Genomic DNA, 288,358 nt, shown 5'->3' on the forward strand with positions numbered 1-288,358 from the left:
AGACACGTCACACATTGTGGCAATACTTTCGCCCCATCAATACCGACGTTGCGTTAAGGCGGTAGCACATTATCCTACCAGCGAGACGTACTGTAGACAATAAGAGAAGTTAATAGTAATTAAACGTTATAAACGGAAATAAAGGATATCGTCAGAAACAGGAAAATGTAAAGTGGTTTGACTGACAACGCTAAAAGTGGTCCGAAGGAGGTGTGAGAGTAGCTGTGCACATAGCTCAGCCTTGTCGTCCCTCACTGAACCGGAGATTGGTTCCACCAAACGGTCAATACTTTTTGTTATGTCTCCGTCATACTAGGTACCAATGACCTTTCTGTTGTCTTTCCTCTTATCTTCATAAGAACAATATAGTTGCAGTTATCTTCAAGAGAAGTATTGTAATAGGAGATTGTATCACAAAATTTTAAACAGAATTCATACAAGTTGTTTTAAGGGTATTTGTTTTATAAAGCGAAGAGAATATCATTATTTTGGGTAGTAAGTGATTTAAGATCGATCAGACTTCTTGTCTATATGCTTAAAATTATTCACAAATAAATATAGATGATACTGAGTAACAGAAAGTAAATGTTTAACTATGACGTCATAAATTTTGCGCTCAAAGTACAACTATAAACTGAATTTCAAGTTTTTTTGAGTGCAAGTGTTTGTAAGGTTGTAATACCTGCAGCTGAGTTGTTGTTTCAACAATGTTCATTCGCTGTAGTGAACTGTGCTTCAGGCCGAACAAAGAATATCGTTTATTCCTAATATGTGGTAACATAGGATGCAAAACCATCTCGTATTGCAGAACGCTAGCTTACGTTACGATAACTTCAGATTGCCGCCGTAGCTGCTGGACTCAGACTCATAGATGTGCCTTGTGAAGCCATCTGGTGATGATCCTATTGCGCTAGTACTTGACGGGCATCGTATCGCACATTTGTAGTAGACAAGGGAAGAGAAAACCGTGTCCTAGTCATCTATGTATCACCACGTTTCACGCATAAAATGCAGCATCTTGCGTGGAATTCATGGAGCCGTTTGAAAGAGCGGCATATATGAGAGCAGTGGCAATGGAAAATGCTTTAAACGGTCTGGAAAACAGGCATGCGCTTACAGGTAGTTACTTCGCAATGCAACAGGCGTCTTATAAACGAGATGCAAGTAACGGAGTAAATGGTGTCCGGCCAGCTCCCAACATCTGCAAGCCACATCAAGAGGCATTAGCTCTAGAAAAATCAGCACGTTCTGAATCTGTTAAATTGTTAACATTACTGTCCATGAAGGAACGTTTGAAACAATTCAAAGAGAATGAAATCAAATGTGACAAAATCGAAAGTTTAGTTCTTGAAAAAGAAACCAAGAAAATCACAGTGAACATAATCTTCCAGCGATTTGGAGACCGACTGGACAATGCTTCAGATGCACAGTCTAAATAAGGAGACACTGAATGCATATTATGCATTGGTCATTTCACTAAAGATTGAAGAAGAGAAATGAGCGCAGTGCTTGGAATGCTATCCTTGGTCTCCCAAGCGATGTTAAAGAGAGAAAGAGCTTTTTCATGCCCCGTCTGGCCACGCGGGGTAGCTGAATTCAAAAATGAAATTTACTCTTACATAGGTCAATATAAACATATGCCCGCCCGGCTAGCCGCGAGGTATAATGCGCTGCTTCCCGAGCGGGAAGGCGTGCCGGGTCCCCGGCACGAAACCGCCCGGAGAATTTGTGTCGAGGTTCGGTGTGCCGGCCAGCCTGTGGATGGTTTTTAAGGTGGTTTTCCATCCGCCTCGGCGAATGCGGACTGGTTTCCCTCATTCCGCCTCAGTTACACTATGTCGGCGATTGCTGGGCAAACATTGTCTCCACGTACGCGTACACCATAATTATTCTACCACGCAAACACATTGGGATTAAACTCGTCTGGTATGGGACGTTCCTGGGGTGGGGTGGGTGGGTGGGGGTGGGCGGGAGAGGGGTTCTCAACTGGCCGGGGGCCGAACAGAAAAATAACCCTGGGTTCGGTGTGGAGTGGCGGTGGCGTTGGTGGACTGCTGTGGCCTGTTGTGGGGTTGTGGACTATGGCGGGACGAAGCCTCTCCGTCGTTTATAGGTCCCCAGTTCAATACACAATATAAAGATTTAAGTTCCGAGAAGTTCGCAGTCAGTAACTTTGTTTTGGAGATAGCATATCTTCATGAAGGATTTGAAAAACTCGTTTCATCCAAGTTAATCAGAGGAACATTCTGAAGCCGTCAGACAAAATCTCAGCCTTCAGAAAGAAACTACCGTTATGGAAGAAAAAGTTGGATCGTAGTCATGTATTTTCCGTGCTCTTCACACGATTTTAGAAGACAATGACCTTCATATGAGTGAGGAGTTGAAGCCAAGATTTGTGAACAATCTGACTGATCTCAGTGGTTAGGTTCTGAAGAAATTTCCAGAACGAGTTGACGAACACAACTGGATTCTTTCGCTACAGAACATACATAAACACTTACCACTGAAGAACAAGAGCAATTTTTTAATATTTCTTCAGGAGACCTGTTGTATTCTAAGCTCATTTAAACATCACTACGAGGCGGAATCCAATATTTTCTGCACTGGTGCTTTCATCTGGAAAGTAAGAGTAGAACATCTTTGCACCACTAGGTGGTGAGAGCTCCATATCTGATGAGTCAGTGTGCGTAGTGGCAGTCAACTGGGAGGACGTTTTGCGTGTCCACAGTGATTTCTGTAATACTCTGTGTTTGGTGTGTGGCGATTTTACGATGGATCCACGAACTGAACAGCACATGTGTGTCATATTCCATGTGAATCTCGAGAAAAGTGCTATGGAGACTCTTGCAATGATTCAACAAGTGCTTGGGGAGGACAGAGCACATTGATGATCTGCTGAAACGTTTGAGTTCAGCTACTTATGCAATAAGGGTCATTGCAAATTTTGGTGATAAACATCTTAGTAAATTAGCTTACTACGCATATTTTCACTCATTGCTTTCATATGGCATCATATTTTGGGGTAATTCATCACTGAGGAATAAAGTATTTATTGCACAGAAGCGTGTAATCAGAATAACAGCTGGAGTCCACCCAAGATCATCCTGCAGACATTTATTTAAGGATCTAGGGATATTCACAGCAGCTTCTCAGTATATATACTCTCTTATGAAATTTGTTATTAACAACCAAACCCAATTCAAAAGTAATAGCAGTGTGCATAACTACAATACTAGGAGAAAGGACGATCTTCACTATTCAAGATTAAATCTAACTTTGGCACAGAAAGGGGTGAATTATACTGGCACTAAAGTCTTTGGTCACTTACCAAAAAGTATCAAAAGTCTGACAGATAACCAACAAGTATTTAAGAAGAAATTAAAATAATTTCTGAATGACAACTCCTTCTACTCCATAGAGGAATTTTTAGATATAAATTAAGAAAAAAAAATATTAAAAAAATAAAAAAAATAAAAATAAAAAAACACAAAAAAAGTAGTTATATTAACTTAAGTATGTTGTTAAATTAACCTAATTATGTCATGTATTGGAAAATTCGACTCGTTCCACATCATTACGAAATATCGTATTCATGATCCATGGAACTAGTATTAATCTAATCTAATCTAATCTAATCTAAGCCGTACGAGTGTGTTTGAGGAGCATGCTCTGTTCAGGGAAGGTAGTACAGACGTCGAAGATGATGCTCACACTGGAAGGCCCGTTAGCAGCACAACGCCAGAAATTGTTGCCAAACTTCAACAATTGGTTCGTGCGGATGGACGTCGAACCATTCGAGACCTTGCGGATGAAGTGGGTATTGGCTATGGGACATGTCAATGATTGTTGACTGATGAATTGAGCATGCATCGTGTCGCCGCAAAATTTGTGCCAAGGATCTTGACTGCCGATCAGAAGGCACAGCGTGTTGAGGTGTGAACGGGCCTCGTCAGACCGCATCTGATGATCCAGCCTTCCTGTCACAGGTTATCACCGGCGACGAGAGCTGGATTTGCGGTTATGACCCAGAGAGAAAGCAACAATCGTCCCAGTGGAAGAGCCTGGGCTCTCCAAGACCCAAAAAAGTGAGACAGGTGAAGAGCAAAGTGAAGGGCATGATCATCGTTTTCTTTGATACCAAGGGAATTGTGCACAAAGAATTCGTTCCACCCAACGAAACAGAGAATTCCGCATACTACTGTGACGTTTTGCGACCGCTCCAAGAAAACGTGCGGCGACAACGGCCCGGACTTTGGCGTCGAGGGAACTGGCTGCTGCATCACGACAACGCACTCTGTGACACGTCCTTGTTCATCAGGACCTTTTTGGCAAAAAAACAACATGGCGGTTGCACCCCACCCACCGTACTCGCCAGATTTGGCACCTTCCGACTTCGCGCCATTCCCAAAACTGAAACTCAAGCTGAGAGGCCGACGGTTCGACGCTCTAGAGAGGATTCAAGAAGCATCGCTGGCGGTGATAAACACCCTCAAAGAACAGGACTTTCAACAGATGGCACCACCAGTCCCGAAAATTTTGGATACCACTCGTACTTTAGTTTTGAGCTTGGCGAAGCAGGAGTATGTGGTAGGAAGTAAGGACATAATACTTTTTTTCTTTTGTACCTTTTGTTGCATCCTCATGTGAGGTAAGTTTTTCAGTGGTGGCAGTTGTCGACAAGAAATACAGCTTGCGGATGAATGTGAAGAATGAGATTGAAGTCACAGTTTACAGTCTTCTGCAGAGGTTTAAAGAACAGATGGTGAACAATAAAATGTTATAATCTTAAAAGCAACAAAATGAATTTTCAGTCTCCAACGGAGTGTGTGTATGTGCTGATTTGAAACTTTCTGGCAGATCAAAGTTGTGTACCGGAATGGGACATGAACCACGGTACCAGGTTCAAGTCCCGATAAGGGGTACTGATTTAATCTGCAAGGAAGTTTTACATTAAAAATGTATTAAAATGTATTATGTCAACAATAAATAGAACAGTGACTACTCTCTTTTTCGACACAAGTTTATTCGCCGTACATTTCGGATCGAATGCCAAGTGCAAAATGAGCCACAGATGTGTATGTTCAGGTCAAGGCAGCTGTGGACCCTTAACCACTGCCTTACCTAACCAGTATTTCACACCTTTTGCTCTACACATTGCATGTTGTGTTTCGATAGTGTACTTTTTCCCTTCAGTCCCGTGAATTTAGAAATAATATCCCTCGATATTTCATCTTTCATTCAGCTCACGTTATTTTCATTGATGCATAGGATGTTACATCTGTTGTCTTCATGGTAACCCGAATTGTCAAATCACGTATGCACATCACTTTTAATAATCCATAAATAATTTAGGTACTTAGCACACATACATAGGTTAATGTGTCAAGTAACATATTTTAACATTTCTTTGTCTCTGATTTCTTCAACATACCGCCATAATGAAAACCTACAAGTGCAACACCACACCTAAACTAGGATGCATAGTGTTCACGCCCCAGAAGAAAGAAAAAATAGGATTTAGGTTTTAGGCAACAAAAAGGGGAGTGTGATTCCGATGAGTTGAATTGCGCGACTGGTGCTCAAACAGTAGATTATTTTATGGACCACTCGTACCATTCATCTTTTAGATCACTTTAATTTCTTGGTTGTAGAACGTTGCAGGATGTTGTAAGTACATCGTAAAATACTCTCGATTGTTGATACATCCAAACAATTCCGTTCCTCAATCCATTGACCTCCCGTCAACGAAAAATTTCTCTCAGCTTTAGAATTCTGTACTGCAACTGAATACATATAAAGTCAAACGGGCTCACTTAGAGGAGACGCACCATATGACATTTTAATTCCTACTGTCTATTCTTTCACAAATAAATTCATAAAACTTCGTCAGCTTGGCCAGGAAGGATGCAGGATTCATACTCGTAGCAATGGAAATTCAAAAATATAACAGAATAAATTTTTTTACGTGTAATTTCATCATTTTTTCACTTACTATTGGCTATATTTGTTGCTGTAGGTACACTTTTATTCATAAGTAACAGATTCTTCGATGAATTTTGCACAGCATAAAAACCATACTTATAGGTGTATGAAACTCTATAATTTATGTAATTTATGAAAAAAAATGAATGAGCTGTTACATTTTAAACTACTCTATCTCTCTCTCTCTCTCTTTCTCTCTCTCTGTCTCTTTCTGTGTGTGTGTGTGTGTGTGTGTGTGTGTGTGTGTGTGTGTGTGTGTGTGTGTTTGTGTGTGGGCGCGCGCGCACGCTCGATTAGGGTAAGTGTGGCTGACAATGAGATGTTCTCTCAAACTTCCGGTAAAATGTGGAAGAGTTTCGTAATGCTGGAAGTCTATTGCAGCCTGTGTGGCCATAGGTAGATCCTCAAGGTGTTCAACAAACGAATTTTCGAAAAAAAGATGTAATTCTGTTCCATCATTCGTTATTCTAAAATGACTGGACCTATTATCATGCTACCTATCAAATGGCTCTGACCATTGTGGGACTCAACTGCTGAGGTCATAAGTCCCCTAGAACTTAGAACTACTTAAACCTAACTAACCTAAGGACATCACACACATCCATGCCCGAGGCAGGATTCGAACCTGCGACCGTAGCGGTCGCGCGGTTCCAGACAGTAGCGCCTAGAACCGATCGGCCACACCGGCCGGCCTGAGATACCTATCATACCACACCAAACGTAAATTATCGACTGAAATGACGAGCGTACCTTCCAGAACAGAGCAAAACAAGAATAATCCTCAGGGAGAAGTCCAGAAACAAAGAAGGCAGCCGCGCAGTCTCAGGCGTCTTGTCACAGTCCGCGCGGCTTCCCTCCGTCGGAGGTACGAGTCCTCCCTCGGGCATGGCTGTGTGTTTCGTCCTTAGAGTAAGTTACATTAAGTTAGACTAAATAGTGTGTAAACTTAGGGACCGGTGACCTCAGCAGTCTGGTCTCATAAGACCTTACCACAAACTACTAACTTTTCAAAAAAGGCAGCTTACAAAAGTCTCGCTGGATCAATACCTCAATATTGTTCATCAGTATGGAACTGTACTATACTACTGGCCATTACAATTGCTACACCAAGAAGAAATGCAGATGATAAACGGGTATTCATTGGACAAATATATTATACTAGAACTGACATGTGATTACATTTTCACGTAATTTGGGCGCATAGATCCTGAGGAATCAGTACCCAGAAAAACCACCTCTGGCCGTAATAACGGCCTTGATACGCCTGGGCATTGAGTCAAACAGAGCTTCGATGGCGTGTACAGGTACAGCTGCCCATGCAGCTTCAACACGATACCACAGTTCATCAAGAGTAGTGACTGGCATGTTGTGACGAGCCAGTTGCTCGGCCACCATTGACCAGACGTTTTCAATTGGTGAGAGCCGAACTTTTCTGTATCCAGAAAGGCCCGTACGGGGCCTTCACTATGCCGTCGTGCATTATCCTGCTGAAATGTAGGGTTTCGCAGGGATCGAATGAAACGTAGAACCACAGGTCGTAACACATCTGAAATGTAACGTCCACTGGTCAAAGTGCCGTCAATGCGAACAAGAGGTGACCGAGACGTGTAACCATTGGCACCCCATATCATCACGCCTGGTGATACACGCTTCCAATGTGCGTTCATTGCGATGTCGCCAAACACGGATGCGACTATCACGATGCTGTAATCAGAACCTGATTTCAGGTTTTGCCATTCGTGCACCCAGGTTCGTCGTTAAGTACACCATCGCAGGCGCTCCTGTCTGGGATGCAGCGTCAAGGGTAACCGCAGCCATGGTCTCCGAGCTGATAGTCCATGCTGCTGCAAACCTCGTCGAACTGTTCGTGCAGATGATTGTTGTCTTGCAAACGTCCCCATCTGTTGACTCAGGGATCGAGACGTGGCTGCACGATCCGTTACAGCCATGCGGATAAGATGCCTGTCATCTCGACTGCTAGTGATTCGAAGCCGTTGGGATTCAGCAGGCCGTTCCGTATTACCCTCCTCAACCCATCGATTCCATATTCTGCTAACAGTCATTGGATTTCGACCAACGCGAGCAGAAATCTCGCGATACGATAAACCGCAATCGCGATAGGCTACAATCCGACCTTTATCAATGTCGGAAACGTGATGGTACGCATTTCTCCTCCTTACACGAGGCATCACAACAACGATTCACCAGGCATCGCTGGTCAACTACTGTTTGTGTATGAGAAATGGTTGGAAACTTTCCTCGTGTCACCACGTTGTAGGTGTCGCCACCGGCGTCAACCTTGTGTGAATGCTCTGAAAAGCTAATCAGTTTCGTATCACAGCATCTTCTTCCTGTCGGTTAAATTTCGCGTCTATAGCACGTCATCTTCGTGGTGTAGCAATTTTTATGCCAGTAGTGTAGATAGGATTTGCACAGGAAACAGACAAGATCCAAATAGGAGCAGAGCGTTTAGTTACAAATTCATCCAGAAAGCTCGAAAGAGTCATGGATACATTCAGCCAACTCCAGTGGCAGACGGTGCAAGAGATGCCCTGTGCATCTCGGTACTGTTTACTGTCAAAAGTTTCGAGACGTACGTTTCTAGAAGAGTATCAGTATGTTGTACGCTCCTACGAATATCTCGCGAAACGTCTACGAAGTTAAAATTTCGAGCTTACACGGAAGCTTACCAGCAATGTTTCTCCCAACGAACTTTTCGCGACTGGAATAGGGAAGGGCGAAGTAGTAGTGGTACATAAAATACCCTCCTCCATACGATGTAGGGTGGCTTCCGGAATATAGGCGTGGATGCAGATGTAGAAAACTCAAAGTTGTTGACACTACGCCGAGTTTGCGCTCCTCTGTCCTGACGGGCTCACGCCTGAGTCGAGGCCTTCACTCAACGTTAACGGACCGCAAGCTCGTACCTGCTGACCAGTGGCCGCAGGTGGGCGCCGTCCTGCGGTCCGCCTACGCCGCCAGAGCCCGCCGCTTCCCGTAAGTGGCCGCCAGGAGACAGACTGGTCGTCACTTCTGTGAACACGCGCGTTTCCTTGGGGCAATCACTTCTGGTGATTCAGCGGAAACACAGAAGGCTTCGGACCACTGTTTGTAGCTACCGCAAAAATGCCGCTGCCGGCGTTGGAATTTCCTTTGCGGCCTATTCAGGTGATTTGGTTTTCTTCTGGGAAGGTCTTGATTCCCTATCACGCAAATCAACATCGGAATAACGTTCATTATACGTTGCAACGGCGGAAGATCACGTTTCCTAGAACTCCTTAGATGCTAGGAAATAAAGTGTGGCAGGTACAATTCCAACTGTTGTGATATAACCGCAGTGTTTCTCAACGAACGACAAAGATACTTAAGATATGGTCCTCGTGGCCGTGAATAGTCAGTGATTAACAAGTGTTTTAAGTGTCTAATGACAAGCAATGGAACAGTGACTTATGCTTGCATTAGATAGCACACTGACATGTAGTTGTCATGATTATAGATAAAGGAGCATTAATTCCAGAAAAAATACCGGATTTTTCTAGATTCTTTTGCTCCACATGCTGTCCGAAGAAATACTAAGCGAAGTTTTGTTGACAAAGTAAAAAAATTAATGGAAAGCTAACAGTCTACGCAAACAGCTAAACACATATTAACTAAAGCGCAAATATTAAAATTTTCAGACGGTACAATGACAAAACCTGAGCTTCCTCATAATACTGACGTTAATGTGACTTACATGCCTTAGAAATTTCTAATGAGAGCATTATAAATATTTACACAATAGAGGTGCAAAATGTTCGATGGAACAGTTTCGATTAAAATATCTTGATGTCAAATACCCAAAGCATGATCACAAAACTTTTTCTATTGTGATCCAATGTTTTTTCAGTAACTCACCTGCACCTTAAGACAGATTAGTTAACACATCAAGCGTACGTAAAAAGAGCTTTTTTTTTAAAATAAGAACATGGAAACACTGTCAATAGACTTCATAAGCATTTAACTGACAAGGATCGCAATAAAAAGAAGCAAATACGCCAAACTAAATTCACATCATCATTTTACAAAATAGAATCAGTGTAACGTCAGGCCTGTCAGGAAAGTAACTGTGACATGAATGGAAGTTTAAAAAATTGAATAATACGTTCATGTCTCGTTTCAAACCAGATTCAGTAAGTCGTCGACAGTGTTATAATCGCCACTAGAAGCAATAAAACACGAAGTGGCAACTTCATACATAAAAGAAACTGCAGCGGCTAACAAGATACAGTCCCCACAAATACTCAGCTAAGGAACTCCTCTTACACCTTTGATGTGACCCACCTAAACCCATACCAACTGTATTGGTTTGTCGCTGTAATTATCCACATTATATTTACTGACACCTTAACGGTAGCAAAGAAGGACCTTTACAGAATATGTAGGGCATTATCAAAGCTCAAAACCCGAGTTCACGGGAATACCTGTAACCTATTCACCACCTTTTAATCACAGCACAGCGAAAATTCAAATGAAATGACATCATTATCAATCAGTTTCTTGGCAATCTCAGAATAAATGGCTTTTCCTGAAGTTAATAACGTTCTTTCCATTTAGAGGTATCGCTATTCAAAAAAATTTAAGTATCCTCTGGAGGATTATTTGTGCATAACGAATTAACTACACGCTCGTAAAAGTTAAAGATTCACTTCTTGTGTGATGTTACAATGATTTGATTTTTTACCGTTTTATTAGGTTAGAGAAAGAAACGAAAGAAAATAGTTTTATCACCAAGAGAATACTATTAGCAATCAGTGGCCACTGATCTGTATCAGCATTGTATGGAGCATATTGAGAATTTGTGTGGGACAGATTTGAAGCCAAGTCCTTTACTTAATAGGCAGATGCGCTGACCACTACGCCATCCAGACACAACTTATACCTCACACGCTGCTAATGTAGTACCCCTGCTCATTAGCCTTACAACTCGCCGCATCTCGCAGATTACTGTAAGAGTTGGAACTCTGTGTACATCTACACTGAAGGCATCATTGGCTGTTGTCGCCTTAATTAAATATGTGGTATCTGCAGTTATATGCGGCCCACCACGAATTCCTCTCCTGTGCCAATCTCTTCATCTCAGAGTAGTGCCTGAAACCTACTTTCTCAATTACTCGATGGATGTATTCCAATCTCTGTCTTCCTCTACAGTGTTTACCCTCTGCTCCTCCTCCTAGTACAATGGGAGTTGTTCCCTGATGTGCTAAAAGATGTCCTACCACCATGTCTCTTCTTGTCAGTGTTTTCCATTTATTCCTTTCTCCGCCGATTTTCCACAGATTCTCTTCATTCCTCACCTTATCAGTCTACCTAATTTTCAACATTCATCTGCAGCACCACATCTTAAATGCTTAGATTCTCTTCTGTTCCGGTTTTCCCACAGTCCATGTTTCCCGACCATACAATGCTGTTCTCCAAAAGTACATTCTCAGAAATTTCTTCCTAATATTAAGGCCTAAGCTTGATACTAACAGATTTCTCTTGGCCTGGAATGCCCTTTTTTCCAGCGCTTTTCTGCTCTTTATGTCCTCCTTGCTTCCTAGCTAGCAGAATCCTGAACTCCGTCTACTTCGTGACCAGAAATCCTGATGTTTCCTCGCTGTTTTCGTCTTTCTTCAATGTACTCTCAGTCCATATTCTAATTCGTTAAACTGTTCGTTCCATTCTGAAGATCATGTAATTCTTCACTTTCACTGAGGATAGCAATTTCGTGAGCGAATCTTATCATTGATATATTTTCATCTGAAAATTTAATTCCAGTCTTTAATATTTATTTCGTTTCCATCATTGTTTCTTCGACGTATTGATTAAACAGTAAGACAGAATGAGATTTGGATGGTAGGAGACGAGGTACTGGCAGAAGTGAAGCTGTGATGAGGGGCTTGAGTTGTGCTTGGGTAGCTCAGTTTGTAGAGGAAAGGTCCCGAGTTCGAGTCTCGGTCCGGCACACAGTTTTAATCTGCCAGGAAGTTTCAGACTACATTCTTGTCTTACACCCTTTTTAATCCGAGAGCTTCGTCCTTGGGCTTCGACTCTTGTTGTTCCCTCTTGGCTTTGCTTGATATTGTATATTACCCGCCTTTCGCTGTAGCTTGCTTCTACTTGCCGCAGAATTTCGAAAATCTTGTACCATTGGACATTATAGCGCGCCTTTTCCAGGTCGATAGTTCATATGAACTTGTCTTGATTTCTCTTTAGTCTTTCTTCCATTATCCAACGAAACGTCAGAATAACCTCTTTGGTGCCTCTATCTTTCCTCAATCCAAACTGATCGTCATCTAACACATGCTCAATTTTCTTTTCCATTCTTCTCTACATTATTTTTTCAGCAACTTCGATGCATTAGCTGTTAAGCTGATTGTGCGATACCGATAATTCTCACACCTTTCAGCTCGTGCAGTCTTCGGAATTGTGTGGATTATTTTTTCTGAAAGTCAGATAGTATATCGTCACACTCGTCAATCTGCACGCCAACGTGAACAGTCGTTTTGTTTCCACTTCCCCAATGATTTTATAAATTCTGATGGAGTGTTATCTATCTCTTCTGCCTTATTTGTTCTGAAGTCCTGCAAAGCCCTTTTAAATTTTGCTTATGATACTGGATCCCCTATCTCTTCTAAATCGACTCCTGTTACTTCTACCACGTCAGGCAAATCTACGCCTCATACAGACCTTCACTTTACTCTTTCCACCTATCCGCTCTCTCCTCTGGGGTAACAGTGGAATTCTCGTTGCGCTCTAAGTGTTATCGCCCTTGATTTTAATTTCACCGAACGTTTTTTTTGACTCTTCTGTATACTGAGTCAGTCTTTCCGACAATCATTTCAAAATGGTTCAAATGGCTCTAAGCACTATGGGGCTAAACATCTGAGGTCATCAGCCCCCTAGACTTAGAACAACTTAAACCTAACTAACCTAAGGACATCACACACATCCATGCCCGAGGCAGAATTCAAACCAGCGACCGTAGCAGCAGCGCGGTTCCGGACTGAAGCGGCTAAGAGCGCTCGGCCACAATCATTTATTTTTCGACTTTTTCATATTTTTCATGCAGCCGTTTCGTCTTAGGTTCCCTGCAATTCCTATTTACTTCATTCCTCAGCGAATTTTATTTCTGTAGTTCTAAATTTCCATTAATATTTCTGTACTTCCTTGTTTCATCCATCAACTGAAGCATTTTTTCTGTTATCCATGTTTTTCTTTCCACCTTCTGCGATTGCACGTTTTAGAGATGTCCATTCCTCTCCAAGCTACTCTTCACCACTTCTAAATTGTCACCTGGATCCGTATTTGCTCCTGGGTACGCCTTACAATCCAGTATCTGATTTCGGAATCTGTCTCATCATGATGCCATTTAACAAATATTTCCTTATCTTCTGGTCACTTCCAAGTATATCTCTTCCTCTTTATTCTTGAACTGAGTATTCGCTATTACCAACTCAATTTTATTACAGAACTCAATTATCCTTTCATCTCTCATTCCTAATTCCAAACCCATATTCTCCTTTAACACTTTCTTCTACTGCTTCGTCTACAACCACGTTCCAATACCCTTTTCATCTCTCTTTTAGGGACTGAATTTCCCGTTCAGTATCCTCGTATATTTTCTGTATCTCTGTTTTTCAGCTTTCGTCGTCGGCATATATACCAGAAATATCGTTATTGGTATTGGTTGCTGTCGATTCTGATGAGAACAGCCCTATGACTCAACTGCTTACAGTAACTCACTCTTTTCCTACCTTCCTATTCATAACGAATCCTACTCCCGTTATACCATTTTCTACTACAGTTGATATTACCCTGTAATCATATTACCAGAAATCCTTATCCTCTCTTCATTTCACTTCAACCCCCACTATATCTAGATCATTGCATTCCTCTTTTCAGATTTTCTAGCTTCCACGTTCAAACTTCTGATGATGAGCGTCTTCATATGGATTAACAAAGTTCCAGCCCTTTATCCAGAGAACCGTCCGAGACATCGCGGCAGGAAACTATTCCGCTGCTGGGTAAAGAAAGGTCTCTGGGTTAATTAGGTGCGGCAGCACTCGCAGAAAAAAAAAAACGCGACCAGTTGTCGCCCTAACAACCAGACAACCACGACGGCTAAAGAGTTGAAGCAAAAGTGATCCTCATCGACACTGCCACAGGTGGCGCAGAGGGGAGAGTCCGCTGGTCCTATGGCATCAGAGCGATTACTTTGAAATTTCCCACATGTCGCATAATACCAAGTCGACCTGATATGCTTCGGAAAAAAATCACAGTCGACCGCTACTGTGGGAACTTCTCTTGTACATAACAGGCGACGCTACGTAGGAAAAGGACGTAGAAACAGTCTGCCCGCGGCCGGCGCGCTCGTGGCAGTTCGGCACGAGCGTAACAGTTCCGCAATGAATGCCGCGCTGTGAGCAAACTTGGGCATGTTGTTTCCTACCGGGATCCGCGGGGTGACGGACATTGGCACAAGAACGGCAAGTAAACTGTGCACAATACAGGCCTCGACAGTGCGCCATTGCTTATACACTACTAGCCATTAAAATTGCTACACCAAGAAGAAATGGAGATGATAAACGGGTACTCATTGGACAAATATATTATACTAGAACTGACATGTGGTTACAGTTTCAGGCAATTTGGGTGCATAGACCCTGAGAAATCAGTACTCATAACAACCACCTCTGGCCGTAGTAACGACCTTGATACGACTGGGCATTGAGTCAGGCAGAGCTTGGATGGCGTTTACAGGTACAGCTGCCCATGCAGCTTCAACACGATACCACAGTTCATCAAGAGTAGTGACTGGCGTATTGTGACGAGCCAGTTGCTTGGCCACCACTGACCAGAAGTTTCCAATTGGCGAGAGATCTGGAGAAAGTGCTGGCCAGGGCAGCAGTCAACATTTTCTGTATCCAGAAAGGCCCGTACAGGACCTGCAACATGCGGTCGCGCATTATCCTGCTGAAATGTAGGGTTTCGCAGGGATCGAATGAAGGGTAGAGCCATGGGTCGTAACACATCTGAAATGTAACGTCCACTGTTACAAGCGCTGTCAGTGCAAACAAGAGGTGACCGAGACGTGTAACCAGCGGCATCCCATACCTTCACGCCGGGTGATACGGCAGTATGGCGGAGACGAATACACGCTTCCAGTGTGCGTTTACCGCGATGTCGCCACGGATGCGACCATCACGATGCTGTAAACAGAACCTGGATTCATCCGAAAAAATGACGTTTTGCCATTCGTGCACCCAGGTTTGTCGTTGAGTACACCATCGCAGGCGCTCCTGTCTGTGATGCAGCGTCAAGGGTAACCGCAGCCATGGTCTCCGAGCTGATGGTCCACGCTGCTGCAAACGTCGTCGAACTGTTCGTGCAGATGGTTGTTGTCTTGCAAACGTCCCCATCTGTTGACTCAGGAATCGAGACGTGGCTGCGCGATCCGTTACAGCCATGCGGATAAGATGCCTGTCATCTCGACTGCTTGTGTTACGAGACCGTTGGGATCCAGCAGAGTTTTCCGTATTACCCTCCTGAACCCACCGATTCCATATTCTGCTAACTGTCATTGGATCTAGACCAACGCTACCAACAATGTCGCGATACGATAAACCGAAATCGCGATAGGCAATAATCCGACCTTTATCAAAATCCGAAACCTGATGGCACGCATTTCACCTCCTTACACGAGGCATCACAACAATGTTTCACCAGACGACGCTGGTCAACTGCTGTTTTTGTATGAGCAATCGGTTGGAACCTTTCCTCATGTGAGCACGTTGTAGGTGTCGCCACCGGAGCCAACCTTGTGTGAAGGCTCTGAAAAAGTAATCATTTGCATATCACAGCATCTTGTTTCTGTCGGTTAAATTTCGCGTCTGTAGCACGTCATCTTCGTGGTGTAGCATTTTTAATGGCCAGTAGCGTATGTCGTGGTCACGTAAAGTGCTCAGTACGCTAGCGTAAGTTCGTACAATCAAGCGCTCCTGCACACAGGGGATACAGTGGACTTTGGAGATGGATCTAGCTGTTAGAAAATATCCGAATGCCGCTTGAATACTACGTCTTATCGTAATCGGCATCGGTAGCAGTATGAACTGCTCTGGATGCCACATAGGGATACAGATAGGCAACACGCTGCAGAGGATCGAGGCAGTGTAGGGAGTTGTGACATTTTACTGGTAACACGCGACAGATCTTCCTGGCGGATAGCCCGTGACCAATAGAGAGAGCCGCGAATTTGCGCACATTCACTACTCCTCCGGCCGTCTTCTCATGAGCCGAAATGGTGTGTAGGATCTGTACGACGTCCTCCCGAGAACGAACCAGCAGCAAGTGGTCATCTGCGTATGCTCGACATCGTAAGGTGTAACTGCGCAAGGAGAGTCAAGCCAGTTGCACCGTCAGCAGGCAATTATGAAATAATCTCCATTGGGAAATTATATTACTTCAAAAATTTAAAGGCTGGAGTTACTTTGTTTTATCTGAATCTACCAGGTAATAAAATTTGATAGAAAACTCTTACAGTAAGTAGACAGTTTAGAAAGAAATACTTGAGAAGCCCGACACAATAGGGGACTGACATACTAAGACATACACTGATACTATGAAACAGTGCATTGATAATGGCTAAGCGCTAGCAAAAATCTAGAATTGCTTAATAAAACCTGAAAGGAAAGGACGACTGATCGCTGTGCTCCACCATTTTGAAAGCTTATAGTAATTCTCAAGAGCTTCACAAAAGAACACAGGTTCTAAAAGAAGTGCTGAACTTTCGTTTACAGCAATGTCCAGCAGACGTCTCTATACAGACTATCCACTCCTTTCTGCGCAAATTGTGCTTTTAAATACGCGAATCCTAAACTCTTAACGAATGCTTCATCTAGCGACTTAATTTTAATGACCGAAAAATATTATCGCAGTTGAAACTTCCTGGAAAATTAAAATTGTGGTTCCGACCGACACTCGAAGCTGTGACCTTTGCCTACCTCGGGTAAGTGCTCTGCAAACTGAGCTACCCCTCCTGATCCCTCCTCACAGCGTTACTTCCGCCAGTACATCATCTACCAGACATCACAGAAGCACTCCTGCGAAATCTGCAGGACCAGCACTCCTGGAAGAAAGAGTATTGCGAAGGCGTGGCTTAGTCTTGGGGATGTTTAATTGGCCAGGAAGTTTCACAACAGCGCAAACTTCGCTGCAGAGTGAAAATTTCATTCTGGAAACTATCACAGTTGCTAAACGCACCTGTCAATGTCATTTCATAGACCTTAAACCGTTTCGTTCGTCACAAACAGGACTTGTGTTGTTGTTCCGTCATTTTACGGAGAGACGGCTATTGGCACCACAAAATCTACACGTTAGCTTTGCAAAAACTTAAACGTACTCTTTGAATCTACAGTGATGGATTAATCAGTATTCTTAAGGTGCTATGTTTACTTACTCTGAGAGCACTAGCAATTTTACGTATGCCGAGGCCGTCCATAGAAGATTCTTACCCAGATTAATTGCCTGTGTCTGCTCCGAAGCTCAATCAGTGCGGAGTCGTTACACGCCAACCGCTTGTGAGCTGGTTCAAGTGGACTTCCGTGATCTATCACGTTTTTCCATCTCATGAGAATCTTAGTGTCAAAAGCACGATTGCCGTCGTTTAGTATCGAGCAAAACTGGTGGTGGTGGTGGTGTGTATGTGTGTGTGTGTGTGTGTGTGTGTGTGGTGCTTACGGACGCTCAACTGCGAGGTTATCAGCGCCCTACATAGCCGTGGTGCTCAGAAAAAAAAGTCACAAAATGTCGCATTAAAAACGGAAGCAGGAATGCCATCACTCCTGTACCGTGCCAAATCTAAAATCGTTCTGGGCCTCGCCAGTAACCAGGGAGGCGGACGGTTAAAACCCTGGATTTGATGTCGTACTTCGTCGACACCGACTGACACAAGCACACATTGTGCGTGGATTCCAAACGGCATTGCGGCTCGTGGATGGTTGGAGCTGCGAGGAACAATCATGATGCACCGTGAGGAGCTGCCGCCGGATGGTAAGTGGCCGTTCTCCCGCCTCAGCACAGACGCTGGATATGACACTGGCCCTGTAAGATTCCGTGGCCAGACGAATCGCCTCATGGTGGACAGTGGCAATGAGCTTTAAATAAGAAGGCCTCGCTGATCCATACATCCTGCATCTGTAGTCCATCCACGAACACACAAAGTCCTATAAACTGAAGGAGACTGGCCTTGTCCGCTCCCCAAGACCTGTGACTAAGGTACTTTAGGATATTCAGTGTCTTCAGGGTTCTGACTTATAACCCTCTCGGATTTGGCAATCATGACAATTTCGAGCCATATATATATATATATATATATATATATATATGTGTGTGTGTGTGTGTGTGTGTGTGTGTGTGTGTGGACGTGATACTGTTTATGGCTATGGCAAAGAGGGAAACACTTAAAACACTGTCCTGAGTGACACCTTTCTCCTGCTCAAAACGATCTGACAGCGTATCACCAGCTAGGGTCACAAAAAACCGCTGAGACCGGAAAGACCGTATGGAGATGGGGAGGTGGCCTCGAAAGCCGGATTGAAGCAGTTGTGCGAGAATACAGTTTCTTCAAGAAGTATCGTATGCCTTACTGATAAACAATATACGTATACAGTGCTGTTTCTATCGGAAAGTGCTGAATAGTCGCCTCTATCGGGGTCAGGTTGACAGTGGGCCGAAATCTATGAAATCCACACTGAGTGCGACTAAGGAATAGCCTGGTCTCTAACAAACAGACCAGACGACGGTTAACCATTCGCTCCATGGTGTTTCCTACACAGCTTTGGAGTTACCTACCTGTCACATAAGATTACAACATTCTACGAAAACTTCCTTTGACGCTGCCCGAAAATGGCGAAGAATGCAGTACTGGAATTTTTAGTGACCAGGTTCAGACAGGGCCGATTTCATCTCCCACATTGAGAAAGCATAGTTCTAAGTCTCAGAATTGTTAGATCTGAAATCCAATTTTCCCCTCTCTACAGAAGCATGGTAGCGACGAAACGTCTCATCCGGGTTGTCATTGGGAGTAGTTTGTACAAACTTCTCTGCCAGCGTCTGAGCGGTGTATCTGGGAGCTATTAGGAAACATCCCTATTCAGCACTGGTGCTATTGGTAAACGGCTGCATTTACCAGAAATCCTCTAGATGGCTTCCCATACTTTCGTAGAACAGGTGGAAGGGTTGATGGAGTCCTGAAACGCTTGCCATTATCTTTTCTTGCTCTCTTTAATTACGCGTCGAGCTTTGGCCCTCGCGATGCTATGAGGTTGTCTGCTGTAGAGAGGCATTTAAATCATCGAAGAGCCGCACGCCCGTCCCGGTTGACGGAACGGCCCTCATCTGTCCACCAAGGTACAAGTCGCCTCTTAAGATGCATTAGAACTTCGGGACGACCAAGTCAGCGGCATGACTCATCACTCACGTGATACGGTCCACCTATTCATGGATGATGTTACCATGTTCAAACGTGGCCAGCTGGCTGAACAGTCGCGCTGACCATCTATGTTGGTGAGCTCAGTGCACGTAGTGTCCCATCCAGCAGGTGAATGCGGAGTGGGAAGTGATAAGTGGAACGAAGATCGTCAGTGACCTTCCACTGAAGCAAAACTGGAAAAGTAAATCGCAGATTTGGTGCCAGTCGAACTGCGAAGATATCCTGTGTTCCGGAACTGCAAAAGCGGCAGACGAAGCGGCGAAAGTAGACGAAAACGATCAGGTGTGGCCGGGGGAAACCGCTGTCTGCGCCGGCGCATGAGTCACGGCGCCGCCGCCAAGGCCTCGCCGTTTTTCCCGGCGCCGGCTGCCGGATGGCCGAAGGCCGCTGAACCCGCGCCCAGCCCCGCCGACGAGGGTCTACAGTCACGCTGCTGGCGGCCAGTTCCTGCTGACGCGACGCGCCAGTTTTCTGGCCTTTCGGCGATCTGTAAACACCAATACCAGGCGACCATAAGCAAACTTAGGCTCTAACCACTTTGACGAAATCATTCTTTCCCTATTCTAACATGCAGCCCACATTACTGCATTTCATCCACACAGGCCTTTGAAATGCTCTCTATGCCTTCAGTCATTTGTATTTGGCAGAAAGTTAGAATGATAAATTAATGCCACTTTATGGCCTGAATTTTGTCTGAACTCTTTATAAAATAACGATAATAAGACATAACAGAATGGTAAATGTAATAACCGCAACGAAATGTCACAATGGAGGGATGTAGTGTCATGAGTCCCACAAGGATCAGTATTGGGCCCTGTACTTTTCTAATCGTATGTTAATGATATGTCAACTACTTCCTCCTGCTGTAACTATCACATATGTGCTAAAGACACTATGTACATAGCCATTCAGCATGTAAATGCCGATTTTCTTGCGCTGTAAGAGTGAGTGCAGAGCATAAATTTAAACTCTAATCCGTCTGAAAAGCAAGCCATCCTAATCGCTCACAGATGACTTATTACCCCTTAGTTCATAGAATCTTTTCCACCATGAGTCCTAAACGTCACAGAAAAAAGCTTCCCTTCCTCTGCAAAGATCTTAGGGATAATTCTGAGCCACCATTTAGACTGGACTCAACACACAACTGCAGTCTGTAAGAAAGTGTGAGTGTCACTTCACTCACTACAGAAATAAAGCTCAAAAAAGCTCATAGAGACAAAAATACTCTCCATATTGACTGGTGATGCCGTTCTCCAAGGACTTTCGTACTAAAGTTCACGCAGGCTGGAACTGGTGATGAATGCTTGTGTACGAAAAATTAGTGACGTAAGCGTTTTCGACCATATCGAACTATTATTATAGCTACGTGCCCATAAGAATAGAGAATATAATACTCTGTCTGTTCTGTTATATTCTCAGTCACTGCACTCCATCTTAGTTGCTTTCAACTCTTACTCTACTATCTGAACAACACAGCAGAAATACCCGTTCACAACAAAATAAAATTCGTTTTGTGCCATCAGGTTGCGCTGCCGTGTTCCCTAACCATTTTCTTATCAGGAACCCGACTCTGGAACAATATTCCTCAAAATATCAGAAATAAAACTCCCTTCCAGACATAAAAAGACAGCTAATGGTCCATCCATCACAATAGCCATCTCTCCTACACACTGTGCACGTCATTCTCGTCAGTTGTTGGAGCGGATCAGCAAGCAAGTCTCCATGCGGCGCAGTCGGCCGGGCCCACTGGCAGTCTCTATGCAGTGTCGGAGCAATGGAGGCTGTTTCGAGTGCTACGAGGATATGCTACGAGGATATGAAAGTTGAGTGGTGATTTAATTACAGAAGCCACGTCTGTTCACGTTGTCCCCTCGGCTGGTGGTTCGCTGTTGGTGGTATTCCTGGGAGCAACAGTGAGTGTTCTAGTTGGTAAAGATTTAGCCACCGTGTGGTGGAATTAACTGTTTTTGTCAGTTTGAAATAGAAGTGCACCTGCGGAATTTTCTGCCTTGTAGCCGTTAGTGTTCCGGTTACCTGCTCTGGTCGCTGACGTAAATTCAGCCAGTGTCCTTTCCTCACCTATAGTCAAAAAAATGGTTCAAATGGCTCTGAGCACTATGGGACTTAACATCTGTGGTCATCAATCCCCTAGAACTTAGAACTACTTAAACCTAACTAACCTGTGGACATCACACACATCCATGTCCGAGGCAGGATTCGAACGTGCGACCGTAGCAGTTGCGCGGTACCGGACTGCGCGCCTAGAACCGCTAGACCACCGCGGCCGGCTCACCTATAGTCGCTGTCCAACATGGTGTGTAGTTTTTCACAGCTTAATGTATTTTTGGTTGTGGGCGGCTATGTCTGTAATGTTTTGGCTTTGGAATTCTCGTATACTGGTCAGTGGTTAGCATGTCGTCTTGTCGGTGGGCCCCTGACTGTCTCTTGGTTGTGTGGCCGGCGGATCTAGTATTGTTAAGCAGACCTCTTGTCTCACCTAAGCGAACGTTAAGATTTCAAGGACAGACCGAGCCCCCTGGAAACTTCTGAGCGCTGTTGCCTATACTGCCTTTCTTGTTGGCGTTTAGTTGTGTATTTTTAATGGCTCATACCCGATGGTTGGAATTTGTATGCTTGTAATTGTGTTTTTAAAATCAAAGACCTTCAGCCACTTTAAAAGTAAGTTTTTCCAAATTGGCCAAGTCTTACATCGTCTGAATTTAAAGCCTGGGCCTTCTGCCTGTTGAAAATTTATTGTATTGTTTTAAAGCATCAGCCTTCAGCGACTTTAAATTTTAAGGATCTTACTTGTCAAGTATTGCCTTTTGGAAGCTAAAGCTGTGGGATTTCTGCCTGTTGAAAATTTATTATAGTGCATTGTTTTTAAAAGCATCGGCCTTCAGTCACTTTAGTTTTTAAGGGTCCTACTTATCAAGTATTACCTTTTCTGTCGATAGTCAAGCTTAGAAAATGCGCTGTAATGTTTGGACAACTAAATAAAGTGTTATGTTTGGAGTGTAACTGACATCCGCTCATTCTGGCCCCCTTCCACAATTCCTACTACTTGTCCTGTCCTGCGGGTTTAGCAGGGCGTCTCAACCAGGAAAATATTGGTTGGAATTATGGGCTTTAGATGATAGTGCAACATTTTATGTTCTCAGTCTGCAGCTTTTCACTGATAACAAAATGAATCACATGAAGTTGGCTAAGGCAAGAGAATTGCTTTAGATATGGCGAAAGACTTAGAAAAACCGTGCCAGAAATGTAAATGTTGACAATTTTTCACATGCCTTAGTTTGGCAGACCAGTTTTGAAAAACGATCTCTCATTTTTAGAAACAGTTAGAAGAAATAAATGAAAGCTACCTGAAATTTTCACTCAGATTAAATGTCGAGTCAAATATGTATCCGTCTTTTGGTTCCAAGAGCATGCATCAATTGGTGCGTAATATCCAAAAAAGGACAAAGTTGTAATTTTGCCCATTACTTTGCATTCAAGGAAGGAAGTGGAAGATTTTGAAGAATACAAGCCAACAGTGATTCTAGATTATTGCAAAACAAACTCAGAAGTAGAGACATAGGGCAAGCCAGTGATAACGTACAGTACAAAGAGGAAGAGCAAATGGTGGCCAATCATAATACTTTACAACATAACAGACATTAGTGCACGTAAAGCATTTGCAACATGTCTGCGTCTTACACCAGGCTAAGCAGAAAGGACTAACTGCAAGAGACCGGCACTCCTCACAGAACTAGGAAAACAACTCATTGGTAGCAAATTAGACAAATGGATCTGAGCGCTATGGGACTTAACTTCTGAGGTCATCAGTCCCCTGTAACTTAGAACTACTTAAACCTAACTAACCTGAGGACATCACACACATCCATGCCCGAGGCAGGATTCGAACCTGCGACCGTAGCGGTCTTGCGGTTCCAGACTGCAGCGCCTTTAACCGCACGGCCACTTCGGCCGGCCCTTCATGAATTCTTGCTCATCCTGAATATGTTCTGAGTGTGACTATTGTGAATCACCTTTATTATGAAAAGGTGTTATGCTCTACATAGTGCGATTTTGTAGCATCATTCCAAACATTCTCTCTATAAAGAAGGATCAAAATATAGTTTCAGAACTTACTTGCCGATTTGAGGGTGTTGATAATAAGTTTGCATTCACGTAAGTACATGTTAATGATCTTTTTATATTTTTGTTGCACTATAAAGGTATTTCCTACTTCTGAATGTATTATCAGCTGAAGTTATATCGCGTTATTAATCATTCATGGGTTAAAATTTTGTGTCAAAAGTGGAATATGTTCACAGCATTTACAGTGAAGTCATGCTATCTACATAAGCAATGTATGTCCAGAAAGGTACAGAGGGCTTTCATCAGTCAACCCTTTGCTAGTATTCTTTTTCTTGCGAATCTTCCAAAATTTGTCATAATTTTACGTACCAGTAGTTATTTTTCTGATTAGTTATATGCGGGCATATAATATTGTTTAACTCATTTAGTTTCATTTAGGTTTTAAAGTTATTTTATGTTTTCTTTTGTCAGTATATGGACTACAAAGCTGCTCTTCTGAATCTGCTGAAATATTTGTGTTGCTATTAAGAATATTTACGCTGCAGACAGCAATAGGATTTTGACTTCTTTACATACATTATTATGGTCCTGCTAAAATTTTATTATACAAGAGTTGTAAACTACTATACACGCTGCAGGAAGCTTTAATGCGAAGATAAGTTTTTGAAGTTAAATTTTCATTTTCTCTCTTCAGGCGAATTTCAGTTAATAGACATTTTTTGTGTAACTGTAATTATGAGGAATATTTTCGATGAGTCAAAACTTTTTATTACTCGCAACATTCTATTAAGCAGAACATCATGAGAGGCATATTTTGTCATGAGTATCAGGAGACGAGATACTGGCAGAAGTAAAGCTGTGAGGACGGAGCGTGGGTCGTGCTTGGGTAGCTCAGTTGGTAGAGCACTTGCCCGCGAAAGGCAAAGGTGCCAAGTTCGAATCTCGGTCCGGCACACGGTTTTAATTTGCCAGGAAGTTTCAACGTAATGTAAGTTTCTCTCCCCAGAACAAATCTCTCTTGCTAAATACAATGATTAATGAACATGTGTGGTGCTTCTACTAGTAGCATTACTGTGTTGACGTGCTCGCCTTCTTTTATATCTAAAAATGTGCTTCATTTATGAAACGTTAACACAAATATTATAAAGGTATTAAATACTGTTGCGAGTAGCTCATCTACCTGATGCTTTAGTGTGCTCAGGTGTGCTAATTTTGGAAATCATTCTGTATCTTTTGCTCTTTTTAAATGCTACTGAAAGTTGTGCATTGGGTTTGCAACCATGTTGAAACATATGAAAATTATAACCAATGTTGATAAGTAGCTAACAATAGTCGACAGGTGTTAGTTCAACCAACATCTGTTGACTATTATTAGCGGCCTGCAGCACGCCCTACCGCCCGCTTCTGACGTCAGCTGTTCGGGCACAGCCGGTTCTTAACCAGACATTCTTGCACCAAACGCGCGGTGTCCCCACATCGAAAACACTATGTAGGTCTAGGCTGTCTCAGCTGCCGCTCGCAGCTACCTCCTCCCCACCCTGAGAAGAACGGTAAATACCAACCTCGCACCTACGTTGTTTGTCAGCGAATCTACAGCTTCGATGTTACAAATCAAAGCATCCTACCCTGCAAAAGTAGTAGGTTTCTGTGAAAATGATAACCGAAAACGATCCTCAAGCTCAACGCCCTCTGACATATTCTCAACCACTTCACCTTCACTTACCGGTAATTCTAAGGCGGCAACAGCAGTACGAATCTCCTCAACATTATTCCACAATGTCTCGTTCGAAGCCCGCAAGCGCAAAAATGTCTGCACTCAAGATCTTATCTAATTCGATTTATACGCCTCCGCAGATCACCTAACGATCCTTGTACCTTCAAAACCTCTGGAAACACTCTACTCAGCAACCGACGGGCTAAAGGGTACTAAAGAAGAATAAAGCGATGCGATATGCCCACGTGAGGTTGAAAACGAACGGTCAACCAAAGAAACTCCACCTGCTCTGCGTACTCCACTGAAAGTTTGGTGATTCCTTGCCGTAGATGAACAACAGGATTCGGCTGTCTAGTAGATGCTTCTACAGCAGGTCGTCCGCAACCACATGATTACACTACCGCCCCATCATCCAATCCTAAGACATTTACGTTCCCTTATAATTCTTTAGTTGTGTAAGCAGCAGATTAATGGAGTGGTTCTGTTCCACACTAACCTAAAGCTGCTTTAAATCGAAAAGAAGGTGACACATTGGGAAGTAATGCTTAGACCCTGTACACCCGTTTACGAGTAAGTTGACTAGCCTCAAGAAAATATGTTGCGACGCAACCCTCGCAAGGCGCCTGAGCAGGTGAGTTCTGCACTTACGTCGCTAATGGTCTCTGGACTGAGGTTTAAAGTTTTACCCAGAGTGGAGCGTAAACGTGTTGCCAAGTCCACTACGCTTCCATCCTAAGTTCGTACTTCAGGCGACCGCGGCTAAGAAAAATAACCGGAACAGTTTCTGGCCTCCATGTCTTGAAGCGGTCTCTGCAACACAATCAGTCAATAATTAACACTACTGATTAACATTTAGTAACCGAACATGCAACAATTTAACAACGTACACACTTAATCGTGCTATTAACAAGGGAAGTCAGTTTGCCTGCCCTCGCACCCCCCACCCACCCTCCTTCCAACAGATCGACAACCACACTCTGAACTAACAGCTGAAATGGCTCATGAGTCCCTTAAAAAATTTAAGGGAAACCAATGTAGAAAGAATGGGCCCCAAATTCAGGTTCTTTGCAACACCTTTCACCATTTTGAATTTCTCAAGATATATTATTTGCTCAAACAATCCCTTAAGATTTTACAACATGCAGAACATACAAGAAGGTCAGGGAATATAAAACCGAGGAGTCTGAGAAACGGGCTTTCAGGTTAAATTTTTAGTAAGAGGAAGTTATTCAAACAATTCCAAATTTGTTAAATTCACTTTTACAAACGCCAAAAATGAATAAACCCCAAACAACTATTAAATTGTAGGAGCCATGGAATGGGTCTCCAGGTAACATTTTCATCACGAAGATCCTTACAGCGTTCCAAATTTGTTGAATTCAGTTTTACAGAAATTTGAAGACAATGAATAACCAGATTGATTAATATTAAATAGTAAGAATTCACAGGACGGGCATTTCAATTTTTGGAAACAAACAACCCCCAAAGATGAGTAAAATGCAATGACTTCAAAGGCCTACAACATTTTCAATGCTGAATAATCAGGCGTAGGGCCTTTCAATCTTGAACTTAGATATCCTCTATACAAATTGGAGTGCCACTGGAATAGTTCAAAACAGCTAAAATTAAACCCAGACCTCTGAATCGCATTCGGGAGGACGACGGTTCAATCCCGCGTCCGGCCATCCTTATTTGGTTTTCCGTGATTTCCCTAAATCGCCCCAGGCAAATGCCGGGATGGTTCCTTTGTCACGACACGCCCGACTTCCTTACCTAATCCGATGAGACCGATAACCTTTGTGTCTGGTCTCGTCCCTCAAACAATCCCCCCCCCCCCCCCCCCCCGCAACCACAGCTGCATCTGGGCAACGCTGAAACACAAACAACGCTTACGTACCGGAGTACCAAGCATGATAACATAGAAAGACTGCGTTGGCTGTAAGGGGGAAGGTAATATAATTGAAGTAGGGCAAATTGCTTACTGAAACACAAGTATAAATTCGGCGAGAAGGAAACAGCAGTGTGACAGGCACAAGCTATCCCGCCACGCACCGCGGCCACACATCTGGACTCCCAAGAGGAAACCGTATCACCGAAATACGGCCCAAGGGGCGGTGCCAGCACTCTGTCAACGCCGGGAGTATTTACCACGGCGCAAGCACAGAGAAGCGGCGGCGGCGGTGTGCCTGTGGTACCGACTGCTAGAGCAACCCTTAAATACAGCTTATCATGGGGGTATGCGACGCCCAAAATTCTAGCAATTACTACAGTATTTAAACTCCGTCAAATACACTGGCAAGGCCACAATTAATAATAAGTAAGGTTATTAAGATGGCCTAGAGATTTAAGATGAATTACAACGGAATCAGATAAGGATTTTCTAAGGGCTAGAGCACCGATTGCTAAAAATTTTAATTGCTACCTTCAGTTGGTCATATGCAACCAGATTTCCACATCCGACCGCGGTGTACAGCGCCCATTATAAAGGCCGACTATAACCTGCATACAGGGTCACAACAAACCTTCATGGGGGCCAAGATTTTTTAAATTAAAATCGGAGCTGATTAACACTAAACAAAAGATTTAAAATCTCATTTGTCATTCCAAATTTTTAAATGTTTTGCTTACATTTATCTTGAACACACCACACAGTAACTCAAATATGAATTCTGTTGTTTCTTACATCCACACACCATTCATAAGGACATTGCAGCTTAGCGGACGGCAATCTGTCTTTGTCATTAATGGTTACAAAACGGAAACTCTACCTTTAGGCCTCATCCGCAAGCCAAAAGCAGTAAGAAGATGAACTTTCCGCTGTCAGGGAGGACCCGTGCCACCGGTTCTTTACCTCTACCACGTTTCAGGGAGTAAATAACAGAAACTACCACGCCTCCCGAGCGACCACTCATATGCCGAACGATTCCACGTGCAAGAGCTCGCCGCCGACTCAGCCCAACTACGCACGACGCACGCCACAGCGTGACTCTCTTGCCACAGGCGCCTCCTGTCTACTGGTCGCGAAAAGCAGGCAGAGATCAACTTTTTGCGATCTAAGATCGAAAGGATCGGGCTGCCACGGCTCACTCAACGTAGCCTGGAATAATACCACACTGGAACACACAGATAAAGATCTGCGTGTGATGTTGGTTACATCTCTGACATGTAGATATTACTGCGAAAAGATCTGTCAGAAAGCGACCTTCAGAATAATATTTTGCGAAACATAGGAAATAGTGAATGGGGAGCAGAACTTACTACGCTGACAACCACTCTAAGGCGAATACGCCTGCTCGGTGTGGACCAGATGAGCCCAAGCGAAGAAGATCGACTTTAAGCCAGAACGAAAAGTGTCGAAAAACAACTGGATGTATGAAACCCACGCCCTCGCAAAAGCTTTGCACAGCTGCTGGTCTTGGGATTCACAATGAGGCTCAAACGAAACATGGTTGATCGAAATCGTCTCTTTGGGTTTGATTGCAAACATCGACGACTGAGATTCAGTAACGAGGCCATTGAAGAATCCTCACCTGATTATACACCAGGTAGGGCCTGGCGGTTCCACAACAGACTGGAGAACATGGAGGACCCAGTATTGCCTAAAAAGACGGGTGGTCCCGCAGAAAACGAACATTGTCACGAGAAGTCATGGTAACGTGGATAATGATAAGTGATGTGCAAGACATGGAACACTTCCTGGTGTGTCCAAAATATCCGTACAGTTGCAGCCTCGACGATTTGTGGCTGGACAAGAAAGAAGCTTTCGACGTGGTCGAACAATGGACTGCAAGACTATGATTTGGTTTCCAGACACGAAAATGTAAGTTGGCGGATCATAACATTTTATCGGTGAAAAAGTACTGACTAAAACATAGTTTGGTGATCTTAGTACCCTTGCGATGACCCTGGAGCCCGAGCCTTGTGTTCATTACGTCAGTTAAAACTGCCTCAGAACGGATATTATATGCATATTTCATGCGCGTAAGGACGATAACTTCGAACCTCTGGATCTCGTTATTGAAAAATGACATTGAAATCCGTAAGTTTCAAGGTTCTCCGAGAACATCGTCTTAAGAAAGTAAGGAAAAATGAATGGAAATCATAGAAGTGGTCACCCCACAATTGGTACTTTTCGTACCCAAAAATAATGGTTTTTCAGGGTTTTCTCAGGTACCGCCAATAGCAAGTGGTGTTTTCATAAGCCTCTAAGATTCATATTAAACCACATTTAATGCAAAAGAAACGACCTATTTGCTCAAAATACCTGGGCTGGAGGAGGTGTGTAATGTTGAAATTTTCACTCTGTGTTGTAGGATAGGTACAGTATGCCCGTTGTTCCGATAGGTATGCAAATTTTCACTAGACCGCGGACTATCTAAAACACTAGACCCCTTATCTCTGCGGTTAGTAGAATTCGAGATAACGACCCTCTGAAAAATTGGTGTTACTGGACCTAACAGAGTCCTCCTCTGTCTAGTGAACGAGAAGGATAGTACAGAAATTCATAGTTCAAATTTTCATGTTCTGAAAGCTTCTCAGCGATCAGCAAATTATCCATTTCTCATTTTTCTTCTTGCACTCCAGGAAAATCCTTATTTATTTTTCATCCAAACGATGAACGAGACTTGACTGATAGTTATCAGTTTCTGTTATAGCCTTTGCCAAAGAATTAATAAGAGAAATCTGCTGTGCATTACTGGACTCAGTAATTCCGTAACATAAATTCGATTACACCTTTTCCGGCGCAGGGCCGTCGATTGACGTTCACTTACTTCCTTGTTCATTGATTTAAGGTGTTTTGTTGTGGGATTGTTTCTCATCCACAATAACAAATCGGCACACAGCGCCCATCAAGTTAACTAAAAACGAAACATGGCTGAATAACTCAGTTCAAAATTTGCTATATGTTTTGCATTCTACAAGTGCTGCACCTATGTTGCTTAAAGCTTTCTTACAGTAAATTCGTCATAGGGCCCACTGTATTTCGTTATTATGATATAGACTATGACACACACTTTGAATAAGCAACAGTATAAGATCATGTTGAGAATTTCTCGATGCTTTAATCGGTACTTTCTCGATGTTTTAATCGGTGACTTTAGTTTTGGAATGTTCTTCGAGTAGATCACAATCGAGAGAAGTAGGGTTCACATGTATTCATCCCCCACTTCTTAAAAGTGGGCACTGGAAGAAGCAGACTTGTAAATCATGTCAAATTTCTGTTAAATTTTTGTTGACGAGAACCCGCCCGAAACAAATAATTTTCCCAGAGCTCGATATTTCAGTTTACGTATTCAAGCCAAACGCACCACATAATACCACAAATTTAAAATGTAAAAAATAGCTATTCAGTACGCAAAGCCGACACTCAAATTACGCTATTCAGAAAAATGTAACGGAAGATACCATTGATATTAAAGCAAATTTTGTCATAATCCGGGAGGTAGTTTTAATGGCTGAAATGTCGATGTCAGATACACCAGATTAAATATGATTCTCTCGGCGGATTTGTTGAACGAAAATTGTACTGTCTACAGTACATCCATAGACTTTTAGATCAAGGTTGGATTGGGTTGATTTGGGTTAGGAGACCAAACAGCGAGGTCATCGGTCTCATTGGATTAGGGAAGGATGGGGGGAAGTCGGCCGTCTTCTTTCAAAGGAACCATCCTGGCATTTGTCTGAAGCGATTTTGGAAAACCTAAATTAGGATGGCCGGACGCAAGATTGAACAGTCGTCCCCCCGAATGCGACACCAGTGTCCTAATCACTGCACTACCTCGCTCGGTAGATCAAGGTGAAATGTGAAAGATTCATTCTGGGAACACACCCTGGGCTGTGGCTAACCCATATTTCTGTAGTATCCTTTCTTCCAGTACTAGACCCGCCCGTTTTGCAGGCAAACGTCGGTTAAGTTCGGAAGTTAGGAGATGAGGTACTGGCCGAAGTACAGCAGTCAGGCGTGAGTATCTCTGTGGGTAGAGCACTTGCCCGTGAAAGACACGAGTCATGGGTTTGAGTCCCAGTCTAGCACACAGTTCTAATCTTCCAGGAAGTTTCAAATCAGCGCATACTCCTTTCTAGAATGAGAAATTCATTCGTAATTAAAGATGTCGATATTCCGTAGGCCGGCCGGAGTAGCCGAGCGGTTCTAGGTGCTTCTATCTGGAACCGCGCGACCGTTACGGTCGCATGTTCGAATCCTGCCTCGGGCATAGATGTGTGTGATGTCCTTAGGTTAGTTAGGTTTAAGTAGTTCTAAGTTCTAGGGGACTGATGACCTCAGATGTTAAGTCCCATAATGGTCAGAGCCATTTGAACCATTTTTTGGTGTTACGTAATTGGTAGAAAATTTATACAGCGCCCTCGTGAGAACCGTATTTGTACATAACATTACTGAAAACAGAGGAAGCTCACAGAAGCAAAAAATTAAACCAACAGAGAATAATAGCATAAACAGGTGAATGAACTTTCTGACCAAGCAAAACCACACTAGTCAAATCAAATGGTTCAAATGGCTCTAAGCGCTATGGGACTTAACATCTGAGGTCATCAGTCCGCTAGACTTGGAACTACTTCAACCTAACCTAAGGACACCACACACATCCATGCCCGAGGCAGGATTCGAAAACTGCGACCGTAGCAGCAGCGTGGTTCAGAACTGAAGCGCCTAGAACCGCTCGGCGACAGCGGCCGGCAAAACGACATTAGTCTTCAAATACTACTTCCTGACCCAGACGTTTGTTCCTGTGTGGCATTCTTTCTTCCAGTCTCAATGTTACTTCTATCCGGTCCACTGGAGAGTGATACCGTAAGCTCGAGGACAGAGATGAGCCGCTTGAAGTCAGGGTCGCTTATCATTACACATCCGAACCACAAGCTGAGGGAGGGAAACGGTATCAATGACAAGATTAGTTACATCCGCTCGGATATTGATTTGACAAAGGATGACTCGATTAGTAAGAGTTTCGTGGAGTGATAGGATTTCAGCGGGAATTTCTTCTCAAGTTTCTTAGGCTTCGGAGCCGAAACTGCAGAGCCGGCCGAAGTGGCCGAGCGGTTCCAGGCGCTACAGTCAGGAACCGCGCGATCGCTACGGTCGCAGGTTCGAATCCTACCTCGAGCATGGATGTGTGTGATGTCCTTTAGTTAGTTAGGTTTAAGTAGTTCTGAGTTCTAGGGGACCGTGACCTCAGCAATTAAGTCCCGTAGTGGTCAGAGCCATTTGAACCATTCGAAACTGCAGATGTTAGTAAATGGCGCCGAACACTCACTGTCCAAGAATGACAGGCATAGATTTGTTTGCGTCCATATACTGGTGTCTGGCGGTGGCGTGAGGTGTCTGAGCTTCCGCAAGACGCTGTCAGCAGCCATTGCCGAACGTCCGCTGGTCGCTTGCAAAGGCGGCGCGCGCCGTAGCGAGCAACGGTCGGCCTCGACACAACCCCCACACGTGAAACAGTATGCGGGCTCTGAGATTCGTTTCCGGCAGACTCTGTTGCATTCTGGTTGTCAAATGCCACAGTAGACAAACCTGTAACATCCAACCTACCTCCGGAACACATTACATTTTGTCCCGCAAACCGAGCACACAATTTCTAGAAAATGAATTACACAAAGTCATCAGCAGGTCCTTAACAGCAGGCCGCTGTGGACGTGCAGTTCTAGGCGCTTCAGTCCGGAACCGCGCTGCTGCAACGGTCGCACTTTCGAATCTTGCCTCGGGCATGGATGTGTGCCCTTAGGTTAGTTAGGTTTAAGTACACTAATGGCCATTAAAATTGTTACACCACGAAGATGACGTGCTATAGACCGATAGGAAGAAGATGCTGTGATATGCAAATGATTAGCTTTTCAGGGCATTCACACAAGGTTGGCGCCGGTGGCGACACCTTCAACGTGCTGACATGAGGAAAGTTTCCAACCGATTTCTCATACACAAACAGCAGTTGACCGGCGTTGCCTGGTGAAATGTTGTTGTGATGCCTCGTGTAAGGAGGAGAAATGCGTACCATCACGTTTCCTACTTTGATTAAGTTCGGATTGTAGCCTATCGTGATTGCGGTTTATCGTACCGCGACATTGCTGCTCGCGTTGTTCGAGACCCAATGACTGTTCGCAGAAAATGGAATCGGTGGGTTTAGGAGGGTAATAGGAAACGCCGTGATTTGTCCCAACGGCCTCGTATCACTAGCAGTCGAGATGACAGGCATCTTATCCGCATGGCTGTAACGGATCGTGCAGCCACGTCTCGATCCCTGAGTCAACAGATGGGGACGTTTGCAAGACAACAACCATCTGCACCAACAGTTCGACGACGTTTGCAGCAGCATGGACTATCGGCTCGGAGAGCATGGCTGCGGTTACCGTTGACGCTCCATCAGAGACAGCAGCACCTGCGATAGTGTACTCAATGACGAACCTGGGTGCACGAATGGCAAAACGTCATTTTCTCGGATGAATCCAGTTTTTGTTTACAGCATCATGATGGTCGCATCCGTGTTTGGTGACATCGCGGTGAACGCATATTGGAAGCGTGTTTTCGTCATCGCCATACTGGCGTATCACCCTGCGTGATGGTATGAGGTGCCATTGGTTACACGTCTCGGTCACCTCTTGTTCGCATTGACGGCACTTTGAACAGTGGATGTTACATTTAAGATGTGTTACGACTCGTGGCTCTAACCTTCATTCGATCCTTCCGAAACCCTACATTTCAGCAGGATAATGCACGACCGCATGTTGCAGGTCCTGTACGGGCCTTTCTGGATACAGAAAATGTTCGACTGCTGCCCTGGCCAGCACATTGTCCAGATCTTTCACCAACTGAAAACGTCTAGTCAATGGTGGCCGAGCAACTGGCTCGTCACAATACGCCAGACACTTCTCTTGATGAACTGTGGTATCGTATTGATGCTGCATGGGCAGCTGTACCTGTACATGCCATCCAAGCTCTGTTTGACTCAATGCCCAGGCATATCAAGGCCTTTATTAGGGCCAGAGGTGGTTGTTCTGGGTACTGATTTCTCAGGATCTATGCACCCAAACTGCGTGAAAATATAATCAAATGTCAGTTCTAGTATAATATATTTGTCCAGTGGATACCCGTTTATCATCTGCATTTCTTCTTGGTGTAGCAATTTTAATGGCCAGTAGTGTAGTTCTAAGTCTAGGGGGACTGATGACCTCAGCTGTTAAGTCCCATTGTGCTTAGAACCATTTGAACCATTTGAGCTCCTTATCACAGCATTCCAAAAGTCAGAATCAACAACCCGTGGGCTCACACAGACCAACAGCGTTAAGACAAATTCCAGAATCTACTCGCCCGTATTGAATCCGATGTCCTGTTCCGTCCCTGCATGGATAAACCAGCATTTGAATGAAGCTAACTTCTTATTTTGCATAACAGACTCGTGTGCTGATATATAATGCTCTCCTGGTGTTTTAGTCGGAGTCGCTGCATGTCAGATATTTGTGTACATTTCCATACAATGTGTGATGACCTGCATGATACTGCAGGCTACTGGAAGTCGTGCACATTCTGTCGCAGTCGAGTACTTGCTTCTGTTAATTTCCTCACAGAGTTGCAAAGTTCAAGGCGACAGCAGGCTGAGTTGCGAACGCGAGAGTACCCTGGGGCTGGCAGCGGCCTTGGCGGGGGTCACGGCTGGCGTGGCGTGGCCTGCGTGGACGGTGGCCAGCCGGCGCGCCTGCCTCACTCACGTAACGTGGGCGGGGGCGACGGTCACCCACTGGGCACTAAAGCATGAAAAGGTTTTTTGTCCCAGTCTTTGATCACAATATGAATTCTTTAGACGATGACCGGTTTCAGTCCGTGATGACCATCCTCAGATCTTTTCTACGCCATGTCGTAAAGTGATAAAGCCATAGTGCCCATTGTGTAGAAAAGATCTGAGGATGGTCATCACGGACTGAAACCAGTCTTCGTGAAAACAATTGATATTGTGATCAAAGACTGGAATAAAAAACATTTGGTAAAAAACATTTGACAGTATTGGATCACTGATGGCACACGCGACTATGTTGCAGCTGGTAAAGCATGAAAGCTTCTAATTTTTTCTTCTCGTAAGTCTCACATTCTGGCAGCTGATATAACGACTTGCACGTTGGTTTGTCTGAGTCCAATTATCTGTCTAATGAGAACAACGGATGGCAATAATGTAAAGGCATCTGGTATGAGGAACCTGATGGATGTCCGAAGACACACAACGCAGGTAATACTAATCGGTGTGTACGGTCTGTCGTAATGGCATCTCTAGTTGCTGCGAGTCAATTGTTCAAAAAATGGTTCAAATGGCTCTAAGCACTATGGGACTTAACATCTGAGGTCATCAGTGCCCTAGACTTAGAACTACTTAAACCTAACTAACCTAAGGACATCACACACATCCATGCCCGAGGCAGGATTCGAACCTGCGACCGTAGCAGCCGCGTGGATCCGGACGGAAGCGCCTAGAACTGCTCGGCCACCGCGGGCGGCGTCATTTTTCGGTTCGTGCATAAGTTGGTAGTGTTCTTGTATTGCATGTTGCTGCAGCAGTTTCTATGGGTTTTTTAGTCGATTGTCATTTTTTATTTCCAGTTAATTGTTGCTGTTAGAGTTTACGTATAATCATTTTGTCTTTTGGGGGTAGCGAGTGGAGCTGTGGACGCTACAAAATGTAGTGCCAAATGGAGAAATCTAATCATTTCCGACGTATTCTTCTGTTTAAGTTTAATAGAGGGGTGACAGCAGCGGACGCAGCCACAAACATTTGCGACGTGTATGGGGATAACGCCACTGGACAGAGCACGGCAAGAAAATAGTTTTCTAGTTTTAATTTGGACATTTGTTTTAAGGACTATGGGACCGAACTGCTGAGGTCATCGGTCCTTAGGTTTACGCACTACTTAATCTAAATTACACTAACTTACGCTAAGGACAACGCACGCATCCATGCCCGAAGGAGGACTCGAACCTCCGACGGGGGAACCCGCGCGAACCGTGACAAGACGCCTGAGACCGCACGGACAACTCTTGTGGCTATAGTTTTAGGGAGGATCGTTATGACATTAGTACCTCTTCACGTTCAGGAAGACCTTTGGCGTTAGATGAACGTATCTTAAACGCATTAATCAACAATGATCATGTCAGTGTACTCGAACACTGACAAATTTGTTGAGATCGTTCACCATCGTGCGACGTTTGTATGCGACGGGGAAGCTTAAAAAATTGAGTGTTTGGCTACAGTGTGCTCTAAACCAAAATGACAAATATAAACACCTCTGCTTCCTCGTCATCATTTGGCTCGTAGATAACACCGACCATAAGTATCCTGTACCGTTACTGGTGACGTTAAACGGTATATTTATGTTAACGTAATAAAAAAAAAAGAAATGGTTTAGCCGAGGCAAAGCAGCAGCTCCTCGTACAAAGACCTGCCCGATCCACAAAAGATAACTTTATGCATCCCGTGAAATAGCGACGGTGTGGTGTACCGCAAATTGCTTCCTCGATATGTAACTATTACTACTGACATTTTATTGTCAACGACTGAGAGGTCTTGCAGACACAGTCCAAGAACAGCGAGCAGAAAGACTGCGTGAAGTTATGTTTCTCTTCGGTAATGCCCTCCCGCAATCTGTTGGACTGACAAAAACTCTATATAGGAGTTGGCCTGGGAAGTATTTCAACACCCGCCTTTTTCTCCTGATCTTGCGCTCTCAGATTTTTCAGCTTTTACGCTCGCAATCGAACAACCTTCAAGTAATTTCCTTCCCGCAAGAATACATGCTCCGAACAGTGCTCGACGAGTTCTTCTCCTCAAAACTATGCGATTTCTACAGTCGTGGAATCGCAAAGTACCCCAGCGTTGGCAGAGTGTTGTAAACAGTGAAGGAGAATACATTATCGACGGCTAAAATCTCTGTTATGTCTAACTAATATTTTTATTTAACTTATGGAAAACGCTACAAACTTAGGAATCAACCCAGTACCTTGCATCTAAGCAGGGTGCCACGAATTATTATTTTAAAGAACAGGGAGTCTACAGTAGTGGAATCGCGAAGTACCCCAGCGTTGGCAGATTATTGTAAACAGTGATGGAGAATATATTATCGACGGCAAAAATCTCTGTTATGTCTAACTAATATTTTTATTTAACTTATGGAAAACGCTACAAACTTAGGAATCAACCCAGTACCTTGCATCTAAGCAGGGTGCCACGAATTATTATTTTAAAGAACAGGGAGTCTACAGTAGTGGAATCGCAAAGTACCCCAGCGTTGGCAGATTATTGTAAACAGTGATGGAGAATATATTATCGACGGCAAAAATCTCTGTTATGTCTAACTAATATTTTTATTTAAGTTATGGAAAACGCTACAAACTTAGGAATCAACCCAATATCTTGCATCTAAGCAGGGTGCCACGAATTATTATTTTAAAGAACAGGGAGTCTAATTCGTTATTCGTCCAGATAAGCTATGAAGCTTACGCTGCAATTTACACTGTGCCATAGCGCTTTGTGACAGGTGGTCGAAAGGTCCAAGAAAAGCAAAATGTTAAATATAACTCTTCAGACTCTGTGATATTTCGACAGAAGTGGCTTCGTGACGGATCAGTTCAGCAGTTTTATAACGGTTCCTTTAAAACGTTTGATTACTGATTTTCCCTACCGTCTGTCATCTACTCCGTTCTCCATCGCTAATGACTTGAATCCTTACAGGCTCTTATACACTAACCAAATTATAATAACAGCATTCATAAGAAGATACTTACGTCAAATTTGCAATTATAAAACCAGCATTACAATTATACATTTTTCGAAATCCAGTGTATGCTATTGAAGTCAAACGTAAAAATTATGAACACAACAACTGTGCGAAATGCAGGTGCTATTCACTAGAAAGATACTAAACTGGCTCAGGATACTCACAAACAGAATCAGATATGATGATAATGCCATGGCCAGGCACCATGGAGTACAAAGGTAACTCAAATGTGGAACACACTTGAATACATCGAAGTTTACAAGGTCAAAATGTGAAACACATGTGCATAAAATACTATACCAAACACTGAACGTATCTTATGTAAAATATCTTGATAAGTTGTGCCCTTTCTATTATTATTTGTTGCTGTTGTTGCTTCCTGAATGTGATTGTCGATGTTAACTGAGTTAGCATATTTTGCTATTTTATATTCTTAAGATTGAGACATATGTTTTTTTACTTATATAACTCTTGTGGAGATTAAGACTTGTGGTTTTTATTTGCCTTGTGCTAGTGCTGACACATTTACCTGTTACTGGTGTAATAGTTACAGGTGTGTCACACAGTTTTTGTATTATTGTTAACACGTATGTCGGTGAGTTTAACAGCTCATTTTTCTTACTTACCATTTTATCCTTGTATGCAATTCAATTTCATATACATTTTATGGATATATATTTATGAGGCTAATAATACTGGAAAGTAGGAACCTTTATATTACTAATTTTACTATAGATTTGTTGGTGAGAACTGAAATATTCACAAGGATAACTGTACACTCATAAACGATACTTTATGTACATATTGATGTTAATGAATAAGAAGAAACTCAATAACTTCGCTGTCACTTTGCAAATAGCAGATGCCACATTTAAATGTTATTTTCATGCACTACAAAATATTGTATTTTGCCATTCCTATGGTTATGGTATCTTCTGTCTTTCTAGAGCAAGATTTTTAATATAAAATGTTACCGAGTAAAGTCAAGCGCCGTCACGCCAGTCGGGAACGACAGAGAAGGCTGTAAGAAGCGATCAGCCAATCCCATGCTGACTGATCTCACTTCCAGGACGACAACGCGACAACAGCGTCCCCTACGTGAAGAGGGCATAAGCGCCGCGCCCAACTTGTGGAGTGCAGTTCGATAACGGCTTCAAGATTACCCACTTGGATAGCAGCGTTAATATGAGGCACTTCGATAGCAGTTCAGGAAATTTTGTCAGTTAGAGATCAGGAGTCACTGCAAAGACTGATTATTTCGTATGTCGCCCTTTGCTTGCGACACAGCTGTTTAATTGCCGAAGTTAAGTATTGTAATTTTCTTATTGTAGTAAATCTCATGAATACGAGGTGTTTGTATGTCTGCGTAGACAGGATTCCTAGACACAACACAAATGTCATTAAATGTTTGTTGTTTTTTTGTTGCTTCTGAGGTAGATAGCTGATGCTAGCTATGTCAACATACCATCTTATTTTACATCTAAAAGATTACAATTTTTATTTTTATCTTCCCACATGGTACGATAACATAATGTTCATCATGTTAGCTATCATAATTACAATTATAACAAACATTTAGCATAATGTTTATAACAATTCTGTTAGTTTTATAATTCACTTTACCTAATATACATTTTAGTCTCACTATGTATGAGGATATACTCTTTAGTCTCACTATGTAGGAGGATAAATTAGTGTATAAGCTGTTCCAATTGAATTTAGTTTGTTTCTAACACATTTGTTTTTAATTATTAGTTCTTTCGCCCAAAACATATCCTTACAAGCCCATACTCCTTATATATATCTTTGACTTCTTATTTAATCTTTTACATATGCATTAAAGCATTTTGTGTAGCGTTTTATGTGCATAAGTTTCACATTTTGACCATATAATCATTGATGTCTTCAAGTATGTTTCAGGTCTATGTTATCTTTCTATTCCATGCTGCTTGACCATGATACGTAATCATATGTGATTCTGTTGTTGACTATTCTGAGCCGGTTTAATGTGTTCATTTGTAGTGATTAGCGCCTGCATTTCGGACATCTATTGTCTTCACAATTGTTCTGCTTGATTTTAATTACTACCTTGGATTTTGAATAATGAATGGTATCTAATGTTGCTTTTATAATTGCATATTTGACGCAAGAATCTTCTCACAAATGTAATTTTTGACCTTGCAATTCATGTTGGTCACTTGATTTTATTGCAACTTTTATTTTGTTTTTGTGCATTACCATGAACATGGTCATGGTCTGAAACCACCCGTTAAATAAATTGCATTAAATTAATCATTTTTTTAACATTTCCTGCAGTTCCTCGTGTGATGGCATTGCAGCTTTCGTATCCCGCCTAGAAGACGGCGCGTGGGCCTGCTGCTGTAGGCCGATTGTAGGAAGTGAGCAGGAGCAGGAAAAGGTGAAATGCTTCGGTACTGCGTATAGGTTACAGCTCTTTTACTGGTGTTTGAACATATACAACTGATAATACTTAACTCTGGCTGAGATGAGCACGTAGGTGCGAAGCTGTACATCGGTCAAGTTACACTGGCAAAATCTGTAGTGGCTCCCCCACTATGAAATAGAAACACTGTTGCTTGGTCCTGTACTCGGAATAAAATGGGCTCAATCTGGAGCGGCGCTCGTAGAGCTGCACAGCGCCGGTTAGAGGGCGCTGTCGTCGGTGTCGGTGTCGTAGTGTCAACCTAAGAACTTGTACCTACGCCGTGGCACCGTAGCTATCGATACCATAGTAGCAATTCTAGATTTACTCCTGGAGGAGACCGAGCAGAAACTACAATACACACAAAATATTAGATCACTTTGTTAAATCGCGAGCAAGACAGAGTACTTAACTTGGAAACAATACGGGTCCACAGGAATGTCACTATATATACGTTAATGTCACTGAACAGCTACACGTATCGGTTGGTTATTTGCCAAAACGTTGGATCGCTGCCTGGTGGCGATGCTGGAACATGATGCAGTATGTAAACGGAGCAGACACAGACGGGGGATCACCCTTAGAAACATACAGGCTGCAGATGGGGAAATCCATTGAGATAAACGACTATGAAAAAGGGCAGGTTATTATTACGCTGAGCCTGGGAACGAGTATTTTGAAAACAGTGAAGCTGGTCGAATGTTCGCGTGCTATAGTCCTGAGCATCTACGGAAAGAGTTGAAAGGACAGTGAAACTCCCACTGGACGCTAAGTAGTTGGCCGTCCACGACTCTTCACAGAACGTGCCGGTCGGAGGGTTGGCTACTCTGTATAGTGGAATGGATGGTCATCTGTGGCATCTCTGGCGAAAGAGCACAATGCCGGCTCACGCGCAAGTGTTTCGAAGCACACCGTCCATCGTACATTGTTGAACACAGAGCTCCGCAGCATATCGCCCCAACGTGTCCACATGGTGACCCAACGATATCAATTACGATTGCAGTGGGCACGGGACCATCGGGATTCGACCGTGGATCAATGGAAACGTGTCGGCTGTCCAGGTGAATTGCATGTTTGCTACCCTAGGTCGATGGTCATTTCCACAAATGCCGTCATAGTGGCAAACGGCGGCTCGGAACGTGCAGCACCTAACGGATACAGGCTGGTGGGAGCAGTATTATGTAACGGGAGATATTCTCCTGCGCTTGCATGGGTCCTGCGGTAGTAATCGAAAACAAGCTGACAGTTGCGAATCAGCTGCATCGCTTTCAAGACGGGGATGTCATCTTTCAGCAGTATAATTGTCCGTGTATAGTAGCCAGAACCGAGATATAGTGGTTTGAAGAGCGTTATAGGGATCTCTCACTGATGTCTCGGCCACCAAATCCTATGGAACCCACCTGAATCGCTATGGGGCGCCATCACCGCGGAGCCAAATTAGAGGCCCGTTATTTACGCGAATTACATGACATGTGAATAGACATCTAATGCCACGTACCTCCACAAACCTCCGAACACGAACAAACTTTCAGATATCCAATAAGCAGAATCAGTGATGTGTTTCGTTCAAATGGCTCTGAGCGCTATGGGACTTAACATATGAGGTCATCAGTTCCCTAGAACTTAGAACTACTTAAACCTAACTAACCTAAGGACATCACACACATCCATGCCCGAGGCAGGATTCGAACCTGCGACCGTAGCGGTCGCTCATTTCCAGACTGAAGCGCCAAGAACCGCTCGGACACATCGGCCGGCTATTTCGTTCCAAAGTGGAACAAACAAGTTATTAAGCAGGAGATCATTATGTTTGGGATCTTCAGTGTGTATCTCAATGTGCAATTTACTGCGAACTTTGAGAGACAGTTCACGCTTCTAATATAACTGCCACTGCAGGATCTAAAGTAAGACGATGCTGTCGGCCTGTACCATGATTAACGAAAGGGGTAAGTGGTGCTGCTCTCTCACGTAAGCAAGCGTCCAACAGTGGCCGAGTAGGGACGACTTGAGGGTGTGTCCACAAAGACGTCCCTTATTCGACGTTGCGTCAGGCAGCGGCTGTACTCGCTTGTGGTTCCGTCGTTAGGTACCAACTTCGATATGCGACCTCGCACTCTTCTTTGTATCTTTCCTTGGAAGTAAAACTTCATCATAGGAGGATCGCCCATTAAGTTTCTTAGAAAACAATGAAAAATTGTTTTTTTAGAAATATTTTTATTGCTTCTCATAGAGCTATGATTTAAAATTTCTACACAATTGCTTGCGTTCCAGCCAACTTTGGAAAAATAATTTCCTATTTGCTGCTGGTACCTCAAAAACATGGATTTGGAAGGATCGAACAGTTTCCTGATGTGTCCACGCATATTTTGTTTGCGTTGTGGGAACACAAAGTAGTCGTTAGGCGACAAGTCAGTTGAACAGGGGCAGTGAGACATTATTTCATGTGAAACTTCCTGGCAGATTAAAACTGTGTCCCCGACCGAGACTCGAACTCGGGACCTTTGCCTTTCGCGGGTAAGTGCTCTACCAGGAGAGTTTCTGTAAAGTTTTGAAGGTAGGAGACGAGATACTAGCAGCAGTAAAGCTGTGAGTACAGGGCGTGAGTCGTGCTTCGGTAGCTCAGATGGTAGAGCACTTGCTCGCGAAAGGCAAAGGTCCCGAGTTCGATTCTCGGTCGGGCACACAGTTTTAATCTGCCAGGAAGTTTCATATCAGCGCACACTCCGCTGCAGAGTGAAAATCTCATTCTGGATTAATTCACGTGTTTCTGCGTCAATCAAATGTCTGGAATGCTGTGTGGCAGCTGGCAATGACACAATGAAGATGAACTGTGCGGTTGGTTCCGGCGGAGGTTCGAGTCCTCCCTCTGGCATGGGTGTGGCTGTGTTTGTCCTTAGGGTAATTTAGGTTAAATAGTGTGTAAGCTTAGGGACTGATGACGTTAGCAGTTAAGTCCCATAAGATAGAGTAGTTTTCTCTTTGCCTAAGTATGGCTCTTTCTCACGGCACATCGTGTGGTGTTCTTCTTCATTTATATAGCGCACAGCATCTTTGTAACAATAACTGACTTAGGCAGATATCGACGAAATTCATCTTTGCTGGAAGGACTATCATTTAACCTATTGTGAAGACTCTTTCCTGAAGGTGATTAATTACCAAAAGTTGAAGGAATCGATCAGAGGCATTGTTGCTGGATTAGATATGTCGATAACTGTAAAGAATCATCCAGCAAAAACATATTCCAGAAATGAATGCATGGTTTCGCGGCGATATGAATTAATAAAATTTTCTCGGTCCTGCTACGCTGTCGAGATGAGAACAGGATTCCACGATTTGCCATGGTGAGCCATCACATCAACACCTCGGCAGCCAGAAAAATCTACCGTCGTGCCAGCGCTGCCCTGTTGCGGGAAAGGCTATACTTCACCAGGAGGCAGCTAGATTAAACGGCCGCGAGCTGCTGGCTATCCATCTGCAATTGATAGAGGTACTCTCGCGAGTATATTGGGAGTGGATCGACGCGGCCACCACAGCACAACAGGTGTCATCGCAAAAGAAGACCACAGAGAAACGGAAAGGGAAGTTCACGCGGCTATCTCAACAACAACACGATGCAGAACGGAAATCAACAGAACGAACTGTCATCAACATGACGGAGAAAGAGATCGACGCGGGTGCCTTAAGAAAGGTCTTAACTTCGCACCAACACCTCGGAGCATCCCTATCTGTGATATTATAAGTGGGGTTGAACAAGCAATCCGCAAGATGTCTAGTGAGAGTGCAGACGAAATCCGTCGCGAAACGTGTTGCATCATCTCAAAATCTGAACCACCGAGGTCTAACTTGACTAGGACTGAACGCAATGGTCTTCACGCACTCCGCAGCGACCCCTTCATCGTGGTTCTTCCAGCTGACAAGGGCAATGCATACGTCATTCTGAATAAAGCTGACTACGACGCCAAAATTCAGTTGATTTTCGAAGAAGATACATACCGGAAACTGCCACGGAACCCGACATCAAGAATAATGAGGAAGACATCAGAACTTCTAAAACAGTCAACACTGGAAGAGGGCGTTATTAAGAATCTCCTCCCTCAGGCGCAGAGACCACCTACGCTTTATGGACGACGAAAAATCCACAAACCGGATTTTCCTCTTCGTCCCACTGTGAACACCGGTGGGTCACCCACTAATAGATCGGCAAAACAGCTGGCCAGCCTCCTTGCACCGCATGTGGGTCGTTGTGTGCATCACATCAAGAACACCGACGACTTTATCAAAAGAATTAAACAACTGCCTCTTAGTCAAGGAGGTACAATGGTTAGTTTTGATGTGGTCTTCCTGTTTACACGTGTTCCCGTCTAAGACTGTATAGATCTCCTCTCCCAGTTATTTGATAGCACAATTGTGGGACTGTGTAAGTACACGTTGACATCATCGTACTTCCTACATGGCGGCCAGTATTCCGACCAGTTGGACGGCGTGGCTATGGGAAGCCCATTAGCTCCATCCATAATTTGAAGACATCGTCTTGGACACGGCTCCAGCTAACACAAGTTGCTTTTATCGTTACGTCGATGACGCTTTCATCATCTGGCCCTATGGTCGTGAAAAACTGGGAGAATTTTCAGAACACCTGAGCAGCATTCATGTCCACATCAAGTTTACGATGGAAATCGAGACAGATGGTTCATTGCCCTTCCTTGGCGTCCTCATTCGACGGAAAACCAATGGGCACCTCAGCCACAGTGTCTACAGGAAACCGACACACACAGATGCACGCTCGCAGCCACCACCATCCCGCACAAACACGTAGCGTTCTGAATACCCTCTACCATCGTGCAAAAATCGTCTCAGACGCAGAAACTCTCTCACTGGAACTGAGCCAGCTCCGAAAAGTCTTCCGGGAAAACGGGAACAGCCACGAACAGGTGCCACCGGCTATGTCTGGTGTGACACGCAAGAAACACACCAACAGAGAAGAGAACACCACCGAAGAAGAAAGCTAGGCTATATCTGGTGTGACACGTAAGAAACACACCAACAGAGAACACCACCGAAGAAGAAAGCTAGAAACTTGTGTTTTTTGCATTTCTGTGGTACAGTGTCGGGAAATATTAGCCGGCTCCTGAAGAGATACAACATTTCATCGGTGTTCAGGCCCCCAGCAAAAATTCGGCAGCTCATGAGGCCTGTGAATGACGATCTAGGGTTTAGAACGCCTGGAGTGTACAAGATACCATGTGAGTGTGGCTGTTACTACGTCGGCCAAACAGTACGTACTGTGGAGAAACGCCGGACGGAACACGAGAGATGCTTACGCCTAGCTGTCCAGAAAAATTAGCCGTGGCAGAACACGCTTTAGAAAATGGACACCAAATGCTATTCGACGAAACATCTGTCGTTATGAAGACAAAAGGATTTTAGGATGCGTCATAAAAGAAGATATTGAAATAAAAACCTCTGAAAACACCATCATCAACGACGGCGGTTTGCAGCTCACCGCAGCCTGGGACCCGGCTATCGCGATGTTAAAACGGGCGCGACGGACGCGGGATGAAAACATTATCATATATGGCGAGGAAGAGAGCACCTGTGACGTCACAGCCAGCAATAAGGCTACGACGCGGCCACGGCGACAAAGCAGTCAGTCTTACCACTTGACAATGACCTGGGAGAGCTCGGTCGAGAGCTCGTGGGATCTTAACCACCTGACGCGGCCGGAAGCCCGAAAAAATTTTATTAATATTCCAGAAATTTTCGGTTTTTTCCTCCAAATACTGTTTCTCTGTAAAACCGTGAATCCTGTAAGTAAACTGTTTCTGAGTTTCCATGGTGTAACATCAGTAAATTTTAAAATAATGGTAATACCACATCCCAGTCGGCAGTATTTTGTAAAATCTTACACTGGGAACGTCGTAGCTTATTCTGATAGCACTGTGTCTTCGGGGTGCTGATCCTCAACGTTTCTTCCTCCTCTGGCAATGACACGTTAATGTGAAAAGTCTCACGTTTCAAAAAAAAATGTGTATGAAATCTTATCGGACTTAACTGCTAAGGTCATCAGTCCGTAAGCTTACACACTACTTGTTGTTGTTGTTGTGGTCATCAGTCCTGAGACTGGTTTGATGCAGCTCTCCATGCTACTCTATCCTGTGCAAGCTTTTTCATCTCCCAGTACCTACTGCAACCTACATCCTTCTGAATCTGCTTAGTGTATTCATCTCTTGGTCTCCCTCTACGATTTTTACCTTCCACGCTGCCCTCCAATACTAAATTGGTGATCCCTTGATGCCTCAGAACATGTCCTACCAACCGATCCCTTCTTCTGGTCAAGTTGTGCCACAAACTTCTCTTCTCCCCAATCCTATTCAATACTTCCTCATTAGTTATGTGATCTACCCATCTAATCTTCAGCATTCTTCTGTAGCACCACATTTCGAAAGCTTCTATTCTCTTCTTGTCCAAACTATTTATCGTCCATGTTTCACTTCCATACATGGCTACACTCCATACGAATACTTTCAGAAATGACTTCCTGACACTTAAATCAATACTGGATGTTAACAAATTTCTCTTCTTCAGAAACGCTTTCCTTGCCATTGCCAGCCTACATTTTATATCCTCTCTACTTCTACCATCATCAGTTATTTTGCTCCCCAAATAGCAAAACTCCTTTACTACTTTAAGTGCCTCATTTCCTAATCTAATTCCCTCAGCATCACCCGACATAATTAGACTACATTCCATTATCCTTGTTTTGCTTTTGTTGATGTTCATCTTATATCCTCCTTTCAAGACACTGTCCATTCCATTCAACTGCTCTTCCAAGTCCTTTGCTGTCTCTGACAGAATTACAATGTCATCGGCGAACCTCAAAGTTTTTATTTCTTCTCCATGAATTTTAATACCTACTCCGAATATTTCTTTTGTTTCCTTTACTGCTTGCTCAATATACAGATTGAACAACATCGGGGAGAGGCTACAACCCTGTCTTACTCCCTTCCCAACCACTGCTTCCCTTTCATGTCCCTCGACTCTTATAACTGCCATCTGGTTTCTGTACAAATTGTAAATAGCTTTTCGCTCCCTGTATTTTACCCCTGCCACCTTTAGAATTTGAAAGAGAGTATTCCAGTCAACATTGTCAAAAGCTTTCTCTAAGTATACGAATGCTAGAAACGTAGGTTTGCCTTTCCTTAATCTTTCTTCTAAGATAAGTCGTAAGGTCAGTATTGCCTCACGTGTTCCAGTGTTTCTACGGAATCCAAACTGATCTTCCCCGAGGTTGGCTTCTACTAGTTTTTCCATTCGTCTGTAAAGAATTCGTGTTAGTATTTTGCAGCTGTGACTTATTAAGCTGATAGTTCGGTAATTTTCACATCTGTCAACACCTGCTTTCTTTGGGATTGGAATTATTATATTCTTCTTGAAGTCTGAGGGTATTTCGCCTGTTTCATACATCTTGCTCACCAGATGGTAGAGTTTTGTCAGGACTGGCTCTCCCACGGCCGTCAGTAGTTCCAATGGAATATTGTCTACTCCGGGGGCCTTGTTTCGACTCAGGTCTTTCAGTGCTCTGTCAAACTCTTCACGCAGTATCTTATCTCCCATTTCATCTTCATCTACATCCTCTTCCATTTCCATAATATTGTCCTCAAGTACATCGCCCTTGTATAGACCCTCTATATACTCCTTCCACCTTTCTGCTTTCCCTTCTTTGCTTAGAACTGGGTTTCCATCTGAGCTCTTGATATTCATACAAGTCGTTCTCTTATCTCCAAAGGTCTCTTTAATTTTCCTGTAGGCGGTATCTATCTTACCCCTAGTGAGATAGGCCTCTACATCCTTACATTTGTCCTCTAGCCATCCCTGCTTAGCCATTTTGCACTTCCTGACGATCTCATTTTTGAGACGTTTGTATTCCTTTTTGCCTGTTTCACTTACTGCATTTTTATATTTTCTCCTTTCATCAATTAAATTCAATATTTCTTCTGTTACCCAAGGATATCTACTAGCCCTCGTCTTTTTAGCTGCTTGATCCTCTGCTGCCTTCACTACTTCATCCCTCAAAGCTACCCATTCTTCTTCTACTGTATTTATTTCCCCCATTCCTGTCAATTGCTCCCTTATGCTCTCCCTGAATCTCTGTACAACCTCTGGTTCTTTTAGTTTATCCAGGTCCCATCTCCTTAAATTCCCACCTTTTTGCAGTTTCTTCAGTTTTAATCTACAGGTCATAACCAATAGATTGTGGTCAGAGTCCACATCTGCCCCTGGAAATGTCTTACAATTTAAAACCTGGTTCCTAAATCTCTGTCTTACCATTATATAATCTATCTGATACCTTTTAGTATCTCCTGGGTTCTTCCATGTATACAACCTTCTTTCATGATTCTTAAACCAAGTGTTAGTTATGATTATGTTGTGCTCTGTGCAAAATTCGACCAGGCGGCTTCCTCTTTCATTTCTGTCCCCCAATCCATAGTCACCTACTATGTTTCCTTCTCTCCCTTTTCCTACACTCGAATTCCAGTCACCCATGACTATTAAATTTTCGTCTCCCTTCACAATCTGAACAATTTCTTTTATTTCATCATACATTTCTTCAATTTCTTCGTCATCTGCAGAGCTAGTTGGCATATAAACTTGTACTACTGTAGTAGGCGTGGGCTTCGTATCTATCTTGGCCACAATAATGCGTTCACTATGCTGTTTGTAGTAGCTTACCCGCATTCCTATTTTCCTATTCATTATTAAACCTACTCCTGCATTACCCCTATTTGATTTTGTGTTTATAACCCTGTAGTCACCTGACCAGAAGTCTTGTTCCTCCTGCCACCGAACTTCACTAATTCCCACTATATCTAACTTCAACCTATCCATTTCCCTTTTTAAATTTTCTAACCTACCTGCCCGATTAAGGGATCTGACATTCCACGCTCCGATCCGTAGAACGCCAGTTTTCTTTCTCCTGATAACGACATCCTCTTGAGTAGTCCCCGCCCGGAGATCCGAATGGGGGACTATTTTACCTCCGGAATATTTTACCCAAGAGGACGCCATCATCATGTAATCATACAGTAAAGCTGCATGCCCTCGGGAAAAATTACGGCTGTAGTTTCCCCTTGCTTTCAGCCGTTCGCAGTACCAGCACAGCAAGGCCGTTTTGGTTATTGTCACAAGGCCAGATCAGTCAATCATCCAGACTGTTGCCCTTGCAACTATTGAAAAGGCTGCTGCCCCTCTTCAGGAACCACACGTTTGTCTGGCCTCTCAACAGATACCCCTCCGTTGTGGTTGCACCTACGGTACGGCTATCTGTATCGCTGAGGCACGCAAGCCTCCCCACCAACGGCAAGGTCCATGGTTCATGGGGGGGGGGGGGGACACTACTTAAATTATCTTCGGAGGTTCGAGTCCTCCCTCGGGCATGGGTGTGTGTCTTTCTCTTTAAGATAACACACTACTTAAATTATCCTAAAGAGAAAGACACACACCCATGCCCGAGGGAGGACTCGAACCTCCGCCGTCTCACGTTTCACTTTGGCTCGGACTCGACACTACTCTGCATGTCTCAGATATAGCTTCGAAGTTCGGGGAAGGAAATGACGTATCATCTCTCATGCCTACTAAAGTGTTGTGTTATTCATATCAGCTTTCGAAATGAGAAGAACTTTATTAAATTACTCTGAATACATGTTACATTGCTTAAAATAAAGCAAGAAAAACCACGAAAATAACGATACTTTAAAAACTATTGTACGCCAAACGTAATGAAACGTAGCATATTATCGAACTTAGAACACTGCATACTAGACGGATTTGTCAGTTTCACATTGCGTAATCAACGAAAATACAGAGGCCGTAGTGATACGGCGAAAGCCATTTAATTTTTAGTCCTGGATCTCCGTTTCTCTATGGTGTATTTTACAGCTCTTTCTCCACGTCCCTGTTTTTAGCTGTCTTCCCTTAGGTCGGCTGGTTCTAACGTGTAGTCGTTTTCTAACTCCTCTCTGTCTTCATGTTCTATAGTTTTCACTTGGACGCGTATGACCCCAGTTGTTTCTTGCGCCCTAAATCAAAACAAAGAGACAAACGAACGGAATAAAATGTGACACGCTGGCGCCAGCCCGCCGGTTTAATTTTTGTTGAAACTGACAGCTACCTATTCAAGACTAAGACCTTTAATCGTTTCTTGTTTAGTGCAATGCATGTTTTGATATGCAAATGTATCTTACCTTATGATGCCGAAGTTAAAGTTTCCTTCTAACACAATATTATGCATTAATCATGCAGGGTTATTATAATTAAAGTTGAACTTTCAAAACGCTGTTGAAATAACATCACTGGTCAGAATGACGTCAAATTGCAACGGAATATTATCGGAGAAGGTGGAAAACGTATGGCAGAAGAAAAAATAGTGTGAAAATTCATCAATATATGGCGCTGTATGTATCAGAATACGTAAAAGCCGGCCCGTGTGGCCGTGCGGTTCTAGGCGCTTCAGTCTGGAACCGCGCGACCGCTACGGTCGCAGGTTCGAATCCTGCCTCGGGCATGGATGTGTGTGATGTCCTTAGGTTAGTTAGGTTTAAGTAGTTCTAAGTTCTAGGGGACAGATGACCACAGATGTTAAGTCCCATAGTGCTCAGAGCCATTTTGGAATACGTAAATGAAAATACCTGTCATACGCACGACCCACTGAAGTTGGTACAAACACGCCGGCTACACGGCTTTCCCTTTGTGCCAGTCTGCAACGTTCGGCTTGACTGTCTCAACGCGAGATCGCGCTCTGCTTTTAAAGCTGTACTACAAGAATGATGACTGTGCACACGTCGCTCTGCAGAAGTTCCGTGCACTGAAGGGTTTGAAAAAAAAGAAAATTCGAAAAGACGAGGTCTTTTGGTGTGCAACCTGGTAGAGGGAGGAAACGAATTGATTCGACGTCAGTGGAAGCAGTGGCCACAGCAATGCAGGAAGAGACGAATGGTGGCGTGCAAACGTGTAGTGGACGGAGAATTGCCCAAACATCGGTTCAAATGGCTCTGAGCACTATGGGACGTAACATCTGAGGTCGCCAGTCCCCTAGACTTAAACCTAACTAGCCTAAGGACATCACACATATCCATTCCCGAGGCAGGACTCGAACCTGCGACCGTAGCAGCAGCGCGGTTCTGGACTGAAGCGCCTAAAACCACTCGGCCACAGCGGCCGGCTCAGAACGTTGGGCATAGCTGTGAGCACGCTGCGTAAAATCTTACGAATCATCCTTCTTTGCTATCCATTCACAATTACCCATGTGCACGAGTTGCTTCCTGTTGGCCTGCCAGCAACAGAGACTTTTGCTTTACAATTTCTTGCTCGCATGAAAGTGGACAATCACTGGCCGTGGAAGACTATGGACAGACGAAGCCCACTTCCATCTGACAAGATATGTCAATATAAATAATTGTTGAATATATAACAGAAAATCCACACGCAAATCCTGAAAAGGTCACTGTGTGGTGAGGGTTTACGGCATCATTTGTCATAGGGCCATATTTTTTTCGAAGAGGCAGGTGCTGTACCGTCACTGGTAAACGCTATGAGTGTCTTTTGTGCAACCACGTCGTTCCAGCTCTCCAACAGCTTGGGGATCATTTTTATGCAAGATGGCGCACTTCCGCACATTGTAAATCCAGTTAAGCAGCTGCTGAAGCACCATTTCGGCCGCCATTTCCCTACAGCCTGGCCATCCCGATCACTTGATCTTAATCCATGTGACTTCTGTCTGTGGGCTATCTGAAAGATGATGTGTTCAGTGTTCCGATTGCAAACTTAGCTGCGTTGAAGGCATGCATTGCGCAACAAATTCTTAACGTGAACACGGAAAGACTTCGATCAGTTGTGGAACATGTTGTTTCTCGGTTTGAACTTGTTGCAGGAAACGATGGATAGCATATTGCACATGTTTTGCGCCAGTCACACGGAAATTAATAATCCGATTTGATTTTGATTGATGCTTTTATGCTGTTTTTGGCCTCAGGACAATTAAAAACCGATGTGAGTGATTCTTTTTAGGCGGTTTTTGCCCTCAATACAATTGAAAACCGATGTGATTGATGCTTTTTAGGCGGTTTTTGGCTTCAGGGCAATTAAAAACCGATTTTTCCCATCCGATGTGATACGACCTTGCCATGGTGGATGGGCTTACGTAACTAACAGTATCACACCTGTACATCCATGCACACCGAGTAGTACAGTTTGTTTAACATCAGACGTACACCTTAGGCATTGTTAAATAATTCATTTGTCATTTGTAGTCAACCACTGTTAAATTATGATGCTTACATCGTCATCTATTGCTTAATTTCGTAACTATTTATTTTTCATCTGCCATACATTTTCCCCCTTCTCCGATAATATTCCGTTGCAATTTGACGTCATTCGACCAGTGGTGTTATTTCTACAGCGGTTTGAAAGTTTAACTTTAATTATAATAGCTTTGTACATTGTTTCGCACCGGAGGTCTGGCTGATGCGTTTTCTCGTCTTGACGTAGCTGTCGGCCGGCCGCTGGCGGCAAAACGATCCTTGAGGGCAGAGTGTTGGTGTACGGAGGTCACCTCGGCCCTCAGATAAGCGAGTCGCGGTAAAAGTTGTTAATTTATACCGGTTGTCAAGTATAGCTTCTACCCATACTAACTCACAGGAACTACTTCAGTTTCACTACAAGATAGACTATGTCTAACAGCAACAAACACGCCACCACCAACTGTACTTAATCTATCTTTTCCGGCTGATCTTATCTCCGGCTTTAGCTAGCTTTTTGTACTTAAAACGATTTGTGCTTCAGTGGTTACTGTTATTGGCTGGAGGTCTGGTTCTTTCCCAACAGAGCTAAGGCTGATTACTACTATAGTCCATATAAAATTGAAGCCAAACCTTTTCTTATGTTTGACTTGCATCTTTTTGTTCTTTCCAAAGATCCTCTAACCTAAAATACTACCCAGTCCACTCCACACAACCCCCATTACCCGTAGCTGCCACCTATGTGTAGTGCTCCCTGACCAATTAAGTGGGGCCCGCTATCCCACAGCCTATGGGGCAAGTAGAGGAATCTGCAGCTTACACGATCACAGAAGCGTCTGAGCCTCTGATTCAGAACTTCCAGTCGGCTCTATACCTAAGGTCGACATCCGACTCTGTCAATGATGCTACAGATGCCTTCATCTCGCAAGTAAGACTCGTGGTCTTTACCTATTCAGACAACTGCTGTTAACCAGAGGGGATGTCTTCCGATCCAAAGCAGCACACCTGATTAGTACCGACATAAGCCACCACCTGCAGTTGGCTGCACACTGTTCTCGTTATGGTATCCAGAAGGAACTCTTCCTCATCTGGAATGATTCCCCTTAGTATGCAAGCAGAGTACTCATCGGACTTCTGGCACCCCTTGACGACCTTCTCTCTAGGTGGCCCCGTTACACATCTAAAATTAGAGAGCCCAACTACCAATAACCCCACCCTATGACCACATATTGAAAGCTGAGAGGTTTGCTCTAAAACAGGACTAGTGTCTACATTTGGACCCGGATATTTATCAGCCACAGATAACAACTTAAACCTGTTTGTCAGACGAACCAGGAAGGCCTTTCGATTGGCCCTCCTGAAAGCCACTCATAACCTGCTACACGTCAGGATGACCTCCCACTTGACCGTGGGTGAGGTGCCAAACTCTGTGCAGCCAGTAGCCGGGCAACCACAGAAGGCGACCAATTGAGGGATGTGTGGAATGTGGTGGACGCCCCTCGAATACGCACGGCCCCCGCCCCTCCTCAACAGTGATTCCCATTGTCAACAGCCTGAAGCTGCGTCACAGAAACCATCACCACACAGAGCTGTGAGTGAAAGGTCATGAACTCAATCTGCGTCCAAACACAGCAATCACAGCCCTTGTCCATACCAAGGGGGACGGAACTCTACAGTACATAATTATTAAAACGCTATACTACATCTAGTAAGTACACGAAAAACTATTAAGCACACACGCAAATGAAAATAGGATGTCTCTGTTTGGAGCTCGTAAAAATAACTCACAAACGGACGCTCTACTCACTTGTGCTTCTTTCTGTATGCACTATTGTTTAGCAAGGAAGGTCACCAGAGAAAGAAGCGATTACATTGTGTGTCCCTCGCTGTGGCGGTAATCGTTTACCAAAGAAGTGATTATGTCAGGAGTGTATTGATAATGGTGCAAGTGATCGTTGGTAAGAATTCGGTAGATTGATTAGTGGGTTAAAGCTGTGATGGAGTATTTGTAATGTAATGGTGTTCGGTAGTTATCACCACGAACAGAAATCGATTTCGGGATGAGTCTTCTCTTGTAGTCGATGACTCAAGAGGAAAAAAATGGTTCAAATGGCTCTGAGCACTATGGGACTTAACTTCTGAGGTCATCAGTCCCCTAGAACTTAGAACTGCTTAAACCTAACATAAGGACATCACACACATCCATGCCCGAGGCAGGATTCGAACCTGCGACCGTAGCGGTCGCGAGGTTCCAGACGGTAGCGCCTAGAACCGTTCGGCCCCCCTGCCGGCTGACTCAAGAGGACAGAAACTTGTGACAGACCAATGTATGCTGAAGTTATAGAAACAGCTGCTGTGGATTTAATGCGGTAACTTTTGCTGGCGCGGAAGGCATCACAGTTAGTATAGTGGAGAAATATTTCAGTGGTTTTGTGCAAAAGGTTTTATAGAACTGAAGAGCATTTGTGTAAGATGTATTGTAAGGAGATTTACTGTGGAAGGTGATTTACGTTTCTCTCTTTACTTTTTGAGAACCTCTTTTTCTTCCTTCTCGACAGTTTTAATGAATGTACGAGTTAGCAGGAAGAATAACTGATTAGTAAAAGTGCAACCACTGAAATCACGGACCTCCTGTGAGACACATCAGTGATATTGAATACTTTATTGAATGAAACCATATGGTATGGGAGAACAAGCAAGAACAATATGGTTTTGTAGTATATTTAGTCCATTGGGGAAAAAATGATTGCGAGGTGAGAAAGGTTCCGGTCTTAAATTCATAATTAGGGCCAATTGGTACATTTGGAACGTTGTGTAACATAAAATACATACATTAAAAAAAGTATTGCGTCACCTCAGTTCCTAGAACTCTTGAAGATAGACTTTGACTGTAGATATTGTATCACAGACACAATTCCTTTGACTGTTCAGAGATTACACTAAACCCGCTCAAAGATGTAAACAACCATGCATGAGCAGCGCCTGTTAGATTGAGGGGATCCGACAGCCGATCAGTTCCAGTCACTGACATGACTCGTGTTGTCTGTACTTCAACCATGCGTAGACGGTCAATATCGCAGTTTGATTGCGTCCGCATTGTTACTCTGTGCCAGGAAGGGCTCTCAACGAGGGAAGTGTCCAGGCGTCTCCGAGTGAACCAAACCGATGTTGTTCGGACATGGAGGAGATACAGAGAGACAGGACTGTCGATGACATGGCTCGCTAAGGCCGCCCAAGGGTTACTAGTGCTGTGGATGACCGCTATCTACGGATTATGGGTCGGAGGAACCCTGGCAGCAAAGCCACCATGACGAATAATGCTTTTTGTGCAACCACAGGACGTCGAGCTACTACTCAAACTGTGCTGCATGATGCACAACTTCACGTCCGTGGCGAGGTCCACCTTTGCAACCACAACACCATGCAGGGCGGTACAGATGGGCCCAACAACATGCCGAATCGACCGCTCAGGATTGGCATCACGTTCTCTTCACCGCTGAGTGTCGCATATGCCTTCAACCAGACAATCGTCGGAGACGTGTTTGGAGACAATCCTGTGAGCGTGAACACCTTAGACGCACTGTCCAGCGAGTGCAACAAGGTGAAGATTCCCTGATGTTTTGGGGTGGTATTATGTGGGGCCGACGTACGCCACTGGTGGTCGTGGAAGGCCCCGTAACGGGTGTACGATACGTGAATGCCATCCTCCGACCGATAGTGCAACATATCGGCAGCATATTTGCGAGGCATTCGTCCTCATGAACGACAATTCGCGCACACGTCGTGAACATCTTGTGAATGACTTCCTTCATGATAAGGACATCGCTCGGCTAGGGTGCCCAGCATGTTCTCCAGACATGAATCCTGTCGGCGATACACTGAAAAGGGCTGTTTGTGAACGACGTGACCCACCAACCACTCTGAGGGATCTATGTCGAATCACCTTTGAGGAGTGGGACAACCTGGATCAACAGTGCCTTGATGAACTTGTGGATAGTATACCAAGACGAATACAGCAATCTGGAACACCACCTCTGAAGGTCTCGCTGTAGGGTGGTACACCATGCGATGTCTGGTTTTCATGAGCAACAAAAAGGGCGGAAATGATGTTTATGTTGATCTCTATTCCAATTTTGTGTACAGGTTCCGGAACTCTCGGAACAGAGGTGATCCTAAACTTTTTTTGTTGCGTGTATGTCTGCACTGCGTTGGTCGCGTAGGATGCCGAATTATGGTGGGTCGCCATAAGCTTCTGTTGAATACCGCGGGAGACACAGAAGTGTTGTCCCAGGGTACCATGGTCCATTAAAATAATGCACGAATTGTCTATGTCGCGAGGTGTTAATTCTGGGCTCGAGTTGAGATGTTAGTAAAGTCGCGCGAAACGCGGATAGTTTTATTTGAAGGAGCCGACGAGTGTGTGTGTTCTTAAGACAAATTGAGTAAGACATAAGCGTTAGCTGTTTGCTGTAGACCTGAGTCCAGTCTTCGTTGGCACGGTGGAATTTTGGCTGCTGCGATATTGTCTTGTGGTAGCCATAGTGTAGTAGAAGTTATGTTTTAGGTGAGAGAAAAGTGATAATGCTTCGTACCCGCAAAGGGAGCGTTTAGGAACTTTGTGAAGATTTAATGGCCCACATTGAATGTGAAGACCCTGTGTAATTGATGAGGATGTTTTATTTTCTTTCTGTTTCCGTGTACTCATAGAATCGAGAAGAGTTACGAGTAAAGGGCAACTTCCCTGCGGAATGTAAAATGGAAGTTTGTGGCGCCTAGTAGCCATAGATAAAGCTCAACTTAGCGGAATGTAGCGAACTGACTGACATAATATGCCCTATTCTTTTGTTTTCCAGTTGATTTGAGAGGACCACACTGCTGAGGAAACAGGGTGGATGTAAAATGATTATTATGTGCAAGGGACAGAAGCTTAGTATCACGAAGCCAAAATGAGTGAACCAAACATTCACAGAATTGGTGATGATCTAAGTCAGTAACAATTAAAACTAATGGGACGAGGACAGAAGCTGAGAAGCAACATGAGATATGCTTAAATTATTTCGTCCTTGTTGTCGAATAAATTGAGGGGCTGAGAGTACAGGCGATACAAGAGCTTGCTGTAATAAAATGAATAAGTTACTGCCAAAGTTAAATAGCTGGTTATAAATTATGTGGGTTACTATCGACTCATTAGAATTTTTACGTAATGGTCAATTAGTTCATTTATAGGTATGGTTGGAGATTGTAATGTTTCTGTATTATTTTTTATGATATATTAAAAATAGTTATACTTCTTGCGTGTTAAGACTACTTAGAGTAAAACAGGTACAAGTGTAAAAAGATATTCTTGCTGTGTTGTATTCATAACGTTTTTGTGGTACACCACACATTATATTCATAGTTCAATACTGATTCGTTATAAGACAATAATATGTGGGTAATTAATGCAAAATTTATATAACAAGTTGAAAAGTAAAATCAAATATCGTAAAATATAAAAATACCAAAACTGAATTATAATCCTGTGGTTCCAACACACACCGCAGATACTCATAACGATTTCTGTGGTATCTCTTGAAGAATGCCTTTCCAGGGAAACACTTGTCATTCTGTACCACCGTGTTGTGCATTTTTCAGCCTAGCTGCTCCCTTTCTTTGACGACGTCTTCTTCTTTCTCCACTCCTTCTTCCTACATCCATGCTAAATGCTCTCTGCGAAGGCTATATTGTTGTAGAACTCATGAAAAACTGGAGGGATCTAGTTGCTGTTTCTTGACGATTTTTCCAGTTCTCAAATTTTAATTCATATCTTGATGCAAAGGTTACAGAAAAGATATTTATGGAAAATCAGTATTGTGCCCCCTAAAACCTAAAATCCACTTCAATAAACTCAGGATAAAATTTTGGTGAATACTCTAACTATTTTGTTAGAGGATTTTCTTTGCTGACTCCGATCTAACTAATATTCCTTCATTGTTTTCTGTTTCCTTGAATGTCTTTAACAACTTTGGCCTTTGTTGTGGCATTCATGGCTTTAGCTGACAGAAAGTTCCTGCTTTCATTTCCAATGTGAAAAACTTTAGGCTCACCTTCTTCACTGTTTTTTCTTGCCTTGGGAAACAATTATAGATTCCAAGCGTTTCTTTGCTTCATCACATTCCGTATACATATGGCCAGGTTCAATATTCTTGCGACGGGAAATTAGCGGGTGGTTAGTGTCGAGTTTTTGGGGTAACGTAGGATATTTGGTGTTCCAGGTGGAATACTTGGGTGGAGAATTTTGTATGGTCCACGATTTGGGTAAGAGAGGATAAGCAGAAGATTAGGCAGAGTGTGTGGTGTTCTAGGATCTGTAGGGAATGAAAAAGAAACAGAGGAGTGGAAATGCATACCAGATTTGTATAACAGAGGTTCAGAGGTGGGATTTATATGTGTGGAGGATCGTGGAAGTGTGAAGTCTCCATGTTCGGCCACTTAATAGGTTTAGTCTAATTTATGGTTTCTATTGACTGGTTAACAGATGGGGCTTCCATGTTTGTTGGTGATCATGTGTTGTCTGATGTATTTTAATGTGTTAGATATCTGGATAGGACAGGTGTATACGGTAATATTAAAGCTGTGCGGGAGAAACTGTGGGTGATACGTCCTATAAATAATGCTTGGATTTTTGTTGGGTTGATTCTGAGGAGCCATTGATGGACCTGGAAGTTAAATGAATGAGGGGATCCTTGGGGATTTCTCAAGGATAGAATAGAGTGCTGGGAAGGTGGTTACATTGGCACACTGATGATGTACAGGAGGTGATGGTATTGACATATCGTTAGATATAGGTAATACACGAGTGGACAGAGGACAGATCCTTGGGGCATACCTGTAGTGGTATGGAAGATATGGGACTTAGTGTTGTTGGCAGAGACACACTTGTAAGCCAGATGAATGGAGAAAAAGGATGTGACAAGGCAGACATAATTTATTACGAGTGTATAGGCCCTGCCGGCCGCTGTGGCCGAGCGGTTCTAGGCGCTTCAGTCGGGAACCACGTGGCTGCTACGGTAGAAGATTCGAATCCTGTCTCGGGCATGGATGTGTATGTTGTCCTTAGGTTTGTTAGGTTTACGTAGTTCTAAGTCTAGGGGACTGATGACCCCAGATGTTAAGTCCCGTAGTGCTTAGATCCATTTGAACCATTTTTTGTATAGGTCCGGAACTGAAAGAGGATGCTGAAGTGCCATACACAGTCATATGCGTTTTCAAGATTGATTGAAACAAGAGTGTTGTACGAGAGAAGTCACATGACTTATATAAACAAAGCGTGCATGAACTGCGTTAGAGAATGCAGTTATACAATTAGCATGACAAACTGCAGGCATAAACATCGTCGCCAAATACAAACGATAGAGAAAGGACACTGAGACTTATGGAAGTTTGGGTCTGTCCCTGAAGCGTGCTCAGATAGCCAAAGTGGTAAAGGTGACTACTTATGGAAAGTGGGAAGTCTGGATTTGAGTCCCAGTCCAGCACAAATTTTCATTTGTTTCCAGAAAACTGTACAGCTTTGAGAAAACATTTCATGATGCACGCCATAGATGTGTAGAATCATGTTGAGGGTTCTTGCTTCCTATTATATGCAGATACTGGTCTAGCACACCTGTCACGTTTCATTCACAGCCACTTTTATGACGATCCTCAATTGATCCTGTCACTACAGACTTGTCCAAGTTCATGGGATATCTGACTCACAACAACATTTGGTGCCATGTCCATCTGTCTCATTCCTTGCTCCATTACAGTGACTAGCTGGAGCCACTGATGATACATTATTGTTGTCTGAACCATCCTGAAGTAACACATCTCTGATAATGGCACCCATCACAAGTACAGCGTACCTCCCCCCCCCCCTTTATGGCGTAAACATGCACTGCTTTTACTAGACTTATATAACAAACAACCTGAAGGACTGATATCATAACATATTTCAGGATCACAGCAGTAAGTGCTAAATTTTAGGAAATATGCAACATTTATTTTGACCACTGTACTAACAGAAATGGAACGTTCCTACCTGGAAAAGTATATGCAGTTCTCATCGGTACGTCAGATTCCGGTAGAACGAATTTAGTAACGACGCTTCTAACTCTTCTAGACAATATGCACTTTAAAAATCCCTATTTCAATTTAAATGTCAGTTATGATAGGAATTCTCGAATGAGTTTCACTTACAAAATATAGAAAGAGCCCTGTAGTCCCCCCTTCACACAAAGCAAAACCAAATATAGTGTTCATTTTCGATGACATCGCTAATTAAAATGAACAACTTATAACAAAAATTATTTTGCTTTACAGGGCATAAAACAATTGAAAATTTTAGTATTTCACAGATATATTCTAGGATACCTAAGAGTTGGTTTGGGATGAACAACTTGAAGCTGAAACATATTTAAGATGGTCATGACAATGAGGTTATGATGTTTACTGACTTGAAGAGTATTTACACAGATTTCTGGAATCAATTACTATGGCTCTATAGTAATCGGTAATACTAGCAAATTGAATGGTGGTCAGTACAGACGAAATTTCCAAAAGCATTTAAAACAAAATTGAATGTGAATATTATTCAATATGTGACAGGTGATAGGTAAGTATGGAAGAATGTTCCATCCATCTAAACAAGGCAGAGTTAACTTAATGAATATTCTTAAAGAATGTTAAGTTAATAAGCATAAAATAATTCAGGAAGTCAGTGTAGTCAAAAAGTCACCTAGAAACGGTATTAAATTAAAGTAGTAAAATGAATGAACGGATTTATAAACTTCCAACTATGAGTTGTTCTGTAAGTGCAGTCACATTAAAATAAGAAGCGTAAATTTTCAGTCCACACAATACACAGCTCTGTTCTGGAACTGATGACACACTGCATTTTGTCTGGTAGTTGACTAAAAATAGTCACTGGAGCAGGCTTGAGACATGTTGCTCCATTCAGTGTACAGTGCTCCATGACAGAACTCATGACACACTGCATTTCACACTGTACTCCGCTAAGAACATCTCAACAGCATGAAGATTTCAGACTTTCTATAAGTCATACAACATTAAACATGAAATGGTGGACAAGTTTCCTAGAACAGTGAGTATTAAACTTGAGAAAGTGTACCACCAGAATATTCATACAAATGTAGGTGCAACAATCCAGTCTATTAATAACAGTCAGATAGAGGTAAATATCCACATTAAAGCTTCGATTTATACAATACGTTGGCTGATAAAGTTGATGAAATTGGGGGAACACTGAACTGATGACTGCAGAGATTGAACATATTTAATCCTTAGTTAAAAAAGCTGTCCCCTAATTAGTGTGAAGGTGTGTATATAAGGAACAGAGAAAGTTGTGTTTAATATACAGACCATTTTGACAAAACAAAAAGTTATTGAGATACAACTTGTCAAAAACTGAGACTATTAAAAGTCGGACAATTGACTGGAAAATGAAATCTCAAAGAGCCATTTCAACACTTCACTGAAGTCACTGGACGAGTCTCACAAATAATTAGTAAAGGTTTTATTGATGAAATGACTGACGATTTTTTGTAAGTCACAGAAATGCTGATTTAGTAGGAGATACAGCATCAGTAGTGCACAACCATCTAGACCAAGTACACACGGAATAAAATGAATCAGAAATGGAATACATATCGCAAGAAGAGAGTTTGTATCAGCCCTATGTTACTAGACCTAATATTCTTTCAAAATATCTGACCTAGACCATAATTTAGTGAAAGCTGTGTGTAGAAATACTACAGATGATTAAACTCACAAGCAAAGTGACAGGAACATAAAAAAGAACCCTGGTAGGAAATACACTTGCATTATTAACCATGCAGGTAGTAGAATCAACATACAGCATAAGAAACTAAACAACGACCTAAGGAGTATTTACATAACAAAGATGTTAACCATGTTGTAAATTGTTTAAGAATTTTAGTGGCATCAACATCTGTGGGAAATACTGAGAGTACAAACAAGATCATTTCAATTATTTCTGAGTTTCAAGAAAGACACACTGTGAGTAAACATAGAAACAGTTATTGTAGAACTCTACATACCTACACAGAAAAATTAGACAGATCTTGTTGGCTGAATATGCTTATACAAATAACGTTTCCAAATATATTTTAGTGATCATTGATACATATTAAAAATTTGCTTGAGCTTTACCTACGAAATCAGGGAAGGAAGTTGCACAGATATTTGAACAATTACTTCCAACTGGTATGAATCATGTCCCAGACAATATACAGACTGATCATGGTGGTGAATTCCACAATCAACACTTAATGACCTTAACGCATGAATATGGAATTTACATTCTTCTGCTTTCGTGCAGGTGAAAACATCAGTCATGGAACGGTTGTACAGAACAATACAAAACTGTTTGTGGAAGGAATTCAGTCTTTCTATCGCATAAATGGACTGACGCACTTCCACAAATAAATGCTTAGTATAATTAGTCAATTGAATAACACACATGAAACCAACCGATATTCATGAGATAAGCTTCTCAGTACATTCGATGATGATAGGAGCTGAAGAAATGAATTGAAGTTTGTACCACAGCTGAGATTTGAAACCAGCTTTTCTGTTGACTAGCCAGATGTGCTGACCACTATATTACCATAGCAGTATGGCAGCAGCTGCACAGACTGCCCTAGTCCAATGACCTCCTTAACAAACACTTCAGTTCACATCTGTAGCCCTGTTTCCAGTTCTTAAATCGTCAATATTTCCAAGACTCTCTGGTATTTCAATAGCAGCTTCTATCATTTTCAAATTTAAATCAGGGACTTTTATGTCTCAAGGAAAATTTAATTCCATCAGACCTTCTAAATACACTATACATTCTACTAAAATAATGGGCCAGTGTAAACAGAAATTTAATGTTTGGGATATCATTTGCGTCTCCATACACAAGACTGTATTTCAGAAGTTGTATGCACAAATCTGGTCTTCGCAGATATTTACAATTTGCGAAGTGCAATGTACAGACCTGCACATACATATCTTGAAATACAGCAGGGGAAATGGAATAGTAGGCCGTTTTTATACCAATGAACTACTGAAAACTTGGTAGCTGGATGTGTTTCTCACAGAACATATTATTAGACAACAAGGAGTAAATATGTAGGTTAAGGACTTGCGCAAAAGAATGAATACTGGCATTGAGCTGCATACTGCAGCTTTATCAGTTGACAAAACAATGCACATGGAAGTTCAGTTGGGTTCTGGAGTAAGTGTTTGACAAGTTACGAATGCCAGTTGTTACAAAAAAATAAAAGACGTTTAACAACACTCACTCACTCATCTGTGACAACAGCTAAACACTTTTTCCTACTAACACCAAAAACACTAGGAGAATTTCTCCATTTGTACCACCAACATTAGTGGGCCTGTCAGCAATATGAACCTTTGCAGGCTGAGCCTTAGCAATTGCTCAAACAATTAGAAACACTAAAAGTACACAAGAACAGCTTGGTGTAGCCAAAAGACATAATCGAGTCACTGAAGCGGTAGCGATTGGGATAATTATTTTTAAAACCATACAGATGGGGATTGGGAATGTTCATAAATTAAAAAAAATCTTAGTTACTCTACAAGATAAACTGCTTAAATATATTAAATGTTTCAACATAACAAGATTTGGGGTAATGTTTATGTTGTGTAAAACTATTTGGAAAATGAATTAATGTGGAATTGTCAATTTAGATGTTAATGAAACTCATAGAACTCATTCGGTAATTATTTGATGTGTAGCGCTCTTTGTTTTGTATGTAATCGTTCTTCTTCTTTGTCATCGTCAGCTGTCAGAAGAAACATTACATGAAAGTGTCTACAGTAATTTGTATCTAAGTTTTGATAGCGTTGACAATTATAACGCATGCATGTGTTAGTGAAATAGTGGCAAAATTCTTCAGGTGGCTGTAAATCTCCAGACAAGTCAAAGTAATAGATGTAAATTCGATTTTATTAACATATACAACACAATGAATTCCTTGACGTGTGCATATGGTCCGAAATTATGCGTGAGCTACTCAGTTTTCAGAGAAAAGTTTTTTCCCACCGTTATATTTGAACAAAGAATCATGGAGTGTTACAATGTTACGGCTTGAGACCTACAATTGAATTCTGAATATCATCAAACTGCAAAATTCGTACGAAAGTTTATAAAGCCATCAGATACCATACAGAGCATACAAAATTGATGCTTTAAAAACATATTTAAAACAACAATCTATAGAATGATTTTATTATGTGTAAATGTCAGTCTGTTTAAAACAGGGATATGAATGCCACTGAGCACTGATTTTGTGAAAAAGGTTGAATAGGAAAACTTTTATGTTATTCAAGGAGATAGCAGCCGACTCAAAGCGATAAATTTCATGAATCAGATAAGACAGGAGAAATATTAGCAATTAATACTATTCACATTGAACGGAATATTGCTTCTGATACAGGCCTCAATGATTAACAGATAGATACAAATTTTGGTTTTTTCTTCTCAGCAGTCCTGAGTGTAAACCCATTGAAGATAGAGTTTACCTCCCAGTAATTGTTCAGACTTTGTACAATCCTGAGTTGAGCATTGTCGATCAAGAAGACCATCTCACACATTTTAATGTGGAAGAAATCACACAATTTAAGGCTGGAGCATTAGGGCCCTGTATAACACTAGCACACAGAACCATCTGAGCAACACATTAGAGCAGAAATACTGTGTGTTAACGCAAGGCAAACCATTACTTCCTTAAATTTAAAGGGTTGAAACTATGGGATGGAGAATTTCAATTTAACTACATCCATAAAGTATGATGAATAATCGCCCAGTATAAAATTTATTCACATAGACCCTATGCTTTGTTGACATTAATTAATAATGATGAGATACATACAGTCATTCAACATAAAGATGCTTTGACCGACTCAAGCAGTAGCCATTTATATTTGGAAGGGTAACTTGTGAAAACAAGTAGGAATGTCACAAGGTGTCTTCTTTCACACATAATGTCTTTGCATACCCATTTGAGGAAATATGTATTATTCACTTGAGAAAGTGAGAGGATGAATCTAATTATTTGCAGGTGTGTTTTTGGAATAGTATAAACCATTTATCATGCTCTGTATAGATGTGTGCAGGTTTGTGTGTGTGTGTGTGTGTGTGTGTGTGTGTGTGTGTGTGTGTGTGTAAAGCTGCATTATATACAGAATGCATACTACATATGTGACTGTGTGTTTTTCTAACATTTGTATATAGAGTACATACTATGTATGTGAATGACTCGTTTTTTGTACTTATTATTTTTCAAAAAGTGTGAATGTTATTCACGGTTCCTAACTCTTATTACAGTTTTTCATATAGAATACTTTTTTTCTTATTTTACACAAAAACTATGTGAGCTGATTTTGTCTACAGTTTTCACATTTTTAAAACACACGCTATTTACGTACTGATGTGTGTACCAGGAATTTTTGTGTATAAATTGTAGATTAAGTTTTCTGGTGCTGGTCAGTGAAGTAGTTTCAAAGTATCAGTTATAGAATGAGCACAATGTCATAGGGATTTCTGACAAAACTGTCGGCATTTGATATTGCACATTCAGGTACAATAACATATCAGTAAATGCAACATATACATCAATAACGGTTAATTTGATACAGATTTAGTTTTTGATACTATATATATATATATATTTAGGTGTATTAATATATACTGGTAAATGTATGGTATGTGAATAACTGTTTCTTTACAAAACTGTTCTGTAAAAGTTCACCTTCTCATTTCTTAAACTGAAGTACATGTACAGATATTCTGTTATCGATAATAACTCAGTTATTTTAAAATGCTGAATATTGTTGGTCATTGAAATGGACATTTATTGTAAAGAATGTTTTTTATTGTGCAGTGTACATGGAAAACAAAATATATCTATATTGCTAAAGAAATTCAGTTTCTGTTATTGTATCTTCCTCACATTTATCACGTACGTGCATTAAAAAGTAGCATTAAGTACATTTTCACATCTTTGTGCATTCCAGTTTGCTCATTATACAGTGTGTAATTTTGCTATACAGTTTTGTAAATAGACTCTGTACATACGTATTGCTCTAATATATATGAGCTGTAGTGTAGTCACCTTACTCTCCCTGCTGCTGCTGGTGTTGATGTTGCCCCTCAGGGATATGTTGGTGTCAATTTCATATGAATTATATTCTTTGGTGAGCAAGCTTACAATATGTACTAGATTATCACATGACTGGAGCCTCTCCACTTGCTTTGACTGAATATTTCGTCACTGCTGCATGTTTTCTAATTTGATGACTATTGTAAACTCTGTCTGGTGAAGTTCCAAAATTTTTGGAAGACTTTAAAGACTTGGAAGACTAACTAGGTTGATTAACAGTGAGGTTTTTATGTACATGTGAAAACCCATTTCCAGCTGCTGTCAGCCATTCGTGATCTGATACTGCTCCTTACTGGTGTATCCTGTACACCAGTCAGGAGCTGTAGCTGCCAATGCCTATGGTCGACATCTGTCCAGGAAATGAGCACATCATAGACCAAAAGAAATTTGTCATAGACTAAAGTTACTGAAACTGTGATGTGCCCCAGGAAACAAGTAGGTAATAGGTTAAAATTTTGATCAAAACTCAGCTGTGTCCTAGGAAATAAGTCGGTAATTTAATAAAAAGGAAATAAATAGGTCATGGGCTAAAGTAGCATCTATCATTCCTGGTAGACTACATAGTGATCAACAAATAGAACTGGAAGTAGGTCAGGGAGTGATGTCCACTGGTGGATTCTAAGTACTCCTAATCTCTCTTATTCTCATAAGCCTTACTCATACGATGCTGGCTGCAAAGTGGACGCATGTTCTTCTTTGATTACATGACCTATAAAGAAAAATATTTCGCCTTAGAGTTTCATGAAACATTGTTGACTTTCTTTTAAAGTCTGCCATTTATTTCTCTAAGTATTTATGTTACAGGGGGTGTGATATGGGCTGTATCGCTCCCTTACGACCGTCACAGAGCTACTCTAAATTTGGTATCTGTTGTCATGCCCATTTCTTGATAAGGACTCCAAACTTTGCAGTAGTATGTGATTTCCTATACAGACAAACTGGATTTTCCCAAAAGTGTACTTTACTTATTTTCTCGATCTCACTCCCGTATGTTGAGAATGATGGACAACTAGACCAGTTGGATTAAGTGGTGCTGGTGTGCAACTCGCGGCGGCCCCTAATACTGAGGCGGGTGACAGTGATTGTGACCTGCTTCTAGCAGGACTTGCTGTGCCACATCGCCCGGCAGAGCTTCCAGTTGGATGATAGTTGGGGTGTCGGAACGCCTTTCCAGAATTCGGTAGTTGCAGAGCTCACCAGATCACCCAGTCTCAGCAGAGACCTTCTAGTTTACAGACGTCATAAACAATGGCCAGACCCGAAGATAGTTCACACAACAGCCAGTGTAAAGTTTGCAGTCCTGTTGATAAAAGCACAGCGCACTTATAATTGTGCATGAAACAGATGGTTTTACGCCTTCTCGCCACTCAGTACAATTCACACTTTCTAAAAACACCCAAGGAAAACCGAAAGGCCCAGTTTCCAGAATTACAAACGGTAATTACTATGGCGAGTGGGACTCTACAGCAAAACAATATTTATTGAAATAATCAGCAACCAGTTGTACAAAGGAAAAAACAAAATTCTTTTCTTGTAACTGGTTGCTGATTATTTCAAAGATCACAACTAGAGCTCCTGAAGACGGATAAAATACGAGAATAATATTTATAAATGCCTCATTATAGTCGAATCAGACAGTTTGTCAGTAGCTCAGCCAGTTTTGCAAATGAGAAAAACACGTCTGCCTGTACATGTTATTCGAACTCCCCCTTCGAAATTTTGTCAGTGCCTTGGTGTGTTGTCACTGGAAACAACACGCAATTAATAGAAAGAAGACGATCCAACACGTCACCGCATCCACATATCTGGAGCTCCAAAACGGTAAAGTAAGTTATTTCTCTCCCATTTGATACCATGTGTGCAGACCTTAGATTCCAGTGACTTCTGCTTTCTATAAAGCAAGGAAGAGTGCGAGGCGGGCTGTAAATCTCTCCGCGGCAGTTAGTGTGACGCTCCAAAATTAACTTCGAGTTCTTCGTCTGACGTCGGGCTAATTTCTGCTCGAACGATTAAGACGAGATAGAGATCCGGTGCAGAGGCAGGCGACTCGAGAAGAGCAATGTCATATTCTTTTGCTGTCTCTCCTCCATCGCTGACACATGCGTGGAAGACTCTTCATGCAGGAAAGACATTACACTCTACAGCGCCTATGTACACTGACACGGACACACACCGAGGTAACTGACGGATGGGCACATCTTGGCATATATATGTTCATATTGAACCAACATTTTGGAGGAAAACACCAACTCGCCGCAGAATATAACGTACCGCATCGTTGTTTGACGTTGTTCTCGGAAAGTGCTAGTCTTAGATTCTAAATTAAAACTACAAGTCTACTTAAACACAATTTACATCTATTTTTATTTCCATTTTACATTTACACTGAAGCACCCACAAAGTGTGTGTGATATTATATGTAATGTAAAAACAACAAGGAAAGGGGTCAGAGACCGGCAGAGACAGCGCCACAGGTTGTCCCAAAGTCGTACATACAACACACACTTATTAACGGACGTAAATCCAACTGATGATTGCGGTTTAAACCTCGGAATCGATTAGTTAAAATAAAAACAGAAATAAAGTTTGACTGGTTAAGGTAAACGTAGTTTCCCGTACTTTCTAGAATGCAGTAAACCTGCATCAGAGACCTCTAGATGCTACTTTCTAGGTTATAGTCAGTTTCATTCCAATCACCGTAAGTGCCGCACTCCTGTTTCGTAATGTGAGAACGTACAGTTTCGTAGCGGTAATACTGAATAAAAGTTTCTCGGTTTCCAGCCGCATCGAGTTATTAAAATTTCACCAGCTTTCGGTCATGCACTCCTTGACCATTATCAAGTGCTATGAGTGAAAGTGGACTGCTGGTACGCCCTTACATACACTAGCCGCCGGCTGTGACGTCATTGGTGCTTGCGGAGTCGCAATATTTGAGCATAGGTTGGCTCGGTGTTCGATGTTCTCGCTTGACAATTGCTGGATTCCACGCCACGCTGAGCTGCAGGCCACCGTCTCGATGTACGGTGTAGTCGGTGATCTTAATTTCGATGGCTTCTTCACTTGCGTAGTTCAAGAAGCCGTATGTGCGAGCTACTACATACGTTTCGTAAAATTTTATCCGGTGACTGTTTTCTAAAGCATTCTCAGCGAAAATGGAGGCGATAAGACCTCTCATGCTCCCTCCTGCGAACTGGTTGTCCCACGTAAGACTGGCCACACTTGCAGGGTGTCTTGTAGAATCCAGGTGTTCCGATGCCAGCTGTTTCTTTAACTGATCTTAGTAACTGACAGATTTTTGTCGCAGACCTGAAGAGTGACTTGATCCTGTGTCTTTTCAGCAGGCGGCACATCTTGCCCGATACACGGTCACAGAGAGGCATCAAAGCAAGTTTGCTTTGCTGTACTTCGACTGTGGTCTTCTTATGAATCGTGCTTGAAATCACTTCATTTATTTGATCACCGTTATCTCCATTGTTCATGTAGACCTTGCGTATGTGGCTCAGTTCACGGGACAGATTATCAGCGTCTGATATCATTCTCGCACCACAGACATAGCCAAAAGGGGATCTGGACAACCCCCCCCCCCCCCTCCCCAGTTACCTGAATGAAATTACACACAATCTAGCTGCGGTGTTTTGAAATTGAAAGACCTTTTGATTTTCAATCACACTACGAAAAAGGCATGTGCACTATCCATAATGGGCAAGGCCATCGATAGATTTAAACTATCGATAGTGAGGTGTTAGGTCAGAGGGGTGTTCTGAACACAATTTCGACACAAAGCAGCTCAATAGGCTGTGGAGTGGAAGGGGTAGGCTAGCAATAGATCAGTGCATCACCAATGACTAGACACTCATTTATCGAACACATAAGTCAGGTATTAACCAAAAGGAACAATCAGTACAAATTACAAAATAATATTCTTTTCCTTTAAGTCACTCAAACATTTAAACAGGCAAATAGCAATCATTTAACTGAAAGCGTTTTAAGAAAGCAAGACTGGGAAATTTGAATGAGTGTTAAATCATATTTAAATAGGCTCTGACCGAGCCAATATTTTAAAACGAAATACTTCCTTTAAGGAACCAGCGATCAAAATTAATTACATAATCCTCAACAACCATATTACATCCAAGACATTTAAGATTAAACAGTAAGACATAACATCAGAGAGCTGCAGTCCCAAGTTTTAAGCAGCACGTTTCAGATGGACTGCACTGCAACAGTACAATACAAGTCCCTCAGAGGATCTCCCCACACAGGAAGTTATTGCCGCAATCGACAAAATATCAACATCATTCCATGTACAGACCTAAAACAAACTAAAAGCTCTCTTAAGTTTGGTACAGTTAATTCCCTTTCAACATAACATACATCACAAGTCTAGCCCTAGGACGGCACCGACAACCCGCAATTTAGCAAGCGAAAAACTACAGCGATGCACTCATCACGTATCCTTACAAAATCCAATAACAGAGAGCCGGCTCCCCAATAGCGGAACATTTAACCGCGCGCAGCGTGCGGGTTTGCGGGATGCTGAACTCGCCCTTAACCTCAACACCAGTTCAAATACTAGTCAGCCTACAATCTTGAACCACCATACACATTCCTTCATTTACTGCATAGAAAGCCAATGTGATAGGCAAACAGACCAGCATATGAAAAAAGCTTAAGCAATTTCCTTACTAGACAACCCTTATGAATAGTAGCCGTATTTTTTTTTAACGTGAGCACAGCCACAATCAAAAGACAAACAACGCCAATCATAAGGACAGTAGCACATAAGCAAGTAGCAATGGTAACTTCTGCTTAGATTGGCTACAAATCAGCGCGTGATTTAACACACCAGAGAACAATCTTTACAACACAACCATCAGTAGAATAGCAAATTACTCACACGTGTACTCCCCCACGATTTCGATTCGCAAAGCCATAGACAAAATGTGGAGGACGTATCACTTAGACCAACATAATGGTGCTCCCTCAGCTACCCCAAATAACTGACTCCCTTAGTTGCACAGCAAAGAATCAGACCTAATGAAACCATCACAGTTTTCACCTCTAAATTGTCACAGTACAAGTGAGACTCAATCACAAATTTAATATTACATCAGCAGTTCCCGTATAGTCAATACAAGCGCCTGATTTTCACCCGCTTATAACGGCAGGCAGCAACATCGTACGGAAAAGAGCATAGACACAGGCTGTTACCAATTCTCTTCTCTGAATGCAGCCACCGCAACTCTCGGGAACCACTGGGACATCCAATGCAAAAATTGTTATCCTTCACACAAATTACAGGACGCCCGCTTCCCGATGCTTGCTACGGCGCCTTCCGTTCAGAGCCAACTTGTCTTGTAGATCTCCATGCGATAGGTCCGGTGCCACACTCGCTGCGTCAACCCGACAACCGTCATCCACCACGTCCCGGAGCACACGCCCACAGGACCTCGCCTCGTTACTCCTCGCGTAGGCCCCAGAGGGCGCTGTTTACCGCCCTGACCGTGGCAGGAAAGATGAACCACCAGAGTGGCACTATCGATATGAGCCGCCACGGCTCAGATAGCACTATTGGCTGTCGCCCATCCATACTTTAGCCAAGACCGACTACTATACACTGTAGCCCTTACTTGAGCTTAGTTGTTGTTTTGTGAATCAGCTCAATTCTTAGTTGCAGTTAAATTTAAGGTAAGTGGTATAGTTTATTGCTTTTGTGCTGTATGCTGTTGTGATTGTTTCGACCAACATTAAATATATAATTAAAGGGAAATTTTCTGGAGTGCAGAGCCTAGAACCGCTCGGCCCCAGCGGCCGGCGAACTGATTACATTAGGGGCGAGTTTTCACAGATAATTAATGTCTGATAGTTACTTGCGAGTACTTTCTGTAAGTGTCTGAGAGTGTTGAGCGAAGCGATGTCGGATGCATTTACACACAGGAGGGTCAGAGGGTATGTGAATGCTGAGAGATCAACCTCCGCCATATTGTTCAATCGTAGTTCCGTGGGTGAAAGAGAAGGTTCCGATAGCAGAGCGTCGGTCTGCTGCTGCATTTTTAATACTGTTAAGGGCAAAGATCTAACGTAAACGACACCGTTCGTGTTGCATAAGAGAGTGGATTAGGCGACGGGATGGCTTTGGAGCATGCAAAAATATTGCTGCGGATCTTTTGATGGAAGACCCACAACAATAGAAAAATTTTACGAGAATGACAGCGTTGGAGATGGAGAAAATGCTCCTTGTAATTGGATCCAAAACTGCCAATCAAGACACTATTATTCGTAATAACACTAATATTTGGTAAATTAACAGTGACGATGATATAACATTACAGCAGATATCATCTTGTTACCAATACTAGTTCAAAAGCTGCATAGGGCGGATAACTGATGAACGAAGCATTTCTGGAGACACATTTATCTGAACATTTTTACTTTTTATGGGTTTAACCAACCGCTTGCAAATTCCTGAAGGCTTGTTCTTCAACAACCTATATAAACATAGAATCAATAATTACCACGTCATAAAAAATATAGATACAGCTATATTACTTCAAGCTGGAATTATCTGAGTTCCAAAACGATTACGTCGAAACAAACTTCAGTTGTTCCTCTATGTTAATTAATCCGTGTTATAAAATCGCCCGATTCCTTAAATTGTGGATATTCTAGTAAATTTCGTCTGTGGAGGTATTGTAGCCATTTTAGACAGCAAACTTTACTTCTTGACTCGGTACCTCTGGTCCAATGCGCATAACTTCATCCTGAGTCCACTTCCTGGCAGGTTTTTTTCATCACATCTTTTTCTGACACCTCGCTAACATTCACTTCACCTTGCATACCAACTACAGTAGAAAGTCTCAACTGTCCTGACAATGCTGCTACCCGCTTGCAGAATATTTAGTTGCAATGTCTACGTGACGCAATGGATAAGGCGCTAATCTCTCATTCGTACTAATTTGGAATAGAGTTACCTCAATGACAATCTCTTCTCCGTTTTTAATTCTATAGAAAATGTCTATGACGTCTTTATAAGTCATTTGCATTGTTAAAGTCTAGAACTTACTCAGTAGGCTAAACACTCGTTCTCGCGGATGATGCTGTGGTATATCGAGAGGTTGTAACAATGGAAAACTATACTGAAATGCAGGAGGATCTGCAGCGAATTGACGCATGGTGCAGGGAATGGCAACTGAATCTCAATGTAGACAAGTGTAATGTGCTGCGAATACATAGAAAGAAAGAGCCCTTACCATTTAGCTACAATATAGCAGGTCGGCAACTGGAACCAGTTAATTCCATAAATTATCTGGGAATACGCATTAGGAGTGATTTAAAACGGAATGATCATATAAAGTTTATCGTCGGTAAAGCAGATGCCAGACAGATTCATTGGAAGAATCCTAAGGAAATGCAGTCCGAAAACAAAGGAAGTAGCTTACAGTACACTTGTTCGCCCACTGCTTGAATACTGCTCACCAGTGTGGGATCCGTACCAGATAGGGTTGATAGAAGAGATAGATAAGATACAACGGAGAGCAGCGCGCTTCGTTACAGGATCATTTAGTAACCGCAAAAGCGTTACGGAGATGATAGATAAACTCCAGTGGAAGACTCTGCACGAGAGACGCTCAGTAGCTCGGTACAGGCTTTTGTTGAAGTTTCAAGAACATACTTTCACGGAGGAGTCAAGCAGTATATTGCTCCCTCCTACGTATATCTCGCGAAGAGACCATGAGGATAAAATTAGAGGGATTAGAGCCCACACACAGGCTTACCGACAATACGAGACTGGAATAAAAGGGAGAACCGATAGAGGTAGTCAAGGTACCCTCCGCCACACACCGTCAGGTGGCTTGCGGAGTATGGATGTAGATGTAGACGTTAAACGGCTGATTTCTTTGCTCAAAAACATGCCGTGACCACAAATTATGACTCAAATAACTAACTTTGGTTTTTAAAATATTTTTCGGGTGGGTGTAAAGCACCCCCAACTTGGTAGTCCACATCTACATCTACGTACATTATTCGCAAGCCACCGTACGGTGTGTGGCAGCAGGTACCCTGTACCACCATTAGTCGTTTCCTTTCCTGTCCCACTCGCAGAAAGAGCGAGGAAGAAACGACTATCCGTATGCCTTCGTATGAGCCCTAATTTCTCGTATCTTCGTGGTATTTACGCGAAATACACGTTGGCAGCAGCAGTTCTCTAAATTTTCTCAATAACATTAATGGAAAAGATATTTACCTACCGGGATTCCCATTTGAGTTCCCGAAGCATCTCCGTCGTACTTGCGTGTTGCTCGAACCTGCCGGTAAAAAATCTAGCAGCCCGCCTCTGAATTGCTTTGACCTCTGCCTTTGATCCGATCTCGTGCGGAGCACAAACACTCGACCAATACTCAAGAATAGGTCGCCCTAGCATCATATATGTGGTCTCCTTTACACATGAACCACTATTTCCTAAAATTCTCCTAATAAACCGAAGTTGATCATTCTCCTCCCCTACCACAGTCCTTACATGCTCTTTCCAGTTCCTATCGATTTGTAACGTGACGCCCAGATATTTCAGTGACAAGCAAGACACTTCTAATGCTGTATCCGAACATCATTGATTTGTTTTTCCCACTCATTCGCATCAACTTATATTTTTCTACATTTACAGCCAGCTGCCATTCATCCCACCAACTAAAAATTTTGTACAAGTAATCTTGTATCATCCTATAGTCAGTCATATTCGAAACTTTTCCGTACGCTACAGCATCATCAGCAACAAGCCGTACTCTGTCCGCCAATTTATTTATGTATAAGGAAAATAATATCGGTCCTACCACACTTTCCTAGGGTACTCTTGACAATAACGTTATCTCTGGTAAACAGTCGCAGTCGAGGACAACATACTGCGTTCTGTTACTTAATAAGTATTCGAGCCATTCACGTATCTGGGAACCTATTCTATATGCTCTTATCTTCGTTAACAGTCTGCAGTGGCGTGCTGTGTCAAATATTTTTCTGAAATCTAGAAGTATGGAAGTTGCCTGTTGACCTTCATCAAAATGGTGCAAATGGCTCTAAGCATTATGGGACTTAACATCTGAGATCATCAGTACCCTAGACTTAGAACTACTTCAAACTAACTTACCTAAGAACATCACACACATCCATGCCCGAGGCAGGATTCGAACCTTCAACCGTAGCAGCAGCGCGGTTTCGGACTGAAGCGCCTAGAACCACTCCTCGACAGCGTCCCTCTTGCCCCTCATCCATAGTTCGCAGTATGTCATGGGGCTTGTGTGAGAATAGGGCTTAGACACTGGACTCGCATTCGGGAGGACGACGGTTCAATCCCGCGTCCGGCCATCCTGATTTAGGTTTTCCGTGATTTCCCTAAACCACTCCAGGCAAATGCCGGGATGGTTCCTCTGAAAGGGCACGGCCGACTTCCTTCCCCATCCTTCCCTAATCCGATGAGACCGATGACCACGCTGTCTGGTCTCCTTCCCAAAAAACAACAACAACAAAGAGAATAGGGCAGTCAGAGTTTCACACAAGCGATGCTTTCTAAAACCATGCTGATCCCTGAGTACAAACATTTCGGTCTCTAGGAAACTTATTATATTGGAACTTACAAGATGTTCTAGAATTCTGCAGCAAATTGATGTTACGTCCGATCTTTTACCCTTCTTGTATACTGGAGGCGCCTGATCTTCTTTCCAATCATTGTGATTTTACGCTGGGCGAGAATTCGCGATACATGGAAGCTAAGTAAGGGGCTACTGTCGTAGAGAACTCTCTGTAAAGCCGAACTGAGATTCCATCCGTACCTGGTGACATCGGTTTTCAACGCTTTCATTTGTTTTTGTTTTTTTTTCTTTTGCACCAGGGATGATTATTAGTATTTCGTCCATGCGGGATTCTATCCAATGGACAAACAATGGGATGTCTGTACGATTCTCCGGCGTTAACGATTTCATAGAAAAGGAATTTAAAACTTCGACTTTCGTTTTGCCATTGGCAACTGCCGTACCAGACTGGTCAGCGGGTGATCGGATGGAAGTCTTAGACCAGCTTGATGATTTTACTCAGGACCAAAATTTTCTCATGGTCTCGAACAGATCTTAAATTAAGATATGACGGTGGCAGCTGTTGTATGCTTCGAGAATAGATCTTTTCACAGACACATTAACATTTCCTGTCGTCGTTTCAAGGTTCTCTTTTGAACCGAGAATGCAACAGCCTTTGATTCCTCAGCATTTTCAAAATTTCGTTAGTAAACTTCCGTGGGTCTTTTCCGTCCTAATCCAATTACTAGGCACATTCTTGTCCGCAGCACAATTATGGTCTGTTTAAACTTTTCCGGTAATTCCTCTATTGCATCATACTGAAAATAAATGATTGCAATTCATCGTCTAAGTGAGATACGTATTAACAACTGCTTATATGCTCTTTCTAGCAGAAGTACTCTCTTAGCCATCTTAAAATTCATAACCATAGTTGCTGTAATGACATCATGATCACTAATCCTCGTCGCTATGATGACGTCATCGATAAGTTCCGGCCTGTTTGTGGCTACAAGGCCTAAGGTATTCCCATTGCACGTCGGCTGCCAAACTAGCTGCTCTAGACAGTTTTCGGAAAACGTGGGCAAAAGTACTTCGCAGGACTGTCTGTCCGCACCCCTTACAAGGAATCCACGCCTTGGTATTGCCAGAATTAAATGTGCGCATGACCATTGCAGTATACAGTACCAAGATATGGAAGTGGTAAAAACTGTTAACTACACATCTTGGACGCACGCTGGTCAGCACTTGTCGAGCGCTCTCAGCTCTGCCGACAACGCCAGTATAATTCTTCCTGTCTGAGGGCTACGGCGAGCAGCTCTCGAGAGAGGGAGGTTGCCGTGTACACGAGAGGTCTGAACTCGCAGAGCGCGGCTATAGAGGTCTTACGCCACTCTCGGACACTGAAGACGATCTGACTCTCAGCACTGTTTACGAGGCACATATTACTCTCAAAAGCTGTCTTATACTGTAAAGTAAAACTCTCAAGTGTATGTCTTAACAATTACCAATGGCAACATTGACGTTAAAGCAGATGGTGCTGTAGAGTTGACTCGAAACACACATTCCTGTGGCTGATCGGGAAACCACGCTAATACTTTAAGTGCAAAATACGAGTAGGAGGAGGAGCCCAAGACACTGCTGTAGGTAGCACATTGCCCCAGGCACAAAATGTGAGGTGGTTTGGGGATGACTGAATCTACTGACCAAGTCTCGAAATCTGAGTGCTTAAATTAGCTGCCGATTAAAAAAAAATACTGCGTAATTTTAGTATTTAGTTTCACCTCTAGGGGGGAGGGGGCGGGGGCGATAGACCCTCTGCCCTCTCCCCCTCTTTAATTTGCTGTTGGTAGCTCATGTCAGTTTATTTCAAAAGTCATTGTCTTGAACACGTAAGTGGGCTCATCGTGCAACTTGTCTCATCTCAACTGATTGAACCAACGCCTTTGACTTACTCAATTATTTTTAATACTTCACATTGTTGTTCATCCTCTGCAACGAACGTAGACGAAACGCTGCATTGTGTGAATAGTATTATCACTGAAATCAGTAAACGCACTGATCAGTAACTTTTTTAATTATATCGGCACTGACATCGTCTTTCTTTTACAATTGTATTACAACATCAGTCTGCGGTAATTAACGTTTCAGCATGTTTTCATTAGATTCAAATTACGAATTATGCAATTTCTTGCGTTATTTAATGTTGCAGTGTTTTTTAACAGCGTGAAATTTGCAAAAATATTTACATAGTAGCCACAAAAGTAGCTCTATAACTCGAGAATTATATCACGCATATCCCGGTAACAGTTGTATGTCAACAACTCGGAGTTCATAACATCTGAGTTGCTACGTTACTGCCTTCAGAATTTGTTTCATTCATTAAATACAGTGTGGGATCTACAGAGACTTAAACAAGAATATACCTATAAGTCTACCTATAAAGTAACCTCTATTAGGCTACAAATAAATATGGCAAATTTGTAAAGAAACCTTTGTATTACTTCTTTACATAATCGCCATTCGGACTGGGATGCATATCACTTAACTAGTTCAAAAATTCTATCTATATAAAACACTGACACATGACACTGGGGTCAGCCATCTTGAAGTTCTTTGTCGGGGTCCAAGCGTCTGGAACCAAGTCATTTTTAAATGCGCATGAACAGATCGAAATCACCTGAGCCAAATTTAGGTTGTAGAGGAAATGCTCTAAAATGTTTCATTTCAAGTGAAGAAAAAATGACCTTACTTGCCGGCCAGAATGTGACTGAACAAAGATACGACATCGACAGCAAGACATCGTGTCGCTTCTTTTAAACGGCTCTTTTCAGTTTTCTTAATATCTAACAGTAGACTTCGTAACTCTTTGTAGTGCCACGTTCCATAAACTACATGACTAGTCCATTATATAGAAACGAACGATATGTCCCCGCTGGCCGGATAATAAACTGGCACCGTTCCTTTGAGATATACTTGAAAGATAACCTCTCAAGGGAAAGTAAAGGCGGCTAATCCCCCACACAGGTTTTACTGCGCAGAAATGCTTGTTATCAGCAAATGTAGCGTTTGTTACCAATTGACTGTCTTCTCGTCGTCTCTTCCTTTCATTGACAATATTTTTCTGTTAGTCCGATTATTGATTATCAAAATACATTGTTTCTTCGCGATGAGTAAGGCGAAAAAAATCGCAGCGTTAGAAAAATATTTTTTAGAGGAAATCAAAGACACGTACGTTGTCTGGAACCTACGGAAGCGTGTATTCCAGTAATTTTTAAAATTTGTGGAAGTTCTGCAACCCGTAATATCAGAAGGGTCTTTACAGCAAAAGTCTGCGCTACTAACAACTGGCTGTTTTTCTCTGTTGTATGACGACATTTTAAAGGCGAGAAGGAAACAGAAACGTACATATACAGAATAATATTTTGAATAGAAGCGTATTCCATTACTAAAGTCACTTCCCTTAAATCATAATTCTTAAGAGACGTATGCTTGTCTTCTTCTCTTCAAACCAGTATGTTTCTTCGCTTAAAGAGAGGTAGTGCACTGGACGACACACGTATTCCAATCCTAATGTGTCCTTGTAGATTCTCGTTTCCAGTGACAGTACTTCATGAGGCACTAATGGTAATACAAAAAATTAGAGAAAAGAGTACTTATGAAATAAAGTTTCGATGTCGATGTGGGTATTCACTACGTTTTACAGTTCCTACTAGACGTTTCTGTTGTAAAGAGCTGTTATTAGATAAAGATTTAAATACGAACAAAAGAAGTCCATTTTCATGGATATACACTCCTGGAAATTGAAATAAGAACACCGTGAATTCATTGTCCCAGGAAGTGGAAACTTTATTGACACATTCCTGGGGTCAGATACATCACATGATCACACTGACAGAACCACAGGCGCATAGACACAGGCAACAGAGCATGCACAATGTCGGCACTAGTACAGTGTATATCCACCTTTCGCAGCAATGCAGGCTGCTATTCTCCCATGGAGACGATCGTAGAGATGCTGGATGTAGTCCTGTGGAACGGCTTGCCATGCCATTTCCACCTGGCGCCTCAGTTGGACCAGCGTTCGTGCTAGACGTGCAGACCGCGTGAGACGACGCTTCATCCAGTCCCAAACATGCTCAATGGGGGACAGATCCGGAGATCTTGCTGGCCAGGGTAGTTGACTTACACCTTCTAGAGCACGTTGGGTGGCACGGGATACATGCGGACGTGCATTGTCCTGTTGGAACAGTAAGTTCCCTTGCCGGTCTAGGAATGGTAGAACGATGGGTTCGATGACGGTTTGGATGTACCGTGCGCTATTCAGTGTCCCCTCGACGATCACCAGTGGTGTACGGCCAGTGTAGGAGATCGCTCCCCACACCATGATGCCAGGTGTTGGCCCTGTGTGCCTCGGTCGTATGCAGTCCTGATTGTGGCGCTCACCTGCACGGCGCCAAACACGCATACGACCATCATTGGCACCAAGGCAGAAGCGACTCTCATCGCTGAAGACGACACGTCTCCATTCATCCCTCCATTCACGCCTGTCGCGACACCACTGGAGGCGGGCTGCACGATGTTGGGGCGTGAGCGGAAGACGGCCTAACGGTGTGCGGGACCGTAGCCCAGCTTCATGGAGACGGTTGCGAATGGTCCTCGCCGATACCCCAGGAGCAACAGTGTCCCTAATTTGCTGGGAAGTGGCGGTGCGGTCCCCTACGGCACTGCGTAGGATCCTACGGTCTTGGCGTGCATCCGTGCGTCGCTGCGGTCCGGTCCCAGGTCGACGGGCACGTGCACCTTCCGCCGACCACTGGCGACAACATCGATGTACTGTGGAATCCTCACGCCCCACGTGTTGAGCAATTCGGCGGTACGTCCACCCGGCCTCCCGCATGCCCACTATACGCCCTCGCTCAAAGTCCGTCAACTGCACATACGGTTCACGTCCACGCTGTCGCGGCATGCTACCAGTGTTAAAGACTGCGATGGAGCTCCGTATGCCACGGCAAACTGGCTGACACTGACGGCGGCGGTGCACAAATGCTGCGCAGCTAGCGCCATTCGACGGCCAACACCGCGGTTCCTGGTGTGTCTGCTGTGCCGTGCGTGTGATCATTGCTTGTACAGCCCTCTCGCAGTGTCCGGAGCAAGTATGGTGGGTCTGACACACCGGTGTCAATGTGTTCTTTTTTCTATTTCCAGGAGTGTATGTGATGAGTAAACAGCTTTCTCAAAGAAAGACGCCATCATAGACTTCTGAACTGCTGGTCATTTTATTATGGAAGGAAGGAATGAAGATTAGGTTTATTGCCCCGTTGACATCGAGATCATTTGAGACTTAGCACACGCTGGGATATTGTCAAGGATGGGGAAGGAAATATGCCTTGCATTTTCAAAGGAATTACCCCGGTGTCTGCCTACTGTGATTTACTGAAACGACGGAAGACCTAAATCTGGATGGCCGGACGCGGATTTGAACCGTCATCCTACCGAATGTGAGTCCAGTGTGCTAACCACTGCGTCATCTCGCTCTGTCATTTTATTTTGGACTGAACATTATTTGCCCTCCTTTCCAAGAGGATAGTTTAGATGTAATTTGGGATAAGACTCCGACAGTTTGGGAGGAATATTAATTTAAAAAATAACAATCAAAATATCCACGGGAGCCCGCATCTCGTGGTCGTGCGGTAGCGTTCTCGCTTCCCACGCCCGGGTTCCAGTGTTCGATTCCCGGCGGGGTCAGGGATTTTCTCTGCCTCGTGATGGCTGGGTGTTGTGTGATGTCCTTAGGTTAGTTAGGTTTAAATAGTTCTAAGTTCTAGGGGACTGATGACCATAGATGTTAAGTCCCATAGTGCTCAGAGCCATTTGAACCATTTTTTATCCACGGGTGTACTGCCGGTCTACAGTGTCCAAAGAGCACAATATTTCGGCGATGATACATTTCGCCATCATTAGGTGAACTGACGGACTGAGCTCCTGTGAACGTGCCGGCACGGAGATCCGTACGCTATGGCTGCTCAGAGGAACAGGGTTCGGTCGCGGCGGCGGCGGCCGATTTAAAAACCCTCCGCCCGGTCGCGCGGTGGAACAGATTGCGACGGCGTCTGAGATGACGTCGGGGTGATGGCTCTGTCCGCCGTGGTCGTCACAACTATACGTTTGCTCGATTTACTCTTGATTAACCCAATCGCTGGTTCCCAAGCCTTGCTAAGATTATAGACACAGTCACGGTTTATGAGGTCATCATTGGTGCGAATTTCGATGGCCTCTCTATCAACGCTGTCCCAATATCTCGACGTCTGTACCAGAATCCTCGTGCGTTCATACTCTATAGCGTGATTTTCCGACAAACAATGTTCAGCGACCGCCGACTTGCTCGGATACATCAGTCGAGTGTGCCTCTGGTGCTCATTACATCGATCCTCGACGGTACGCATCGTCTGACCAATATACGACTTGCCACATTGACACGGAATCTGGTACACGCCGGCCTTCCTCAAACCGAGGTCATCTTTGGCGCTCTCCACCAGTGCACGAGTTTTATTCGGAGGACAAAACACAGTTCCGACCCGGTGTTTCTTCAAAATGCGGGCGACTTTCCCCGAGAGTGCGCCTGTATATGTAATAAACGCAGTGTCTACCTCCTCCTTCGTGATTTCATCCATCTCCACAGATTGTGCTGTAGTGGTTGGGCGGAGAGCACGTTGGATCTGCCACTCTGAGTATCCATTTTTTTCGAAATACGGTCCTCAGATGCTCCAATTCCTGGGGTAGACTGCGTCAGAGATAGAGCGCGCCCTATGTACTAGAGTTTTAAGTACCCCATTCCTCTGTGAAGTCAAATATCACCAGTAAAGAGAGGGCGGCCATTCGTAATCTGAGGGAGCGCTCTGAAATTGTTGTCTTATCGGCTGACAAAGGCAATGCTACAGTTGCTGTCTCCTATAAGGACTACAGTGATAAGATGCAGAGCCTGCTAAATGACGATTCCTACCGGAAGATCAGCGATGACCCTACAAAGAAGGTGGACAACAAGACGAGGTCGCTTCTCAAGGACGCAGATTTACCGGAGGGTGACGCTAAGAAATTGTTACCCCAAGGTCCGGTACCCCCTAGACTATATGGACTCCCGAAGGTTCGCAAAGAGGGGGTACCATTACGCCCCATTGTCAGCAACATCAGGGCACCTACATATTTGTTGGCCAAATACCTGACGGAAATATTAAGTCCTTATGTGGGTAAATGCCCTCATCACATCCGTAATTCCGTGGATTTTGTTAGACGCCTTGATAGCTTCAGGTTGGATGAGTCAGATATCATGGTGAGTTTTGACGTCGTTTCCTTGATTACGAGGGTACCCCTGCGAGAGTCATTAGAACTGATTAGTCAGAAGTTTAACGAGAAGACCACTGAACTTTTTAGGCATGTCTTGACTTCCACGTATTTTCTTTTTAATGGAAAATACTTGAACAAACGGAGGGAGTCGCCATGGGTAGCCCACTCTCACCGGTGGCAGCGAATTTGTACATGGAGAACTTCGAGGAGGAAGCCCTGTCGTCATGCGATTGGAAACCTACTTGCTTTTTGCGTTACGTGGACGACACGTTCGTCATCTGGCCACATGGTATGGATACAACTCCTTGACTTCCTTACACATCCAGGCTCCATCCACCCCAACATCAAATTCACTACGGAGCCTGAAACGGAGGTAAATTACCTTTCCTGACGTCTTGGTCAAGAGAAGGGCTGACGTCACCCTAGGTCATGGGGTGTATCGGAAGACAACGCACACTGATCTGTATTTGCACGCAGACAGCTGCCACCACACTTCACAGAGGAATGGGGTACTTAAAACTCTAGTGCATAGGGCGCGCACTATCTCTGAAGCAGAGAGTCTACGCCAGGAATTGGAACATCTGAGGACTGTATTTCGAAAAAAATGGGTACTCAGAGTGGCAGATTCAACGTGCTCTCCGCCAAACCACTACAGCAGGGAGGAGGTAGGAACTGCGTTTATTCCATATACAGGTGCACTCTCGGGGAAAATCGCCCGCATTTTGAAGAAACACCGGGTCGGAACTGTGTTTTGTCCTCCGAATAAAACTCGTGCACTGGTGGGGAGCGCCAAAGATGACCTCGGTTTGAGGAAGGCCGGCGTGTACCAGATTCCGTGTCAATGTGGCAAGTCGTATATTGGTCAGACGATGCGTACCGTCGAGGATTGATGCCATGAACACCAGAGGCACACTCGACAGATGTATCCGAGCAAGTCGGCGGTCGCTGAACATTGTTTGTCGGAAAATCACGCTATGGAATATGAACGCACGAGGATTCTGGTACAGACGTCGAGATATTGGGACAGCGTTGATAGAGAGGCCATCGAAATTCGCACCAGTGATGACCTCATAAACCGTGACTGTGTCTATAATCTTAGCAAGGCTTGGGAACCAGCGATTGGGTTAATCAAGAGTAAATCGAGCATACGTATAGTTGTGACGACCACGGCGGACAGAGCCATCACCCTGACGTCATCTCAGACGCCGTCGCAATCTGTTCCACCGCGCGACCGTGGCGCGGGGCGCGGACAGCGGAGGGAGCGCGTCGCGGGCGGAGGGTATTTAAATAGGCCGCCGCCGCCGCGACCGAACCCTGTTCCTCTGAGCAGCCATAGCGTACGGATCTCCGTGCTGGCATGTTTACAGGAGCTCAGTCCGTCAGTTCATCTGATGATGGCGAAATGTATGATTGCCGAAATATTGTGCCCATTGGACACTGTAGACCAGCAGTACACTCATGGATATTTTGATTATCAAATACGCCGGGAGAAACTCAAGAATCATAAAAAATAACAGTTTGGTTAAGTCCGTATTACTTTGGAATTCAATCACACGAAAAATTGCCAGAAACGAAGAGCCAAACTTTACAGGCAGCATCTAGAGAATCCAGTGGACCAGAATGATTTAGACTCTTCGAGAGACATTCCACAGCAAATGATAAAGCGAAGTAGCGCTTTATCAAGGCTTGTGTTGCAGTTATAGGAAGTCTGGAAGACAGTCATTGGCGGAAGGTTTGTTAACTCACATCCCTTTTCTACCAAAAACCTTGGAGGTTACACTCTACACGACTCCCTACGCAGATGTGAAACTAACCAATTATATTAATTGGGATTACTGTCCAGTAAAATTTTCACCCTTTACTTCAGGTACCAGCCAATGGACATTAATGGGGATGAAATAAAGTTTTGTGTTATCACTGTCTCTAGGGCTACCTTCTAACGATCGACACCCCTGTCTGAGCAATGAGACAACACCGCGTACCAGGACACCAGTATCTTCATGCCAAAAGCAGGGCTAAGTCATGTGATAGAGACCTAGGGTCTTTATGTAAGGATTTACAGAAGACGACCATGTAGTGATAGTGGGTGGGGCGGGAAACAGTTTGGACACGGATGAGGCATATGATATAGGTGGTGACCTGGACGAGATAGCTTCCCTACCTCATGGCACCAACGTACACTTTGTTGAGCTGTTCCGGTATCATGATCGGCCACACTTTGATGGAGCTACGAGCGCAGTCAACTTTGCTCGTGTTTCTCTGGTTCCCGTCCGGACTATCAACAGATGGGATTTCACTAGGCATGGCCTACATCTAAACAGGACGGGGAAGGGAAGATTGGTACAGCTGATTCATGAAAGTATAGGGGGGTGGATCTCTGGCCACACTTGTTCAAATACCTATTGACATGGGTAGGATAAGTAGGTCTTTTTTTTAGGATAAATCCAGACAACAGGTTCCTCTGCCTAAAGAGTATTTCCAGCTGTTATAAAAAATACTGAAACAACCACACACAAGACAGATTTTAACACTTCAAATATCACACATACCAGATGTTACAAAGATAAACAAACCAGTGAAAAGAATAACATGGGGCATCTCAAATACTTAACAATACTCCATCGAAACATGTTATCAATAAAAAAATAAAATACAAGTATTAGAAATTGAGCTCGAATCTTTGAACTGCACAGTAGTGTGTGTTGCTGAACACTGGTGTAGAGACACAGAAATCCAACATGTAGTATTATCATAGTATGAAATGGCAAACTCCTACTGCAGAAATGCTTCAAGGGGTGAAGGATCATGCATTTATATAAAAAAAGGAACAAAGTTCAAATCAAGACATGATCTCAGTACAGTAAGTGAAGACAAACGATTTGAAATATCAGCTATTGAATTAACATGGCTTGATATCACCAAGAAATTAATCATTTTGTGTGTGTATATATATCCCAGTGGTAGTGTGGACACTTTTTCAGTAAATTAGCAGGAGTTCTAGATAAAGTCTCAAGGACAAAGGTCAGCATAATTCTTTGTGGGGACATTAACATCAACACTAATACCATAAATTAATCCAGCAGCACCCTCATAAACATCCTTCAAAGTTTTGGCATGTCCCTATTGGTCAACAGTGCAACAAGGGTTACTACAATGACTTCATCAGTAATTTACCATGTGGCCACAAATATGAACAAGGAAAAATGTGATGTAGCTGTGAAAGATCTTGGATTATCAGACCATCTCTGTCAAATAACGTCAGTAAAATCAGGTATCGAATCATTCCCTAAACTACAAGCCGACAAACGACATATATAAGAAATCAAAATAAAAGATTTTTCGAAAGAATTAACAATACAAAGTTGGGATGAAGTTTATAAGGAAACCAATGTGGATAAGAAATTCTGTAAATTATCCACATTATTTAAATCGAACTTTGAAAAAGCATTTCCAAAAGTATGTATGTCTGTATCAAAATCACACAAAAACAGATGGATAACAGCAGGCATTAAGAAGTCCTCCCAAACATTTAAATACCTCAGTTCCATGAAAAAGAGTCACAATGATTCAGAATTCTTAAGTTTCTCTCACAGATACAAAAAGATCTATAGGAACAAGCTGACTGCTGCAAGAAAGTCATTTAATGACAAAATAATATATAATGCAGACAATAAAAGCAAAGCAGTCTGGGATGTTACTGTCGATCTGTGCGTCAAGGCTGCCCGCTCTCTACACTGTTGTATACATTGGCCATGGAACCATCGCTACGCGGCCTCCGTCAACGCCTCTCTTGGATGCCTCTCGGTGACCATGTATTCGGCTGCACTGCTTACGCAGATCATCTCGTCATCGTTCTTCGTAGCGGTGCTGAGGTCAGGGAGTCACTGGCATGGCTTACCACCTACGAGGAAGCTTCCGGTGATTGTCTTAAAAGCACTCCGTTTTCAGGTCATAGGTGGCCCAACAGGATCATCCGACGACTGTGTCATCTTCGGCTGAGGATGCGGATAGGAGGGGCGTGTGGTCAGCACACTGCTCTCCCTGTCGTTATGATGGTTTTCTTTGACCGGAGCCGCTACTAATCGGTCGAGTAGCTCTTCAATTGGCTTCACAAGGCTGAGTGCACCCCGAAAAATGGCAACAGCTCATGGTGGCCCGGATGGTCACCCACCCAAGTGCTGGTCACGTCCGACACCGCTTAACTTCGGTGATCTGACGGGAACCGGTGTATATCCACTGCGGCAAGGGCGTTGCCTGGTAGTTGTCTTAACGTCAGCGGATTGAGCACCATACGGAGAGTGTTGCTCCTTTGGGTCTAGCAGATACTTTCCAATGATTAGGACTCGATTTCGCAAGTGATCTGCAGCAGTCAGTTGCTCTCAACTGCCGATGTTTTCTTTCCCAACTACGAGCTGGGTTCTTCGATCACTGATTACGAGCACTTGATCTTCTGCAACGCACACAATACGTAAATGTATATTTGGCGTCACGTATCCTCCACGTGGCACAGACACTTTCTATTGCGCCACCAATGGCCAGACGCACGCTTGCTGTTCAATATACGGTACCAAACCCTCAATCTCTTTCCCCTTGCAGGCGCGGCTTAGGTCTGTAGCACGTGCTTCACAGAGTGGTAGCCCTTTCATTGGCTCTCACATGACGTTGTGACGCCGTAGTCCTGCGTGCCTTACCAGCCTATTGCTGGAGGCCCTTGCATCACACTGTCTCTCAGCACCTATCCAACTTTCGGAAGTCCCGTTGCTCTTCTTTTACTTCCGCCACTTTTTCCTTGAGCTGAGCTGCGTCCGCACTGTGATACTGCCGGCGCATAAGACATCCGCGAAAGCGATATGCAGTTTCCTTCAACAGTACAGGTCACCGAATGTGGTTGAGGGAAGCTTTCCCACGTCGACTGGCTTACTGTTTGGCTGTCGGTGTGCGCTCCTTATCTTGACTGCTACAGTCGCAGGTTCGAATCCTGCATCGGGCATGGGTGTGTGTGATGTCCCAGGTTAGTTAGGTTTAAGTAGTTCTAAGTTCTAGGGGACTGATAACCTCCGATGTTAAGTCCCATAATGCTCAGAGCCATTTGAACCTTATCTTGACACTAACGTCCAGTCTGCATGCTACCTTACTGTGAGTGGGAAGCTGGTCACGCCTTCACAGGATTCATCTCGCAGACACTCCATTGTGTGTGGACTGTGATGTTGTGGACACAGACGAGCACCGCCTGTTGTGCAGACCGGCGAGAGGTGTCTGGTTCTTGGTGCGACAGATGTTGTCTCTAATTAGTCGTACGACTCTTCATCAGATACCTACTCAACTGCTCATCTTTCCGGACGCGGGGTACTTCCCGCAAGCGAAGACGAGCTCTGTGAGGTGGGTCTGTGGACACGCAGCACACTAATTGTCTGCTGATGGCGAGAAAGAAGCCGTAACTTTGGCAGTTCGTTAATGAACGCCAATGTGCTGTTGTCCGCAGTCCAAAGAACAGACAATTTTTTTTCCAATTCCCTCTGCAGTGTCTTCCGTAACCCACCCCAGAGCTGGGTGGTTCCTGTCGTTAAGAGTTTATCTCCGACTCTTCTACTCCTAAAATCCATAGATTCAATGGTAATCGGAATGTTCTTCTCGGAAAAATTATACGTTGATAGTCTTAGTTAGTTTGAAGTCTTGCTGCGCCCTCCTCCTCGCATGACGCCGGTTTCCTGATTTTCTCGGTGGTAGTAATGACAAAAATAAATAAATTAAATTAAAAAAGAACGAAATGAAAAATAAATACATAAATGATGTACTACATCTACATCTACATGGATACTCTGCAAATCACATTTAAGTGCCTGGCAGAGGGTTCATCGAACCACCTTCACAATTCTCTATTATTCCAACCACGTATAGCGCGCGGAAAGAATGAACACCTATATCTGATTTCCCTTATTTTATCTTGGTGATTATTCCTCCTTATGTAGGTCGGTGTCAACAAAATATTTTCGCATTCGGAAGAGAAAGGTGGTGATTGGAATTTCGTGAGAAGACTCCGTCGCAACGAAACACGCCTTTCGTTTAATGATGTCCACCCCAAATCCTGTATCATTTCTGTGACACTCTCAACCATATTTCGCGATAATACAAGACGTGCTGCCTTTCTTTGAACATTTTCGATGCAGTGCATCAGTCCTATCTGGTAAGGATCCCACACCGCGCAGCAGCATTGTAAAAGAAAACGGACAAGCGTAGCGTAGGCAGTCTCCTCAGTAGATCTGTTACATTTTCTAAGTGTCCTGCCAATAAAACGCAGTCTTTGATTAGCCTTCCCCACAACATTTTCTATGTGTTCCTTCCAATTTAAGTAGTTCGTAATTGTAATGCCTAGGTATTTAGTTGAATCTACGGCTTTAAGATTAGACTGATTTATCGTGTAACCGAAGTTTAACGAGTTCCTTTTAGCACTCATGTGGATGACCTCACACTTTTCGTTATTTGGGGTCATCTTCCATTTTTCACACCATTCAGGTATCTTTTCTAAATCGTTTTGTAGTTTGTTTTGGTCTTCTGATGACTTTATTAGTCGATAAACGACAGCGTCAACTGCAAACAACCGAAGACGGCTGCTCAGATTGTCTCCAAAATCGTTAATGTAGATAAGGAACAGCAAAGGGCCTGTAACACTACCTTGGGGAACGCCAGAAATCACTTCTGTTTTACTCGATGACTTTCCGTCAATTACTACGAACTGTGACCTCTCTGCCAGGAAATCACAAATCCAGTCACATAACTGAGACGATATTCCACAAGCACGCAATTTCACTACGAGCCGCTTGTGTGGTACAGTGTCAAAAGCATTCAGGAAATCCACAAACACGGAATCGATCTGAAATCCCTTGTCAATAGCACTCAACACTTCATGTGAATAAAGAGAGAGTTGTGTTTCACAGGAATGGTGTTTTCTAAACCCATGTCAATAGACTGTTTTCTTCGAGGTAATTCATAATGTTCGAACACAAATATGTTCTAAAATCCTGCTGCATATCGACGTTATCGATATGGTCCTGTAAGTTAGTGGATTACTCCTACTACCTTTCTTGAATATTGCTGTGACCTGTGCAACTTTCCAGTCTTTGGGTACGGATCTTTCGTCGAGCGAATGGTTGTATATGATAGTCAAATATGGAGCTAATGCATCAGCATACTCCGAAAGGAACCTAATTGGTATACAGTCTGGACCAGAAGACTTGCTTTTATTAATTGCTTTAAGTTACTTCACTACTCCGAGGATATTTACTTCTACGTTACTCATGTTGGCAGCTGTTCTCGATTCGAATTCTGGAATATTTACTTCGTCTTCTTTTGTGAAGGCATTTCGGAAGGCTGTGTTTAGTAACTCTCCTTTGGCAGCACTGTCTTCGATAGATCTTGTAGAGAAGGCATTGATTGTTTCTTGCCGCTAACATACTTCACATGCGACCAGAATCTCTTTGGATTTTCTGCCAGGTTTCGAGACAAAGTTTCGTAGTGGAAACTGTTATAGGCATCTCGCATTGAAGTCCGCGCTAAATTTCGAGCTTCTTTACTCCACGTTCCCTTTGCTTTCCTTGGTACCTGGTTTGTGCGAACGGGACGTGATGGCCAGGCCTTGGGTTGCGACCCCTGCCCAGTTTGCCCCCACCCTTCTCTTTGGGCTCCAGGAAGGTTAAAAAAAAAAAAGGCGGTAGTGTCTTTGATCAGATTTGGCGGCTGAAGACTTGTGCCACAAGAAGCCACCCAGATTCTGCCAACGGCCTTGTCACCCAGTGGGCAGAGGAGCGAACAGAGAGGTTATGGGCCTTGGAGTGGGAAACTGCCCCTGAAGGTGCAAGAATCACCAATAATCAACGGCATGAGGATACGGAAGGCAAGGGAAACCACGTGTATCCATAGGACATGTGGCCTGTAACGGAAGAAATGTAATGATTTCTTCACTGACAAATGATTCAGGAGTAGTCCCCCATTCGGATCCCCAGGATATTGAATGGCCAACGAAAAGACAATGCTCTACGAGGCGGGGCGTGGGATATCAGAAGGTTGAACGTGGTAGGGAAACTAGACAATCTGAAAAGGAAAATGCAAAGGTTTAATCTAGGTACAGTAGGGGACAGTGGACAGTGAAGTGAAATGGAAAAGAGATAGGGATTCCTGGTCAGATGAGGGTAATATCAACAACAGCAGAAAATAGTATAGCAGGAGTGGGATTCTTTATGAACAGGAGGGTAGGGCAGAGAGTGTGTTACTGTGAACAGTTTAGTGATAGGGTTATTCTCATCAGAATTGACAACAAACCAATACCGATCATGGTAGTTCAGGCATACAAGCCGACGTAGCAAGCTGAATACGAAGAGTATATGAGGATATTGAAACGGTAATACAGTATGTAAAGGGACATGAAAATCTAATAATCATGGGGATAGGAATGCAATTGTAGGTGAAGGAGTGGAAGCAAAGGTTATAGGAGAATTTGGGCTTGGGACAAGTCTACAGAGACAGCAATTAGGAATAGCTCAGCAGGCAGTACAGTTGAAAGAGTAATGCACGTCTCTAAAAAGGGCAAACACAGAATTTTGGAAAGAAAATCATAGGTACAAAGAAGGTATCTGTGAAGAAACAGAAGAAATACTTCAGCTGATCGATGAAAGAAGAAAGTACAAAAATGTTCAGGGTTATTCAGGAATTCAGAAAGAACAGTCGGTGAGAAATGAAATAAATAGGAAGTGCAGGGAAGTCCGGACGAAATGGCTGCATGAAAAATGTGAAGCAATCGTAAAATAAATGATTGTTGAGACTTACTCAGCTTATAGGAAAGTCAAAACAACCTTCAGTGAAACTAAAAGCATGGGTGGTAACATTAAGTACGCAACAAGAATTCCACTGTTAAATGCAGAGGAGATAGCGGATAGGAGGAAAGACTACTCTGAAGGCATCTATGAGAGGAAGATTTGTATGATGTAATAGAAGAGGAAACAGTTGATTCGGAAGAGATGGGGATCCAGTATTGGAATTTAAGAGAGCTTTGGAGGACTTAAGACCATATAAGGCAGCAGGGATAAATAACATTCCATCAGAATCCATAAAATGATTGGGGAAGTGGCAACAAAACTATTCACGTCGTTGTGTTGAATGTATGAGTCTGGCGACATAGCATCTGACTTTCGGAAAAATATCATCCACACAATTCAAAGACTGCAAGAGCTGACAAGTGCGAGAATTATCGCATAATCAGCTTGACAGCTTATGCATCAATGTTACTTACAAGAATAATATACAGTAGAATGGGAAAGAAAATTTAGGATGTGTTAGATGACGAATAATTTGTCGTTAGGAAAGGTAAAGGCACTAGAGAGGCAATTCTGACGCTGCGAGTCATTATGGAAGCAAGGCTAAAGAAAAATCAAAAGACGTTCATAGGATTTGTCGACGTCTAAGAAGCGTTCGACATTGTAAAACGGTGCAAGATGTTGGAAATTCTGAGAAAAATATGGGTAAGATATAAGGAGAGACGAGGTATGCGCAAAACTCATAAGAGCCAAAATAGAATAATATTATTCACACTAGTGGAACCACTGAATCAACATCGATATATTGTTCTTCTATGTATAAAATATCCTAATGCACAGTTATCCGGCAGTGGTTCTACATTATAATGTGAATCGGACCTTAGTGATTTTGCCTACAGTTTAATTGGACGCCAAATGAACCTTTTATATATACACACAATATTTAACAACAATCCATTAAAACCACTGTGCGTGTACTTCCCTCCTGATTTTGAAATATAATTTTTGTATGACGAATGTTAAACGTACAATTCCACTGAGTGGAAGTATGCAACCATCAGTATAGCTGTTTCAGTAACGCCTCTTGCCATTACCACTATTCCGTTAAAGCAACGGAATATATACCCCTCTCCTGATTTTGCTTAAGAAGAATAACCGGACACTGAGCATAGCAATAGAATCAGGTGTGTGTGCGTAACATAGATATGTCTGCATAGTCTACATCACCTCCATCAGTCCTATCTTATTGTTGTGTGCTATAGACACAGCCCACTTTTTTTAAATAATATAATGTTTCTTGATATACATGTATGGGCTATTTGAGACTGTTGCAATATTTCATTAGAACACTCATTTTTACGCTGATCAGTTCTACTATGTATCAAGTGTTTTATTTTTTTATTTAGTATAGTAATAATTCATGGCAGTGAACGATATACATTAACCCATAAGACAGGCAGATAGACATTTGCTGAGTGCCAGATAGATAACGATGCCACATGACAACATCAATGATCTACCACAGACCACTGCAATATGACGTTAGTCCACAGCTATACAGGATACGAGAAATAACACTGCAAAATAACACCCATGTCTTGATAGGGACGGAGGATATGATGAAGGTGGTGACCTGGTAAAGATAGGTTCTCAAACTGGTGGCCTAATGTGCATTTCGTGCAACTGTTTCAGCATCATGATCGGCCTCACCTTAATGTGGCTGTTAGGCGCGTTAACATGGGGCTGGGGAGGGCGCTGATGGCACAGGGCATGGGTCGCATCTCAGTGGTGCCAGTTGGGTCTATCAGTAGATTGGTTTCACTAGGCATGGCCTACACCTCAACAAGTATGGGAAGGGAAGGCTGGCTAATCTTATAGGTGATAGTGTAGTGGGTGGTGGTGGTGGTGGCAGTGGTGGTGGTGGTGGGGTGGGGTGACTCATGGAAAAATTCCTGTAGTAGTTGGTGTTAGAGCTGCACCTTTTTTAGATAGAAATCAGGTGATGGTATACCTGCTTAAAGCAAGTCCCTTTAACTAAGGGATCACCTTCTGAGGATGTAATGTTTCCAAGTAGAGAAGGAATTAGCATACTTCATCAAAATATAAGAAGTATTAGAGGTAAAGTTAATGAACTGCTTATAGATGTTGCCGCTGAAACTATTGGTATATCAGAGCAGCACTTAAATAATTTGACAATTCAGAGGCTTCCTTTACCAGGATGCAGATTAGCTGGCTGTTTCTCAAGGAGTTCCTTTCTGGGTGGGAGAGTGGCTATGTACATAATAAACGGTATTCCATTTGAGTCCATAGAGGTATCACGACACTGCAATGAACAGATATTTGAATTTTGTGCAGGGGGAGGTTGAATTTAATGAAACTACCCTAATTGTTGTTGTTTATAGGTCTCCTAATTCCGACTTCAGAGCATTTCTGCTTAAGCTAGAGAGGGTTCTTGATTCACTTTGTAGGAAGTACCAGCAAATAGTTATATGTGGTGACTTCAATATCAATTTTGTATATGATGGTGCAAGAGAAAAGATATTGGTAGATCTCCTAAATTCATATGGTTTGATGCAGACTGTGTTTTTTCCAACTAGGGTGCAGGGGAACAGTAGGACAGCCATTGACAATATTTTTATTCATTCTTCATTACTAGATGGGTATTCCGTTACTAAAAGCGTGAATGGCCTTTCAGACCGTGATGCATAAATTGTAACGCTAAAAGGCTTTTTTACTCAAACCAGTGTCATATTTAATTTCAAACTACGCAGGAAAGTTAATTCAACAGCAATAGAGAGTTTTTTAAACATTGTCAAGGAACAAGAGTGGCAGCATGTTCATAGTGCTGATAACGTAGATGATATATACAATGCTTTCCTTAACTCATTTCTCATGCTCTTTGAGAGTTGCTTTTCATTATAACGTTCTAAACGGGATAGTAGCAGTGATAGACAGCCTGGGTGGCTGACTAGTGGGACACGGATATCTTTTAGAACAAAATGGGAATTATATCAAAATGTTAGAAGTAGTCACAGTCAAGCTACACTAGCCCACTACAAACAGTATTGTAAGGTGCTTAAAATGTTATTAGAAAAGCAAAGAGTATTTGGTACGCAAACAGAATAGCTAATTCACAGGATAAAATGAAAACCATATAGTCAGTTGAGAAGGAAGTGTCTGGTCAGCAGCACAAGGTCCACGGTATTAAGTCAGTTCGTAGTAAAAATATTTCTGTTACTGATAAATCAGATATATGTACAGTATTTAACAATCATTTTCTGAGCATTGTTGGTGAATTAAATAAAAATTTAGTTTCTACTGGAAACCATATAACTTTTCTTGGCAAATGCCTTTCCGAGATTGATGTCTGAAATACTCCTCTGTGATACAGTCAAGAGGGAGATTGAATCAATAATTAAATCACTAAAGACTAAGGACTCTTATGGTTATGATAGAGAGTCTAACAGAATATTAAATTACTGTGTTGTACACGTTAGTCCTGTATTTAACCATATTTGTAATTTTTCTTTTAGGAATGGTCAGTTTCCTGAGTGATTAAAGTACTCAGTAGTAAACCCGCTTTATAAAAAGGGAGAAAGGGATAATGTCTATGATTTTAGACCTATTTCTATGCTATCAGTGTTTGCAAACGTTATTGAGACGGCTGTGTGTGTAAGGACAATTGATCATTTCATATCACACGATTTACTATCAGATGTACAGTTCGGCTTTAGAAGTAGTTGAAAATGCTGTATTTTCTTTTCTCTGTGAGGTACTGGATGGACTAAACAAAAGGTTTCGAACGCTTGGTATATTTTTTTTTTATTTATGTAAGGCTTTTAATTGTGTTGATCACAAAATATTTCTCCAGAAGTTGGACGATTACAGGGAGTAGCTCACAACTGGGTCACCTCTTACTTTAGCAACAGGCAGAAAAGGTCATTATTCATAATGTTGATAACGGTTGTGATGTGGGGTCTGAGCGGGGTACTATCAAATGGGGTGTGCTCCAGGGATCAGTATTCGACCACTCCTGTTCCTTATTTATATAAATGATATGCCCTCTAGTATTACGAGTAACTCTAATATATTTCTGTTTGTTGATGACACAAGCTTGGTAGTAAAGGATGTTGTGTGCAAAGTTGGGTCGTTTTCAAATAGTGCAGTACATGACCTAAGTTCATAGACTGTAGAAAATACACTAATGCTAAATCACAGTAAGACTGAGTTTTTACAGTTTCTAACACACAATTCAAAAAAAGCTGACGTTTTAATTTCACGGAACGGGCATATGTTTAGTGAAACTGAACAGTTCAAATTTCTAGGTGTTCAGATAGACAGTAAGCTGTCGTGGAAGGCCCACGTTCAGGATCTTGTTCAAAGACTTAATACTGCCATTTTTACTATTCGAACGGTATCAGAGGAGAGTGATCGTTCGACACGAGAAATAATCTACTTTGTGTAATTTCATTCTCTTATGTCGTATGGTGTTATATTTTGTGGTAACTCTTCCCATTCTAAAAGGATATTTTTGGCTCAGAAACTGGCGGTTCGGGCAATAAGTGGTGTAAGTTCATGAACCTCTTGTCTACCCTGTTCACGAGTCTGGGTATTTTGACACTGGCCTCTCAATATATATATATATATATTCCTTACTGTCATTTCTTGTTAACAATATATGCCTATTCTCAAGAATAAGCAGCTTTCACTCGGTTAATACTCGGCAGAAATCAAACCTGCATTTGGATCCGACTTCCTTAACTCTTGTGCAGAAAGGTGTGCAGTATACTGCTGCATCCATTTTCAGTAAGCTACCAGTCGAATTCAAAAAACTTAGCACTAATCCACGTGCTTTCAAATCGAAACTGAAGAGTTCCCTCATGGGTCACTTCTATTCTGTCGAGGAGTTCCTTGAAAAATTAAGCTGATTCTTATTGTATTGTTGACTGCTTTTACTTAGACTTATGGACTGACTTCTTTCGGCTTCATATGCATTTATTTTTATCTGTTATTACTTTTATGTTGTAATTTTATGTACTGACACGTTCCACGATCTTGGACATTTGCTCCTCAATTTGGTCCTGCGGAACTTCACGTGTAAATAAAATAAATAAATAACAAACACTGAGCCTGTCCAGATCGTTCTCATTTATCGCGATAGCCAACGTGGGAATCTGGGGTTTCCACTTCGCTTGCTTTAATACGTGGTGAACATATGCAAAACATTACACACCTACGTTGTAGTGCTAAAATCATAACTTCTTGTAGGGGGTGTTACGACAAATATGTATACATGTTAAAAAAATTGTGTAAGATGCCCAGCAGAGCACTTCTCTCTGATGGAACTTCAATAACATGAAGAAAAATAACAATAAGTACAAACCTTTAAGTCGCGAAGACATTCACGACGTTACTGATCATGTTTTAATGTTGAAGATGGTCAAAGTGTCCTCGATTGGCAGTTATATAGCGTCTTCAATGCTGCAGTACAACAACACACCGGTTATGGCTGCTACTGGAATGGATTCACAGGCAGTCATAATCGCCTGTCTCATATCATTTGAGACAAGTAGCTCTGTGTCATAAACGGTGTCCTTCAGAGTTCCCCACAGAATGAAATCTAAAGGCGTTAGATGGGGAGATCTGGTGGAAACTCAACACTTCCTGGTCGAAAAATGTTTCATCTGGCAATTGCCGTAAGTCACGATGGTAATTTGACGGTGTACTGCCCAGTTGAAAAAAATCTTCATCTCAGTACAGCTGGTGAAAAGGTTGTACAAGGTACTTTCACCTCTAACCGTTCCTTCAAGAAAGAATGACCCAACAAGTCCTCTAACAGACATACCACACCTCGCTGATGATCCAAAAATGTTAACGTTTCGTTCTTCTATGACATTGGGCTTATCTCTTGCACAGCACACATAGTTACGACTACTGCTGGTACTATTCAGTTTAAACATCACCTCATCACATCAAATAGTAACATCAGGCAACTGTTCACTATCACAAGCCAATTCAGTAAATTCGAGGCGTCTGTTCGGATCGTAATGATTCATCACTTGAGGAAACTTGGGAATGTAGGCTTTCCACTTCGCTTACTCTAAAATTTTCTGAACACTTGGCTTGCTTACACCTGATCGATGCACTGCTTGCCTCGTGCACTTCTTTGTGGACTATGTGAAAGCTTGTACCATTGCGTCCACCCCTCTTTCGTTTGTTGCAGATTACTTCCTGGTTCAAATGGTTCAAATGGCTCTGAGCACTATGGGACTTAACATCTATGGTCATCAGTCCCCTAGAACTTAGAACTACTTAAACCTAACTAACCTGAGGACATCACACAACACCCAGTCATCACGAGGCAGAGAAAATCCCTGAGCCCGTCGGGAATCGAACCCGGGAACCCGGGCGTGGGAAGCGAGAAGATAACTTCCTGCCACGTCACTTCTTTTCAGATCATAAACACTTCCTTCCCTCTCAAATTTGTCACGCAATTTCGTTATTGTTACACGTGACGGTGGCAAAGTACCAAACTCTGTTCCGAGCGAGGTGGCGCAGTGGCTAGCACACTGGACTAGCATTCGGGAGAACGACGGTTCAATACCGCGTCCGGCCATCCTGGTTTAGGTTTTCCGTGATTTCCCTAAATCGCTCCAGGTAAATGCCGCGATGGTTCCTTTGAAAGGGTACGGCCGACTTCCTTTCCTAATCCGATGAGACCGATGACCTCGCTGTCTGGTCTCGTCCCCCAAACAACCCAACCCAACCAAACTCTGCCCACTATAGTTCCTGTGCTTTCTTCAAGTTTTCACGCTTCCAGTAATACTTTAAAATCAACTTTATTTTCTCGAAGGACACGTCTCCAGCCATCTTGTTATATACTTGTAGTTACTATCAACTGAAAATAAACAAATGAAAACAAATGGATTACTACACAAGCTAGTCATGAGAGCACAATGAGAGCACATTAGGTTGTCGTTAATGAGGATGTGTTAGATGACGATCAGTTTGGATTTAAGAAAGGTCAAGGCAATAGAGAGTAGGTTGTGACGTTCGGTATACAATGGAATCAAGACTAAAGAAAAATCAAGACACGTTCAGAGGATTTGTCGACCTGGAAAAATCGTCCGACAACGTGAAAAGGTGCAAGACGTTCAAAATTCTGAAAAAATAGGGCTAAGGTGTAGAGAAAGTTATGTGCAATGTTCACAAGAACCAAGACGAAACAATGCGAGTGGAAGACCAAGAAGGAAGTGCACGGGTGAAAAAGGAGGGATGTAGTCTGTCGCCCTACTGTTCGATCTATACATCTAAGAAGCAATGACAGAAATAAAAGAAAGTTTCAAGAGGGGAATTACAATTCGAGGTGAAAGGATATAATGACAAGATTCGCTGATGACTTTGCTGTCCTCAGTGAATGTAATGAAGAATTACAAGATCTGCTGAATGGAATGAACATACTATTGAGTACAGAATATGAATTAAGAGTAAATCGAGGACAGACGGAAGTAATGATAAGTAGCAGAAGTGAGAACAGTGAGAAGCTTAACAGTAGGATTAATGATCACAAAGTAAATGAAGTTAAGGAATTCTGATACGCCGGCAACAAAATAACCCATAACGGTCTTTAGCAAGGAAGAGATAAAAAATTACGCTAACACTGGCAAAAAGGGTATTCCATGCCAAGAATGTCTACTAGTATCAGACATAGGCCGTAATATGAGGAAGAAATTCCTGAGAATGCACGTTTAGAGTACAGCGTTGTAAGGCAGTGAAATATGGATTACTGGAAAACCGGAACAACAGAGAATCGAAGCACTTGAGATGTGGTGCTGCAGAAGAATGTTGAAAATTAGGAGGTTCTCCGCAGAATCTGAGAGAAAAAGTATACACGGAAAACACTGACTAGGAATGAGGACAGGTTGGTAGGACATCTGTTAAGATGTCAGGGAATAACTTCCATGGAACTATAGGGAGCTGTAGAGAGTAAAACTGTAGTGGAAGACAGAGATATGCAGCAAAATTAGCAATAATTAAGAGCGTAGGTTGCAAGTGCTACCCTGAGATGAAGAGGTTGATTCATGAGAGGAATTCGCGGCAGGCCCATCAAACCAGTCTCAACACTAATGAATAAAAGAAAAAAAAAATATGTAGACAAGTAAGTATGATTCATGTCTCCTGAGATACAAAGAAACGAAGAAAGGTCATTAATACACTTCAGATACTTCAAAATTCGTGCACAAGATTTGGGACCATATTGACACAAAAATTATAACCAATGCTGATAAGTCGCTAATAACAGCCGCAAGATGTTAGTTGAAATTCTTTACTGCATTGCACGTTTCGGACGTAGTCCGTCTTAACATGATCTGTCAAAAAACTAATAAATATTCATGAGCAGAAATATAACCCACACCAAGTCGTAATAATACAAAAGTAACACGTGACTATATATGATTTACAAATGATTCTTAACAAAATACAAGACTGATGAAAAATTTTAGTCGCAAAGAATATCATTCCTAAAAATCCAAAGTCATGAGAAAGTAATGTCACGTTATCAACATCAACGTCAATATATAAGTGAGGAAAATGATGCATCCAAAATTAAGATTAACATTACACACAACAGATGTTGTGAAAACCATTGGCGCTGCACTAGGCCCACGAAATATGTTTTTGACATTTGTAATAACAAGTGTCCCATAAAACAAATAAACAAGAAAAATATGAGAATAGTAGTTAAAGTGCTACTATATAGATCACAATCATTTGATGTAGGAACCAGCCTTCAAAGCAAGTATTGATATAGTTTATATAGAAGTTAATATAAAGTAATAAAGCGAACAAAACAACATGAATTCCCTACAAGGTAAATGAATACAGCCACATGTTGCTTTCACGTGTGCACAAGGACGGGCTTGAACCTGCCAAACGACATTCAAACTGAATTAAAGTAAAATGACATTATAGCAAAATGATGCAATTACAGACTTAACATAATAATGGGAATAAGTAAAATAAAATGCCAAGCAAGGAAAAGAGTAGGGCGGAGATTTGTTTAAAAAGCCTATAATAGCACAGAAAATACTGATATTTATTTATATATGTGGTTGCTGTTCTATAGAACATGTACAAAATGACAGGCACCTTGTTCAATCCAGCTGCCATATAACAAATCACCAAAGCTTTTAACGACGTTATCAGCATTTGGGCATTGAAAAATGTGGATGATAACAGGTAAGAATTTGTGCTGGGCCAGGACTCGAACCTAGATTTCACAAGAGTGGTGGCCTTATCCGCCTCAGCCACCTGAGCACGTTTCCCTCCCGATCCAGATTCAGAGCCTGTTACTCAGTACTCATGGAGCGACACCTAGTCATGAACCCATTACTTGCAGTGTAAGTAGGCTGTTTATGTTTTCTTATTGGTAACGCCACGTAGCACTCAGTATGGAAATCACTAGCTGTGCTGTGTGTAGTCTGTGGCTGCTTTGCATTGTTGTAATACTCGCCATTGTAGCGTTGGACAGTTGGCTGTTAACAGCGCGTAGCGTTGCGCAGTTGGAGGTGAGCCGCCAGCAGTGGTGGATGTGGGGAGAGAAATGGCGGAGTTTTGATATTTGTAAGAATGGATGTTATGAACTCTTATGTATATTATAATCTTTCAACACTATTAAGGTAAATACATTGTTTGTTCTCTACTAAAATCTTTCATTTCCTAGCTATGCCTATCAGTAGTTAGTGCCGTCCGTAATTTGAATCTTTTATTTAGCTGGCAGTAGTGGCGTTCGCTGTTTTGCAGTAGTTCGAGTAACGAAGATTTTTGGTGAGGTAAGTGATTTGTGAAAGGTATAGGTTAATGTTAGTCAGGGCCATTCTTTTGTAGGGATTTTTGAAAGTCAGATTGCGTTGCGCTAAAAATATTGTGTGTCAGGATAAGCACAGTCTTGTGTAATTGTTGAAAGGGGACGTTTCAGCAGTACCTAATTCCCACAAGTGGTCGGGTGTGGTGTGCATCTACACTGAAAGAAAGGATCGTTGGCGTTGTCACCTTATTGATATATGTGTGTGGTGTCTGTTCTTTCGGACATGTCTGAAAGAACAGACACCACAAATATAGATTTCGGTCAGTATTTTCTGTAGTGTCATAGGATTTCTAATAAAATGTCCACGCTGTTCTTACTCTTATTTAGCATTATTTCTCGTCATTCTTGTCATTATAACTTTTTAGGTGTGTAACTGCATCATTTTGCTGTAATATCCTTCTACTTTAATTTTTTTAAGTCTGAAATAATAGACACCAGCAGTCATCTATCCAGCAACCATACAGGTAATCGTTCAAAGATTTCAATAAGCACTTCCGCATTTCGGTAATGAAATGAATCAGCGACAACAAGTGAAACTTGTGCGGACTGAAACTAACTTTGCAGTTCGTCAAATATAATGCCATAGTTGACGTTAAAAATCAGTATCTGATACAATTCAATCATAGCCTCAACGAATGAATTAAAGATTTTAACTTTTTGTTCGATTCTGATTAAAAAAGTGCGTGTTATTGTAATGAACTCAAAAATGCGTAAGCTGCGCTTACAAGTAAAGTTTCAAAGCGAGACATCGTATGAGCGGAATTATTATTGCATGCGTAAGTCCCAGCTATAAGTTTAACAGTTTTTGCAACGCTAAATTGAAGGAAATATTCGCACTCGTACAATCTTATGCTATACAATGTAGTTTTGAAATGGCTAAGCTTTTGGAAGTGCTTGAGGTCCTGGAGATGGGAGTACTTGCCTCCCTGTTAGCGAATATCCCCATTCAGGACACACTTGAGTTCATTATGAGGAATCTTTTGAGATTTGGTAAAACAGCCAACTGAGGTTATTCGGCTCTCTATGCCGGAATAATTTTATAGTTTCTGCTTTGGCAGAGCAGCTAGCAGTTAATTATATTTTATCTGATGACTGGCTTAAGATCGTAAAGCTGGATTGGTTTATGTTTATAAGGCGATCCGTAATAATGACATAAATTCACAGCAAGGCCCCTAAAGTTTTCAAGCGTCTTTAAACTAGAGATAAAAAAACTCGTTACATGATTGTCAGTGTAGTTCATGGTGTCACTTTTCACCAGTATGTCGGAATCCTTACTGTTCAAAAGATACAAACACGGAACATTAGGAGTAGGAAAGGAAGGCACACGGTAAACAGTGCCGTGTTTTGGAAGACGGAAATAACTGGGAATGCAGAGATGAGCGTGGCTACGTATCAACACAGTCCGCTTGTCGTCTCAAATTACCAGCTTCATATACACAAGAGTATGTGCTTCAAACCCAATGCTGCGCTATGGTATTAGGCCGGTCTACACATATGTTTACATGCGTATATCAACGTAGTCTACAATCATTTATCACGAACGAATACATATCGAGAAATGACTTCTATTTTCAAGTGCTTTGGTTAAAGCCGTGCAAATATAAGATTTTACTAATGAAAAGTGCAATTATCCTCAAGAGGGGCTGTGATAAACATTGTCATTCTTACCATATGGCAGAAAAATCCACACAGAGAGCAAAGGCATGAGGTTTAAAAACAGGATGAAGACTGAGGATGGAAAACACTCACCGAAAATTCCACATCCCATACTTACCGAGAATACTGAAAGCTGCATAGAAGTATCAGAGTATAAATGAAATAGATTACAGACTGATGCCGTAAAGTGTATACGTAGCCATACAAACCAGAATGTGTGTGTGACATGTAGATCACGTAATCATGACTTCATGTCAGGTTATGATTCCTAAAAATTAGAGCACGTATTGACAGTAATGTGAAAAAAATAGCGGTACGTTATTTTTTGTGTGCTTCTACGCCACTGCTACAACACATGACAGTATATGTACATATGTGTTATAGTTCCACCATCAATATGCTGCCGTAAAATACCTACAATAACCCATGATCATCTGTCTAATCTATAATTATTTATCATTTGCATAACACATTTCAGGATATAATTCTGATTTTCAAGCGCGTTTCTTTTGTCGTGTCTTTTGTAACAAACATCAGGTCACGACATTTGCTCGTCAGCTTGAGACTCTTACCAGGTTTGATTAATAGATACACGATGTAGGATATGACTATCGTGCAAACTACGAGTGGAGTTCAATAAGTACCGCAACACAAGTTCAGTCTGCCAATTTACGTTGAAAATTGCTGCATTTATAGTGAGACATTCTGGAATATTTCTGCTTCAGCCCACATAGTTCCATGAAGTTTTTATCGATGGCGACGCTATACACAGCCTTCAGAGTGTTGTGTGTACGAGGTGCATTCAAGTTCTAAGGCCTCAGATTTTTTTTCTAATTAACTACTCACCCGAAATCGATGAAACTGGCGTTACTTCTCGACGTAATCGTCCTGCAGACGTACACATTTTTCACAACGCTGACGCCATGATTCCATGGCAGCGGCGAAGGCTTCTTTAGGAGTCTGTTTTGACCACTAGAAAATCGCTGAGGCAATAGCAGCATGGCTGGTGAATGTGCGGCCACGGAAAGTGTCTTTCATTGTTGGAAAAAGCCAAAAGTCGCTAGGAGCCAGGTCAGGTGAGTAGGGAGCATGAGGAATCACTTCAAAGTTGTTATCATGAAGAAACTGTTGCGTAGCGTCAGCTCGATGTGCGGGTGCGTTGTCTTGGTGAAACAGCACACGCGCAGCCCTTCCCAGACGTTTTTGTTGCAGTGCAGGAAGGAATTTGTGCTTCAAAACATTTTCGTAGGATGCACCTGTTACCGTAGTGCCCTTTGGAACGCAATGGGTTAGGATTACGCCCTCCCTGTCCCAGAACATGGACACCATCATTTTTTCAGCACTGGCGGTTACCCGAAATTTTTTTGGTGGCGGTGAATCTGTGTGCTTCCATTGAGCTGACTGGCGCTTTGTTTCTGGATTGAAAAATGGCATCCATGTCTCATCCATTGTCACAACCGACGAAAAGAAAGTCCCATTCATGCTGTCGTTGTGCGTCAACATTGCTCGGCAACATGCCACACGGGCAGCCATGTGGTTGTCTGTCAGCATTCTTGGCACCCACCTGGATGACACTTTTCGCATTTTCAGGTCGTCATGCAGGATTGTGTGCACAGAACCCACAGAAATGCCAACTCTGGAGGCGATCTGTTCACCAGTCATTCGGCGATCCCCCAAAACAATTCTCTCCACTTTCTCGATCATGTCGTCAGACCAGCTTGTGCGAGCCCGAGGTTGTTTTGGTTTGTTGCCACATGATGTTCTGCCTTCATTAAACTGTCGCACCCATGAACGCACTTTTGACACACCCGTAACTCCATCACCACATGTCTCCTTCAACTGTCGATGAATATCAATTGGTTTCACACCACGCAAATTCAGAAAACGAATGATTGCACGCTGTTCAAGTAAGGAAAACGTCGCCATTTTAAGTATTTAAAACAGTTCTCATTCTCGCCGCTGGCGGTAAAATTCCATCTGCCGTACGGTGCTGCCATCTCTGGGACGTATTGACAATGAACGCAGCCTCATTTTAAAACAATGCGCATGTTTCTATCTCTTTCCAGTCCGGAGAAAAAAAATTGGAGGCCTTAGAACTTGAATGCACCTCGTAACTAAGGTGCGTTCAGGCAGAGAGCTATCACTGAGTTTCTTGGGGCGGAAAACCAGGGCATCGCAAATATTCACAGGCACTTGCAGAAAATTTACGGAAACCTGGTAGTGAACACAAGCTTTGTAAGTCGTTGGGCAAGGCGGTCAGAGGCCAGACAATCCTGTCCGATCTCTTTGCATGCCAGCTGGCCGTATGTAGTTGCGACCTCTGCAACGTTGGAACGTGCAGACAATCTCATTCGAGGTGATCGACGGATCACAACCAAACACCTCGCTTGACAACTGGACGCAAGGCCACACACAAGTTTGTGCACCCTTGAAGGCTGCACTCCCCGGGAAGCAGTATGTGGATGATGGGGAGGTTATTGACGCAGCAAGACGCTGGTTCCGACGTTGACCGGTAGAGTGGGACCACGCGGGCTTAAAGGCCCTCCCAGGATGCTGGCGTAAGGCTGTCGCTTTGACCAGAGATTATGTTGGAAAATAAAGTTTTGTAGCCAAAAGAGTAGGGAAAAATATGGCCTTTTGGAGTTCTGAATTCAGAATTAAAATGTGTTGCATTAGCTGTGGAACGCCCCTCGAATATTAAAATTATGTCCCCAAAAATTACGCAGAGTGCGAACTATAAGAGGGAGTCATCACATGCAAGGATTACGGACACTTCCCAAACGAAGTACTGTATTCACCACGTTACAGAAATATTTAAACAGAGGTACATAGATAATATTCTACCTACAGAGTTCTCTTCTTTTCGGCACGAGGTATAAACATTAAGGCCATTAAATTTCACTCTGGTATTAGCCCATTTGTGATTTATCTACAATGACGCTGTCGTAGACTGGATGTTATCGGGGATTTTACACTCTAACGATACAGAAACGGAACATGAGAAACCGGAGAGGAGGACTGTTAGCGTTCAACAATTTAAAACTGATACCTTCATTGTAGGGGAGGGAAAGTAGAAATATGTCTGTTGTTAAATAATAAATTTGTGAAAATTGTTTTTCACAGAATATCGAGTATTTTCTGTGTAAGACTATATGGGAAAATCCAATTTCTCACAGATGCACTTAGTGCATTAGCCATGTAACGAGTATACATCGAACCTTAGGTCACCTGCACGCTAAACCCTCTTCCTGCTTCTGACAGCACATACGCCTCTGTCAGCTCCATGTCTGAGAGGTACTGCCACACGTGTGTGGTGGTTCGTGGGTAGTGGGGTGTTATATATTGGAGCTAGGCTAGTGAGAGGACTTCTTGACCGTTAACGAGAGCAACACAGGTCGCTGATTACGGGTTTATCAATTTTGTGTCAGACGTTTTCCCAACATCAGTGTAGACGTTTTCTATTAGAAAAACTAGAACCCATTAGTATAAATTAGCCTGACTTCAGATGTGACAAATTTAATAATAATAGTCTTTCAGGATATTACCTATTTTTGCAACCAATGCCTACGTATTGTCCACACGTTGAGGACGGGAACGTTCTTACCGGGCTTCGACGATGCCGTCCACACACTTTGCTCTAGTGATAGTAATGGGATGGTGGGAAGAGGATAGGCTCTTGCGTCCTATTGGTCCAGTGAGGGACGGGTGAAGGGTGCATTCTCAAGGATGGTGGGGCACTGACAGAATGTTTCATATTGTTACAGACTCCCGTCAGGTGCCTATCACACCTGCACACGAGCCATTAAAATTGCGACACCAAGAAATTCAGTTGATAAACGGGTATTCATTGGACAAATATATTATACTAGAACTGACATGTGATTACATTTTCACGCAATTTGGGTTCATAGATCCTGAGAAAGCAGTACCCAGAACAACCACCTGCGGCCCTAATAAAGGCCTTGATATGCCTGGGCATTGAGTCAAACAGAGCTTGGATGGTGTGTACAGGTACAGCTGCCCATGCAGCTTCAACACGATACCACAGTTCATCAAGAGTAGTGACTGGCGTGTTATGAGTAGCCAGTTGTTCGGCCACAATTGACCAGACGTTTTCAATTGGTGAGAGATCTGGAGAATGTGCTGACCACGGCAGCAGTCGATCATTTTCTGTATCCAGAAAGGCCCGTACAGGACGTGCAACATACAATCGTGCATTTTCCTGCTGAAATGTAGGGTTTCTCAGGGATCGAATGAAGGGTAGAGCCACGAGTCGTAACACATCTGAAATGTAACTTCCACAGTTCAAAGTGCCGTCAATGCGAACAAGAGGTGACCGAGACGTGTAACCAATGGCACCTCATACCATCACGCCGGGTGATACGCCAGTATGGCGATGACGAATACACGCTTCCAATTTGCGTTCACCGTGATGTCGCCAAACACGGATGCGACTATCATGATGCTGTTAACAGAACCTGGATTCATCCGAAAAAATGACGTTTTGCCATTCGTGCACCCAGGTTCGTCGTTGAGTACACCATCGCAGGCGCTCCTGTCTTTGATGCAGCGTCAACGGTAACCGCAGCCATGCTCTCCGAGCTGATAGTCCATGCTGCTGCAGACGTCGTCGAACTGTTCGTGCAGATGGTTGTTGTCTTGCAAACGTCCCCATCTGTTGACTCAGGGATCGAGGCGTGGCTGCACGATCCGTTACAGCCGTGAGGATAAGATGCTTGTCATGTCGACTGCTAGTGGTTCGAGGCCATTGGGATCCAGCATGGCGTTCCGTATTACCCTCCTGAACCCACCGATTCCATATTCTGCTAACAGTCATTGGATCTCGACCAACGCGAGCAGAAATGTCACGATACGATAAACCGCAACCGCGATAGGCTACAATCCGACCTTTATCAGAGTCGGAAACATGATGGTACGCATTTCTCCTCCTTACACGAGGCATCACAACAAAGTTTCACCAAGCAACGCCGGTCAACTGCAGTTTGTGTATGAGAAATCGGTTGGAGACTTTCCTCATGTCAGCACGTTGTAGGTGTCGCTACCGGTGCCATGTGAATGCTCTGAAAAGCTAATCATTTGCATATCACAGCATCTTCTTCCTGTCGGTTAAAATTCGCGTCTGTAGCACGTCGTCTTCGTGGTGTAGCAGTTTTAATGGCCAGTAGTGTATAAACAGAAATAAAGGAATGTTATCATAGGAGTATATCAGTGCAGAAGGTACAAGCAGTGAAGTAGTTGCCATTAATTTTTTTCTAGTATTTATACTGCTGGTAAGGTGGGGTCCCTGTACAAGGCAATATGGTAGGTACATCTCTAGAACCCCATTGCGCCACTCCTGCCCACGTGTTCCCTTCCCTTACTAAGTCGATGGACACACACAAGTCATATAGAGGAGTGGACAGACAAACATTTTTCATCATTTTTACAGAAACATCTAACAACTCACAAGAATCAGAATTGAAAACTTTGTCATAGTTTATAATGAGTAAGTTTGCGTTTCGCACCTCACTTGACAAATGTTTCAAAATTTTCTTCCATTCTCCAGAATATATCATGACATCATTACATTATGTAACTCAGACTCGTCACAGTTACACACTATGTTGTCAAAGTGTCTTGCATCATATGTTTGTTAATGTTTATCGAGGTTTGCAGATTATGACATGACGTCATTATTACACGCTCATTGTTGTGTACAATCCACACTATGATGTCACATACACACTAGCAATGCAGGGATGATGTAGATTTTGTGTATTCAAGGGTTTATTTTTTGTATATCTCACTGTGTTATTGTTAAACATTTTTAAAGAGTGTGCAGTAGCATATTTGTTGTCAACAATGCACTGCAGAAATTACTTAACTCTGAATATTGATGTCATTTGTTAAATATTTAACGCCGGCCGGAGTGGCCGAGCGGTTAAAGGCGCTACAGTCTGGAACCGCACGACCGCTACGGTCGCAGGTTCGAATCCTGCCTCGGGCATGGATGTGTGTGATGTCCTTAGGTTAGTTAGGTTTAAGTAGTTCTAAGTTCTAGGGGACTTATGACCACAGCAGTTGAGTCCCATAGTGCTCAGAACCATTTTAAATATTTAACGTCTCGCCAAAAGCATGTTTGTTGTTACATAATTCAATGCAGAAATTGTTTAACACGAGATATCAGCGTAATATGCTAAATGAGGTGCTGCAATAATTGCTTAACTCTATTTTACGAACATCTTAGAATGATATGTGGGTGATCAGTAAAAGTGCAAAAATTACCAAAAATTGTAAAATAGCAATGAAATATGAGAGGAATTGTACTTACATGTCATCTTATTCTCTCTGGGATTGGTGGGTGAAGTCTGCTGGCGGATCGAAAAATCCTTCCACTACACCTTGAGTGATGCATCCTATGGAATTGCTCTAGTGATAAAGGATGTGTTAGAAGGTTGTGTAACGTGATTCTAAGGGTCAAGGCTATCTACAACTGACAGCACCTTAGGTGTGTGAACATCCCTTGGTGGGGGTGGGGGGAAGGGGGAGAAGGTTAGCAGTTGACATTGAGTATACAGTACCATATATAAGTGTGTGGGCAGGCTTTGGAGGAGAGGGATGTGGATGACCTCCAATATGGTTCACACATTTGTCTCAGTTATGACACATTATTCCCTCTCAAGGTCAGTTATCTCAGATCATTGTGGAGTGGTCTACACTATGATGTCACACACAGTAGTAATACTGGGATGATGTAGATTTTGTATATACCATGTTTTTAAACTCTTATCTGTCATGGTCAATATCGTCTCTCTCACACCCTACATAAATACTATCATGTACATGACCATGCCTCTAAATAGTGCCGCATATATCGTTCCTCAAATTCTTAAATTCAGGAGACCAATGGATTGCATGCTAGCAGTACGACAGCTGCACATGAGGCAGCCCTCAGTGTTTCCTGGAGACACTGTTTGTGACCTGACCACAGGGCTAAATGTATTAGACCAAATAACCACATATAACAGATGGGATGACATGATATGTTTGGCAAATGCATACTCGTACTTGGACGACACAGCTCACCACTGGTGCAGCATCGACAAAAAGAAGATCAATAGCTAGGATAAATTTCAAGCCGAACTGAAGAAAATGTTTAGTTATGATCAAAAACAACTATGCATAGCGGAAGAACAACTGAGGAATTGAACCCAACGTTATGGTGATTCATCACAGTGCAACAAAGAAAATGTTTTGGCGCTACACCACATTGTGACTCTGTATATGATAGAAGGCGACAAAATCCCGCGCTTACTGAATCAGTCGCAGAACGTATGTTCCAAGTTCATCATGTCACAAGAACAGAGGAATTTATGAAGTAGTGCAAGTGCATTGAGGAAATGCAACAGAACAGAATCGGATATAGGCAGTATGAAGGAGGAGTCTGGAATGTGGTCCCTATGGCAGTTATGGGAGGACCACTCTCACACGCCTGGTAGCGAGAAAAAGAATACAGCATTTTATGGCAACCAGAACTGTTGGACCTACAAAACAAGAGATAGCAATCTTCTGTCACCAGTCGAACATGCTAGGGAGAATGGACTCAACCAACTCGGATCTATGTCACGTCCGTCCAATGACAACTCAGCACCCTACCAACGCAGGAACAGACAACTCCTTCGCCAGTATAACGCCTCATATAAGAATAGGCATCCAGAGGACAAAGGACTTTTGCTCGGCGGACAATCCAGCCACGTTGAAGGCTATTGCAGAGAAAGAAGCTGAGTTTTCAATGACTACTGCATCGTCAGACATCAAACGTCACAACAGCTCTGTTCATATCACTTAACAGCAGACGATTTTAGTCGACCTGTGGGACGAATGTCATCGTCGTACCCTGGTCGAGGTCACTCCCCAATTGAACGGAGCCACTTCCCGTCGCCATACAGACATACCTCCCTCTTATCTAGTGGCTGACTTCACGAAAAGTGAGGCAGCCTTCTGTGGAGGGGAGGCCGCCATAAATGCAAATTCCCCATGGACGACAGTCACCAAAATACCAGGAAATTTCATTGACATCATCATCGACCTCCTTTCTGTAATTTCGGATGATTACCATCGCCAGTTAAAGAAGGTTATGCTCCGTGATGTGGATGGAAGGAAGGAAGTAAGATTAAATCATAATTTCCCATCGGGAGGAAGCAAATCAACCGCACCCTTTTAAAGCAACTATTTCGAAATTTGTTGGAGCGATTTTGGGAAATCCCGGAAAACCTAAATAGCCCACTCTGCTCCGCGAAATGAGTAACACGTCTACGTGAGGAAACATGTATTTCGTGAATAATTATGAGGGACATAACACAGCCCTTCAAATTTGTCGTCTTATCAAAATGTAATCATAATGTTATTTTCGGATAGGACTTCTGCAGGCAGCGCAAGCAGTCATTGACTGTGGAAGATCAAAGCTCTAGATAGACGAAGCTATGCCAAGAAGCACACATAACAAAGATAGTTCTTGGCTGTCGTTTGCAGTCGAAGATGTTGTTACACACCTTCATCAGCGAGGCGAGTTCCATATAACCGAGATGGATTATCTAGGAAAACGACTTGTTGGCGACGGTCAATACTCATTTTAGGTGGCCAGGGCAACTCATCGTTAAGGGTATGTGTGTAGGGACACCCGAAGTAGTCCAAGGAGGACATCATAGTGTTACTGACGAAGAATCATGCTCACTACCATCGCAGCCAACTCAGGAGAGGTAGACACTATCAAACTGCCGATCGCATTTGGCGTGACCAAAGAACAACTTTGGCTAGTGATAGTTGTTGAAGGGAGAAAAGATAAACCAAGTGGCCCACGGTGAAATATTGTATCAGGGCTGGGTATCATCCACAGGGCTCATTAGAATGCCGCTTGCTACACTACAGATAATTCGGAAGGAAGTGGAGATGTTGCAAAATGACATCACTGATCGTTCAGAGAAACCTCCGTTATGATCCTTGAGAAGGACATGGGCAGCACATGGCGCATCTGTGTCTACTATTGGCAACCAAACAAAATCATGAGAAGACATATCTACCCATTGTTACATAGTGATGACACTCTAGACTGTTTGAAAGGAGCAGAGTATTTCTCTACTATGGATATGCAGAGAGGCTGCAGGCAAATCGATTTTGATGAGAGGATGAGGGAAACGACTGCCGGCATAGCTCTTGATGGCCTCTAAAAGTTTAAAGGTATTCTGTTTGCACTGTACAACGCTCCATCCACATTCAGTGATGGACAACCTGCTTCCAACCTGTTTCGACACCTTGAACTTACGATGTATCATAGCTATCTGTAAAACACTGTCGTTTTTTCTAAGAGATTTGAAGAAAATTTAAGCCACCATGTTGAAGTGTGTTCAGGTTTCAGGTGTCCTCCAGAATGCGAAAAAGTGCCTTATTGGCCTCAAACAAATAAAAATCATGGGTCTTCTACTGTATGGCGATCGTGTCCATCCTAAACAGTCACAAATTTTCCGACTCCTTGGCACGTACTGACAAGGGAACCTCCCATCGCACCCCCCTCAGATTTAGTTATAAGTTGGCACAGTGGATAGGCCTAGAAAAACAGAACACGGGTCAATCGAGAAAACAGGAAGAAGTTGTGAGGAACTATGAAAAAAATAAGCAAAATATACAAACTGAGTAGTCCATCCTCAAGATAGGCAACATCAAGGAAAACCTGGGCTGAGGAGCGCCGCGGTCCCGTGGTTAGCGCGAGCAGCTGCGGACCGAGAGGTCCTCGGTTCAAGTCTTCCCTCGAGTTAATAGTTTTACTTTCTTTATTTTCGCAAAGTCTGTCCGTTCGTTCATTGACGTCTCTGTTCACTGTAATAAGTTTAGGGTCTGTGTTTTGCGACCGCACCGTAAAATCGTGTGATTAGTAGACGAAAGGACGTGCCTCTCCGATGGGAACCGAAAACATTTGATCAGAAGGTCATAGGTCAACCGATTCCTTCACAGGAAAACACGTTTGATATATTCTATACGACACTGGTGACGGCATGTGTGTCACATGACAGGAATATGTTGCCGATCCACCTGACTTGTACACTTGGCTATTGGTTAAAAAGATTCTTCTACCTTGCCCGATTTAGGTTTTCTTGTTGTGGATGTGATAATCAGTCCCAAAAAAGTGTTGAAAACATAAGTGTTTGTCACATAAACTGCAACAAATGAATGCAACAGTTTCACAGTCGCACGGTTTTCCCTGTGCTCTGTCAAAACATATGTTTTTAACGTTTTCAAATTTTTCCGTGTGTAAACCGTCAAATCCTGCACATGTCCAAGCAAATCTGAACATGTCCTGGAATTTTGGAGAGCGAAGTTGATTATGTGTGAGTGCCTGAACTTTGATACTTGTCTGAAAATAAAAAAAACTAACTTTTCACTCGAGGGAAGACTTTAACCAAGGACCTCTCGTTCCGCAGCTGCTCACGCTAACCACGGGACCACGGCGCTACTCAACTCAGATTCTCCTTAATGTTGCCTATCTGCGCATGGCCTACTCAGTTTGTATATTTTGCTTATTTTTTTCATAGTTCCACACAACTTCTTCCTGTTTTCTCCATTAATCTGTGTTCAGTTTTTCAAGGCCTATCCAATGTGGCAACTTATAACTAAATCTGAGGGGGGTGCGATGGGGAGGTTCCCTTGTGAGCAGAGGGTGCAGCAGTAAGCACACTGGACTTGCATTTGGGAGGACAATGGTTGAAATCTACTTTTGCCCATGCTGACTTAGCTTTTCCATGATTTCTCTAAGTCGCTCCTGATGAATGCCTGGATTGTTCTATTGAAAAGGGCATGGCCCATTTTTTCCCCATCCTTTCATAATCCGACTTCTGATCCAACTCTATCGACCGCATTGTCGATGGTACACTAAACTCTAATCTTCGTTCTTTTCTTTCGCCGGGACCTTTGGGATATAAGGCATTTTCTCAGAATGTGCTCAAACTACTGACGATTCATAAGACTTCTGCACCAAAGCATATCCCTTGCAACTGCAGGGAGATGCAGATTTCTCTGGAACAAGATCTGAGAGAGATCTTTCCTTGTCGTTAAGTAAATATCTTTTCCCATCCAAGCATGCATACCGATAATGCTGAGACAGAACTTCACACTGTCTTATTTATGGATAGGTGAAGCTCTAGTGAAAATTAAAGAAGGTGCTCACAAGGCGATAGCATATGGATGCACTGCATTATCCAAGTCTGAGATAACCTACGCTACAACAGAGAAAGAATGCCTTGCAGTTGTTTGGTCCATCAACAAGTTCTGGCCATATTATTTGGTAGACAATTCATAGCTGTGGTATACTACCATTTTCTATGTTGCAGACTAGTCTGAAGGACCTGTCAGATCAACTGGCGAGATGAGCCCTGATGCTTCAGTCATATCAGACTGGCCACAGGTTTTTATGTCAGTAACAGCAAAACATTTTTCCTACAGATGTGATTTAGAAATTTTGAGGATATTGTCATTTATTTACCATTTTCTCCTACACAGTTCTACAGGGAACTTTTAATACTTGGTGAATGTTATAAATATTAACAAGCTAACAGTGTAATTATAATAAACCCTGTTTTTACGTTCCCAGTTTTCACATTATCCGCCGTTTATGCTATTTCTGGTTGGTATCGTATTAAGCCCTGTTCTCTGAATTAATTGTTTTCTTGCCATTAAAAATTTCGTATAGGTAATGGGATCCATTAAGCTATCCTCGATTGCGAGTGTTCATAGGCTAAGGATATCGTTAGAGGTGCCCCACGGAAGTGTGATAGGTTCTCTCTTATTCTCTGTATACACTAATGACCCGATGGACGGTGAATATCAATTTACAGCTGTTAGCTCATGACACTGTGGTGTATGGGAAGGTATTGTCGTTGAGTAACTTTAGATCTATACAGGATGACTTAGATAGAATTTCCTGTTGGTGTGGTGAATGGCGGCTTGCTTTAAATGTAGAAAAATTTAAGTTAATGTGGATGACTAGGAAAACAATTCTGCAACTTTCGAATATAGCATTAGTAGTGCACTGCTTCACAAAGTCACATCTATTAAATATCTAGGCATGACGTCACAACGCGATATGAAATGGAACGAGCACATAAGGACGGGAAAAGGGAAGAATAATGGTCGACCACTTTTTATTGGATTTTGGGAAAGTTTAGCTCATCCATAAAGAAGACGGCGTATAGAGCGACAGTGCGACTCAGTCGTGAGTACTGCTCGAGTGTTTGGGATACCTACCAGGTCGGATTAAACGCAGACAGTGAAACAATTCAAAGGCGTAATGCTTGATTTGCTACCTGTGCATTCGATCAGCATGCATGTTTTACGTAAATACTTCGTTTACTGAAGCTGGAAGCATGAATGGAAGGCGACACTATTTTCGCGAGGCAATATTCCGGAAACACAGAGAACCGGCATTTGTGGCCGATTATAGATTGACCCTACTGCTCGTACAGCTTATTTCAGAATTTATTTCGTTTGGATTCGAAAAGAAATAGTGATGTAATTTTTAGTGTACTTTCAAAATGTTTCGTCACCTGATAATACTCTAAGCTGCGATAAAGAATCAAACCTGCCTTGTAATTGGTTATACGTTTGAAAGGTACGTCAAATAATGAACAAAATAATATACAAAATGCAATTGATTTGAACTTAGCGTTATTAGTTTTTACTGAATTCTCAGGATCCTCAATGACTAGTTCTTCTACAGTTTTATTTTAGCTAGTTACAATATTAAAAAGAAATTACTTAAGTTATCAACTACATCTTTACGCCATTCGGAATTCATACGCATTTTTGCAGACTCCTGAAGCTTTCTGATCTTGGTGAATGGACGTTGCGTGGCGAAAAGCACACACAACTTACAAAGGGTAACTTTAACTGCTATAGAATAAATAAAACATGGATATATTGACGGTCAGCCCAATCAGAATATTATCTTTAGGCCATCTACGTCTTTCTCGAAATCATAATTTCTGTCAGGTTATCACAGGTTCAGTATTTACGGAGTTGTTAATCTCGTGTTCTTCGTCGCAATTTCCACACTACTCTTTTCTTCAAATCACTTCAATCCAGCAGAAGTTCCGACAAGGTCACATTTCCTCCATAATTAAAATTACTTGCATTTTTAATAGACATATTTGAGTTTGACTCAACCTTTTCCTGTAAGATTTCATTACGGGTAGCATCTTTTTCGAATCCCTCACTTTCATTTTAGCTTTCAATACGTTCATGAAGTATAAAAAACTTATGAATGTCGATCATCGTTTCACTCTATTCACAATGCACAAAATTCTAAGTAAACCACATTCATGCACCATTTCTAATTCATAACTTGTAGGTGACTATAGAAAACTTGAGAGACAAATTCATTAAATGTCGACAACACTCTAGCACCGTACCAATCACTTAAGGTTCGTAACAGAGAAGTGTAGAGACATTCATGCTCGAATGTGGTTCTTATTTGGAGTGGTGTTTACGAAAGTAATGAAGACTATTGTATAACAACTATTAAACGCGTGAAGCCAACTGTAGATGGCAAAAATTAGCTGTAGCTGCAATGATGACGACTTCCTACTTCCTCCGGCAAATACCGCTCAGCGACTGAACAGTGAAAATAAATACCACTTCAGCAAATGAAAAGAAATATAACACAATGTTGTTGTTGTTGTGGTCTTCAGTCCTGAGACTGGTTTGATGCAGCCCTCCACGCTACTCTATCCTGTGCAAGCTTCTTCATCTCCCAGTCCGTATTGCAGCCTACATCCTTCTGAATCTGCTTAGTGTATTCATCTCTTGGTCTCCCTCTACGACTTTTACCCTCCACGCTGCCCTCCAATACTAAATTTGTGATCCCTTGATGCCTCAGAACATGTCCTACCAACCGATACCGTCTTCTAGTCAAGTTGTGCCACAAACTCCTCTTCTCCACAATCCTATTCAGTACCTCCTCATTAGTTATGTGATCTACCCATCTAATCTTCAGCATTCTTCTGTAGCACCACATTTAGAAATCTTCTATTCTCTTCTTGTCCAAACTAGTTATCGTCCATGTTTCACTTCCATACATGGCTACACTCCATACATATACTTTCAGAAACGACTTCCGGACACTTAAATCTATACTCGATGTTAACAAATTTCTCTTCTTCAGAAACGCTTTCCTTGCCATTGCCAATTTACATTTTATATCCTCTCTACTTCGACCAACATCAGTTATTTTGCTCTCCAGATAGCAAAAGTCCTTTACTACTTTAAGTGTCTCATTTCCTACTCTAATTCCCTCAGCATCACCCGACTTAATTCGACTACATTCCATTATCCTCGTTTTGCTTTTGTTGATGTTCATCTTATATCCTCCTTTTAAGACACTGTCCATTCCGTTCAACTGCTCTTCAAAGTCCTTTGCTGTCTCTGACAGAATTACAATGTCGTCGGAGAACCTTAAAGTTTTTATTTCTTCTCCATGGATTTTAATACCTACTCCGAATTTTTCTTTTGTTTCCTTTACTGTTTGCTCAATATACAGATTGAACAACATCGGGGAGAGGCTACAACCCTGTCTCACTGCTTTCCCAACCACTGCTTCCCTTTCATGTCCCTCGACTCTTATAACTGCCAACTGGTTTCTGTACAAATTGTAAATAGTCTTTCGCTCCCTGTATTTTACTCCTGTCACCTTCAGAATTTGAAAGACAGTATTCCAGTCAACATTGTCAAAAGCTGTCTCTAAGTCTACAAATGCTAGAAACGTAGGTTTGCCTTTTCTTAATCTAGCTTCTAAAATAAGTCGTAGGGTCAGTATTGCCTCACGTGTTCCGATATTTCTACGGAATCCAAACAGATCTTCCCCGAGGTCGGCTTCTACCATTTTTTCCATTCGTCTGTAAAGAATTCACGTTAGTATTTTGCAGCCGTGACTTATTAAACTGATAGTTCGGTAATTTTCACATCTGTCAACACCTGCTTTCTTTGGGATTGGAATTATCATATTCTTCTTGAAGTCTGAGGGTATTTCGCCTGTCTCATACATTTTGCTCACCAGATGGTAGAGTTTTGTCAGGACTGGCTCTCCCAAGGCTGTCAGTAGTTCTAATGGAATGTTGTCTACTCCCGGGGCCTTGTTTCGACTCAGGTCTTTCAGGGCTCTGTCAAACTCTACACGCAGTATCATATCTCCCATTTCATCTTCATCTACATACTCTTCCATTTCCATAATATTATCCTCAAGTACATCGCCCTTGTATTGACCCTCTATATACTCCATCCACCTTTCTGCTTTCCCTTCTTTGCTTAGAACTGGGTTTCCATCTGAGCTCTTGATATTCGTACATGTCGTTCTCTTTTCTCCAAAGGTCTCTTTAGTTTTCCTCTAGTGAGATAAGCTTCTACATCCTTACATTTGTCCTCTAGCCGCCGGCCGCGGTGGTCTAGCGGTTCAGGCGCTCAGTCCGGAACCGCGCGGCTGCTACGGTCGCAGGTTCGAATCCTGCCTCGGGCATGGATGTGTGTGATGTCCTTAGGTTAGTTAGGTTTAAGTAGTTCTAAGTTCTAGGGGACTGATGACCACAGATGCTAAGTCCCATAGTGCTCAGAGCCATTTGAACCATTTTTTTTGTCCTCTAGCCAACCCTGCTTAGCCATCTTGCACTTCCTGTTGATCTCATTTTTGAGACGTTTGTATTCCTTTTTGCCTGCTTCATTTACTGCATTTTTATATTTTCTCCTTTCATCAATTAAATTCAATATTTCTTCTGTCACCCAAGGATTTTTATCAGCCCTCGTCTTTTTACCTACTTGATCCTCTGCTGCCTTCACTACTTCATCCCTCAAAGCTACCCATTCTTCTTCTACTGTATTTCTTTTCCCGATTCTTGTCAGTTGTTCCCTTATGCTCTCCCTGAAACTCTGTACAATCTCTGGTTCTTTCAGTTTATCCAGGTCCCATCTCCTTAAATTCCCACCTTTTTGCAGTTTCTTCAGTTTTAATCTACATTTCATAACCAATAGATTGTGGTCGGAGTCCACATCTGCCCCTGGAAATGTCTTACAATTTAAAACCACGTTCCTAAATCTCTGTCTTACCATTATATAATCTATCTGATACCTTTTTGTATCTTCCGGATTCTTCCATGAATACAACCTTCTGTTATGTTTCTTGAACCAAGTGTTAGCTATAATTAAGTTAAGCTCTGTGTAAAACTCCACCAGGCGGCTTCATCTCTCATTTCTTAGCCCCAATCCATTTTCACCTACTACGTCTCCTTCTCTCCCTTTTCCTACTACCGAATTCCAGTCACCCATGACTATTAAATTTTCGTCTCCCTTCACTATCTGAATAATTTCTTTTATTTCATCATACATTTCTTTAATTTCTTCGTCATCTGCAGACCTAGTTGGCATATAGATTTGTACTACTGCCGTAGGCGTGGGCTTCGTATCTATCTTGACCACAATAATGCGTTCACTATGCTGTTTGTAGTAGCTTACCCGCATTCCTATTTTCCTATTCATTATTAAACCTACTCCTGCATTACCCCTATTTGATTTTGTGTTTATAACCCTGTAGTCACCTGACCAGAAGTCTTGTTCTTCCTGCCACCGAACTTCACTAATTCCCATTATATCTAACTTTAGCCTATCCATTTCCCTTTTTAAATTTTCTAACCTACCTGCCCGATTAAGGGATCTGACATTCCACACTCCGATCCGTAGAACGCCCGTTTTCTTTCTCCTGATAACGACGTCCTCCTGAGTAGTCCCCGCCCGGAGATCCGAATGGGGGACTATTTTACCTCCGGTATATTTTACCCAAGAGGACGCCATCATCATTTATCCATACAGTAAAGGTGCATGTATTCGGGAAAATGCTGCTTTAAGTTAGTGCCTCATAATTGTTATCCCTTACTTGAATTTTGAAGGAGAAAGCTTACGTCGAGTGTGTTTTGTCGTCTGACTGCTTTGTTACACGAATAGCCATTTGAGGTTGGTAGAGACGTGAACACCTAGTGGCGTGGGAACGGGAAGGATGACTCTTCCATTCGCTGGAAGGAAACATTTCATACACGAAACTATCATAATGGATATCACGGAGAAGGATGTGCTCGGTAAGCGGGTTAATGATGGAAACCGTCAACCATTGACGGATAACAAAATTATGGAAATTCTGGGAAAAGAGTTTGTTGCATTCTCGATTTCAAAAAGAACGGGGAAATGTCTAAAGGCAAAAGTATGCAGAAATTAGAGCATCAATAAAAGTGTCGATACTTGAGAAATACTACTCCTTCAACCGTCATTCGTGTTGTAGTAGTGCTACGTTGAACAGTATTTTAGTCCTCTGAGAAATTTTCGAAGTTGAATGTTAATAAAAGTATTTCAATTTCCCAAGGAGAGCATAGATCGTACATTTTTTATCATCCCTGAGGTGGTTTTTGCACCTCGGCTTCGTTCTAAAAACATATTAATTACTATTCACATTCTATTGTATTTCTGTCGAGAACGATTTAGATAAATAGCTGTTGTAAGAGTTTTATGTTTGTTCTGATATAATAACCAATTGCAGAGGTGCCATTAAATTGAAACTTGTACCCTTGGTCAGCTGCGTCGGTTGTACTAATTATTTTCATTGGATTCGGAGTTTCTCTTAGCCGACGCTGTAATTTAGTTAAGACTCTGATTGGTGTCTGCAGACAGATGCAGATCGTCAGTAATTTAAAACCGTTAATCGAACTCACTGTCTGTTACTCAAGTGTATTCTGAAATATAAAGCTCGATTACTATTCTGTGAACCCGATTTATTACTTGTGATTATTTTATATTCCTTAGATAACGCAATATCACGCTGGCTCATGGCATCTATGCATGATTTTTCGTTGTTAACCTAAATTTATTTTTGTTCACGCAGCAGATAAATTATCAGATAACTTGCTCCCTCATGTGTCTGCTTGTTCTGGTGCGAACTGAATTTTTCCTTGTCTCTACTGAGTTTTTCCGTGTCAAAAAAAAAAAAATCGCATCACAATGCATATCTTACATGCGAAAGATGTTTGTGAGCTCTAGAGAAAATTTTGGTCCTATGTAAAATCACTCTCGGGTCAGGCTTCTATCTAGTCGCTTGTCGACGAGTTTGGTGAGGCAAAGAAGACACCAACAGGAAAATAATCGTCTGACTGTCGCAGACTAACGTATGGAGGACACTGAAATAGGCATTTCTGACTTTGCGTTGCAACTGAATGAGTTTAAAACAGATAAGTCGCCAGCTCCGGATGGACTTGTAGTTCTTACGTCCCAGGCGACTATATAAGAGGATGTGTGACTCCTGTATATAAGTAAGGTAAAAGAATGGATCCACAAAACTACATACTAGTAACCTTAACATTGTTTTGCTACAGAATCCTTGAGCATATTCAGTGTTCGAGTACAATGCTTTTCCGTGAGTCGGAAAAGCTATTGTCCACATATCAGCATAGATATAGTAACCATCACTCTGGAGGAACTCAGCTTGCCCTTGTGTCACACGATATCCTGCGAACCATGGAAGAAGGGCCACAGACAGAGTCCGTAATATTCTTAGACTTCCAGAAAGCGCTTGACATAGTGCCCACTACAGACTGTTAACGAAGGTCCGAGCATACGGAATAGTTTACGCAACAGAACGCAGTGCGTTGTCCTGGACGGCGAGTGTTCATCAGAGGCGGTAGTGTGATACGACCGGTATTGTTCTCTACATACGTCAATGATCTGACAGGGGATCGTTGAACGACTGTTGTAGCATACAGGATGAACTAATATTTCTGTTTCGTGCGATGAAGGCAGTTTAATCTAACTGTAGAAATATGTACGTCAATGTAGATGAGTAGGAAAAACACTCTTGTAATGTTCGAGTATAGTTGTGTGCTACTTGACACAGTCACGTCGGTTAAATATCTTCCGGTAACGTCAAAAAATGATAAGAAATGGAAGGAGCTCGTAAGGACGGTAAAGAGAGAGCGAATGGTCGGCTCCGGTTTATTGGGAAAATTTTACAAAAGTGTAACTAATCTGGAAGCGTGACCGCGTATAGTTGAGTACTGATCGAGGATTTAGGATTCGCATCAGTCGATTTAAAGGAAGACATCGAAGCAGTTCAGAGACTTTTTTTTTTTTAGTACCTTCGAACAATACGCAAGTCTTACGGTTATACTTCGGGAACTCAAATGGGAATCCCTGGAGGGAAGGCGACGTTGTTTTTGAAGAACACTACCGAGAAAATTTAGAGAACCAGCATCTGAAGTTGTCTGCGGAACGGTTCTACTCTCACCAACGTATATATTTTACGTAGGGACCACAAAGATAAACGAAATTAGGGCTCTCAAGGAGACACAGAAATTCGCTTTCCCCTCTTTCTATTAGCGAGTGAGTCAGGAAATTGATTAACAGCTTTTTTTTAACTAAAGAAATATCTAAATGCATGCTCCAGTTGTTTCACCAAATGTTGGAAGATTTTCTAACTGCAAGCACGTGTTGTCCGTCAACAAATGATCCCTCACTTTCAAGAATCAGCATACTCACAATCATACACCACAATAGCTCTAAGATGTTTATACAACAGCTTTCGTAAATCTTCAAAGAGCGATACTTCTAAAAAAAAAAAAAAAAAAAAAAAATCTAATTCAGTTTATAATTCACTTTAGATGTGCGGTATATCATTTTATGTAATTTTATCAGTATTTTCGGGACATATCAGTAATTTTCCCGGTATTTAGGTCATAAAAATTAGAGCAGTACGGCTACAAGTCGTTGTTCATATTTGTAAACTAAAGGAAATCCCACTAGGACTAACTTTCCCCATTATCTCACTTTTGTGAGGCCTTGAGTGGTATGAAAAAGTGGACAGAAACACAGTTGTGCTGACGGCTTTTCAGAAATCCTTTGGTGTAAACAGTAGTGTGAGACAAGTTTCAGTCATCCCTGCGTTAAATGACATTGATGCTGAACACAATGAGGATCTAGCACTGCTGTAAACCATATTAGCGTGAAGAAGGAGGAATCGACCAAAGGACACTTCCAGTTCAGAACATCGTGTAAAAGGCACCAAGATCGAGCGGTACAGAAATGGATACTTGTCGTTCCCATCTCATGAACTGGAAGCTATCCTGAAGTATTTCCACGAGACTCGGACGTATGGTTGTTGGGTATCGTGAATTCCTAGGTAAAATCAAACACAGCTATCGCTGGCAAGGTCTCTACTGATCCGTTGAACGCTATGCGACCCACTGTAAGGAATGCTAACGATGGAAGCACATGCCGCAGTTACTTCTGAGGTATTTGGTACCAATCCGGCCCTTAGCAGCTCCATTCTACTAAACTCTAATCGACCTCTTGCGGAGGTTTCCGAAGTCTACAAATGAGAATCGATGGATAATAGCCTGCACTATGCAATATCTCGTGGCTGTAAATCTCTATTTTTGAAACAGAGCAGTGATTGAGTACAGGGCTTCGACCATAGATACTAGTAGACTGGCCTTGCTGTGCAGAAGCTATGGGGCTAGTGTGGCTCCAACATAAACCACGTGACTGTTGGCAAAACGTGGCGGGAACTCAAATCAGCGGTCTGCCATCCTATGTTTGTATCGGATTTTCCCCACATTTCTCAATTAAGTGCCAAACGCTTCCAACAAAAACTACTTTTTTATTTGTGAAAAATTATGCCAGAACTACATGTGACCTGAATTTGTTCAAAGTACCATTTATAAAATCTAACAAATACATCGAACGCCACTCTGGTGGGCAGCGGGACGAAATTACTATAAACTATCAATTATAGTAAAATGTCGTTAAAATTCCTTTTAAACAGTAAGAGTGGGCTCGTGTCAAAACTTTAAACATTGTATTCGCCACGTTTCGAGCTCTAGTCATTTATAAAAGAAAATGGGCTGTGGGAATTATGTCAACTATAGGTGTCAAAATTGTGTACTTTAGGAGCAGGTCCATTTTAGAGAATCAGTCTTAGGTGCACTTCAAAGGTTCAGTTCCCACTATTTTTACAAAAGTTTAAACTATCAGTTTAAAAAAAATGCTATTTTAGATGAAAGGTGAGACTTTGCAGTTTCAGAAAATAATTTTGGAGCCTAGGTTTAAAAATGACAGACACTGTAAATACAAACTATAGATATACATTGTAAATAATCACTAACCTATCAAAACACTTCTCCGCGAAGTGCTTCGAGAAAAGGCGCGTATGTGCAAACGGCTTAAAGTTTTTACGTTTCAGGGCCTGTATCCAAAGCTGCCTTCAGTTTTCATCCTTACGGAACCTATGAGTAGGAACGAGAAACGATTATACTTACTTCTGTAACCGAATTATCGCAGATACTTTCCAAACTGTAATATGAGTCTGACTTTACAGGCATCAATTTCAACACTTTAATTTACGTGATACTCTATTTCAAGTGCAAAAAACATATGAAAGTCACTTCAGCGGACTTCAATAAACGCATCTGCACTATCATAGAAACACTTACACGTGAAATGTAATGCCATTTCCCCGAAAAAAACGCTGAGTACAGCCATAAGCGCAACACGAAACAACCATGTTTTGCCAGCATTCACGTGACTTCAGCCCAGAGATGTTGGAGCCACAAAAATGACGTCAGAGCCAGTCTATTATATTTATGGTCGAAGGTACAGGGTATCAATCAGAGGCCCTAAGTGAGCGTATTTTAATCACTGCCACCATTCAAATATTGCGCAGTTTCTTCTTTGAAACGATTAATATAATTAACCGTCTGCTCTTGTCGTTATTGAAGAGAGGCTATACAGTATATTAAAAAAGAGCCCGAGACACTGAACTGAGACTGAATTGGAACTTACAAGCACCATTGTACTAGACGTGGTACATGCTTAACTGTCTGTAGAATAACAATGAATTATGCAGCGCTAGCGAAAAATCTGAAAAATATCCTCTTTACTTTAAATAGTAAAGTAAGATATCACATCTTCAACCTTGTGTAATATTTAAAAGTGGTGATGATATTTAAAACAATATCACAAAATTATCTCTCTAATTTCATGAATCAGTTTACATAAAGAAACCCTTTGGAGGAATTGGTAGCTGCAACATCCTTATATTGAGCTTTCATAGTTGGTCCTGTAGACTAGTGATACAGTTCCACGCAAACGTTTCCATTTCAACGTAGGCACTTTAAAACTCTAGAAATGCTGTGCTCAATAATATCTACAACTATTTTTTTAATCACATTGCAACAGCACCTTCCAAATGTACACGTAACAGCCAGGTTAAATGATATCTGTCTGCATTTGTAGACTGCGTAATGTTATGTTACATTGTCGATCAACGTTCATAGATAAGAGTGGATCCTAAAACTCCGTATCAGTTGACTTCCTGTGGCAGGTCAGTTGAAGTCCACTCTGAAGACAGGTGGCCCTGGGACACATATTAATACCACGAAGAAGCGACTAAAGAGGCAGCAGAAGAGGTTTTTAATTCGATTCGTTGCAATTTCAGAATTTATTGATGTTCTAGTCTTAATGAAATACATAAATATACGTTGTGTTATACTTCTTGGGTCTGAATCGCCCTTATTTCAGGAATGCTGCTTCATTGTAGCTCCTGAAGGCCGAGGTTAAAAAATATCACCGGTATCCATCAAAGAACGTAGATGTGTATCGTAACTTCACGAGGAGAGTCATGAAATTCCTCAACCACAATTAGCTGTAACACCTGCTGTTTCATGCATTCAGATGATAAAATTCTTCACATCTGTGCAGAGTATGTACCTCTTTTGTCGGTCGCCTCTTGGGTCTGCCGAACGTACCAAGAGCATGTTTGGAAACTGTATATTTCGTACTGTCAAGGTAAAGCAACAGCCACTTCCGGACTGGCACTTTCACTTCAAAGAACCTTGTTCGGTTCACACTGCAGCAAGTGCTCACTCACTTTAGCAGATATTTTGCACAGAGAGCTCTTGTGACACGACCGCCTGTTCCGACTCCCCGTTGGCCGTTGAAAGGACAACCCGGCGAGCTCTGGTGCCACGCCTCTGTGCAGCTCTCGTCCAAGGTCAAGTTTCTATCGCTAGTTGCGACCAAGAAATGTCAGGGTTAACGGTAACCACTATTCACTGTCGCATAATTGGGTAATCTCTTTTGTTCGTGATCTTGAAAGGTCGGTAATTCCTGTCGCAGGACAGATCTCAAACAACGATTCTAAACAAACGTAATGTGTCAGCAACATGTTTTGGTAGCCAATACAGAATTAAAGGAACGAAGAAGATCAGTTTACTATGCTGCATATCTCTCGCAAATCGGAACGGAAACAGTCTGCTAGATAAGTCGATCATTTACAGGCTGAGACCGAACTCTGACAAAATTTTGGTGGTTGTTCAGGAATATTTTCTGAATGTTTTGATACAAGAGCCTCTCACTCTGGTGGCTTGCTACGGATTATTAAGTTAACCATTATTTATTCGACTTCTTGCCCCAATTATATTTATTCTATGAAAATCCTTTCCCGATAATCAAAACACCCGCAATTTGTACAACACAATGAAACAATATATATCTGAAGATGGTTAAGGCTCACCTGGCATTTGACCATCTTCTTCTGTGCAGTTGCACAAACAGTGCCCGAAATCTTACGGGAATCGACAGTAAAACAGCGAATAATGAGTGTAATGGGCAGGAGCACTATGAATATAGTGCGGGACAATAAGTTGCAAATGTGGGTCGCACGGGAGGCGTGCGAGTCCCTGCAGTCGCACTACCCTCTGTGTCCTCGGTGGCTCAGATGGATAGAGCGTCCGCCATGTAAGCAGGATATCCCGGGTTCGAGTCCCGGTCAGGGTGTACATTTCCAACTGTCCCCATTGACTTATATCAATGCCTGTATGCAGTAAGGGGTAGTCATTTCATTGTAATTTCACAAAGAAACAAGTAATGCGACGACCCTCAGACGCTAAAATACTGTGCTGTGGTAGCCGACGCTGCGGGAACAGTTCACCATCGGGTCGCTGTGCCACTCTCCCATTGCAGTTACTCACCCACTACACGAAGTGCACATATCCTAACTACTCATCAGCAAACCTATCCATTAGTGTGGTCCGCAGTTCGTGGTCTCGCGCTCGAGTTCTCACTTCCCGAGCACGGGCTCGATTTCCGGCGGGGTCAGGTACTTTCACCAGCCTCGAGATGACTGGGTGTTCGTGTTGTCCTCATCATTTCATCATCATTCATGAAAGTGGCGATCTTGGACTGAGCAAAGGTTGGGAACTTGTACGGGCGCTGATAACCGCGCAGTTGAGCGCCCCCACAAGCCAAACGTCATCATCATCATCATCATCATCATCCACTAGCGAGCACATTACTGAGGCACTTCCGACGTTACGTTCGTTAAGGGAAGCAAGACTGAAGAGAAATCAGGACACGTTCATAGGATTCGTCGACCTGGAAAAAGATTACGACAATGTAAAATGATGCAAGATGTTAGACACCCTGAGAAAACTGGACGTAAGCTAAAGGGACAGATATACAATATGCACAAGAACGAAGAGGGGACAGTAAGACTGGACGACCAAGAACGAAGTACTTTGATTAAAAAGGGATGCAAGACGGAGATGTAGTATTTCGACCCTATTGCTCAATCTAGATATCGAAGAAGCTTTGACGGAATTAAAAGAAAGAAGAGTACAATTAAAATTCGAGGAGAAATGATATCAACGATAAGATTCGCTGATGATATTGCTATCCTGTGTAAAATTGTGGAAGAGGTACTGGATGTATTCAGTGGAATATAGAGTAAAAAGTACAGAATATGGACTGAAATTAAACCGAAGAAATACGAAATTAATGAGAAGTAGCAGAAATGAGAATAGCGACAAACTTAACATCAGGACTGGTGATCAAGAAGTAGGTGAAGTTTAGGAATTCTGCTACCTGGGCAGCAAAATAACCCATGATGGAGGGAGCAAGGAGGACATGAAAAGCAAACTAGTACCGGCGATAAGGGCATTCCTGGCCAAGAGAAGGGTCTAGTATCAAAAATAGGTCTTAATTTGAGGAAGAAATTTATGAGAATGTACGTTAGGAGCACGACATTGTATGGCAGTAAAACTCGGCTTGTAGGAAGTGAATAGAAACATTTGAGATATGGTGCTACAGAATAATTTTGAAAATATAGTGGCATGATAAAGTAAGGAATGGGGAAGTTCTTTGCAGAATCGACGAGGAAAGAAATACATAGAAAACGCTGGCAAGAAGAAAGGACAGGATGAGAAAACATGTGTTAAGACGCCAGGGAACAACTTTCTTGGTACTATAGGGAGCTGCAGAGGGTAAAAGCTGTAGAGGAAGACAGAGATTGGAATACACCCAGCAAATAATTGAGGTCGTAGATTGCAAGAGCTTCTCTGAGATGAAAAGGTTGAGATAGGAAGGAAATGCGTGGCGGGTCGCATCCAACCAGTCAGAGACTGATAAAAAAAATCCGTGTTAACAAAAAAATGTTCAAATGGCTCTGAGCACTATGGGACTTAATATCTGAGGTCATCAGTCCCCTAGAACTTAGAACTACTTAAACCTAACTAGCCTAAGGACAACACACACATCCATGCCCGAGGCAGGATTCGAACCTGCGACCGTAGCGGTCGCGAGGTTCCCGACTGAAGCGCCTAGAGCCGCTCGGCCACACCGGCCGGCTGTGTTACCACAGCCCTAAACAAAAACCCGATATAAAACCTATTATTACTGAATTCAAGCTTAAAGATGAAGGATAAAGTGGGCGTTACTGTGATCAACAGCAATTACCGTGAGTCAATAGAACATGTTTTCAGACCAGACACACAGCGCACGCGATCGACATTTGTAATGTTATACAGATATGTTCAGAGCAATATAGATGCAAAAGATAAACAGGGGAAGATATCAAACAAAACGAAATTACTCTATAATAATCCACTGGAATCTAAGGATCCCTTATACCAAAATACTCAGAAAATGTTCGTCAACAACCTTTGAAATTTTGTCAGTTGAGTTTCTCTTCAAACTTAACAACGTTTCATTATTTCTTCTGGTGATGAATCCCAAGTTAGAACTGTGACCTGTTTTGATGAAGCTTATGAGCCCACGTAACTGTAGATTCCCCATCCCCAGAACCTACACAAGGAAAATTTGATTAATTTGAATCGAACATATAGCCGGTGTTTCTGCCTTTGTTGTGGGCAACCCTACAGATTGTTTTTCTTTCTACTCACGGCATGAGATTTGATACATCTTGAAATGTAATAAATATGTTTTCAAACAGTTGGTTCCCTATGAATAGTTTTTGGGATTGCATTAACTGCATAAAAAGCAACACAATGCCTAGGACATTAGATCTAATTGTTAGCTTACATTTTGTCTTATGTGAAGCCAGGAAGATGAAAAAGGTTTGACTATGAATGAAAGCTAGATATGTAACTTTAATCAAAGAATATCGTCAAAAACACTGAACAAATCTAATTTCATGTTTTAATAAATGAATACATTCAGTGTAAAGAAATTATACTGCTACACTAACTTTCTCAGTACAGAAAAGTTCTTAGCGTCCGTAAGCTTCAGCATGGGTCACTTGCAACTATCGAAAGCTGTGCAATTTTTAAATAATTGAAAACAATATTATCTGCCTCTAATATTTAGTGCTATTTATAATATATTCACATGGTAGGCGACTGATATAAGTAAATGTTAGAAACATTAAAACATGAATCAAAGTAATTACCTTTTCATAAACCAGTCAAAGACATGTGTCACACTGACGAAATATTGCTCTGCCAACCACCAACGACACCGTACCTGACCTCTTAGACAACACACATAACTTACATACTGCAAACTCATTAAAAGATCGATTATGTAATATTGCAGTGTTCCGATAAATGGATGACGTTTGGTCAACGAAACAATGTCCAGAAATGATAGTGCAATGGATTTCTTTCTTCGCTACTAGACCCAGTTGTAAGGGTAAACGTTCACTATGGTGCCTTAGTAAGTGCAGAGGTTTCTGTGGTGAAAGATACTTGCTACTGTGAACACAATTTCATTAGGAAAGACAAAAAAGGTTTCGGGTTTCAAAAAGTAACCAAGACAAGATGACTGATCTAGCAGAGCTATTGCATCTGTGCAGAATTTCATGATAGATGGTCATATGGACTTAGTGTGAGTAGCGTTGAGATTATTTTTGTTGACCTTCAGTACACGGACATCTGGTGAAATCTGCTGGCGTTGTGTAGTGCATGGAATGGGATACTAGAATCCGATAAACCTTCCTGGGGAGCGCTGATATTTTCTCGTGATAGGCAACGATGATTGAAAAACAGTGCTTCGGCCTCATTTCAATAACATATTTTCCTCTCTCTCTCCCTCTCTCTCGGCGTCTCCCCATCTGTCACTGTCTTTTCGTGAAGTCCTCTTTGGTCCACATTTACTTCAGTCTACGAGTATGGTAGAGGAATGGTGTACATATTTCCTCTGTCCTCTTCACATGAAGATTTTCTCCATTCTTTGTTACTGAGAGCCTGGACTTCCTCTTGGGAATACCTCCAATCGTCGATTTCCAGCCGTACATTTCACTCTGCTGCCCTGTTCACTTTTAAATCTTCGTACTTTATTCTGGTGTCTCGGGAAAGACATATGCTTTACTTAATCTGAACTAGTATCTCATAAATATAAGTTGGGATTAAAGAGTGGTTTTAAAAAAGAGTTCTTAAGTGCTCAGTACACATAGTCATTTAATGGAATAACACACTACAAATACACGTGCTCTCAATGTGTATCAGATACAGTTCAAAATTACACGTGAATTAGCAGCACTCTGACTGTCGAAGGACTTGAGGTAAATGCTTCCAGAAGTTCTGTTAGAAGTTATGGAAGGAAGTATACCGTACAAGAAATAAGCTGGACCCAATCCTTATCACTCGGCATAACGTTGAGCTACACAGTCAACAAGTATACACGACATATTTTGCAGCAAAGAACATGGAGCCAGTACACATGAACCACCTAGTGGGACGATCATCAATAACGAAAAAGCCAGTACACATGAACCACCTAGTGGGACGATCATCAATAACGAAAACAAATCCTATAAAAGGCATCGTAAAACGAAAGAGCAACGAGGTCTAAGAACCACAGGCATGTATCAGAAGACGCGAATATTCATTGCTACACACAATCGTAGCATATTTTCAAACTTCCACAAGTAAGCAGGTGTAATAGCGCTGGCCAATACTTTAGATGCTAACAAAAATGCAACATACCAGTCTACATAAATGAACCACCTAGAATCTGAATAACCATAATAAAAGTGTATAATCGTCTGAAATAGGCGGCTGGAGAGACTACATTGATGTTTCACCAGATACAAGTCAGCTCTGGACACCACCAAAACTCGCTCAACTGGTTACTATCTACGGATCCAGGAGGCCGCGTAGAGTGCGCCCACCCGGCATGCTTCTCGCTTACTCGTGGGAAGCCGCAAAATTCACACTGTCGCCAAGTGCCTTTCCGTCGGACAGAGCACGATCACAGTGGACAGTCACACAACACTAACAAAAAAATGGTTCAAATGGCTCTGAGCACTATGGGATTCAACTGCTGTGGTCATTAGTCCGCTAGAACTTAGAACTACTTAAACCTAACTAACCTAAGGACATCACACACATCCATGCCCGAGGCAGTATTCGAACCTGCGACCGTAGCAGTCGCACGGTTCCGGACTGCGCGCCTAGAACCGTGAGACCACCGCGGCCGGCACAACACTAACAGCTTATACAGAAGGAGAGTAACCTTACTTAAAACGTACTGATTAAAAATCCTACTAGAAGATAGCAAAAATATCTTTATGGAGAACTAGTTTCAGCTCAATGACGAGCCGCCTTCAGATCAATATGAAATTATTATCTTGCTCAGTGTGCATCAGCCGGCAGGCATTGTATGTCCCTAGTGTCTTTTATGACAGTGTGTAATGCCTGATGGCTGATACACAGTAAATAAAATAATTTCATATCGATCTGGTGGTGGTTCGTCAATCAGCTAAAATTAGTTATCAATAAAGATATTTTTACTATCTTGTCCTAGGATTTTTTATTCATACATTTAACGTAACAGATCCACAATATGAAATATCAACAAAAATATCCATATTTAATTTAAATTCAAATTATGAAAACAGTTTGACAGATGAAGAGGCAATGAATTCCTTTCACAGTACTTCATTGTTAGTCTAATTTCATGAAACGAACATAGTACTATTTTGTCTCTAATATGGTGAGCAGATACACTTCAGTGACTCTAGAGCCAATCATTAACGGCATGCTCTGAGCCACACAAATATCCACAAATATAGACTGGAGGCCTACGAAGTTCTGATTGACACAGTATAGACGCAGCTAGAAAATAAAAATAGATCAAATCCTCTTATTTCTATATGAAATCTCGAAAGAACTTGGTTGTAAGAAAAATGTCAGAAGTTCCTTGTGCGATCTACCCACTTACGGAACCTCTGCCCACCAGTTTGCTGGAATCTAGCGGGAAGGACAGAAGCTCCACAGTAGGGGGGGAAAAAAAGTTCAAAGGCCTCTAGGACTTAACATCTGAGGTCATCAGTCCCCTAGAACTACTTGAACGTAACTAACCTAAGGACATCACACACACACGATCGTAGCGGTCGCACGATTCCAGGGTGAAGCGCCTAGAACCGCTCGGACACTGCAGCCGGCGGCTGAACTCTCAGGCAGCCTGGTTTGCCCCTTAGGAACGAATGAAGATGCAGATACCTTCTTATTCTGAAGATAACCCTCACAAACACCAAGGGCACTTTGAGCTCACCCTTTGAAAATATTGTAATTAAGTTAGTTAGTTTACATTTTAAAATTTCGAAAAAAATTACTGTTTTTAACACTTTATTTTATTAGATACCATATAAGTTTAAAAATTTTCAGTTAAAATTAACTGAAAAATTTAAGTCTCAATAGTAAATATCACTTTCCACAATGCATGTCGTATTCAGCATTTCCAGTTTCAGGACCATATTTACACATCAAAATCTCTTTAAAAAGTAAAGTGAGAGTAAACGTCAACACCAATAAACGAAATTTTCTTCCTTAATGTTTTTTTGTATTGGTCATAAAGCTGATAATACATGTTAAGTATTATGTATTGTAACATCTGAGTTAACATTGCTAACTATGTGCTAAGATGTATTTTTAGGTTCCGCACCTTAATTCACATCAATACCTATTTTAAAAGTATGTTGCTAATATAATTCAATAACAATTAACGTATTTAGTTTTTTGCTAATGCGCGTTATCGCGTTATGGAAAATGGCTTGGTACTGCTAGGGTTAGCACCGACTGACAATTGCTGCAGTTTCTGCTACATCTGAAAGGGCACTGTCAGCCAAAAGAGATTAAAATGGGACGAGTGCTCACATCTGCCTTGTATCCTCCATATGTTCCTCCCTCTCCCCATCAAATTAATAACTGTGTAGCATATGTGTTAAGAGTAAGCAGCGAACTCACAAATAGATGTGTCTGCAGCTCATGAACGGATGATGGGAATGCTGAAGTAGGATCAGAACCTTGATTCCCTATTAATTCTGAAACACAAACGGAGTATGAAGCATGTATGGGGACCTTTGATTGGCCAAACTGTAGAAACAAAAGATTTCCTGCAAAGTCATCTTTGCTCCCCAGACCACCTGATGGTATGAGGCGGATGATATTTATATCTTTTCCCCTTCTCCGTTCCATTCGCGAGAACACCGTGGGAAGAATAACAGTTGGTAAACCTTCAAGTTATTGTTGTGGTACTCACTCCGAAGACGGATCTGATGCAGTTCTCCATGCTACTCTATCTGTGAAAGCGTATTCACCTACGGATAACTACCGCAGCCTACATCTTTCTGAGTCTGCTTACTGTATTCATCTCTTGGTCTCCCTCTACGACTTTTAGCAACCACGCTTATCTCCAATGCTAAATTGGTGACGTATTGGCGTCTCAGAACATGTCCTATCAACCAGTCCTCTCTTTCAGTGCATCTTGTTTCCTCAATTCTGTTCAGTACTTCCTCATCAGTTATGTCATCTATCCATGTAATTTTCAGCAAGTCCACCCGATAGCTGTGTGGTCAGCGCAACGAAAATCCATGCAAAGTGGCTCGGGTTCGATTCGCGGTTGGGTCGGAGATTTTGTAGCTGCTAGCACTGTATGTGTTGAACATTTCCGTAATGCTCTCGCGCCGACGAAACGGCCCCTTGAAGAAACGCTCTTTCTTCGTTGGATCTTCTCTATATTTTCTACAACTCGACAAGTGTACCAAACTGATGAAAAATATTAAAAAATCGGTCCATCTGTTTCGTAAGCCACCTGACTTGTGGGTGATTTAATTCTCACACTGAATCTCAACCAGGCATCTACAGTTCCTACTATTTGTTTAATGTGATCATTCCTCCGAAAGGCTCTCCACCAGGTTACTCCTTCGTATTTTGCTGTAGTTATTGTTTCCAGCTATTTGTTGCCAGAAGTAACTGAACGTTAGTAGATATTTCCACCTATGTCTTCGTAATACATTTTTTATCTTCATAATTGTCGACAGTTTTTAATCTTCTAGACTATTCAGTATTTCGGTCCTTGCTTCGTCATCTCCGTTTCAGCTTCACTGGGGCCACTGGGTGACTAAATAAATGATTTCGATCCGCTTACTGACTGTAGACCAAAACTTCTTACATTTTTTAGTCTGATTGTATGCAGAATTCTACTTTCAAATCAACAAAGGGTCCTCGAATTGCTCCTCTGACGCTATTTCTCTCTTTTACTATTTTTTTTTTTTTTTTACTTTCCTCCGATAAATTTTTGTTTTCATAGCAATTTCTCACATGGATATTCAACCGTGATGTCTTTCCAGTTCCTTAAAGGCGTGCTTGGCACATATTGGTCAAAGGAGTATTGAACAACGCTTTTGTATTTTGTCCATTACTGTTCCACTTCTTCGCCCCAAGGGCTGAATAATTAATATTGAGCGTTCATAAACTCTGCAATCCTGTCGCAATGATAAGCCAAAATACTTTCCAACTCTCCTTAAAACACTTCGTCACATCCACAGTAAGTAATGCTGTTACAGACTTATGGTTGCTGATGCCCTTTTCTTCTTTAACGCAAATGAAAAATTTGGGTCTGTTTGTTGCTAAGAGATCGAAGATATTTCTCGAGTCTATTCTCTAAGTGATTGAAGTAATTTTCGGACAAGGCCTTCAGAACAATATCACACGATCCCTTGTATCTGGAAATAGTTTTGTTATCACGAATACCACATTCTATAGCTGGGATTGTGTGTGCCTCTATTGCAGTGGAATGATCAGGAAATTTACTCGTGATTTTCTGCAAGTTCTTTCTTAAGCTCTCTGTTTTCTGTAGAGAACCAAGATTTAAGTCTGTTTGACAAAACGAATTGTTCAGTACCACTTGTTCAGTACCGTAATAAGAGTATCACCAAAACTTACGAAATAGCGAAAGTTGTTGTTTAGGCTATTTCAGACAACAGTTTATAATTAATTTTTACATAGTTACCTTTTGAGCATGAAAGTGTAGTTGGTTTTGCAAAAACATCTTCTGTTTCATCTGAAATCATGCAACTGCAAAGTGTAAACAAACGTCTCACAGGCGTCCCATCCTCGAACACTTGATCATTAAATCGTAATTGTTTAAATATCTGTTGCCACTATTTTAGTTCTTAGATTTTTCTACTCAAAAAACTGTGTAATTTCGTTAATTTTATAATTATGTGTAAACCAGACGTAAGTAAAGTAATGAAAATGACAGTAGAGGTACCCCGAATGTTCCAGCCGGCATACACCAGTCACTTTCTGTGACTGCGGCTCAGTTTGTTCTTACATATTAAATACGTAACACGTACGTCTTGTCTTGCAAATGTGCGCCAGATGACAGATCTTTGTGTCTTGATTTTTTTGTTTGGGTTGTACTATGAAGTGTTTATTTAGTATTTTTTGTGTAAAATTGGGAAACCACTTATAAAAAGATGTCCCGTTATGTTGGAAAATGTGACTGTGTTTTCAAATGAGCTTCGCTTTTAGCAAATATGCAATTGAAAATCCAGCATTTCATGATGGAAAATAAATTTCAACTAACAGCCAACGAAATGTTTTCATTCCTATGGATTTAATGCTTAGTCCCATCGACAACGAGGCCTTTTCTGCAGAGATCATCTGTGAAATATGGGTATATAACTTATTAAACAGTATTAATGTTTGGTCACTTTCCTTCTCCATCTAAGATTCTATTCAACATTCATGTTCAGTGATGCATTATTTTGTATCCATATTTTCAAAGCTGGAAAATACAATGCTTAATTGGGAAGGGTCTGGCATCGCCCTTTAGACCACCTCAAGCGTCGCTTTGCACCGGCTGTAGGAACGTGTGGCCTATTAGGAGCCGTTCCAACATTGTGCCCGATTTCTTTCAACTCGTTTCTTTCTTCTTTAAGTTATTGTGCTACCTGGACTGTTGGCAGTACTTTAGAGCTCCGAGTGATTGCTTCTGCTGATTTCGTCCGACGTTTTACAAACCACCCTCACCCAACCCAACGTTCGACGGTCGCTGTCCGTCAGTACAAGTGGTCTGTCCCGTCTTGTTTTATTGGTGGTTATTCTTTCGCTTTTCCACTTCAGAATCACAACACCTACAGTCGAATTGGGCAGCCTCAGAAGGATTTAAAGATTCCTGACAGATCTGTTAGGTGACAAGCCGGCCTGGTAGTTCTAAGTTCTAGGGCACTGATGGCAGAAGTTAAGTCCCATAGTGCTCGGAGCCGTTTGAACCATTTTTGTTAGGTGACATCGTATGGACAAGTCCACGTTCGAAGTCACTGAGCTATTCCGACAGCCCCTTTCTGCTGTCGCTGCTTCCCTGCTGACAAAACAATCATCGCCGCCTCCTTTTATACTGGTCTGTCCGCCCCTCGCTACATGCAGTCAGCAGCTGCACACTGCAGTGGGTACCGGATACTTTTGACCAGATGCTGTAGGTTTTCCATGTCAGGGAACAGCGGAGGCAGAAGGGGTCTAAATTGTAGTGAGTTTTTGATTTCCAATAAAATCCAATATATTTTTTATATAATTCGTATACTAGAAGTCTAGTGACAATGATTCTGTCCTTCTCGTGAAAAGCTGCTCGTGGTCCCCCACATTTCGTGTCTCGTCCTGCACACCCAACAGACCATCGTTCACTAAGTTCTTTGACTAGATTTCTGTAGCCGTTGATAGATAAAAACCATTTGTGTTTGTGACTCAGTTCATTGTAAAATGTACGAACGATTCGACTACGACTGCAGATGGCTCACACATAGCAACATTTTAAAACGGGATGTGGTCACACTCCCAGTACACTTGCTGAAACCCAGAACGCTTCTCCTTTGCTGCAAATGCTGCGGAAGGATAGTATCATTTTGCTGGATACTAGTGAAAGTAGCAATACAAAAAAATGGTTCATACAACAGCCATGGTGAATGTCAGGGCACACAATTATGCACTCAGTTTGAAGGCCGTTTTCTCGATGTAGATGAGGAAAGCTACTCTCACATGCATAATACGCGACGAGACGCAGTAAAGCGTATTTCCTGAGGATTAATTTATTTTAACTTCCTTTGCTTTTACGTAAGGTAATTTAGGTATCTTAACGATAGCAGTTTCTTGACATACAGATACTGATTCTGAAGAAGCCACTAAAAGAAGGAGGAGGTTCTCAGATGAACTTCAGACGAGATTTCCGGAAGAATACCTGTACCATTTCACGGGGGCTCGTTCCGGGATGTTATCAGAGCAGACCAGAGAATTATAATATTACAGGACATTGGGATAAAACCTGCGCTAGTAGTGATGAACTGGCAGCTTCCCATGAGATTCCAGCGACTGTTGTCGCAAACACCGAGTTTTGTGATGTGCCGCGTCAGTAGGGCGTCAAACACTGTCGCAGAAAGACGTGCGACGGGGTAGCAGAACTAGTACACTGTCACTGTGTGGAGGAAATGGTGAAATCTTTAATAGCAAAATACTTCGTTGACTGTAGTTGTGACAGCTTGTCAAAAGTTAGGAGTCGAAGTTAAATGGCATTCTGTACGTTTGCAGCTCAATCTTAAACTACAGACAATGGGTTATCTGCGTCGCTGTGCGCCGACGCAACATCCATTAGGTTACAGGCCTCCTCTGCCTGTTACTGTGTATTAGCACAGGTAGTGACATCCTTAATTGCTAAAAGTAACATTTTGTCTGACTGAATGCAGAACCTAAGGACGAGATAGATGAATTAACATGACGTTTTAACTACTCGATGGAAACGAATGAAAGTGTGGCAGGATGTTGCCAGAGGGTTGCTAGTCGCACACACCAACCTGTCGGATGGAGAGGGGTCAACACGCCTATAGCACCGAATAGGACTGGCACCACGACACGAGGCATTTGAAACAACGGAAAAGGACAGTGCCCGTCAGTAAGTGAACACGAATATATACACACATGTAAGTATGTGTATATTTCTATTTCTGTGATGGCGACACCTCTTATAATTATATACATTAAGATAGTAACTGTTCTCGAAAGAACAGATACCATTGAAGACCGTGCAGATTCTCTAGAATAAATGAGAATTGATTAAAACCCTCAGCTTCCGACAGGTGTTGTTGATATACCTCGATGGGGACAGCTGAAAATGTGTGCCCCGACCGGGACTCAGCTGTCCCCATCGAGGTATATCAACAGCATCTGTGGGCAGCTGAGGGTTTCAATTAATTATCATTTGCTCTTATACTTATTTCAGTGAGGTTTCACATTACGTCCGGAATCCTGTGGGAATCTGGGTGTGCTGCCAGCAGAAGGAGAATGGACATGGGCACTAAATGCACACAACAGGATGTGAATTTGGGTCGCAAGCGTGCCAGGATATTCCGGGATAGTCGAAGAGGTTAAGATGACTGCTTGCATTAAGCGGGAAATCCGGGTTCGTGTCCCAGTTCGCCGCAAGTCGTCACCCGTCGTCTTTGGATTTATTTCGAAACCCGAATGTGGCTGATGTCGTTGATTTCTCTTAATTAACACAATGAGGAAGCGGCTGCGGTGCACTGCTATGGTGCAGAGACAACATCTGGATGACTTCAAACGGGGAAGTATCATCGGGAAATTGAAAGGACAAAGTGTAACTAGTGTTACGTAGCCCAGGAGTTTGCTATTGCTCGCAGCATTGTATCGCGCGCATGGGAATCGTTCCGAAGCACAGGCGCTGCTGCTCGAATGAGATTAAATGGTCGACCACGGTCAAATACAGCAGCAGATGGCCGCTAAGTGGTGCAATAGGCAGAAAGGGACCCACGTCAAACATCGGATGCAATTGTAGCCACATTTGACAGGACTGCAAGGCACGGAGTATCACGCTCTACAGTGGGGACGACGACTGCGTAGGGGTGCTTCCTTTGCCCGATGACTTGTACGTTGTGTTCCGTCGACATCGGCATATAGGCTGCACCGTTTGTGATGGTGCCGAGAGCAGAGGGACTGGACCAACGATAGTGGTGTCGCCTGCTCTTCTCGGATTGCAGCAGATTACGTTTCAGTGGCGATACTGGACGTACACTCTTATGGCTAGAGGCAGGAACATGTAATACACCCAGGAACATTGTCGAACATGATGGTTTCTCTTCTCGGATCACAGCAGATCACGTTTCAGTAGCGATTCTGGACTTACACTCATATGGCTAGAGGCGGGAAAATGTAATACACCCAGGTACATTGTAGAACATGATGGTTTTGGTGGTCCTTGTGTTGTGGTGTAGGGGGGCATATTACTCGTATTTCGTAGGCGTAGTGACCTAATTTTTGGACACCTGAATTCATCGGTCAGTGTTAGTGTAACATTTTACTCCTTGCCCAAGTGCCTACTTTCAGGGGTGCTGACGGTCCTCACCTCATTTTTATGAATAGGAATGCGCCATCGCATCGAACACCGCAGCTGACAGAACTGTTGGAACGAAAGGATGTTCGGCGAGTGAAGTGGCCTACCCGCGCCCCAGCTTAAATGCCATCAGATATGTGTGGAATGCGCTAGAGGGAAGTATTACAGCGCGTCCAGATGCACCAACGACACACAAGCAGTTTCCAGCCGCACTGCTGGAGGAATGGAGCGCCCTACCGCAGGAACTGCTGCGGTTAGCATGGCAGCACGTTGCACAGTGTTATTATTGTCTTTTAACATGTCATTTCTGTTACCACCATTGCGTGTTTCTTTCTGTACTAAACTGTAGCAGTTCTTTCGATGTAATTTCCTAGTTTTATCGAGCTGTGTTACTTGGCAATAACGCACTATGCGAAAGTTACTTTCGCCCTTTAGTTTTGCACATCAGTCTATAGTGGCACGAGGCGGTCTCACAGTCGCAACGGCAGTCACGGTGATCAGGGAAAAGTTCTTGCTGTATATTTATTCGGGTTACGAACGCCATTATTTTACACCAGATATTTAATTTCGTTGTATTATAACCATCTCCAAGAAAATTCTTCAGTTACATCGACCCGGGTCTTGAAGGTGGCCATCATAGATCGAAATTAGTTACTGGTGTAAGGTATTGTGTTTCCAACAGCACCAGGTTACGACAAATGCATGCGAAAATCCCAACAGGTCATCAAGAAGTTTTGCTAAACTGCTGTATTTTGTTTTAAGTCATCACTATGTCGAGTACCCTCCATCATCTTCCTTTCCCAAGTAACGGTTACATGCAAGATCCTCAGTGATTTGGAAAAGTTCCGGAAAACTGAGACCTGAACTTCGCTCCATACGAATGCGATTCCTATTTGATGATTTTCGATCGTTGATCATTCGAGTCTCGTCCTTTTTTCTTTTTGGTCTTAATTTAGTTACTTAGCCGGCCGGTGTGGCCGAGCGGTTCTAGGCGCTTCAGCCTGGAGCCGCGCGACCGCTACGATCGCAGGTTCGAATCCTGCCTCGGGCATGGATGTGTGTGATGTCCTTAGGTTAGTTAGGTTTAAGTAGTTCTAAGTTCTAGGGGACTGATGACCTCAGAAGTTAAGTCCCATAGTGCTCAGAGCCATTTGAACAATTTTTTTAGTTACTTATTTTCTCTTAACTCCTTGATATTACTGCTTATGTTGTTTTTGAATCTTCAGTCTTTCATTACGTTTTGGTATTAAAATGTTATGAAACTTCCTGCAAGATTAATACTGTGTGCAGGACCGAGACTCGAACTCGGGACCGTTTCCTTTTGCGGGCAAGTGCTCTACCATGTCAGCTACCCGAGCACGACTCACAGCTTCAATTCTGCCAGTACCTCGTCTCCTACCTTCCAAACTTCACAGAAGCTCTTCTGCGAACCTTGCAGAATTACCACTTCTGGAAGAAAGAATATTGCGGAGACATGGCTTAGTCACACAACCTGGGGGGATGTTTCCAGAATGAAATTTTCACTCTGCAGCGGACTGTGCGCTGTTATGAAACTCCCTGGCACATTGAAACTGTGTGCAGGACCGAGACTCGGGACCTTTGCCTTTCGCGGTTAAGTGCTCTACCAACAGAGCTACCCAAGCACGACTCACGTCCCGTCGTCACAGCTTTACTTCTGCCAGTACCTCGTCTCCTACCTTCCAAACTTTACAGAATCTCTCCTGCGAACCTTGCAGAGCTAGCACTCCTGAAGGAAAGGATATTGCGGAGACATGGCTTAGCCACAGCCTGAGGGTTGTTTCTAGAATGAAATTTTCACTCTACAGCGGAGTGTGCGCTGATATGAAACTTCGTGGCAGATTAAAACTGTGTGTAGGACCGAGACTCGAACTCGGGACCTTTGCCTTTCACGGGCAAGTGCTCTACCAACAGAGCTACCGAAGCACGACTCACGCCCCGTCCTCACATTTTAGCGTTTATGCCTAAGAACTTTTCAGTATAGTTGACGTAACAGAGGGGACGTGACGGAGGCTGCGCTGAGACACCGGAGCTTACCGAACTGGAACACAGCACTCGCCGGCCACTGCTCGCTTTCCTTTTGTGCGGCAAACCTTGTGGCAGCGGCCGCAGCCTTGGCTACTGCTGGCTAGCTAGTAGCCGGCTCTCTGGTGCTGCCCGAGCACTGGCCTCAGGGCAGACCGCTGCTCGCTCTGGCCGTACTAGGACAACATCGGCGGACAGGCGTCTCTCAGGGCCTGTCGTCAGTGTCTTCCAAAGACAACGACCTAAAGTTGACAAGTGTATGCGTCAGACAGGCGTGATGTTTGCGTAACCGATCTTCAGCTGGTGCAGTAATTTAGAGACGCCGGGTTAAACTACGCACTGAAATATGATTCCTGTACTCTGCTGAAGGCGAGAGATGTGCAGGAGTCCAACTCAGCAATAAGATTTCTTAAAAGGCATCATAGTCGCCGTTGACTGAATAAAATATTTATTGTTACTATTGCAATTTCGGCCTTATGGCCATTTTCAAGTAACACTGCAAAAGTTACCTAAACACAAAAATACAAAAGTGAAGCACAGGGTGTATATAGATAATTAAGCAAACATTTCATTAAGAAAGTAGCTCAATTATAAAAATTGGAGATAAATGTACATTACTTACATTCTGTCAGAATATAAAACTATCTGACATGAGTACATGTTGTCTTTTTTTTTTTCCTTTATTGACTTTCGATTCCCCCCGAAGGGGGCGGGCTGGCAGCAGCTTAGTACGCTGCTCTTCAGCCTACAAACTTTGATTTTAAAAACGGAACAAGAAAAGAAACAAGAAAAACAGGCGATAAAACGGTGACTTAAAGTGTAAAATGGCGGAAAAATGCGGAAAGTTAAAACAAAAAGCAAAATGGGTTGGCAATGTTAATAAAAGACACAGGAATCAGACAAGTAACATAGTACGCACACAATTAAAAAAAATCGGCGACAGTCTGGTTTCTGTTCGCAAGAGAAAAAGCACACCCAGCGACAGTATGATGGCCGTTCGCAACATTTCCCAAAAAACACAACACGGAACACTCACTGTAAAACACTCAAACACTGCACGAAAAGGGCGGCACAAAGATGACACTCCCGAGCCAAAGGCAGATAGGGGGGGGGGGGGGGCGGGGGGACCTGGAGGAGGGGGAAGGAGGGAGGAAGTAAAAAAAAACGAAAAAGGGGGGGGGGATGTCGTCGTCAAAATACAGCCTTTTGACTGTGAGAGTCCCACAAGATCCGATGAGTATGACACTTATTACATCGTAATATGTTGTTAAATATATACTGAACTGCCGAAGTTATCACCGTTCTAGTAATCTATCACACATACAAGTTCAGGTGCACTGACAACATGTGGAGCTAAGTCAGTTGGCTCGAAAATACATTTACTAAAGATACTGCCTGTGCACGTAGCAAAGATAGTGCACTCCAACGATACAAATTATTAGCTTTATATCGTAAAGTATTTTCATCTGTCGACATCATACAGCTTACTAAATAGTGCTATGATTCTAATGGGCAGTAGGATAGGATGGGAATATTTATTTATCACATAATAGAGGATAATTGACTTAAGTGCTCGTAAATGAGATGAAGACAGAGCTCTGATATATAATATTTTGTATGCGTATAAATTTTAAGAATTTGAATGGCGTAAAACGCTCGCTATCAATCCAATTCACTGTGGAGCACCACAAATTTTGACAAAACATCACAATGCCTCCGTACAAATACGGGATGCATCCTTCAACCAGGCTCTATTATAGCAAATAGGACTAAGTAAATATGTATACTATTCCATCGAAATTGTTTAAAATGTTTTCGGTAAGTGTCTAATAACTGTACAGTTCTATGAATTACTGTTGAAGTAGATTGATACAATAAATCACATTCTTCGGATACAGCGAAATGTCGAGGCTACATTTCATAATTTAAGAAATATTGTATGACTGTGAATCCCAACCATGAGAAGTTAATCAGCAATAAGAGTTTAATTTTCTCCTCTGTCCTCTTACCAGCTGCGTAAATTTTTGTGCAAGCTCCATTTAGAAAAAGTAAAACCGCTGTCTGTAGATACGACTCGATGCCCAATTCACTCCACCAATGTTTCACAAAACAGTTGTCACCTGTGAGCGAGATATCTCGCTGTGTCCCTCGTAAAGTCCCAGGAGTTCACATAAAAATCCAGAGCGAAACTTTAAAGCCAAGATCGTCAATGTGCAGCAGCCGTCGACTTTGAAGTAACAAGTTCCTAACTAGGTATTAGGGAATTTTGGTCAGCAGTATTTGGCCGTCAAAGGAGGAGAGGTAGTGATATACAGAACCTTATCGCCAGGCCATCTCCTGAGTTAAATCCCAGACATCTACACCGCTTCTCACACTTACAATGCAGCCATGTAGTACGACCCATGCTAACCTTGTTTCTTTGAATTTCCGTCCCCATCACCAATCAGGGGCCAAGTGGGAACTAGCGCTCAGTTGACTTTTCATTCGTAATACATGTTTAACTAACTTTGAGCAACACAGTGTGCCGCTTCTTACACAAGAGACACGTTGTTTATATGTCAATATACGAGGATGAGTCAAATGAAAATCTTAAATATTTTTTTAAATATTATTTATTGTGCTGAAGTGGTACAAAGCTGTATCACTTTTCAAAATAATCTCCCCCAGGCTCAATGCAAGTCCTCCAGCGCTTGCAAAGTGCATAAATTCCCTTAGAAAAAAATTCTTTTTATAGTCCGCGCAACCACTCGTGCACCGTGTGGCGTACCCCTTCATCAGAACGGAACTTCTTTCGTCCCATTGCGTCTTTGAGTGTTCCAAACATATGGAAATCACTTGGGGCAAGGTCTGGTGAGTTGGTGAGTATGGTGGATAAGGAAGACACTCAGGATGCAGGTCTGTGATTGTTGCAACTGTTGTACGGGCAGTGTGGGGCCTTGCATTGTCATGTTGCAAAAGGACACCTGCTGACAGAAATCCACGTCGCTTTCATTTGTTTGCAGGCCGCGGATGATTTTTTTAGGGGATCTGTGTATGATGAACTGGTGACAGTTGTCGCTCTAGGCATGTAATGCTTCAAAATGACGCCTTTTTCGTCCCAAAAGAGAGTCAGCATAACCTTCCCTGCTGATGGTTTTGTTCGAAACTTCTTTGGTTTTGGTGATGATGAATGACGCCATTCCTTGCTCGCACTCGCGTTTGGTGGAAGTGAACCCAGGTTTCGTCCCCAGTAACGATTCTTGCAAGGAAGCCATTACCTTCTCGTTCAAAGCGCCGAAGAAGTTCTTCAGAAGCATCAACACGTCGTTCTCTCATTTCAGGAGTCAGCATGCCGTGGTACCCATCTTGCAGACACTTTGTGAAACGGAAGCACATTATGCACAATGTGGTGTGCTGACCTATGACTAATCTGTAAACATTCTGCAATGTCATTCAGTGTCACTCGGCGGTTTTATATCACTATGGCTTCAACTGCTGCAATGTTCTGTGGAGTCTCAACTCGTTGTGCCCTGACCTGGACGAGGAGCACCTTCCACTGAAGTCACACCATTTGCGAACTTCCTACTCCATTCGTAGACTTGCTGCTGTGACAAACATGCAACACCGTACTGAACCCTCATTCGTCGATGAATTTCAATAGGTTTCACACCTTCACTATGCAAAATCCGAATAACAGAACGCTGTTCTTCCCTGGTGCAAGTCGCAAGTGGGGCAGCCATCTTTATACTGATACTGCGACGGTATGTTTGCATCTGCAGTGTGCTGCAACCTACAGCCCATTCTGTACGCTGTTTGTAGCACGCTTACCAACTTACAGGATAACGGCGCGAGATTTCGATTTGTTATTACAAATTTAAGGTTTTCATTTGACTCACTCTGGTACTTTTAAAAATTCACGCTATCTCACCACCTGAACTATAATACAACTGTAGGAGATACATTCAGACAGGCATAAAGTAGTTAGGTATAAGGCTGCTACAGTACTACAAAGCAAACGAACAACATGTAAGCAAAAATTGCCAAACTAAACTAAAACTAGACCTGAGGATGAAATTTACTTTGCAGCCACTACAGAGGGCAAAGCTGTCAATAATATTACTATTAATTGTAGTAAAAATGTAATTAGAATGGCTGAATCTCTGTCTCTTCGACTGAGCTTGCTGAAAATGCCAAGACAATCCCACTTTATTCCTTGGACAAGTTCCTGGAGGCAGGCGTTAGCTGTCACACTCACCCAATGTGTGGCTACGTTAGATTTGCGGCAATATTATAAAGAGGAGTGTCGAAAGTGTCTGCTTCGAGTATTGTTGTGTTTGCGTTCTTAGACGTTATTACTTTTTAATTCAGCTGTATTACGGTGATTTTCATGCGGCTCACTGAATGCGGTGACACTATGAAACACTGTGGAGAAGTTTGTGCTTTAACTCAGCAAACAGCCTGGTGACACGTTCCAGTACATCGCTGCCTCTCCCCCTCTCCTCTTTTGACGGCCAAATATTGCTGCCAAATAATTTTTACTGCTTACGTTGTAACTTGCTACTTCATATTCAAATGCTAGTGCATATTATCAGTCTAGGCTACGAAAATAATTAACGGGAAACAAACTAAATAAGTGTAAGAAATTGACAATAAAAGTTAACACTGCAAAACATAGCAATGTCGGTCTACAACATAAACTTCTAAAAAAAAGATATGAAATTTAAATTGACGATTGTAGGCCTATTAATTTGAAAGTATTTAAATCTGCAGCCGGCCGGAGTGGCCGTGCGGTTCTAGGCGGTACAGTCTGGAGCCGAGCGACCGCTACGGTCGCAGGTTCGAATCCTGCCTCGGGCATGGGTGTGTGTGAGGTAGGTTTAATTAGTTCTAAGTTCTAGGCGACTGATGACCTCAGAGGTTAAGTCGCATAGTGCTCAGAGCCATCTGAACCCATTTAAATCTACACGGTGCTACACGGTTAAATGGTCACATCTTGGAAACCCTGTGATTGTCTGCCTTTGCGTTATAGACGTTTTACATTTGGCTCGAAGGTATTTACAACCTTCCTCTGCAATAGAGCAAAAGTATGGCGTCCTGGTATGGCGTCCTATTACGTCACACTCGGAGTCGGTGACGCGTCAAACAACAAGGTTTCAACAGTAAGAAGACCGAAGCTCAAAATTTCATATGAGGTGTAACGTGGTTTAATGATGTCACACTGCCACCATGTTTCATCACAATTCTGCCCATAGCTACATGGTGGTGAGGTCGTCATACCCATTTTTCCCACGTTTGACGCTTCTGCAGAGTAGGTCGGAACCGCCCCGCCCAGCTTTGAAATTACGGGATTTTCTTGCTTGTTTCAGAAAGAAACGTTTCAGACACTACATCGCTGGGAATCAACGCTAAAAGGCCCCCGACGGGGGATGGGGTGGTGGGGGGGAGAGGGGATAAAGGTTTCATTGAAATCATCCCAGCCTTCGGAGCGTTGATTCCCACACTTTTCACGGTGTAAACGACGTACTTGACAAAGTACGACACTGCTGACACTGCCTAGACGTTTCAGGTCTTTTCTAAGGACATCGTGGGCGTGCAGCCCCACTTAATGTGATCGCATTCGTTTGGAGTGTAGCGTGACTGGGGGCTGTTCAAAACCATTCGACGAAATTTGAACGTGACCTGCAGCAGCAAAGGTGTTAACGCTTTTTCAGCCCTACTGGACCGTGATCGACGGGGGATAGGAGAAGAGGTACAAACGCAAAATTGAAACATGCATGAATGGAAACGCAAAGGACCTCTGAAAGATCCCTTAGTTCAGCAACACCCTCTGTGTCACCTGCACATCGTGATGACGGAGCGCGCCACGCCTTTTTACCATGCCAAATTGCAAACTTCTGCGTCTCAGTGAGAGGCAATAATGGCGTTTCAAAAAAGCGACCCCTAAATTGTGTTGAACAGTGTAGGTCGGCGGCTTGAAGCAAAGGAAAGAAATGATGACTATAACAGTGTCAAATGAATTTTACAAAGAAATTATGTTACATTTACACCTATTGCTTTAACTCAAGTCAACTCTATGGAAGAATGGCAGCAGCACTACTGAGATAAGAATTGGGGCGCCAGTAGCCAATTCTGAAGAGATAATAGGAGCTGTCCAATGAAAACGCTTCCTTGAACCACTTTTCAAATGACAGTTTTGATTAACTTCCACTTTCGAATACTCGCATTCACAGAAGTGCGGTCAGAGTCTCTTTTGTACGTTGAGTACTTGTGATATTCGCTATTTTTGACTTCATTAAAACAGCAAATACGAGTAGTTAATACTTTCAGCCAGAAGGCAAATACTTGTTTATAAATAATGATTAATGTATAATGAGGCGTCGCATGGCGACGGTGGAATTTTCTAAATAATGTAATTCGTCGTCTTTGGGCGGAAATATAAACAGAAAAATACGGATAGATATGCGATCCTTCACTATTTTGTTCGCTGGAGAACAAATGAAGCTTTGAGCGCTAGAGACTTGTACTGTTTTTCTCAAGTAAGACGGACGCAGATTTGTGGCAGTCTGATCTAATTTTTACTAAATGTATAAAAACGTGTTATGTCTAAGTTTGGGTGAAGTGTAAAGAACTGTTATAACTTACCGTGACGACGCACGAGCGACTCAAAGAAGACAATGGCCATATAAAATAGCGCTCAATGGACATGATATGGACATAAAAATCTACCGTCATTGTAGTACTAAGCTTAAGGTACGATATATGTTTTAGTTTATAATAAATATTTGTTCTGGGAATACTGAATCATTTAGCAGTGCTCATTCCTATTATCTCCTCAGTATTATTTTCATTTTAATTTTGCATTTTGCTAAGATTACAGACACCAAGATCAGCAGTCCAATGTGCGTGTTACATTGATAAAAAGAAAACTGTTTTATCGTCTTCTTGCATCAGCTTTAATATTGAATTTCCCTTTTGTGTGATGTTACAGTTGTTTTTGCGCCCTTAAGAACTTTCTGGTCCCTTAGGAAATTGTTTTGTCATAACAATAACTTCACAACCGGGTATGATCGTATCTACGATCATGAAGTAATTAGAAAGACGATAACGCAATTTCTTAATCAATAGCACGCTAGTTGTGACTGCCTCAAGCCACGTGAAACTGCAAGTAAAAACTATTCACATCTCATAATGCAATATTTCATGACAATGGTCAATTCATGATTCTTACGCCAATTGTGATTGATAAAACAGTAAGCTAAATCTCAATTTCCAACTTTCCATTGAATAACAACATCACTTTTATTTTGTAACATCACAGACTTCTACTCGAACCAAGCGTTGGCATGGCAAGAACATGTTCTTACTCGCGGCGGGGGGAGGGGGTTTAATGAGGACAACTTAGGGGATCCTTGAAGAGTTAAAAGTTACAGTCCGTAAATCCGACATTAACTAGCGAAAGAGAAGTGTACCATGCACATACCACATCCTGTTACCTGTTATCACAAAGTAAGTTTGAAACGCCACCTGAAAGGTAACGTCCATTCTCCATAAATGATTATGGAACACTTGTCTTTTACTTTGAAATGCTGCGCCGCTGTTACAGTCTTCAGGTTTCAGAAAGTTTCTCCACGTCTTCTAACACCTGTACTAAAAGCTAGTTTTCGTTACTTATCAATGAAATGTTTAACGGATTTTTCAAATAAGGAACGTTCTTGACCTAGATATCCAATAAACATTGTTTAGTTTATTCAGAGAAATGACTTATACTTTTGTGAAGTTCAAGAAATTATTTGAGGTTGTGTGAGTAGATACAACAAAAATTTTATGTAAGAAAACCATAGGACACATTATTTGTATGGAGAAGACTGAACAAAAACTAGCGTTCGTCGGATATGCGCAGACTCTGCAATAGCTGGCTACAAATAGAAAACTAAACAAGCATTTTAAGTCTTCTCTAAAATAATTCACACATCTTGTTGCAGCGATCAATACTGAGTGGTCTGAGAATATGAAGAAGACAGCTATTTAGTGTCGAAACTGGTCATGAAACAAACTATTTCACTTCAAGTGATTTTAGTTTCGAATATTACAAATTTCTTCTGCAAACGTTTATATTATGCATTAGATGTGTCAATGAGACAAGTAATAATGAAAATAACGCTATTCCGGAAGTAATACGAAGGACGGAACTCTGTCAGTCGGTAGTAGGTGTAAGGATTACATGAAGGAAATATTTCAACAGATAAATATCTCCCATCTTTCCTTGAAGTATATAAAAACACTCTGACCTGCTAAAGGTTCAGAGAACGCAGTCGGTGACTAGCGTCGTGGACAGTTTTTTAAGATTTTTCAGACCGAGGCATCGATTACTGTGATTGAAGAGACGCCAGGAGGATGTAACACTTAGTAGGAGGCTTTTTAGAGAAGAGGAATGGAAATTCAGTTCATTGGCTTGTTGACGTTCGCCTTTTAAAGAGACAATTACACCTCTTGCAGGCTGTAGTAACCTTTGAGATGACTGGTGGTGGCGTACTGTTAGCGGGAAGATCGCAGCAGCATGCTTTTTGCAAACTTGAAAGGTAATACCTCGTCACGGGGCTTGGACGTGAATAGATCGGCGCTCGGCAGGTTGCGATCTCATTTGGAGGAGCCATTTGGGGTTGAATGTTCGATTCATCAGGCGACGGATCATAATACTAAACTTCATGAGAGTGAGGCTACGTGTATCCACTCTGCTCTTATTACACCCAAGATTATGGTGAGTGTCGCTTACAGCTCTGGCATATAAAACAAACAAGAATTTGTAGTTCAGATTCGTGATAAGTTTCACTGTCGCATTTTTGTAAAAAAATTTCTTGTTTATTTATAGACGCAATCACATCCTTATGACACAGTCATAACCGGTTTCGGCCATACAATGACCGTCTTCAGATTCTATAACAGTACAAAAGGAAATTTCTATTAAAACCTAAAAATAAGTGCAATATTTAACCAGGCTAGTTAGTAATTTAACTGAATGTATGCGAAATACATATAGTTCGTACCTAAAGGTGGCATAAGCTGAACACAGGTTCATGCGTTGTCAAACTAGCTATAAAATGTAAAACACCGGTCTTATACAGATATAATTTTTTTTTTTTAGATTTCCCCCCCCCCCCCCCTCTTTGCGCTAGATGCGAGCGTCGTCTATAAGATAGTCTTTGTTTTTCAAAAGCCTAAAATATGACAAATTTACTATTAATATTTAGGTCAAATGTATATAAAATTTAAAATTGCAGAACAGATCGTTAAATCAGTGAAACAGCATTTCAGAACAAGGAGAAAACATTTCTATAGATGAAAATAGTAGTAGCACTTGTAGAGTGTATTTCTGACGCCCGATGGCGCTGTATTTCCGGCTATTGCCTGTTTATGCCATTGTCCATTGGTACGACAGGGACGACACGGGCAGGACGACGAGTGTAGTTCAAATGGCTCTGAGCACTATGGGACTCAACATCTTAGGTCATAAGTCCCCTAGAACTTATAACTACTTAAACCTAACTAACCTAAGGACATCACACACACCCATGCCCGAGGCAGGATTCGAACCTGCGACCGTAGCAGTCCCGCGGTTCCGGACTGCAGCGCCAGAACCGGACGAGTGTAGTGCTCTGCTGCAGGTGGCTCGCACGCACCTCCGCCGGTGTTTTACATTTTATAGCTAGTTTGGCAACGCATGAACCTGTGTTCAGTGCATGCCGCCTTTAAGTATGAAATATATGTATTTCGCATAAATTCAGTTAGATTACTAATTAGCCTGGTTAAGCCGGCCGATGTGGCCGAGCAGTTCTAGGCGCTACAGTCTGGAACTGCGCGACCACTACGGTCGCAGGTTCGAATCCTGCCTCGGGCATGGCTGTGTGTGATGTCCTTACGTTAGTTAGGTTTAAGTAGTTCTAAGTTCTAGGGGACTAATGACCTCAGATGTTAAGTCCCATAGTGCTCAGAGCCATTTTTAGCCTGGTTAAATATTACACTTATTTTTAGGTTTTAATATAAATTTTCTTTTGTATCATGATAGAATCTGAAGATGGTCATTGTACGGCCGAAACCGATTATGACTGCGTCATAAGAATGTGATTGCGTCTATAAATAAACAAAAGAAAATTTTTACAAAATAATCACTCACTCACTCCATTGACAAAATGTCGTTTTTTTTCCAAAATGTCTCATTTTTGTCAGTGCATCCTCAAGTCTTTGGGATTCTTGGTTTCTTGATTCAGACAAACAGTCACTGTAATCATCATGTCGTCAGGTTTCAATACGTTTCACTGAGTCAGGTGCAAGATTATTAATCAGTTACAGCCCAATGACGGTCTTAGCTTTGCAAGACTCGTCGGGGAGGAAACAGTTTACGTTGATAATTTCATAACTTTTTTGAATGCATTACGACTCCAAATGTTTTCAGTAATAAAGCATAGAATGCATTTAAATCTTGAGTTTATTACCACATTTGATCCTTTCAGTGATAAATATTATATCAGTTGTATCAATTTCCCACCTCCAATAATAATTTTCATTGCTCTAGAGGCTAAATACAGTGTTAGTAAATTGTATTTACCAGTGAAAGTTAAGGGTGTGCCTGCTTCATGATCAATTTTGATTCAATAAATTAGCTTACATGCACGTCCTTTTTCAACAGTAACGTTTCCTCGGTACAGAAGTATTGTCCAAAATTTTTACTAGTCGTAATTGCAGTTAATTCAGAAATTAGTAATTTTTAACAAGATTCGTAAGGAAGCCATTTATGCTAAGTTTGGACGGACCTCGATAAATGAATAAAACAGAGATGCTTCAGAGAAGCGGATCTGCTCGTTGAAAGAAGTCAGTAGTTTAAAAACCTGCGCAGAGCTGTTCAACTAAGTACGGTTAGGTTGGCAATAAAATTAAAACACTGTGTGAAGTCCACCATTTTGTTGAAAATCTTAGGTCTTTAATAAACCTCACAGTAAAATCTCTTCCTCACAGGGACCTGAGTTCTTTTGCTCTCAAGATGCCTTTCCGTGGCTGGTAGACTAAGTCTCCGGACGACATCATCTACCATTTATGCCCTATTTAAACTATTTTAACTGTTAAAGGCCCAGATGGGTCGACAAAATACAACCGGTTAGACAGAGTTAATGACCTTACTGCTCGCTAGGTGTGACAGTCAGATAATCCGGGACTACTATGGCAGCTCGTAATCACGATCACATCTGGACCGACGCATCCAGGCTGCCACTAAGTTAATCAACCACGTTCTGAGGTCATGTGCCATCATTAGACAGTACCTTTCTTGCTCGCCCTCAATCCCCTCTTCATTTTATGTCCTCCGAATACTTCTGTGTGTGGCTTTATTGACCAGTTGTCTCTCAGTCCATCAGTAACTACACTCCTGGAAATTGAAATAAGAACACCGTGAATTCATTGTCCCAGGAAGGGGAAACTTTATTGACACATTCCTGGGGTCAGATACATCACATGATCACACTGACAGAACCACAGGCACATAGACACAGGCAACAGAGCATGCACAATGTCGGCACTAGTACAGTGTATATCCACTTTCGCAGCAATGGAGGCTGCTATTCTCCCATGGAGACGATCGTAGAGATGCTGGATGTAGTCCTGTGGAACGGCTTGCCATGCCATTTCCACCTGGCGCCTCAGTTGGACCAGCGTTCGTGCTGGACGTGCAGACCGCGTGAGACGACGCTTCATCCAGTCCCAAACATGCTCAATGGGGGACAGATCCGGAGATCTTGCTGGCCAGGGTAGTTGACTTACACCTTCTAGAGCACGTTGGGTGGCACGGGATACATGCGGACGTGCATTGTCCTGTTGGAACAGCAAGTTCCCTTGCCGGTCTAGGAATGGTAGAACGATGGGTTCGATGACAGTTTGGATGTACCGTGCACTATTCAGTGTCCCCTCGACGATCACCAGTGGTGTACGGCCAGTGTAGGAGATCGGTCCCCACACCATGATGCCGGGTGTTGGCCCTGTGTGCCTCGGTCGTATGCAGTCCTGATTGTGGCGCTCACCTGCACGGCGCCAAACACGCATACGACCATCATTGGCACCAAGGCAGAAGCGACTCTCATCGCTGAAGACGACACGTCTCCATTCGTCCCTCCATTCACGCCTGTCGCGACACCACTGGAGGCGGGCTGCACGATGTTGGGGCGTGAGCGGAAGACGGCCTAACGGTGTGCGGGACCGTAGCCCAGCTTCATGGAGACGGTTGCGAATGGTCCTCGCCGATACCCCAGGAGCAACAGTGTCCCTAATTTGCTGGGAAGTGGCGGTGCGGTCCCCTACGGCACTGCGTAGGATCCTACGGTCTTGGCGTGCATCCGTGCGTCGCTGCGGTCCGGTCCCAGGTCGACGGGCACGTGCACCTTCCGCCGACCACTGGCGACAACATCGATGTACTGTGGAGACCTCACGCCCCACGTGTTGAGCAATTCGGCGGTACGTCCACCCGGCCTCCCGCATGCCCACTATACGCCCTCGCTCAAAGTCCGTCAACTGCACATACGGTTCACGTCCACGCTGTCGCGGCATGCTACCAGTGTTAAAGACTGCGATGGAGCTCCGTATGCCACGGCAAACTGGCTGACACTGATGGCGGCGTTGCTCAAATACTGCGCAGCTAGCGCCATTCGACGGCCAACACCGCGGTTCCTGGTGTGTCCGCTGTGCCGTGCGTGTGATCATTGCTTGTACAGCCCTCTCGCAGTGTCCGGAGCAAGTATGGTGGGTCTGACACACCGGTGTCAATGTGTTCTTTTTTCCATTTCCAGGAGTGTATGTTGTATCTATGCAGTTTATCCACTTAATTCTGTGCATTTTTACCTTGTTCCGACGACTAAGCTTCATTGTTAGTAAATTAGGGAGTGTTTATCAAAACATATACATTTTACTGAGTCTGTAGTTGGCTCTTATTTCAGTAGAGTTGTATTACCTCGCCGGCCGGTGTGACCGAGCGGTTCTAGGCGCTACAGTCTGGAACCGCGCGACCGCTACGGTCGCAGGTTCGAATCCTGCCTCGGGCATGGATGTGTGTGATGTCCTTAGGTTAGTTAGGTTTAAGTAGTTCTTAGTTCTAGGGAACTGATGACCACAGTAGTTAAGTCCCATAGTGCTCAGAGCCATTTGAACCATTTATCATTACGTCTGGTCCATTCTACTGTGAGTGTGAAGACAAGATCGAATCACTCTTTTAGTACGATATGAATTCGATGTTTTAAGCCAGATCCGGCGGTGGGGGAGGGGGGGGGCGTTAAGAGGGAGGGGTGTGATGGTAGTGGGTGCTCATCCACAAGCCACAGGGCTTGGGAAGCGGTTTCACGACCACCTCGATAACACTGGCAGTAGAGCCTTTTACAATGTGCCTATAGCTCCTTGTGACTATCTTAACGAACCTGTAATGGGTCCTGGCAGAGGCTATCATCTCTACTATCTGGGGTAACCCCGTTTTTCTGAATTACTTCTAATCCCCAAAGCTTTTCCTTGTTTGACTATGAGGTTTTTGCAGTGGCTCCAAAATTCACATACTACGGTGAACGTGTGATCCCAACTACCTGTTGTCGAGGTTCAGCTCCCAGGACCTGTCTGGTCGCTGTAATAATGACGCTGGAACATCTGCCAGTCCTCTTACCTTGGTTATCTATGAGTGCCTGTGGACACACAACAGCAAGAAAAGGAGGAAATAGCCTTGTTACCCAGTTTACATTCTGCCCAAACTGTTCCTTTCAGAGTTCCCGAGGAACCACTTGCTTCGTTCACAGACGGCAAAACTCGGGTATTACATTGCCACACAAACACATGGAACTATGTCTGCAACTTGTGTAACTACATCTTTTTGCGCTGTAGCAGGCATTGTAAACACCTAATAGTGTTGGAAATGTGTTCTGCGGAACGGAGTCTCCACATACGTTTGATATCAATATAACATATCTCGTTATAACATCAGATGCATTTCAGAACCGGTGGATACAATATAGTCTCCGGTACTGTCTTCCTGAATTCATTTCAGTGAGTGGCGTGAATCTGCACTGACTTTAACAAGTTGTCAGTGTGCCAAGTTTTGATTTTTGAAAACGTCGTGCAACTTTAGTACATGTACGAGACTTTCTCCCTGTGTTTCTGAGCCACTGTGAGTAGGCCCCGAGGTCACTTTTGGCTGAAAATTAGCAGTGTCGCGCTAGAGGCCAGCGCATAGGGGGCGCCATCACAATATAGGAGTGAAGGCTAGTCTTCAGAAGAGAGACAGTGGCCAACGTCAACCTTGGCGAGCGCTGGAGGCCGTTTCTGACGAAGTGACCACTCAGCGCTCTGCTTCACTGGCTCAATCTATGACATCATCGCGAAAAAAAGCGTTGCATTACGAGATACACAAGGCCGTGCTCCACATTCCATCAGCTGAATTATAACTGATAAGCGATCATTTTAGCCTTATTACGTTCTTGAGTTTCCTTCGAAACGGAAATGTTTTCACCACGCCCTCGATCACATCTTTTCAGAGAAATGGTAACACTATTTTCAACGCATGTCTTCACTCTCTCTATTATTTATTATGTTCGTCTATGAGCATGATAGATATGGATTTGTAGACACGTATCACTCTTTCGTTTATTCTGCTCGCGACTGCCTTTTTCTTTCAAGGATCGTGGTACGAAAATACATATTTTTTTCATTCGTGAACTTTTAATATGGCTGGAAAAATGTGAGAGGGTAAATATAAGCGTATTTACTGAAATATATGTTATACTCGAAAGAATTAATGATTTACAAAATTACAAATGTGTAGCAGTTATTTACTTTTTTTTCCTTTGAAGCGATTCATTTTAAAGTATTTTAATATCAACGAATTTATTGCTAATAAATTAAAAATCGTCCCGTACACTAGAGTCGTTCTAATAAACTGAAGTTGTATATCCTACTGGAACCAGAGGACACAGGATTCATCTGTAAACAGAATAAATTGTACTGCTCTACAAGGGCTTAGTGGATCATGCTGTCTATTGAGCTGCAAAATTTAAGTACATGCAAATTTCAACAAAGGGTAGTAACATCTGTAACCACATCGGTACGCCAAAATCCAGTTTACAGTGTACTGCGGAGGTGTTCCTTCCCCGTTCCATTCGCAAACGCTTCGTGTGAAGAAGAACTGTTCATAAATCTCCGTACGAGCTCTAATCTCTATGATTTTCTCGCTGTGGTCAATTCCCTAATAATCCAGTCTGGTAGGGAACTCCGACTGATGAGTGACAATAATTGTTCTTACAAGTGACTTGTAGACCACTACTTCTGTTGATGAGTTACAGTCCCTAAGTATTCTTCCACGGAATCGAAGCGTGGCTTCTGATTTTCGCACATTTAATTTTATGTAATAACTAAAATTTATGTTGTACCGGACGGTTACTGCTAGGTATTCTATGATTCTTACTGTTTCCTCAATAGCGTAATCGAACACCGGATGGCGCTGAAAACCAGAGCGCGTGATAGGTCTTCCTGTGGCCTTAGCAGCGAGTAGAGTCAAAAACATGAGCCAAAACCACCCCTCTGCGATTAATAGATGCAAATATATACTCCTGCAACGGAGTGTGCTCTGATATGAAACGTGCCCACGAAAGGCAAAGGTCCGAACTCGAGTCTCGGTCCGTTACACAGTTTTAATGTGCCAGAAAGTTTCATATCAGCGCACACTCCTGTGCAGAGCGAAAATTTTATTCCAGGAACATCCCCCAAAGCTGCGGCTAAGCCACGTCACTGTAATAGGAAAGTGGAAGGAGTATATAGAGGGTCTATACAGGGGCGATGTTCTTGAGGACAATATAATGGAAATGGAAGAGGAGGTAGATGAAGATGAAATGGGAGATACGATACTGCGTGAAGAGCACTAAAAGACCTAAGTCGAAACAAGATTCCATTAGAACTACTGACAGCCTTGGGAGAGCCAGTCCTGAAAAAACTCTACCATCTGGTGAGCAAGATATATGAGACAGGCGAAATACCCTCAGACTAGAGGAAGAATATAATAATTCCAATCACAAAGAAAGCAGGCGTTGACAGATGTGAAAATTACCAAATATCAGTTTAATAAGTCACGGCTGCAAAATACTAACGTGAATTATTTACAGACGAACGGAAAAACTGGTAGAAGCTCGGGGAAGATCAGTTTGGATTCCGTAGAAATATGGGAACACGTGAGGCAATACTGACCATACGACGTATTTTAGAAGCTAGATTAAGAAAAGGCAAATCTACGTTTCTAGCATTTGTAGACTTAGAGAAAGTTTTTGACAATGTTGACTGGAATACTCGCTTTCAAATTCTGAAGGTGGCAGGGGTAAAATACAGGAAGCGAAAGGCTATTTACTATTTGTACAGAAACCAGATGGCAGTTATAAGAGTCGAGGGACATGAAAGGGAAGCAGTGGTCGGGAAGGGAGTGAGACAGGGTTGTAGCCTCTCCCCGATGTTGTTCAATCTGTTTATTGAGCAAGCAGTAAAGGAAACAAAAGAAAAATTCGGAGTAGGTATTAAAATCCATGGAGAAGAAATAAAACTTTGAGGTTCGCCGATGACATTGTAATTCTGTTAGAGACAGCAAAGGACTTGGAAGAGCAGTTGAACGGAATGGACAGTGTCTTGAAAGGAGGGAATAAGATGAACATCAACAGAAGCAAAACGAGGATAATGGAATGTAGTCGAATTAAGTCGGGTGATGCTGAGGGAATTGGATTAGGAAATTTGACACTTAAAGTAGTAAAAGGAGTTTTGCTATTTGGGGAGCAAAATAACTGATGACAGTCGAAGTAGAGAGGATATAAAATGTAGACTGGCAATGGCAAGGAAAGCGTTTCTGAAGAAGAGAAATTTGTTAACATCGAGTATTGATTTAAGTGTCAGGAAGTCGTTTCTGAAAGTATTTGTAAGGAGTGCAGCCATGTATGGAAGTGAAACATGGGCGATAAATAGTTTAGACAAGAAGAGAATAGAAGCTTTCGAAATGTGGTGCTACAGAAAAATGCTGAAGATTAGATTGGTAGATCACATAACTAATGAGGAGGTATTGAATAGAATTGGCGAGAAGAGGAGTTTGTGGCACAACTTGACTAGAAGAAGGGATTGGTTGGTAGGACATTTTCTGAGGCATCAAGGGATCATCAATTTGGTACTGGAGGGCACCGTGGAGGGTAAAAATCATAGAGGGAGACCAAGAGATGAATACACTAAGCAGATTCAGAAGGATGTAGGCTGCAGTAGGTACTGGGAGATGAAGAAGCTTGCACAGGATAGAGTAGCATGGAGAGCTGCATCAAACCAGTCTCAGGACTGAAGACCACAACAACAACAACATGATGAAAGCGTCGAGCCTAATTTCATCGACAGCCGTCGCAGTAGAAGTCATTAATTTCGACTGATTTACACAAATCTTTCTTCTCATAGTTTGAGGGTCAAGCATTTATTTTTAGACACTGATTGTTAGCGGATAACGTAGTGAGTATCATGCGTACTAAAGCGATAGAAGAGAAGACAGTAATTTATAAAAAAATGTTTTTTATTATCCGTTTATGAATAAATACCGCATGGACGGCATTATAAACGCTAATTAATATGATGTGACTGACCAAGCTTCAGTCTAGATTGTGTACTTCGAAGACAATAACATGGCAATGAAGCGATACTCTATCATCACAGGAGTCTGAGCGATAGGACTCATTCTGTCTAAAATACCTAACATGACAAATAAAAATGGAAACAAAAAAAGAGGATAGTAATAATTTTGGATGCTATTAAAATGGCATGCATTTGTGTGATATCAGAGCTCTTTTCCTTATTCCACAAATCATTGACATATGCTTTGCTATAATTCAGTAGTTACTTCTGTTCTGGCCTGATACGAAAGAAACCGTAGTATATATCTTTTACCATCATGGAATTTCCATCTTCATCAGGCCTCTTAGACATATTGAAGGGAGAATAGGTTAGTGACATTGTTGTATGTCTTTCAAATAGATGAACTGGATTACTTTCGACGGTTTCACGCCAACAGAAGCTAACGGAGTATTTGTGAAGGTTACATCGAGTCTGCTGCTTTAGGTTATAATGTTGGTAATCAGATTCTATAGTGCTGTTACCTTCCTTTAAGACAAATCGCGTGAATGGCGGCCAAAATGATTACGAAATCAATGAAGGTCAATACGCAGCATGAGTGATTGATGATGGAAGATGCATGTAATAGCTGAATCCATTTGCTTATAAACAAAAAGTGTGTATAATACACGAAGGATTAACTAGATGAAAGATTTGCCCAAGATGGGGTACATATTTATAAATGAGAAAAGTAAATTTTCAGCAATATCTGCACTAATTTATGTCAAAATCAGCTTCCCTTGTGTGCCAATTTCCCACTGTAGACGAGACGTGGCAGTTACTTCGCACCGAAAATGAAAGAGCTATGGAATCAGGGGAAAGCCCATACTCGTAGACTAAAATAGGTGGAAAGAATTTCATATCCTGAAAAGACTATGTGCAGTGTTATCTGAAGTGCAGATCGTGTTGTAAAATATCTGGGAGTACGCGTACGGAACGATTTGAAGTGGAATGATCATATAAAATTAATTGTTGGTAAGGCGGGTACCAGGTTGAGATTCATTGGGAGAGTGCTTAGAAAATGTAGTCCATCAACAAAGGAGGTGGCTTACAAAACACTCGTTCGACCTATACTTGAGTATTGCTCATCAGTGTGGGATCCGTACCAGGTCGGGTTGACGGAGGAGATAGAAAAGATCCAAAGAAGAGCGGCGCGTTTCGTCACCGGGTTATTTGGTAACCGTGATAGCGTTACGGAGATGTTTAATAAACTCAAGTGGCAGACTCTGCAAGAGAGGCGCTCTGCATCGCGGTGTAGCTTGCTGTCCAGGTTTCGAGAGGGTGCGTTTCTGGATGAGGTATCGAATATATTGCTTCCCCCTACTTATACCTCCCGAGGAGATCACGAATGTAAAATTAGAGAGATTAGAGCGCGCACGGAGGCTTTCAGACAGTCGTTCTTCCCGCGAACCATACGCGACTGGAACAGGAAAGGGAGGTAATGACAGTGGCACGTAAAGTGCCCTCCGCCACACACCGTTGGGTGGCTTGCGGAGTATCAATGTAGATGTAGATGTAGATGTAGATTATTTTGTAAAGGGCAAAACAACAAGCAACACTAGGGAGCTCTGCGTGATCAACTGATTTCAATAGAAATAAAATCTTTTACGTGAGAATAAAGCACCTGTCGGCAAAAGTGAAGAACTGGAAGTACGAACGGGTACAACGTGAATCATGTTCGCCCAATGAAACTTCCTGGCAGATTAAAACTGTGTGCCGGACCGAGACTCGAACTCGGGACTTTTGTCTTTCGCGGGGAAGTGCTCTACCATCTTAGCAACCCAAGCACGACTCAGGCGCCCTCCTCACAGCTTTACATCTTCCAGTACCTCGTCTCCTACCTTCCAAACTTCACAGAAGCTCTCTAGTGAACCATGCTGAACTAGCACTCCTGAAAGAAAGGATGTTTCGGAGACATGGCTTAGCCACAGCCTGGTGGATGTTTCCAGAATGAAAAGTTTCACTCTGCAGCGGAGTTTGGGCTGATATGAAACTTCCTGGCAGATTAAAACTGTGTGCCGGACAGAGACTCGAACTCGGGACCTTTGCCTATCGCGGCCAAGTGCTCTACCATCTGAGCTACCCAAGCACGACTCACGCGCCGTCCTCACAGCTTTGTTCGCCAGATTTTGCACCATTAAACCTCCATTTATTTTGTGAAACTAAGCTTAGGGCTATAAAAATCCGAATGTAATTAAGGGACTGTCAAAAACGTACACATGGTGAAAAGTATTTAAATCGACAAACTCTGGGAGCTTGTAGGGGACATCAAAACAAACATTTTGCCCTAATGTAATTTTATCCTATGAGGAGTACTTAAACCGGTAGAGGAAGATTTCTCTGGCGGCAAATTAATTAAACTAACAAACACTTTTCCATTTTTTATGACCAAGACATAACACATTAACACAACCCAATTTCAAATACAGTAGATTTTCAAAAATGCCTCCATTGACAGGTAAACAAGTTACACCGTCGGATCATGTTCTGTCTGACACGGGCAAAAACCCCTGAATTGTTCCTGCTGCTGCTACTATCCGGGCAACCAGATCCTCTTCTCATGCAACAGGAGTTACGTAAACAAGGTTGCGCATCTCTACCCACACAAGAAAGTCCAGAGGGGACATATCTGGGGATCGAGCAGGCCATGGTACAGGACCACCTCTGCCAATCCACTTTTCTGGGAACCGTCGGTCCAGGAATCGACGCACACAACGACTGAAATGTGCCGGCGCCCCGTCATATTGGAACCATATGAGTTGTCTTGTAGGGAGCGGGACGTCTTCCAGCAATTCTGGCAATGCGCTGGCGAGAAAATTGTGATAGTGCCTACCATTTAATGGCCTAGATAGCAGATACGGCCCAATTAAAGAGTCCCCAACAACACCGATCCACACATTAACGAAGAACAGCACTTGATAAGCGCAAGTAACTGTGGCATGTGGGTTATTCTCACTCCAAACATGCTGAAGACTCCATCACGCCCGAACGTTGCTTCATCGGTAAACAACACAGAGGATGGGAATGTAGGATGCATTTCACACTGTTCCAGGTACCACTGCGAAAACTGTGCTCTGGGTGGATAATCAACTGGTTCCAGGTTGTTGACACGCTGTAAGTGAAATGGACGTAACAGTTGCTCTCGAAGGACTGTTCTTACATTCGTCTGATTCGTCCCCATGTTACGCGCAATTTCACGAGTGCTGATTGAAGGATCCCGCTCCACATGCTGCGAGACAGCTTCCTCAGATTGCAGCGTGCTTACCTTGCGACGACGTCCCTGTCCAGGTAATCTGCTAAATGACCCGGTCTCACGCAGACGTTGGTACACAGCAGCAAAGGTCGTATGATGCGGGATACGGCGATTCGGATATTGTTGTTGATAAACCCGCTGTGCAGCTCGTCCGTTGTGGTGCGCTACGCAGCACACACCAACCATATCAGTGTACTCACTCCAGGCGTATCGCTCCATTAGTAAATAGAGACAATGTACTACTACACGGGTGGACAGCAGTTGCCTACAACTGAAGAGCGTAATACGGCCTCCACCGGTTTAAATAATCCTCGTAGGAAAAAAATGACTTTGGGAAAAATGTTTCGATGTCTCCTACAACCTCCTAGAGTTTGTCGGTTTAAATACTTTTCACCCTGTGTGTATAATTTGTGACGACACATCGAGAACTGAATCAACTCAAAGAAAATGACTGAAAAAAATACAATGAATATCAGCGCCAAACTATGAATGAAAATAGTAATAAAGAAACAATCCTCTATTCCTAGGACGAGAAACGTTTTGATGCTTTTGTAAGTTAAGCAACCTGTTGTTAGAGTTTAGTCACATCCCCACGTACAACTATCTGTTGGAGCAGCACCAACGGCGGTCATCGGCCTTTACGTCCCCATCCGACGGACTAATCGTCATCAACAGTGGCACATGATGTATTGCGGAGCGATTCGGTTCAAATTGTTCAAGGCCGGCCGAAGTGGCCGTGCGGTTAAAGGCGCTGCAGTCTGGAACCGCAAGACCGCTACGGTCGCAGGTTCGAATCCTGCCTCGGGCATGGACGTTTGTGATGGCCTTAGGTTAGTTAGGTTTAACTAGTTCTAAGTTCTAGGGGACTAATGACCTCAGCAGTTGAATCCCATAGTGCTCAGAGCCATTTGAACCAAATTGTTCAAACGGCTTTGAGCACTATGGGAGTTAACTTCTGAGGTCATCAGACCCCTAGAACTTAGAACTACTTAAACCTAACTAACCTAAGCACATCACACACATCCATGCCCGAGGCAGGATCCGAACCTGCGACCGTAGCGGTCGCGAGGGTCCAGACTGCAGCGTCTAGGACCGCTCGGCCACCCCGCCCGGCGGAACGGTTCGGAATTAAGACAGGAGCAGAGTAACGGTTCACAGTGGGAGGAGGGGGCATGAGGAAATAGGAGCACCACTTGCCGGTAAAACTGTGAGGAGTGAAGGTCGCGGTGTGCGGCGCCGCAAGGTGAAGGCCGGCTGCGGCGGCGGCGGTGGCGGCCGTCCCTGGCCCCTTTGCACGCGCCGTCGCCGCCGGCGCCCCGGGCTGCACGCAGCACGCACTGTGCAGGCCGCTCATTGCGTCACGTTACATCTCCTGTGTGGCGAAACGCGCTTACACCGAGCTGGCAAAAGTAGTATAGTATCGCACCTCGTTTTGTCAGACCTAGTCCAGGAACTCGACGTGGCACCGACTCGACAAGTCGTTGGAAAACCCCTGCAGAAATATTCAGGTATGCTGCTTCTACAGTCGTCCAAAGCTGCGAAGGTGTTGCCGGTGCACGATTTTGTGCACGAACTCAAATGTCGATTATTTCCCATAAGCACTCGTTTGGATTCATGATGGGCGATCTGGGTAGCCAACTAGAAGGTCCTTCAAACCAATCGCGGACAATTGTGCCCTGTGAACATGAAAGTTATCAGTACACTACTGGCCATTAAAATTGCTACACCACGAAGATGACGTGCTACAGACCCAAAATTTAATCGACAGAAAGAGGATGCTGTGATATGCAAATGATTAGCTTTTCAGAGTATTCACACAAGGTTGGCGCCGGTGACGGCACCTACAACGTGCTGACATGAGGAAAGTTTCCAACCGATTTCTCATACACAAACGGCAGTTGACCGGCGTTGCCTGGTGAAACGTTGTTGTGATGTCTCGTGTAAGGAGGAGAAATGCGTACTATCACGTTTCCGACTTTGATAAAGGTCGGATTGCAACCTATCGCAACTGCGATTTATCGTATCGCGACATTGCTGCTCGCGTTGGTCGAGATCCAATGTTTGTTAGCAGAATATGGAATCGGTGGGTTCAGGAGGGTAATACGGAACGCCGTGCTGGATCCCAACGGCCTCGTATCACTACCAGTCGAGATGACAGCCATCTTATCCCCATGGCTGTAACGGATCGTGCAGCCACGTCTCGATCCCTGAGTCAACAGATGGGGACGTTTCCAAGACAACAACCATCTGCACGAACAGTTCGACGACGTTTGCAGCAGCATGGGCTATCAACTCGGAGACTGTGGCTGCGGTTACCTTTGACGCGGCATCACAGACAGGAGCCCCTGCGATGGTGTACTCAACGTAATTTTTTCGGATGAATCCAGGTTCTGTTTACAGCATCATGATGGTCGCATCCGTGTTTGGCGACATCGCGGTGAACGCACATTGGAAGCGAGTATTCCTAATCGCCACACTGGCGAATCACCCGGCGTGATGGTATAGGCTGCCATTGGTTACACGTCTCGGTCACCTCTTGTTCGCATTGACGGCACTTTGTACAGTGGACGTTACATTTAAGATCTGTTACGACCCGTGTCTCTACCCTTCATTCGATCCCTGCGAAACCCTAAATTTCAGCAGGATAACGCAAGACCGCATGATACAGAAAATGTTCGACTGCTGCCCTGGCCAGCACATTCTCCAGATCTCTCACCAATTGAAAACGTCAGGTCAATGGTGGCCGAGCAACTGGCTGGTCGCAATACGCCAGTCACTACTCTTGATGAAGTGTGGTATCGTGTTGAAGCTGCATGGGCAGCTTATAACACTCCTGTCTCCTACTGCTATACCATAACCTCGAAACTGGAGGCAGTTTGCAAACAGAATTATTTTGTTAGCTTAATAATGGTATAAAGCAACAGAACAGTGTTACCCTCTGAGAGGAATTTTGCTAGATTGACCGTGTTGTACCTAACGGAAATGGCTTATCGGAAATGAAAGTCAGAATTACGTAAATATTCGAACAGTAACAAACAAAATTTTGCATATCTGCACTGTTCAACGGATAAATAAAACGGTCGCCAGCCTAACTAGGCAAGAGAATGATTAACATTCTCGTTCAAGAAAATAGTTATTAGTAACTTTAATGGATAAACACAACCTATACTTTGTCACACGCGAGTGCAGTGAACTCTGACTCATACATATGTTTACGGTAAGATTGAAACTAACAGTTAGAGCAGCAGAAACTATTTGCAAAATTATAAGAGATACCGAAACACACCATTACTTTCAGGGGTTAAAGAAATTATGGTTTTTATAATTAGTGGTCATTCCGTTACTTGTTACCGAGCATTAACACAATAGACAAACTGTGGATCCTTTTATACTATTAATATGCACTTCTAATACACAAGAGAGACAAACACTTAGCAAAGATGAGTATATAACGTTTCACAACTGCAGCTTTCCACTTTTACTACAGTGAGACACAAAATTAACATATATGTAAGATACTGACTCACCTTCAACAGGCAGTAATGTGATCATTTACTAAGCAAAACTTTATAAGCCTCAGTCTTAAGAACCTTTAAATTGAAGTTGGCAACAACACATCAATAAGCAGTTTTACTAGGAAAATTATTTTCAGCAAGCCACATTAATTTTAACTTTCTTTTTACTATGTTCAAGAGGCATCAATTAGCAAAACACTGGGCTTTAATGTTCTTTCAGTAAGGACACTCGGATATCACTTTAGCTCAAACGGAGAGGAACCTGAGAGGTGTTATGAGGAGGAGAAAAATCAAGGTATGTACATAAATTCAGATATAAATTACCTTATATTTGAGCACACTAACACATCCATTAAGCTGATCCTTCACTGTACATCACTGTAGTATTCCGATGCAATGATTGCGCAATGTGGTGGCAACTGCATGTTGGTAGGTGGAATTGCAGGTAGAATTGCTGGACTCTGTCATTTCTTGGTGGCGATGATAGATACAAATTCCAGAATAGTTCCAGCTATTTATCCATCCATCCGAGGCATTGGAAAGTAGCAGAAAAAGCCTCTCTCGGAACCAGCACAATATGCATCTTTTACATGGCAGTGCACAGTTTGGTAGCTCGTCCCCGACTCGTAGCTCGTCCCCGACTGACTCTTGTTCCACCTTTCCTACCTAGGCCAACCACAATTTGCGCGCGCTACACAGTTCCGTTCCCGGGGGGAACCACTACACCTTTTACATACTGAAGAACTAAGAACCCTAAGTGAGGATCAGCAGTTTACATAGCAGCAACCAAACACATTAAATAAAACAGAACATTTGACATATTGACATTTCTACAAAAAATTATTCACACAAAATTATAATTATATACAGTTGGATTTGTTCCCTCCAATTGAGACAGAGAATTTAAATGACAGATACACTACTTTGCATAGAACCAAACCATGACATCAAAGTTTGTACAAAGAAATGAGTATACAATTTTGTGTTATCTATTCAATCAAACACATTTACAGATAATGTTATAACATTAAATGAACAAAAGCAAAATAAATCAATAGAGTACTAGAGTTACGGTGTTACAATCTGTACCTCTAAACGCCATCCAAGCTCTGTTGGACTCAATGTCCAGGCGTATCAAGGCCGTTATAGCGGCGAGAGGTGCTTGTTCTGATTTCTCAGGATCTGTGCATCCAAATTACGTGAAAATATAATCACATGTCAGTTCTAGTGTAATATATTTGTCCAGTAGCGGAACATAACCATTTCCAGTCAATGTTCCGTTCACTTGGACCAGACGGCTCAGTTCATTCTAGGTAAACACATGCCACTCCAATGTGGAGCCACCGGCAGCTTGCACAGTGCCTTGCTGACAACTTGGGTCCATGGCTTCGTGTGGTCAGCGCCACACTCTTAACCCTACCATCAGTTCATACCAACTGAAATCGGGACTCTTCTGACCAGGCCAAGGTTTTCCAGTAGTCTAGGGTCCAACCGATAGATTACGAGCCAAGGAGAGGCGCTGCAGGAAATATGCCGTTAGCAAGGCACTCGCGTCTGTTATCTACTGCTGAAGCTCATTAACGCCAGATTTCGTCGTACTGTCCTAACGGATACCTTCCTCGTACGTCACGTATCGATATCTGCGGTTATTTCAAAAAGTGTCGCTTGTCTGTTAACACTGACAACTCCACGCAAACGCTGCTACTCTCGCTGGTTAAGTGAAGGTCGTAGAGCACTGCGTGGTCCCTGGTGAGAGGTAACGCCTTAATTTTGCTGTTCTCGGCATACTCTCCTCCCTGTGGACCTTGCAATACTAAGTTCCCTAAAGCTTTACAAAATGGAATGCCCCACGCGTCTAGGTCCCACTACTATGCCGCGTTTAAAGTCCCTTTGAGGGCCATAATCACGTCACATGAACCACCTAAGAACAGATGATAGTTCTGCCAATGCACTGCCATTTTATACCTTCTGTACGCGATACTACCGCCATCTGCGTATGTGCATGTCGCTATCCCATTACTTTCCTCATCTCATTGTATCGTGCATTTGTATATGTGGTGACCGTTCTTTCGGACATGTCTGAAAGAACAGACACCACGTATAAAATTCAGGCGATGACGGCCAATGATCCCTTCAGCGGAGATGCACATCAAGCTCGAACTCTTACAGGAATCGGGGAGGCTAATGAGCCAGAGCATTACCCCTAGACCACGGGTGCGTCGTATAAGTTAAGAATTTGGTCCTGACTGGAAGCGTGCTGGGATAGTCCTTGCAGTTGCGGTGGCTGTTGTGTCTGGATGGCGTAGTGGACAGGAGACACGGTTCGAATCACGACCTGGAACAGATTTTCAACTTGCCCTATTGATACAAATCAATGCCTACAGGTAGTCTTTTAATTCCTTTGTGTCTTTATCCTGCATTTTCTTCTACGGTCCCATAGTACACTCACAACTTGTCAGAACCATACTACGATTTTAAAAGAAGATACCTTAGCACAACTAACGTGGCTTCACCGATGAGCCAAAACATTATCTCCACTGCCCACCACGACACTGAAAGCCACCTGGTGGACTTGCCTGCACGTGACTTGGGAAGGAATGTATATAAGTGAAGCAGAGACGGTCCATTCTAGCCATGATACGAGTCGCTAATGGGAAAATCCACCGGCATACGCGACTTCAACAAGCGGCGCATTGTTTTGGCTTGGCACCTGGGAACGAGCATCTCGGAAATGGTCAATACGTTCGGTGCTTTGCAAGCTGTTGTCGTGCGTATATGTAGAAATTGGTTGAAGGACAGTTGAGCCACGGGTAGGCTGGATGTGAATGCCTCATCACAAAAATGAAGGTAGGAGGCTTGCCCACCGCGTGCATCAAGCTAGGTGGGTATCTGCGGGATATCTAACGACAGAGTACGATGTAGATGATGGCACAAATTTTTTGGTTCACATCGTTTGGTGCACATCATTAAATAAGGGACTTCACAGTAGACGACCCAGACGTCTTCCCATGTTGATCAGACTACACCATCACTTACGAATACAGTGAGTACAATGGAACAACGGAAAGGTGGCCCTGGTCAGATGAATCACATTACGTTACATCAGTTTCTTGGTCAAGTCCAAGTACCCCATCACTGTGCTTGTAGTGGCACTACCCGGTATTTTACGTAAAAGTATTAAATCCGTGGTGTAAGTGACTGGAAGTAGCACAGAGGCAGCCGCGAAGTATTGCGGTAACAGTGATGGCTGTCAGCCACGCTATGCCGACATGACCACGCCACAATAACAAATGCGCAAGTGAGTTGCACAGCGAGCAATTTTGAAAATTTGGAAGTTTGGGGTAAGGTCTTATGAGACCAAACTGCTGAGGTCATTGATCCCTAAGCCTTTTTTTTTTTCATCAGTCTACTGACTGGTTTGATGCGGCCTGCCACGAATTCCGTTCCTGTGCTAACATCTTCATCTCGGAGTAGCACTTGCAACTTACGTCCTCAATTATTTGCTTGACGTATTCCAATCTCTGTCTTCCTCTACAGTTTTTGCCCTCTACAGCTCCCTCTAGTACCATGGAAGTCAATCCCTCATGTCTTAGCACATGTCCTATCATCCTGTCCCTTCTCCTTATCAGTGTTTTCCACATATGCCTTTCCTCTCCGATTCTGCATAGAACCTCCTCATCCCTTACCTTAACAGTCCACCTAATTTTCAACATTCGTCTATAGCAGCACATCTCAAATGCTTTGATTCTCTTCTGTTCCGGTTTTCCCACAGTCCATGTTTCACTACCATACAATTCTGTACTCCAGACGTACGTCCTCTTCCTCAAATTAAGGCCGGTATTTGATATTAGTAGACTTCTCTTGGCCAGAAATGCCTTTTTTGACATAGCAAGTCTGCTTTTGATGTCCTCCTTGCTCCGTCCGTCATTGGTTATTTTACTGCCTAGGAAGCAGAATTCCTTAACTTCATTGACTTCGTGACCATCAATCCTGATGTTAAGTTTCTCGCTGTTCTCATTTCTACTACTTCTCATTACCTTCGTCTTTCTCCGATTTACTCTCAAACCATACTGTGTACTCATTAGACTGTTCATTCCGTTCAGCAGATCATTTAATTCTTCTTCACTTTCACTCAGGATAGCAATGTCATCAGCGAATCGTATCATTGATATCCTTTCACCTTGTATTTTAATTCCACTCCTGAACCTTTCTTTTATTTCCATCATTGCTTCCTCGATGTACAGATTGAAGAGTAGGGGCGAAAGGCTACAGCCTTATCTTACACCCTTCTTAATACGAGCACTTCGTTCTTGATCGCCCACTCTTATTATTCCCTCTTGGTTGTTGTACATATTGTATATGACCCGTCTCTCCCTATAGCTTACCCCTACTTTTTTCACAATCTCGAACAGCTTGCTCCATTTTATATTGTCGAACACTTTTTCCAGGTCGACAAATCCTATGAAAGTGTCTTGATTTTTCTTTAGCCTTGCTTCCGTTATTAGCCGTAACGTCAGAATTGCCTCTCTCGTCGCTTTACGTTTCCTAAAGCCAAACTGATCGTCACCTAGCGCATTCTCAATTTTCTTTTCCATTCTTCTGTATATTATTTTTGTAAGCAGCTTCGATGCATGAGCTGTTAAGCTGATTGTGCGATAATTCTCGCACTTGTCAGCTCTTGCCGTCTTCGGAATTGTGTGACTGATGCTTTTCCGTAAGTCAGATGGTATGTCGCCAGACTCATATATTCTACACACCAACGTGAATAGTCGTTTTGTTGCCACTTCCCCCAATGATTTTAGAAATTTTGATGGAATGTCGTCTATCCCATCTGCCTTATTTGACCGTAAGTCCTCCAAAGCTCTTTTAAATTTCGATTCTAATACTGGATCCCCTATCTCTTCTCAATCGACTCCTGTTTCTTCTTCTATCACATCAGACAAATCTTCACCCTCATAGAGGCTTTCAATGTATTCTTTCCACCTATCTGCTCTCTCCTCTGCATTTAACAGTGGAATTCCCGTTGCACTCTTAATGTTACCACCGTTGCTTTTAATGTCACCAAAGGTTGTTTTGACTTTTCTGTATGCTTAGTCTGTCCTTCCGACAATCACATCTTTTTCGATGTCTTCATATTTTTCCTGCAGCCATTTCATCTTAGCTTCCCTGCACTTCCTATTTATTTCGTTCCTCAGCGACTTGTATTTCTGTATTCCTGATTTTCCCGGAACATGTTTGTCCTTTCTCCTTTCATCAATCAACTGAAGTATTTCTTCTGTTACTCATGGTTTCTTCGCAGCTACCTTCTTTGTACCTATGTTTTCCTTCCCAACTTCTGTGATGGCCCTTTTTAGAGATGTCCATTCCTCTTCAACTGTACTGCCTACTGCGCTATTCCTTATTGCTGTATCTATAGCGTTAGAGAACTTCAAATGTATCTCGTCATTCCTTAGTACTTCCGTATCCCACTTCTTTGCGTATTGATTCTTCCTAATGTCTTGAACTTCAATCTACTCTTCATCACTACTATATTGTGATCTGAGTCTATATCTGCTCCTGGGTACGCCTTACAATCCAGTATCTGTTTTCGGAATCTCTGTCTGACCATGATGTAACCTAATTGAAATCTTCCCGTATCTCCCGGTCTTTTCCAAGTATACCACCTCCTCTTGTGATTCTTGAACAGGGTATTCTCTATTACTAGCTGAAACTTGTTACAGAACTCAATTAGTCTTTCTCCTCTTTCATTCCTCGTCCCAAGCCCATATTCTCCTGTAACCTTTTCTTGTACTCCTTCCCCTACAACTGCATTCCAGTCGCTCATGACTATTAGATTTTCGTCCCCCTTTACATACTGAATTACCCTTTCAATATCCTCATACACTTTCTCTAGCTGTTCATCTGCAGCTTCCGACTTCGGCATGTATACCTGAACTATCGTTGTCGGTGTTGGTCTGCTGTCGATTATGATTAGAACAACCCGGTCACTGAACTGTTCACAGTAACACTGAAACGTCCCCTTAGAACAATTATACAGGACTGTGCTTAAACTGACACACAATATTTTGTTAGCGCAACGCAATCTGACTTTCAAAATTCCCTACAAAAGAATGGCCCTGACTAACATTAAACTATACCTTTCACAAATCACTTACCTCACAAAAATCTTCGCTGCTCAAGCTACTGCAATACAGCAGGCGCCACTACTGCCAGCTAAATAAAAGATTCAAACTATGGAAGGCACTAACTACTGATAGGGATAGTTAGCAAATGAAAGATATTAATAGAGAACAAACAATGTATTTACCTTGATATCATCATATATAAATATAGCAGTTCATGACAAATTACAAAACTCCGCCATCTCTCTCCCCACATCCACCACTGCTGGCGGCTCACCTCCAACTGCGCAACGCTACGCGCTGTTCACAGCCAGCTGCCTAACACTACAATGGCGAGTATTACAACAATGCAAAGTAGCCACAGACTGCACGCAGCACAGCCAGTGATTTCCATATTGAGCGCTACGTAACGTTGCCAATAAGAAAACATAAACAGCCTACTTACATAGAGAAAACATAAACAGCCTACTTACATAGAGAAAACATAAATAGCCTACTTACATAGCCCCCATGCTCCCCACAAAAAAATTTTACAAATTTTTTTTGAGCAGTGGCCAATAATGATTTGATAAAATTTTTCATAATTACAATAACAAAGAAATCAAATGCACACACTTATTGATACAATGTTGGTCAAAAGCTAAAAATTTCTCACAGTCCATAAAGACAGTCCACATTGTTCATCACAGTAAAAATGCAGAGTTTTTCTCAAAGTCTGAGCAGTAAAAGAAAGTGCACATAGAAGTAGTGGATTTCCATGCAGTCTTGAAGATGTAGTGTTGTCCTTCCAACGGAAAGACAGTGCTGACTCTTGACATGCAGACAGGTAATGGGCCACAACATAGCAAACCCACAGCAGAGTCATTCGACGTTTTGAAGAATATTGGTAGGTAGGTCATCACAGAACAGACCCACTGTAGTCCTGGTAGAGATTACGGTATTGGTGGGCCACCAGAGGTGCAGACCCACTGCAGGCCTTGTAGAAATAATGGTACTGGTGAGTCAGCAAAGGTGTAGACCCACTGTAGTCCTTGTAGAAATGGCCAGCAGCCATCTGTTGCGACTGTGCAGGTGCACAATCACCATCGAAGAGTCTTGCAGAGAATATAGCAAGTCCATAAACCACCACTTGTGCACTCAGAAAGTGTTTGGAATTGTCCTTAGAATCAGCAATGCTGTTATCCAGTCCCTTGCTGAATTATTAACACATGTGCAAACACTAACAGTCCCTATTTCTCACATATTGTCCATATACTATGACCAACAGAAACGTGTGCAGTGAAATGTAACTTACAAGCTACTTAATTTGATGAACTGGTGTCAATTACAATTTTATAACATAAGAATACAATAACAAAGGTACAAAATACATCATTAAAGAACATAATAATACAGATAACATTTGTAGTACAGGCTTTACAAAAGAATAGAAATAGACATATACATCAGTGTTACAGGAATTACGACATAAGTAAATACATAAAGATCACAAGAACTTTTGAAACATCACCTTCACATGTGAGCAACAAACCAGAATAAATAATGTCTAAGCATATTTACAAGGTACATAACATATTATTAATGCAAATTATATTTGAGGATAACAGTATTCCTCATCATAGTGAATGTAGCTTAATATTAAAAGAATAAAAAATTCTATGAAACTACACAGAGACAGGAAGAAAACAAATACACAAGGGTACACAAACATATAGTGGGATAACACAAAAGGAAAGGACAGGGTTCGTTTTCAGTGTAACATTTGGTACTGCAGTCCATCCCAAAACTTCATTCCATAGATCTTTCGTCTTATTTCAACCTTTGCTTCCACCAAAAAAATCTTATCCAAGCATGCTTTCTGTATTTATTTCACATATGTCTTACCTCATTATTTATTTCCAAAAAGTCCTATCTAAGCCTGCTTTCTGTATTCTGTTCATATTTCTTTCAAAATAATTATTTCTGATTGTACAATACTCATTTGGGCCCAAATCGTTTTCATATAACTTCGCAATGCATTCTTTACCTATTCTCCATAGTCAGTTTCTTATACAGTCTACCCCCTCTTAAGCTAACTTAAATCTACTGAGCTCAGATGCTAAACTAAGGGATGAGGCAATGCAGCATCACATAACAAATCAACACAAACAGCAATGCAAAAAATGCAAATTGGCAAAGCTAGCAGCATAAATTAGCAAAAGTCAAATTCAATAACACTATGCCTGGCAAACAGCAGCAACTTATGCCTAAACATGACATAGCGCAAGCAGAAAAAATATTACACTAAAATGGCCATGTCTAATACCTATGTCACATCTTAACATTAGAGTGATGCATCACAAAAACTTACGCTAGTAGATAAGTTACCAAATCGTAAAAAAATTATTTATGCAATTCCTGTGAAGGGAAATGTCTTTTTGTGCTCCCTCATTTGTTTTGGATAGATCATAAAATTATTTACTGGATCTGTAGGCATAAAATATTTATATTAGTACATATATTAAATTTTATTTTAACCAATGCTCCAGTGCAGCTAGAAACTTGATATTAAACAAAATGTGTAAATAAATACATAAAGCAAGCCATATGGCATTTTTCTTAACTAGCAAGGCAATAGCTGTGAAATGTTTCTCATCGTTTCATTAGGCATTTCAGTAAATATCATAAATTACGAGCTCCACAGTATGCTTTCAACAAGGAGATGTCAGTAGCGCGGACAATGGCATTCCCTTTCTTTTTTTTCTACCTGTGCTTCTGACGAGGCACTCACACTAATGGCTTGTTCTCCAGGTGTCTGACACACCTGGGTGCCCACGACGCGTTATGTGCAGGTGGTCACTTAACTTTCGTACGGAAATATTTACGACAGCAGTTTCCGCTACAGTGACAGTCTCACATAAAAATATTTCACAGGTCAAGAATTAGCGTTGCAAATCTGTAGAAAGAAAATCCTATAAATATAAGTGTCCAAAAAAATTTTCGCCGGCATTGTGATACAGTCACGCATTTACACACACATTTCATAACTCTTAAAGTACGATTCTCGGTTTCCAACATCCTTTTTCACAAGTCAGCGTCCCTAACCACTATTCATTACTCCTCACCTTATTCGTCGACACTTCTTCAATATTGCATCATAACAGAAAAGTATCATAATCAAATAACTCTTATAGCATCAGCCTATTAATCATAAACATACCTCAGCAGCATAATACACATCGTCGTCGTAAAAATAACATCATAACACCTCAGTCAAAACTCAAAATCGTCGTAGCTTCCTCCAATAATTAAAAAAATTCTCTGCTCATGTCAAAAGTGTCATCTGCCTGAAACGTACTTTAAAAATCATGAACCCATACCAAATACATCATTCAAAGCTCTCATAGTATCACAATGGTTCCGAAAAAATATGAGCATTTCACAAAGTACAGACAAAATACAATTTCATAAGTGTGAAGTTACCCAACTGTGTATTGCGTAAACATGTGTCACTGATGTAGTAAAAAAATGTTTATCTCTCAGTTAAATGATCAGATAGCTGTGTAATTTATGTGTTAGAGAAATATGGTACCGATGTGTAAAGTTGTATAAGCAAATACCATATTAGCTAGGGTTCCTTGTGGTTGCCACACACATGGTACACAAAGTAAGCGTGTACCCCCCTGAGGATAAATGTAATTATACTCCCAGGTGTTACAAATTACCGCAATGGAATGAAATGTATCACGGAAAAGTTTCTTTGTAATTAAAAAAATCTTTAAAAATAAGTGTTTTAAGTATAAGATTAATCACTCAAATGCGTGTACTGTAGCGCTAAACTGTGCATCTTGTCGCAACATAATCTCTGTGGAAGTGTCGTAGTTATCGTCCTCCGAAAGCTAAGTTCTGCAGAAGTCAATGTACTTACCACATGATAAACAAAAGTGAAATGCTTTGCGTATAGATGTCGTAGTTATTATGCTTATTGGCGTGATGAAGAAAGTACTGTACAGTAACGTAATGTTGTGCCACGAAAAAGGCTGTCTCATTGTTGCTATACCACAAAAGTTACTACTAAAACATGTTTTTCTTTCCAGAAGAATTCAGAAAACTGTGCAGATATAAAACAGATACACCGCAAAAGCAACATTGTAAATTGTCACTCATTAGTAGCGTCGTGATAAAAATCGTGTAGCTGTCACATAAACTAACCTCTGTGTCATCTGGTATCTCTCAGAAAGCACTTTAAATTCAGAATGTATTTTCAAATAAACCAAAATGTTGCATTAAAATCTCATTAGCAGTACTGGTAAATGTTCTAAGTATGTGAGCCTTATAGTCGTTACGTAATCGTGCAACAAACAAGCAAGAATGTACACACACAATAACACTGTGACGTCTGTTCACTATAACAATGCATTCGTCATTTCTGTTTAAATAAGTTCTCTTGGTTCTTGATTGGATATTTCACTTCAAACATTGTTACATGTTAACAGATTCTAAATCTGACAAAGCATATTAGTAATGTGAAGCGAAAAATTTTATGACAAAGACTAAGTTAAAAAGCAGATTATCCTTCAATAAACGGTTTTACATGTGAAATGTGGTGTAAACCTTTACTCTTCCTAGTACGCAGGGTTTCAACTTCAACGCAATTATCATGTGGTATACGTCGGATTCTGTAAGGTCCATTGTAAACTAGAAAGAATTTGTGACTCAAGTGTTTCTTCTTATGTGACAATGAATGAGCTTTAATGAGAACCTTCTGACCAATATACAATTTCTTTGCATTTGCTTTACCGTGTAGTTTTCTCCTTTTGTCTGCTGCAGATTTTATATTTTTAAGAGCCAAATCAATTATCTCTTTGTGTCGAAGTTTACGTGTATTTGGGAAAGGTACAAGCTCTCTGATTCTGTTCGGTGGTTCTTCATTCTTTAGTACAAGAGTAGGTGGTAAAGCAGTGGAATCATGAGGCATTTCATTCAGCACATTTTGAAATAAGTGTAAATATCTGTCCCAATGCTGATGCTTTCTGTGACAATAAAGTCTGCAAAGCTTATTGATTTCTTTCATAATCCGTTCAGACGGGTTGCAATGTGGTGAGTACAATGAAATAAAAACAGGTTTGATTTTATGATTCCGAAGCGTGCGTGACCAAACAGCAGATCTAAATTGCGGTCCGTTATCTGAAATGACTTTAGCAACGTGGCCAACTTCACGTAAGAAATTTTTAACAAAGGCGTTGGATACAGATCGTCCAGTGGCTTTACGTAACGGAGTGAAAGAAACAAATTTTGAAGTAAGTTCAACAGCGACTAGAACGTACGAAAATCCATTAGATGTTCTGACAAGCGGTCCCAAGAGATCAACAGCAGCAAATTCTTTTAATTTAGAAGGAATGATAGGAAACAACGGAGCACGATGTGAGACATTAGATGGTTTCGCCTTTTGACAAAGTTTACAAATAGACAAGACTCTTCGAATTCGCTTTTCCATATTGTTAAAATAACAAGTCGTTCGAAGAATATGATAACATTTTCGTGGGCCAAAATGTGCGTAGCTGAAATGAATGTACCAAATGAGCTTATTAACAAAATCGTCTGGAATGCAAAGTACCCATAGCTTGTCATCAACAGTGCAGCGTTTGAAGAGTATGTTGTTTCTAACCAGGTAATAATGCCGAATCTGTGTGTGTGTCTTTTCATGCCATTTGCTCTTGATGTCTTTCCAAATCGGATCTTTATCTTGTTCATGAGCAATGTCCTTTAAAGATGTGGTGATGAAGTTTTCAAAGGCGACTTTCTGAATGTAAAGAATACTGAAATTTTTCTCGAGGTTGCCTTCTGTGGTACTTTTCTCAAGCCCAGCCGGTGCGCGTGACAGTGCGTCCGCAACAATGTTCTCCTTGCCGGGAATGTAGACTATTGTGAAGCGGAATTCTTGCAGAAACAATGCCCAACGTTTTAACCTGTCATGATTTAATTTTGAAGACATAAGAAATTGTAATGCACGATGATCACTGTATACTTTTACGTGCTTACCAGAAAGAAAGAAACGGAATTTGTTAAATGCCCAAACGATAGCTAAAGCTTCTAATTCAGTAACGGAATAATTTTTTTCAGATTTTGTTAGCACTCGGCTAGCAAAAGCAATGGTTTTCTGAATGGTAGTGTCATTTTCTATGGCTTCTTGAAATAAATGGGCACCAAGACCGACTTTAGAAGAATCCGTGCTAAGGCAGAAATCTTGTGACAGATCTGGATGAGCTAAGATTGGCGCGTGAAGTAACGCTTCTTTCAAAGAATTGAATTCCAACTGTGCTTGTTCGTCCCAGTTCCAAATAGTATTTTTTCCAGTGAGAGAACAAAGTTTTGGTGTAACAAGAATTTGCATATTCAGAAAACGACGGTAAAAATTTACGAGACCTAGAAAACTGCGGACTTGTCTTTTTGTGAATGGAACTGGAATGGCTCTGATTGCTTCTAACTTTTCAGGATCCGGCTGAATGCCTTCAGAAGAAATAATATGTCCCAAAAACTTCACCTTTGTTCTACCGAATTCAGACTTTTCCAAGTTAACTGTAATTCCAGATTCTGCAAAAATACGTAACAAACTGTTGAGGATGCGATTATGTAGTTCCCATCAAGCTTCTGCTATTAGAATATCGTCCACATATAAGGTGATGTGACGTTTTAAGAACTCAGGTAATATCGAATTTAGCCCACGAATGAATGCTGCTGAAGAAATGTTCAAACCAAAGGGAAGTTTCCGAAACTGATAACAAACGCCGAAACAAAGGAAAGCTGTGTATTTTCTACATTCTGGATGAAGTTCGATCTGATAAAAGCTGGATCTGAGATCAATGGAAGACAACACTTTTACACCATTAAAATTTTGAAGAAGTTCTTCCATCGTCTGCGGCCTGTCTGTTTCAGGAATAATGATAGTATTGATTTGTCTCGAATCTAAGACAAGCCTGATCGATCCATTTTTCTTCTCAACAACATGTAACGGATTGTTGTATGAGCTTACTGCAGGCTCAATAATGCCCTCGTCAACCATAGATTGTATTTCTGTTCTAACACGGTCCCTATAATGCGCCGGAATTACGTATGGTCTAACACAAAATTTAGTATGCTCACGAACACGAAATTGGTATTGAAATCCCTTGATTGTTCCTGTTTTGTGAGTAAAAACTGTGGAATGTTCTTGTAAAATCTCAAAAAGGTCCTGCCTATCAGTGTCATTACAATTCTCAATTGTTTGAATTTTATTCTGAATTAACTCATTAATTTCAAATATGCCGTCGATATCATCCCTGTCAGTTCTTGCAGAGTGATTGTTAGTGTCTAGTTCCGTAGAAAATTCCGAATTGTTGTCCAACAGAAGGTAAAGCCGATTGATTTCTTCGTCATGGTTTGAGAGCCAATCTTCAAATTTCAAAGCTATTGACTTACCTTCCTTCTCTAAACCTATTTCAGCATCGTGAAAGTTTAAGATTGCTTTGTATTCATTCAAAAAGTCTACTCCCAATATAATTTCCGTCGACAATAATGGAACAATGAGAAAGCTCATAGAGAAGCTGTGGCTTTGACAATAGAATTCTATGTTGGTTTGTTGGCGTACATCTACACTTTTTCCAAAGATTGCACCTTGTAATTTAATCTTACGTAACGGAAGTGTGGGACAATCGTTCGATTTGTTGCATTTGCTAAAGGCTGTTTCACTAATTACTGAAATGGGACTGCCAGAGTCAAGTACTGCCGTAAATTTTACATCATTTACTGTAATGTGAATCACAGGATATGCAATATTGTTATGTTTTATGTCGTGTTCCTGGAGTAAGATGTCCCTAATGTCTTCCATTTTTACGTAATTACTGGCTACGGCAGCTGCGTCGTTAGTGTCATAAGAACGTTTTGTGGCTGCCAGCGGTGTGAGTCATTGCCTATTGTCTCTTTGTTGGCGAGCGTCGTTATTGGGATTTGGAGACCTAACTTCTACAAATTCACCGTGACGAGAGGGCCCTGCCCTGTTTAAATCCCGCCAGTTCTGATGCAATTCAGGTCTGTCGTTACGATCACATCGTCTGTCGTCATGTCGGTAGTTCCTGTAGTTTCTTTCTTGTCGGTTAAGTGGTGGAGAATTTCTCCCTGAATCGTAACTGCGCGCTGGACTGTTGCGTCTAAAGTTATTCTGTCTCCCTTGATAATAATTATTTTGGTTCCCAAATTGTCTGTTTCTCTGATTGTCTCTGTGATACTCACTACCGCGGAGAGGTGATCTTTCCCTGTAATTATTACTACTCTGCCAACAGTTGTAATACGGGTTGTGTCTGTTTCGGTCACGATTTGTGTTGTGAGAATAGCCTTGTCGCGTCCAGTTATTATTTCTTTCATCGCGGACTTGCGACTGATGTGATCTGTAATTGTTGTGCTCCTGCGTTCCGCGATTGTCAGTGTCACTTTCCAGTTCTTGTAACAGTCCCTGAAAAGCTTCAATGTCGTCTTTGCAACGTCCTGCCAAAATAATATGTCGTAAATGTTCAGGTAATTTGATTAAGCAAATGCGGATGAGTTCTGAGGGGCTGTATGGGTTTGACAGGTACTGATTCTTGTGCAGCATGTCTTCAAAATATTTCACAAGACTGGAGAATTCAGATTGTTCGAAATGTTTCATCATTATGATACCATGTTTTACTCGGTCTTGTGTGGCTTGAGACCAATATGCTGAGAGGAAGGCATGGTAAAACTCTCCTTCACTGTGGCAATCGTGAATTACCGATCGCATTCTTACAGCTGGTTCATTCTCCAAGTAGCCACACATAAATTCTAATCTGTGTTCTAACGACCAGTTGGGAGGAAAAAAATGCGAGAATTGATGGAGCCATGCTTGTGGATGAATGTCGTTGCTAGAATTCTAAAATGTTTTGAATTTACGTGTAGTAATGAACAGCTTATAGTCAAAATCATCATGTCGGCGAGTCGCATATCGGTCATTGTTACGTCGTGTCGGCTGTTCAATCTCAAAATTCGGTGCACATTGCCAATTTCTTTCATAACTTCCGAAATGCCCTGTGTTATTATTTTGTGGCTGTTCCGTATTTCTGTGTCCCTCTTCCCGTATTGGGGCGCGAGTATCCTCTGAAATACGTAATTCTTGTATTAACTGTGTCAGCTGATCTTGTGCTTCCCGGATTTCTCTTTGGTGTTGCGTATTAATCTGATTCTGATTTTGTTTGAATTTCCTAATTTGTTCGCACTCTTCAGTGTCAGTGAAGGCTACAGGTCTTGTGTCATTCAGATCATCATCTACCTTTGTAGATAAGTTAGTGACCTGATCCGAAAGTTCGGCTACTTTCTCCGATAGTGAACACATTTCCTCAGTGTGGTTTTCTGAACCAAGTTTCAGAGTGTCCATTTGTGTTGAAATCGAATCTACTGTGTCCTTTAAGTTTTCCTGAGTTATTGCAAGTTGCGTAACCGAATCGGTAGATGCAACTGAGTCAATTTTAGCCCACAAGGTCTCATGATTTTCATGAACAATGGCTTGCAGTTCTTTTATGGCTGCTTCGTGATTCTGTAATGCATTTTCATGCCGCGAAAAACTAGGTTGAAAATGCTCACAGATTTGTGTTTTTACGTCATTACAGACTTTTTGACATTTCGATTCAATGTTATGTAACTCAGTAGTTAAATCTTCACGTGTTTGTTCAAGCGTGGTGTGAAGATTTTGTTCCATTGCGTCTAACTGTTGCTGTGTTTGTCTCTGGTGTTGTTCCATTGTGTCTAACTGTTGCTGTGTTTGTCTCTGGTGTTGTTCCATTGTGTCTAACTTTTTAAGATTTTGTTCCACTGTGTCTAACTTTTTAAGATTTTGTCCCATTTGTCTCTGATTTTGTTCCATTTGTTGCATTAATTGCAATAATAATGTATTAGTGTCTGGAATCTGTTTCTCTACGCTTTTCGGCAGTGCATTTGCAACGGCAACATTCACATTTTGACAAGCAGAAAATGTGTCTTGACTTATTTGAGAAAACGGTGATGACCCAAAACCTGAATCTACAGTATTTGCGATATTGTGTTCTGTCATTCCCGATTCCTGAGACGAGCTGTTGCCGACCAATCGATCGATAACGCTTCCCTGTTCACTACCTGTTTCACTATCTACACCATTGTTTGCCGCCCGCTCCATTTCCCTATGCGCAATTACCAAATTACTACTTTGAACATTAGTTAATTCATTACTCTGCGGCGCTAACACACTGCCTTCGTCTTCACTGTCATTTCTCAGTTTACTTTGGAGCCTAGTATTACGTTTTTCACACGCCATAATTGTCACAATATTTCACACGATAACACAGAAAAGCACAATTTGTAGAGCAAAATAAAATAACATAGCAATGGAAATAATGTCTACTTAATTGCCAGCGCAGCTGCGAAATACTTGGTGCAAATCTACATGCATGCCACAACTGTTTTACTGTACAACAATGAAAGGCTACAACTACAAAGGAGATTCTCTCTACAATTACGCGCTAGCAATAAACAAAATCTACACTAATTACACAAACTACAAGAAAAATCAGAAGATTCCCGTGAGGTATCCTAGGCTAAGGGTCGACATATGAAACGTCCCCTTAGAACAATTATACAGGACTGTGCTTAAACTGACACACAATATTTTGTTAGCGCAACGCAATCTGACTTTCAAAATTCCCTACAAAAGAATGGCCCTGACTAACATTAAACTATACCTTTCACAAATCACTTACCTCACAAAAATCTTCGCTGCTCAAGCTACTGCAATACAGCGAGCGCCACTACTGCCAGCTAAATAAAAGATTCAAACTATGGAAGGCACTAACTACTGATAGGGATAGTTAGCAAATGAAAGATATTAATAGAGAACAAACAATGTATTTACCTTGATATCATCATATATAAATATAGCAGTTCATGACAAATTACAAAACTCCGCCATCTCTCTCCCCACATCCACCACTGCTGGCGGCTCACCTCCAACTGCGCAACGCTACGCGCTGTTCACAGCCAGCTGCCTAACACTACAATGGCGAGTATTACAACAATGCAAAGTAGCCACAGACTGCACGCAGCACAGCCAGTGATTTCCATATTGAGCGCTACGTAACGTTGCCAATAAGAAAACATAAACAGCCTACTTACATAGAGAAAACATAAACAGCCTACTTACATAGAGAAAACATAAACAGCCTACTTACAACACACCCTCTGCCCTACACACTACTTAATCTAACTTAAACTAACTTACGCTATGGACAACACGTACTCCCATGCTCGAGGGAGGACTCGTACCTTGGTCGGAGGAAGCTGCACGGACTGCTACAAGGCACCTTAGACCGGGCGGCTACTCCACGCGGCAACGCGAGCATAACTGAGCGCAGCGGTAAACTGCCACGCAGAGCAAAGAGCGATGTAGTAAGTGGGTCGTTGCCACCACATTCGAGCGAGTCTCTTCGTCATGGGCGACATAACTTGACACCAGGCTTTAGGGAAACAAACGGGCAGTCATGTGGTATAAATGAGGCTGAATTTGAGGACAGAATGTCATTCGATTTGGAGACTCAGTCATCGCTGAGTAGCCACACCATGACGGTGGAGCACCGTCGGACTGCGAGGTGACTGGGCAGTGCCAACAGCTGCCTCAGGTTCTCAACCAGTTTGCGTCTGCCACCACTGGGTCCTTCAAGGGACTTGATGCCAGAGCTCCATTGGCTGAGGTCCAGGGAGGGACTCAGCGTTACAAGGCCAGCCACCATGTGCCTCCGCCACCACAGAGCAAAGAGTAGCGGAGTCACAGCCTACAGCATAAGGCGTGTTGGCCAAACGGGAAGCGCCACTGTCGCAACTGGCTGTGGCCTTGCTTTCGCCACTGGGCCAGAGTCCTGATGTAGCATCACAGGGAGCCATCCTAGAAGCCGACGCCTGCTGTACCATCCAGAGCTCACGAGCAGAGGCGCGCTTGACTCATGCACTATTAAATATATGATAAAATTATATTGATAAATTGTCCACAGTGTTTGCACTGATGACCTGGATTTGATACAACGCATCTGGGGCGACAGCTACGCGCTCACAAACGTTGGCGCATTATGTACGAGAAACGCGCCACATGTGCGTAGACTTCTTGTGCCACATATCTCCGGAAATCAACCAAAGACTTTCAAATCCATTCTGATTTGCTGCTGTTCTGTGTTCCAGAGGCGAACCAACACGCCATTAAATAGGTGGTCTTAATGTTCTGGTTCATCATTTTGTATCTTACTGAATGTATTTCGATGGTCACAGACATTATTCCTTGCGTAAGGAAGCAGCCAAGGTTAAACACAAAATTCATGCCACATGAAATCCCTGGACTAGGAGGACAGAGCGGGTGATGTTACTTTTGTGGAAAGGGGACAAAATAAGTTGCTGTCAGTTACACTGAACATATAAATTTTATTAGTTAAAACACACAATAACACAAGCTTGAATTAAAACCTCTCAAGGTTTTAATGAAAGAGCTCCTTTGATTTGATTTAAATTGGCTGAAAGCCACATACAAAAATTCAGGGTCCAAGGCCTAAGCAGGGAATTGAGGTCCAGGAGTTCTTCTGGAAGTTTCACTTCATTCAAAAAAAATTTTTAACTTCAATAAAAATAGGCTGAAGACCACACATTAAGCAAGAACAGTGGCTCTGAGCACTATGGGACTTAACATCTTAGGTCATCAGTCCCCTAGAACTTAGAACTACTTAAACCTAACTAACCTAAGGACATCACACACATCCATGCCCGAGGCAGGATTCGAACCTGCGACCGTAGGAGTCGCGCGGTTCCGGACTGAGCGCCTAGGACCGCGAGACCACCGCGGCCGGCGCAAGAACAGTGTTAGGGCTTATGGCCAAAACAGAAATTTTCAATGTTAATTCTAAATAGCCTGAAATCCGGTTGAAGGCTACATATCAGCCAAACAATTTAATGGCTTACAACCTAGGAAGAAGGGCTTTCAGTTTAACAGGCTGAGGGCCTTAGCTTAAAACTTTCCATAGAAACTCGGCTGAAGGCCTCATACTAAACAATAACAATGTTATGATTTAAGGGAAGACCTAGATTTTAAATTTTTAGTTTAAGAGAGATTTAAACTTGGCTGAAAGCCACACACCATGGAAAAAAACAATTTTGTGGCTTAAGGCCTAAAGAGAAAAAAAAAAATACTTTACAATTTTAATAAGCTAAAACTCGGCTGAAGGCCACACAGGATAATTAACATTAAAAGAAAATCACCATGTAAAACACAAGGAGTGGCGCTCAGAAGGTTCCAAGGGTCGGCCTGGGAAGGTAACTCTAGCGCACATATAGGTGACATTGTACAATGTGCAATAAATTTAACATATTCACAAGTACCTTTACCTTTAATCCATATAAATACAGTTTCATTAACAGATATCTAAAGTCTACTACGTGTATACAAGGAGAAGGGTGAGGGTGACATATATGTTGATTTGCCCAAATCTTTATTTGCATTTTCAGTAACATGATATGTTCGATTAACCATCCGTTGCCATGGGTAAAGGAATCATTGATGTCGATGCTGAAGTTCAATCTGCAACCACAGAAGACTGCGGTCCCATCCAATAGAGAATGTGCAGCGACAGATTTGATAGTATTCTTCTTCTTGTCGGCAGCAGATGTAGTCATTTCGACGTCTTCAACATTAAACATTAAACAATCGGTTGCAGCACGACCTATGGACGGCTGTCGAACCAAGCAACCGCCTAATCAGTTCTGTTCCACCTGACCAATGGCACGATAACCAAAAGTACCAGTGAAGACGAGGATCGCAGCAGGGTTGTGTCTTAATAATTGGCGTGTAAAACACAATCAAGGCAAAATAAAAACTCAAAGAGAAAAAGAGAACGACACAGGTTCACTGATTACTCAACTCCAGTATGCAGGTGCGGTGGGCGACGAACTTAGCAGTTCTGACAACTAGCGCCACACTACTCCAACTGCTTGTGCACGCCACCAGGGGCTCCGGCCTGACCATGCGCCAGGGAGACTTCCTTACTGCTCTGCCCCAGCCAACTGACTCCCACACCCAGAAACGGTCAAAACATCAAATAAACGTCGGCCGATGAGACGACCAACCAAACGACCAACCAACGGTCGTTCCAGCTCCAGGCTTCTTCAGTTGGACAGTCCATGTGTGTCGCCAGCGGTCTGCAAGTAATGGCTGTCCACACCGCACTGGGGCTCCATGCCCGACGCCCCTTCGTCCCCGACCACTGCTCCATCACCGACTGCTGCTCCGTGCCCGACCAACTCCAGACACACAGCGACCTGGAGACACTGGCTCGGACCCAACCATGCAGAGGGAACACGCCGTCTGGCTAACTGACATCCATGCACCAGGAAGGAACCGACCGGTCTTGCAAGATGACCAATTAAAGGGGCCCAGAATCGGTCAGAAGACCAAATACATGTCGCCCAATGAGGCGACCGACCGGACAACCAACCAGCGGTCGTCCCTGCTCACGTCTCCTTCCGCTGGACAGTGCATGTGTGTCGTGAGCGGTAGGCGAGTACTGTTTGTGCAGACCTTACTGGAGCTCCATTCCCGACTGCTGCTCCGTGCGCGACTGCACTGCTGGTCCTTCTCCAACCGACTTCCCGACACACGACGACCTTGAAATACTATCGGTCGCTCCAGAGATGGTACGACAGTGCACTATCGATACGCGCTGCTGCTGCCGCTCACGGGCAAGTAAGGCAGGAAGTTAGTGACGACAGTAAATGGAATAATAATATGAGATGGCACTAATCGAAGACGACAAATAATAAATGGCATGAACATGAGCTGTGCACGGCTCACCACAGCATAAAATATTCGTGGATCTGGATCGAGAGGAATCAGTATGGTGAATTACGGCTCGCCGGTTCTCAGTACCCCACGGTTTCCATCGGCAGTATCAGCTGCATTTGGAAATACGTCGAAGTTATGTCTACTTCATCTGGAGAGAGTACGTGTGCTGTCAAACCTGTAATTTAACCACAAGTTTCCGTAGAAACTAGCCACATCGAGTGTGCCCATCAGTTTCCGTAGAAACCAGCCACATCGGATGTGCTTTCCGTGCTGTATGACCTCCACGTGACTGATGCCTTAAAGGCTGAATATCAGTGTACTGCAGGGGTCACATTGATACTAAATTCTAATAATCACCACTCATTGTCACACTACCAGGCTTCCCAGATGTGCCTGCATTCGTAAATTTCAAAGATTGATGATTATGAATTGTTTTTAGAATGTTAACTTCTGGAATGAATTTTTGTGCTTCAGAGTCCAAGTGTTTCTGACATCTCTCTTTAATAGCTCACATAAGCATCATGTTATCGTCCTGGGTCCATAAATAAACCTTCTATTATGGTTTAGGCCTCCCACTTACAATACATTTCCTAGGCAAGTGAATTCTTTTGGAGGAATACACACTCATATATCTCTAGTTTGACAGTGTGTTGCTTTAGTCTTTCAAAACTTCAATGAGTCTGATAACGTGTTTCTATAATGATGATCGAAGAATTATTATAGCCTGATATGTAAATAGTTTCTCTGCATGTAGTCCCATAGCATGGAGTTCATCAATTTTAGGAAAGTTGTCGGTGTGGACCTCAATCCCATTGAAATTCTTTAATATTCATATTGAATGTACAGTATATTGGTACAGTGTATTAGGTACAGCTTTTTGCAGTCTTTTTCATCACTCAACACTTAATAATACCCTTTGTCTAAAAGTATTTTGCTTTTCCCGGTCACAATGAGAAGCTCGTCTACTATCGGTAAAGAAAACACCAACATCTTTTTTGGAACCATGATTGGAAGGAAATTTCAGCCGTTCAGGCTGTGTGTGATGATATCATCCTCTGACATTTTCCTGTGTCGTATTGTAAATCTTCTGTGTGTGTGTGAAGAATTCGATATGGCTTATAATTTGTTACTCGACACTCTGCTTTCGGTTGGGTTGGTTTGTGGGATTAAAGGGACCAGACTGCCATGGTCATCGGTCCCTCTGCTTTCGGCATGAGATCAATTTCATGTGTTGTATAGCTGGCGTAAAATACTGGAAATGGTAATATATCATTGTAAGCAGTTCACAGCTCTGCAATCCCATTTCTCTCTTCACAGCTTAAGGGCGCAGTTCATATGTTCTCTTTAAGAACACTGATTATTGCTTTTCTTCCATTATTTGAGATCTCCATCTTCGATACTTTCTTGGCTGCTAACTTGTGGCATACAAATTCTACGTGCTTATCGGTCGTTTAAAACACTACTTACACACATGCTATTTTCTGTGGGTCCTAGTGCTCTTGGTGCACATAATCTTCCCTTGGTTTCTTACTCTGGCATGAGTGCTTCTTTTGTTGCGTTCTCATCAGTTTTTAATCTAAAAATACTTTCATGTCGGTCCAGTGCTCTCAGTAGCGTGCCCTGTTTTGGGACAATGGCGTGTCTAGTGAACTGGTAGTACATGTCTCACTCATTGCCGGTTTCAGATGGAATTTCGCTACCTGGTTCACAGTATTACACGTAACTGACCAACTGACCTCAGAAACTTTTAATATTCGGTTCAACATGCACTTGAGAATGGCTACAAAGCTGAAATCATGATCGTGTAAAATAAATGAACAATTAACACTGAAATTACTGAAATTTCTTTCAAAATTTTATGCTTGACTCTGGTCCTCCTCAAAGGAAAGCTACTTATGTATACTTTGTTAAATAAAACACTTCAGGAGGTAGCAGGAATCCTACATTATTCAACGAATAAGAGTCAACCTTAAACATAGTTAATATTTTCCTGTGTCCGTACGTTGACAAGGTAATACACTTTTTCAGACTAACAATACTTTTTCGACATACACTATCATATGCCATATCAAACCAACAAAATGTGGCCTGTGCTGTAAAATACAGAAAGACAATAGCGAGACGAAAACAATATGAGTTAGCACAGAATAACATCACAGACCTATACTATCGATTCCTTCATACCGCTACTACCGTCGGAGTTAAGTTTCATACAGGGAATAATTTGTCCACTTCTAATACACCAGTAACTTAAGCCACCAAAATAGCGGACATCTTTAAGTACACAGTTATATTGGAGATAGGATTGTACAATTTAACAGATCAATTTTTTGCTGGCTGCAAGTATAGTACCGTAATACTCCCGTAATGAAAACCAATAATTTTCAATAAACTCCGTCTCACTTGAAAAATAAGTCACTTTATCATTCATATTAACCCATCAATCCGAGTAAACACCGACACATCCAAAACTAAACCAGCGCCTTTCGCGTGACAGTCAGTTTTAGCACGCCAGCCCTGCTTTTATAATGCGGACACCACTGTGATGCTTCCCTGGCTTCTACCATTGGACTCCACTCTACTTCCACGCCCCTTTCCTTTACGGCTTGTGGTGGTGCAACCAACGCTCGTCAAGAAGAAGATAATATGTAGATGCTCCACTCACTGGCACTGTACTTACATCTAACCACGATCACAAAACATAAAGCCAGCGCCAAGCCACTGAACGATCGTAACGAGAAAGTGGTTAAGTTTGATGACGACATGTGACAGAACTCAGCCATAATATATGTTTGTTCATCGCCCATCAGAAAGACGGATTATTTTATGTAATAATAAAAGCCCCACAGACGTCATGACAAAGGACAAGGGTAAGGTGAAATTTTATGGCAGATGCTGAGGTTATGGTAGTGGGATATTAATTTCATCAGAACATGTAAGATAGTCTTGTCACAGACGACAGCGTAGGGTCTGCTCTCCTCATGGATTCTGACTGTTAATAATGTTAATTGACTGATTAATAATAATGAAAACTTAATATAACAGACTATAGTGTACGTAATCAGTGGAGTGGGGATTGGGTTGATAGTTGTGAAGGTGTGAGGTGAGTTTCACAAAGAATTTGTTAAGAACTTAACTTACAACCGAATATAGTTCTTGAAGGCAGGGCTGAACACGAGAATAAACACCTAAAATACTATTAGCACAATGAAAACAAAATTCAAAAGAGTTCGAATCAAAAGATACAACCATGCCAACAATAACAATACATGTTCATGTCGCATTAATGGAATCACCTGCCTAAAGTCTGAATAACCATCTTTTGTAGCGCGAACGTGCAGGAAGAGAGACAATGAGGTTTCGGAAGGTTCCGACAGGAAGGTAGAGCCATATCAACTCTAGTGGCACGGCCAGTTGCGCTAGGAGTCTCGGTTAAGTACTCATAGCGAACAGCCCGATAGAGGCAGTCCCACAGATTCTCGACTAATTCCGGGGAGTCTAAGGGTCAGACGAATATGGTAAACTCATCATTGTGCTCTTCAAATGACTCTACGAGCTGTGTCACACGTTACAGAGTTCTGCTGGATGTAGCGGTGGACATGGACCCATGTACAGGTGCAAACGTGCTGTCCATTACGCTTTCCGAAATGACGAGACCGCCCAGGGAATGACACAAATGCATTCTCCAGATAGTAAAACATGCAAGATGTTCGTTTCCAGACGTTAGACGGTCGTATTCGTTAGCGGTCACCGGTCCAATAGAGCATAAAACGGGATTCCTTTGACACGATGGCCGTCCTGTTGATGTACTGGCTTGCACATTCCAATCTCCGTCGCTGATGAACAGCTGTCAGCATCGCTGCATGAATCAGGCACCTGCCATGAAGTTTCATACACAGCAATGTTCGCTGAAGGGTTGTTGAGGAGTGGCTGTTGGTAGCTTCATGGTTCATCTGGGTTGCCTGTTGCTCAACAACTGCACGACTGTTTGCCTGAGCACATCTCTGCACTCATCATTCACCGCTGTTATCTAAGACCTGTGGTGTACAAAAGTTGCCTCAGTGCAAGCGCGATTTTGCGATCCACAGTGTATTTTAACCACAGCTGCGGATGAACATTTTTAAAACGTAGCCATTTGGAAAATGTTTCCACCCTTGGGCCGAAAGCCAATGATCATCTCCTTTTGTAAGTCAGATAAGTCACTCAGTTTCCGCATTACGACAACGACTGCACACCAGAATGAGATTTTCTCTCTGCAGTGGAGTATGCGTTGATATGAATCTTCCTGGCAGATTAAAACTGTGTGCCGGACCGAGACTCGAACTCGGGACCTTTGAGTCTCGGTTCAGCACTAGCGCAAGAGCAGTGTTAACCTGGCTAGCTTGGCAGAGCAAGGAAAAAACACATGCGACCAACTGTTCACTAACAGTGCATCGATTAAAGTTAGATATTCCCCTAGACCACGTAATTAGACATGTGTATAGTATAAACGTCTCTGGACACAAATATTCCGAAGAAGCATTATTTTCACAATACCACATATACCCTGGATGCATGTATCGATAGTAGAATAGGAAGAGTGATAGCATTAATTCTAATAATTTGTTGCGTGAGTTGATACTTCTGATGTTGCAGGGATTGTTACAGGTTTATATCTATAATAATAAGAGCAGACTGTTGCCGAAAATTCTGTATCAATACTTCAGTAATTGTGAACAGAGCTGACGAGAAAGACGTAAAACGAAAGGATAGCTTTCAATCATTGAGAACCATACAGTTAGAAAATGAAACAAAAGTACTACACTTATTCAAACAGAAAGAGGAATGAGGACGCGTAAAAACCCTAAATGCCTTGTAGTGAAGGATTAATCAGACATGAATATTGTATTCATGGAGGCTAGTATATGTGTGTAGGATGAATATTGGTTAAATTGAAATTGGTTATCAAACAATCAAATTAGTGACACGAAATGTCATGTTCTCTTACAGGTTAGGATAAGAGACTTTATTAAAATTCAACTTGGATTCTGGAAATTTTTCATTCACTTGAAAGTGTCTGCAAGCTTTTCCTAAGGATGGAGGTGTCACATATACACAATTTAATCGCACCTTTCGGATTTATATTGAAAAGCCTCAGCTAAGACAGACAAGGTCAGGTGCCAGCTATAGCTGTGGGCGATGATCTGTCTCCTGTGTGTAGAATGAGCCTCCCTGAGTGACTCAGATCTGTAGCAACAGAGGCCATGAACTTCCCAATGATAGCTCTAGCGACCATGACATGGTAATGGATGTGTACAACGAACATCTTGTGGCTTGCTCTGACGGTCAAAATATCGTACTCTGAGTTTTTCTGGCAACAGCTGCATAAGAAGAGACTCTCTACAAGACTTCGAATATATTTTTTTTCTTTTTGAGTCATTAGTCTTCTGACTAGTCTGATCCGGCCCACCATGAACTTCTCTCCTGTGCCAACCTCTACATCTCAGAGTGGCACTAGCAAAATACGTCCCCAGTTATTTGCTGGATGTATTCCAATCTCTGTCTTCCTCTATAGTTGTGCATTCTACAGCTCCCTCTAGTACTGTGCAAGTCAGTACCTGATGACTTAACAGATGTCCTGTCATCCTGTCCCTTCTCCATGTCATTCTTTTCTACATATTCCTCTCCTCTCAGATTCTGCACAGAACCTCATCATCCCTTACCTTATCAGTCCACCTAATATTCAACATTTGTCTGTAGCACGACATCTCAAACGCTTCGATTCTCTTCTGTTCCGGTTTACCCAGGTCCATGTTTCACTACCATACAATGCTGTGCTTCAAACATTTTTTTCTCAAAGTAAGGCCTGTGTTTGATTCTAGTAGACTTCTCTTGGCTAGGTATGCCCTTTTTGCCAGTGCTAGTCTCCTTTTGATGTCTGCCTTGCCCCATTCGTCATTGGTTATTTTGCTACCTACATATCAGAATTCATTAGTTTCATCTATTTACTCTCAATCTGTATTCTGTGCTCATTAGACTCTCCACACCATTCACAGATCATGTAATTCTTCTTCACTTTCACTCAGGATAGCAATGTCATCAGCGAATCACGTCATTGATATCCTTTCACCTTGAATTTTAATTCCAGTCCTGAACCTTTCCTTTATTTCCGTCAGTGCTTCTACGATGTATGGTTCAAACAGTAGGGGTGGAAAACTACATCCTTGTCTTACACCATTTTTAATCCGAACATTTCGTTCTTGGTCGTCCACTCTTATTACTCCCTCTTGGTTCTTGTACATGTATATTACCCGTGTCTCCCAATAGCATACCCCTATTTTTCTCAGAATTTCGAACATCTTGCACCATTTTACATTGTCGAACGGTTTTTCTAGGTCGACAAATCCTAAGAATGTGTCTCGATTTCTCTTTATTTCTCGATTTCTCTTTAGTCTTGCTTCCGTTATCAATCGCAACGTCAGGCTTGCGTCTCTGGTGCCTTTACCCTTCCAAAAGCCAAACAGATCGTCATCTAACACATCCACAATTTTCTTTTCCATTCTTCTGTATATTGTTCTTGTCACCAACTTGGATGCATGAGCTGTTAAGCTGTGCGATAATTCTTGTACTTGTCAGCTCTTGCAATCTTCGTTATTGTGTCGCTGATATTGCCCCAAAAGCCAGAAGGTATATTGCCAGACTCATGCATTCTACACACTAAAGTGATTAGTCGTTTTGTTGCCACTTCCGCTAAAGATTTTAGAAAATCTGATGGAGTTTTATCGATCCCTTATGCCTTATTTGATCTTAAGTCATCCAAAACTTTCTTAAATTCTGATTCTAATACTTGATCCCCAGTCTCTTCTAAATTGACTCCTGTTTCTTCTTCTATCACGTCAGACAAATCTTCCCTCTCACAGAGACCTTCAGTGTACTCTTTTCACCTATCCGCTCTCTCCTCTGCATTTAACAATGGAATTCCAGTTGCCCTCTTAATGTTAACACCCTTGCTTTTAATTTCACCGAATATTCTTTTGACTTTCCTATATGCTGAGTCAGGCCTTTCGAATATCATTTCTTTTTAGATTTCTTCACATTTTTCGTGCAGCCATATCACCTTAGCTACCCTGCACTTCCTATTTATTTCATTCCCCAGTGAGTTGTATTTATGTATTCCTGAATTTCCCTGAACGTTTTTGTACTCCCTCCATTTATCGATCATAAAATTATTATTTAATGTATCTGTAGACAGAAAATATTTCTATTAGTACATCTCTTAAATTTTATTTTAACCAATGCTGCAGTGCAGCTAGAAACTAGACATTGAACAAAATGAGCAAACATATACATAAAACAAGGCATGAAACGTCATTCACTAGCCATATGGCGTTTCATAAGGCAGTAAAAAAAAATCTCTCAACTAGACAGACAGTCATAATCAGGTGTTTAGATGTAATAAACTTCTCAGCATTTCATTAGGCATTTCAGTAAATATCAGAAATTACAAGCTCCAAAGTGTAATCATATTTCAAGTATGAGCATGTCGTATTTGTGATGCTTTCTACAAAGAAATGTCAATAGAGAGGTCAATAGCCCCCTTTTTCCTTCTTGTGCCTCTGAAAGGCCCACACTAATGTTTTTTTTTTTTTTTCAGGTGACTGTCACGCAGCTGGGCGCCCACAGCACGTTACATCAAAGTCACTTACCTTCCTTACCGAAATAGTTATGACAGCAGTTTCTACTACAGTGGCAGTCTCATTTAAAAAATTTCACAGATTGAAAATTTATGTTACAAATGTTTAGAAACAAAATTCCATAAATATAACATTGTCCAAAAATTTCTGCCAGCATTGTGACACATTCATGCATGTACATACATTCCATAACTCTTAAAATATGATACTTGGTTTCCAACAGCCTTTTCACAAACCCGTCCCTAACCTCTTCCCATTACTCATATACGTATGAACACATAATCACATTCCTCGTATAGCATCATGTTATTGATCATAAACATATCTCAACACCATAATACACATCATTGTCACAATAATATCATAACACCTCAGTCAAATCTAAAAAAAGTAGTAGCTTTCTTCAATAATTTCAAATCTTTTAAAAAATGCTCTCTGCTCTTTTTCAATAAAGTCATCTACCTCATAAGTACTTCAAAAATCATGATCCCTTACCAAATACATCATTCAAAGCACTCATAGTATCACAATCGTTCCAAAAAAAATGTGAACAGTTTACAAGGTATAGACAAGATACAATTTCGGAAGTGTGGATTTACTGACATAGTAAAAAAAATGTTTGTCTCTCTTAAGTGATCAGATAGCTGTGTAATTCTGTGTTAGAGAAATATGGTACCGATGTGTAAAGTTGTATAAGCAAATACCACATTAGCTAGGGCTCGTAGCACTTGCCACATGCTTAGTATACAAAGTAGGCATGTACCCCCTGAGGATTAATGTAATTATACTCTCAGGTGTTACATATTGCAGCAACGGAATGAAATCTCTCACCAAAACCTTCTTTGTATCTTTGTAATTCAAGAATCTTTTCAAAAAAGTTCCAAGTACAAAAATTTTGTCACTCAATGCGTTTCCTATAGCCCTTAACTGTGCATCTTGTTATAAGATAATTTCTATAATTACTTAACGGTAAAATGTGCCAAGTGTCGTAGTTATCGTCTTCCGTAAGCAAAATTCTGCAGAAGTCAATGTACTTACTTCTACAAAAACAAAAGTGAAACGCTATGGGTATAGATATAGTAGTTATTACGCTTATTGCTGTGATCAAGAAAGTACTATACTGTAATGTATTGTTGTGCTACAGAAAAGGCTGTCTCATTGTAACTATACCATAAAATTTACTACAGAAAACCTAAGTAGATATAAAACAGGTACAACGCAAAAGCAACACTATAAATTGTGTCACTCATTAATAGCGATGTGATATAATCGTCTATCTGTCAAACAAACCGAATACTAAGTCAGCTGTAATCTCACAGACACTAATTTAAATCCATAATGTGTTTTCAAGTAAAATCAAAATGTTGCATTAAAATCTCATTAGCAGTATATGTTCCAAATATGTAAGCCTTATAGTCGTCACGTAATCGTGCAACTAACAAGCAAGAATGTTCACACAATAACACTGTGTCGTCTGTTCACTGTAACAATGCATTCGTAATTACTGTCTGAATAAGTTCCCAAGGTTCTAGCCTGGATAGTTAACTTAAAACATTGTTGAATGTTAACAGTTTCTAAGTGTGACAAAGCGCACTAGTAACGTGAAGTGAAAAATTTTATGGCAAAGACTAAGTTAAAAAGCAGGTTATCTCTCAATAAATGGTTTTACATGTGAAATGTGGTGTAAACCTTTACTCTTACTAGTACACAGATTTTCAACTTCAAGGCAATTATCATGTGGTATATGTCGGATTTCCTAAGGTCCATTGTAAATCAGAAATAATTTGTGACTCAAGTGTGACAATGAATGAGCTTTAATGAGAACTTTCTGACCAGTATATAGTCTCTTTGCATTTGCTTTACCGTGTAGTTTACTCCTTCCTCCTGCAGCAGAAATTATATTTTTAATAGCCAAATCAATTATGTCTTTGTATCGAAGTTAACGTGTATTCGGAAAAGGTACAACCTCTCTAATTCTGTCTGATGGTTCTTCATTCTTCAGTACAAGAGTAGGTGGTAAAGCAGTGGAGCTATGAGCCATTTCATTCAGCACGTTTTGAAATAAGTGTAAATATTTGTCCCAATACTGATGCTTTCTGTGACAATAAAGTCTGCAAGGCTTATTGATATCTTTCATAATCCTTTCAGAAAGGTTACAATGTGTTGAGTACAATGATATAAAAACAGGTTTGATTTTATGACTCTTAAGCATGCGTGACCAAACAGCAGATCTGAATTTTAGTCCATTATCAGAAGTGACTTTAGCAACGTGTCCAACGTCACGTAAGAAATTTTTAACAAAGGCGTTGGATACAGACCGTCCAGTGGCTTTACGTAACGGAGTAAAAGAAACACATTTTGAAGTAAGTTCAACAGCTACTAGACCGTACAAAAACCCATTCGATGTCTTGACAAGGGGTCCCAAGAGATCAACAGAAGCAGATTCTTTTCATTTATAAGAAATGATAGGAAACTAAGGATCACGATGAGAGATGGTACATGGTACAGCTTTTTGACAAAGATTACAAATAGACAATACTCTTCGAATTCTCTTTTCCATATTGTTAAAGTAACAAGTCGTCCGAAGAGTATGATAACATGCGCAAAATTCGTAGCTGAAATGAATGTACCAGATGAGCTTATTCACAGATTCGTCAGGAATGCAAAGTACCCATAGATTGTCATCAACAGTGCAACTTTTGAAGAGTATGTTGTTTCTAACCAGATAATAATGCCGAATCTGTGTGAGTGTCTTTTCATGCCATTTACTTTTGATATCTTTCCAAATCAGGTCTTTATCTTGTTGATGAGCAATATCCTTTAAAGATGTGGTGATGAAGTTTTCAAAGGCGACTTTCTGAATGTAAAAAATACTGAAATTTTTTCGAGGTTGCCTTCTGTGTTACTTTTCTCAAGCCCAGCTGGTGCACGTGACAGTGCGTCCGCAACAATGTTTCCCTTGCCAGGAATGCAGACTATTGTGAAGTGGAATTCTTGCAGTAACAATACCCAACATTTGAATCTGTCATGATTTAATTTTGAAGCCATAAGAAATTGTAATGCACGATGATCACTTTTACGTGTTTTCCAGAGTGAAAGAAACGGAATTTGTTAAGTGCCCAAACGATAGCTAAAGATTTTAATTCAGTAATGGAATAATCTTTTTTCTTTCAGATTTCGTTAGCAATTGGCTAGCAAAATCAATGGTTTTCTGAACAGTAGTGTCATTTTCTGTGGCTTCTTGAAATAAATGGACAACAAGACAGACTTTAGAAGAATACGTGCTAAGGCAGAAATCTTGTGACAGATCTTGATGACCTATTATTGGCGTGTTAAGTAGCGCTTCTTTCAAAGAGTTCAGTTCCAGCTGTGTCTGTTCGTTCTAGTTTCAAATAGTATTTTTTCCAGTGAGACAACAAAGATTTCGTGTTACTAGCAGTTGCATATTCAGAAAACGACAGTAAAAATTTACGAGACCCAGAAAACTGCAGACTTGTTTTTTTGTGGATGGAACTGGAATGGCTCTGATTGCTTCTAACTTTTCAGGATCTGGCTGAATGCCTTCAGAAGAAATAATGTGTCCCAAAAACTTCACCTTTGACCTACCGAATTCAGACTTTTCCAAGTTAACTGTAAGTCCAGGTTCTGCAAAAATACGTAACACACTGTTGAGGATGGGATTATGTTGTTCTCATTAGGCTTGTGCTTTTAGAATATCGACCACATATAATATGATATGACGTTTTAAAAACGCAGGTAATATGGAATTTAGCCGACGAATGAATGCTGCTGAAGAAATTTTCAAACCAAAAGGAAGTTTCCGAAACTGATAACAAACGCCGAAACAAAGAAAAGCTGTGTATTTTCTACATTCGGGATGAAGTTATATCTGATGAAAGCTGGGTCGGAGATCAATAGAGGACAGCAGTTTTACACCATTAAAATTTTGAACAGTTCTTCCAATGTTTGCGGTCTGTCTGTTTCGGGAATGATGATGGTATTGACTTGTCTCGAATTAATTTCTGTTGAGAATAATGTAACAATTAAAAAGTTCATAGAGAATCTCTGGTTTTGACAAAAGAATTCTAAGTTGGTTTGTTGGCGAACATCTGGACTTTTTCCAAAGATTGCACCTTGTAATTTTATCTTATGTAACGGAAGTGTGGGGCAATCGTTGGATTTGCATTTGCTAAAAGCTGTTTCACTAATTACTGAAATGGTACTGCCAGATTCAAGTACTGCCGTAAATTTTTTTATCATTTAGTGTAATGTGAATTACGGGATATGCAATGTTGTTCTGTTTCACGTCGTGTACCAGGTGTAAGATGTCCCTAATGTTTACCATTTTTACGTAATTAATAGCCACGGGAGCTACGTCATCAGCTTCATAAGTATGTTTTGTGGTTGACAACGGTGTGATCATTGTCTACTGTTTCTTTGCTGTCGCACATCGAGCTGCTATTTCGACATGTCGAGAGGGCCCTGCCCTGTTTGAATCCTGCCGGTTCTGATTAAATTATATCGTCTGTCGTCTTGTCGGTAGTTTCCATAGATTCTTTCTTGTCGGTCACGTGGTGGAGAATTTCTCCCGGAATCGTAACTGTGCAGTGAACAGTTGCGTCTGAAGTTATTCTGTCTCCCTCGATAATAATTATTTTGATTCCCATATTGTCTGTTTCTCTGATTGCCTCTGTCATACTCACTACCGTGGAGAGGTGATATTTCCCTGTAATTATTATTATTACTCTGCCAACGATTGTCATATGGTTGGTGTCTGTTTTGCTCACGATTTGCGTTTTAAGAATAGCCTTGTGTTGTCCAGTTATTATTTCTTTCATCGCGGAATTGTGACGATGTGACCTGAAATTGTTGTGTTCCTGTTTTCACGTCCCGCGATTGTCAGTCTCAATTTCCAATTCTTGTAACAGTCCCTCAAAAGCTTCGATGTCGTCTTTGCAACGTCCTGCCAAAATTATATGTCGTAAATGTTCAGGAAATTTGATTAAGCAAATGCAAATAAGTTCTGAGAGGCTGTATGGGTTTGATAGATACTGGTTCTTTTACACCATGTCTTCAAAATATTTGACAAGACTGGAAAATTCAGATTGTTCGAAAAGTTTCATCATTACGAAGCTATGTTTTACGCGATCTTGAGTAGCTTGAAACCGATATGCTGAGAGGAAGGCATGATAAAATTCTCCTTCACTGTGACAATCGTGAACAATCGCATTCTTACAGCTGGTTCATTCTCTAAGCAGCCACACATAAATTCTAATCTGTATTCTAATGACCAGTTGGGAGGAAAACAATGAGAGAATTGATGAAGTCATGCTTGTGGATTAATGTCGTTACCAGAATTCTTAATTGCTTTGAATTTACGTGTAGTAATGAACAGCTTATAGTGAAAGTCATCATGACGGTGAGACGCATGTCGGTCATTGTTACGTCGTGTCGGCAGTTCCATCCCAAAATTCGGTGTAACTTCCCAATTTCTTTCATAATTTATGAAGTGTCCTGTGTCATTATTTTGTAGCTTTTCCATATTTCTATGTACCTCTTCCCGTATTGGAGCGCGAGTGTCCGTTGAAATATGTAATTCTTGTATTACTTGTGCCAACTGATCTTGTACTTCACGGATTTCTCTTTTGTGTTGCGTATTGGCTTGGCTATGAGCACTATAGGACTTAACATCTTAGGTCATCAGTCCCCTAGAACTTAGAACTATTTAAACCTAACTAACCTAAGGACATCACACACATCCATGCCCGAGGCAGGATTCGAACCTGCGACCGTAGCAGTCCAGCGGTTCCGGACTGCAGCGCCTAGAACCTCACGGCCACCGCAGCCGGCCTGTTGCGCATTAATTTGATTCTGATTTTGTTTGAATTTCCTAATTTGTTCGAACTCTTCTGTGTCAGTAAAGAGTTCCGGTCTTGTGTCATTCAGATTATCATCTAACTTCGCAGATAAATTATTTAGCTGATCCGAAAGTTGGACTACTTTCTCAGATAATGAACTGATTTCCTCAGTGCTTTTTTCTGAACCAAGTTTCAGAGTGTTCATTTGTGTTGAAAGCGTATCTACTATGTCCTTTAAGTTTACTTGAGTTTTTGCATGTTGCGTAACCGAATCGGTAGATACATCTGAGTCCATTTTAGCTTGCAAGGTGTCATGATTTTCATGAACAATAGTTTGCATTTTTTATGGCTGCTTCGTGATTCTGTAATGCATTTTCATGACGCGAAAAAAATAGGTTGAAAATGCTCACAAATTTGTGTTTTTACGTCATTACAGACTTTTTGACATTTCGATTCGAAAGTAACTAAGCAGTTAAATCTTCACGTGTTTACTCAAGCGTTTGCTCAATTGATTTTAACTTTTGAAGATTTTGTTCCATTGTGTCTATCTTTTGCAGCTGTTTCTGTGTTCGTTCCTGATTTTAACCATTCGTTGCATGAATTGTAATAACAATGTATTAGTGTCTGGAACTTTGTGCCCATCGGCAGTACTTAACAGGCAACATTCCCATTTTGAAAAGCAGAAAATGTGTCTTGACTTGACTGAGAAACGGGTAATGACGCAAAACCTGCATATACAGTATCTGCAAAATTTTGTCCTGTCATTTCGGCTTCCTGAGGCGAGTTGTTGCCGACCGATTGATCGAGAATGCTTCCCTGTTCATTAATTATTTCACTGTCTACACCATTATTTGCCACCTGGTCCATTTCCCTATGCACAATTACCAAATTACTACTTTGAATGTCTGTTAATTCGTTACACGGTCGTGCTGACACACTACTCTTGTCTTCACCCTCATTCTCCGTTTACTTTGGAGCCTAGTATTGTGTTTTTCATACGCCATAATTGTCACAATATTTCACACGATAATACAGAAAAGCACAATTAGATGAGCAAAATAAGAAAAAAAAACATTAAAAAAGCACTGAAAATAATATCCACTTAACTGGAAGCGCGGCTGCGAAATACTTCGTGCAAATCTACAAGCACGCCACAACTGTTTTACAGTACAACAATGAAAAACTACAACTACGAAGGAAATTCTCTCTACAATTACGCGCTAGCAATAACCAATAACTACAGTAATTACACAAACTACAAGAAAAAATCCGAAGATTCCAGTGAGATATCCTCGGCTAAGAGTCGACATATGAAACATCACCTTAAACAATTATGAATGACTGTGCTGGTAAACGTCTACGTTATTTGAATTTCAAACAGCTGAGCAAAACTCAACGTACTCAAACAGTTTTCTCTTTACTTATTCTGATCATCACTAAGCTGACACACAATATTTTTAGCGCAACGCAATCTAACTTTCAATAATCCCTACAAAATAATGGCCCTGACTAACAATAACCTATACACTTTCATGAATCACTTACCTCACAAAAATCTTCGTTACTCGAACTACTGCAATGCAGCGAGCGCCAATACTGCCAGCTAAATAAAAGACTCTAACTACTGAAGGCATAGTTAGCAAATGAAAGAGACCAAACAACGTATATACCTTAATAATGTTCAAAAGTCATCATATATCCATCAATTCATTACAACCATCTTTACAAATTTCCTTTCTCTGGCGGACACACGTCCAGATCGTCCGCTTATAGTAACTTCTCAAAACTCTGGTATCTCTCTCTCCACATCCACCACTGCTGGCGGCTCACATCCAGCTGCCCAACACTATACAAGCGAAAATTTCAACAATGAGTCCAACCAGCCACAGACTGCACACATCACAGTCAGCGATTTTCATACAGAACACTACGTGGCGTTACCAACATAAAAACCTAAACAGCCTACTTACATCTATGATTGCTCTTTTTAGAGATGTCCATTCCTCATCAACTTTAGTGTCTTTTATTTTCACGAGTCTGTCGTGGCCACATAGATTTCTTTAAACTTTATGACCGGTTTCAACTTATCGCCATCTTCAGATCTGTTGTAAATATAAATATTGTGTAAGCGACCAGGTTCGATTAATTAAGAGTAAATTTTTACAAGTGATGCATGAAATACAAAATATGAAATATTTATAGCCACATATACATAGCGTTAAAATATTCTGATATAAATCATCGTCAAGTTAAACATGTGCGTGCTAATACTCTGATTGCGTCAGTATTTATAGAAAAGCCTAATGCCCGCAGAGGGCACTTTAGCCAGAGTACATAGCAAACCAGAGTCGCCAATGTAAAGATTAAAATTCGGTATGCATTGTCTTTAGTTAAAAAATTTTCCACCTTGGCCAAACGAGCATCTGTCATTAAAAACACGTTGACCTACCCGCAAACCTAGCTGTTGGCTACGATGCCTGTCTAAATTTTTAACGAATCTGGTCCACTAATGATTTTGCAACGATAGCGTTTCTGGCTTCTAAGTCATAACAACAGGGAAGCGCAGGCGTGCCAATTTATCAACCATGATATCATCGCTACAGCTTTCCTGCCTTGTTAGCTAGTACATAGCACTACTGGTGCGGTAACGGTGTAGCAATGCCTCCTTTCAGAGGCCCTGGGCTGCGACTTCTGCAGTGTCAGCGTACAGAATACATCTTTCTGCACCAGAACACCCAGCCACAACACCGGCCAATATAGTCCGTGCTGTGGATTACCTTACCACCAAAATACAGAAAGCAGTGAAACTCTCCACCTCCACTCCACCTCGAAATTTAACATCCCTGGACGACTTGCCCCCTCTGTTACGAGAGCTGAAGGTGCAAAAGAACCGCTACCGCCGGAGGTGGAAGCAGTTTCGTGACCCCCAGGACAAACGCCAAATGAGACGCCTCCAACGCGAATTCAGCCACCGGCTCGCCGAATGGAGGTCTGAACAGTGGGAGGACAGGATGTCCACTTTCCTACTCCACCAAAAATCTGACTGGGCTGTAATTCGCACCCTGCGGCGTTCTAAGCCAGCGACTGCCCATCCTATTCGCACAGCAGCGGGCTTGTCATATGATACCCTGCAAATTGTCGAAACGCTGGCAGATGCGTTCGAGGCCCAAAACTGCCCTCTGGTCCAGGACCTTTCTCCGAACGAACTACAGGAAGAACATGAAGTCCTGACAGCTGTTGCTGCATTCCGCAACCGCCCACCCCAGTCTGCTCCCCTTCTTACGTCCATGGCAGAAATTCAGCGCATCCTTCGACGGAAACGTGGCCGGTCGGCCCCTGGATTGGACGGAATTTTAAATGAACATCTTTGCCACCTTCCCCGCACACCACTCATCTTGTTCACCAAGATTTTAAACTGTTGTCTCACATCTGGCCTTTTCCCCCCTCAGTGGAAACAAGCCAAGCTGATTGCGATCCCCAAGAGGTTCAAAGACCCTACAGTCCCCACCAACAACAGGCCCATCAGCCTCCTAAACACTATGGCGAAGGTCCTTGAATCTGTGATCCTTCACCGACTTTCCCAACCTCTTGCAGCAGCTGGGACGATCCGTCCTGAACAGTTTGGATTCACTTCGCACCTCTCGGCTGAACTTCAGGTCCTACGGATCACTGAACACATCAGCAAAGGCTTCAACACTGCCAAGTCGACAGCTGCCGTTTTTTTGGACTTGCAAAACGCCTACGATAAAATCTGGCAAGACAACCTCGTACACAAGATGCTGACTCAGACCCCTATACCGGATATTTATGTCAAGATCGTGGATGACTTCCTCCGTGGTAGGACTTTCCTAGTGGCTCAACGGGGAATGCGTTCTGGCATTCGCCAGTTGTCGGCAGGCACTCCGCAAGGATCGGTGCTATCTCCCATCCTATTTAATATCTATGTCAATGATATGCCGGTCATCCCCGAGTGCCACCTTGCACAATACGCTGACGACACAGCGCTATACACCACTGGCCGCATTACCGACGCCGTCGTCGCCCGCCTCCAGCGACAGGTGGACGCCACTATCACCTGGTGCCGGACAAACAAAATAGCTCTCAATGCCGCCAAAACTACGGCAGTTTACTTCACGAAACGGCGCCCAGTCCTCCGCCGCAATATCTCAATTGCAGGTGTGCAGGTGCCCTGGTCCCCGACAACCACCTATCTCGGGGTCCAGATGGACCACAAGTTGCTCTTCCACTGTCATGCGGAGTATGTCACCACCAAGGGGCAAAAGCTAACCAGGGCTTTGTACCCGCTCTTTCGCAGTAGGGATCTTAACCTGCATACCAAGCTCCGCATTTACCGAACAGTTATCCTGCCTGCCCTCACGTATGGATCTGCTGCATGGGCCACGATTAGTGTCACCAGGATGCGGACATTGCAGCGCCTGCAGAACAAGGTGCTCAGGTGGAGCCTGAACGCCCCGCCACTCACGAGAATTGTTACTCTCCACGAGGAAGCAGATATCGTCCCCCTAAAGACGACCATACGCAACAACGCGCGGCGGCTCTATGAGAAAGTGGATGCCTTGCGGGACACTGTCCATGGGTTACGCCACGTTGGGACCACACTTCCACGCCGCTGGCATCGACATCCGGTTCCACTAACCATCCTAGAGGAAACGGATTCCGACCATGGCTAACGATAGGTCTGGCACGCCCACCACGGACGCATCCTTTGGCGGGACTAGCCCCCATTCTACGTCCAATACTTTCCAATCGTACCTGCCCATGTTAGGCTAAATTTTTCTGCCTGACTCATGTAGTACTGTCACCGTCAGAGGGTGGTACGGGACTACAAGTCCCACCGCCACACCTCCAAAGTGAATTGCAGTGATGCAGTCACTGCCCTGTGGAAATTTACTGCCGCACCAACACAGTTAGACCGCAATAGAACGGTGATGCTGTAATGTAACATATCACAAAAAAAAAAAAAAAAAAAAAAAAAAAAAAAAAAAAAAAAAAAAAAAAAAGACTCTGGTCATCCCTGGTACGGGATTACAAATCCCACTGCCACACCTTTACCTGCCCATGTTAGGCAAAATTTTTCTGCCTGACTCATGTAGTACTATCACCGTCAGAGGGTGGTACGGGACCACAAATCCCACCGCCACATCCCGGACTACAAGCCCATTAAAAACAAAAAGACTCTGGACTACAAGTCCATTAAAAATAAAACAAAAAAAAAGACTTGAGTTATTGCATTGCTGTGAATTTCGATATACGTGCTGATCTTTGCCTTCATTTCTGTCTTATAGGGATGGGCATACTGAAACACCTAACTGTTTCGAAACAAATGATACAGTACAATGTAATGTTTCGATACGCTGTTTCGAAACAGTGGAACAGTTTGTGTTTTGTAGTCTAATAAACCTACACATTTTATCATCTTGAATGTCTTCTGTATAAGTATGTCCATATAAACACAAACGAGGTGCGAGAGCGCTAATCATTTCGCAGAAAGTATGAAACTATCACTTGGGAGTCTTGGCAGTTTCGTATTTCCTGCAGCAAATGCGCTGCTTTCGTGTTGTGTGACTTACATACTTTTCAATTGGCTGAGGACAGCCATAGCTGAAGACAGAAGAACCACCACGAACGGAACTGGAGGTGGGAGCAAACTGCAGAAACAACGAATATGCTACTGGGATTCCCACATTCCGTTAGTATGGGTAATATACCAATCGTGCTAATTTCCATGCACACAAAGGGAATCATTGTGGATAATAGGCACAGTGACTATAGACTCACAGATAACACCAAATAATTCGAATAATTAACAGAAAAAATTTTGCCTTTCAAGGTGTTTCGAACCGTTACTATAAAGTCACCATGTTTCCCAGCCCTTCCCGTTCACCACTGCACTATCAGTGATATGTCAAACAGATTGCTTGCAATTATACCTAGATCAAATTTATGTATATATCTAATAACTGTCACTCTACGCCTTTTTTTTATTCAGAATGTTGTAGGCTTACTTGCGTTTCTTAATACGATTACTGTACATGAAAAGAGAAGCGTATGTTATAAAAAAAAGTGTAATTTAACCGAATGATTTTCACATATTTATTATTTTGAATGTGAATAGTATGCGTTGTGTCATTGTTTGGTTAGTGTTTATAAAGCAGATGTTACGCCATTTCGTAATAGGAGAGTCAGCTAGAAACGTAGCTTTATTGTCGGATATCTTAAGCTTCATTCTATTGCTTGTCAAAAATATTTCGCCACTCTTGAAAGTGTTTCATTAAGTGTTATGTTGTGTTTCAGTGTCTGTGCCGAGCCCGAATCTCGTACGACACAGAGCGGAATGAAACATCACAGTTTCGATACAATTAGTCCGTTCCAAGCGCAGGTGGACTGAAACAGCCTTATTTTGAAACAACGATACAGTTTCTGTGTCTGGCTCGAGATCGAATCTGGTGCGGTTATCCGAGACAGGGGCGGAATGAAACACCACTGTTTCGAAACAGTGAACCACAGCCGTTCCGAAACACTGAAACAGTTCCACGTATCGATACACTGTATCGAAACATAGAAACAGTGGCCAAGTCTACTGTCTTAATTTCTTTCTTCCTTTTTAGTTTATAAACTCATCACTTGCTTCACACCTGCAGAGAGAGGTATATTTCCGAATAGTGTTTCGTGGCTCCCTGAGGCATAGCAGAATATGCCTCCGCTTTTAATTTCGGTTTATGGCAATAAGTCTTGCTACTAACAGCACCTTGCTTTACGTGCTGCGTCGACACCAGAGGATGGCGGCATTTTTGGAGAGGAAAAGGTAGGGCTATAGGGGAGGAAGGAGGCCCATAAAAAAAAATCCTGCAGTAGATCCTTTTTATGGTTGTGTACTACTCTCATTACAGTGACGTGTAAAAGACATGACGTTCCTCTCAGGGATATCCATTTGAGTTCTCGAGGCATCTCTGTTAACATATCTGTGTTTATTGAAGCTAACGGTATCAAATCTAGAAGCTTGTCCATAAATGTCTTCCTTTGATCCGACTTGGTAAGGATCCCAGCAGTACTCCTGAAACTGTTGCAATAAACCGTAACCTACCATTTACCTTGCCTGCCGTCGACCCTCCGTGTTCATTGCAGCTCGTGTACCTTTGCAACGTTACACCAACAAAATTAATCGGCTTGACTGTGTGCAGCCGCGCCCCACTTGTACTGTATATGAACATTACAGGAAATCAGCCACTTACCACGTGAAATAGAAACTCTGTCGAATCATTCTGTGTCCTACAGTCACTCAACGACAACACATCCCAGTACACTGCAGCATCATCAGCAAACAGTCGCAGATTGCTGCTCACTCTATCCGTTATGAACGAACTTGTAATCGACTGGCAGCCAGTAGCGTGAATGTCTGCCGTGCATCGTGTGAACGGGATCACTATTTTGATCGCATTAGTAGCGACGCGCGGTAACTGAAGGGATAAACGAATAGGATCATATCTAAATTCGGTACTAGTGGCCTCACGGGGCACGGGCGAGCTAGTAGCTGCCTGCTGTGGTCAATTCTCATCTGAGTGCTGAGTTTGCCGTATCGCTTTCTGTTGCACTTACTATATGTTGAGTTTTGTTTCTCTTTATGGTCGTTTCGTTATCACAAGGAACTATCTGAGCAAGTGAGTATGGTGCAAATATAAAAAAAAATATATATAAGAACAAAAAGAAAAAAGAAAAAAAGAAAAAGAAAAAACAAATAAAGAAAAAAAGAAAAAAGAAAAAAGAAAAAAGAATTAAAAAACTAAAAAGTGGTCGCGTTCTTTCGTGCATCATTCGGGATGTACTTTTTATTAACGTCTATGCTCCTTCAGGAGCTAATCACAGGCGTGACAGGAGAACACTTTTTACGTCAGAGATCACCCCTTTCCTGACAGCTCGTCGTCTTATCGTGTTTGGCGGAGATTTTAACTGTGTGGTAGCCGATGCTGTTCAGGTCCCAACGCCCATGAGGCGTGAAGCACTCGCTTCACTCCTCCAGGCGGCTGACCTTAATGATACGTGTTTATGTCTCTGCTGATTTGCTTCCTGCCCTTTGTGCCGTCCAAGTCATTCGTGTGGCCTTTAGTGACCACTGTGCGTACTCTTGCTCCTTGCATATCAAGGGCCCAACCCCGGTTCCTCGGGGCACCTATTGGAAGATGAATACACTTCATCTCCCAACGCCCGAACTACGCACTCTTGTCACGAAAACATGGCGGGATTGCATCGCTACTGCATCGAAGTACCCTACCACTGTAGTTTGGTGGATCCGCTGTGCGAAGCCGCGGCTGCGACGTGTTATCCAGCAACATAGTCGCGAAGTCGCACACTGGAAGCGTAGCACATTAGACTTCTATCAACAATGTCTAAACGATGCACTAACCCTTCCTGCTGACAGGTATGACCAGCTACGCATGCGCCTCAACAAAATTAAAGCGACAACCCTTCGCTTCTCTCGGGAGAAGGCCGAGGGGATGGTGGTGAGGTGCCGCTCCACATCCCTGATTGAGGGCGAGAGGCCATCCAGCTATCACCTTGCCTCTGAAAGGAATCATGCAAAGAAGAACACCATTCTACGCCTTAAAACAGACGATGGTACGCGCCTCACAGACCATCGTGTTCTCAAACACCTAACAGACCATTACACGTACCTCTTCCAGGATGTTGCGGTAGATGTCGCCGCCCAACGAGCACTTATCGGTGGGGTCCCAACTTCATTGGATCATCGAGACCGCGACTGTTTAACCGAGTCACTCACACTCGCTGACCTCACATCTGTCCTCCGGGCCTGTCCGGGACAAAAATCACCTGGCCCCGACGGTCTCCCTTATGAATTCTACCAACAATTCTGGGACCTGTTAGGAGATCGCTTCTGCAAAATGTGCGAGGAGATTTTTGCTGGTTGCGAACTACCCGCCGAATTTCTAACTGGACGTATTGCCCTTATTCCAAAGGTCACAGGTCACTGTCGAGCTAAAGACCTCCGTCCTATCACCGTTCTTAACACTGATTATAAGTTGGTGGCACGAAGCGTGGCCTCTCGTCTTAAACAGGTAATGAATAAGGTACTTCGCCCCACTCAATCATGTGGCGTTTCGAATCGAACCATCTTCACCGCCGCTTCTATATACCGTGATGCTGTCTTACTCACCGCCGACACTCGAACCCCGGCTGCAATTCTCTCCCTAGATTTCGCCGGTGCCTTTGACAAGGTCTCCCACCCTTACCTGCTGGCCGTTATGTCGCGGATGGGTTTTGGCGAGCGCTTCATAAGAATCATCCGGCACTTCTTGGATGGAGCAAATTCCACAATCGTTGTGAACGGCTGCCGATCACGACCAATTCCCATCAGACGATCAGTCCGACAAGGGTGTCCCTTGTCAATGTATTTGTTCGCTATAGCGCTGGACCCCATGCTGCGTGACGTCGGACGGATGGTCGATGGTGTCGCTCTCCCAGGCGTCACCTTCCGCAGTGCGGCATACGCGGATAATGTCGGTGTGTTCGTCGCAAACGCTAGGGACATCGATTCAGTTCGCCGAGTTCTCAACGTTTATGAACGAGCATCCGGTGCCATGTTAAATCCCAACAAAACGGTGCTGATCCCGCTAGGACCACGATCATTGACCATCGAACGCCCGTGGTACCGAGTTGTGGGGGAACAACGTATCTTGGGCCTTGAGGTGACTGCCTGTCCGCAGCGCATGTTAACACTCACGTGGAGGCGGCTTCTCACGCGCATCAGAGGACTTTGCGTGAGTCACGCTGATCGACGACTCGACCTCCATCAACGAATCCAATTGATTAATACTGACATCCTATCACGGGCATGGTATGTAGCACAACTCCTTACGCTACCGAAAGAAACCGGCAGAGCCATCTCACAAACATTATATTGGCTCTTGTGGCGGCATGCACTGTTCAAAGTTGATGCGCAGACTTGTACACTGCCAAAGGTCGATGGTGGCTTTGGACTCTTTGACTTTCCCCGCAAATGTGCGGCCCTCCTGATTCACCGTATCGCCACCTTGCGTGAAACTGACCCAGGTAGGACAACAGCGGTTCTTTTCGACCGTTATCGCCCACGATCGGCGCGTGCACCAGTATGTTTGACACATATTCCGTTCCGGATGACGACAGTCAAGGACTATTACCTCAATCAAAGTTACGTCCTAACAGTGGCCACTGACAAGGCACGCACGTCGAAGCGCCTTTATCAGGCCCTTCGAGACCAGCCCACACCACATAAATTAGAGGACAGACGACCGTCGGTCATCTGGCACCAAGCTTGGGTTAATATCAACAACCCAGCCCTTCCCACGGAAGTTTCAGCGCTATGGTATCGTGTCGTAAACAATTTAATACCCACTAATCATCGCCTGGTGGCCATCCGCCTACGGCCATCTGCTGCTTGCGGCCGATGTGGTGACGTAGACACCAGAGAGCATCGTCTCTTATGCCCTCACGTCACAGAAGTGTGGGACCTTGCACGTGTGCTATTAGCGCTGATCGGTGGGACGTCACCAGACAATGTGTCAATCGACTGGTTCCTTACCCCTGATATTCAGACCAACCCCCGAACACGACGTAACGCAATGGTGTGGCTCTTGGGCCACACCATTTTCACGATCTACGGCCTTTCCCTCACCGATGCTGTCTCTTTCATGGACTACCTGTGGAGCCAGCATCGCCTGGCGGAATCTGACCGGAAATATACCACTACCTTTGCAAGATTTCTGAAAGTTGCAATGGTTCATGGTTATCAAAAGGTTTTCTGGGTTGACTAAGGCACCTCGTTCAGGAATTGCCTGAGTTTACCCCTGGATCTATGTCACTCGAACTTTCAAACTACCCTTGACTTGCCTATACCCAAGATTTGACATTGGCCTTCTGGGCATCACTAGAGTAGACTGTTCTATGATACTGATGATATGGCAATTGGTAAAATGGGAATTGTGTGAACCGTGTATGGAAAATTATTGGGAAATTAGAAAACGATTATTACTTCGTTAATTCTATGGGCGATGGGATTATCTCGCCAGTTTCGTTTTCATTTATGTGTGCTGCCGTCCCTGTTTTTATTTTGCCTTCATTTCTGTCTTTATTTATTTCTTCCTTTTTAGTTTCTAAACTCATCACTTGCCTCACACCTGCAGAGAGAGGTGTATTTCTGAGTAGTGTGTCGTCGCCCCCTGAGGCATAGCAGAGTACGCCTCCGCTTTTCTTTTTGGTTTATGGCAATAAGTCTTGCTACTAACAGCACCATGCTTTACGTGCTGCGTCGACACTAGAGGATGGCTGCATTTTTGGAGAGGAAAAGGTAGGGCTATAGGGGAGGAAGGAGGCCCACTTTCTATTTTTAAATATACTATAATTTAAAAAAAAGAAAAAAAGTGGTAGTGAGTTTTTTGTGAGTTGCTAATAGTTTCTACAGTTGCTGAAGAAAGGCAAATACTCATTTGACCATTATAATAAAGGCAGTGTCACATTCACGGCAGGGGCCGTTGTTACGGTAACTGGGAGATGTAAAGCTCCTCCCGACACGTCACAAGTTGTGCCATCAGTCAGCAACCTACTGCCTGGTAGTTCGAGCCGTGTCACTCCCCTAGCACGACCATGCACATGGCAGTTGACGAACCACTTCAGGTTTGCATATGGAAAATGTCCAATGCACTCTGACCCTTTCGAAGCAAGGGTGCGACGCCAGGGCATCCTGTGGGCTTCCTTCCGCTGCTGCTTCGCCTCGGCCTCAAAGTGTAGCTTTGAGAACATCTGCCACAGTCTCCGTATTTCGTTTTTGACTACTCACACGTTGTAAATTATAGCGTCTAGCTGTGGCTGGTTAGGAAGGCGTCCTGCTTGGAGAACAGAGTCCTCCCTCCAGCTGTTGTTCTGCAGTGCGCCTACCCTCTCCCTAATGAAAATATTGGTTACTGAACTCTTCCATTCGATTGTAAATGATGGGGTATTCTACAAGGTTTTCGGTCCGTGACACGTAATTCGTCTCTTGTTGCGTGTTGCCGACAGCGCCCCTCGAATTCTACTGATAGTTTCTCCATGGCTATCCTGTCTTCTCCTTCAGATGGAATATCTTACACCAATTGACATAGTCGAACGATTTCTGCAGTCAAGAGAACTTACGAAAGTCTTGTGGCGTCGATAGTTACGATACCACAACGTGGATAAACGCTCTCGTAGTTGGCACCACGAGCAAAGACTAACTACGCCGACCACAGCGCCCTCTGGCCGACGCTGTGGAGCTCAGGGAGTGCCGTCTTGATTTCACCCCAGTTCATCAAGAGCAGACGGCCTGGAAATATAGCTTCTACTACCGAGTGGGCTAGCTTGCTATTGAGACTTTATATTAGTTACGTTCAGCTAATGTTTGGACAGCAACGAGTATTTGTTAGCTTTGAGATTATACACAACAGTCATCCTAACTTCATAGGATTAGACATTGACTACGGCTTCACACATACGTGCTCATACTAGCCAAAGTTATGTATGCATTTGGTATTTACTTGTGTTTTTGACTCTATTAAAAGTGTTAAAGTTACATGCAGTACCGAAGTGCTTCACTTCTCCTGGTCCTACTCGCTTCCTTCACTCTCGGCCTATATTGCAGAAGCAGTTCACAGGATTAGACCCACGCGCCGCCTATCCAGGCGGGATACAAAAAGAGTATTGACTTTTCTTCATTTTTGCTATCATTATCAACTGCAACGCCAGGACTGCCTCTCTGGTACTTCACCTTTCCCAGACCCAAACTTACAGTCATCTAACAGGTCCTCAATTGTCTTCTCCATTCGTCTGTGTATTACTCTTGTCAGCAACTTGGATGCATGAACTGTTAAGCTGATTCAGCGGTAACTACCTCTTGCTGTTTTCCGAATTATGCGGATGAAGTTTTTCCAAAACTCTGATGATATATCTCCAGTCTCATAAATTTAGCATGTCAACCTATAGTGGGGCTATAGATGCAATATATCTAATGAGTTCAGAAACTCCCATAAAATTTTATCGGTCTCTTCTACCAATGTCTCTTTTGAATTCTGACTCTAGTACTAAATAGCTTATGTATCCTCTATGAAATCAAATTTCTTCTTCTATCAAGTCACCACACACGTCCTTCCCATCACAGATGCCTTCCAGGTACTCTTTACACTTATCGGTTCTCTCCTTTTCGTTTAACGATGGAATCTGCACTGGACTCTTATTGTGATCGCTCGTCCTTCTAATGCCACCAAAAGTTGCTTGGACTTCCGTTTCTTCAACTTTCACCTTCAGCTGCTTTTCTGTCGCTTCCCGCCACTTCCTGTTTATTTCATTCCAAACTGATTTATATTGCTATATTCCTGTCTTTCCCTGCTCGACCTTGTTTCGACGATCAGTTAAAGTATTTCTTCTGCTACCCAATGTTTCTTCGCAGTACCCTTCCAAGTACCTATGATGGTCTTTGAAGCGTTTGCTCGTTTTAGAAATGTTTGCTCCTCTTCGACGAACTGGCTATTGTCTTATTCGCAGTAAACCTATCTTTAGCGAAGTTCAAACGTATCTCATCCCCCCTCAATACTTCAGCGTCCCACTTCCTTACGCATTGATGCTTCCGCACTGTTCTCTTAAACTTGAGTCTGCTCCTCACCCTTTATTGTGATCTGAATTCGTATCTGTCCTGGGTATGTAGATTTTTTTTGAGTCGTCTGCCTTCTGATTGGTTTGATCCGGCCCACCAGGAATTCCTCTCCTGTGCCACCCTCTTCATCTCAGAATAGCAGTTACAACCTTCGCCCTCGATTATTTGCTGAATATATTCCAATTGCTGCCTTCCTCTACAGTTTTTGCCCTCTGCAGCTCCATCTAGTACCATGGAGGTCATTCCCTGACGTCTTAACAGATGCCCTATCATCCGATAGCTTCTCCTTGTCAGTGTTTCCCACATACTCCTTTCCTCTCCGATTTTGCGCAGAACCTCCTCATTTCTTACCTGTAAGCTAATTTTCAACATTCGTCTGTAGCACGACATCTCAAATGATTCGATTCTCTTCTGCTCCGGTTCAGCACAGTCCATGATTCACGCCATACAATACTGTGCTCCAAATGTACGTTCTCAGAAATTTCTTTCTCAAATCGACTAGTAGATTTCTCTTGGCCAGGATGCCCATTTTTCCAGTGCTAGTCTGCTTTTGATGTCCTCCATGCTCCCTCCGTCATAGAATATTTTGCTGCATAGGTAGCAGAATTCCTTAATTTCACCTACGTTAGGTTTCTCGCTGTTCTCATTTCTGTTACATCTCGTTACTTCTGCCTTTCTTCGATTTCCTCTCAATCCCTATTCTGAACTACCAGATTTTTTTCCATAGTTCTGTATATTATTCTTGTCAGCAACTTGGATGCATGAGCTGTTAAGTTGAGTGTGCGATAATTCTCGCATTTGTCGGCTCTTGTAGACTTCGCAGTTGTGTGGATGATATTTTTCCGAAAGTCAGATGGTATGTCGCCAGACTCATACATACTACACACCAACGTGAATAGTCATTTTTTTGCTACTTTCCCCACTGATTTTAGAAATTCTGAAATGTTAGGTATCTTTTCTGCCTTTTTTGATCTGATGTCCTGCAAAGCTCTCTTAAATTCTGGTACTAATGCTGGATCCCCAATCTCTTGTAAATCGACTCCTGTTTCTTATTCTATCACATCAGGCAAAACTTTCCCCTCAGAGAGGCCTTCAATGTACTCTTTCACCTACCCACTCTCTCCTCTGCATTTAATAGTGGAATTTCCACCACACACTTGATGTTACTATCCTTGCTTTTAATATCACCGAAAGTTGTTTTGACTTTTCGGTACGTTGAATCAATCCTTCCGACAATCAATTCTTTTTCGATTTCTTCACATTTTTACAAGCCATTTCGTCTTAGCATCCCAGCCTTTCATTCCTCAGGGACTTGTATTTATGTATTCCTGGATTTCTCTTAACATAATTGTGTTACCTTTGTATCAACTGAAGTATTTCTTCTGTCACCCATGGTTTGTTCGTTGTTACCTTCTTTGTACCTAAGTTTTTGTTTCCACCTTCTATGATTGCTTTTTTTAGAAATTTCCGTTCTTCAACTGCACTGTCTACTGAGCTATTCGTTATTGTTATAGCTATAGCCTTGGATAATTTGAAGCGTATCTAGTCACTCCTTTTGCTTTCGTATCCCATTTTTTTGTGTATTGATTCTTCCTGGCTAATATTCATCATTCATAATTCTACGAGGGTTGAATGAAAAACAATGCCTCCACCTTCTTTACTTGTTTTTGGATGGAAATATTTTAATAAATGAAACGCAAAAATAATCCTTAGAATGTGACCTTTATTTACCAATATTCACTTTTACACATAATCACCAGCCAATTGGATGCATTTATGCCAACGATGAACGAAATTTTCTGAAGCCGTCACGGAAGAAATCGACACTCTCCGCAATCACAGTCTCACAGTTCTCTCAACGTCTTTATCAAAAGCATAATGATGTCCCCGCAGGTCGTCTTTCACTATGGGGAACAGATGGAACTCAAACGGTGCTAAATCTGGACTGTATGGTGGATGCCGTACGGTGGCGAGATTCAGTCTCTGAACTTCTGCTGTGGTGGAATGTGAAGCGCGTGGTTTGGTATTGTCACACTGCAGGAATTTCCCTTTTCCTTTCGGACCCTTGTTAGGCGTAATTTCAGAGTTCGCAGCGTTGTGAAGTAACGATCTGAATTTATTGTTGTTCCACAATCAAGGAAATCAACACGGATAACGTCATCTGCGTCCCAGAACACTGTGGCCATGATTTTTCCAGCTGAGGGCTGCGTCTTGAATCTCTTTTTCTGGGGCGAGTCTTTGTGTCGATATTCCATAGACTGACATTTCGTGTCCGGGTCGTAATGGTGTACCCACGTTTCGTCTCCTGTCACAACTGAATGGAGAAAGGCTTTACCTTCATTCTCGTAACGCGAGAGGAGTTTCTGGAAAATTTCAAGTCCGTGCGCTTTCATCTCAGGAGTCAGCATCCGGGGTACCCATCGTGCGCAGATCTTCCGAAAGCCAAGCAAATCAATAATGTGACCCACACGTTCTTGTGAAATGCCGATTGTGCTTGCTGTTTCTCCCTGAGTGATACGATCGTCCTGAATCAATCTGTCAATATCTTGCCCGTGAAACTCGTTGGTTGCTGTCACAGGATGACCAACTATTTGTTTGTCACGCAAGTCAGATGTTTCCGCCTCAAAATCTTTATACTTACTCGCCCAACGACGCACAATGCTCACATCAACACAATCACCGTAAACTGCTTTCATTCTCTGATGAATCTCCTCACCTTCTACTGTCAAGAATTCAATGACTGCACGTTGCTTAAATTGCGTTGACCGACCGACCGTCTGCGCAGGGTGTTGTTACGCAGTAGCCGTTCAGTGCAAGGGCTTCCCGCCAACTGGAGCTGTAGAGAAGAGGCTACGGAACAAGCCAGTACCTGCCGCATACCAATGCTGTCAACTGTTGAAGAGTTACGAAGGTGGAGGAATTACTTTTCAGTCAATACCCGTAAATTGTGATCTGAGGCTACATCTGCTCCTGAGTACGCCTTACAATCCATTATCTGATTTCGGAATCTCTAAGTGACCATGATGTACTCTAAATGAAATCTTCCCGTATCACCCGGCCTTTTCCAAGAACACCTCCTTCTCTTGTAATTCTTGAACAGAGTATTCGCCATTACTAGCCGAAATTTATTACGGAACTCAATCAGTCTTTCTCCTCTCTCATTCGTTGTCCCAAGTCCTTACTCTCCTGTAACCTTTCCTTCTACTCCTCCCACTACAACTGCATTCCAGACCCCCATGACTATTAGATTTCCATCCCTCCCCTGCGTTTTATATTATCCTTTTAGTATCCTCATATACTTTCTGTTCATCCTCAGCTTCCGACGTCAGCATGTATATTTGAACTTCTATATCGAGATTGAGCCTTTGCATTTCCCTTTTCAGATTTTCTATTTTCAAGCTTCTGAGACTGCACATCCCGAGTCGTAGAACGTTATCCTTTCGTTGGTTATTCAATCTTTTTCTCGTGGTTACTTCTGCTTTGGCAGTCCCCTCCCGGAGATCCGAATGGGGGATTACCGGATTCTTTTGCCAATGGGTTAATCATCATAACGCTTTCCCTATTACAGCCTACATGGTATGTGGATACACGTTACATGCCTTTAATGCAGTGGTTTCCAGTGCGTTCTGCAATCTCATGCCCTAATGCTGTTGATATTTGCTGATTGTTCCGCCTTTAGGAATAATGATAAGAAAATACCCTGAACCGGTGTCCACTCCTCCGCCGTCTTTGATAATGCCGTTGGCAGATTGAGGGTGCCTTCCTATAGCGTAAGTCTTCGGCCGCGAATGTTGATTATTAATCAAAAGTTAAGAGGTGGCTAGTTTCGAACCTGTGACCGAGGACGTTATGGTTACTAATTAAAAGACGCTACCCATAGACCACGGGAGCAAGCCTTCCAATTCAGAATCTGACTTCGGAATCCCTGTCTGATCGTGATGAAATACAACTGGAATCTGTCCGTGCCTCCAGGCCTTTCCACGTCTACTTTATCTTCCGGTGATTTCTGAACTGTGTTCGCTACTACGAGCTGAAATTTACTGCACAGCTGAACCAGTTCAAAAATGGCTCTAAGCACTATGTGACTTAACTTCTAAGGTCATTATTCCCCTAGAACTTAGAACTACTTAAACCTAACTAACCTAAGGACGTGACACACTTCCATGCCCGAGGCAGGATTCGAACCTGCGACCGTAGCGGTCGCGTGGTTCCATGAAACAGTTCTCTTCACTGTTGTTCTTACTAACAAGCCTAATCCCGCTACACTACTGCTGCTGTGTTCATATAACCCTATTGTCTTCGGATTAGAAATCGTTTTCTTTCCTGCGTTTCCCTTCACTGACGTCCACTGTATGTAGGTTGGTCTTCACCGTTTCTCTTTCCCTATTTTATAGATATCCTACCACGTTAAAAATTCTTTCGTTCCACATCCTGACTCGTAGAATGTCACGCCTGTTCGTTATTGCATCTTTTTTTCATGGTCAGCTCCCACTTGGCAGTCTCTTCCCAGAAATTCGTAAGGGGTACTAACCCTTAATTATTTGCCAATGGAAATATGACGACTCTTTTTAATTACGGATATGTCTTTTATGCACTGGTTTCCATTGTCTTTGCATCTTCATTCCGTTGATCATTTCCGATTTATCCGTCTTTTACGAGGAGTTTCACACCTACAAGGGCAAAAGAGAAACTCTTATCCGCTCGTTCGTCCTCTTTGAGGAGGCCTTTGCCCGAGTGAGGGTGAGTACTGATGCCGGAAGCCGGCAGCCGCCATTGCTGAGCATTTTTAGTCACAATTTAAACAGTGGCTACTAGGTTCGAACCCAGGACTCAGGACATTTTGATTACTAGTCAAAGATGTAAGGTACACATCACGGATCCTTCTCCTGCAGCGGGAAAAACTTCCATACTGTCTCAGAACTGTTTTGTTCCTACACGAAAAGCTAATATTGCTGAACCTAGCGATTGCACATTATTGTTTTCTACACACTGTGACCTATAATGGGAACTTTTCGATCTTCTCTCACCTTAGATATGAGGTCTGCGTCCAGTAGCAACCTATGCTCTTTTCCGTATATTGCGCCAACTAAGCAACACGTCACCTCTGCATACGCCTTCGTACCATTGAAATTTGCTGAGAACACCATCGGGCGTTTTTGGAGTTCCAGTTGTTGTTTAACGACCGTTTGCTTCGTCGTTACTCATTTCGAGTTTTACTGCTGCTATGCCGTTCCCGGCGCACAACTAGTACGAATGTGTTACGTTGTGGTTAGTGACACTATCTCTACATGTGGCCCACATCTATAAAATCTTATGTCCACAGGGAAGACACCCCTTTTGTCCTAAGTCTATCTCTTACAGGTTCCTTACCATATTGATGGCGGCAGCTAGGTATTTCGGGTTTTCTGTGCGCTCTTTCCTATGGCGGAAGCATCAGGTGGAACAGTTCTTCGTCTGTCCAGAAACCCCGCGTTGCGGCTGCTTCTAGGTCACCTGCTGCTGCCAACACATTCTCCGTTGTGTTGCCGAAAAAAGGGTTAACCAAACTGGCGACAATGGAATGTAGCGATGAAGCGGATGGTACCCTGCCTTCCGCATAGCAGCTAATTGGCTATGAATCTGTGTGTAGCCTGCCTTCACTTGGGCTGCATGATTCACCAAAGACAAGAATCCTCTCCTGAGTGCTCTTTGCTCGTATTTTTTGACTGGAAGAAGACTGCTATTCTGGGGAATTTAGATACGAAGGAAACGGTTATTTCTATGAGTCGGATTGTAGGTTGTTAGGAGTGTGAATGTGGTAAAATAATTAGAAAATCTGAAAAGAGAAATACAGAGGCTCAGTATAAACATAGTGGGCTTCAGTGAAGTGAAAGTCACAGAACATGACTATTTATGGCAAGATAAATAAAAGGCAATATCAGCAGCAGCATAAAATGTTAAAACGGGAGAAGGTTTGGTTCCGAATAGTGACGTGGGCCAAAGAGAGAATTTGAATAGTTCAGTGATAGGATTCTACTCGTCATAAATTATAGCAAACCAACGCAAACAACAGTTTACGTATACACGGCGATGTCAAAAGCTAAAGATGAAGAGATAGCGGAAGCGTATGAGAACGCTGAATGGGTGGCTCAGTATGTAAAGTGAGATGAAAATTTAATAATCTGGGGGGATTGGAACTTTATAGTAAGGACGCAATCGAAGACAGATTTGCTAGAAGATACGGGCTCAGATGTAGGAATGATAGGCGAAAAAAACTAAAGAGTCTTGTGGTAAATTTAAGTAGGTAATAGCGAATAAACTACTCAAAAATCGCAAGAGGAGGACCTAACACAAGCTAATTTACATCTTGGTGAGACAGAGAGTTCGAAATCAGATACTGGATTCAAAGATGTACCCAGGGAATTGATACAGACTCTGACTACAATTTAATGATGACTAGCGACCTTCCACGGCTTCTTATGAGTAACACAGCCGGGCAACTAGTCTGGTATAGAGACAATGAAGTATATACACAAATCTTCCTCGTGGATCATTCTCTGTATTAGTGAAAACCAATTCAAAATTCCTACAGTAGTTCGTGTGATTTAATGAACAGCAGAAAAACGCGCCGGGGAATTGAATGTAGAATAAATACAGACCCTGGTCAAACTTCACTAGTCTCTGGAGTTGCACTGGAGTGAACACTGAAAAATTTGGCCGGCCGAAGTGGCCGTGCGGTTAAAGGCGCTGCAGTCTGGAACCGCAAGACCGCTACGGGCGCAGGTTCGAATCCTGCCTCGGGCACGGATGTTTGTGATGTCCTTAGGTTAGTTAGGTTTAACTAGCTCTAAGTTCTAGGGGACTAATGACCTCAGCAGTTGAGTCCCATAGTGCTCAGAGCCATTTGAACATTTGAAAAACTTGTGGTTCGTCATGTGTGTTTGAAGTTTTCTGTCAGTACCAAATGACTGCTTAAGTTACCGTTTTGACTTCCGGAAAAATATCTTCTAAGCGATCCCCATTCCCCAAAAGTGCAGTGACACCAGAAAGTCAAAATAATTTTTTGGGAAAGAAAGTAATGGTGACTAGTATGTCATTGTTTGAATCGGATCCTATTTTACCTGCATTGTTTTCGCAAATTAGCTTGGCATCCAAACATTTTGTTGGCTGTTGAAGAGAGCTCTCTGATTTCCTTTAAAAAACTTAAAAATTTTGCGAGTAGTGGTATTGGTATCACATGTTTTGAAGTTACTGGCAGCCGCTTAGATTCAAGAGGAAAAAATAGTGCACGGTGTCAATCGGGATATCAGGGGCTCCGAAATAAGCTGTTGTATAGGAATTATTTCAAACAAAACTTTGAAATTATAACTGAAGTACATTTCACTGCATACCAAACAAAGATTTATAATGATGACGAAACTGATTTTCCACTTAACAACACCAAAGCCGGTAGCTGAAACAGAAAAGCATGAGATTGTGAACATAGCACACCTTCGTGTGGGGTTTGTGGAGATTTTGCAGTGACATGACTAACCCTGGGTTAACACAACTGTTAGCCGTCTGAACAAAGAACAGAGCGAATTGCTTTTGACTGAAGTAAACTGCCATATCTGTGCTGTGCCGGTTGCTGGAATTGGGATACTGGGATACACAAATCATAGCCTGCACCTGAATAGGAGGAGGAAAGAGAAATTAGCTGAGCATGTTGCACACAAGACAAAATCCTTGCTCTAGTGTGAAAGGAGTACATTTATTAGATTAGAGTCAGATTACAGACAGAGAATAATGAAAGAAATTAGAGCAGAACAGGACAATAATACATGGAATAGTTTCTGGAAAATTAAATTAATTCGTATCATCGGAACGTCAGAGTGTTGAAAAACAAGACGGATGAGCTTTTCGTACGTCTAGAAGATGTGGAGATCTCTGAAGTGTCAGATGATCTGTGCCTCTCTGAACACCTTGAAAGAATAATGATGGAGATATTAAATTTCAGAGATTATAAGCTTGCACCATTTTCGTACAGAGATAACATGGAAAAAGAGGAGTTGCAAAATACGTAAAAGCTGGACACAAAGTCAAAAATATTAAAACAAATAGTTTTTTGTGTTGATCAGAACCTAGACACTTGTGACTGTGAACTATTACTGTAGAATACGTCTTTGATAATTTTAACAGTCTACAGATCCCCTCTAGGAAATTCAGCTGTTTATGAGAAATCTAGATCCATTATTGAGCTACCTGTCAGACAAGAATAAACAGTTAGTAGTTTGTGGAGATGTCAACGTAGATTTTTTAAAAGAAACCGACAAGAAAAACGAGCTAGAATCATCAATCGGGTGGATTCAGTCAAATTTCAGAAGTCGGTTTTGCAATTCGTGTGTAGCAAGAAAGCGGGACACTGACGGATAATGTTTTTACAGACAGTGCTCAGGATGAAACAGTTAATAATAATGTGCCCAACTGTTAATGGCCGTGCGGTTAAAGGCGCTGCAGCCTGGAACCGCAAGACCGTTACGGTCGCAGGTTCGAATCCTGCCTCGGGCATGGATGTTTGTGATGTCCTTAGGTTAGTTAGGTTTAACTAGTTCTAAGTTCTAGGGGACTAATGACCTCAGCAGTTGAGTCCCATAGTGCTCAGAGCCATTTGAACCATTTGAACTGTTAATGGACTATCTGATTATGACGCACAGTTAATGGAAATAAACAATATGGCACCTTACCAAACCTGAGCAAGGTTTATCAAAGCAGTGAAACTTATTAATGGGAACAGGATACGATGTTTTGAAAGTAAGTTAAAAGAGGTCATCTTAGATGATATATATGTATAAAGAGACGCTAATGTGAAATTCAGTTGATACCATACCAGACTGGAGTCAATATTTAAGAGTAACTTTTCTAAAAATTGTCCATAGAATCTTTTAAAAAAGAAGAAACAACTGATGGGTGACTAAGGGAATTAAAATCTCATGTAAGAGGAAGAGGGAAATATATATAAAGGCCAGGATGAGTCAAAATTTTACATTACATGCATGCCACAAGAAATACTGCTGTACTTTAAGGAAGGTCATTAAAATGCGCGGAAGTATGCACTCTTGACAGCAAAATGTACTGCAGACACTAAGACTAAAACCGTATGGGACATCGTCAAATGAGTGACAGGACAGCGAGTCATTGTACATCATGCCATAATAGTTAAACTAAATAACAAATTTATCATTGATAATTCACAATTTGTGAGTACTTTTAACGATCATTTTCCAAATGTAGCATCAAAAGTAGGATTAAATGGTTCCTTTGAAAAAGAAAGAGACTATGATTAAAAACTCTTTCCATAAAATTTTTGAACACCTAGAAGTAACAACCAACATCCTTCACTGAAGTTAATGGAATTATAAAAAATCTAAAACAAATAATGTGATGTTGAAATGTCAGAATTCTGAAAAGCTGTTCCAACTTGATACGTAATATCAGCGATATATGCACTGCATCATTGTCACAGGAAATTTTACCAGACAGATAGAAATATTCAATTTTTAAAGTACTTAATAAGAAAGATGACAAGCCAGACTCAACAATTTCCATCCAACTTCCTTAATGACGTTCTTATGAAAGTAATGTACTCAAGAGTTGTCGCACAGTTAAGTGGAAACAATTCGCTTACCACATCTGAGTTTCGATTCCAGAAGGGTTGCTTGACAGTACCCCTACTGCCATCGGACGAAGCATCGCAGATTGCTGTGGTGAGGACCTAGATATAAATGAGAGAGGTAGTCCTGCGGTTAGTACACTGGAATTGCGTTTGGGAGGTTGGCAGTTGAAAGCCACGTCCGGCCATCCTGTGATTTCCCTAAACTGCTTAAGGTAAATGCTGGGATGGTTCCCTTGCTAAGAGCATTACCAATTTTCTTCCGCAACCTTTCCTAATCCGAGCGTGTACCCCATCTCTAATGAACTCGTCGTTGACGTGACGTTAAACACTAACCTCGTATATCTCACCTAGTTATGCTTGAGAGCATGAAGAGAACATCACTGACAACAACACATTAATTAATCAGTGATACGGATTTCCTACCAAAGTGCCGCACCACAGCTGGGCTGCCAGTGCAGTGGGCTCGTCAGCAAAAGAGGGTCGGTATACAAACGACATTTAATTCCACCAGTGCAGCAAAATGTCAGGTGGTGGCTGTTACGTCATTGAGTGGCTGTGAAGCATTCGGTGCCAGCAGCCTCCAGCTCTATGCATCGATCAGAAAACTTCTCTCATTGATGTCAAAGACTTGCACTGAGGAGTCACAACACCAGGTCCACCTGAAGTACTCGATGGCTTACAGGGGTCCATGGTTCTCTGTTTAGGAGACAGGGGTCGGGAGTATTGGTGTCGGACTCAGGATTGGGATAAGCTCTCTAATGCAGATGATGGACAGCACCCAAGTCACGCAGGTCAAACCTCCAGAACACCTGCAAGATAACAGCCGCCTCCAAGATCCATCAGCGCCACTTCGGAGGTAGGCAATGCAACTGGCAATAGCAGCTTTCTTCCAGTTGGACTCATGGGTCCATAGATAATCGAAGAACTCTTGGTGTGCCAAGCATCGACCTCCATAGTCTCCCCTCTCACTGAATAACTGCAACTGACACATGGGCTCTGACTACACACTGGGCAGTTTGTAATCAGCCCAGAGGAATCAGACATGTTTCAAGAGAGGTGCGGTTTTGCGCACTCTGCGGGTTTGGGGATGGCTGTAACGTCATGAGTCCTGGTGTTCTCTCACTGTCAGCTCTCTTAATGACTTCAGTCTGTCGCAGCTTCACCTTTCAGAGGCTTTGTTCTGCTGGTTTCGCACCTGAGTAATTCTTATTGCATTCTATGACACCAAGGCCTCCTTACGATGCTGTGTTTTACCACTAGTAAGAAGGTATCTATCGGCTTCCGTCTGTCATTATGCTTCCCTTCTAGACACGAGCACTGATCGTTCCCCCGTCCTGCGAGAGTTTCCATGTTGGTCATATCTCGCTCAGCGTTTTCCCCCCAGCTGGCAGTCTGGCTACTGATACAGGTTATTTGGCTTCCGGGAGCTGCCAAGGTAAAACTGGGACAAATATTAAGTGTCTTCCGAGGATACTACCCTGGGGACCCTCTCCCATTTCCTTCACAAAATTCGTCTCGAATAACCTAACTCATAAAAACCTGATACAACACGCACTGATGGGAAAAAAGGTTGCAACACCAAAAAATAATTAATGTAAATTAAATTTCTGGAATACATTTTCTAGGTAACATATAAAAGTGATTAACATTGCAAGATCACAGGTTAATGTAAGTGCGAGATAAGCCACTACAAATGTGAAATGTTGGTACATTAATAACCTGTGTAACTGCCAGAATATTGAATGCATGCATGCAAACGTCCATGCACTGTGTTGCACAGGTGACGGATGTCAGTTTGTGGAACGGAGTTCCGTACCTGTTGCACTTAGTTGGTCAGTACAGGGGCGGTTATGCTGGCTGTGCATGATGCTGTAGTTGAGGTCCGATGATGTCCCATATGTATTCGACTGGAGACAGATCTGGTGATCGAGCAGGCAAAGACAACATTTCGACACTCTGTGGACAATGTAGGGTTACAACAGTGGTGTGTGGGAGAAAGTTATCCTGTTTGAATGCTGTTCATATATGGCAGCACAACAGGTGGAATCACCAATGTACAAATTTCCAGTCAGGGTGCGTGGGATAACCACGAAACTGGTCCTGCTGGCATGCGAAATCGCACCCAAGACCATAAATTCAGATGTAGGTCCAATGTGTCTAGCATGCAGACAGGTTATTTGCAGACCCTCAACAGGGCGTGTGGCTCGGAGCTTCCCTTGAAGTAACCATCTGTAACAGTTCGCTGTGTCACTGTGGTGCCAACTGCTACTCAGATTGCTCCAGCAGATGCAGTACGAAGCATTAGAGCCATCCGCCGATCACGATGGTCTTCCGTCTCGGACTTTCGGTAGTGTCACGTGGCCGTCCAGAGCCCGGTCTTCTAGCCACCACATATTCTCGTGACCGCTACTGCCAGCGATCATGTACAGTGGCTGAATTCCTGCCAAGTCTTCCTGCAGTGTAGCAGAAGGAAAATCCAGCTTCTCGTAGCCCTGTTACACGACCTCATTCAAACTCAATGAGGTGTTCATAATGGTGTCTTTGTCGCCTTAAATGCGTTCTTGACTAACATCAACTCACTATGTCCAATCTCAAAGTTAACTAACGCTCACGACCATTACAGCGTGTATTTGAAGCCAACCTCATTTATGTCCTCATAGTGGCTCTACTAGCATCACTGTTATGGACAGGCTTCAGACTGTAATTGACATCATCTTTCAGACGTACAAATACGCCTACCAACTTTCTGGTGACAAAACTGAGCAGATCCAGTGGGTATCTACTCTCCGGAAATGTGGGGCGGCCGGTGTGGCCGAGCAGTTCTAGGCGCTACAGTCTGGAAGCGCGTAACCGCTACGGTCGCAGGTTCGAATCCTGCCTCGGGCATGGGTGTGTATGGTGTCCTTAGGTTAGTTAGGTTTAAGTAGTTCTAAGTTCTAGGGACTGATGGCCTCAGAAGTTAAGGCCCACAGTGCTCAGAGCCATTTGAACAATTTTTTTTTTTTTTTTTTTTTAATGTGGTTATGGCGTTAACACTTTCCTTTGACATTCACTTGCTTCGGCTTTTCCCAGGAATAACTCAACTTCGCATCCCTGTACACCAGTTTGTAACATGCTATTAGGGCAGATCATAGCACTTTCCGTCTGTAAGTCTTCCATCCACATTAGAGCGTAGCCTTCTCTGATTTGCTATTATTAATACATCTTTGGTCCGTACCTGTACTCATTTTGGAATGCAGTCGGAGAGAAAGGAATATTTATCAGTATATCCCCCGCCCCTTCTGATTACCCGGCAAAATTATACTCCCATATACAAAAACAACATTTATCGATCACTTCACAATGAAAAATAAAAAAGTTTTAAAAATACTACAAATAGAACAAAATGAAACTGAATTACTTCGTAATAACCTACACAAGAACAGGCGAAGTGCAATTACGCGAAACAACATCCTCCAATCTTATTTAACTAAGAAGCCTAACGCCGTAACACATTTTAGACGTACTTTGGTCACCAGTTGTCTGTTTCTTCATCGTTCCATGAGACTTCGCATTCTGTACTGCAGATGCTGCTGGTATCTGTGGCAGTGCACCTACAGCTCCCTTAAACGGCTTCATACTTTCCATGTGAATAATCGAAGTCTTCGTTGGAATATGTATCTTAACATTTACAAGTGACGTCATATCCCTTAGCTTGTATGGTTCTTAGTATCGGGTCACTAATTCGTCACTAACACCCATTGGCCAAGCTTGTACTCCCGTAACTTCCCTGCACATTGTTCTATCTGCTTTTGTCGTTCTAAGGCTTTCGTGTATGCGTGTTTTACTTGTTTGCAAATGTCTCTTAATTTACTAGCAGTTTTTGTACTGAATCGAAGTCGGATCTAATGTTTGGCTTAATCACTTTGAAAGTTGGAGGCATTTATCTCCTGTGTATTACCTCGTATGGCGAGAGACCGGTAACTGTATGGACTTTTGAGTTATACGCTATGGTTACAAAATTTAAATATACGTACCAATTTTCCTTATTACTGCTAATGCTGCTGTTCAACACCTTCTTAATCGTGCGATGAATCTCTTTGTTCTCCCATTGGATTTCAGGTGGTAGGGGCTTGTTCACAGCTTGTAAATTCGGAGCAATCGCCGCAACTGCTTCGTAACATGGGATATGAAATTGGAATCCTGTCTGTATTTAACGTGACCAAAATGGGAAATGCGACCAACCAATTATTTTCTAACACTTGATCAGTTAACCTTGCGACGGTGTAACACTTGTGGTTGTTACCTCTAGCGGAAACTATGTCCCACCAATTTCAACTGTACTCTGTGAAAGGTCAATTTTTGCGTGATGTTTAGCAAGAAATTCGAGTCCCAGGATTGTACAATACCCCTCACCAACACACGGCAATACATCCAAAAGCTCATTAAAACAAGCATTTCCTACGAGAAAACTGAACAGAGTTGTCCCAAATGACTTCATGTCATTATCACCTACTCGACGTAACCTGTAGTGTGGCGATCTCGGTCTCTTTCTGCCAAGAGATCCAGACTGACTGCTGACACGTGAACTCCTGTGTCCCCTACTGCTTACTTTGCCCAGCAAGCAGCACTCCATTCCTGCATGCGTTTCTGCAGACTCATATCCTACTGGAACTGCTGCGTGACGGATGAGGCATCACCGATCGCGTTTAGCAACCGATTATTGGGATATTGCTCGTCCTGCGCTTTCAGCTGACGATTAGGTGCTTTATGGTCCATTTCGCCACATTCGTAAGATTCAGGCTGATGTATTGTTCCCTGGTGTGGCCCGTGTATCCACATCTAAAACACGTCACTTCAGAGCAAAAGACAACATGATCACTCGTCGTGTCCCAATGTTGTGTAGCAGTGTCGATCTGCTCCATTGAGTTTATTCCTGAGGAACCTCGTCCTGTTGTGCTTCTGACAGAACTGTATTAGGCCGTTAGCCAATTTATCAAACGTTTGGGCCTTACTGAGTGTCTCGCACGTACGTAATGTACGTTCTCAAATCCTTCGCCAAACTTAATCTAGCCTTACTCAATGACGTTTCTTCCGAACACTTTTCCAGTTTGGTGGCATCTCTTACGTCACTAATGGAAATAGATACACCTTTTCCGAAAATGGCGCTTTGTGGTTAGCTGTGCGATTGATGAAATGGACGGTTACACTCATTACGGTTTTATTTTCTCCTGAATCAAGGACTCCTTACCCCTTCTCTCCCCCCCCCCCCCCCTCAAAGGATTCCCATTGCTCTATTCTCCTACGCAATTCTTCATTGTCTTGCCCCCATTGCCTCTTAGTTTGAAACAACGCGGCTCTCAGCTGCTTCAAAGGTTCCACCGTTTCACTGAGAGTCGCTACGTGCGTGTCTGGCATTTGTGTAAACTCCATTTGGCGTCATACCAGAAAAGAAAGAAACTGCACACACAACAGGCAAAAAATGGAGTTAAACTACACTTCATCCTTAAGCTGTATCATAGCCCAACGAGAGTCTGTGTACTGGTGTGCTTCGCGATCAACACTTCTACATGTAGTACAGCCTTCCCTCGCTGTCGGTTCTCAGACTTTCGGAACTTCACCTTTCAGAAACTCTTTTCTGTGTTTTTGGCTCTAGAATACTTCTTTTTGCCCTATACCTAGGCATCCTTGTAACATTCCACTTCCTCGCTAATATGACGCTATCTCTGGGCTTCCACGGTATCATTACACTTTGCTTGTAGATCTGGGCACTCCGTCGTTCCCCGGTACTGTAAAAGCTCCTCTGCCGTAAATCGCTCAGCATTACTTCCTAGCTGGCAGTCTACTGCACATTGACATAGTTGCTTCGGCCTCCATGAGATGTCAAGGTACAACTTGGACGAAATTTTAGTGTCCGCTTGGGATACTGTCTGGGATATAACAATACTCACGAGTAGTGTCACACTTAAGTGGAAACAATTTACTTAGCATATCCCAGTTTCGGTTCCAGAATGGTTCCTCGAATGAAAATGGTACTTATACATTGTCTCATCAAATAGTACAAGCTTCGCGTAATAAAATGTGACCAGTTGATATTTTCTGTGATCTTCTCAAGGATTTTGATTGTGTGGATGCGTTACTAGATATTCATGCGTGAATAATATGGGCTCTTACGTTTTCATACTTACTTTGCCAACTATTCAGGAAGCGCATTTCATAATCTGCCCGACAGCCTGGGGGGGTCCCACTAATGAGGCGACTCACGAGACCGAACGTTTCAAGAGGACTTTTGAGGTTTATGCACGTCTGCACATTGCACATTGAGAAGACTACTGGCTCCCTCCTATTGGTACTAGATGCAATTATCCAATTATGTTTATGTGTCCTATGAACGACGGCAAACGGCTACAATGGCTCACTCCATGTTCCGATAAATGGTCAGCACCCAAAACAGGGATGCCGCCCCAGTAGCGGGGATGATAAAATTATCCGGCTGGAGGTAAAATTTATGATTCATGAGCAGGTACTGATGGGAACGTTATACAGATGACTGCTTTCTTTTGACTCCCGCTGCTGAGAAGGATTGTCACGTGTCTGTCCCTTTGCTTGTTCAAATGGTTCAAATGGCTCTGAGCACTATGGGACTTAACATCTATGGTCATCAGTCCCCTAGAACTTGGAACTACTTAAACATAACTAATCTAAGGACATCACACAACACCCAGTCATCACGAGGCAGAGAAAATCGATTCCGCCGGGAATCGAACCCGGGAACCCGGGCGCCCTTTGCTTGTTGTATAAAATCTTACTCTTCCTTCCCTGCCATTAATACTACAGTATTTAAATTTTTTTCTATTTTCATTATTGTCTGATCATGTTGATTACTGTGCTTACATTGTAAACCAAATCTTGGAAATACATCTGTTATATACTGTGAATGTGGGATTGTTTTTATTCTGTTATTCTGCGCAACGGATTGATCTGAGATGTACAGTCTCAGACAAAAAAACTGACCGCCGGCCAGCCGCCACAGAGACTAAGTCCGAGTCGTTCACTTAAGGTAGCCAATAAAACTGACCGCCCCTGACAACCTAAGTCCGACCATCTGCACGATCTGGCAACACTGTTAGATGCGGAAGTGTTAGGAGAAAGTGTTGCCTACTTCCGAGATGATATGGTTGGAGTGAGCCCGTGGTCTTGCGGTAATCGTCGTGCATTCCAAACTTAAGAGTCGTGTGTTCGCGTCCAACAGATTTTTTTTTTAACCACATTTCGGTCTAAACCTATGAGTCTGATTGAACATCGAAGATAATTTGCTTAACATTCTACCCACCCGCAGTAACAAGTATTCCAGAGAAGGCATTGATTGTGTCTTGCCGGTAGCATACTTCACATACGACCAGAATCTCTCTGGATTTTCTGCCAGGTTTCGAGACAAAGTTTCGCCGTGGAAACTTATATAAGCATCTCGCATTGAAGTCCGCGCTAAATTCGAGCTTCTGTAGAAGATCAATCTTGGAGATTTTGCGTCAGTTTAAGTTTGGCATGTTTTTTTCGTTGCTTCTGCAACAGTTTTCTGACCCGTTTTGTGTACCAAGGAGTATCAGCTCGTTACTATTTCTTTGAATTCAAGCCACATCTGGTCTACACCTACCCTTACACTGTTAATCTGGAAGGAGTGGAGATTGTCTCTCAGGAAGGCGTCAAATGAGATTTTATCTGCTTTTTTGAGAGGTATATTTTTCTTTTATTTTTGGAGGATTTGTGGGTTACAATATTGAGTCTCGCAACAACACTTCACTTATCCCTGTATCCGTTTTTATGCTCGTTATTAGCTCAGGATTATTTGTTGAGGTCAAGTGTGTTTTCAAAACCGTTTACTATTCGCGTGAGCACATTATCTAACTGTTCTAAATAATTTTCAGAGAATGCTTTTAGCACAATTTCGGATAATGTTTTATGCGTAACTCTGGAGTTAAACATGCATTTGCGCCAACATATCGAGGGTGAATTAAAGTCACCACCATTTATAATTGTATGAGTCAGTTACGTGTTTAAAATCAAATTCAAGTTCTCTTTGAACCTTACAGCACTGCAGATATCCTTCAGCATTAAATTTCATCCCACTCGAGATCCTTTCTTTTATTTCTGACATTGCTTCTTCAATGTATGACACAATTAGCAATGTCCAAATAAACCCCCGATTGGTAGCTGAATTAGACAATAGACGATAGAAAAGACCTAGAAAATTACATATGACCACTATTTCCTTTTTCTACGAGGACGCTGAGTTCAACTAGCTCAATACGTGAATCCATTTAGAAAAGCAAAGTAACTGGAATCAAATTACATTGTGGTGCCTCTTCACAACGCAGGCAAATGTGTCTCATTCCTACCATCGTTTAGAAACAGGTGCAGAAGGATGGCTGCAACAGAAGCCGAAAGTTGCAAGTTCATCCCTTCCATCTAAGATGAAGTTCTGCCTCTTTACAGCTCTAATGCGGCGGCATCTCCCACTCTATTGGTCCAAGATGAAGAAGCTTCCCTTCAGGAGATCTAAGGCGATGTGTATCTGTCCCCTTCCTCCAAATTCTTACTGTTTCTGCCAGCACCGGATTTTCATTACTAATTTGCTGTCGACCTTCGGAGTTAAAGCCAATGGTAAATTCATTTAAATTTATAACAATAGCAACTATCTTCCTTCTCCTCAAGAATCTGCTGCAATTAACTGTACACATTCCTCTCTTAGAGTGTGGCAGTAATCACCAACTCTCTCGCACTATGAGATGGGTTTCATATTTCATCCAACGATAGTGACTGCAAGCATTCGAGAACTCAAGTCCACCTCATGCTGCTTGGGTAAACCAGAGGTTGTTGGTAGGGGCGTGGTGGTGGGACACAATTAGGAATGTGCTATATGAGTAAGTGAAAGAAGTATAAATTTTGAATCTTAAGTTATGGTAACTAAGATCAGACTTGCATAAAAATGACTTGGGAGGGTGGTAGCCATCCTAGACCATAAATATGATAATTAAGATGATTATTATTGGTTATAAATTGGATTAGGCTAAGCAATTTGTGTAAAGAAAACTAAGACTGCAAGTGAGCAGTTTGTTTATATTAGTGTCATAAATCATTCTAAGCTGCTAGGCCATGTGGCTGGTTTGTTTACATAAGGAGGACAGTGGACGCTTTCTCTCATAACTGGTACAGATCTACTACTAAAATTTTGTCAAAACATTCCAAATACAATTTGAATCTAATTGCCGCAGGTCCTTGATAGTACATGATCTCCGCTTCGAATTCGGCGAACTTTCTGAGGTCATGGATTACTGGCAGAACTCAGAAAACACTTCGACTATGTATCAGTTCCAGTTTGTACTGTGTTGGCCCGGAATACTTCAGACTATCTCTACACTGACGTTTCAACACCCTTACGTGCTGATCCCCATCGTCTAAACTGACGTTCCTACATCTTTATGTGCAGATCCCCATCCACTGTCTACGTGATAACTTTGTGTAATGAAAAGGTGTGCTTGTCATCGAGATTTTGTCAATGATTGACTTACATTCCGAAGAAACACCTGCTTCTCTCACAGTAGGCCTGACTCGTAATGGTGAAAACGTATCACCTACCTGAGAATATTCAGAGGTGCATTGCTCGGTGGTATTTCACCTACGTCTGATACTGACGGAATCTTCATTTGCGGTCTCTGACTTTATCGTTTGTCATCGTCGCGCCCGAGTGTGACTTGCAGAAATGAAATGCCTTAGTTATCTATGGCACAGGCCACTCCTCAAATGACTGGAACTTTTTTCTTGCATGTCCAAGCTAATTTCAGCCTGTTCTAGCACACATGGTCACTGGAAATTTTGTTCATTTTGTCCACTTTTTTTTTTGGAGTACATCATCAAAAGCCTACCCTTCACTGATTTCACCAAACGCCTACGTATTGGTATATGATCTTTAGCCCTATAGCAGAGCGTTTTCTTAGCCATGAGCATCCTATTGAACAGCTACAGCACCTAACATTCTCTGCTTCCGCCTGAGTGCCAAGACATGTGAAGGCCCTAAAATGTTAAGTGAATTTAGCCGTAGCTTCTAACAGAAAGAAAAACGCGTAACGAGAATCTAACTAGCGGACTTCATACCGACCGATCAGGGATTTAACTTCAGTAACTTTTTCTTACAGAGTGCATGAGATTAGTGACCACAAGGGGTAGGATGGTGTTCTGGTATCCACATTGAGAAACAAACTACAGCGATGAGTAGAGCATCTTTACTTACACAAGCTTGCTTCTGAACGTAAACATGGAACACGTATAAAAATTTTAGCACTATGGTTCCGTGAGAGAAAACTGTACTAATTATAATTATTCAGCAGGGATTATGCTGGCCCCGGAACAGTCCATGGACGCACATACACTCACACGCAAAGTGACATTCACAGAATTACCAAATATAATATTCACCATTTTCTAGCCAAGGTTGAATCCGCAAAACTAGCTTCTGCCTCGCAGCAGAAAGGAAACACGAACACAATCAGTATCGCGATACTTGTGGTGAATAGTGACTAAGTAGTTATGCATCCTCTGAATGTAGAAAAATAATAGTAAAACTAGAACTTGCAAAAAAACCGAAATGCTTCTAGAAGATTAAACTTACTGAGAGTCTCTAAATCGAAAAGCTTGGACTAATTCCCAGCCAAAATCGACGTTTAAGTGTGCGCGGAAGCAGCACAACCTCCAGCCGCCAGCGCACCGAATCTGCAACTCGACACTTTAGCGATCCTCTATCTTCTGAAACTACGCTGCCTCGCCTTCGAGTACAGAGACGAAAAACCATGGAGGAAGCGAACTGTACAGTCAACAAGAGGAATTACATCGTTACAAGGTATCTCCTCCATCAGAAGACAGGAGAGACGTCCTCAGAAATTTTCCATCGTTCCGACGTCTGAAATCTGAGTGAACGCATCACTCACCTGTGCCTCATAGAGCCAGTACTCCGAGAGCCACACAGGTAATGGTCCCACAAACCGCCAGAGTGGCGCCTCACCCAAGCTTTGAAATTTCAACTGCTGTTTTAAGGCCTTTGCCGGAAAGGTAAACACGAGAGGTCCTATGGAATTTGCACAGATGCATGTGTTTGTAATTATAACCATATTCACTCAATGCAGCAGACATCCATGTTTAAGACTGGTGGCTCAGAGTACCGCAAATAAAACTCAATTTCGTTTCCCAGTGTTATCTTCCTCCCTGGCATGGAGAAGTATGAAACCATACAGGCAGAGAGGAGACACTCTGCAGAAGTTGATAACTCCACAAAATCATAAAATCACAACATTACACAATAGGTGAATTGACTAGCCCATTTCAACATGTAACTTGGAACCAATTCCTTCAACACAACGCGTTCCTTTCCAACTGCAGTTGCTATTTGTCTGTCTAACTACGCTTCCCTACCTCATTCTTCTGTTTTTTCCTCTGATTTCTCATCTCTCTCCCTTGCTTCTTCTATCATCTGTTTCATCCAAAATGGATTGTTGCCCATGGTTCCAGAATTTGCTGTACTCTGCACCAGGGCTGTTTCAATTTCGCAGGCCGAGTGTTCTCTCTGCACTAGAATTACAGCTGTTTCTTGGGGTCGGCTGACAGGATAGACGCTTAAACTTCTCCGTTGGAAAAATCTGTCATAACCTCACTTGATTCCATAAGATCTCCGTGAGTATTTATCTTCCAGCTTGCCCCAAACGAGCCCTATTAGCGATATCCATAACACAAATAAAAGCAATCGCTCACAAATACTGTAAAATATCGCTACAGTAAAAACAAGAGAAATAAACCCTAAACACACGATAAAAATTCGTCACACGCTATATTTCACACGACACACAAAATACTCTAGTTTTTCCGTCGAGCATACACGGATATAAACAAATAACACGAAATTCTCTACAAAACATGCAATTTTATCAATGACCGCACTGCATCTGCGATAAATGCAAAAGGAAATTAAAGAAAGTGAAATGGTGACAACAACTTCTGTGCCCTCAGATATGTATCAGTGTGCTCTTCTGACTACAGGTCACATGGAAAACCACGCAAAAGTATCCTGTAGAACAGGGTGGCAGTGAAACTAACCAGCATTAGTAGCGGTTCAGCTCTGAAACACAAAGCAGTGAGCGCTACTCGCTTATCACATGTTATGCAAAAGCCCGTTAATAGACTGACCACTGCTCACAACGAAACCACCATCATATTGACATCTTGGGTTGTCGGGTGTTCTGCCGGATATCAGCGTCGTACTTGCACGATATTTCGGTCACGTAGCTCGAGACCTTCATCAGGTGCGACCTGAGACTGCTCCTCGAGTGGACCTGGTCCAGTATTTATGCCTATGGCCTTCCCCCTCCACCAACGGCTGCAGGCGCTTCCTCTGTGGTCCGCGCCCATTCCCTGTGACCTGCTGGAGCGTTGCTGCTCCGTTTTCCGTCCGCTGCGGTTCTAGGTGTTCCCTCTGCGGTTCGCGCCCACCAAACCCGCTCCTGGGGGTTTCATCTACGGTCTGGGGTACCAGGCGTTCCCCTTGCGGTCCGCACCCGCTCACCACGACCTGTTGGAGCGTTGCCGCTCCGTTTTTCGTCTGCTGCGGCTCTGGATGTTCCCTCTGCGGTCCGCGCCCACCAGTCCCACTTCTGGGTGTTTCATCTTCGGTCTGGTGCTTCTGGCAGTCCGTCAGGGGTTCGTTTACCATCTCCATGTCTCTGGTTCTTCTGTTTGTGTAGTGTTGCAGCTGGCCCCGTTGCTCCTTTAACAATTCCAGAGCCGGATCCCAGGCTCTGCTTAGCTGGTACCCTGTGTCACGATTCATAAGATCGGACCACAGAGGAAGCGCCTGCAGCCGTTGGTGGAGGGGGAAGGCCATAGGCATAAATACTGGACCAGGTCCACTCGAGGAGCAGTCTCAGGTCGCACCTGATGAAGGTCTCGAGCTACGTGACCGAAATATCGTGCAAGTACGACGCTGATATCCGGCAGAACACCCGACAACCCAAGATGTCATTAGATCGCCGGGAAAGCCTGAAGAGTTACACCATCATATTGATACAACACATTAGTTGTAAAATAATGAATGCCTAATCATGGGAAACGTTTTAGGTAGTAGGGTTCATAAACGGACGTCGATATCACAACATTTATAATTTATACAAATTCAAAACCGACACAGAAGATAACGTGAAACACTGAGGCTAATTATGTGGGACTTTGATTGACATCGTTAGGAAGACTGAAACAAGTAAGTAGGTCAAAATCATCTGTTCTTTCTCTCAGCGATCACACCGGCACCGAAACGGAAGATAACAGGGACAAGGCCGAAATACTGAATTCGGTGTTCCGAAGTTGTTTCACCTGGGAGATTCGTAACACTGTCCCTCCTTTCAATTGTCGTACGAATTTCGAAATGGCAGATATTGAGATAATCGATCGCGGAACTGAAAAGCAGCTGGAATCAATATGGTGTTGGCCCAACCTTCTGCTCGCTATCGTTTAGTTGTGGAAAGGCATCAGAACCAGATGAGATACCTATAAGATTCTATAAAGATTATGAGAAAGAACTTGTTCACCTTTTGGTGATAATTTATCATAGATCGCTTGAGCAACGAAAGTTGCCTAACGACTGAAAAAAAAGCGCAGTTCAATCCCGTTTTTCAGAAAGGCCGTAAGACAGATCCACAAAATTATACACCTACACTGCGTGATCAAAAGTATCCTGACAACTGGTTGAAAATGACTTACAAGTTCGTGGCGCCCTCCATCGGTAACGCTGGGATCAATATAGTGTTGGCCCAACCTTCTGCTCGCTATTGGCTACAGACGCGACTGTCCCATACATGTAGCCCTGAACATCAGAGGGCATCGTATTAACATGAGTCGAGTACCGTCGTCAGCATGTGCTTGGCATGAATAAAGCATTTCTGGACAGATGACTGGAGATAAATGTTCGTAGACGTTCATTACATGTTGTCTATGAACCTGTATGTCTAAATTCACAAACAGCTTGCATAAAAGGATACATTTCAAGCTTGAGCTCGAGTTATTTTCGTGCAAAATACGGTGTGAGAGAGAACTGATAACTGTTATCGTCTCTCACTTGTGAACCATACAGAAATCAAAAAGATCCTTAGAGATTAATGCGGTGTGTCGAACTGAGAGTTGACCATAGAACCTTTATTTTTCTCTACCACCTGCTACCGTGCTGCTATTTATTCACTTACAGAGTCCTGTAGTTGACTTTCACCTCTCTCAGAATAGCACAATTCAGCATTGCTGCATCTCTCCCGAATCGTGCCTGAATGATTTCTGAAGGGGCTACGTTTAAAAGGGAGCGTGGTCGACCAACAAGTCACGCTATATAACGCTGAATAAACCTAGCACAACCGGTGCCGGACAGTCTCTTGGAACTTACATATCAGGTTTGATGTGACAAGCTGCCTTGGCTGTGTTCTATCCACCTCTTCCGGGACCTTTGGGACGCCACTAAGCACGATTTGAGTGCTTAGAGTCCATTTCACGCGAGTCTTCGTGAACCGAGAGCATTTGAGCAGTCTCGTGGAGTCCCTACCAAGCGGCATCGTCGCGGGCACCGGGCAGAAAGGTGTGTTATATAAGTGTGTTATATAAGTACTGATTAGTATTATATGGTCACTTAGCTCAGTATTTTGGCACTTAACTTTGCAAGAACACAAATATTAAGATTTCACGTACGAATTTTTCGTGTTTTACATGAACCACAAGCTCACTTAAAGTTCTGCATTAACATCTATCTGGTTCCGCATGAAGAAGTCATTCATTTTCAGAAAATTACTTGATGACTGTAACTTATTTTGGCCGGTCCATACTACACTACTGGCCTTTAAAATTGGTACACCAAGATGATAAACGGGTATTCCTTGGACAAATATATTATACTAGAACTGACTTGTGATTACATTTTCACGCAATTTGGGTGCGTAGATCCTGAGAAATCAGTACCCAGAACAACCACCTCTGGCCGTAATAACGGCCTTCATACGCCTGGGCATTGAGTCAAACAGAACTTGGATGGGGTGTACAGGTACAGCAGTCCATGTAGGTTCAACGCGATACCACAGTTCATCAAGATTACTCACTGGCGTATTGTGGCGAGCCAGTTGCTCGGCCACCATTGACCAGACGTTTTCAGTTGGTGAGAGATCTGGAGAATGTGCTGGACAAGGCAGCAGTCGAACATTTTCTGTATCCAGAAAGGCCCGTACAGGACCTGCAACATGCGGTCGTGCATTATCCTGCTGATATGTAGGGTTTCGCAGGGATCGAATGAAGGGTAGAGCCACGGGTCGTAACATATCTGAAATGTAACGTCCACTGTTCAAAATGCCGTGGTGCAAACAAGAGGTCGACCGAGACCTGTAACAAATGGCACCCCATACCTTCACGTCGGGTGATACGCCAGTATGGCGATGACGAATACACGCTTCCAATGTTCGTTCACCGCGATGTCGCCAAACACAGATGCGACCATCATGGTGCTGTAAAAAGAACCTGGATTCATCCGAAAAAATGACTTTTTGCCATTCGTGCACCCAGGTTCGTCGTTGAGTACACCGCCGCAGGCGCTTCTGTCTGTGATGCAGCGTCAAGGGTAACCGCAGTCATTGTCTCCGAGGTGATAGTCCATACTGCTGCAAACGTCATCGAACTGTTCGTGCAGATGGTTGTTGTCTTGCAAATGTCCCCATCTGTTGACTCAGGGATCGAGACGTGGCTGCACGATCCGTTACAGCCATGGGGATAAGATGCCTGTCATCTCGTCTGCTAGTGATACGAGGCCGTTGGGATCCAGCACGGCGTTCGGTATTACCCTCCTGAACCCACCGACTCCATATTCTGCTAACAGTCATTGGATCTCGACCAACGCGAGCAGCAATGTTGGGATACGATAAACCGCAATCGCGATAGGCTACAATCCGACCTTTATCAAAGTCGGAAACGTGATGGTATGGATTTCTCCTCCTTTCACGATGCATCACAACAACGTTTCACCAGGCAACGCCGGTCAACTGCTGTCTGTGCATGAGAAATCGGTTGGAAACTTTCCTCATGCCAGCACGTTGTAGGTGTCGCCACCGGCGCTAACCTTGTGTGAATGCTCTGAAAAGCTAATCATTTGCATATCACAGCATCTTCTTCCTGTCGGTTAAATTTCGCGTCTGTAGCACATCATCTTCGTGGTGTAGCAACTTAAATGGCCAGTAGTGTACTTGATGACTGTAGCTTAAGAGACTTGTTATGGCCGGTTCATACTAAAAGTGGCCTCAGTTGTGAAGAGGATGGGTAACAGAAACGTCGTAGTTGTGATGATACGACGAAGAAACTAACTGCAATACTCTTCCCGCAGAGTAAAATTGATCGGTAGGGCACTGTACTGTCCATTGACGAAAACCCAGTGGAACGTTCACTGGACTGGACGATACACAATGCTGCATAATACAGACGAACCTCCACTCCGGCATCGTCCCCCACAGTGAACTGCACGCAGTCACCGCGTGAGAGGCAGGTAGCTGCTGCTGCAATACGATATCGGGAAATATTCTTGAAGTGTCCTCTGTACTGACTTCTGACGAGAACATTGTGCCTGTGGGTGGATTCTGAATACAGACAGAAGCGGAGTGCAGCTGTCGGCACGCCCAGAGCCGTGGGCGGAGGCGGCTGGGGGGACGCGGGCGGCTGTCCCGTCCGTTCAAGGCTGCTCCCGCGCCTCCGGTCAGCCGTAAAATTGTTTCCCGCAGGCGATTCGCTCGCCCGTTCTTGCCGGCCGATCAGCATCCTTCGCCTTCGCCACCTCCGCTTTCTGCGTCAGACGCCACGAGCCGTGACTAAACACGTCAACAACCAGTCGGTTCACACAGTGGCGAATTTATGGTACAGTATTAGTTGCATTACAAAAACAGTTCGACGCCTCGTTTGTAGTCGAGTAACTCCCCACTCACGCCGTCTTTCGTCATCTCGCGCAAACACTGTATTCGTTATGAAACTGCTGCGTTATCAGTCGCATGTATTACGAGATAACTTCTCTATTCGACGTTCCTCAGGTGTGAGATATTTAGAAGGTGAAGCCAACGGCCTTGCCACAGTGGAAACAGCTTCCCCGTCAGAAGACAAGCGCTGTCGGGCTTGCCTAGAAGTTGGAAGCCGGACGCTGTTGGCAAGCTGAGTGCACCCAGCCCTTATAGGCAAATTGAGGAGCTACTTGACTGAGAAGTAGCGGTTCAGCTCACGAAAACTAACGGCTGTCGGGAGAGTGGTGTGCTGACAGCGTGCCCCTCGGTATCCGCATCCAGTGACGCCAATAGGCCGAGGATGAAACGCGGTCGGTCGGTCAGTACCGTTGGGTCTTCCGATGCCTGTTCGGACAGAGTTTAGTATTTACAAACTGACGATAGGATTTCGACCAGTTACCTACTTTGTGGATGTGAAACGTAGACTGGCAATGGCAAGGAAATCGTTTCTGAAGAAGAGAAATTTGTTAACATCGAGTATAGATTTGAGTGTTAGGAAGTCGTTGGTTGGTTGGTTGGTTTGGGGGAAGAGACCAAACAGCGAGGTCATCAGTCTCATCGGATTAGGGAAAGACGGGGAAGGAAGTCGGTCGTGCTCTTTCAGAGGAACCATCCCGGAATTTGCCTGGAGCGATTTAGGAAAATCACGGAAAACATAAATCAGGATGGCCGGACGAGGGATTGAACCGTCGTCCTCGCGAATGCGAGTCCAGTGTCCTAACCACTGCGCCACCTCGCATCGGTTACGAAGTCGTTTCTGATAGTATTTGTATGGAGTGTAGCCATGTATGGAAGTGAAACATGGACGATAAATAGTTTGGACAAGAAGAGAATAGAAGCTTTCGAAATGTGGTGCTAAAGAATGCTGAAGATTAGATGGGCAGATCACATAACTAATGAGGAGGTATTGAATAGGATTGGGAAGAGGAGGAGTTTGTGGCACAACTTGACTAGAAGAAGGGATCGGTTGGTAGGACATGTCCTGAGGCATCAAGGGATCACCACCTAAGTATTGGAGGGCAGCGCGTGGAGGGTAAAAATCGTAGAGGGAGACCAAGAGATGAATACACTGAGCAGATTCAGAAGGATGTAGGTTGCAGTAGGTACTGGGAGATGAAGAAGCTTGCACAGGATAGAGTAGCATGGAGAGCTGCATCAAACCAGTCTCGGGACTGAAGATCACAACAACAACATCTACCATGCAGTTTTCTAGGTGTTTCCTAAATTACACTCACTGTCACTCCTTTGTAACACCCGGCTCTTTTCTCAGTGCGGCGTGGCAATGAGAGGCCCGTATTTACATCCAGGATGGTAAAAACCTTTCAATCTTAAGTCACGCTTTCTGTGAATGGGTTGTATGGCTGTTGAAGTGAAACAGGTGGTAACGACCAACCTTGGAAAACCTGCAGCACTCTAGCATTATATCTCTTACTCGGGCAAGCGTTGTTACATTTCAGTTTATTCTTTTTTCTATAATTACTCATGCGACGCCATTGGATCCTGCACCACTTACATCCACAGCGGTTCCAGTGGTTCGTTGCATAACAATGAAACTAAAACCAAAAAGAGACATCGTGTTGTAGTCCACCACGGAAGTGTTCGAAGACTAGCGTAAATCGCACTCGGGAGGACGACGGTTCAAAACATGGTTCTGAGCACTATGGGACCTAACATCTGTGGTCATCAGTCACCTAGAACCGTGCGGTTCCGGACGACGACGGTTCAATCCCGCGTACAGCCATCCTGATTTAAGTTTTCCGTGATTTCCCTAAATCGCTCCAGGCAAATTCCGGGACGGTTCCTTTGTAAGGGCACGGCCGACTTCCTTCCCCGTCCTTCCCTAATCCGATGAGACCGATGACCTCGCTGTTTGGTCTCTTCCCCCAAACAACCCAACCCAACAAGTTAAATAACAATGACTATACCTGCTAGTGAAAAAGGTATTTATCCTCATAAGAATATAGGAAGAAGTTTAAGAGAAACTGCAGCCTATTTACATCAATAAAGCATGGGTGAGTAAAATCTATGAAGAGGCTGTGAAATCGCTAAAACAGTATAATACAATCACAGAGCTACCATACTGTCCTAAATTACAGTAATGGGGTACATAGCAGCAAGTATGTAATGCATATCCATAATAAAGAGGTGCAACAGGAGTGTGAAGACGAAGGTTTGACTTAAATCACAAATATTAAGAAAGGATGAGCTTAAAAGTAGAGTAATTTTTTCTGACATGTAATGTTTTTAAATTACCAGAACAGATTTTAATTCTCCTGGTTAAAACAGTCAAGTACTGTATATTTGTGCTGCACTCATTACCGAATAGACACGACTGGCGACTGCATTCGATCTTAGAACTATCAATGCTCCACAGTTGCTTTCAGTTTGTGACTGGGTGTTGTGTGATGTCCTTAGGTTAGTTAGGTTTAAGTAGTTCTAAGTTCTAGGGGACTGATGACCATAGATGTTAAGTCCCATAGTGCTCAGAGCTATTTGAACCATTTGCTTTCAGTTTGGATTCAGGAAATGCTGTAAAGGACATATTTTGGCAGCTTTGAAGAATAGGCAGCAGCCCTCTCATCAACTTAGTATTTTGTACGGATCTCCGGTAAACATTTTATAGGCATATATTTTCTTTCTTGTAAATTTATTTAATTATTTGTGGTTTTTCTGTCTGTTAACTTGATTTGTTAGTAATGTTATTTGATTTGTAATATTATTTTCAGTGCACCTGTGTATACTGTGTACTTCTGGAAGCTCTGAGCCGACAGACGAAGTTTTTATCTGCGCAGTAAAAATCTGAAGGAGAGTAAATGATAGACGATGAGCAAAGCTGTTGAAGACGAGACTCGGGCATTATTAAGATGTGAGACGTTATCTGGTAGTAATTTTTTAAGTGATTTAATTAATTTGTCGAAGGAGGATCGCTTTCAGTAGTGCTAAAAGGAGGAGAAGTTTGCAAGAAATCAGAGACAGTGTCGCGAGATGGAGCATGCTATTACTTTATCCAGAGAGGAGAATCGAACTTGAACCGTTCTGGTAGACGATCGGGCCACCACTGTTGCCACAGACTACTTTACTTATGGAGGAATATTTTCTTTTTCGGAAATCATTATAGAAGATTCATCGCAAGTCTTGAAGATGTTAGAGAAGAGAGAAGAAATGACAAGCAAGGGTATTTTCGAAGATCATCGCAAGAGAAGACTAGAAGAAAATCCAAAATACGCCAGGCAGCCAATAGTCGGAATAAATCACATCAGTGGGCTACAAATTAACTCTGCCCATACGGTCAGCAAACTGAACTATTTTCGTGTTATATTGACAGCAAAGAGACTGTGAGATTTTATTGTTCTGGAAGTTGATCACAGTGTTCTGTTCGGTGAAATGTGAATTGTTTCGCTTAAAGCTGTTATTTAGCACTGTGAGGCCAAGCTTCTGATCAATTTTGAGTGAAATAATAAACCAAATAATTCCTATACAAATACATTATTTAAGAGGAGCCAGAACGATAAAAAATGACAAAATGAACGTTTTCGCTTTTTTTTCATTATAAAATTATTTGAAGATTTTTGAATAAAACAAATCAAGTTTCACCCTTCTAAGTGAATTCTAAGTGTGTTTTTTTATCGCTGCAAAGTTGACGCGCCGCGTAAACGGTTATAGCGACTTGTGTGTCACATGTGACGGCGCCGCTCGCTGGTTGCAAGCAGGGTATCTTTGCGGAATTAGACAGTGTTTTGTTTTCCAACGTTGTATGGCTTTATCTCTGTGACAAGTGACTGTTCATATCGGTAAACATAAACGCTATACCGTGTGTGTTGACTTGTGGAGTTTGCTTTGTGTTGTTTAGCTGTTCAATTTTGCGTATCTGACGAATTTCGAATCAAATGGCTCTGAGCACTATGGGACTTAACTTCTGAGGTCATCAGTCCCCTAGAACTTAGAACTACTTAAACCTAACTAACCTAAGGACATCACACACATCCATGCCCGAGGCAGGATTCGAACCTGCGACCGTAGCGGTCGCGCGGTTCCAGACTGAAGCGCCTAGAACAGCTCGGCCACTTCAACCGGCAACGAATTTCGCTCGTACGTGTTTTATGTGTTTGGTTTGTGGATATCAATATGCCCCGTTCCAGCAATCGACAGTTTAACAGAAGGCACAATGAGAGGAAGAAGAAATCTTTTTTTGTTTTGAAGGGAGGTGCTGCAAAGAGTGCTTCACTGACTACACATGAATGTCATATAACTTCTTCCAACAAGAAAATTTATGACGGCACAGGAAAATCTGAAAACTATGAAAGCGACAGTAATGACGTGAATGAAATAAATAGCATTTCCTTGCTCTCTAATATTTTGAAACATAACGTATTATGCCAAGTTTGCAAAGAAAGAGGACTGCAATTGAAAATAACTTCACACATTGGTTTGGCATGTAAAATGTTATTGAAGTGTAACAAAAGTGCTGCAGAAGTTTCGTTTTCTAATTCTAACAGTATTCCTCGTAGTGGTAATATTGGAAAGATGGTGTATGATATAAATGTTAGGCTGGTGTGTGGCTTGGGTTGCATTGGCAAGGGCAGTGATGTACGGACAATGTTACGTGGAATTATGAACTTGCCAAAACCACTAACCAAGTTAAGATTTTATAATGAATTGGTGGGATCTTCTGCTGAAGATATTGCTCAAGCAACAGTGAAGAAAACAGCTGAAGAAGCTGTGACAGATAATGGGAATTGTAGAGATTTAACTGTTGCTTAGATGTAACATGGCAACGTAGAGGTCATAAATATCTAAGTGGAGTTGTGACAGCTATCAGTGGAGATAGTTGCAATGTAATTGATGTTGCTATTCTCTCAAAACATTGTAGATGTAAGGGCAATACCAAGGACGAACTTAGTGAAAGCTGTGAAGCAAATTTTCGTGGCACGAGTGGAGCGATGGAAGTGGGGGGAGTGAAAGCAGTTTTTTCCAGCTCACAGGAGTGGTACAATGTACGATATGTACGATACACTAACTATCTAGCACATAGTGATTCTAAGGGATATAAAGCTGTAGAGGAACTCAAACCTTATGGCAATGAAATTCACATTAAAAAAACAGGAGTGCATTGGACATGTGCAGAAGCGCATGGGGGCTCGCTTGCGCAAACTAAAACAGACATAAGGACCCCAGAAGCTTACTGATGGTAAGACGCTTGGAGGAAGAGGAAGATTGACATACGAAGCAATTGATAGATTGCAGAGGTATTATGGGTGTGCAATTTGGCAAAATGCAAGAAGCATTCAGCATATGAGGAGAGCAATACGGGCATTATTTTTTCATACTGCATCAACAAATGAGCACACACAACATGCACTGTGCCCAACAGGTGATGACGCATGGTGTAAGTACCAATCAGGACAGGAATATGCCCATAAAAACAGTTTGCCAAATGCTGTAATTGATGTAATTAAGCCCATATCAGAGATTTATCAGCCAAGTTTATTGGAAAAGTATTTTTACGGGAAAACACAAAATCCAAATGAAAGTGTAAATAATTTAATTTGGATTAGGATTCCCAAAAGAGTGTTTGTACAGATAAAAACATTGCATTTTGGAGTGCATGATGCAGTGGCAACATACAATGATGGAAACATTATCAAATGTGATGTGCTGAAACGTTTAGGTTTCCAACCAGGACACAACACCATTTCCACAACGCGCCTAATTGATGAAGAAAGACTAAGAGTTGCAGGAAGAAGAGACAAAAGCCTACATCATGTAGCAAAAGGGAAGAAAAGAGCAGTGAAAAGGAAAATAACACTGGAAAAAGAAGACGATGCTCATAATCCATTATAGGGCAGGAATGTATTAAATAACTTGGGAAGCCATTTCCCATAACTTTAAAATTTTCATCTATGAGGAACATTTTCTCAAAAACTGCTCACAGTATATCAATGAACTTTATACGCAATATTGTTTACTTCTTTTACTTCATTTTTATAGCAAATTGCAAAATAAAACATTGTATAATTCAAGAGTTATAGAAGAAAAAGCGTAAAATTTTTGAGAATAAAAGAAGCATCTGTTTAAAAAAATTGTAAACAAAAACCAGTAAATACCTCTTAACGTGACATTATAACTTAGTAGAGAAATATTCACTGAACATGTAGTCCAGATTTCAGAACAATATGTTTAATGGTCTTAGAAAAAATGTTCCTTCTATCTGCTAAAATTAACATGGAGGAGATGGATCGTTCAGGATCCCATTAACAGTCATCATTGTTGAAATTAAGGATTCAGAGTCCACTAAATTTATTAATCCCATTAATTCCGTCCCACAATTGTTGAAAATCATTTATAATTTTATTTGCGGTATCATTTACCACGAAATGGCCCACCACAGAAGCTGTGCAACTTTGTATTTCATTATTAATCCAGCTACTTAATGGGATCGCTATTGCCATCTTACAGCAGCTCAGCGATCATCAAGAACAGCAGGAGTTGTGCGACATAAAAGAAAGTTGGTAGGTGTGTTTCTACATCTGAAAGATGATGTCTGTTCAAATTTCTCGGCAGTCGCATAAGAGTGGCGGTATTAGCGCCTTAGTTACGTTTGTCACCTTTGAGATTGGTTTCCTGAGTTGATGTCAGTCAAGAATGCGTCTAAGGCGACGAAGACGCCGTTATCAACATTTCACTGAGTTTGAACGAGGTCGTGTAGTGTTGCAGAAACATTTGGCAAAAACGTAGTCACGCTGGAGCGATGGTGACGAGAATGTACGGTCGCAGGAAGGCCGGGTTCTGGACGGTCTCCTGGCACTACCAAGAGGGAAGAACATCGTGTTCAATGGATGGCTCTGGTGCTTCGTAACGCATATGCACCTGAAATATGAATAGCAATTGGTACTACAGTGGCACAGCGAACTGTTAGAAATCGGTTACTTCAAAGACAGCTCCGAGCCAGACGGCGTGTAGTGTGCATTCCACTGACACCAAACCACCGCCATTTCCGACGTCAGGGGTCGATAGTTCATTGGAGAGCAGGGTGGAGCCCTTTTGTTTTCTAATGAAAGCTCTTTCCGCCACGGTGCTAGTGTTCGTTAGAGGCAGGCGAGCTGAGGGCCTGCAACCAACCCGTCTGCGTGCTACACATACTGGACCTGCACCTAGAGTTATGGTCTGGGGAACGATTTCGTATGACAGCAGGAGCACTCTTGTGGTTATCCCAGACACACTGACTGCAAATCTGTACGTTAATCTGGTGATTCGCCCTGTTGTGCTGTCATTCGTGAAGAGCATTTCGAGGGGGTGTTATCGAACAAGATCATTCTCTCCCACATACCGCTGTTGTAACCCAAAATGCTGTACTGAGTGTCGACTTGTTGCCTTGGCCTGCTCGATCACCCGATCTGTCTCTAATAGAGCACAAATGGGAATCCATCGGATGGCAACTGCAGCGTCTTACGCAGTGATCATTACCCATTCCTGTACTAACTGACCCAGGGCAACAGGCGTACAAACTAACATACGGCACCTGTAAAACACAATGCATGCACGTTTTCATGCTTGCATCCAACATTCTGACGGTTGTATGTGTTATTAATGTATCAGCATTTCACATTCTCAATGGCTTATTTAGTGCTTAGTGATGTGTCGACGAAAGTGCCGACACAGTGTTATTTTGAGGGGGCCGATATGCAAGCTATAATCTCACGCAGATTATCGTGAAGTCTGAAACAGGACGCTCAATAAATGCTATAAAGAAAAGTACGTTGCTTTTGGAATACTTAACTTTAATCTATCCTTGTTGTATACATCGTTCTTGTTGAGACATGCTCTAGACGATAATTATCAATTGCTATGTAAGGCTAATGGCGCCTTGCTAGGTCGTAGCCATGGACTTAGCTGAAGGCTATTCTAACTATCTGCTCGGCTAATGAGCGATGCTTCGTAAGTGTAGTCGCTAGCAATGTCGTCCGTACAACTGGGGCGAGTGCTAGTCCGTATCTCGAGACCTGCCTTGTGGTGGCGCTCGGTCTACGATCACACAGTGGCGACACGCGGGTCCGATATGTACTAATGGACCGCGGCCGATTTAAAGCTACCACCTAGCAAGTGTGGTGTCTGGCGGTGACACCACACTTAGAATAACCTGTGATCTTGCAATGTTAGTTACATTACATATGTTACCTAGAGAAATGTATTCCGGAAAATTCATTACTCGACATTAATTATTTCCTGGTCTTGCGACTTTTTTTCCTTCAATATATTTCTCTCGCAGCCACAGCGTTGCTATCAGGTAATGAGATTCCGTGCGAGATACTTCACTGGGCGAGTTCATTCATTGTCCGAAAGGGGAGGCTAGCTCAGCACATGAGTGGTGGTACTGCTATACACAGTAAATTCCATACGTGTAGGAAAAGTACTGCGTAGCTGGGCATGAGAGTTACAACGTAATTAAATTTACGTCGGAGTAGGTATAAGAAGGGATATAAAGTACCCTAAGAAGAGTCAAGGCTGGCACTAATGTATCATTTCAGACACTAAGAAGAGGGAGAAAATGTTATTGCCAGTAGTTCCGATGGCTCCTCTCCTCAAGGAAAAGAGCGAAATAAAGAGGAAAGTCTTACATTTACGTGATTTTGTCAAACAAGTTGTGCGGAGACTGATACATGCGAGTCACAGCGTACCACCAGTAAAGTCGCTTCACCGTAATAAGAGAAAAATATATGTTTTAAGGGCAATATTTCTTCATTACGGTACCTACTGCACAAGATGTGTTTCAGTTATATCAGTTTATTTAATGTCCCTGAATTACTTATATTTTTGAATTTTCGTGTAATTAAAATGTATTTAGGAGGTGGCGCAAATGCCCGCATCTCGTGGTCGTGCGGTAGCGTTCTCGCTTCCCACGCCCGGGTTCCGGGGTTCGATTCCCGGCGGGGTCAGGGATTTTCTCTGCCTCGTGATGGCTGGGTGTTGTGTGCTGTCCTTAGGTTAGTTAGGTTTAAGTAGTTCTAAGTTCTAGGGAACTTATGACCACAGCAGTTGAGTCCCATAGTGCTCAGAGCCATTTGAACCATTTTGTGACGCAAATCAAAAGATAACAGGCAGGTGCTTCTGGAACATTTAGAAATACACAGTAAATGTATTCACAATTTAAATTAAAACAGTACTGTGAAGAGGGTATATCTTCATACATGCGGACGAAACACATATTCACAGTTCGCACACAACACCCAACGAGTGGACAGATGGATCAGGTGAGGGAGAAAAGGAGCCAATTTCAGAAAGGTAATGTCTTTATAGTGCACTCTGGCAACAGAAATTTCTGATAATGACAGGTACTTTTGCAGACTGCACGGTATTAACGTGTCTTAAATTAAAAGAAATATTCACATTGTTCTGGTTTACAGTGTTGTAGAACAAGAAAAAGTGAGTTTTTTTTCATTTAAATGTGTTCTATGAATCAGTGACAGAAAACTCCATCAGTTTCAATAACGCGTTTATGCAAGGAACGAAAGTACGTTTCGTTCCAAATGCAATTTTAATTTTCAAAACGGGAGATTCCCATGAAGAGAATTTTTCAAGGCGATAGTTATATCCATTACTATCTGACTGAAGCACACGTGTAAAGAACTGTCACACGGCAAGTTTGTGATCAGTTTATATTCCAGCAACCCGATAAATACGATATTTATCAGGTTGCTGGAATATAAACTGATACCAAACCTCCTGAAAAACTCCGTTGTTTTGCTTGATAAATGTAGCAATCACTATTTACTATCATCAATAACGCGTAGCAGAAAACCTGATATGACATGTTAGTTAAATTTTCGTAACATTCAGTTCGACCAGGAAAGCACAAAGATTGAGTTTCTGGTTTTAACAGAAAGCAAAAAACCTTTAAAGGTTTTCACTGTAGATAAGTTTCTGACACATTTTGTTCTGTAGTAAGAAACTGGACGGCTACAAACGACATTACTTTCACGCTGGAGGATGTGTGGAAGTTTGCTTAGTGAAAAGTTTCCTCCATTAGTGTACAGGAAATAACGACACTTTACGGATATGTGAAACGTGTTGAAAAGCATATGCAGATGAGGAAACATTGACAACGATGTGCGAGAACTGGTTATCGAGATAGGTACCAAAGATATCGAGAACATTAGCGATGACGATGAATTCCGCCCTTTCGATTCTGAGTATAGCGAATAAATGGAAGGTCAGCAGATAAAAACTGACGTCCAGCAGGCGCTTCATTTTACATTTTGAGCATTGCAGCATGCAACTTCGACTGCTCCTATTAACAGCGAAGGATGTGTTTTATATCTCCTTTGCGTCGTGGGTGTCCCGACTGATTCCTTGTTTAAGAACAATTCAAGTGAGTGCATTAGGTTTTCCTCTAATAAAAAATTTTCTACTATCAGGTTCTACAGAAACATCATACGCCCTACATGCACAGTAACAATACTGACTATTGACAAATCAATTCTTCTGCCTAATCCTACAACTGTTGCAGCAGCAACTAAATTTCCGCTAGCTGCCACACTTCCCAGCCTATACCGCTACGGAGTTTTATTCCCAAAGCAGAGGCGACAATATATGTTTCTGGATGGTCACAATGCAAGTGTGTGCGTGGAGGGGCTCCACTTAATATTTGCTGAAAATATGACAGCAGGCTGCAGTTTAGAACGGCATTTCCTTTCCCCTCCATTGCGCTGACCGGCCATCGCTGCCGTTCTTCACACGCTCGCCCGTCCGTCTGGGCGTCTACCGACCACGTATTATGTGCATACTAATTGCAAAGAAGCGGTGTCAGCTATGGGGTTTGTCTATGTAGTATCACCATCAAATTTTTTTTTATTACAGGAATGTTTTGTTAAATATAAGGAAACTAAAGACGAGGATACCTTTTGTTTGAACATGTGAAATCCCAAATACAATTTATTGGGAAATATAAGAGAGAATTTTACTTAGCTTACAGAAACGGCAAGTTGAGAGTTCATATAGTAGTGCTATTAACATTTACTGCATTCTAATGCCAATCAGATTAATATTGCCTTGTCGTATGATAAAAATGATTGACGTCTTGTTACTACAATCGAACTCATTCTCGTTACATATTTTTGATAACACCCATCAAGAAAGCACCACTTTTTATTTTCTCAATGCATAAAAGCCACATACACGTACACGTTCATTTACAACAAAGAACAGTTAGCTACGCCATAGTCAGTTATACAGTAGATCTTACAGTCTTTGTGTATTCGTAACTACTTAGGGGTGTAATTGTATTGGGTGTTTTGTAAGAGTGAAGGTTTACATGTGTGTACCATTGATTGTGTCACTCAGATATAAAGAGAAAATCGAGTCGACGGATAGTTTTATAGATCCCGGCGTTCAGATTAAAAAACATTCTGTATTAAATCGAATTTGATACGATGACGTGACCCATTGAGCCATATTTATATCAACGAGGTTATTTTGTGGCCACATTGCATACTAAGAAATTATTTACCTGTGCAGTATAGTGAACTCTAATTTCCAGCGCATTGTATGCAGTGGGGAGGGGGCAACTGATTACATTCATTCTCGTTAACCGTAGTCAGAGCTATCATGTACATCAACGATTTGCAATCTCCACAAAATTTTATTAAACAGTTGTAGCCAGTAATACTCTTGAGAAAGTCACCAGCGACCAGAACGGTTCACTCAGAGAGAAGTTAATGCTGTTTTAGTACTGCTTCATGTTTGATGAGTGTCCGTACGGAGGCGACTAGACAGCGGGGTCTGCTGAACAGATGTCACTTAATAGGTGTATTTTTAACCTCAGTGATGCCTATGATACTACTTTCGTGCCTTATATACTTCAGAAGCTGAAAAACAAGTGAAAAACACCAAGACATGGTTGGATGTGTATGTAATTTCGTTCCGATATATACCTTTGGCGGTTATGTAGATCATTAGAATTTGAGTTGCACATGTCTGTGACTGGCAGGACGACCAACAGAGTATGTTAATTTTGTTTGTTTTCAGTGATATTACCAGAACTAATAGGATACATAAGAGGCGTGAACTAAGCCAGATGTTGTTTGATCTTTGGGACATGGAAATTCCATATATTCGTGCGAGACAGCATTACCAGCACCTGACACAGTTTGCAAGCGATGTCATTGTGACTCTTGGTGCCGATTTGTGGTCCATTCGTACGGGACAGTGACGGGAAGCTGGACTAGATGGGAACATGACGGCCAGTATACTCGTAGTCAAGGTTTCAGTTGACGACTTCTGACCACACCGCAAGGGAGGATCACCGTATTGAGCAGCAAGGACATCGTAATCCCATCACATTGGAGTCTCTGATCCGAGATCAAATAATGGATTCACTGCGATATTCTGTGTCACCCTGAACCATCGATCGGAGACTAGGACTCGGACTACAGCGTTAACACTACCGCACAAATGGCTTGTTTCTATTGGTGCTGTGACCAGGAAGGATGGATTACAGATGTGTGGCACCCTACTGTGTTCAGCGATGAATAGCGTCTTTGCACTGTCCTGGATGACCATCGTCGCCGTGTTTGATGGCGAACGGAGAGCGGCCCCATTATTCCAATGTTTTGGAGAGGCACAGAGGGTTACGCCTGGTGACATGGCGTTAGGCGCCTTGAGGTAAGACTTCTGGTCACGACTGGTATTGACTGAGGGAGCTCTGACAGAACAACGGTACGTGCTCGTGTGTTACCTCTCTTGCAAAAGTATCGTGGTGTCAGTTTTCAACAGGAAAATGCCCGTCCACACACAGTCTGATGTTGAGGGTGCCCTCCATGTCTGTCCCTGACAGGCCGTGTGTGGGACCGGTTCGGACGTCAGCTCCTTACTAGCGGCAGCATCCAGGGTACCAAGGACCAGGTGCAACAGTCATGGGCCAGATTGCCTCAGGAGAGGACACAACGGGTTCACGACACAACCGAATCAGCGCAAGCAAGCAGGTTAGAGGAGGTACAACGCCATGCTGATACGTGCTCTGTAACTGTGAGATGATATTGTTATCACTGAAATAAAATTACATAACCTCTTTTTTAAAGCATAAAACTTCACTTACTTCTCCATCTCTGAGCGCTTCAAGCTTCGCTTACATACCCATTTCTGAGCGCTTCACTATTTTTCTTTCCATGCAATGTGTAAACAGTACTTCCCTACTTGATTTCGTTCTAAATAGTGAGTCGGTGACGATCTCTCTGACCACTTTAAACAAGAGAATGGTAACCCTCAAGACAGTGTTTTAATTGTGTAACTACATTTGTAATAGTCATTAATAATGCAATATCAATAGTAAGAAGTCCTGTCCTGTGTTCACTGTAGACGGACGACTTCTCTGATTTTTAGTCTTCTTTGAGATGTGTAACAATAAGCTGTCAACTTTATATGACAAAAGTGTGGAGCAAGAGACGTGGTAGAACGGTTCTATTTCTTGGATTTATAAGTTTGAATCATTTGTAAAGTTTCCAGTTGTTTTTAGATTTCCGTACCTCAGTAAGTGAAATAGAACACTATGTTCTCTACCTGTTAAGACGCCTTTATCTCAGGAACGGGTAAAGGGATCAAACTGAAGCCAAATGTTAAGGTCTACTGCCGCTTGGTGGTTTAAAAACTGTAAGCTTCTCAGTTAGTGCAATCAAAGGATACTGCCATTTACATCATACATTTTGATACTCGCAAACTCATTCACTGAAACCTATAGGGTATTTCTCGATAACCTAGAATCATAAAATTTGGCAAGAATCAAGATTTCACAGTACAAGTGAAGCAAAAAACCGAAAATTGTTACACTACTGGCCATTAAAATTGCTACACCAAGAAGAAATGCAGATGATAAACGGGTATTCATTGAACAAATATATTGTACTAGAACTGACGTGTGATTACATTTTCACGCAATTTGGGTGCATAGAGCCTGACAAATCAGTACCCAGAACAACCACCTCTGGCCGTAATAACGCCCTTGATACGCCTGGGCATTGAGTCAAACAGAACTTGGATGGGGTGTACAGGTACAGCAGTCCATGTAGGTTCAACACGATACCACAGTTCAAGATTACTCACTGGCGTATTGTGGCGAGCCAGTTGCTCGGCCACCATTGACCAGACGTTATCAGTTGGTGAGAGATCTGGAGAATGTGCTGGACAAGGCAGCAGTCGAACATTTTCTGCATCCAGAAAGGCCCGTACAGGACCTGCAACATGCGGTCGTGCATTATCCTGCTGATATGTAGGGTTTCGCAGGGATCTAATGAAGGGTAGAGCCACGGGTCGTAACACATCTGAAATATAATCTCCACTGTTCAAAGTGCAGTGAATGCGAACAACAGGTGACTGAGATGTGTAACCAATGGCACCCCACATCATCACGCCTGATGATACGACAGTATGGCGATGACTAGTACACGCTTCCAATGTGCATCCACCGCGATGATGCCAAACACGGATGCGACCATCATGATGCTATAAACAGAACCTGGATTCATCCGAAAAAATGTTTGCCATTCGTGCACCTAGGTTCGTCGTTGAGTACACCATCGTAGGCGCTCCTGTCTGTGATGCAGCGTCAAGGGTAACCGCAGCCATGGTCTCCGAGCTGATAGTCCATGCTGCGGCAAACGTCGTCCAACTGTTGGTGCAGATGGTTGTTGTCTTGCAAACGACCCCATCTATTGACTCAGGGACGAGACGTGGCTGCACGATCCGTTACAGCCATACGGATAAGATGCCTGTCATCTCGACTGCTAGTGATACGAGGCCGTTGGGATCCAGCACGGCGTTCCGTATTACCCTCCTGAACCCACTGATTCCAAATTCTGCTAACAGTCATTGGATATCGACCAACGCGAGCAACAATGTCGCGATACGATAAACCGCAATCGCGATAGGCTATAATCCGATCTTTATCAAAGTCGGAAACGTGATGGTACGCATTTCTCATCCTTACACGAGGCATCACAACAACGTTTCATCAGGCAACGCCGTCAACTGCTGTTTGTGTATGAGAAATCGGTTCGAAACTTTCCTCTTGTCAGCACGTTGTAGTGTCGCCACCGGCGCCAACCTTGTGTGAATGCTCTGAAAAGCTAATCATTTGCATATCACAGCATCTTCTTCCTGTCGGTTAAATTTCGCGTCTGTAGTACGTCAACTTCTTGGTGTAGCAATTTTAATGGCCAGCAGTGTAATTTGTAATCACGTAACATTAAAATAACTTTTGCTAGTTGTTCGTCAGTCTGTCTGTCCGTCTGTTAATACCCCCTTTTCTCAGGAGCCGTTGGAGGTCATATACTAAAGTCTACAGTCCCCTGGTAGCTATAAGTTTTAAGCTGATAAGACAATACAGTTAAAAAATACGGCCATTTACGTCAGATACTTGCAAACCTTCTCATCAAAACGTCTACGTGCAATACCTACACTGAAGAGCCAAAGAAACCGGTACACCTGCCTAATATCGTGTAGGGCCCCCGAGAGTACTCAGAAGTGCCGCAACACGACGTGGCATAGACTCTACTAATGTCCGAAATAGTGCTGGAGGGAACTGAAACCATGAATCCTGCACGGCTCTCCATAAATCCGTAATAGTGCGAGGGGGTGGAGATCTCTTCTGAACAGCACGTTGCAACGCATCCCAGATATGCTCAATAATTTTAATGTCTGGGGCGTTTAGTGGCTAACGGAACTGTTTAAACTCAGAAGAGTGTTCCTCGAGCAATTCTGTAGAAATTCTGGTCGTATGGGGTGTCACATCGTCCTGCTGGAATTGCCCAAGTCCGTGGGAATGCACAACGGACATTAATGGATTCAGAGGAACGGACAGGATGCTTACATACGTGTCACCTATCAGAGTGGTATCTAGACGTATCACGGGTCCGACATAACTCCAACTGCACACACTCCACAGCACTACAGAGCCTCCACTAGCTTGAACAGTCCCCTGCTGACATTCGGGTTCCATAGATTCGTGAGGTTCTCTCCATTCCCGTACACGTCCATCCGCTCGATACAGTTAGAAAAGTGACTCGTGTAACAAGGCAACATGTTTCCAGTCATTAACAGTCCAACGTCAGTGCTGACGGACCCAAGAGAGGAAGCGAGGCCCCAAGCTTTGTGTCGTGCCGTCATCAAGGGTTACACGAGTGGGCCTTCCGCTCCGAAATCCCGTATCGATGACGTTTCATTGAATGGTTCGCACGCTGATTCTTGGTGATGGCCAAGCATTGAAATCAGCAGCAATTTGCGGAAGTGTTGCACTTGTATCACGTTGAACGATTCTCTTCATCCGTCGTTGGTACTTTTCTTGCAGGATCTTTTTCCGACCGCAGCGATGTTGCAGATTTGATGTTTACCGGATTCTTGATATTCACGATAAACTCGCGAAATGGTCGTACGGGAAAATCTCCACTTCATCGCTACCTCGGAGATGCTATCTTCCATCGGTCGTGCGTCGACTATAACACCACGTTCAAACTCTCTTCAACCTTGATAACCTGCCCTTGTAGCAGTAACCGATCTAACAACTGCGTCAGACACTTGCTGCCTTACATAGGCATTGCGCACCACAGCGCCTTATTCTGTCTGTTTACGTATTTCCGTATTTGAACACTCAAGCCTACACCAGTTTCTTTGGCGCTTCGGTGTACGGAAACCTCAGGGCAAGAGTGCAGCTCGCACTGATCCGTGTTTCTTTAACTTACCTGGGCTCAGGATGAGACAGTGTTTCTTTCTAGGACGTGCATTTCATTTCGAGCTTACCTGGTTGCCAAACTCAAGGGATCAGAAGGCTTGGTGGCTTAAACAAAAAAAAATATTTATATAGTTCGGGGGCAGACCGAATTTATGCAGTCCTGGCTTGTATTGGACCATTGCATTTGGATCCGAAACGCCCTCATATTTATAAATGCTGGATGTGGTGCACCATGAAGGAATAAGGCTGCCTACTAGAGTCTTTCGGACGAACCCCTGTGCTGTGGCCAACGAGTTGCCACTTAAAATCAGTCGGCAGTTTCTCATAGAGGGCAAGTCTATAAGACAGTATCCACCCCACAGACACATTTAGATACCGCTTAGTTGCTCACTCTCCAATGATATGATTTTTCTGGTTCCACATGAAGAACTGCGCTTTAGACGTGGGTGTGATTCTTTTAAACCTTTTACACTAAAGATGAAGCATTTCTTCATCACGACTTCTCAAGAAACTCTGTAACGTATTGATGAGCCTCTCGATCTTAATGTAGTACACACTGATTATTCCAATCAATAGAGCTCCTTTGGCTGTTGCATAACAATTCCCGTTCTTGTCTTCATGAATCGCCTTCCCAGTCAGCACATTGCGGTTGGTAAATAAAAAAATGGTTCAAACTGCTCTGAGCACTATAGGACTTAACATCTGAGGTGATCAGTCCCCTAGAACTTAGAACTACTTAAACCTAGCTAACCTAAGGACATCACACACATCTATGCCCTAGGCAGGATTCGAACCTGCGACCGTAGCAGCAGCGCGGTTCCGGGCTGAAGCGCCGAGAACCGCTCGGCCACCGCGGCCGGCGGTTTGTAAATAGCTACGTGTGTTCCTAAACGGACTGAATCTGAAGAGACGTCGTCAAAGCTACAAGTTTCTCAGTGCTTGAACAGTCGTTTACAAGAATTTGCAGATTATGTAGCCAACACAGAAAACAGTGCTAACAATACAGTGACTTTCAAAGTAAAATTTTATCTGTTGAACTGAGTAAAATCCATAAAAGGTTTTGGTCTTACAGAAAATCATTACGGGACTCTGTTTGTTCGCTCAGTGACCATATTGGCACCGAAACAGAAGATCAGAGAGTGAAGTCCTAAAGACTGAATTCGCTCTTTCGAAATAGTTTCACCGCCGAAGATCGTGACATGGTCCCTCCTTTCAACCACTGTACGTACAGCTAAATGGGAATTATTGAGATAACCGGTAGCGGAATAGAAAACCAACTAAAATTGCTTTGTCGTGAACGGGTATCAGGATCAGACAAATACCTATAAGATTAAACAAAGTTTATGCGAAGAACTTTCTCCTCCTCTAGCAGCAGTTTATCGTAGACCTCTGGAGCAAGGATGGGTACCTAGCGACTGGAAAGAAGGGCAGGTCACTTTCGTTCTCAAGAAGAGTCATGAGAAACATACACGTAATTATAGGCCCATATCGTTGAAGTCAATCCGTTGTAGAATTATGGAATATGTCTTATGTTCAAGAATTATGATGTTTTTTGCATAATGAAAATCTCCTCTATAAAAATCGGCATGTATTCTAAAAACAGTCTTGCCAAATTCAGCTCGCTCTGTTTCTCCGTGAGATCCATAGAGTTGTAGACAACGACGCTCTGGTAGATGCCGTGTTCGTTGTCTCCAGGAAAGCATGTGACACCGTCCCACACTGCCATTTAGTGAAAAAAAATACCGGCTTATCTAGTCTCGGACCAGATTTACATATGGATTCAAGACCTCCTTGCAGACAAAACTCAACATGTCGTCCTTACTGGAACCAAATCGACAGATATAAAGGTAATTTCAATAGTATCCCAAATAAGTATAACAGGTCCGTTGCTGTTTTCATTGTATGTAAATAATTTAGTAGGAAGCGTCGCTAGCTGCTTAAGACGAGGAAATTTGGGAAATTAGAGTTAACACAGATGCTTATCGGCAGCCATTCTTCCCACACGCAATTCCCAAGTAGAACAGGGAAGAGGGGTCAGTTAATGGCACCACAAGTACTCTCTGCCACACATCGCTAGCTGGCTTGGGGATTATGACGTAGATTTAGATGTACAGGAAGACCTTCTACTTCTTTAACAGTTGGGGAAGCAGGTGTCATTTCACTGAGTACCATGAAGGGTGAGGATCTGAGCAAATCAGAGCACACCAAGCAGCTCAGGAGGTTTACAGAAAACGACATGGTATAATGAGCCACACTCTGCAGGTTGTCCAGTCACAGTTGAATCAGATAGTCATACGTCTGTGGAAAGAAAAAGTAAGGGACAATGAGCTGCTGCTGGTTATACGAAGTGTCTGACTGTGGCGTCCCTCATACCGATCACTGGGAGAGCAAGAAGTCACCATGACCTGCCTCCAAACAGGACACAGCCATCTCATACCCTGATAGTCCAGTGAGACGACCACCCTGTACGAGACGCCTGTGATATGCAAATCACTGTAAGTCACAGTTTAACGAAGTGCATATTATAGTTTAAACGGTTAGTCCAATTATCAGTCGCCTACACTTATCTGTTGAACTATATTATTAATCTGAATATATTTCTATTTCTTATCTTAAGATTAAAAACTATAAACATAATTTTCGTATATCCGTGTATATACAGGGTGTTTCAAAAATGACCGGTATATTTGAAACGGCAATAAAAACTAAACGAGCAGCGATAGAAATACACCGTTTGTTGCAATATGCTTGGGACAACAGTACATTTTCAGGCGGACAAACTTTCGAAATTACAGTAGTTACAATTTTCAACAACAGATGGCGCTGCAAGTGATGTGAAAGATATAGAAGACAACGCAGTCTGTGGGTGCGCCATTCTGTACGTCGTCTTTCTGCTGTAAGCGTGTGCTGTTCACAACGTGCAAGTGTGCTGTAGACAACATGGTTTATTCCTTAGAGCAGAGGATTTTTCTGGTGTTGGAATTCCACCGCCTAGAACACAGTGTTGTTGCAACAAGACGAAGTTTTCAATGGAGGTTTAATGTAACCAAAGGACCGAAAAGCGATACAATAAAGGATCTGTTTGAAAAATTTCAACGGACTGGGAACGTGACGGATGAACATGCTGGAAAGGTAGGGCGACCGCGTACGGTAACCACAGAGGGCAACGCGCAGCTAGTGCAGCAGGTGATCCGACAGTGGCCTCGGGTTTCCGTTCGCCGTGTTGCAGCTGCGGTCCAAATGACGCCAACGTCCACGTATCGTCTCATGCGCCAGAGTTTACACCTCTATCCATACAAAATTCAAACGCGGCAACCCCTCAGCGCCGCTACCATTGCTGCACGAGAGACATTCGCTAACGATATAGTGCACAGGATTGATGACGGCGATATGCAAGTGGGCAGCATTTGGTTTACTGACGAAGCTTATTTTTACCTGGACGGCTTCGTCAATAAACAGAACTGGCGCATATGGGGAACCGAAAAGCCCCATGTTGCAGTCCCATCGTCCCTGCATCCTCAAAAAGTACTGGTCTGGGCCGCCATTTCTTCCAAAGGAATCATTGGCCCATTTTTCAGATCCGAAACGATTACTGCATCACGCTATCTGGACATTCTTCGTGAATTTGTGGCGGTACAAACTGCCTTAGACGACACTGCGAACACCTCGTGGTTTATGCAAGATGGTGCCCGGCCACATCGCATGGCCGACGTCTTTAATTTCCTGAATGAATATTTCGATGATCGTATGATTGCTTTGGGCTATCCGAAACATACAGGAGGCGGCGTGGATTGGCCTCCCTATTCGCCAGACATGAACCCCTGTGACTTCTTTCTGTGGGGACACTTGAAAGACCAGGTGTACCACCAGAATCCAGAAACAATTGAACAGCTGAAGCAGTACATCTCATCTGCATGTGAAGCCATTCCGCCAGACACTTTCTCAAAGGTTTCGGGTAATTTCATTCAGAGACTACGCCATATTATTGCTACGCATGGTGGATATGTGGAAAATATCGTACTATAGAGTTTCCCAGACCGCAGCGCCATCTGTTGTTGAAAATTGTAAGTACTGTAATTTCGAAAGTTTGTCTGCCTGAAAATGTACTGTTGTCCCAAGCATATTGCAATAAACGGTGAATTTCTACCGCTGCTCGTTTAGTTTTTATTGCCGTTTCGAATATACCGGTCATTTTTGAAACACCCTGTATATGAGTGCATGAGTGTGTTATTAGCACTTGTAGGATACTGTTATATTTGAGTTCTTGTGAAATTTGGACTATTTTACTACTTTCATTCACACTTACCTTACAAAAGATTTTAGTACTGTCGTTAAATACTTGGCTGTCATGAGCCCAAAACAACATATCATCACGCGTCTCATGAATAAATGTAGATGTCGCGGACTAATGTGAATAAGTCAAAAGCTTTAGGCCGGCATTATTCGCACTTTCGAGTAATCTTACGTGCAACAGCTTCACTGAAAGTAATGCAACAGTGGTCATAACTTCTGTATTAATAAATGCAAAGGTACATACTAAACAATTAGTGTAACACCCGGTATACAGACATACTACTCAATATACTCTCCATGAAAAGCGACCTCCTGTTGACGCAATCTCTCGTATTCTATTGGAAGAATGTCCGATGTAGACGTCGTATCGACATCTTCACGCCTTCATTCATTCGTCTATGCCACCAGATCTTTCGAGTCTATGCCATACATTTGTTTCCCCGAGGCTTAGGAACAGAAATGAATTCTAAAATATAGGGTGTTCCACAGTTCCTCTCACACACTTATAGTAGGGGGGGGGGGGGGGGTATGGATATACTTATCTGCAAATCCATCGTGTTCATCTTACGAGCAAGATGAAGTCTTCTCAGTACTCACACTGAAACGTTCCTCTTGTACTCACATTGGTTGATCAAGTCACACGTCATCTGTTGTTCATTAGAATAGATCCTTATTGATGGTACGTATAAGTCGTAAATCCAACTACTTCGCCAAACTTGTTAGAGGTACCTTATTCTCCAGCAAAAAAAATATAAGTGAAGGATACTATAAGTTAGTAAGGAAACTGAGTTCAAAATTATGGTGCTCTAGCTAATTCTGTAGCTCCGTCCCGAGATTATCTCGACGCAACATTCAGGTAAAAGATGTCAGGTTAGAGTGGAAGTGGATCTAAATGGAGGACTAAGCAGAAATTCTTTGACAAACGAGAGATTATCAGCGCAATTTTTCAAGTAAAGGTCACATGTCATGTGCATACACTTTATCTGTCTTAGATGCTGTGATTTCCTCTATTGATTAATGCCCTAATCAGCACAGCGAGACCATAGTGTATAGACGACCATAATGCGTCACATATCCTGCCTCCTTGTCCTCCATTCTGATTCGTGAAATACTAAAGATGAAAATTTCGTCCTCACGTCTTTTCGATGGAGCTGGGCCTCACTGTACCAGCATACATTAACAACTTCATCTCCAGTGGTGGTTCAGAAGTTAGTAGCCTTCACATCTATGAGAAATACCCACTTGTAAGCATGTGTCACAGTATTCTCAGGCATGGTGTTAGAACGTTTTAACTGTTACACATAACAACAATGTTAGAAACTATAGGAAGTGAATTAATTTTTCAGTTGAGCAATATGCTGATTCTGAGAATATAATAAATTGTACCTGAAATTAGTTTTCCAGAAATTTCACATTATCTCGGTCTTATATGTTTTTTCTATAAAGTACGTGCTCCACGAAGCAATGAAACAGTCTGCTTTGCCTATGTCTAGTCCACATAATACATATGGTTCTCGCACAAGATAACTCCCTCAGTGCGTTTCCACATTTTCCTGAGTGCAAAAATTGTGCTTTATTTTTCTTGGATACTTTGTGGGTGATGTCCTAAAGATTTGCAACAGATCTTCTTACAAAGCACATGGAACGCAGGAGCATATACGCACTTTATCTGAAAGAAGATTCCTAGACGTCACTAGCATCATGTTTCTGCATTGAGAAATCTTTTTTTAGACCAGTTTTTACTTCGTAAAATTCCATTTTTTCTGACAACAAGACCGTTAACGGTACTGTAACGGCGGCAGGTCTCAGCCAGCCAGAGCTGAAGCGATCGACAGCTGGCGCTGCGCCAAACGCCCGTTTCGAGCCAATTACGTCACTGCGCCGTTACGGACCTACCTAAATCTTGTTGGTGCTCTTTAGATTCAGAGACATTCTTTCGGTCACATTTATCAATAATTGCTCAACTGCAGCGTACAAGAATAAAATGAAAAAAATAACAGCCTCGGAACAAGTTTCTGCTTATCTTTTTTTAACAAACATGTAGCTATAATGAAAGGGCAAGCTCTCATTTTGTATCATATTTTTGCATTGTGTCAAATAAAATACCGCCAGGTCCCACAACTTACATTAAGAACGATAACAAAAACAATTCGATGAAAATTGCAAGTAAATTACCTGTTCTGAAACCGTGGCCATGTTTGAAGCCAAGATATTCGAGGATATCACGTTCATGTGGGCAAATTTTAATTTGGTTCCTGTCAGCAGATCAGGTGGAACCGGATTAATACCAAAAAGGAAGTGAAATATCGAAGCTGTGATTCAGTGTGCCGAACTTTCTAGAACTACCGCAAAGACGAACATTAAAAAGGAACTAATTACTGGTTTCAAATTGGCTGAGACGTTTCTGTACACCACATGTTAATCACGTTGGATAAGCATAAGAAACGTATCGGTTATGGTACCATTCAACACATCATCCCCGTGGTCCCATGACCTGAGAATAACGTAAATTTGGATGTTCTATCCTGCGCATGGTTCGAGGGTCGATCCTGTTCCAGGAACCAACGGACAGACTCTACTGTCGGTGCCGTCTTCATGCAGAGTGGCTACAGTTCCCCATGCACCTCACACTCTACACCGACTGCCGATACTTCGGTCTGTGTTCGTTATTCCGTAAACAGGACTGTATTCTACGTCGCAGCCTCTGCTTGATGGTTGACGAAACTGGAGGGAATATTTACATAACAGTGTTCATTTCATTTCGTGAATCCCACAATTCCTTACGTAGACAAAGATATTAAGGAGCATTTTATTAGCTTCATTTTTAGACACGAACAAACGTCTAGAATAGTTTATAAGCATCCTGTTTCTTACGATAACAACAAAAATTGTTCAATACGACTATCGTCTTCTCTGTAGTATAGATATTATCCCCAACAGTACGATCCCGTTTACAATGTAATATTTCTATTGTGCTAAACATCCTGCTCTTTCTCTCAGTGCAAAAAGGTCTCGTAAGTAATAATTCTAATGTATCCCCATACGAAAGACTATAAAAGAGTCAAAATATGAGTCCTTATTCTGTTAGAATCAAGTTTTAAACAATTAGGATCCTGTAGTACTGAAGAATAATGCGATATTTTTGAAGTTCTTTGTGGTGAAATATACTGTAATAAGGAATAACACAGTAGGGAGTCCAAATGAAAAGAACTGAACAGCTCTAAAAAGGGCAGTCACACAAGTTGGACAGATAAAAACAGATACAAGGAAGGTAACTGCAAAGACAACTCGTGAACAAAAGAAATACTTCAATTGATCGATGAAAGAAGGAAGTACAAAAATAATCAGGAAAAGAAAGGAATACAGCAATGTAAATTACTTAGGAGTGAGATCAACCGCAGGTCCAAGCAAGTTGGTTGCAGGATAAATATGAAATCGAAAATGAAATGGTGAAATTATGACGAAATTAAAAGCTAGGAAGTCAACATTAAGTGGACAAAAGTAATTCCACTGTGAAATTCAGAAGAGAAAGCATCTAAGTGGAAAGAGTACATTGCCTGCATCTACACAGGAGGCTGGGAGAAGGGGGAGGGGGTTATCTATTACATGACAGAAGAGTAATTAGGAGTCGATTTGCAAAGACATAAGGGATCCAGTATTAGACTCAGGGTCTTGGAACACTTACATTCAAATAAGGTGGATGTCTGAGATTCCATTCATGAGTCGAAGTCTCGTGGTAGTCTGGTAGCCTATACTAAACGATGTCGCCTTATATCTCTCCACTCCAACGGTATATTTTCTTTGGGTGGTGATTTTAGGAAGCAGACAATGACGATTTCGACTGAGAATAGTTATCGAAGAATTACAGATGGTATGGTATATTACTCAAACATTCCTCGTTTCAAACAGTTATAACAACGCCCCGTATACCACAATACAACATTAATCACCCCACACTGCAACACTATTACTCTCTGAACATAGAGGGATAATTAGCCCTAAAGCTCATTAGCGAGAGCGTCGGACAGTGCCGGTTCACACACACTGTCTGCTCTGAACTGAGTCTGTAATGACATGAGCGCACATGAACTAACATTGATCACTATACCAGAATGCATTGTCCATGAGCAAAGATTACTTTCTGCCACCAACGATGATGCTAATCGCTAAACTTACGACAAATGCCACAGGGCGTAACATATATTTCGACGTTGGAGGATACAGGATCCTCACACATCCCTGGACTTCAAAAATTAAATTTCGCCTGGAAATTTATTTAGGCATACAGTTTTAGTGTGAAATTAATTGATAAAAAAGAGCCTCATTATCTAGGAAAGAAATAACAGTTAAGTATCACATAATGGTAAATTAACAAGTACATAAATTACATACACTTAATAGACGTCACAAAACTTCGAAGAATGACTATACTTGACATCATTGAAAAATTTCTAAATATTGTTTCTGTAAAATGACAGTGGGAAAAGACAAGAAATGCAACTATTTACATAATGTGTCCATTATATAGGGTGAGTCACTAACTATTGGCACCTAGAATAGCTCCGGAAGTAATATGATACTAGCTGAAATGTTGGTGGGACAAATGATGCATGGGACAACGGGGACCATAATATGACGTTGGTTTTTTGTTGGTACGTTGGGTTACGTCAGAGGTATGTAGGTCACTTTTTTTTCATGCGATGCTATAGTATGGTACTTACTTTCTGATAGCAGCTATTGAGACGAATCCAATTATGTCTAACAGTATGGTCTTTGAACGTCAACGATGGTCACAAAGGTGGCATGAACATCCATTTACAGAAGGTGTTCCAAGTGATGATCACTGATATCAATGCAGTGCTGCAATCTTCTTATCATGTATTGAGTGGTATTCCTCACCACTTCGGCACTTACCGAAACACGTGCTCTGACAGTTCTCTCGCGTATATCGTGCAAATAGAAAATATTCGTCGAATACCCATATCCGTCTAACGTGCCATTGATATGCAAACAAACACCAGTCTACGGTTTCGCAATACAAGACTAATAGGGACGGTGATACTAGTGTCGTCGAATCGCTGAATGTGAATGGTGTATTCCTTCAAAGAACAAGTCCATATGCTTCTCATTTACGTAAAACGCCAACGAAATTCAGTGAGAGCTAGAGACATACACTGAAAGATATCCTCAACGCACTCACCCTACACGGCGTGTATCTTTAATGCATCGGAAAAACATCCGGCAAAGGAAAGTTACTAACGAGGAAATGGAAAGTGGTACTATTGCCACTGTGGTTCGAGATCCTTGTGTTAGTTCGCGTCAGATCGCAACGGAATCTGGCATGAGTCAGAGTAGTGTTGTTCGTGTTCGCGATAAATGTCATCCTTAGCATATCAGTCTCCCACCAAGAATTAACTGGTACGGATGTATGCGTCGTATTTGATTCTGACGATGGGCTCAACTTCAGATTCAGAGGGATGTCACTTTTATGAATTTGATTTTATATATTGACGAGGCTATATTCACGAACCATGGAAATGTTCATTTCCATAACATGCATCATTGGGCAACTGAAAATCCATGTTGGCTGTGGCAAGTTGCACATCAGAAACCGTGGTCGGTGAATGTATGGTGTGGGATTCTGGAGGACAGGATTATAGGCCCCTATTTCATCGAAGAAAATCTTAGTGGTAGGAAGTACACCACATTACTGCAAGAAACGTTAGGTCTGTTGTTGGAAAAAATACCTTTAGGAACAAGGCATACAATGTGGTGTCAACACGATGGGTGTCCGGCACATTTTTCGCTGATGGCTAGAAACGACTTCCAGAGAAAAGTCCCAAATCGTTGAACTGGACGCGGAGAAGATGTGTCGTGGCCAGCCCGTTAGTCAGACTTGACACCTCTAGATTTTTTCTTGTGGCGATTCCTAGAAGACATTGTTTATAAAGACGTTCCAACTACTCCTGAAGATATGTGAGAGAGAACTGTCAGAGCATATTCATCGATAAGCGCCGAAGTGATGAGGAATACCACTCAATCTAAGATAAGAAAATTGCAGCACTACATTGATATCAATAGTCATCACTTCGAACACTTTCTGTAAATGGACGTTCATGCCACCTTGGTGACTTTTGTTGAACGTCAAAGACCTCATTGGATTCGTCTCGATAGCCGCTATCAGAAAGTAAGCACCAAACTATAGCATCCCATTTAAAATGCAAAGTTGATCTTCATATCTCTGAAGCAGCCCCACCTAACAACAAAAACCCAACGTCATATTATGGCCTCCATTGTCCCATGCAACTTTAGTCCCACAAACTTATCAGCTACTACCATACTTTCGGAGTTATTATTGGTCCCAATAGTTACGCACCCTGCATATAACTGTAGGAATTAATGTGGATGTAATTCTTAATCAATTACATGTTTAGTGCCAAATCCCTAACTGGCTGTTCACGAAAACAAATGCATTATCTGACTTTCAATAAATATTATTTACACAAAGTAATTAGTTAAATGATGAAATGTGTTCATTAAACTAACCCACTGTTCACAAATTGCAGTTAAATGTCTTTAAATTAACTCATTCTGCCGGCCGGGATGGCCGAGCGGTTCTAGGCGCTACAGTCTGAACCGCACGACCGCTACGGTCGCAGGTTCGAATCCCGTTTCGGGCATGGATGTGTGTGATGTCCTTAGGTTAGTTGGGTTTAAGTAGTTCTAAGTTCCAGGGGACTGATTACCTCAGAAGTTAAGTCCCATAGTGCACAGAGCCACTTGAACCATTAGCTTATTCTAGACTATCTTTTCAATGCTAGTCTTCCTTTAAGCAAGATTCATTACGCCCAAGAAAATGTATACTGAGCGAAAATGATCCTATAACTGGTATTATCAGTCACACCAGCGTCAACTAATTATATAGTCACAAAGAAACAGTATATATATATATATATATATATATATATATATATATATATATATATATATATATATATATATATATATATAATGAGGAAAATGGATACACAAGACATATAGTGTTTCTGAGTTAAATACGCCAATTTTAAGACTTATTAGGTTGATAAATGGAGAACGATGATAGAAGAGGCAGAGCTATGTTTGTGGCACACAGTCTACATAGTTAAATGTATGTTTGAATATAAACAGCTCAGGATTGGGAATTTGAAGATGCAAACACACTTTTCATTCCACTACTTCATCTTAATCACTCATTCCACTCATGAGTACTTTGCTTTGTATAGAACGTGACTGGCACTTAGTTTGTCACATGCAGGTCAATACTCATGACACTGCACCATCTCATATGGCTATGTTGATAGAGAAACCGCTTCCCTACTGCTTGCAGTACACAGATGAGTGCACAGCCTGCTCCTCGCAGCACTGACTGGGATCACTTGTAGTGACTTCATTCTTTCCCAAGAGCCACCTTACTGCAGAGGCTCTTATGCGTCGATGGTATGGTATTGCTCACTGGTAATGGATAAGAGCAATGACAGAATAATTCCAAAACCAAGGTGCCTCTAAATCGTCAAACGCGCAAATAATAATCTCTGACTGATACGGTGGAGCGACATGGTTTTATACAGGGTGTTACAAAAAGGTACGGCCAAACTTTCAGGAAACATTCCTCACACACAAAGAAAGAAAATATGTTATGTGGACATTTGTCCGGAAACGCTTACTTTCCATGTTAGAGCTCATTTTATTACTTCTCTTCAAATCACATTAATCATCGAATGGAAACACACAGCAACAGAACGTACCAACGAACTTCAAACACTTTGTTACAGGAAATGTTCAAAATGTCCTCCGTTAGCGAGGATACATGCATCCACCCTCCGTCGCATGGAACCCCTGATGCGCTGATGCAGCCCTGGAGAATGGCGTATTGTATCACAGCCGTCCACAATACGAGCACGAAGAGTCTCTACATTTGGTACCGGTATTATGTAGACAAGAGCTTTCAAATGCCCCTATAGATGAAAGTCGAGAGGGTTGAGGTTAGGAGAGCGTGGAGGTCATGGAATTGGTCCGCCTCTACCAATCCATCGGTCACCGAATCTGTTGTTGAGAAGCGTACAAACTCTTCGACTGAAATGTGCAGGAGCTCCATCGTTCGTGAACCATATGTTGTGTCGTACTTGTAAAGGCACATGTTCTAGCAGCACAGGTAGAGTATCCCGTATGAAATCATGATAACGTTCTCCATTGAGCGTAGGTGGAAGAACGTGGGGCCCAATCAAGACATCACCAATAGTGCCTGCTTGATGCTAGTACTGTAGAGCAATGAGTCGCATGTCATCACAAGCGCCGAAGTCAACATTACCTTCCTTCAATTGGGCCAACTGACGGTGAATCGAGGAAGTACAGTACATACTGACGAAACTAAAATGAGCTCTAACATGGAAATTAAGCGTTTCCGGACACATGTCCACATAACATGTTTTCTTTATTTGTGTGTGAGGAATGTTCCCTGAACGTTTGGCCGTGCCTTTTTGTAACACCCTGTATAATCATCACAAAACCAACTCTATATTTTCACTTCTAAGAAAAATTCTCCTTACACAAAATATGTTTCCTCACTAGTTCACTTCTACTGTTGCACAGTTCATTTATCTAATCGCAGTGAATAAGCTCAACCAGTTTCTTACTCTACATTACTGGGAAGGTTACTCAAACAGTCTCTCACATCCTCAGACATGCAGAATATGAAGATTTCGTTCCTGCGACACCATTCGTTTTCATTCTCTTCCATATGTCAATGGTCTATTTAGAGTTCTCCAAACAATGAAGTCCAATATATTACTCGCCATTAAGACTGGCCAATTCAGAAGAATTCAGGTACATTTTCTTTTGAATTTCAAATTCCCCAAGTAATAATCGAGAAATATCTTGCTTTCATCCTTTGACAAGGAACACTGAACAATGAAAATGTTATTCTACTAGCACATCATCTCTGACTTTATATTCAATAGGTTCCACTGTGTAGTTATGTTTCAATTTCCTCGTTTTGCCACCTTCTCTGTTTACTCTAATGCTACACACCGGCTTTTTTTAGTGATCAGATGAGTTCATGGCATATGTTTATTAGTCTCATGGAAAATATTGTCAGGTTTTTTGCCTTATAAAACTGTACAGCGTGCAAGCCAGTACTATCGTGAACGAAACTGTTCGTTACATCATCAAAATCAGACAATTATTAATTCAGTTCTTTTGCTCCTTTCTGCAGTATAAGCAAAACAGTCCCCTAGATCTCACATTACACTCAGCTGGATTAGACAGAGGACAGTATATAAACACAGCAATGTTACCGATATTGTCTTTTCCAATGAATCAGTTCCATGATTTACAATGAAATTGTGGTCTGTTATCTGATAAGCATAAGGTGCAAATGGTATTCAAAACATAAAATTGCCTAAATTTCTATTGTGATCTTGCTGTTAGCTTTTCTCAGTGGAAATAAGCGAATAAATAAGGAGGATAATTCCACCAGTACTAAGACCTGTGAAAAATTTTCTTGAGACTTTGGGGGTGCTCAAAATATGTTCAAAGTGATGATTTCATCTATTGTTTGTGGGAGAATATTCTTCAATAATAAACTGGTATAAATCGGTTTTCTTTTCTATTCTTCATACTAGCCAAGACATGTTATCAAAGATCGTCTCTTTCTGAAGTTGTAAGAATGCCTTTTTATTAAAATATGAAAATTGTATGATAATGTATTTAATCAAATCAAGAGTATTATGTTTAGGAGACACATAGTCTCCATGCTTCTGAGTTTAAGTCAATTCTGCGGTACTAGATGTCACCATGAATGCAAATCTTAGCGGCCATTCAATCATGACACTTTGTTGATCATTTTTAAGACTTACACCACCATGGAGGAGCGTCGTACTTTATGCCCACCTTCTGAAAATATTGCGATCTAGTCGGTTACTTTATATTTTAAAATTTGAAAAATATGATTATTGTTTTAAATTGAGTCTTCTACCTGATTCCTTAAATAACTTAAATTTTTCCATTAAACTTAACCCTAAAATTTAAGTCTTAGTTGTAGATGCCACTTTCCCAATGTATGTCTTACTAAGTACCTTCAGATTCTGAATTTTAATACACATCAATAGTTATTTAAAAAGTATGTTGCGAGAAGAAGTCAGCAACAAAGAACTTTCTATTCCTTTAGTTTTTTTGTGTTTGTCATAAAGTACTCTACTCCATGGTAGTACACATGATTGGAAGTGCATTGATATTACTAAGAGTCTGATAAAGGATATTTGCAGATTCAGTTCCCTACTTACCCATCAGCACTACTTTATAAAGCATTTTGTTATTATAAGTGAAAAACAGTTAAGGAATTTCGTTTTTTTATTTTTATTAATGCGAGCATAAAGTACCTCCCCCCTCCACTCACTAATTCACGTCATAGAAAACGTATCGGTACTGCTAGGGTTAATACCTCATCTGCCTCCTGCTCTCATAGATGTTCAGTAGGAGAATTTTCGACTCTCCATCCACACCACTCATTAAATTAATCTGTATCTCTCTGATGCATTGAGTCTCAGTGCTAATATCTTTTAAATGTCACAGAAACCATGACAAAATATCAGGTATAACATTTGCTTTATCAGAATTTCAAAATTCGATGATGTGTCAATTTATGCCGCAGAAGGAATGACAAAGGCTGATGAGAAGTCTATATGATGGTGTGCTCAGACAGAAGCAGAAAATAACGGAACTGATCAAAGCCGAAAACAATCATGAGTGCTCCACGCTCTGCCACCCTATATTTCCTTTCCCATACTGAAAAAACTCGAGTCGTAAAGGCAATTTAAAGTGTTGTTCCTGACCAATTTCTCCCGATAAGCGGGAAATCCGAGTTCGAGTCCTGGTCTGGCATAAATTTTCAGTGTCGTCATTCCATTCTACAGCTGCTGATTGTCCTTGTTCGCGTTTGAGAACAACGTATTTCACAACGACTGTAGTCATCACATTGCCTGTTCCTCTAGACATGATTACATGTGAAAAAGAACTTTACGTCGTAATCAGAATAACACAGACACTGCACTATCGTATTTTCTATCACTGTTTGATATAAATGGATTGCAAGTCTAAATACACTAAAAAGGACCAGAGAGGGTAAAAAATGTGTTTCGAGCTGAAAGCTGACTGTCCGAGAGGGTAGGAGATGCAGAAATTGCTACATCCTACCTCAGCACTCCAAGTAACTTGGGGAAACCTATCTGATAAAAATTTTATTCTGCAAGACATCTGAAAAAAACCATTTATGAAGATAGCATGGGAAACCAGGTATACCCATCAGAATATGGGAGTTGTGAGACCAACCACTTCTCTGCGGTCATGGCACAAAATAATGTTCATTTGAAGTACCAGTAACAGCGATTGCAATTGACTCACAACAATTATTCCTGTAGAAGTCTTTCGCTTGCCTGGTGCTAGAAACCTTTCATGGAGTGGGAGAGATTTTTGCTGTCGTTGACCGTGCCCATGATATAGTTTCATGACTACGCTTTCATGTGTCCACCCACTTGTACCAAGATCAGATTCCATAATTGCAATCCCTTGTCTACTTATTAACTACTTACACACTTATTCCAGTGGATAATTCATTTCTTTGATATTTTATGACAAGAAAGAAAAACGTTATAGTGGCTGCTAGTTTCTTTTGTATTTTAGATGAGCCCCTTCATTAAATATGTCAGTATTTTGGTGTGGTACCCTTACCTTCATGCTCGATTAGGCCACGTAGTAGTTTATCTTCAGTAAGACTTTTCTGTTGTATGTCTTTGTTTTTTCTTCAACTTACATGATTCTATGGGGAGCTTCTCTTCCCTATACATCACCATGGATCACACATACAGCACCTAAGGGATACACTAAACAGCTCAACCGACACCCCAAACAGGAATTTGTCGTTCTTCGATCTTTACCAAGACTTTTCGAAATCTGGATACCTCTAAATTTTTTTTCGTTTAACAAAACTTACCATTTGAATCACTTGCTTATTGATTACACTTTCATTGGAAAAGTATATATTAACACCATACTCCTATAATCACCGAGGAGGAGGGGTTGCGTTCTTTTATGCTCACCTTTTGAAAACGTTGTAATCTAGTCATGTACTTAATGTTTTAAAATTCTTTAAAACTATTTATTTTCTTTAAAAATGAGGCTCTATACCAGGAGACACGTCCGAGTCTTTGACCTCTCGTAAAGGTGAGATAGTTAGATTGATAAGTTAGTTTAGTACAAATTATTCATCAGTATTCATCGTGTATTAGTGCATTTTTTGAGCTGAAGGTAGACGTTTCCATAACTTATTGGTCTGTACGCGAGAATAGATTGTAAGGTCGGGCTGTATTCGTATATTTCCTTACGTTTTGGCACAGTTAAGTTAGGGAATACCATTTAATTGTTCTGTTTTTTTTCCAACAATTTCATTTTAGCGTGTTCAACTATTATTAAGTTAATATTATCAGAAAGTAGCGTAAAGCTTAAGTTAATTGATTTAGGAACTTTCGCACTAGGATTTTGTTTACATACAGTTTTCGTAGAGTAAAATTACATTCTCTTATGACTAAGTGAATTAACAGACACTGCAGTTAAGAGAGTGCTAAGTTCTTGTTGTAAGCGGAAATAAATATTTTTTTTATTTTATATCACACCTCAAGCGCTAACCTGAAGGGCTAGTTTTTGCTGCTTATAAATGACGAAATTTCGTGTAGTGTAAAGCGTGTTAATGATTTAATACTATTTTAAGCGTGTAATCTGTGTTGTATTGCGTGATAAGTGCGGCTGGCTACGAACGTCCTGCATGCTGGAATAGCTGTGGGTCAGCAACTTCTGTTAATTAGTACAACGAAAAGCCAGTCCAAAGTTGCTAATTTCACTTTCTTTTATTCACTCGATGATTACTTTCGGGCCGAGACCGTTTTCAAATCATTGTACCGTAGTTTTCATGTAAAAAATGTGGAAATGAACAGAGATATCTGTATGCGCTATCACGGTTCCCTTGCATATTTTTGACATAGTTTTTGCATTTTCGGATATACCATTTTTGACAATGTTACCTCGATGTGAAAATGGGTCCCGGCCCGAAACTAGTCATCAAGAGAATAAAAACGTGAAATTTGCAACTTTGGACTGGTTTTTCATTGTACGAAGCGTGGATGTTACCGTAGTATAGTCCAAGAGGGTGCACTGTGGGTTGAGGTTTCACTGGGATGACTATAATGAAGAACGGAATGGGTTACTCAACGAGGCTCTCCTCTGAAACTGTAGGCTCTGCAGAAAAGACAAGAGAATCGCTGAGCAGGTCACAAAGATTTTTGCCCTTCAGACTGAATTAGATCTCACAGAATTTGAGCTTTATAGGTTGAAGGTGGAATAGATGGTGGGAACTGGGCAAAGGCAACAAGCAATGGGCCAAAGGGAAACAGCTCTTTATCTTTATCTACATCTGAGCTAACAGTATCGAGTAAATCTGACTTGTTACCTGAAGTAGGAGGGAAGAAACCTCATCCAGCTGTAGGTCCCAGTGGGTGCAGCAGACTTATAGCAAAGAAACCTAATGTCGGTGGTTACTAAAAGGGATTAGGAACAAAAGAGTCTTGCTGCTACTTGTATCCATGGGAGGGATGTAGGTCAGATGGTAGAGGACAAATTACGAACAGGATACGGGGTCACAAGTAATGGGAAGCCAATGATAGAAGCATAGAGGATACAGGGAATTTGTGCAAAGATTTTGGCAAAGAGGACACGTTATTGCAGTATGTGGAGCAGGGAACAGCCTGGCTTAAGAACAGTTATTGCAGTATTAGGGGAGACTGGATGAAGTAACAGTAGCAACTACGCACAAATGTGAATTTTGTGGAGATCCTGCAAGTCCAGGACCAGCCCTGGGAGAACACCACTGCGAGCCACAGGAACACTGAGTTAAGCAGGCTGCTGCTGACTGAAGCGAAAACTCACGTGAGACCACTGCCTGTCGCTACAACTGGAAGATCGGGATATAAAAGCCACAGCCTATGTCTGAATAGCAGAGGGAGAGACATGTTGGGTGGGCTTCTTAAAGAAAATGTATGGAGACGCCATAATCACAGAACGAAACATCCTTATTATTCCAGGTGTCAGAGAGTTATCTTTTTCAGGTGAGAATCAGGACTCTGGCACCCCATTTTGAAAGACGTAAAAATAACAGAACAGCCCCACAAAATTCTTAAGAATACCCAGGAAAGTAAGGTTACTTTATTTCGTCAAAATATTTGAAGATTGCGTAATAAGGCAGAAGATCTTCTGGTATCTTTGAAAAATTTAGACAGTTCTCAAAACGTAGATATCCTGTGCCTATCTGAGCACCACATAATCACAGGATTATATGAGTTACATATAAAAGATTACACCCTAGCAGCTTACACATGCAGATATAACATGGGAAAAGAAGGAGTTGTTAAATATGTTGAGATACAACACAAGTTCAAAAACATTTAGACAAGTATATTCTGCAGTGACAAGCACGTGGAACTGTGTGTTTATGAATTAATACTGAAACGTATTTCACTTTTAATTGTAACTGTGTACAGATCCTCACTGGGAAATTTTGAACTGTTTATGTTTTACTGTGCTGTCTGTTAGACAGCATTAAGCGATTAACAGTCTATGTTGACTTCAATGTAGATTTTATAAAGGATTCTGATATGAAAAATGCTATGGAAACCCTATTTGGATACTTCAATTTGATGTCAGTAATCACTTTGCCAACGCAGGTGGATAAAGACAGTAGAACAGTAACTGATAATATTTTCTTTGGTGAAATTCAGAGCAAGAAAACAACTTTTCATCCAGTAACAAATGCTCTCTCTGATCTAGATTCACAGTTACTTAGCATAAATAATATACTGCCTCACAGTATGGTTACCCCTCAGTGGAAACCATTTAATATACTTAATGACTCTAGGACAAATGTTTTTAAGAGACGACATGGGATGGCACTTATAATGAACTAAATCTTAACACAAAATTTAATCTATTCATTGATGAATTCATATCACGTTTGGGAAATAGCTTTCTGCATAAACTGATCAGGATGGACATTAAGCAGCCATGACGGGGATTAAAGTACCTTTTAGAACGAAAAGAGAGTATCTTTTGGTAAGAACAAGAAGAAATCCTGCAGTAGATTCATACCACAAAAAGTACTCAAAATTAATAGGATAGTTATTAAAAAATCATGAATCATGCACATAATACCAGAAATCAGTAATTCTAACAACAGACATAAGGCTATATGGGATTTAGTGAAACGAGAGACAGGACAAGCAGCCACAGAATAACATCATTAGTGAACTGAATGGTCGGGCTATAAATGATGAGTCACAAGTATCAAATGTATTTAATAATCATTTCTTAAATATAGCAGAAAGGATACAGATCAAGAGAAAAATCACAGCAGTTTTTTTTAAAGGAACTCTCACAAAATTTAATAGTATGAATGTATCATCAATTTCTTTTTCTCTTAAAAATATAAAAGCTGATCTAAAATAAGTAATTATCACTAACTCTAGGTATTTTTTCCGAGAGACTGAAATATGCCATTGTTAAACCCCTTTTTAAGAAAGGTGATAAGAGAGATGTCAATAACTGCCAACATGATGCGCTGATGACACAATTTTCCAAAGTTTTTAGAAGGTGGAGTATTCATCTTGAATTAGCAAGAATAATACACTCAGAAAATCACACTTTGTGTTTCAGAAAAGTTGCTCCACTGAGAATGCCATTCGCATATTCACTCGCCAGATTTTACAAGCATTAATGAATAGAATAGCGCCAGTCTTTATTTTCTACGACATATCTGAAGCATTTCATTGTATAATTCACAGTATTCTCCTACATAAATTGAAGTTTTAAGTGATTCATGGCACAGCCAAAGAATAGATAATGTCATATCTGACTAGAAGAGTTCAGAAAATTATATTTCATAACTGAACCAATATAGTCGAGGGACATACTTCTGAATGGGGAGGAATCACATATGGACTCAATCCTAGGTCCACTATTGTTCCTCACACTTGTTAACGATCTTATGTTGAATATACAACAAGCACAATTATTTTTGCAGATGCCACTAGTATTGTAATCAATTCAAGCATACTTACAGAAATAGAAGAAATGATAAAGTTCTAAAAAGTACCATTGACAGGTTTTCTGCAAATGATCTCAGCCTCAGTTTTAAAAAGACACGATACATTCAGTTGTGCACATCTAGAGGTGCTACCCTAATGGTAAGTGTAGCACATGGTGAGGAAATAATAAATAGGATTTATGAGAATTTAAACTGGGAAAAGCACCTTTTGGAACTCCTAAAACAACTTAGTTCTACAATGTTTGTATTTAGAATCATTGCAAATCTTGTGGAGAGATAAATCTGTAAGTTGACATATTTTGCTTACTTTCGTCCAATAATTTTATATGGAATACTGTTCTGGGGTAACTCACCTTTAACCAAAAGAAGCCTTTGTTGCTCAAAAATGTACTGCAAGAATAACTTGTGATGTTCATGCACGATCATATTGTAGACATCTGTTCAAGGAGTTGCGCAGTCTGACTACCACTTCACAGGATATTTATTTCTTGATTAATTTTGTTGTAAATAATGAACTACAGTACAAAAGGAACAATAATGTACATAAGTACAATCACAGAAGGAAAAATTCAGTGATTACTCCAAATGAAGGTTGCCTTTAGCACAAAAAGGGATCCACAAAGCTGCAAAAAACAAATAAATAAATAAATAAAAAAGTTTTGATCACTTATCCAGTGAGAAAAAATGTGTGACAGACATGAAAGTAAATTTTCAAAACAAACTGAGGAAGTTTCTCACGACAGCTCTTTCTATTCCATAGAAAATTTCTTTTGTTGTTCTGTGTGAAAAGCGGTGGGTAAAAACTACTAACTCACACCTGTACATCTTTTTCCTTCCTTTCCTTCCATTTTTTTTAAGAAAAAACTTAAAAGCATTCAGCATCTAACCATATGTAAAAATTAATTTGCGATATGAATGTAAATTGCTCGTTCCACATGATTACGATTTGTGATGCAAAATCAGCCATGAAACATGATACTAACTACCAAATTCTGTAATTGTGTTCCACTTTTCAGTAAGAAATAACCCAAAAATTTAGTCTTTGTAGTGAGTGTGACTTTGCACAACAGACGTTGTATTCATATTTTCAGGTTGAGGAACCTTCATACACTTCTACATATCTGTAAAAAACATGTTGTGAATAAATCTCTATGATAATGAAATCTCCATTTTCAAAAATTTTTTTTGTGGTGGTCGTAAAGTACTTCTTCTTTCCATGTACACATCACACAAAATGCGTTGGTATTGATAAGATTGTGCTAAAACATGTTTTCAGGTTCTGGACCCTACTTAGACATCAGTACTTAATTAAAATGGTTCTTGTTACTAACGAAAGTAAACCACAATTAACGAAATTTGTTTTCTTTGTAGTTTTTTGTGGAGACCATAGAATAACCACATTGGTAGTATACATACGGTAAATGCATTAAAATTGTGATAAGTTGCTTGCAGTATATTTATTTGTGCTTCCCTTACAGAACATATTGCTGAGTACCGCCCATCGTTGTCCTGAGTTTCAACATTGAAATTTTGTGGAAAATAATTTAAATGTTTTGTGTTTTTATATGATTTTATTGTGTTTTGCGTCGTGTGGATTGGGAATTTGGTTATTACAGGGAAGTATTTGAAGTTTTGCGTCAGTATTTAGTTATGTCAAGATTAACCCACGCTCATGCACACAGTTTAGAAAAGATGAGTACAACTGGTAGGGAAGAAGCCAGTCCGTCAGAAAAAATAATCTGTGAAATTAATATGGAAGTCGAACAAGACGTTTCAAGCGGTACTGAGACTAGAGAGAGTAGTGAGAGTAATTTGGAAGGATCATCACCGACAGATAGTGAATTAAGAACAATCTGAACCCGAGTTGTAATTTGAGGACAGGCAACAGAAGATTCTGTAAACACTGGTTGCAAGGGCATGACACAAAGTTTCAGCGATAGCGCACCAAGTACTTCTTCACCGCCACTTTTTGACCCACATTCTTACTAGAAATTACATTACAAAACAATGCTCATAATTAGAAGAACGAACTACGTCATAAAAACTATGTAGAGCAGCAGGTAAGGGTGGCGAAGTTTTTCAGAAAGACTGAGATATTTTTAACATCACAGTCATGGGGTTCCACAAGAAGACAGTTACATCAACTGAATTTTGCAATAAATTTCTACTAGTAATAACGATTACTCTATTCAAGAATCACAAGAGGCGAAGGTATTCTTTCAAAAGGCCAGAATATATGGGAAGATTTCAATTAGCTTACGTCGTGGTCAGAGATTCAGTTGTAATGAAGGTTAGGCTGTAATTTAAGAGACTAGTCAGGAAAAAACAATACGCAAAGAAATGGGATACAGAATTACCAAGGAATGAGGAGATACACTTGAAGTTTTCTCAGGTTATAATGTGATAGTGAATACCTCAGTAGGCAGTTCAGTAGAAGAGGAATGGCCATTTTTAAAAAGGGGCAATCGTAGGAGGTGGAGAGAAAAACGTATATACACGGAAGCTGCTATGAAGAACCATCGTTAACAGAAGATATACTTCAATTGATCGATGAAAGAAGGAAGTACAAATACATTCATGGAAACTCGCGAATTTTGAAATACAAATTACTATGAAATTAAATAAATAGGAAGTGCAGGGAAGCTAAGGCGAAATGGCTACGTGAAAATGTGAAGAAAATGAAAAAGAAGTGACAATCGGAATATAGAAAATTCAAAACAACTTTTGGTGAAATTAAAAGCGGGGTGGTAACATTAAGAGTGCAATGGCAGCTCCAATGTTAAAGGCAGTGGAGAGATTGGATTGGTGGAAAGAGTGCACTGAAGGCATGTATGAGTGCGAAGGCTTGTCTCATGACTTGATAGAAGAAGAAACAGGAACATTAGAACCAGAATTTAAAACAGCTTTGAAAGACTTAAGCCAAATTAAGACAGAAGGGATGGATAACATTCCATCAGAATTTCTAAAATCATTCGAAGAAGCGCAAAAAAACGGCTGTTCATGTTGGTGTGTAGAATGTATGAGTCTGGCGATGTACCATCTGACTTTCGGAAAGATATAATGTTCCGAAGATTCCAACAGTCGACATGTGCGAAGATCGTCGCACAATCAGTTTAATAACTCAGGCGTCCAAGTTGCTGACAAGGATGGCATAGAAAGGAATGGGAAAGAAAATTGAGTATGTGTTAGATGATCATTTCGGCTTTAGAAGAATCAATGCACCACAAATACTGACAAAAACAGGGGTAAGTTATAGGGACGTAGGTTAATATACAATACGTACAAGAATCAAGAGGGAACAATGAGAGTGGAAGACCAAGAACGAAGTGCAAGGATTAAAAAGTATAAGACAGGGATGTAGTCTTTCGCCTCCGCTGTTCAATGTATACATCGAAGTACCAATGACGGCAATGAAAGAAAGATTCAATAGTGGGTCTAAAAATTAAGGTGAAAGGATATCAATGATATGATTCGCTGATGACATTGCTGTCGTCAGTGAACGTGAATAAGAATTACAGAACCTGTTGATTGGAATGAACAGTCTAATGAGAACAGGATATGGACTGAGGGTAACCCGAGGAAAGACGAAGGTAATGAGAAGTAGCAGAAATGAGAACAGCGAGGAACTTAGCCTCAGGACTGGTGGTCACGAAGTAGATCAAATTAAGTGACTCTACTACCTAGGCAGCAAAAAACTAGCAATGACAGACAGAGCATGGGGGAACATGGAAAGAAGGCTAGCTACGGCAAAAAGGGCATTCCTGGAGAAAAGAAGTCTGCTGGAATCGACCTTAACTTCTGGAAGAAATTTTTGAGAATGTGTGAAAACCGGAACAGAAGATGATCGAAGGATTTGAGATGTGATGCTAGAGAGTAATGTTGGAAATTAGGTGAACTTGTAAGGTAAGGAATGATGAAGTTCTCCACAGAATCAGCAAGGAAAGGAGTACGTGGAAACACTGGCGAGGAGAGACAGGACGGTAGGACATCTGTTAAGACATCACGAAGTAACTTCCTTGCTACTAGAGCGAACTGTAAAAGGCAAAAACTGTAGAGGAGAACAGAAGCTGATGATTAAAAAAACATGTACGTAATGTATATTACTTAGTCATACTGCGCGGCGCATAGAGTCAGTGCCTCCAATCTGTTATACATGTCGTAAGATGCTCACATTGTAAGACAGTGGGACAAGAACTTTTCGCGTCTATAGCGTACTTGCGTCCCCTGGGTGGTGTTAAAGAACAGTCACTCTGGGACAGCCAAACCTCGAACTTGATCGTTGATCTCCTAGCTGATCGTACATCGACTATCATGTGAGATACACCACCATACCTGACTGTAGAAAAGGCTCTTGTCAGAGACCCCTTGGACCTATCATCAAGACCTGCCAGATTAACATAGAAGGAATAAGTAGGGCTAAATGCCAAGTGTTGAATAAGATTATATGTGATGACACCATCGATCTGGTTGCAGTGCAAGAAACTCACGCTGAAGATGAAGATGGAGAAGCAAGATCCCAGGTTACAATTTAGTTGGTGCAATGTATCATATCTATGGCGTAGGCACGCATGTTCCGTCTGCGATTGGAGATGCCCACCTGTGCTCAGCAACAGTGCACGACAACATACATGAATTTGTTGTCAAGATAGGAGAACAGCCAGTGGGCAATGTGTATAAACCACCAAGCACTACCTGGGCTCAAAAAGTCCTGCCCTATCTGCCACACCCAGCCATATATGTTGGGGATTTCAAGAGCCAAAAATACGGAACAGCTGATAGGATTGGGGATGTTCTTATTAACTGGGCAGACAATAGAAACCTATTGTTAGTTTTCGACCCAAAGGACTGAGGAGCATATAGGCCAGAAGCTTGGAGAAAGACATACAACCCAGATCTCTGCTTTGTGACGACTGACAGAAACAAAACATCTAAGTTCAACAAGCCCATATTAACAGACTTCCCTCACAGCCAAAACCGTCCAGTCCTGATCTAAATTGGAACTAATATACCACTATTAACAACCATACAACGCCCAAGGTGGAGTTTCAGAAAAGCAAAGTGGAATATCTACGCAGGGAAACTGGATAAATGCTTGGGATGGATCCACCCAACAGCCAGTAACTACGACGGATTCATAGATGCCATTAAAAGTGCAAGGAAAAGGCGTTGTCCCAAGGGGGTTCCACAGGCAATATGTGCCAGGCTGGGACAAAAAGCGTAAAATCAAGTATCAAAGATTCTTTGAGAGTGGAGCCACTGAGACTGCAAATGGCCTGCTGTATAGCCTAGACGATGCTCGGCGAGAGAAATGGATCTAAACCGTAGAGTCACTTGATTTCAAAACATCTTGTAAAAAGGCCTGGTCTCTCCTCCAAAAATGGGTGGATCTAAAAAATCACATAATAACTCTGCAGATACATCTGCAAATAGGATTGCAGCTCATATATAGGCTACATCCAAAGCTTCAAGGAACAAAAACCATACAAAAACAATATGCTGTGAACTTAGTGCCCTTAGGACAAACAGCACTTCTTTAGATCAATATTCTTCCAAATTCACCACTACTGAAATCAGAGATGCATTGGAGGATGTCAAGGCAGGAAAGGCATCTGGATCGAATGGAGTACACCCAGAACTCCTAGTTCAGGAGTATGCCATAAAATGGCATTTATACAAATGTAACGAAACTAGGGAACATACCACAAAAAATCAAGAACTCAAAAATCATCTCACTGCTTAAGCTGGGAAAACCAAGTGACGACCCAAAGAGCTATAGACCAATCTCACTGCTCAATGTCATGTATGTAAGCTGCTCGAGAGACTTCTATATAACAGATTGAGCCCAAAAATATTGGAATCAATCACAGACGAACAAATAGCATTGGGACGTAATAGAAGCGGCACTGACCAAGTGCTTTCCCTGACAATCTATATAGAGGCAGGCTACCAGAGAAAGTAAAAAACATCAACAGCATTCATTGTCTTGAGGCAAGAGCCATTGCACAAACCAATGCAACACTATCAAACTGATCGATAACATGCTTTCTGGTAGAGCTTATAAAGTGTTTACTGGAGACAGAAAGAGCTCCACCAAGATACTCAACAATGGGCTACCTCAGGGCTCAGTCCTTGTACCACCGCTCTTCAGTCTTTTCATTTACGACATTCCAAATACACAATCTAGGAAGTTTGCTACGCGTACGACTGGGCCCTAGCTCCACAACACGGATCATTTGAGACCACTGAAGACATCCTGTGGTCCGATGTATAGTCACTGAGTGGCTACTTTCGCAAATGGACACTGCAGCCAAACCTGAACAAGACCCAAGTTTCAGGCTTCCAACATGTAACACGTCATCCTCAGTTGCAAATATAAACCAATCTTTACCCAGGTTTCAGCCAAAATGATTTTGCCTTCTTCAGAAACCAGTGACACTAAACTACTGCATGCCAAAGTTTGGCCATGTCAAGTAGTAACACCGTAGTAACCAGTCATAGATCTACATTACTTGGGCTGAAGTGAAACAGCAGGCCCCAGTGTGCGGACGAGGTCGGTAGGCCGCGAGAGCTGCGCCGGCGCAGTGACTACGTTTAAAACGACTGTGCAGAATTCTCTGCTATCTCAGCAACTTCGTAATGGTGGATCTTTTTTTTTTTACGTTATGGTCGCTAGTACCTTTTTCTAGATTAACTTCCTCATAAAGATCAGGTCTGTTTGTCGCCATAATATCTAATACACTACTGGCCATTAAAAGCGCTACACCAAGAAGACATGCAGATGATAAACGGGTATTCATTGGACAAATATATTACACTAGAACTGACACGTGATTACATTTTCACGCAGTTTGGGTGCATAGATCCTGACAAATCAGTACCCAGAACAACCACCTCTGGGCGCAATAACGGCCTTGATACGTCTGAGCATTGAGTCAAACAGAGCTTGGATGGCCTGTACAGGTACAGCTGCCCGTGCAGCTTCAACACGATACCACAGTTCATGAAGAGTAGTGACTGGCGTATTGTGGCGAGCCAGTTGCTCGGCCACCATTGACCAGACTTTTCAATTGGTGAGAGATCTAGAGAATATGCTGGCAAGGGCAGCAGTCGAACATTTTCTGTATCCAGAAAGGTCCGTACAGGACCTGCAACATGCGGTCGTGTATTATCCTGTTGAAATGTAGGGTTTCGCAGGGATCGAATTAAGGGTGGAGCCACGGGTCGTAACACATTTGAAATGTAACGTCCACTGTTCAAAGTGCCGTCAATGCGAGCAAGAGTTGACCGAGACGTGTAACCAATGGCTCCCCATACCATCACGCCGGGTGATACGCCAGTATGGCGGTGACGAATACACGCTTCCAATGTGCGTGCACCACGATGTCGCCAGACACGGATGCGACCATCATGATGCTGTAAACAGAACCTGGATTCATCCGAATAAATAACATTTTGTATTAATGGACCCAGGTTCGTCGTTGAGTACACCATAGTAGGCGCTCCTGACTGTGATGCAGCGTCAAGGGTAACCGCAACCATGGTCTCCGAGCTGATGGTCCATGCTGCTGCAAACGTCGTCGAACTGTTCGTGCAGATGGTTGTTGTCTTGCAAACGTCCCCATCTCTTCACTCAGGGATCGAGACGTGGCTGCACGATCCTTTACAGCAATGCGGATAAGATGCCTATCATCTCGACTACTAGTGATACGAGGCCTGAACCCACCGACTCCATATTCTGCTAACAGTCATTGATTCTCGACCAACGCGAGCAGCAATGTCACGATACGATAAACCGCAATCGCGATAGGCTACAATCCGACCTTTATCAAAGTTGGAAACGTGATGGTACGCGTTTCTCCTCATTACACGAGGCATCACAACAACGTTTCACCAGGCAATGCCGGTCAACTGCTGTTTGTGTATGAGAAATCGGTTGGAAACTTCCCTCATGTCAGCACGTTGTAGGTGTCGCCACCGGCACCAGCCTTGTGTGAATGCTCTGAAAAGCCAATCATTTGCATATCACAGCATCTTCTTGCTGTCGGTTAAATTTCGCTTGTGTAGCACGTCATGTTCGTGGTGTAGCAATTTTAATGGCCAGTAGTGTATGTTCCCATCTCGAGTTGGTTTTCTAACCAATTGCTCAAGGTTGTATGTTGAGAGCGCTCCTAAAATAACTTCACACGAGCCTTTGATTCTCCCCCTGTTATAAACGTGTGATTTTTCCAGTCAATGGACGCCAGGTCAAAGTCTCCACCTATAACTAATGGATAATTTGGGTATTTATTTCATATGTACTCAAGACTTTCCCTGAAACGTTCTACGACGTTTGTTGCGGATGCTGGTGGTCTATAAAAACATCCTAATACAATGGTTACTCCTTGTCTGATTTACAGCTGGTGAACGAGGAGGCGGTAAGCAGGCAGTAAACACAATGGAACCTAAAGGTGTTCAGGTTAACTGTTAGTGCTGCGAATACAGATGCAG

This window comes from Schistocerca serialis, chromosome 5 (genome assembly GCF_023864345.2).
Source record: "Schistocerca serialis cubense isolate TAMUIC-IGC-003099 chromosome 5, iqSchSeri2.2, whole genome shotgun sequence".
Classification (NCBI taxonomy): Eukaryota; Metazoa; Arthropoda; class Insecta; order Orthoptera; family Acrididae; genus Schistocerca; species Schistocerca serialis.